The 288,358-nt window shown below is 40.6% G+C and overlaps 16 protein-coding genes, 2 long non-coding RNA genes, 1 other non-coding gene and 3 pseudogenes across 31 annotated transcripts; 14 read left to right on the forward strand and 8 right to left on the reverse strand.

The window, feature by feature from the left end:
• The first annotated feature begins 252 nt into the window (after positions 1 to 252).
• Positions 253 to 4,434, forward strand: LOC149751239 (syntaxin-121 pseudogene; annotated as a pseudogene).
• Positions 4,435 to 10,935: 6,501 nt separating this feature from the next.
• Positions 10,936 to 20,017, forward strand: LOC103718570 (calcium-transporting ATPase 10, plasma membrane-type). Its single transcript, XM_008807457.6, has 7 exons — positions 10,936 to 11,712; positions 15,449 to 15,503; positions 15,611 to 17,562; positions 17,656 to 17,814; positions 18,280 to 18,451; positions 18,564 to 18,862; positions 19,377 to 20,017. The coding sequence occupies exons 1-7, from the start codon at positions 11,536 to 11,538 to the stop codon at positions 19,623 to 19,625; spliced, it is 3,063 nt and encodes a 1,020-aa protein (XP_008805679.4). The 5' UTR covers positions 10,936 to 11,535; the 3' UTR covers positions 19,626 to 20,017.
• Positions 20,018 to 21,880: 1,863 nt separating this feature from the next.
• Positions 21,881 to 22,305, forward strand: LOC149751240 (uncharacterized). The gene is made up of 2 exons (XR_016398423.1): positions 21,881 to 22,019; positions 22,137 to 22,305. It is a non-coding gene; the product is annotated as an uncharacterized LOC149751240 (long non-coding RNA).
• Positions 22,306 to 23,268: 963 nt separating this feature from the next.
• LOC149751241 (uncharacterized) lies at positions 23,269 to 26,866 on the forward strand. Its single transcript, XM_089927415.1, has 2 exons — positions 23,269 to 24,517; positions 26,766 to 26,866. Exons 1-2 carry the CDS (start codon positions 23,326 to 23,328, stop codon positions 26,864 to 26,866), a joined length of 1,293 nt encoding a protein of 430 aa, XP_089783541.1. The 5' UTR covers positions 23,269 to 23,325.
• On the reverse strand, positions 26,566 to 29,585 carry LOC103718572 (cyclin-D5-1-like). The gene is made up of 5 exons (XM_008807458.5): positions 28,404 to 29,585; positions 28,234 to 28,323; positions 27,868 to 28,147; positions 27,641 to 27,774; positions 26,566 to 27,531 (listed from the first exon to the last, which is right to left on the reverse strand). The coding sequence occupies exons 1-5, from the start codon at positions 28,683 to 28,685 to the stop codon at positions 27,388 to 27,390; spliced, it is 930 nt and encodes a 309-aa protein (XP_008805680.3). The 5' UTR covers positions 28,686 to 29,585; the 3' UTR covers positions 26,566 to 27,387.
• Positions 29,586 to 50,484: 20,899 nt separating this feature from the next.
• Positions 50,485 to 57,757, forward strand: LOC103718573 (uncharacterized). The gene is made up of 13 exons (XM_008807460.6): positions 50,485 to 50,816; positions 51,063 to 51,228; positions 52,979 to 53,059; positions 53,936 to 54,018; positions 54,104 to 54,216; positions 54,325 to 54,435; positions 54,616 to 54,728; positions 54,817 to 55,120; positions 55,204 to 55,287; positions 55,398 to 55,448; positions 55,610 to 55,681; positions 56,934 to 57,002; positions 57,361 to 57,757. Exons 1-13 carry the CDS (start codon positions 50,807 to 50,809, stop codon positions 57,397 to 57,399), a joined length of 1,296 nt encoding a protein of 431 aa, XP_008805682.3. The 5' UTR covers positions 50,485 to 50,806; the 3' UTR covers positions 57,400 to 57,757.
• A 1,969-nt stretch (positions 57,758 to 59,726) lies between these two features.
• On the forward strand, positions 59,727 to 62,711 carry BT4 (BTB and TAZ domain protein 4). Of its 2 annotated transcripts, XM_026809073.4 has the most exons (7): positions 59,769 to 59,905; positions 60,003 to 60,115; positions 60,661 to 60,913; positions 61,031 to 61,167; positions 61,276 to 61,582; positions 62,022 to 62,335; positions 62,436 to 62,711. In XM_026809073.4, exons 3-7 carry the CDS (start codon positions 60,680 to 60,682, stop codon positions 62,569 to 62,571), a joined length of 1,128 nt encoding a protein of 375 aa, XP_026664874.3. In that variant the 5' UTR covers positions 59,769 to 59,905; positions 60,003 to 60,115; positions 60,661 to 60,679; the 3' UTR covers positions 62,572 to 62,711. The 2 variants fall into 2 exon arrangements, with proteins under 2 accessions (XP_008805685.3, XP_026664874.3); XM_008807463.6 differs by having other exon boundaries at positions 59,727 to 60,115.
• Positions 62,712 to 64,551: 1,840 nt separating this feature from the next.
• LOC103718575 (uncharacterized) lies at positions 64,552 to 65,217 on the forward strand. The gene has a single exon (XM_008807464.6). It carries the CDS (start codon positions 64,647 to 64,649, stop codon positions 65,070 to 65,072), a length of 426 nt encoding a protein of 141 aa, XP_008805686.1. The 5' UTR covers positions 64,552 to 64,646; the 3' UTR covers positions 65,073 to 65,217.
• A 4,302-nt stretch (positions 65,218 to 69,519) lies between these two features.
• LOC103718576 (uncharacterized) lies at positions 69,520 to 70,237 on the forward strand. Its single transcript, XM_008807465.5, has one exon. The coding sequence runs from the start codon at positions 69,606 to 69,608 to the stop codon at positions 70,029 to 70,031; it is 426 nt and encodes a 141-aa protein (XP_008805687.1). The 5' UTR covers positions 69,520 to 69,605; the 3' UTR covers positions 70,032 to 70,237.
• Positions 70,238 to 73,746: 3,509 nt separating this feature from the next.
• LOC103718577 (uncharacterized) lies at positions 73,747 to 74,452 on the forward strand. Its single transcript, XM_008807466.6, has one exon. The coding sequence runs from the start codon at positions 73,833 to 73,835 to the stop codon at positions 74,256 to 74,258; it is 426 nt and encodes a 141-aa protein (XP_008805688.4). The 5' UTR covers positions 73,747 to 73,832; the 3' UTR covers positions 74,259 to 74,452.
• A 7,444-nt stretch (positions 74,453 to 81,896) lies between these two features.
• On the forward strand, positions 81,897 to 104,344 carry LOC103718578 (formin-like protein 8). The gene is made up of 4 exons (XM_008807467.6): positions 81,897 to 83,445; positions 83,565 to 83,764; positions 102,448 to 102,689; positions 103,128 to 104,344. The coding sequence occupies exons 1-4, from the start codon at positions 82,127 to 82,129 to the stop codon at positions 103,902 to 103,904; spliced, it is 2,538 nt and encodes an 845-aa protein (XP_008805689.5). The 5' UTR covers positions 81,897 to 82,126; the 3' UTR covers positions 103,905 to 104,344.
• An 876-nt stretch (positions 104,345 to 105,220) lies between these two features.
• On the reverse strand, positions 105,221 to 118,328 carry LOC103718579 (syntaxin-61-like). Of its 6 annotated transcripts, none has more exons than XM_088711277.2 (8): positions 118,016 to 118,324; positions 116,981 to 117,055; positions 113,790 to 113,906; positions 113,389 to 113,502; positions 112,943 to 113,142; positions 112,202 to 112,292; positions 108,274 to 108,339; positions 105,221 to 105,737 (listed from the first exon to the last, which is right to left on the reverse strand). In XM_088711277.2, exons 2-8 carry the CDS (start codon positions 117,032 to 117,034, stop codon positions 105,690 to 105,692), a joined length of 690 nt encoding a protein of 229 aa, XP_088567403.1. In that variant the 5' UTR covers positions 117,035 to 117,055; positions 118,016 to 118,324; the 3' UTR covers positions 105,221 to 105,689. The 6 variants fall into 6 exon arrangements, with proteins under 6 accessions (XP_088567403.1, XP_008805690.3, XP_008805691.3 ...); XM_008807468.6 differs by lacking the exon at positions 105,221 to 105,737 and adding an exon at positions 107,546 to 107,777 and having other exon boundaries at positions 118,016 to 118,317; XM_008807469.6 differs by lacking the exon at positions 105,221 to 105,737 and adding an exon at positions 107,546 to 107,777 and having other exon boundaries at positions 113,790 to 113,903; positions 118,016 to 118,313.
• Positions 118,329 to 122,176: 3,848 nt separating this feature from the next.
• Positions 122,177 to 133,397, reverse strand: LOC103718581 (Ubiquitin system component Cue protein). Its single transcript, XM_008807470.6, has 9 exons — positions 132,914 to 133,397; positions 132,563 to 132,722; positions 132,309 to 132,370; positions 132,099 to 132,193; positions 128,427 to 128,540; positions 125,494 to 125,559; positions 125,300 to 125,397; positions 124,746 to 125,182; positions 122,177 to 123,549 (listed from the first exon to the last, which is right to left on the reverse strand). Exons 1-9 carry the CDS (start codon positions 133,287 to 133,289, stop codon positions 122,471 to 122,473), a joined length of 2,487 nt encoding a protein of 828 aa, XP_008805692.4. The 5' UTR covers positions 133,290 to 133,397; the 3' UTR covers positions 122,177 to 122,470.
• A 1,872-nt stretch (positions 133,398 to 135,269) lies between these two features.
• On the forward strand, positions 135,270 to 140,261 carry LOC103718592 (pentatricopeptide repeat-containing protein At1g25360 pseudogene; annotated as a pseudogene). Of its 2 annotated transcripts, none has more exons than XR_015973656.2 (3): positions 135,270 to 138,078; positions 138,351 to 138,461; positions 139,700 to 140,261. The product of XR_015973656.2 is annotated as a pentatricopeptide repeat-containing protein At1g25360 pseudogene, transcript variant X2 (transcript). The 2 variants fall into 2 exon arrangements; XR_015973655.2 differs by having other exon boundaries at positions 135,291 to 138,078; positions 139,601 to 140,261.
• A 1,532-nt stretch (positions 140,262 to 141,793) lies between these two features.
• LOC103718582 (vacuolar-sorting receptor 3-like) lies at positions 141,794 to 155,523 on the forward strand. Of its 2 annotated transcripts, none has more exons than XM_008807471.6 (12): positions 141,794 to 142,475; positions 150,156 to 150,848; positions 151,131 to 151,219; positions 151,375 to 151,444; positions 151,512 to 151,595; positions 151,702 to 151,778; positions 151,853 to 151,934; positions 153,522 to 153,604; positions 153,740 to 153,806; positions 154,044 to 154,172; positions 154,258 to 154,367; positions 155,037 to 155,523. In XM_008807471.6, exons 1-12 carry the CDS (start codon positions 142,160 to 142,162, stop codon positions 155,136 to 155,138), a joined length of 1,902 nt encoding a protein of 633 aa, XP_008805693.2. In that variant the 5' UTR covers positions 141,794 to 142,159; the 3' UTR covers positions 155,139 to 155,523. The 2 variants fall into 2 exon arrangements, 1 of the variants encoding a protein (XP_008805693.2); XR_015973657.2 differs by having other exon boundaries at positions 141,830 to 142,475; positions 153,522 to 153,614.
• A 1,240-nt stretch (positions 155,524 to 156,763) lies between these two features.
• Positions 156,764 to 165,445, reverse strand: LOC103718593 (uncharacterized). Of its 2 annotated transcripts, XM_089927585.1 has the most exons (7): positions 165,359 to 165,436; positions 163,036 to 163,115; positions 158,103 to 158,402; positions 157,748 to 158,002; positions 157,567 to 157,632; positions 157,403 to 157,468; positions 156,764 to 157,267 (listed from the first exon to the last, which is right to left on the reverse strand). In XM_089927585.1, the coding sequence occupies exons 1-7, from the start codon at positions 165,366 to 165,368 to the stop codon at positions 157,172 to 157,174; spliced, it is 873 nt and encodes a 290-aa protein (XP_089783711.1). In that variant the 5' UTR covers positions 165,369 to 165,436; the 3' UTR covers positions 156,764 to 157,171. The 2 variants fall into 2 exon arrangements, with proteins under 2 accessions (XP_089783711.1, XP_008805706.4); XM_008807484.5 differs by lacking the exon at positions 163,036 to 163,115 and having other exon boundaries at positions 165,359 to 165,445.
• On the forward strand, positions 159,483 to 159,586 carry LOC113463492 (U6 spliceosomal RNA). Its single transcript, XR_003387804.2, has one exon. It is a non-coding gene; the product is annotated as a U6 spliceosomal RNA (small nuclear RNA).
• On the reverse strand, positions 162,351 to 182,251 carry LOC103718583 (uncharacterized). 2 transcript variants are annotated; one of them, XM_008807474.6, is made up of 10 exons: positions 182,044 to 182,251; positions 181,355 to 181,435; positions 176,999 to 177,116; positions 176,789 to 176,883; positions 172,403 to 172,474; positions 170,667 to 170,981; positions 170,431 to 170,539; positions 166,113 to 166,296; positions 165,355 to 165,442; positions 162,351 to 163,115 (listed from the first exon to the last, which is right to left on the reverse strand). In XM_008807474.6, the coding sequence occupies exons 1-9, from the start codon at positions 182,065 to 182,067 to the stop codon at positions 165,355 to 165,357; spliced, it is 1,086 nt and encodes a 361-aa protein (XP_008805696.1). In that variant the 5' UTR covers positions 182,068 to 182,251; the 3' UTR covers positions 162,351 to 163,115. The 2 variants fall into 2 exon arrangements, with proteins under 2 accessions (XP_008805696.1, XP_088567851.1); XM_088711725.2 differs by lacking the exon at positions 162,351 to 163,115 and having other exon boundaries at positions 165,360 to 165,488.
• Positions 182,252 to 211,802: 29,551 nt separating this feature from the next.
• Positions 211,803 to 214,103, forward strand: LOC103697117 (zinc finger protein ZAT6 pseudogene; annotated as a pseudogene). The gene is made up of 2 exons (XR_015973665.2): positions 211,803 to 212,678; positions 213,308 to 214,103. The product of XR_015973665.2 is annotated as a zinc finger protein ZAT6 pseudogene (transcript).
• A 23,387-nt stretch (positions 214,104 to 237,490) lies between these two features.
• Positions 237,491 to 243,006, reverse strand: LOC148699882 (uncharacterized). The gene is made up of 3 exons (XR_015973711.2): positions 241,080 to 243,006; positions 239,963 to 240,892; positions 237,491 to 239,869 (listed from the first exon to the last, which is right to left on the reverse strand). It is a non-coding gene; the product is annotated as an uncharacterized LOC148699882 (long non-coding RNA).
• Positions 243,007 to 268,013: 25,007 nt separating this feature from the next.
• Positions 268,014 to 268,658, reverse strand: LOC149751242 (uncharacterized). Its single transcript, XM_089927416.1, has one exon. It carries the CDS (start codon positions 268,656 to 268,658, stop codon positions 268,014 to 268,016), a length of 645 nt encoding a protein of 214 aa, XP_089783542.1.
• Positions 268,659 to 270,329: 1,671 nt separating this feature from the next.
• LOC148703473 (uncharacterized) lies at positions 270,330 to 271,883 on the reverse strand. The gene has a single exon (XM_088722987.2). The coding sequence runs from the start codon at positions 271,881 to 271,883 to the stop codon at positions 270,330 to 270,332; it is 1,554 nt and encodes a 517-aa protein (XP_088579113.2).
• Between the last annotated feature and the right edge of the window lie 16,475 nt (positions 271,884 to 288,358).

Here is a 288,358-nt window from a genome sequence, read left to right on the forward strand (position 1 = left end):
CTAGGGCGGCGAAGGAACCCAGGTTGTGTCATCGGCGCCTACGAATCCACAGTGAGATCATATTATTTGCATGCATAAATCTTAAAGCAACCGGTAGATGATCCCAAGGTAGGCCTGTTAACGAGCCGAGCTGCTTGGACTCGGCTCGAGCTCGGCTCGTTAGTCAAACGAGCCCGAGCCCAACCCTAAAATAAGGTCCGTTTAAATCCGAGCTCGAGCCCGAGCAGCTCACGAGCCTTTTTGACTTAACACTGTCTGGGCCCATCAAAACTTCAATCCGGTCAACAAATCATGTAAATTGGGTAGGGATATCAAAAGATCCTCTTATTGTCCCCCAACTCGGCGACGTCCAGATGAGCCACAACCCGTCCTCGTCCGCATCCAGCAGCGCCAATCTGGACAGGTTCTTCAAGGATGTGGAGGTGATCAAGGACGAGCTCAAGGAGGTGGAGCGCATCCATCGCCGACTTGACGAGTCGAACGAGGCCTCCAAGACCCTCCACGCCGTCCGCAACCTCCGTGCCCGCATGGACGGCGATGTCGCCACCGCCCTAAAGAAGGCCAAGCTCATCAAGCTCCGCCTCGAGTCCCTCGACCGCGCCAACTAGAGATGGGCACTGGGCCGGGCCGCCCACGGCCCGGCACGGCACGGCACGAAGCGGGCCATGCCTGGCACGGCCCGCCAGCTACAGTGCCGGGCCGTGCCGGGCACGGCCCCTTTGAGAGGGCCGTGCTGGGCTAGAGGGCCCTGGCCAGCGGGCCGTGCCTGGCACGGCCCGCTTCGGGCCTGGGCCGGCACGGCCCGGTCTAGGCCCGCGGGCCAAGCACGGCACGGCCCGCGGGCCAGCACGGCACGGCCCATAAGGGCCTGGGCCGGGCTGGCACGCGGGCCTGGCACGGTCCGGGCCTGGGCCCGGCTCGGCCCGATAAAAATTAATGCTTCATAAATTTTTTTAATAAATTAATAAATATTGAACACTAAGAATTTATGATTTATGAATATAAAGCCACCTTAATGGTGGGGGGTTTGGCATAGACCCCTACCAGTTTATTAATTTAAATCAAAATGGTACATGAAGGGAGGTTTGGACCTTGGTCTGACCTCTAGAATACAATAAGAAACTAAGAAAGGGCCGAGGTTTGGACCTTGGTCTGACCTCCAGAATACAATAAAAATGTACAATTATAAAAAATTAAGAAATCTTACTAATCATCAGTGATTCAGTGAATCAGTATTCACTCTTCAGTCTTCAGTCTTCAGTCTTCAGTAGTGTTTGTATCATCATCATCAGAGGATGTTGTATTATATCCACCTTTATCTTGAAGTCTTGCCTCAGCATCCAGCCAATCCTTGAAGCAGAGAAGCATCTCCACCGTTTCGCCCGTCATCCTACTTCTCTTTTCGTCAAGAACACGCCGACCTGCACTAAAAGCGGATTCCGATGCTACCGTGGACATCGGCACAGCTAAAATATCGCGTGCAATTGCAGACATAACAGGATATTGATTTCTAACACTCTTCCACCAAGATAATACATCTAGATTCTCTATTTGATTTTCATCATATGCAGAATGAAGATCATTTCGTAAATAAAATTCTAGTTCACTACTTAAAGATGAAGAAGATGAAGAGGAACTTGAAGCATGTGTGTGTCTTCTCTGTGCAATGAATGAAAAAATAGATGACGAACGAGAACTACTAGAAGGAGAAATAGAGGTTTGTATTTGTGTTCTAGATCCACGAATTTTTTCATCATATATAGCATAAATATCATAAAGAAGTTTTTTTACCTCATCTTTAGCAGATTCAGCATCTTGATTCATATTTTCAGAGTATGTATCAAGTAAAATTAGCACGCCATTTAATTTAACTCTAGGATCAAATACAGCAGCTAAGTTATGCATAGGACATATCCTGTCCCAATACTCATTCCATTTAGATTCCATTAGGTCAATAATAGGCATTAAAACATCATCATATCTATGTTCTGCAAATTTTTGACTAATTATATATGCTTGTTGTAAAAATGAACATGAAGTAGGGTAATAAATACCAGAAAGAACATTGGTAGCATTATAAAAACTAAGCAAAAAATCTTCCAAAATTTTTTCTTTATTCCAATCAGTTTCAGTCAATGTAAATCCTAATCCACGATCATTAATATATGCACTTAATAAATTTTTATATGGGTATGCATCATGTATCATGCTATATGTGGAGTTCCAACGAGTAATTACATCAAGTTTAAATTTTTTAAAACGTTTACCATGATTTATGCATAATTTCTTAAATTCTTGAAGTCTTGATCTAGAAGCATGAATAAAAGAAACTGCATTTCTAATTTTTGAAATCACATCTTGAATCATGCCCATGCCAGCTTGAACAGAAAGATTTAAGATATGACATGCACATCTAATATGCAGTAAATTTCCATCTAATATGGGATGCAATGAGTCTTTTAATAATACAACAGCAGAATTATTATTAGATGCATTATCAAAAGTAATAGACATAATTTTATCATTAATATTATATGAACATGCAGTTTGATAAATTATATTTGAAATTTGTTGCCCAGAATGTGGAAAATCAAAAGCACGAAAAGCAAGAATACATTTATTTAATTGCCAATCATTATCAATATAATGAGCAGTAATGGCAATAAAACAATTACTACCTACAGATGCTGACCAAATATCAGAAGTTAATGAAATTTTTACATTTAAAGTAGAAAGTGTTTCAATTAAATTTTGTTTCATTGCTAAAAAATTGGTCATAGCTACTCTTCTAAATGTACGCCTACTAGTTCTTTTGTAAGCAGGTTGTAGGTTTAATTGAACATATTCTTCAAAATTAAAAGATTCACATAAACTAAAAGATAATTCATCCTTAACTATCCATTTTACAAGTGCTTTTCTTTGATTTTCATGATTATATGCAAAATTACCTACAAGTAATCCCCCTTGTATATTAAGGGTACTTTGAGTTTGAGCATGAGAATCATGCATCCTATGACTCTCTTGATGTCTTTTTAAATGCCCTGTTCCCCCACTACTACTACAACTATAAAGTTTGGCACATTTTTTACATTTAGCTTTCCAGACTCTCTCAACCATAACTCTATCAAATTCATTCCATACAGTACTAGTCCTCTTACGAGAAGAGGTTTGACCTTCACTCGGTTCACCAGTTCTAGAGGAACTAGGAACAGGGGGTTGGGGATTAGTTTCTTCTCCCTCAGAAACAGAAATGCCAAACTGACTTTCCTCAAAAGATGACATATCTATGATTAATTCAAAAAATAAAAACTAACCGCAAGGAGGAATTGAGTAGAGGGTCGGAGGGCAAAGGCAGAGCCGAGATTCCGAGCTTCCTCTTGTGCTCTCAACAGAAGCGACCTTCTCTTCTCAACAGGAACCTCCTCTTGTGTAGCACTTGAACAAACTAAAAATTAAATTGCTAGAAGAGCACTTTAGAAGAGAGAAATAATAGCAGTAGAGAAGGAGAGAATGAGAGGTTTGGTGTGGTGAGAATGAGGAAGGAATGGGCTATTTATAGAAGCCCAAAATTTTTTTTCCCAAAATACCCCTCAATTCAGCCGTTATTGGACTGTTGGGAGGGGTAAAAGGGTCATTTTCACGAAAATAGCCGTTGGAAATGGCTATTTTCCGCTCCAGACGGGCCGTGCCAGGCACGGCCCGTTTGGAGACGTTGCGGGCCGTGCCTGGCACGGCCCGTTTGCGCCCGTTACAGGCCGTGCCTGGCACGGCCCGTGGCGTGCCGTGCCCGGCCCGGCCCACCAATAGAGGGGCCTGGGGCCGGGCCGGGCTGGCCTTCCGTGCTGGACGGGCCGTGCCTGGCACGGCCCGTTTAGTTTTTGGGCCCGGGGGGCCTGGGCCGGGCCGGCCCGGCACGGCCCGTTGCCCACCTCTAGCGCCAACGCCGTCAACTGCTCCCTTCCATGCTGCGGCCCCGGCACCTCCACGAACCGCACCCACACCTCCGTCGTTGCCGGCCTCCGCAAGAAGCTGAAGGACTCGATGGAGGGCTTCGGTGAGCTGTGGAAGACGGTCACCGTTGATTACTGGGAGTCCGTCGAGCGGTGCTACTACACGGCGACCGAGAAGAAGCCCGATGAACAGACAGTGGAGGCCGTGGTGGCGACGGGAGAAGGCAAGAGGTTCTTGCAGAGGGCGATAGAGGAGCAGGGGAGGGTGAGGGTCCTGGACGTGATAACTGAGATCCAGGAGAGGCACACGGCAGCGGCGGATCTCGAGAGGAGCCTGCTGGAGCTGCACCAGGTGTTTATGGACATGTCTGTGCTGGTGGCGACGCAGGGGGAGCAACTGGACGACATCGAGAGCCAGGTCGGGCAGGCCCAATTCTTGCTATCGAGCTCGAGTTTGAGCTCGGGCTCGGGCTGGAACTCGTAATTGAAACGCGCTTTAAGAGCTCAAGCTTGAGCTTTTGCTTTGCCAAGCAAGCCCGAGCTTGAGCCTCGAGCTTCTGTTAAACGAGCTCGAGCTCGAGCTGGAGCTCGTAATTGAAACGCGTTTTACGAGCTCAAGCCTGAGCTTTTGCTTTGCCAAGCAAACCCAAGCTCGAGCCCAATACAGAGCTCGGAGCCCAAGCTTCTGTTAAACGAGCCGAGCCCGAGGTGGATTTGCATGAAAGAAGGTGAATCCTTCTTTCGCATGAATGATACACCCCTGACCCGGTGGATTAATATATAACTGTCGTTGATCTACATTACGCGCTTATGGGTTCGGTCTAGGTTGAACTCAAATCGTGCTTGGGTGCGGGGGGGATATGCTTGACCGAGCTTGACCAACTTTGATTGATCCAGGCTAAACTAGTCCAACGGACTTTGGGATTTTCTACGTCCGTCAGCGGCTCCACTTCGGTCTAGGGTGAAGTGCAAGGGTTTGCGTGTGTAGGCTATCACTTGGACTCGTACATCTAAGCCAGATCTGTAGTTGATCCAAGTCCATCGACTTTGGAGTTGAGCATGGGCTTAAAGATGGATTCACAAAGAATTTGAGTCTTAATCTTCTGTGGCAGAAATTATTGGAACCCAACATTAGACTCAAGAATTTACTTAGTATATACACGAAATATCCGGGCACTTTAGAGGCCTGATACTAAACTGGACCTGGTCCATCAGACTGGCCCAGACAGTTGATTGTCGGAAATCAGCCCAAAGCCCATCTTGGCCCAAACCAGGGGAGGAAAAAACTGTGGCGCACGTGTGCGGCACGTGAGGAGGAGAAGAGGCAGATGTAGAAGTCCGGCATCGGGAGCTCGACGGACTCCTCTAAGCTCGATTTCTTTCCTGTTCAACTCCATCCGTGGCTTCCCTTCGACCTCCATCGCCCACAATGGCCGTCGGTGTCTCTCTCTCTCTCTTCTCTCCTTACCATGCCGGCCTTGAAAACTCGCCGGAGATGAGGCATAAAGCTTCAATCCCTCTCTCTCTCTTCCCTGGTCTCCTCACTTCTCCAGTGAACCACTGCCAGCTTTAATCCATTGGTAACCGCCAGAAATTTGAGTTAAAACCTCCCCCTTCCTTACTTTGGAAACCCGGCCTCATTTTTCTCCTTTTCTTTCCTTTCGACCATTGGTGTCATCGCCAGGATCGCCGCTGACCATGCCTTGCTCAGTTGCTCGACTACTGTTGGGTCGTTGGCTGCGTCACCGCGCCTCGTTGGGCACGGCCACCACCGGGCCCCATGAAGGTCCCTCCTCTTTTCCCTGTTCTGAAGGCGAAAGAGGAAAAGTAAAGGAAAGAAAAGAAAAATTAGTTTTGTCTTTCTCTCTCCATAATCTATATCTTTGAGTTGGGTAAGTGCTTTTTGACAAAATGGAAAAACGAGTCTTGGCCCTCGGCCACCGGGGGCATATATTAGTCTCCACTTTTGATCTTAATTAGATAAAGTTGCATTGATCGGACTGACTTAGGCCACCAGACACTACTGCATGATCAATCCTATTCCACCCCCAATTTTTTTCTTTTCTTGTCTATCTTTCTCTCTCTACCTGATCTATGAATCCAATGGAGGGTCTCGGGCCTCTTTGCTTTAGATCTAAGTTGACCTCGATAGAAGGGCCTTGAACTGCTCGTTGTTTGGGATCCAAACTTGTTAGACTTTTTATTCTCAATTTTTATTGATCTATCTATACCCTATGCTGATCTTGATCTATAATTTGATCAGTTAAATTATCTTAATTGGATCAATCCGGGCTATTGGGCACCACCGCCTAGCCAGCCCTGCCTTTTCTGTATCTTTTCCTCATGCTTTCCATTATTATCCTGAATTTCTATTGATATTCTCTAGTTATTGGAGTTCAATTCATGTAGGGGTAGAATTGTTTAGATAGGAAGATGTCGAATAATGGGATACTGTGATATGGTCTATAAATTGAGAATTTTGAAAAAAAAAAATTGAAATTATTTGTATTTGTTAAAATACTTGTGAGATAAGTAATGCTTCACTTTTTATAGATTTATCAGTAAACTATAAATTATTATATTAATAAATTTTGAATCGTATTATTGATGATGCATGAATTTGATAAATGATACATTATTATTGGATATACTTTATTTTGGAATATTTTGATGATGCATGATCGAATGTATTGATCTTGTTATAGACTATGCTTGATTGATTTCGATACCCATGATTTTTTAGATTTTTATCGAATTGAGATATCAAAATTACATGATTGTTTTGAACTCTTAACCTAACTATATTAAAGATCTTGTTAATGAGTACTAATATGTTAGCACGTGATTAGTTCCGAAGGGTTTATGCTGCAAGAAGATGCATGGTATACCACAAGCAGATATATGGTTCTGAAAGACTTTGCTGCAAGGAGATATGTGGTTCTGAATGATTTTGCCGCACGATGGTGCACGACATACCGCAAGAAGATGTATGGTATCATGACTCTAGCACAGAAAAATATAGCTATAACTCATAGTTGATGATATAAACTTGATATTTTGAAAAAAAATTAGATTAATGATTGGAATATTTGAATTTTTGAGAAAGAATGAATTTGGCCTGCATAATGTTGCATATTTGAATTTGGTTTTGAATTAAAGAATTCCATATGCCTATTTTTAATAAATAAGTATTTAATTTATTTTCTGATTAATCTAGTTAAAGTGTTTATTACTTATTGGGTTGTCTAGCTCATTATTCTATATTTTACTATTTTTACATATCTTGAGAACTAAGCTAGCATGGAGATATATTTCGGGAGAGTGATTAAAAGTAGTACTTTAGTCTCTTTATTTTACGCTAGAATTTTACTAAAGTTTGATGCAAGATATTTTAAATATCATTAGATTTTATGATATATTAAAGTTCGGATTTTAGTTATTTAAATCTTGTATTTGATTATTTATTAGGCTGCTTGTTTTATGATGTCATGATGAGATGCCTTTCATATTTGTAGGAAGAGTTTTTTTGAGTACGTGGTAGTTGCTGTAACCCTGGCTCGAAATCTCGAGTAGGGGGCATGACAATAAAAATAAGGTTATTGGACTATTTCTCCAAGACATGGTTACTCCAGTGGTTTCACATGTTTTGTATTTTGAGTTTATACAAATGATCACACATGCAAACGCTAGGTGTTTGTCGAGGGGGAACATCATTGACAGCAATATGGCTAATTTTGGATGTAAACATCCCTCTAGTTAGCAAGCAGGGATTCTGCGTTCAATTTTCCAATGATGCATCCAAAAAATTTGGACCTCGAATGGGTATCCCTCCCTTTTTCTCTTTAGAACAAAAAATCCATTGAAAAAGCTTCATATCAAAGAAAAGGATTGGTATAGTCCCACCATGACAAGGCTTCTGGGTTTGGCTTGACATAGCTGGACTATGGACTTTTCATGTAAGAGATCATATATGTATTTAATTTGATTATTATTAACTAGCCAAGCTAGGATAGGGATAATTTGATAGTGATTTGATGCCAAGTTCATAGCCAATAAATTATCCTAGTTAATAATTTTTTTTCGTAAAATAATTCTTGTTTGGAGTTGTCTTGATGAGAGTGCCCTCGGTCTTGTCCTTCTCGAGAGAGAATCTTTGTATTTGGTATTGTTTTGAAGGCTAAAATCTTTCCTTTTAGGAACATATTCGCAAATTAGTATTTGTGAAGTGTCATACTAGTTGCTGCTTTGATAGGAAATACATTTCTCTGGAATATAGTTCATCACATTTTTATAAAATCAATTATCGAAGGAGCACTTTTTGATTTGCATGGTCAATTATAAAAGGTCCATTGGTATTAAAATCTAATGCTGCAATTAGGGCTGCAGATGAATCAGTCAAGTCATGACCTGATATGATCAGACTCGTTCTGAACTGGTTTATTTTTGAAGACCCGTGGAAATGGATTGGTCCGGGGTGAAAATTTGGCTCTAATTTGAAAATGGCCTTTCGTCTAGATTTCTCCTTCTTCTTAAGTATAGACCTACTCATGGGCCATATGATCTTCATGAACTGCTAAAGCCCAAAGCATTTCAGACGAGTTTGGATCTAGATTGTAAGATCAGCAGGTCGTATTAAGCTTAAAATATGAGTTTGCCTATTAGACGACCCAAACTTAGATTTTGGTCGGCCTGGCCCAAGCTTGGCCCGAGCCCGGTCATCTGTCCTCTATCCTCCTCCTCCTCTCTCCCTCTTTCCCCCCTCCTCCCTCCTACATTCCATATTTTTTTAAATAAAAATATTAAGAGAGCCCAAGATCTAGCTTGAAACTCGAAGTCTAAGTAAGCATTGGTTTTGGGCCTAGAAAATTGACCTGAAGGCTGAGCCGGGCTTGGCTCAACCTGACTAATTTTAGTTCTACGTTGAACTGAACCTGATCCAGCTCACCCAATGGGCAAGTCTATTTAAATATCTTTCCCTGCTCGTCAAATAAATTCACACCTAAATTAATCCCTTTCTAATTATCCCAACAATCCTATCTACTCTCATGAAATTATTAGATTTGTTGGATTTTTAATTATAGTTTTCTTAAGTATGATGGTATTTAGTTTATACTTCAAAAATGAAGATTTTCTTGGATCACATTAAAAACTTTTTGAAAAATAATCATTTAGTTATTAAAAAAAATTTAGTGATTTTATTTGATGATCAAATATTATATTGTTGGTTATAAAAGGATAGTTAGGTGTTCAAATTATAGAACTAATCCAACCTAATCTCAACTTGAACCCAAATATTTTGGGTTGGATTTTGGCCATGCTTGACCTTGGCTAACTCATCGGGTCTAAATTTTTTTTTCATGAGTCTGACCCGATCCAATTAGCCAATAGTTGGGTTCAAGTCCAAAATCAAGATCAGAAAATGAAACCAAATTGGGCCAACTATGTCCTAGTCCAACCTGACCCATTTATAGCCCTAGTTATAATACATAAATTGTAATGCGTAAATGAAGAAATGATTAAAATATACATGGTGTTATGCGGATGTTTTCAATTGAGCAATGCCAAAGCATCAAAGATTTTTTTTTTTAAAAAAAAAGTTTCTATTTTGCTTTTTATGAGAAGAACTTTCTGAAAAGGATAAACAAGATCAAACATGCAGCTGCAGGGTAGAAGTCTGCTCATCTTCTTCCCTTTTCTCACCTCCCTTCCTCCTCTACCCACTGTCTCCTTCCACCCTCTGTCACGGCAAATGAATTTCCCTTATAAATTTCTTAGCTTTGCCTTTACAAATGCAATGCCAAGAAAACATTGTGAAGGCTCAGACTTTTTCTTGGAGTAGGTATCTAGAAGCCAGAAGGTCGCAGGGAGACTGACCTTACGTAATGACGTTAGACTATTTTGCTTACCAATTCTTACCGTTTATCCCACGTTGCACCCGTGAGAATCATAATTCTGTCTGGTTGAACGCACGTTGGACTGCTTTTCCACACATGAAATAGACTTAATTAGTCCCCATTCCTTTTTAATTTTGGTGACTATCAATGAGATGGTGACTCTCTTGATGACTATACATTATTTATTATAAACATATAGTGTTAGGGATCAATTCATGCCTTATTTAGATTAGGTGGGTCAGGAGTATTGCCTTGTTTAGCTTATTATAATCTCAAAAAACTGGATTTGCTAGGAAAGGATGCCTGAAAAAGTACTTTTGGCATGTTTGCTTGACCATTAAAAAATTGACAGATTTTCAGAGTGCTTATGTTTGGTTGACCATCCAATTTTCTAAAAAAATTATGCGTAATTTTTATTATATTTTTAATGAAAATTAGGTCTTTAATGCTTGGAATCAAATAAGAATAGCTGAAGAGTCTTTTTGGAAAAAAAAATGTTTCGATTCTCGGTAACTTTTCTATATTTCTCATGGAAAAGATTTTTCCATAAAACGTGGGAATCATATTCCCATGAAAATACAACTTTTTTGTCTTTTTTCTTTGAAAACTCCAACCAAACAAGAGGCATCTTTTTTACTTTCCTATTGACCACACTTTTCTCTCTTCTTTTTCCACAAACCAAACGAGCTCATAGTGTTAGGGATCAATTCATGCCTTGTTTAGATTAGCTTATTATAATATCAAAAAACTGGATTTGCCGGTAAAGTATTGGCATGTGATGGACTTTTTTCCAGTAAAGTATAAATTTAATTCGATGGAGAGATAGCCCGTGACTTTTTTCATTGTGCAAGTAAATTTGGTTGGATTAGGTCATTTTTTTCTAAAATTATATATTCACTTATACAGCCTTTTTTTGATTATTTTAATATCAATTTTTTTTATTCATTTATATTTTTTAAATGTACTACGGCCGCCCATAAGAATTTCTAATTGCTAAGCAGAAGGTCTCAATTGGTTGGCGAGGAAGACATTGTGGAGTAATGTTTGACTAAACTAATGTAAAATATCATGTTCATATGAATCCAAGGCACAAAGGTGTAATTGCATGGCTCTTTCCACTCACCAATCAAGTAGAAAGGGAACAAGAAGGTACATAAAACTGGTGAAGCAAAAATACGAAGAAGCAACCCTTGCGCCCCCAGAGCTACAAAAGAAACAATAGTTGATGAAGTTTTGGTGAAGGTTAGAAGCAAAGATCACAAAACTCCTTATCATTAAGGCCTCACCCATGCCTGTCCACATTAGTTTTTTATAGCGTCAGTTCCGGTTTGTTTCCAAAGTCCAAATGGAACTTTGCCATCAGCCAGTCCTCCCAATTTATTTCGGATCCCATCTCCTTCTCCCCCTTTTCCATCTCTGATTCTCTCCCCTGTTCTCAAGCTCTCTCCTTTTTTTCCCGTCTTCATCCGAGGCTTCTCCGCAACTTCAAGGAATATATAGAAGCCGCGGGGGCATCGCTTGGGCAGCATCGACATGGAAGCTTCTGCCAAGAAGCCATCTTGCATCCATTCCACGCGCGTTGGTCGTCTTTCTTGGAAGCCCTTTTAAAAACAGAGGCAGCGCGCTTCTGTGGGAACTCGAGGAGGGGGAGGGGTGGAAGAAAGATCGGATTTTGGGAAGGGAGAGTAGAAATGGAGACCTATTTGAACGAGAACTTTGGTGGGGTTAAGTCTAAGAATTCGTCGGCCGAGGCGCTCGAGCAATGGCGGAAGCTCTGCGGTGTCATCAAGAATCCCAAGCGCCGGTTCCGCTTCACCGCCAACCTGTCGAAGCGCTACGAGGCGGCCGCCATGAAGAGAACCAACAAGGTTTGGACCCTGCCTTTCCCCTATGTTGCTATGATCTATCTGGTTCTGGATTGGTTCTGGATTGGTTTTAGGTTGGTAATTTTGCCATGAGATCTTTAGATATTGTTGGGTCTTAAATATTCGTTTGGGATTCGAAGTCATTTATACGTCACTTGTTACATGAACGCCTCAACAAGATAAAGAAAACAAGTTGGGCAGATTGGAATTATTTCTTATTTTGGCAGGTTGTGAGTGGTATAAGATGGTGGTTATCATCTTGTCTTGGATTAGGCACCGATCTGTAGTCTGATCTAAATTAGCTCTTGGGGTCCGGATCTTTGATTTAAAGCTTTGTTTCTGGGATTTATATGAAAGCTGTTTGTACCAATTTGTTAGTGATTGGAAATCGAGCTTTGCTATCGATGCTTTTCGGGTTCAACTTGCAAAGCAATTGGTAATACTAAGAATGAAACAGGAGAAGGAAATTATGGCAAGTGATGGAAACCAATAAACGCGCAGATGAAATTAAAGCAACAAGTGCATTAAGACCTACCCTGGAAAACATGTTGATGCTTGAGATAAAACCATGGGTACATGTAAAATCATGTAACACCAATTTACCACCTTCTCTCCAGCTTATTAGAAATGGCTTGAGGATAATCACCCTTTCTTGTACAATATGATACCTGAACTTGCCTATTCGATGATTGTTCTAGAGGATGTTGAGAGATGACACCAAGAGGGTATTGGGGAGAGGATCCCAATCTGCTTTTGGTTACAAAATCTGATACAAGGGATATTTGAAAGATTAAATACCGTTCTTTACTTTCCTTTTCACTCCTCACTCATTTTTCATTGCATTCTTTCCTTCCCTAGTTCTCGATCTCTCTCATCCTAGTATAATTGTATACTCCCAAGGCCTTGTGTTCCCATTTATGCCTCTCTCTCTCTCTCTCTCTCTCTCTCTCTCTCTCTGTGCGCGCGCGCGCGCGCGCGTGTGTGTGTCTCTGTCTCACCTCGGGGGGCTGTCTGTCTGTCTGTTTGTTGTACTTTCTACATTGAAGTGCTATAATAATTAGATGAAAAACCTGAACTTGTGCACAAGTGAATGCTTTGATTATCATGATGAAATATTATTCTTGTTCCTTCAAACTAAGTTAAAGATCATGCCTCCACAACATCTTTCTGTAAGCTTATACAGCACAATTTTATAGTTTGCAATTTGTACTGCCAAGACAGATCTTTCCTGCAAAAGTAGATGAAATGCTGAAGTAAATGTTTCATACTTGACATCTTCAGCCATACCTGTATGTGTATTACCTATTCGATACAGAAGGACAGGCAAAAAGCTCTCTTAGATATTGTAGCCTATTTGTTGTTGAATGTTCCTTATCGACTTTATATTAAATGTTCTAATATAACCAAAACACATGCTACTCCAATCTTGTGACCACCATTGCTTACAAGCTCAGGCCACCTTTTGTTTTATTGGAATTAGTTTATTTGAAACTGACTTGGCATGTTTCCAGTGGTCCAAAGGCTTGCATCCTCAGCTTATTCATTTGTTACAGGTTGATGAAATGTATGGTATTTTTCTTCGAGTAGTGTTATGGGCTTTCTTCCCCCCTCTCTTCTTTTTTCATTAAAAAAAAAAAAAGAGAAGAAAGAAAAAAAAAATACTTTCAATGATAAACAAGATGATATCTGATGGATTTGGCATTGTTCATATTGCAAAATTCAAGGCTTAAGTGCCTCATAAATGTGTCTTTCTTGTGACAATCTTTTGCCCCTGGTCGCACAAGAGTTTATCTTGTTTAAGATTTATTATGTTGGTCATAAATCCTTCAGGACAATGGATTTACTTAACATATGTTGCCTTTCTTTTGTTAGTCTCTTTTCTTACAAGCAATATATCTGCAATATAAGATTAGTGATCAGTGAAATCCATCCAGAAATTTTGTTAATCTATATAATGACTGACAAAATTCCCTTTATCAATGACCTGAAGTCGAAATTATTTGACCATTTTTTAGTAGGTGTAGGTTTGTACAGACTCTTCCTTAGCATGCATATTATATGCTCTTGCCCTTTGATGTTCAAATAATTTGGATGCCTTCGATTTGAAATATTTTGGATGATTCACCATCTATTTTCATCCAAACTTCACAGAATTGCTTAATTTTCCTCATTTATGCTTTCGTCAAGTTTTATGGTACTCAACTGGTTGACGCTTTCATTATAGGTCAAGTTAAATTCCTGCATTATTTCTTGGTAGCATGCTCTTTTTTTCATTCAACAATTTAAATTGTCTATTTTCTTACCATTCAACCATTTAAGTAGCTCATATTTGTGATTCCCATGTTAGTATCCATCTCCCTCTTGCGATATTTTTTTGGTAAGATTTCTCATGTTCTGGCCTACTTGGGACTTTCTAGTTCTGCTGTATCTGTGAGTTGATTATTTAATAGGAAAGTATGTACGAGAAGCTTATATTGTCTCTAAGATCTCTTTGACTGATCTAAAACTGAGACTTCATCAAATAGCTCCTCAAGCTGCAAAATTATTCAATGTTGGGTTCACCATCATCATGTGCTGCATTTCTTCTTCCTGCACTCCTTGCAAATCCTTTTATGTGCCCCTGGTGAAGGTCCTAAAGGGGCACTTGATAGTTCATCATGAGGTTTTCTTTGGACTTCTTTGAGTCTTCTACATTTTGCTCCTCAAGACAGAACAATTCGTCTCTTAACAATCTCTCATACATAGATTTCTCATCAACATAACTTAGATAAATGCATGATGATACTTTCTCATGCATCATATGTGCTGTAATTCACATAAAAGCAACAATTACCATCTTTTTATCATGGGAGTCTGATCAGGAAGTGCAGTATAATTGGAAGGTTAATTTGTCATATTACTATCAAGAGTTTGAAGGCTAATTAGCTTCCTAATGTGAAAGCTGAACTGGAAAGGGCTTCAATATTCCTTTTATGAATTCATTTGATACTGTGAATGAAGAAAAGGCCAACATACCTACCCTGCTAATAAAGGAAGTTATATCATTGGAATAAAGTTGTAAGAAGAAACCCGAGCATCGTTATTTTATTAATGTTGGTTACTAAAGTACTTCTATTATGGTTGATTTTAGGATCGGTTTTAGAGTTTTTATATAAAAATATGTAAAATTAAAAATTATTCACAAGTACTTTAATTTTACTTTTCATGATTTGGCTTCATAGCTGAAAGTGGACTCCATCAAATCCTAAGTGATGATTCTTTGGTTGTAATGACTCCATCTTCATCATCCATAGATGCTTACAATTTTTTGGTTATATCTCCGTATGGTATCTTTTCTTTTTCTTTTTTTTATGCAAGTATTTATTAAACTCTCTATCCCTTTAAAGCATCCACTTGGTTAAACATTTGACCACGTTTTTCACCATTTGAAGTCCTTATATTAATATATACAATTTGTTTTTCCCAGCAGTCAAGAAACCTGATTTCAACTTTAGACATCTATAAAACTCTAACCCTAATTCCCATCTTCTGTCTTTATTTAAAATTCTAGCTTAATAAGCCCTATCAGCAGGGGATACGCGTGACTCCTGCATTATTCACTGACAATATCAAGGAATCTGTCTTGACTACTATTATGATGTTGTTTTTCCAGTACAACACTAGCACGCTTGTTATTATATGAATTAGAGGTCTTTCTTCCATTTGGCAGAGACTGACATATAAATATGGTGTTTTTCAGGAGAAGTTGCGGGTTGCTATTTTGGTGTCAAAAGCTGCACTTCAGTTTATACATGGTAAAATTGTTATTTCTGTCATTCTAGTCTTCAAGTTGAGGAATGTGGCATATTTATTTAGTTCCATATAAAACTCTCTGTAAGTTTTGACATTGGCATGTGTTTAGGCATCCCATTACGTAGTGATTACACTGTACCTGAAGGAGTCAAGGCGGCAGGCTTTCAAATTTGTGCTGATGAATTAGGTTCCATTGTTGAAGGCCATGATGTGAAGAAGTTGAAAATGCATGGCGGGATAGATGGCATTGCAAACAAGCTTTGTACATCAACAACTAACGGACTTGTTGGTACTGCAGATAGGTTGATATGCAGGCAAGAGATTTATGGAATAAACAAGTTTGCTGAAAGCCCAGTTCGGAGATTTTGGGTATTTGTATGGGAAGCACTTCAGGACATGACTCTTATTATTCTTGCTGTCTGTGCCTTGGTATCTCTGATTGTTGGCATTGCCATGGAAGGATGGCCAAAAGGTGCACACGATGGCCTTGGCATTGTTGCAAGCATTCTTCTAGTCGTCTTTGTCACTGCGATGAGTGACTACCGGCAATCTTTACAGTTCAAGGATTTGGATAAGGAGAAGAAGAAGATATCTATACAAGTTACGCGGGATGGATTCAGACAGAAGATGTCAATATATGATCTTCTTCCAGGTGACATTGTGCATTTAGCAATTGGAGATCAAGTCCCTGCTGATGGGTTGTTCATTTCTGGATTCTCTGTATTGATTGATGAATCCAGTTTAACAGGAGAGAGTGAACCTGTCATGGTAAATAAAGAAAATCCTTTTCTTTTGTCTGGAACTAAGGTCCAAGATGGATCCTGTATAATGTTGGTCACAACTGTTGGTATGAGAACCCAATGGGGTAAGCTGTTGGCCACACTTAGTGAAGGAGGAGATGATGAAACTCCATTGCAGGTCAAATTGAATGGAGTGGCAACTATCATTGGGAAAATTGGTCTGTTTTTTGCAGTTGTGACATTCGCAGTGCTTTCAGAAAGCCTAATTAGACGTAAAATTCTAGATGGTTCATACTTGAGCTGGTCAGGGGATGATGCATTGAAGTTGTTGGAGGTTTTTGCGATTGCTGTGACCATAGTTGTTGTTGCAGTTCCTGAAGGGCTGCCCTTAGCTGTGACCTTGAGCCTTGCTTTTGCCATGAAGAAGATGATGAATGATAAAGCGCTAGTGCGCCATCTTGCTGCTTGTGAGACTATGGGCTCAGCAACATCCATCTGCAGTGATAAGACAGGTACACTAACGACCAATCACATGACTGTTGTGAAGGCTTGTATATGTGGAGAGATTAATGAAGTAAGTAACCCTGAGAAGGTGAGTAGTATGGGCTCCCAACTTCCAGATGTTGTAGTGAAAATTCTTCTGCAGTCTATTTTCAATAATACCAGTGGAGAAATTGTGATCAACCAAGATGGAAAGCTTGAAATTCTCGGAACACCAACTGAGACTGCTTTGTTGGAGTTTGCCTTGTCACTTGGTGGAGATTTTCAGGCCGTGCGTCAAGCAACTAAACTTGTAAAAGTGGAACCTTTTAATTCCACGAAGAAGAGAATGGGGGTGGTTCTCCAACTTCCAGAAGGAGGACTCCGTGTCCATTCCAAAGGTGCTTCGGAAATTATATTGGCTGCTTGTAATAAGGTTTTAGATCCTGCAGGTAATGCTGTTCCCCTTGATGAAGCGGCAGTTCGTCATCTCAATGATACAATTGAAAGCTTTGCTAATGAAGCTCTTCGTACATTGTGCCTTGCCTATATGGAAATTGAAAATAGTTTCTCAGTTGAGGAACAAATTCCTACTGAAGGATATACATGTATTGGAATTGTGGGTATTAAAGATCCTGTTCGTCCAGGCGTGAAGGATTCAGTTGCAATTTGTAGGTCTGCTGGAATAACTGTGAGAATGGTCACTGGAGATAACATAAACACAGCAAAGGCTATTGCCCGGGAATGTGGTATTCTTACTGATGATGGGGTAGCTATTGAAGGGCCAGAGTTCAGAAAGAAGAGTCCGGAGGAAATGAATGCTTTAATTCCAAAACTTCAGGTTCTGTTTCTTTTATTTTCATAATGATGTATACACTATATACTTGATTCGTTAATTAGTCCTCATCTACTTGCTAATGCTTTAATTTACCAGGTGATGGCTCGATCTTCGCCATTAGACAAACATACCTTGGTTGAACACCTGCGCATGGTGTTCCGTGAAGTAGTTGCTGTGACTGGTGATGGCACAAATGATGCTCCAGCACTTCACGAGGCAGATATTGGACTTGCTATGGGGATTGCAGGAACTGAGGTACTTTTTTCCCTGTTTGTTGTTGTGCTGTATATCTTGCATGGAAGCTTCCTTATCTGTCACAGCCAGGAGAGTGAAGACATGCCAGTTATTCAGCTATTATTTACATAATTATCTGCTTTGCAGCGATTATGCCTTGTAAATTATCTGTTAAAGGATCACTTATACATCCTTACACTTCTTTCAATTAGTTTGACACTAGTCTTTCTCAAACCATGGCTTGAACTAGGGGGCATGTTACTGTTGATGTTGTGAATATGTTTGTCATGGATATCCAGTATTGTGTTTGTTTCATGTATAAGTTTCGCTTTCCAATGGTTCAACTTTTTCAGTAATTAGGTTTGCTAATAACAAAGCACAGTTTTCATTTTTGCAGTGAATTCCATCATCTTTTAGCATGCTTATTTAGGAGGATTCTACTGGACCTTGTCATCAATATGTTTTCAATTGCATTCTTATATGCAGGTCGCAAAAGAGAGTGCTGATGTAATTATTCTTGATGACAACTTTTCAACTATTGTGACTGTGGCAAAATGGGGGCGTTCTGTGTACATAAATATTCAAAAGTTTGTGCAGTTCCAGTTGACTGTTAATATGGTTGCTCTCATAGTTAATTTCTCTTCAGCCTGCTTAACAGGTATATAATACTTAACATTTATTGAATATTCACATGCTTTGAGTCACTCCTCATAGTTTTTATCCTCTTGCACTCCTCATAGTTCTTTTCCTCTTGCTATATCTCATTATAGGAACTGCTCCTTTAACTGCTGTTCAGCTGCTTTGGGTCAACATGATCATGGATACACTTGGAGCTCTTGCTTTAGCCACTGAGCCACCTAATGAAGGCTTGATGAAAAGAGCTCCTGTTGGAAGGAAAGGGAACTTTATCAGCAACATAATGTGGAGGAATATCCTGGGACAAGCCTTCTATCAGTTTATCGTAATATGGTATCTCCAGGCAGAAGGGAAAGGGCTATTTCAACTTGAGGGCCCTGATTCTGATCTTACACTTAATACGCTTATTTTCAATTCGTTTGTCTTTTGTCAGGTAAATCATGACATCTGTGCTCTCTCTTAGGAACTTTGTCGTTATTTTCTTTTAGGCCTATTGGTTTGGCAAATTATTTTGAATATTTGCAAAAGATATGGTCCATATGCTTCGAACCTTATTTATGAAATTCAACATAGAATTTGTTTTCTTTTATCAAAGTTCCATTTAACAACGTTTAAACCAAATAAAGACAATTTGATAAATTTGTCACCTTAGACTAGATAATGAATCTTAAAGGCTGTTTGATAAACTATTATATTGGCTTTTGCCCTAAATAGATACCTCCCTATAATTACATCACTTGAAAACTGTTTAGATGGGCATGAGAATTGCTGAGCTGTTGACCTGATTAGAAGATACTGTATGTGCATCATCTTATATGTTCACCCTTAATGAACTTGTCTTCATATTCTTTAGTGCATGCAGTTATTTAGTGAAGGCTGGCAAGTGGTTCTTGATGGATTAAACCAAGACACTTAAATCACACTAATTTCTAGAGCTTCTTGTGCAGGTTTTCAATGAGATTAGCTCTAGAGAGATGGAGAAAATAAATGTGTTTCAGGGCATCTTGGAGAACTATGTGTTTATGGCTGTCATTACCATCACCGTCATCTTCCAATTTTTTATTGTTCAACTCCTTGGAGATTTTGCCAGCACAGCCCCGCTTACATTCAATCAGTGGTTTTTGAGCATGTTCATCGGTTTTCTTGGCATGCCTGTTGCTGCTGCCATCAAAATGATTCCTGTGGAATCCAGGTGAAAGATCAACAATGGCAAAAACTGGTGCCTGCGGTTTTCCAGGCCTTTTCAGATGGCTAGCTCCATGGGCTTTTGCATCACTGGGTAAGTAGAAACAATTATCAAGCACGTCATGCAGAAAGGCCATGAAGACGAAGAAAATAATCTGCTCATATTTTTGAGCTTGTCTTAATGATCTGTACGAAATGTCATGCCATCTAAACTCATTCTGTACTGGACCTAGGCCTAGAAATCTAACATTCTTTTCTATTGTTAAAGTGATGAATTTTGAACTTGTAGAAAGGCTTGGTGATAGGTATCCTGCTTCCCTCCATGTGTTTTCTTGATTTGCTCTCTAATGTGTATCTGCTTGGAAAGGAATGAAAGATAGACTCCTGTTAATTGACCTATGAATCATTATTATCTTTTTCTACTTCCATTTCTCTGTTTTTCTTGCTATAATAATTCACTTGTCCTCACACCACTTAAATTTTTATGCTTGTATATGTCCTCACACCTCAGGGTTATATAGCTCAGAGATGAATCAAATTACAACCCAATAAGATCCAATTCTGATTTGCATGATGCACCATGCACCATGTCTTATTTAATGGCGCTACATGTTCGGCACGCATGGACTTAGTTTGTGTTTTTTGTCAAGACAGATTTGTTGTACAAATGAAGAGGTCAAGGTGAGGAATGAGTATATGAGAGCAGGCATAGAACTTGTGCAGAAAGTCAACTAATTTGTTAAATCATAAGCAAATCACAAATTGCAAATTGAAGCGGATCAATCTGGTTCATATTACAATTCATCATAATATGAAAACTGAGTTTATTGTAGAGGTTTATATGATGAGTCCTGAACATGCTAAATCTTTCCCTATTTCTCCTAGCTCTCCCAAAGCGTTCTCCAAAGTGCATGCCTTTCACATCATGGCAAGCCTACTTTGTCATAATCTCTATTTTTCATTATATCTACGGTCTTAATAAGAGAATATTTTGTTACCGGAGTATCAAGTATGTTACTGGAATCCACCTAAAAAATTCAGAAGTCTTTCTGCGCACCTAAAAAAAACAATTCATGCAAATAAATAAGGATGAATGTTCTTATCCTACCTTAAGCAGATCCAATTTCTGTGCAAAGAATTACCTAATTCCTTAGAAAAGAGCAGACTGGGAACTATGATCCTGAGGCTGAAACCAACAAGCTAACTATGTTTGCTCTATTCAGAACAGAATACTAATGAATCAATTCAAATGGTTTAGATGACTCTGTATGAATCAATTCAAATATTCAATACATCCAAGAGCTCTTTTATCTCACCAATTTAAAGACAGACATCTTTGACACTACTGCACCATCCAAGCTAAATGCTAGTTCATGAAAGAACCCAATGTATGGTTGGGAGAGGTGGGCAGCCAACCAGTGCCGGCTCGAGCCTTAGGCGACCGCCTAAGGCTCCCACGGGCCCAGGGAAGGCCCCCACGGGCCACCACCCACTTGTTTTTTTTTTTTTAATTTCAGCTCAAGGCTATCGCGGAGGGGACTGGCTATGCCTATGGCTATGGGCTATCAGCTATGGAGGGAGTGGCCGAGTGGCGGAGTGGGCAGCGGGTTTGGGCGGCGGCGACGCGACGTAAAACGGTGAAAGGCTGAGGCCGATTGCGGCGACTGGCGACGGGCGACGGGCGATGGCGTGGTCGGTGGTCGAGCGGTCGAGTCGTCGACACTCGACAAGCAACGGGCAAGTGGGCAACGGCTTTTTCCTCCCCGGCTCCCCCCTTCTCTCCGACAGTCCGACTCTCCCCTTCTCCGCCTTTTTAATGCCGGAACCTTCTCCGGTTCTCGGCACTCGGTCTCGTTACTCGGCAGGGCAGATCGGCTATTCGGCTTGCAAAACCCTCTCTAGCTCTCTGCTCTCCTCGCCGACGTCCGGTCCACTGTGCGTCCGTGCAGAGTCCCGTGACTTCCGTCCTCTCCTCGGCGTCCAGCGTCCTCGCCGACTCCGAGTCGCCGTCCTCGGCTCCTCCGACGTCCGACTCCGCGGCGACCGAGGGCCGAGGCGGTGAGGCCTCAGTCCCATCCTCTTCTCGCCGACGTCGCCGACTCGCCGTCCTCGGCCTCCCGTGAGGCTGTGACCGGTGCCGGCGGTGGCCCCGTCCTCTCCTCAGACCTCAGCTCCTCCGCCGCTCCGGCCGGCGGCCTCCTCGTCCTCGGGGTTCCCGGTTCCCAAATCCCAAGTCCCGACAGCCGACGGACCCGACACCCGACCTCCTCCCACTCCCAGGCTCCCAGTCCCACGGTCCCACCGGGCCACCTCCCGAGGTTCGGCTGTTCCCAAATCCCAGTTCCCACTGTGGCACTGTGCCACTGTCTACAGTCCACTGATCCCGATTCCCCAATCCCACTGAGGTGAGTAAGTAACTGTAGTATGTAGTTACTTAGTTTATTAATTATTTTTTGGTTTAATTAAATTATATTTAGTTAAGTAATTAATTTAAAATTTGTTATTTTTTGGTTCAATTGTAGATTGGTTGTGACTTCACTACTTCAGCGGTTCGGCACTATTCGGCCTCTTCTCGCTGTCGAGTTCGGAACTATTCCACCTCTTCTCGACACAATTAAGTTCGGCACTACTTGTCGGGACCCGAGTTTGTTTTTCTTGACACAATTAAGTTTTATCATTTTTAACTTTTTATATTTTGATTTGTTTGTGGTGGTTTTTTAATTGCTTAGTTTGATAATATTATTTATAGATTAAAATGTCTAATAGAAAATATGACTGTGGGTATGAAAAACTCAAAAAAAAAAAAAGAAAAATCGATAAACTCATTCAATCTCAAAAAGGAGCTCTAGATAGATTTGTTGTTACAAACAAACATAACACTACATCAAATTCAACTCAAGAATTAGCAATAGAACAGGCATCCGAAATAGAGTTAAAAAATGAGATTGCCAGTGAAACAATATCTAGTGAAGAACACAATGGAGAGTCAGATGGAGATAGGATAAACAAGGAAAAAGATTGTGAAACTAGTTCTATTCCTACAAATTTATATGATCCTAGTCAATGGAAAATAATTGATACAAAATTTAGAGATCTAATAGTGGAAAGAGGTCCAATTAGGGATTATGATTTTCATTTTCCTAAGGATGAAAACAATAGACACTTTTCTACGATATATTATATTTGTAAGTTACCTAATGGTGAAAAACAAATAAAAAATGGTTAGTGTATTCGAAAGATTTGGATAGAGTATATTGTTTTTGCTGTAAATTATTTGATTCAAAGTCTAGCACGAGTCAATTAGTCAATGAAGGAAGTAGGGATTGGAAAAATCTAGGTATCAAGCTTAAAAGTCATGAAACAACTAATGAACATATCATTAGCATGAATAGGTGGATTGAGTTAGAAGTGAGATTGCTAAAAAATAATACAATTGATAAAAATCTCCAAGAACAAATAAACCAAGAGAAGGATCATTGGAAAAAAGTTCTATTTAGAATTATTGCTGTCGTAAAAAATCTTGCAAAAAATAATTTAGCATTTCGAGGAAAGAATGAAAAGATCTATCAAAGCAATAATGGAAATTTTCTAAGTTTTATTGAAACGATTGCAGAATTTGATCCAATAATGCAAGAACATATTCGACGTATTCAACATGGTGAAATTTACAATCATTATTTAGGTCATAATATTCAAAATGAATTGATTCAAATGTTAGCATCTGAAATTAAAGCTATAATACTTAAAAAGATTAAAGAAGCAAAATATTTTTCTGTAATACTTGATTGCACTCCTGATGCAAGCCATCAGGAACAAATGACCCTAGTTTTAAGATGTGTAGATACTTCAACAAGTTCAGTAAAAGTAGAAGAATATTTTTTAGAATTTTTAGAAATAGATGATACCTCTGGAAAGGGCCTTTTTAATGAACTTATAAATATAATAGAAAAACATAAACTTGAGGTTAATGATATAAGAGGACAAGGGTATGATAATGGATCTAATATGAAAGGAAAACATCAAGGTGTACAAAGAAGATTATTAGATATAAATCCTAGAGCATTTTACATACCATGTGGATGTCATAACTTGAATTTAGTATTATGTGATACTGCTAACTCGTGTCCTAAAGCTATATCTTTTTTTGGAGTGATACAACGAATTTATACCTTATTTTCTTCTTCTACAAAACGATGGAAAATTTTACAAGATAATATATCCACATTAACTCTTAAACTCTTGTCACAAATACGTTGGGAAAGTCGTATTGAAAGTGTCAAAGCAATTAAAAACCAAGCTCCTAAAATAAGAGATGCTTTAGTTCAATTAGCGGAAACTAGTGAAGATCCTAAAATAAAGAGTGAAGCCACATGTTTAGCTACATATGAGATTGAAAATTTTGAATTTTTATTAGGCATGAATATTTGGTATGATATATTGTTTGCTGTTAACTCAGTTAGTAAGATTTTACAATCTGAAGACATGCATATTGATGTTGCTATAGATCAATTAAAAGGTCTTCTTTCTTATTTGAAAAGTTATAGAGAAAATGGATTCATGAATGCTTTGAATTCATCTAAAGAAATTGCAAATAAAATGGAAATAGAACCTATATTTCGTGAAAAACGTGTGATCCGTAGAAAAAAATATTTTGATGAAAATAATGATGATGAGATAACAAGATCAGCTGAAGAATCTTTTAGAATTGATTACTTTTTATATATAGTAGATCAAGCTATTTTTTCAATTCAAAATAGGTTTGAACAATTTACCATATATGAAAATGTTTTTGGTTTTTTGTTTAATTTTAGAAAGTTAAAATCTTTGAATGAAGATGATTTGAAAAAGTGTTGTCTTAATCTTGAAAACTTTTTAAAGCATGGTGAATATTCTGATATTGATGGTATTGATCTGTTTTCAGAGTTAAAAATTTTAAAAGAATTTTTACAAACAGAAACTAGTACTCCTATTGATTTTTTAAGTTTTATAAAAAAAACAGATTCTTTTCCAAATGCATGCATTGCATATAGGATATTATTAACAATACCTGTAACAGTTGCTTCTGCTGAAAGAAGTTTTTCAAAATTAAAGTTGATAAAATCTTATTTGCGATCAACTATGTCACAAGAAAGATTAAATGGATTAGCTATATTATCGATTGAAAATAGTATTTTAATGGATCTTGAGTATAAAAGTTTAATTAGTAATTTTGCTTCTCAAAAAGCTAGGCGAATTATTTTTAAATAAAAATTTAAAAATATTTTTATACTTATTAAAAAAATTATTATTTAAATAATAATAAAAAAAGTCCCTTCTAATGAATTCGCCTAAGGCCCCCAAATGTATTGGGCCGCCCCTGCAGCCAACATTGCACTTGATTTGGCTACATAAACCATTTTGAGAGATACCCTTTAATGTTACACAGTGGAAGGGAAAACCCAATCTATGCCTTGTCACTACAATTGTCATAAAAATAATTAAGATCGACTGACATCCTTCCATCTATATCCAATCCAAAGGCTTGCATGGGCAAAATACACCAAAGACTCTGTACTTTGTACTTCACACACCACTGCATTGCAGGTCTTTGCCCCCCTGTTTGCTGAAATATTATATAATGACAGTCCCATCATTCACTGGAGCCCATAGAAATATTTTGTTGACCAACTCAAAATGAGGCACTCTGTTCTCTTCTCCTTGATCCTCGGTTAGCTTTGTTTCTTTATTCACTTTTCTTGTGGGGGTAGAGATCCTTAGTCTGCAGTGATGGGCAGGCTTCATGTGTAAATTCCTAAGGCCACAGATCAAGCAACTCTTGGATGTTTTTTTTTTAAAAACCTTTTCCCTTGCTGCTGTGCCAGAGCCAGTGGTACTCCATTGAACCAACCCACATCTCAGTCTTTCTTCTTTTTCTTTTTTTTTTTCTGACTGCATGGAGAAGAGGGATCTCACAGGGATTAAAGAAGTTTATCTCATTTCCAACCATCCGCTCAGAGATCAGACAGTAGTGAGTGATAAGGCCTCACACCAGCTTTGAGGCATGGAAGACTCGCAAAATGTCCCCTTCCCCATTGGAAAACAGCACCGCCCACGTGCTGGACTGGCATGAAAGAAATTGGCAGCACTAGGCCTTCTTTTATCACTCAACATCCAATACTTTTGTATGTTACAAGCTAAGGTGAGGCCTTCAATGGTTATGTGGACCAAGCCCTGGACTATTCAGAACATCGGACATAAACTAGTAACTAATGATTACGTTATTATCAAATACATCAATTTCTGAAATTTTTCCGGGAGAAAAGCTTTTATTCTACTTTCTTATGACATGGCATATACTTTTAGGAGTAGGATCCATGCGAGCGTTTGTTTAGTCCTACATCGATTAATTACCAAGAAGATTTCGGATATTTATACAGGATCAAAGAACCAAATAATACCTTATGACTAGATTTTTTGAGCAAGATCCTGAATTGTTACATACTGATTGGACAGTAAACATATATGGCTAATCATATTGGCATATACTTTATTTTCTGATACATACATGTATTTACTGTAGATTGCTGTAAATAAAAATCTGGTTTTACTGCAAAAAGAAAACAGTAACTCGTACTACATATAGATTTATCATCCCTTGTTTAAGGTGAAGCTCCATGGAATAATGTGTGATCATCATATGGATGATATGTCCAATGTTCTTAGGGGCAGTACTTGTGGACTCTTTTTTGCAGCCATGGAGAGAGAGATCTCTCTTTCATATAAAGTTGAGCGTCTTTTAGTCTGGCCTTTTCCCTGTAGGAGTTTGAAAAAAAAAAACAACAGAACTTTTGATCTCCATACGAAATATCTTTCGGTGAAACATCCTGAGGGTTGCCGTGCAGCATGAGAGAGACAATTACTCCATATTCATGAACAGTCATTTAGATTCTCCACAAGCAAAAAGCTCGGTTCTGGCTTCATGACACAGCACAAAGCAAAACAATAAAGGCAGCACCATCTCATTCCCAAGACCAAGCAAAATCCAATCACAGTTTACACCCACTTTACAAGCTTTCAGCTGGCCAGCTTGCAACCCAAGTGCATCTGATCATACCAGCACTCTCTCACTGCTTTTTTTTTTTTTCATTTTTTCCTTTTCTTTGGTAAATCAGCGTCTCACTTACACATAGATGTGAGTGCGCTACGAGGAATTAGAATACAAAACACGATCGAGGCCCTGTGGGACAGGGCCAATGCCATCTCGCTGCTTTGAAGTTCTCTCCAAGACTCATCAAAGCGTCCCAAATACCTCCACCTCAAATAGCAATGGACTTTCAATACTACTGTTCACAAGGATCCCTCCACAGGTCCCATGGGTCTCACCACATCACACTTCAGGACAAACAAAAACAGTAAAGGAATTACAACGAATATGGGCAAGCATTCATGAATGAATGACAAGGGCTATAAACCAAAAGGAATCCATCCATTCCTATTCACAAAAATCACTATGTGCCATGGCCTATTGGGGTTTATCTCCTCGTAGTCAGCCTTTTTGTAACTTTGAGCTGTAGCTTTTGCCTTTATTTTTTTTTCCTCCCTTCTTTTTACGCCAACTAGTGTGAGAAAGTTGACCTCAAAAACTAAAAACCAAACCTTTTCAAGCTAAGTCATCCATCAATTAGAAAATCTGACTTAAGTAGAGAATCAAATCATGCCCCATGGACCCTGAAACAAAAAAAATAACCATTGCCTGGGTCTCTGAACTCCATCTCAACTCCATTTGATTGATTTCTACTCGGCATGCGGCGATTCTGACCTTCTCCTCTTACTGCTTCTTGCTGTGAAAGAGGTGGTGGCAATTAAATTCTTTGATGGTTTCAGCTTCTCCTTGTGTGACTCCTGAATCATCAGGCAATAGCAGGAGAACACATGCTCCTGGCACAGGATAATAACAGTTCACCTACTCATCACTTCCATTCTCTCCTAACTTTCCTTATGGAGATACTAAATCTATATAAATTCCAATCAAAAAGTTAAAACTTACAGTCTCCAGTGATCCACGTAGCGAGATTGTTCTCTTCTTAAACTCAGCTAAATTTTGAGTTAATCTTTCATCAAACGCGGCCAGAGTTGCTGCAGCCGCTATGACCGATGGGCGATGATCCACTAAATTCATCACTGAAAAAAGAAGAAGAGAGAGTATTATTAGTCCTTAGCTTATGAACTCCAATCCAACAGCCTAAAGAATTTCATAAATTGATGGCGACCAACCTCCAGTGGCTGCAAAAATAAATCCAATGGCTCTTGCCATCAAATTACTCCATTTGTGTTCTTGTAACCTGGACGCAAAATAACTTAGATATGCAAATGGAGTTACTGAATTCAACCTCCATTCCAATGTATTCAGAACAAGAAACTCCATCCTTTGTATCAGATTGCTCTTAAAATCATATCGGAACTCCGACAGCGCCGGGACCTTGCATTCCTCCATCTTTGCCGCCAGAGACAAACAAGCCACTGACAGTAACTGAACAGCCCAAATCTTTCCCTTCTGATCGATTACACTAGAATCATTCAGTAGACAGAACTAAAGAATCAGATAGCAAGACAGAGTCAGAAAATGAAGCAAATCATTACATCATCAATTCTTCGATGCATGAGAAAGCGATCGAGATAAGTCACAGCCATGTATGCCGTCTTCGAGCAGAAGCCGAAGCAAGCCTTGGTCTGTTAAAAAGAAATTGGCTGCGATTAGAAGATAAGAATTGGAGAATGAAATGAATGGATTTAAATGGATCGATACCGACTTTCAGAATCCATCGGACGGCATCAGAGCGAGCACATTTCAGCCAATCTTCGGAGGAGTCATCATATACTCTGCTTCCTCTGCTGTCGGAACGGACGCTCTCTTTGGAGAACAGCATGTCGATGTAGTCATCCTCCTCTGTTTCCGAGAAAATGCAGCCATCGTTATAAACCGTTACCATATCACTCTTTTCCTCTTCATCACCATCGCCATGGAGAAGAGTTGATCCATCTTCTTGGCAGATGAGGTTGGAGAGCGAAACAGAGCAATCGGAATCCTCCATTTCGATGGCTTGGCTCTCTGCTCTTGAAGGTTTCAGGAGTCCATTTCCCGCGGCCGGTCAAAAATCCCCATTAGGGAGGAAACGAGAGTCCATTTCCCGCAGTCGGTCAAAATCCCCAGGGGATTTAACCGCCGGCGGAGGAGAACGGTGAGGATGGAAGATCCGGGCGCCGGTCCCCGAAAATATAGAGAATGGTGGTGGAAGCGGATTCTGGCGGAGTTTTCTAGCTCCGGCCGTGAGAGGGAGAAAAAGAAAGAGATGTGACAATCTGAGCTGGTATTTGTTTAGTTATACGTCGTTGTTATATTAGATCCAAAAAAAATCCAAATAAATATTGGAAGTAAATTTTCTGAAATATTTTGACAGGATTTGATGGAATTTAGATTCTAGCGCTAATCCAACTTCAATTATATACTTGGACATTTATACCGACCAAAATTTTCAAATAATAATTTTTTTGGGTCTACCTGAGCCTACTTTGAAAAGGCTACTATAGGGATATGCTGATGAACCACTCCTTGGGAGAGAAATATAGGTAAATCAAATACACCAAAATAATATTTTGTTGGGTCTTCTTTAGAAGGACTGATATAGGAAAATGTGGATGAGTTGTTCCTTATGAGAGAAACTTGGTTGAGCTAGATGCCATGGCTTATACTTAGTCTTACATCGGTTTTATGCTGCGTTTATTTTGGAAGGACTACTATAGGAAAATGTGGATGAGCTATTCCTTAGAAGAGAAACATGGGAGAGTTGGATGCTAGGGTTTATGTTTAATCCTGTATGGTTATGTGCTAGAAAGATACTGAATATTTATATAGGTTAAGGAAGCTAAATAATATATTTTTGGCTCCTACGGATACATGTAGGTAAGCTGCTCGTTAGGAGAAAAATGTGTGCGAAGCATTCCTTTGGAAGGATTTCATTTATAGGGAAATGTGGGTGAGTCGTTCCTTTGGAGAGATCAATGTGAGATTTAGATAAGAAGGGTTTTGAGACCATTTTATTTTATTAAAATATGCCTAGGCTCCGTATTGAGGGAAAAAAAAAAAAGATGCCTAGACTTACTGGAATTTCGGATCTTGTTTGATTTGATCTGGATGGTTGTTGATGGAATCAAGAAGATGTTGTATCGTAGCTCGTGTATGAACTTCATTAGGTCAAGTTAGTCAATGTGAAAAAAAAAAATTTAGTTAGCAATGCCTTGAAAGTTTAATTAAAAATGTTTTCTGGAAGACTGCAATTAAGGAGTTACCAATGGATTAGCGTGATGTTGTTATGCTGTCGAATTATGCGAATTGACTATGCACCATATTCAATGGTAAGGATGTGTACCTGAAGTCAAAGAAGTCATATGTTAATCACTCTTTTGAATTGCAGTAATACGTCATAGTGATTCATGCTAATGCATGGACATGAAAAATGTGATGTGTCCCTCAGAGATACATTAAAGGGTTGAATACTCCAATTTTTACAGAAACTTCTCATGACTACAAATTAACTGTCCAACATTCACCATGAATCATGTCGAAGTGGATTTACACCATCTATGGGGATGTTTTGTAGAGAGGTAATAAGGTGTTAATATATGGTTGCATATAACATGTTTCTTCTCAGTTTATGAGGATGTTAGGTGATCGATTAACGAAGACAATAGTGTCGTGTTAATATTTGGTTGCATATAACCTGCATCCTTTTAGGGCATGTGTACAACACTGGGTTTGGTTGTGATACGTGGAAGAATTACAATATTCAGTTGATATGTGGCATGAAGTTACCTGGATGATGAATTTACTTAACTAAACAATATTTTTTTTTGAAAGGAAAGAACATATATTGTGTAGTGAACTATGGAATTGGCTATTTTGATGAACTACCAAGGTATAAGTTGGGACAAGATTATGACATCATAGTTTTATGTGCCATTAAAGTCCATTGATTTAGATTAGGGTTTAGTAGCCAAAACTGGAGGTAGGAGATAATTGTGGGTGTAGGTAAGTAGATTCTTCAATAGACACTTGAAGCATGGAGGTGCTTAACAAGTTGATCCGGGTTCGAGATTCTAAGAAGTTTCCAAAATATGTGCATTAACTTAGATCGATGAAAAGTTTCATCTCTTAAAATTTAGGATATAGAGTTATGACATTAGCTAAATAAATATGGATATATCTATCTATGCACATTTTTCAATCTCCTTGCTAAGAGCTCTTATTTTAAGGGATAAAAATTGGGGTTGTAAGTTTTTACCATTTCTCATTTTATCCTTTTTTTCACTTGCTCATAGTTATACTAAAGTTGGTGGCTATATTTTTTTAGCTAGTCTTGAAAGCACTATTATGATGTGGCATGTTCAATTAGGTGAGCAGTCAAAGGCTCTCTCGTTTTGTATTAGTTAAGGACATAGCCCATATGCATATAGTAATTAAGTGGTAAGAGGACGATGACGTATAAATTGACGAAGTCATCGGCAATTGAACAGTGACTTGAGTTTGAGTCCTGCCCTCATCAAATTTCAATAGAGTATTATTGTTCTAAACTAGCACATAACCTAGACGGTGCACCAGTCAATTTTTTTTCCTTCTATCAAATATTCTTGCAATGCAATATAGCAATATAACAAATTGGAATAAATAAAAGACTTCAATAGCTCAATTTCTATTGCATGTTAAACGATAAATTTTAATTATGGTCGTGTAAAAACTCCATATAATATTGTCGTTCATATAGCAAATGGAAAACTCAATATAAGCTGAACTTTCGTATAGAAACTCCTGTCATTAATATTAGCCCATGTGATGCACTACAATTTGTTTCTCCCTTTTTCAACTATTTTTAAAATACAATATAATAATATCATAAATTATAATAAATAGAAGATTGCAATAGTCAGATTTCTAATAGTTTTTTGTTACCTTCCATAGTTTGTTCATTTGAGAAATGCTACATATGAAAAGTTCCTCGTACCATATGATATGGGAGAATTGGTATCTCTTGCGAGACTTAATGCCTAGCCAATACATGAATGATATGGTTGAATGTTGAGTTGCTAGGCCAGCATCAATCTGGAACTTTTTGTGTGCACAAAATAGGAGCCCCGAAGCATTTTCCTTGCAATTTTTCGCTCCTATGGAACCTTTACAAAACTATAGAATCCTTCATGAAAGATAGGCCTGTTTTTTTGTAAGTAAGATAGTTTGTCCTACTCCAATAGGAGCCCTAGAGGTCATCTCTTACTGATTCAGTCCCATGACCAATTTTAATATGTGACTTGCAAAGTTGCAATTCAATAATCTGAGCCAAATGTACCAGCCAGCGGTTGTTCAGGTTAGCAGGTAAACTTCTTCAGTTTATAATAACCTCTCATTAATCTCGTGAATCCCAAGTTGGCCAGGATTTAAAGGAAGGGCATGAACCTTAATTATACTATATGCATTATAGCCCCCAACATATATTTTGAAATGCCATGACATCCCATCCAACTGCATAGGACAGTGAAGGAGATAATGAAGGAACAATAGAGCTTGTTTATAGGCTTTGATTGCTTGTCTCCATGTTGATGTCCTTAACCTACAAAGACAGGATTAATAAGAATCTGAGAAAGCATTGATGGAGAGGCATCAGAGATGCATTGTTAATTGAAAAATCCAAAGACCTACACAGGATCCAAAACCAACCCGAGTTGTCATCACTTTGATTTTTGGTGGCCTTGTGTTGTTGAATTTTTGGCTGCATTAATTCAAGACCTAGGCCCCAATACCTTACATCTTTGGAGATTTCCGACCTTGATGGCATCACTACTTTAATCTTTTTTTTTTTAAAGTTCAGAGTCCTGACTTGATAGGATTGTTTTTACTACCTGCTTCTGCTGCAGGTTCTAATTAATTGGAGCCTAGGGCACAAATGAACTATAATACCGATCTTTGATCAAGTCTTCCTCTGAATTTTCTGATGCTGGTGTTTAAATGGCTTTGAAGATTAGATAGTTAAGTTCACTTTTCATAGGTTAGTTAATACAAAGGAAAAAATGGTCCCCCTTCCTTGCTTGTCAACGTTTGCAAAGTGAAATCTGACCAGTTCTGCTGTCGGGCTGATCAAATTTTCCTTCCATTCCAGTTTGAAATTTTGATGGTGGAAATGATTTTAATTTATGCCTAAGTTAGAAGTATTATAGGTTACAGGTGTTTATAACATTAAAGAATTGGAAAGAAAGTTGAAAGAAAAAATTCTAGATCTCTGACTTCAGCCCAACAATTATTTCTCTCACCCTTCACATCTATGGATCAATCATATCAAAGTTGTTGGTGGACGAGGGCTACTTAAATGGAATTTTAGACATGGTTGTGTCACATTAATTCTTAAAACTGATCTCTTCGAAAGGCAATGACTTAAAATGATACATTTAATCATTAAAAAGTATTTGCAAACATGCACAATCTTGCAACTGATGATGGTTCATTGTAATTGAGTTGCTTTAGGTGCTTGTTCACATAGGTATTTGAAGCTACAAAAAATAACTCCAAAAAAGAACAACTTAATTGTAGTCAAACTGTTGCAAGTGAGAGTATTTGAAAAACAGATTGCTAAACCAACTAGCTAGGGTTGGATACAACATAGTGCTTGACCCAAGGGCTGAGATTACCAATCACATAAATACAGTAATAATAAGTTGAGTTATTATAGCTAAGCATGGTTAGGAGCATACATTGGAGCTTAGCTTGAATTTGAATATAATTGGAGACTTCCAAATGCAAAAAAGAATAAATGTCTTTTTATCCCTGCATTTTTGAAGAAAAGGGAGGAAGAATACATTTTCCAAACCAAATTATGACTTTGCTGGTTATTAAGCGAAAAGGAGACTGTGATTCCATCACCAAACTAATGGTTGTGACTCCTAAGAAAGGAATATTTATTGAATGAATATAATTCATCAATTGAGAGAACTATCCTTGATTACCTTTTCTCTTCAACAAATTATGCATGTTTGCATCTCATCTTATGTCTCATCAATTGATAGGATCATGCCCATCTATCAAAGACTTCTTCCTCTTTTAACTAGTTACATGCTATTACATTAATCTAACTTTAAGAATCTCTATTGATGAATATAAACTTTTAATACATTAACTTAAATGAAAATTTGAAGCACGTATATCACAAACACAAAAGAGAATCTTTGAAGTACAAGAGACATAAAAGGACCAAACATTTTGGTAGTTCTCTCTCGGACGTTGGAGTGGTCCTGCGAAATTTGGATGTCGCTTCTATTTGGCCTAAACTACTGCACTGACTCCATGGAAACTTTGGAAAATTGAATCCCAAGTACCTCACACAGAATGGTAGGTCTTAATATTGGATTCCGCTTTCTAATAATGTCATGATTTAGGAGAGGCTTGCTGGGCTGCTCGTAGAAAAGAAAAAAAAAATTCTTACTAAAATATATATATTTTTTTGAAAAACTGTTATCTGGATATATAGTATCTGAAAAAATATTTTTTACATATTTTATTGATCATGAAAAATGGCACATTCTAAATTAGTTTATATTTGATTAAGCATTTACTTTTCTATAAAAGTTATGTAAAATATTTGTTATACTCAGAGAAAAATCTTACAATATTCTATCTAAGAGCTTTAGGACATTTTTTGAAAAAAAAAAAAATCATAATTTTCAACCAGTAAAAATTAGATTTTTTTTTGTTCCACGTGAATTTTTCTTCCTCGTAAAAAGTAAAAAATCTTGTTTTCCATCTCTCTTTTTAAAAAACTCTAATCAAATATAAAATATTTTATTTATTTATTTATTTATTTTCTTTCTTTCTTTTCTTTCCATAAATTAAACAAGTCTTTAGACTTTTTGGTACAAATAATTAGCCATAGGTCACCTAATCCACAAGCTAATGGTCCAGGCCCTATCCATTAACCCCGTTGATCATCCAGCTGTGTGTTAATGGTGGGCTTGCAACCACTAGTCATTCTCAGCTCTGGAATCAGCCCCCTCTAAAGAGAGAAGGGGACCAACCAAGCATCCAAATACCAATATTAAATATAGTTGGTAAGAAAGGGAGAGGCATGTACAAACCCTGTGGAAAAATGTCAGAACGAAGCCACTCTTCTTCGTTGTTTCCTTTGGCTCCCTAAGCATCCGTCACCCTACTTGAATGTTAGTAATTAAAGAAGGAACAGTGATGTGCAAGGGCCACACCACTCCATGGAAGCCTTCCAAATGCCAAAGTCTAAGAGTAGTCATGTCATGGGGGTCCCTTCCACACCTTGGGAAAGGGCACGCGACGTGCAAGGCTCTTCAAGTATCAGAGCTGTTTCATTCAATAAAGTGGTGAGAATACTGGGGCCCAAAAAATTTGCCATTATCTACTGTTTAAAATAAATTAAGATGGACTAATTTATATGCATTGCCATGAGCCGAGCTAACAGCGACATGGAAAAATTTTTCCCATACTAGGTACGTTCTAAGTATGATTGTATCCATATTGAAGAAGATTCGGCTACTATAATCGAGAAGATTCAAGAATGGCGCACTGCAATAGATGGACAGTTTCTGCTCCAAAATATTCGAAGGATCGCAAAGACTGTGGTTCCTTCAGAGCTATTCATGTTTATTGGGAGGTAAACACTGTAGCTGATTGGATGGTCTTCTTCGGAGCGCATCATTCGAAAAAAATTTTCTAGGTAAATCAGATAGATATTTTTTACTTTTTTTCATCAACTTTTTTTTTTTGGCTTTAATAACTGTACTTATATATGTATGCTGTGAGCCGGTGCACCAAAAAATCAAAAAAAAAAGAAAGAAGAACATATCCTCGAGCCCACGACATGTTGCAGCTGGAGCCGTCTTTTAACGACCATCTCTCAAAAGGATCTGCTAATTTTAATTCTATTAGCTTACATTACTCTCAAAAAAAAACCTAACTAAAAAATATTATTTAAATTTTTTCGTTCTATATAAATATTTAAAATTTATTCAGTATATAGCTAATAAAAAAATAAATATATATCTGTATGGACCCCCACAATCAATAGTGACTCTCTTTCCCTTCTTAACCATTACTTGTCCAATACAAGTGCACAGCTATCTTACAAGCTCCATAATTCCACGAATATCTTCATTCCATACATCATATACTCATCGTAATAGTACTCTCCTGTTCTCATAACCTGAGAACCTTGGATGACGTTGACTCTTCTTTAAGTGAATACGTCATCTTGACTCCATCTCTCTCTCGAGGTTATATATATTTGGAGGGAGAAGCAAGAAAAGCAGGTATGTTAAGAAACATGTATTCATCACTACTTGGAATCATAGTTGGATGCAATGCCGCATGCTAACCATGATTCACAACTTCGTAGCCAAAACACTGAGTAAGGGCCACCAAGATGGTAGTACGGTTGGAACGGAGCTAAAATTTCATTAGAGTGGCTCAGGTTCGAAATGCACGGATATCGATTAAATGTGGAAATCGGATGCCTTCCGCCCAGTCTGTCCGATAGCGGACACTGAGTAAGGACATATCATTTTTTTTTTTTCTTTTTCTTTCCCTTCTTCTATTCATATGGCTAAGAATTTCTTTGAGCAAAACGGTGGCGAAGACCCATCCCACATGGCTAACCATTTCGTTGCCCTATAATATCATGGCCATCCATGAAATACTTCTTTCTCGTGCACCAGTCATACACATACAAAATACTGGTATACTTGGATTACAGATAAAATCATCCAGTACTATTTAGATGACTGATAGCATCCTCTCTAATATTGCAGCAAATTAAAGTTGCGACTTTCCGAGCCACAGATTTTTCTTCTGCCCACCGAATTGGGAAAGGGGCAGGAGAGGAGAATCCAAGTGGGAAGGTGGGTCCTATGGTGAACTGCGGGGACTACGAACGCCTTCGCGGCCAACTTTTTTTTCTTCTATCAAAAGCTTCGGAAGCAGAAGTGCAAGCACATGGAGCAATGTGGCAGTACGGGACGATACCGTACTCTAGGGTCTCCGTATTGCACAGGATGGGAAAGAAACACTGCAACAAAAACTATTATTAGGGATGCTAAATAAAAGTGTCAGCAAATTTTTTTATCATAAATAAAAAATACAATGCTCCTTAAAAGCGTCGAAAAAAAATAAGTTATGCCGATGCTTTACTTAGCGTCGCCAAAGCGCTACCCGTTACCGACGCTTACAAGCTTTGGAAGGATTAAGCATCGACGCTTATAAGTGTCGGTGGAAGCCAAAATCCTACGACGCTTATAAGTGTCGTCGGACTCCATTCCTCTTCCAAACAAAACTCGACTCCCTCCCTCCATCAGCCCCAAATTCATAACCCACATCGACCGACCCCCTCCCTCCTTAGCCCTTTTCATCGATCTCAACCCTTCTCCGCCGACCGATCCCAAATCGCTCTCCTCCACCGCATCTCCTTTTCCTTTTATCCCTCTCCATTGGCCTCCTCTCCTTGGCCAACTTCCTCCTCCTATTCTCCTCCTAAACTTTTTACTCTGCACTCAGATGGCGTTTGAATTTTGGAACCAGCAAGGACAAGGACAAGGCTAGATTTGGGATCTTGAGAGGGTGTTGAGAGAGGCTGAGATATCAGGGCTTGCCAGAAACGCATACATCTACAAAGGCAGCAGACAGGTGATGAAGTTTGCCTTAGAGAGAACGTTGATGAAGGTTGCTGCGATCACTTTCCATCCTATGTCGGAGAGACTGAGATAGCTCAGAATATTTGAGACTTACTTTTTCCTCATGTAGAAAGCTTGTTGGTTTCTTTCATCTCCAAGCTTCCTCGAGGTCAACTTCAATAGTAGCATGATAGGGCACGGCAGCAGCAAAGGTAGAGTGGGTTTGTGATCCAAGGCCCGAATTATAAGCTAGTTGCAGCTGGCAGGATGCTGATCTTCGATGTTTCAGTTTTGGAAGTGAAGCTGAGGGTAGCCTGGATAGGTATTACCTATGCGATGTGGATTTTGAGGGTTGATCTCATTACCATCAAGGGTAACTCAGCGACAGTGAATGGATGGATCTAGAGTCAGGTGGGTTTTGGAGCTGCTCACCCGCTCCTGTGCACGATATCAAAAGATGTTTGAGGGAGTGTCTCGTTGGCGGTAGGGCATATCTACTTTAAGGAGAATAATACTGCGGAATGGAATGCTTCATTCACGAGGGAGTACTCTCGAGAGATGCTTTGGATTGACCTATCAGTTATTCCGATCGCGTTCTACAATATTTTGTTTTCTCACTTTATTGGATATATCTATACTATATATATATATATATATATATATATATATATATATATATATATATGTGTGTGTGTGTGTGTGTGTGTGTGTGTGTGTGTGTGTATGTATATGTATATATATGTGTGTGTATGTATATGATATATATATATATATATATATTGCATATGTATATGTATATATGTATGTATATGTCTATATGTATATGTATATATGTATGTATATGTCTATATATATATGTATATATATGTATGTATATGTCTATATATATATATATATATATGTATCTATGTATGTATATGTCTATATATATATATATATATGTATATATATGTATATATATGTATATATATGTATATATATGTATATATATCTGTATATATATGTATATATATCTGTATATATATGTATATATATATGTATATATATGTATATATATATATGTATATATATGTATATATATATATCTATATATATGTATATGTCTATATGTATATATGTGTATATGTCTATATGTACATATGTGTGCGAGAGAGAAAGAAAGCGAGGGTCCATTTTACCAAATAAAAAAATAAAAAAAAAAGGAGAGAGAGAGAGAGAGAGAGAGAGAGAGAGAGAGAGAGAGAGAGAGAGAGAGAGAGAGAGAGAGAGAGAGAGACGCGGGGTGGGGGGTCCTTGCTCTACGATCGTCGTACAATGACATGTAACCCCCACCCTCAGCTATCTAGAACTGAGAACTGAAGCACTCAAGCACAGACTGATGTGCTGCAAGTGAATTAAGGCCTCAAGTTAGAAGTTGAAAAGAAATGGGATTTTGAACTTTAGCTGATGAATCGGAAAGGAATTTTAATTTCTTTCAATCAAAGACGCATTCATTCACAATTATATATAATTAATATTAAAAGATTGCATGATTGCTTTACATTTAGTGCTAATTTGAAAGAATTAACTCTTGGAACGATCACTAACCATTGCTTAAATCATATGTTAACGTTCGGCGTTGCATAATATGCAGATCATGCTGGAAAAAGACGAGCTAGCAGATTACTAGCCAGGACCAAGCTCAATTCTAGATCAGCCTTAAATTTCATGACCCAAACTCGGCCCAACCCATAAATTTATCGACCAACATGGTTGCATGGCCCGGCCCAACATGGATCGATCCCTAATTCTGGTGTGATCATGGTTAATAACAGTTTAAACACTGATTTCATGCAGCTATAACAGCATTATCTCTTGAACTGCACCACAAATATTTCATGGTTATGCGACCGAATGGCATCGAAATCAGCATTTTCTCAAGTACCTGCTGGCTCAATGGGGCCTATGTTGGAGATCGAGATATATAATAGACATGTTAGATGGTGTTCTAAGATCATTTAAGTATTGGATTGAGTGAGTCACTTGTAGAAGAATTGCTTTTGTTGTGACAATGGGCTAAGACCTTATATGATGACAAACTTTGCCGCCAAGAGATGTGGTAAAAATTATTTACATCAGCCTTCATGGATCGAAAGCTGGCACTGGTATAACTGGTCCAATCAGGTTACAAATAGGCTTCACCTCGTCAAGCATGAGCAGATATCAACTTGAGTTAGTTCAGAAGTTTTAGAATTTTTACCTCAAATTAGCTAAGGCCACATTTTGCCAAAGCCTACTGAAAGACTTGAACCACTAGGATTGAGCTTGCATAAGGCTTGCATTTGTTATGCAATGATTTAAACCTTGCAGGCATGATCTATAAGGCCGGTCTTGGGCCTCTTGGCTCAAGACTGTATTCCATTATCTGCAAAAAAAAAAAAGGGGTTCCATTATCATAGGTAAATTGTGGCTGAAATGATTTTGGGCTTGTTAAGCCCAAAATACAAGCCTAATTAAGTTTCTATCAAGTTCTAAAATTTTTAATTTCTTTTTTTTTCCCGATAATACCATCCCATTGTCCTTTTTTTTTCTTTTTCTTCAGAAAAAGAATTCTACCCCACAGTCAAGTTGGATCTGAAGTGGACGTGCATGGTGTGGGATCATGCATGACGGATCATAAGTTGGATTTGTCAACAAATTTCTCAATTCGGTCCAGTTAGTTTGTTGTTAGGAAAACTTGGCTCTGCCGATCCTACTTCTAAGCTACTCAAATAAATGGTTAAAATTAAAGGGGAAAAAAATGCACGCGACTGTCTGTTTCCGCGCACAGATGAGTCTTGTTGGGTCGACTTGGCTATACATTGAGTCCCAAATTCCACCTGATCATAATATGATGATTTGGAGGCATGGGGCATGCAAATCAATCTGCCCGGTCTATGGTAGTGAAAGACGAAGCGCCAATCTGACATTGAGAGTTATGGATCCAGACATAAAGAGAAAGAAAGACCCGCTGGAGTGACTCCGACCATGTCTCCTTTTTTTTTGCTGAAACGGGTATTTCATACATCACGGGTACGAATACATCCTATAGAATTAGAAAACAAAAGGTCCCAAAGTGCTCCGGGTATCTCACCCTCCCCAGTCTATAGGGTGTCTCCTGAGTGGCTTGCTACATATGCCGCCATCTAATTGGCCGTCCCATTAGCTTCACGATATACATGCATAGCCTGAAATGTAACACCCTCTCTCACTATTGTCCAAATATCGTGGAGCAGGGGATGAACTCCTCTGTCACTGCTCGGGCCCCGTCCAACCCAGCTGATCACCATGGCTGAATCACTCTCCAGTAGGACTGAGGTCGCTTGAAGCACCCGCCGTGCGTAACACATGCCCATCCAGGCCGCTCGCAGCTCTGCGCTAGGAACTGAGGTATCAAAAATCCGTCAGCCTCCCACTGCCACAGCTCTGGAGCTCGGGCCTCTAATGACAAAGCCAACCCCTCTCCTCCTACCTCCATCCAAGACTGAGCCATTAAAATTGACCTTAAGGAAACTCGGGGGTGGGGGTTTCCAAGTAAAATTGACCAGGTCTCCTTCAATGCTTAAGTCAGACATGGATTATGAATAACTACGAGAAATAGCAAGAGAATAAAAAGCATCGGAGTAGAGTGATCTTTCTAGATCGTTAGGCCTTAAAAGTCTAACTTGGAGTGCTCAACCTAGAATGCTTGGCTTAGAAGTTCGGCTTTAGCCTTTGGAAGCTCGACCTTAGGGAGTTTAGCCATCGAAGGCTCAACCATCTGGAGCTTGGCCATAGAAGGCTTGATCTAGGAGTGCTCGGTCTAGAAGCTTGGCATGGAATGCTCGATATGAGAGCTCGGCGTAAAGTGCTCAGTATGAGAGCTCGGCTTGGAATGCTCGACATAGGAGCTCGGCTTGTGGTGCTTGATAAGAGAGCTCTGCTTGATTCTAGACAGCCTTTTGGTCGGCGATCATGTATTCTGTGTGCACGGCGCTTGTATCTTGGGTGACAAGGAAGGGCGACCTCTAGAAACTTGCATTCTGGTCTCCAAGGATGTGGGTCCTATGCAAAGATAGCTCGGTCTCGAGCTCGGTAGCTCAAACTAGTTTTGCTCGGCTTTCTGGTCGGCGGTTGCGTATCTTATGTGCATTACATTCGTGTCTCAAATGCCATGAAGGGATGGACTCTAGGGACTCACATCTTAGTCTCTAAGGATGTGGGTCCCGTCTGAAGAAGAGAGCATATGGGAATGACTATGGAAGAGAAGTCGGGTGCAGAGGTAGCCATTACAGCTTAAGAACCTCTTTGTGGGAGCTCCTCACCATGAGAGCTTGTCGCCATGGGAGCTTGAAAGCCTCTCTTTGACGGCTTCTCGTCATATGTACTTGAGAGCCTTTGACAATTCCTTATCCCCTTCTTTTCTCTTTTTGGAATTTCTTGGCCTTATGTATATAGAGGAGGAAACGTGGATCCGTTATGATTTAGAGACAAAAATTAAAGAATTATCATAACCTCCTTCTTTATCTAGATTCACATCTACTGTAATCTTCTTTCTTGTTTGGACCCTGCCTAAAATTAAAATTTTTTTTAATTCAAATCTTTTCAAAATACTTGCTATGTGTCGATCTATGATCAATACTTCAGATTTTGCCCACGTCAATAACCTCCGCATATAATTCCATGCTTGGATGCACCTAAGTTCTGCCGGTTTCCACTTTGGGCTCGTTTGCCATGCACGGCAAACTTTGACATTTTTCTTGCCAAGCAGTGTATTTGAATAGAGTAATGCTACCGTGTGCCCTTGTTATACGCAAACGAATAATTTCTGTGCCATATGGTAAGAGAGGATTGGTGCAATTTATTAATATATTTTTTCTAAATGTAAGAGTTGGTTGACCATAGGGTTGTCATATCAGTTATTATGCATCTAATATATTTTTCTTGTGCATATAACGGGCACTTCGAAGCTTTTTTTTTAATATAAATATAAGAACTTCTTTCATATCTCTGAGTTCGTTGTTCATAGGAAGTGGACCAAAAGTGAAAGGATACGGAGGACCTAAGGCACACTCTTTCATGCACATAATTCTAGTTTGCTTACTAATTTGACATGTAAGGTGAAACTTAGAAATAAGTAGGCCAAGCTACAAGAAAAGATTGCCATACATTCAAAGAACTAGTAACATGTACGTTATGTCAAGAGAATGCTTTAGAATTTAGTTTTACCTTTTTTTAATCTTTCCCGTTTGATATCTTGCTAGCAAAGTGATATACCAATTTAATAGAGAAACCTAGCTAGATAATCTCTCTGCTCTATGCTAATGATGTTATCAGATTTTAAGATCATTCTATGCTAATGAGCTACATATGTTTAATAAAAAAATTCAATATCATGGACATGGTTGCTTCTCTTTGGTCAAGATTTTTGGATGGCCAATGGTTTGGACCAATCTCTCCTCTCTTAACTCATAAATTTATATGTCATCATGTGGTTGAACAATGCACCAACATCTGCTATGTTAATATAGGTTCAAAATCATGAATGATCATTCACATCTTAATCAAGTGATAAGTGAAATAATATACTCATTTCACATTTTATCTGATTTTTACAAGTTTCTTTTGCATAAAATTTGTCCGAGGCCGTGTAATAAAATATTTACGAGATTTATTATATGAGATAGATTGTGTAACTAATGGATAACATATTGCAGCTTATACCTAGACAAATTATTCCACACAACCACATCAATCTCTAAGTTGCTAATTATTCTTGAAAAGTCCAACTTTTTGCCAAGTATACTTTAATTTAGACGAATACATAGCATTCTAGGGAAGCCATCTTGTGAAGTATTGCTGTATCCCCAAGGGTCGGCACCATTTTTATGGGTCAATGGAATCTTCATGCTTAAAATCCTAATTCAAAGAGTCATTTGTTTGGAAGTCGGAACTATCATGCTAACCCTTCCTAGGGGATTCCATCCATGAACACAAAGTTGGACCTATCATCTGTGCCTCTAGTCTTGAAAGACATGATTTACAAAATTTATGATATGACAACAAATATTGTAGCCCATGAATGCCATTGTTACAGATTGTACCTTGACAAAACACCCTTACCACACCAGCCTCTAAGTAGCTACTTATTCTTGGTAGGTCCGACTTTTGCCACGGATGCCTTAATTAGGACCAATTCCAGCCACTAAACCGGGCATATCACATTCCACGAAGGCGATATTGCTATCCACTTATTGTACTCATAAAAAATGAAGGACATGTGACATGCATATGTGGCATAGATCTAAAGTTTTTCTCAAATTTTTTGAACCATGGTACTGCCTTTTGGTCGAACTGTTAAATTAATAAGAAATTATTAGTTAGACCAGATCCATCAGCTTAGCAGCGAACTCGTTCAATCAGAAAGCAACCGGACGGAAAAGAAAGAGAGAGAAAAAGGAGCCAGAGGTCTTTCGAACCTCCATATTGCTTTCTAATTGGACTGATCTACTATTGAGCTGGTGGACATGATCCAACCAATAATTTCTCTAAATTAACAACCATGGGAGCTCGACTGGTGGCCTCTTGCATACTTTGTAGGAAGCTATGGAGATTATGACGAGGATTTCTTGAGTAATATTCCGACTTACAATTCTCCACCACTGGTGTATAAGCATTGTGATTCTCATGGCGGGTGGCCGTATATGAGGATATGATATCCATGTTGTTCCTTTCACGGGACCTCCAAAAACCTTGATTCTTACTATTTCTTAATTGGAAGGGATCAACGTGTGAGTACTCTTCATGCTTGGCTTTCTTCTTCTTTTTTTTTAAATGTATCACCATTGCTGCTCCTCTTTTCCTCTTATGATGGAGTGGAAAGAAGGGCAGATCTAGGTCGATATGCAGGCATGCTCGATTGATGTCTGAACTAAAATGAATAGATGATAATAAATTTTATTATCTTGACCTTTAAAGATTTTTACCACCAAATGCAACCTTCTCCGGAAAAGAGCAGTAACTATAGTGCTATGCTATAATTCATAACTTTTATATTAATTATTGGTTAAGTCATGACCCATAAACCCAATCTGCAAATGATCCATTTTAGGTAGGTTCGATTTTGGCATAAATGGACTAATTTAATAATTAAACGGATCAACCTGCCTAAATCCATTTATTAAACGGGCCATGCTTAGGCTTACACCTTTGACATGTTTAACCCATTTTGACTAATTTAATAATTAGATTGGATCATGATTTGACGCATTTAACCTATTTAAGAGTTGTTTAACCTGTCTAAAATATAATTAAACAATTTCTATCATGTTTAACCTAGCCTGCTTAACTTGTTTATTAGGTTTAAATCTATTTAATCTCTCAAAAATCTACTTAACATATTTAAATCATTTAATGTGATTCAACTTGTTTAGTAAGCAAGTTATATGAACAGAGTTGGATTACATCTTTAATAAATAGGTCAGATTCAAATCCGAATTTTAACCTGTTTAATAAATAGGCCGGATTTAGATTGATGAACTTTTGAATCGACCTGCATTCAACCTGATCTATATCTAACTCGACTTGCCCGGATTGCCATGCCTAACTATAAATTAAGAGATAAATAAATATAATTGAAGATAACTAAAACATAAAATAAAAAATTTTGATCTTTGATTGGTGTAGGGTCTATTCTCAGAATTACAATTTAGTATTTATATATGCTATTTTTTAGCCATTAGACAACAGTCTATCTTTAGTATTGAAACCTATTATCTTCGGTTACTATCATCTTACCTACTTTCTCCTGATGGTTGCCGTGGTCAGTTCTAACCATTTGTCTCTACTTTCCATGTCATAGTTCTTTAATAACCATCTCAAGTTCTGCTCCTGAGTCTTCATCCTATATTAGGCCAATTGCTTAGTTGTGGGAATAACATGGAACTTGATAGGTCTTTAAATCAACATAGCTTTACAAATAGGCCATGCTCACAATCAGCCTGTACTTTACAACTTATCTTTGCAGCTTGGCCGGTGTCTCAAGTAGTCACCTAGCCTAGTTTGATCGACTTCCTTTAAATGTCACTCAGCCTCTCTTACGTGGTGCCATGTGGAAATTTGATTAGCCTACATAGTCTTTTCAAGGTTTGTTCTTTAACTATCTTTTGGGATTCCTTGAGCCTAACCATATCGCATCATTTTAACCCATCTTTATATACTTGATGAGAATATGATGTGTTGCGGGGACGACCTTTGGCCGGAGCCTCACACAACAGCATAGCCCATATTAAGCTAGCAGAGAAAGAGGATTGCGTTACTTCCGAGATATTGTCCGCTTTGGGCGCTCCGGCCCGCGCATTCAGCGCAGATGGGAAAGACTGGTGCCCTCACGGTTGTCCCACAAAAGGCCCCTCGAGAGGAAAGGATTTCCACCTCCCCCATTTAAGGCACAAAATCTTTCCGCTACCAGCTGATGTGGGACTAAATTCAAGGCCCCCTCCCCCCCCACAATATAGTCCCCCAGCGGGAAGGTCCTGTATCGGATTTTACCCGCGACAGCCCCCCAGGCAACCTGAGGGGTAGTCAATGGAGAGAGGAGGCGCCCCTATCTGGCGCGCCATCTGTTGCGGGGACGGCCTTTGGCTGGAGCCTCACACAACAGCATAGCTCACATTAAGCTAGCAGAGAAAGAGGACTGCGTTCCTCCCAAGGTATTGTCCGCTTTGGGCGCTCCGGCCCGCGCGTCCAGCGCAGACGGGGGGAGACTGATGCCCTCACGGTTTTGTCCCACAAAAGGGCCCTCGAGAGGAAAGGATTTCCACCCCCCATTTAAGGCACAGAATCTTTCCGCTACTAGCCGATGTGGGACTAAATTCAAGGCCCCTCCCCCGCCCCCCCAACATGATGTAAGCAGTCCTATCCAACACAATTCTGATTAGTGGCCTCTGTGCTCATCTTGTTAAATCAAACCTTACTGCTTAGCCTACTTTTTATTACCGAGTGTGAGGACTCGTGCGGGCGTGTGTTTAGTCCCACATCGGTTATTCGCTGGGTAGATCTTGGGTACTTATACAGGATCAAAAAACCCAAATAATACCTTACGGCTAGCCATTTTGGTTGAGGTTCTGAGTTGTTACAAATGGTATCAGAGCGGACCCGGCCCATAACCTATGTGGACTAGGAGACACTGCAGCATGAATCCATTGGGGTTGACCACGGACCGATCGTTGTGTTTGTGATTAGATTTAAATGGATTTGAACCCTTAGCCTGACGAGGACGTCAGGACTTGAACGGAGGGAGTATGTGAGGACCCGTGTGGGCGTGTGTTTAGTCCCACATCGGTTGTTCGCTGAATAGATCTTGGATACTTATACAGAATTAAGGAACTCAAATAATACCTTCCGGCTAGCCATTTTGGGTGAGGTTCTGAGTTGTTACACTGAGGAATGAGCCTTCCGTTATTTTTCAATTTTTGGCACCACCATATAGCTGCTACCTAATTGGCCTTTGGGCTTCTACTAAGATGGCGTTTGGTATGGGGTGATGACCCAAATGAACAATGATGTAGGTGGAGATGATGTGATAATCATATTTGCTTGCATCCTAGTGACCCTACTTGGCAATGACATCCATTCCAAAAATTACGTCCAACCCAGTGATGTTAGACCTATTTTTGAGGACAGATTTTCAAGATCACCCCAAGATAGTGATGGTGGGCTAAAAGTTGGGAATAAAAATGCCCTCATTTTAGCAGGGAAGGGTTTGATAATTTTATAAAACAATTTTTTTGGTTGGAAAGTGTTGATGTTCCCTTGGAGTTACTTTGAAAGGTTCTGATTTTTTTAGTCTTGTTGAATTGGTTTGGAAAACAGATTTTGATAATTTGATTTATGTTTATGTCTATTTTTCTATGATTTATTTAAAAATTTTGTTTAATAATTGATATATATATATATATATATATATATATCTATCATGATATTTTTGGTATTACATAGTTAGCGATTTTGGATTTCCATAACATACCAAATAGATTAATCGTGGATACTAGGGATCTTTAACCATTGAAATATAGCATACTAATCATTGGATGATGATCATTGGTGATTTAAGATCACCGTGGCGATCCCATTTGGGTCACCAAATGCCACTTACAGGTTAGCGTGTCATCCAAGTGTTGGCTACAATTTGTCTGCATTTTTTCTCATTTTTCATAGTGCTACTGTTAGATATAATTGTATTAAATTATCTAGAGTAAGATTATGAATTATGTTGGATTGTGCTAGAATGTGCTCCATTGTTTGCTTTAGGGCCTTTACATGTTTTTTACTTAGTTGGCATGCCCCTTTATATTTAGGGCAACATGGTGCACAATTAATTTATAGGTGATCATATATTGTTCCACCAAGCAATTAACAACCGAATAACAATAGCTATGAGCGATCATCATCATCATCATCATCATTAGTCATGAGTTCATTTAAGTATGAGCATGTTGATGAGAATGAGATTATATTGGCGTTGCGGTCATCACTTAGATGATGGTGTTCGCTTTGTCTTTCAGTTGCCAAAGGTCACACCCAACTTTGGACTTGAATAATGAAATATACTAACTGTTTCTTAAGCCAAGCCGACCCAATCTGTTTGTCCCTACTCTTTTGCTGAACTTTGTTCGACCTCACTTGATCTTACATCTTTGCATCTTCCTCGTCTCATGTATGAGAAATCCTAGAATATTACTTTGGAATTCCCACTGAAGTATCATTTAGTTGCAGCTAAAATGTAGTCGTTCAAGTCTCCTACCTTAAAAGTTAAAACAAGAGAAAATATTGTTAAGGAGAATTACATTAGAGAAGAAAATCTCATGATAAAAGATCTGATATCACTATAATTTCATTATCAATGAGTTTTAAACTATCTATTTAGATATTTCATTCTGCTGAAGCAGTCAAAGCCGTGGGCGTTGGATGTTAGATATCCAAGTAGATTGGCTCATTTAATGCGCATAAGTGGATGTCACATCGAAATAACAAGTTTCTTATAGGTCTATATAATAAAGTATAACGTTGCAAAGAATATGGTGGCGTATGCTTCAGATTAAAGATGTCCAAAACAGTACACAAACAAATTTTTTTTTTTAAATAGCAAATGCTATTATTATAAATTATGTTAATGCAAGCCTTAACTGTGATGCTGCAAGGATAAGAAATAGTTCACATAACTTCTTATTTCTAAGAATCTTTATAAATATTTACAACGGTCCTGATTACAAAATAACATATTATTTCTTGTAAGCTTTAAACTTTGCTCATCCGAATAAAGAGAATATTGATTTTTTTTAAGTGCACTAATATATGCTAATTTGTTAAAATAAAAAGAATGCATTTTAGTGCGCGAGACTTCCTATAAGTTACTATTTCTAAGCATTTTTATAACTATTTGCGATATTGCTGATTAAAAAATAAAATAATATATTATTATTTTTTCGTTTTTTAATGCATTGGCATTTGCTATTTCTTACGAATGGACGTGAATCTTGTTACTTGAATATAATAATGTAGCAATTTCATCGTTAAGTCAAGACTCGTTTTTCACATGCTTCTTTATTTTATTTATATTAATGAAACATTTCAATGCATCCGATTAGATGCTTTTATCTTTGTTCATGAGTTACGTGAGCCATGATGCACTAACGTAACCCATTCTTACAGAAATGGAAATTTGAATTTACTCCCTTCTTGTTTATAAAATTCTTGAAGTATTCTACGTATATATGCATCGATTGGAATATTCCGAACAGGTTCTTTGATGAGCCGTGCCGGGATGGTCGAGAGAAGTACCGTCTTGAGAAAGTTAATTCTTTCCAAATAAGCCCTTAGATTATCTCTAATTAGATAAAAAGTCTTTGACTAAACCTTTTACTCGTGATTCTCGTTGGCTATCTCTAGGGACATCTCGCACGTACATGGACAACGACACAATATTAATTGGATGATCTTGGACAGATTTATTTGCTTTCTCCGTCTTCTTTTTGTTTCCATTTATACCAAGTTGACATATGGTTATATTTTTGTTTTACACCTAAATTAGGAGCCAAAGATAAGTGGCTATTGAAATCAAGGCCTTTAATATTGTGAAAAAAATAGAAAATATATAAATAAATTTACCTCATCTTATCAACTTAAGTTTTTGGGATAAATGGTGATTTTAAGATGGCATCAGAGCAGAAGTGAAGGTCAATTTAAGAGACAAGCCTTCTTCTTTTAATTTTAATGATCCATACGCCGTGTTCTCCTATTATTTGCATACCTTAACCATTTTTCTTAACTTTAGCACCATAGCTACAAACCAAGCATTAAATCTTAATTTACATTAACAGTCCCCTTCTATCTATTCTAAACTAATTAAAACTCGAGCTCTTTCCTTCCGAAGCTTGATAAAATCAGGATATTAGTCAACTTAAGCATGATTTGAGTTTAACCAACTTAATTATGGTGAATGTGGTTTCAAAGAGAGTTTAATTTCTTTGGTGGTCGCAGGAGAAGAAGATAAAGGAAATTAAGTTGAAGCCCCTTTTTTTTTGGATACACAAGTTGAAATTTAGATTTAAAGAAAGAGAAAAGAGATGATATAGTTTATTTTAATGCACTAAAGCTACTAATATATTAAATCAAGTATAAGTAAAAAGATAATTGAACAACCTATTTCTAATAGATTTGCGTACAAAAATATTGGACTTACAGCCTACCACATATATTTTTAGATTCCCAAAAAAATAGTAATGAATCGTAGAAACATCGAGAAACAACAAATAAAACAAAGTTGTGCTTGTCAAGTATAAAACTACCAATGCAATCTCTAGAAGATAATAATACATCACAAGAAAGATACGTTAGATATCAAGAATTACGTGTTAATAAATCATGTACTAGTGTCTCCTATGTGGCATGCATACAATGGACGCCCTTCATGCCTCCATGCATCAACCGCACAAGTTTCTTCCGTGTGGCATATAGACATTGGACACCTTTTTACTTTTTTTTTTTTTTTTTGTCATCTACGATATGCTGACGCCATTCCTCAAGCTATTGATTCGGTCCCTGTTTTTTACTTTTGAAGTCCAACCAACCAAGTAATAGGGTGGTTTTTGCAAATTGGACCTCTCTAGGGTTTACTTTCTTTTCCTGACCGCGCCGCTTCAAATGCGAAGCCCGTCCCAACCACCGCTCTCATTTTCCCCCACCTCGGCTCCTGCACCTTCCAGTTCCTCCACAATTCCCTTATCTTCCGACACCTTCTCGTCATCACATGGCTCTGCGCTTCTCCGATCGATTCGATGCCCTCTGCCCTTCTCTGATCTCCAATCTCTCCTCCCAGCTCTTCTCCATCGCTTCCGGTTCCCTCCTCTGTAGCCCTAGATTGTCCCCCGCCTTCTCATTTCGGATCCATCGCGCCAAACCCTGGTACTGATGTCCCTTAGCTCTCTCCATGGGAAAGAGTGAGTGGATCGCTTTAAATTTTCGTCCTATCGATTGAATTCTGCTGTTTGATGGCTTCCATTTAGAAAAGATCGGGTTTTTTTGGCTAAAAGTTAGATTTTTTTGGTTTCACATTAGGATTAGGTCGTAGATTTGTTGAATTGGATTGTGAGATGGTTTACCCCTTTCATGTGGTGTGTTTGTTTGGGGGATATTTTGATTGGCTAGAAAAAAGATGGTTTTTGATGGAGATGTTTATTTTTCAGGCAACCGACGCAAGGCTGGTGCTGATCAGTTTGACAGCAGTGATGCTGATAGCGTGAGTTCTACTTCGACGGCTTTGTCTGAGCTAACGCTGGCGAACGAGACCGAGCATGTGAACTCTTTGGAGTTCGTTCTAGACAAGTACATCGATGCTCTCTATGAAAAGAGGTACTTTTTTTTTTACGTTCTTTGTTCATTTCTAGTTGTCAATTTTTTTAACCCAACGGATAATCTACTTTTGATTTGGCTTTCAAATTGCAGTAGAATAATTATTCTGAGGGGGATGACCTAGTTCCTCTATTCTAGTAATTTGTGTCTCCACTATTGCCATGACTTGGTTCAAGCAACCTTTAATAATTGATTGGTATTCTATTGAAAGTCAAGGGTTCCTAGCCGGACTTGTCAAACGAGTTGAGAAGCTATATGGAAGTGGATATTGAGAAATTAATTACATGAATAATATTAGTACTCCCACAATAAATTTGTCATAGTTTATTGACTATGTAAAGCATATTTTGATTGTTTCTTTATAGTTTGATTTTACGCAACACAACCAATTCTTTACGATTGTAAATTTTCTTAGAAGTATCATGAATTTATTGATATCCTGCATCGAAGCATATATTGATACTCTTTGGAATTTATTTGACTTATGTTTGTGTTGGTGATATGTTTTTTTTCTAATAATATAGCAGAAGGAAATGCTGCTAGTTTTTCCAGTTTATTTTGTATTTTGAAGTAAAATTTCATGCGAACTATTAGGCAGAGATGACATGTAACTCAAGCTAAAGTTATTAACCATCTTGTAGTAATGGAATATATTAGTTTTGCATAGTTTATGCATACATTTTTTAATACATGTGATGCTTTATTTCTTTTTGAAATTTCTATTTTTCAAAGATAATGTAATTTCACACATTAGATAAACTCCTAGTATTATGCATTTATGGACAAGATCCATTTATTTTGGTCCACCATCTGTGCTACTTGTGCATCTTTGCGCATCTCACTAGCAAATGTGTAAATTCACCCCTTCCTTGTATACGACTTAACTCAGCTAGGCCTTATCCCCAAATTAATTGGGTTTGGCTCCTCCATTCTGCTATGTTTAGGGTCCCATTTTTCTAAAAGATGTAGTGATATCAAGTGCTTTCTTCCTACTTCATTCTATGTGATTTTTGGTCCATCTCTTTTCCTCTTTCCTTCTACGTTATATAACCACTCCTTTGCACGGGCCTGTCTCTTGGACTATGTTGTACATGTCCAAACCATCTAAAATTTGTCATTCTTTCAAAATTGTCCTTAGTTGATGCTATCTCTATCCTTTTATGAAAGGTTTTATATTTTATTTTATCTTTTCTTATATTATCACACACCATCTCAACATTCTCATTTCAGCCATATTCATTGTATGCACATACCGTCCAACATTCTGTATCATAAAGCATAGCTAGTCGTATGGCTGTTTTATAAAATCCTAGTTGCACTTCTCCATCTTATCCACCCTGCTCCATCTTATCCTAGTTGCACTTCTCCATCTAATCTTGTAGATAGCATCCTCTTCAATCTCCCCTTACTTATGGATTCACTAATTCTTTGTATGTGAATGTGATATGAGCATCTTATGAGGTCAGTTCTTCTCCTTCATGGTAGCTTCCTTCCAGCAAGCACATTAGATTATCAGTTTGAGCTTATTAAGACCACCCTTAATAAAAAATCAAGCTTAAATAAGCTCTACCCGTATTCTATTCATTATTGAATTTACTACATGGTGTACTTGTTATCTTTTTTATTTTCTTATCATGTGATTTTGAATGATGTATCATTTCCTTTATATCGTTATTTAAATTTATGTAATGGTTACTTCCTTTTATAAGTTGGAGCTGATAAAATGAAATTTGCTTGTTGTATGATAAAGAGGATCTACGAGAGAGACAGCTTTGTTGGGGCTTCTCGATGCCTTTGAAGGTCATGTGCTTCTTACATATGTGGAAAACAAGTGAGTTCTTATTCAATTAAGCTTTCATATAGTTTCTCTAGTAATAATACAGATGACTTGTTGGATAATTGTTCTCCACAGAAGCTAACTAGCAAGAATTAGGGGTACAAATGATCTGAGCTGCTTATGAGTGGCTTGGGCTCGGTTCGGTTCAGGCTTGGCTCAAGCCCAGCTCGGCTAGAAAATGAACTGAGTTCAAATTAGTTTTTGGAGCTTGGCTCATAAATCAGCCAAGCTTGGACATGATCTGGTTAAAAAAAGAATAATAAAGAAGCTCGGCTTGGCTCAATAGAAGCTCTGTTTAGAGCTTATACAAGCCGAGCTTGAACAGCTGAAATCAAGCTTGGCTTGAGCTTGAGCCGAGTTTGAGCGGCTCATATATATACTGAGCTGAGGTCGTGGAACCTGCAACTTGGTTTGTTTGCATCCTTAGCAAGAATATAAGTTGGAAAAGTAGACAATCAGACATATGGAATATGGTCCTTTAAATTTTAGTATTTTAATATTCTGAATTTGCTGGTTTTGTCTGGTGTTTGAGACTGGTTTAACCAGAAAGATGTCCATTTTGTAACCACTTTTACTGAGGAGATACGTCTTATGTAACCATCTTGTGTATTGGATACCAACCAGTTGTACAGTATAGAAGCTTCTGCTTGCACAATCTTGCATAGCAACCTGAAGTTAGCACAAGGTTTTACAATAGTGCATTCTTGCAATGCATTTTAACTGGTGTATTATTTTAGGAACATCTCTTTTTTCTCTCATATGGAATGTAATTTATTTTACTAACGAATATGAGATAAATTTTTTGTTATCCTGGGTCTATAATCCAGATACCTATCGTATTCTTATTTGCATCCTTGTACTTTGCTGCAGATGTATTACTCTATTGCAACAATACATCAATTCAATCAAAAAGGGTTCTACTAAGGAGATTTGCTTAGCTTCTCGGGCCATTGGTAATCCTATAATCCTTTTGAAGTAGTACTTTTTACTTTAACCGGCTGCTCACTTTTCCTTACTGTGTGGTGCTTTTGTTTGAAGGATTGCTGGCCATTACTGCTGGTGCTGGAAGCAATGCACATGAAATAATGGAAGAGTCAGTGCCGCAACTCTCTCGAGCCCTTAAACGTGGATCTGATGCATGCAAGATATCCGTATGCCCTGTTTTAAACTGCAGACCTGCTTTTCTATAGCTCTTTGTGGACTGTTCATGTATATGCTGCTTATTTTATCTGAAATTTTAAATTGATTTACTGTTGTAGGTCCTGGATTGCTTAGCTGTCATCTCCTTTGTTGGTGCAAATGATTTAGCTGAAACTGAAACATCTTTGAAAATCATGTGGGAAGTGATTCGTCCAAAATCAGTCTCCAATGTATGTAACCATGTTATTGGTTTCCAATTCAGTGAGGGTGCAAATTTGTGCAATGCGAAGCTGTGTTTAGGTTTTCATATAATACATTATGAATTTTAATACTTGTGATTCCATTTATAACATCTTGCTGTCTGTGCTATGCATATTTAGACTAACATTGACTTCTTCTTTTACTTTCAGGTTGGGCCTTCGAAAAGACCTAGTTCTGCTGTATTAGCAGCAGCCATATCTACATGGTCGTTTCTTCTGACAACCATCAGTAGCTGGAGAATTAATCCTGATACTTGGAAGGAGTAAGTTGAAATCAAGTCCAACTCTATTACTTATTTTGGAACAATTGATTAATTTTAATTTTTTAATGGTTATAACAATCTGTTTTAGGTCAATTTCATTCCTTTCTACTCTATTGGAAGTGGATGATCGTTCTGTTCGTATTGCTGCTGGTGAAGCAATAGCCCTTTTTTTCGAGTTAGGGATACTGGACATGTCCTATAGTGAGGAGAGTGATGTTGTGAATTTTAATAATGAGGTCAAGCGCCGTACAGTTACATATATGCAATCAATGAAGGCAAAAATATCAGGTCAAATTTATAACCTTTCTATGGAGGCAGGGGGTAAAGGCGCTGACAAGAAAAATCTTAACGATCAGCGAGACTTGTTTCAGAAAATTTGGGATTTTGTTCAGGTACTTCTTTTGTCTCTTATGCAACGTATCTAGTAATGGCTGTCATGAGTGGTATTCTTATTTAAACTGGTATTTGAATTCAGGTGGGTGAGCGTCCAGAAGTATCATTGAGGATTTCAAGTAAGCGTAACATTCTGAGAACTTCAACATGGAGCCAATTAATACAGGTATTGGATTTTTCTCTCTTCTGACTGGCATGGAATGCACTCCTTAGAGCATCTGTTGATTTGTTTATTCAACATGTCATGAAGCATCTGCTAACTTGGTTGCTTAACAGTTGAACTTCTTGAAGCGTTACCTTGGAAGAGGTTTTCTCAAGCATGCACAGGTTATTTTCTATTCTATGATTTGCTCTTATTGATTGTCATAATAAGCTCTTGCTCTTATTGATTGTCATAAGAAGCTCTTGCTCTTATTGATTGTCATAAGAAGCTCACTAATTATGTTACTGACACCTGATGTCTCTTCCGATGTGTCTTGAATATACAGGAAAACGAACTGCTTCATGATGTTTTTGAATATACGGTAGATAAAACAGAAAGTCTATCAGCGAAGGAGAAGGTGGGCTTTTGACTTAAACCAGGATATCGAAATTTATTTTCAGATGAATCTTTTCTTCCTTCTTTATTAATTATATGATCCGCAGGTTTTTCTTTTAATTTATATGACTAAGTTTTTATTTTGTTTATGACAAATAAATGTTTGCTGTCTCCTCCCTCTCCCCCGTCCTATGTTTGTTTCCAATATACTTGCACATTAACGGCAATGCTTTAAACATTCAAATTTTGATCTTCTTTTCGACTGCTCTAGAATGTGTTTGTGACCTGTATAAAACATTACCGTCTTGGTTCCTGAGGATGACAATGTAGTTTGATTAAAATGATCCTGCACTATGAATAAGTTTTGTCAGCTCACTTGGAAGCATATTGATTGTTGCATTACAATGGGAACTGACATGTACGTTGCAAAAATTATGCCAGTGCACCTTCTGAGTGGGATGACAAGTTTGGTTCCTAAGTGCAAGATCTATTTTTGTTGCTTTTGTTCCAGGTTATTTGAGGGCTGGCTGTTCTAAAATTCATTTGACCTTTGTGAGACAGCATTTCAATATTTTTCTTTGGCTTCTGACCTGTACCTCAAAAATGAATGAATGGAATTTCGTGCATCAAATCATTTATTTTGCAGTACTAGTCTAGATTCTTTCCAAATGTAGAGTAACTTTGATGCAATGGTTCACAGTGTTATTAGCTTAAACTCTTATCTCCATAGATGCTTGACATTGATACAAAGACAATTCCCTAGCAAGCCCCCGAAAACTAGCAAGTTCACCAAAAACACCACCTCGTCAATGCACAAATAATGAAGGGGAGGGGAAGAAAAGAAAAGAAAAGGGAAATTCCATTACCACAAATTAGGCATCAATTTTTGGAGGTTTATGCCAGGTTTTAGGCAGTTGAAATATCAAGCATATCTTGTTTTTGAAGACTCTCCTGTATAATATGAATTTTCAGTGTAATCACTAATCCTTTATGATGGAGGAAATTATATTCTCTCAGAACATTTTTGTAGAGTTCGGTAAAATGATTGAGGATTAGTATGGTTTCTTACAGTCTTGCATGGGGAAAAGCTGCATTAGTAGGAATTGCATTGTCGTCTTTATTTTTAAAACAATTAGCTCTATTTCTTAACGTGTGTATGATTGTCTTTGCTGCTTGATCTTTCTTTTGGTTTTTTATGATTGTGTACTTTATTGGCTCAAAGATCCAAAGATGAATGATCCTATGTACGATTTCTGCTAATGTGTCCCATGCAGAAAATTTCAAGGTCAGGGGATGAAAAAGGACGGACTCAGAAGTTGAACAAGGACCGCAGGATGGCTCAGGTAGTATTTGCTGCACAGATCCGAAGCCATTAAACATGTCTACTTTTACGCCTTCCTCTTCCCTGCCTGATTATCATCTCTCTTGCACATCAATGACATGATGGATGAACCATATCCCCGAAGTAGCCCCATTCTCATTAGCAGTCATGCATTTGGGGATTTGTTCCTCTATATAGCTACTAAGATCTTGTAAGATGTTGACTATAGTAGTATGTCAGATGCAGGGAAACTTCTATAACTTAAAATCTAGACACTAGCGAACTTTAGATATGCTCAGTGTAGCCAGAGTCTATGAGAGAGATATTGCTTAGTTGTATTTTTCTCACTTATACATGTTAAATTCCTATCATATATGCAGGCAAGGAAGCAGGGTCACCTAATTGCTCAAGATGCGTAAAGATTGCATGATTGTTTCAAGACTAGAAGATGGGTTTATTCTGAAGGTGGCCTTGCTCCACCAACCCTTTTCCCAATCGTCGGAACCCAGTCTGCAGTCACTGCACGATTGTTGGTTAACTGATTTATCTCCTTATAGAATCTGGACATGTTTATTTGAAAGAATTATATACTCTCCATGTATCTCCTTGCTTATCAAGCCCTTCTATGGCAAAGGCTTGTAGATGCTACAGAACTAAAGCTGGTTGGCTCAACCGGCTAGGATTATATGAGCAACCTGTTGGCTAGTGGAGTACTCTTCCCATTTGTAAAAGGAGCCAACTCACATCCTAATAAATCTTGCATAATTTTTCTGTTTACTGTGCCTGAGTCAGTAAGCTGTGCATCAAAGTCATTCCTTTGTTACAGGTTGAGTCATGAGTAGCTCTGGTATGTTTTTGAAGGTATGAACCCCTGATTTGAGGTCGTAGAAATTTAGTGTGAATGTTAAGCTGTTTAGTATTCTCAATACCCAAAGTCCTGGAAAACATTAGCAAGAAAAAAAGTTGGTGTAATATGATGAACTTGGGAGGGGGATTCATGAATTACTGTTTATGATAGAGGCCTGGATCTGAGTTAGTTTCAAAAAGGATTCGTGCTGCAGTGTTTATTAGCTCTGTTTGCTGTTTGGACTGTAGGTTGGATTGGCTTTAATATCATTTGTAATGATTTAGGAACTCATCTAAGAAGAACTAGCCATTAAGTTGCTGATTAGAATCCTTGTTCCTGCTTATTTATCTAACGTAGGTCTTTTCAATGCATACTAATATCGGATGCCGGTATATACTAATCTGGGATTAAAAACATGGCCTTATGGGTCTTATAATCGGGGTGGCAGCACTATTGCCCTTAGACTTGATTAAACTGATCTCAGAAAACCTACAAAGCTTCTTTGTCTCTCTGTCGATATCAACTATATTAACCCTTGAAATGGGCACACCATCCAGATTTCATGAAATACTTGAGCCCCATTGGACTCTGGAATTTATGGATGACATATATGAAAAAAAGGATATGGATGAAGTTACATCAAAACAAAGAAAGGAAGATTGTCCCCATAAAAAAGAGAAGCAAGGAAGATTGCACCAACCAAAAAAAAAAAGAGGAAGCACAAGGAAAATCAACTACAACCATTAAATTCAGAAAAAAAGAAGAAGAGAGGTTTGGTGATTGTCTTGAACTTGTCCAAGTGGGTTTCAGAAGAAATGGGTGTTTGAATGGCATTAGAAGTCATGGTTTTCTGCAATTCTGTTAACTTCTGTAAAATATAATGTTGTTTGTTTGTTTGTGCAGCGAGATTCTGTAAAGACTCAGAATCATGAAATCATAATCTGTATGTTGATTAAAATAATTAAATGCAAAATTATCTATTATCATTCAATATTTTTTTCTTTTTTAAGCCTGCTTTTTAAACAACTGAACGTCTTCTGAATATTTAAAGCACCCAAAATTCAATTCTAGGAAGAAGATAACACATGATTTTGATTTTTAAAACCTCCAAAGTTGGTACAAGAAATTATAGAGTATCGGTTACCAATATCATGGGAAAAAGCAGTTGAGTGAGTTTTTCCTGCTATTCTTTTGGCCAATTAAAAGGTGCGCCAGCCTATTATCTCTTCATTTTCCTATTTATTCTTACCACTTCAAAAGAGGTGAGGCTCGGGTCTTACTAGGATAGCAGCATGAGAATCCTACCTCCAATGAATTGTACCAAGCCTCTGTATACCAGGATGCCAACTGCTAAACTTTCTCCTTAATTACACCTGATTACTTCAAAAAAATCCTAAACATAGAGACATATGGGTGCAATTCATGGAGATTGGGAAAAAGAGATGCACCAGAATTTCTTTGAATAAAAACAAGAGCAGATTATGGGAGGAACCATAGATATTAGGATGATTTGACCTGTTTGATAAATGAGTTAAGTAGGACGGGTTGGGTTACCTATTTAATAAACAGGTCGGATTTAGATATGAAATTTTGACTCGTTTAACAAGCAGGTCTAGTTCGAGTTGGTGAATTTTTAGCCTGACTCGTATTTGACTTGACTTGGATTCGACCTGATCTGACTCGACCCAATTGCCACCCGCAATGACATATTCATCAATCTCGGAAATGGACGCCAATCTCTCCACCACTAAACTCTGTCCTAAGTTATAGGAGATTTTTGTGGACAAACAACACCAAGGAAAGGACAAGGGTTGACAAACAGCTACTCCTAAAATTTGTTGAAATGGATATTTAACTAGAAGGAACAGTTGGAAGAAGGCCAGCCCACAGTTAGATGTTATCCCGTTTGAGCTCAGGAACGGTCGGCCTAGCGACGGAATCGCTAGCTTGGAGGGCGCTGGACCAGAAGATATCAACTCTTGGGACGACCTTGTTCTGTTATGAGAAAACATGATAAAGCCTTCTGAATTATCTTTAGAGATCCCACCATCCACCTTGAATCCATCGTCTTGTTTCTGGTTCCTGTCTTCCATTGGTTATAGATCTTGTAAAGCAATTGGCTTCCCCTCCCTCACTCCTCTCCAAATCTGTTCACTTGGTTTATTTGGGTGGCAGGTAAAGAACGGGGTCTCCAATCTTTCCCTGTTCTTTCACTGGAGTGGGAGGTGGGGAAGCGGTCTTGTATCTGCCGCTCCTAGAGGTTGATAGATTGTTCATTCTTCGCCTAGGTAATTTTCATTAAATTTCTCTTTCTTTATGGTTGGAAGAGGACTATAAATGCTCTAGATCTTATGGCCAAATTTTAATAACCTTGTCACCTTGATGAGGTTTGAAAGGAAGGTACAATGAGCTTGCAAACAGACATCCTTCTTTTTTTCTTTTAACAAGCAATTAGCAAACAAATATTTTTTACATCAAGTATTTGAAGCTTGCATCCCAAAGCTCATAGTGAAGATCCTCTCCAAACTAATTATTGAAAGTATTCAAAGCTTTTCATCTCCAAATAGTTCTTTTTTTTTATAAACAATACAATTGTCAATAGATGCCATTAACTATCTGAGGATTTTGTGATTTATCCGAGAATTATTCACAACTTGTTCAAGAAACACCGATGAATTGCAGCTCAATGCCTCAAATGATGCTCTCTCTCGTTGCTGCTGCTATATTTTTTTCCCTATGCTTGCTAATCTCTTCATCTTGACGACTTCCTCCCTTGATAAAGTATTAACTTTTTAAGCCAACGACAATTTTAACGTAATTAATATATATGCAGGGAAAAGGAGAAGGAAAGAATGGCAGAGAAGAGGATGGGAAACATTAATAGCCGAGGTTGCTCCCCGGAGGCACCCCCGGTTCCAGGCCTGATGACTAATTGCAAGCCTTGCAAGCGGTCTGCAGCACGCGGCTGCTGCGTGGTTACAGACGCCACCAGAGACTTGTGGGATAAGCTCTTTGCTGAAGGCTACCAAGCGGATGTTTTTGTCTGCACGAACGAAGGCGTCATCCCGGCCCATGCAAGCATTCTCGTTAGTTCGCCTTCTCTTCTTGATTCCTGCAGTTAAAGATTGTTGCAAAGCATGAAGTTTTATGTGATATGATCCAATCTCATGTTCCAAGTTGGTCTTGTTTCTTCAAATGGATAGGGCACGGCTTCGCCGGTGATGAAGAACATGTTGAGGCAGTCGAGAAGGAGCCGAGGAGGCCGTCGAAAGGCCATCTCTATCCGCGGGGTTCCTCACCATGCTGTCAGGGTCTTCCTTCGCTTCCTCTACTCATCATGGTAGCAACTCCCTATCCTCTAACTGAAAAAGATCAAAAGCCATATTCTGGATGCATGCGTTACTTACCATGAGAGCCATCTCTTGTTTTTGTTTTCCATCGGCATCAGCTATGAGCAGGAAGAGATGAACCAATTTGTGCTGCACCTGCTGGTACTATCGCATGTGTTTGTGATCCCCACGCTGAAGAATCTCTGCGTCCAGCAGCTAGAGAGAGGCCTGTTGACTACTGAGAATGTGGTTGATGTCTTCCAGCTAGCAAGGCTTTTCGATGCTCCGCGGCTCTGCCTCCTCTGCCACCGGATGATAGTGAGGAACTTCGAGGCGGTGTCTGCCTCCGAGGGGTGGAAGGTGATGAAGCAAAGCAACCCAAGGCTGGAGAAAGAACTTCTGGAGTCGGTGATCGATGCTGATACGGTGAGTTCTAACGCAGCATCTTTGAGTTTTCATGTCTTCAATAAGAGCTATTCCCTAAGTTTTCATGCGAGCTTCATTACTACTATAAATGGCACTTACTTCTCTTTGTGTCTCGGTTGGAATCAATTCAATTTCTCATGGAACATTATGTCAATAGTTTTATGATATTGCAAAAAGTTGGCTTGTCAGAATTTGAGCTTGTAAACATTCTAATTCTTAATTTTGCGAAAGCAAGTTGGTTTCCAAGAGAAACTACTACATGATCGATTTGGAGCAATGATTGCTCCGCGAGAAATGATTCATGGGGAAAAAAATGACACACAGCAGAAGGGTAACAATGCGAGAGATGAAAAAAGTTGGAACCAACAATGCTCAGGCTCTAATTTTGGGTCCTATCCAAAAGTGGAACTGAACTAATTCCTCTTTTAAATTCTTTCAGAGAAAGAATGAAAGGTTGAAGAAACTAGAGGAGAGAAAGATCTATCTCCAGCTACATGAGGCCATGGAGGCCCTTGTTCACATCTGCAGAGATGGATGCCGGACGATTGGGCCTCATGACAAGGTTCTAAGGCGAAGTGCAGACCCTTGCAACTTCCCGGCTTGCAGAGGACTAGAAGCACTCGTTCGACACTTCGCTGGCTGCAAGAACCGAGTCCTCGGTGGCTGCACTCACTGCAAGAGGATGTGGCAACTGCTTGAACTCCACTCTCGGCTATGCTCGCAAGTTGATGGATGCAAAGTTCCCCTCTGCAGGTATTCATCAAAGCCAGAAGTCATACTTGTTGGAAAATCATCAGCTGAAGTTTGGATGGTACCAGTATACACAGCTGACCGATGCCACCTTCTATTGCAGGCATTTCAAGGAGAAGTTGAGGCATCAGAATAAGAAAGACGAGGTGAAGTGGAAGCTGTTGGTGAGCAAAGTGCTCGAGGCAAAGAGCTTCTCTGGAGCACCCTTCTTACAATCTATGGTTGCTGTGTGCGCCTAACGTAGTGTCACCTCCATTGGAGATACCTTACAAATATGCTATGAAGGTTGTGGTATAATGTGCATGAATGAATGAATGAATGAACACTCCATCAATATCAACAGTTGGCCAGTTGCACTCACTTCATTTGTGTTGATATTGCAAATGGAAATGTACTCTGAGACTCTAAAATTTGCTGCTTGTGGCATGCACAAAGCTTCAGGAGTTTAATTAATAGACATGTTGGATTACAAGGGTCATCTTAGCTATAGCAGGAATTCATGTGCTATTTCATTCCATTGCTGATCTTTGTGAATTCTAATTAACAGAGGAAAGGCTCTTTAGAATCAGTTGTTAACCACAATTTTCTCTATTACATGTTATGATAATGCAAATAAGCCTCCATCTGTAGTTTGTGATAATGCAAAAGAGCCCTCCATGAGTATGGTATAGTTGGATTCTGCATTTTTCAGATCATCGTTATGGACCAACAGGTCGGCTTGGTTCCATAATTTTTTTTTTTTTGATGCGCCGAATCATTCTGGTTGAGTTGGGTTAGGTGCAACAAGAACTCGATGTAATGCATTCAAGAACAAGCTGAGTAGGATCCAAGTTTGGGTCCAATGTAACAGCAGCAACAACAACAAAAAAACATTACTGTTTATATGTTTAGAAGGAAAAATTAATAATGACAAGTATAAATAATTAAAGAAAAATGTTGATGTGGATCTCTATTGCTAATGTTGTCAACAGGAATACGATTACATGATTCAACTTTTAGTGAAACTTCTCTCTACAAATAAATAACCATAATGCGCAATCTACAAAACTGTGTAGACAAGGATATATTTCTCTTTCCTCTTCTTTTACAAGCCATATTTTTACCCAAAACCGATCCTAACTGAGACTAAACAAGGCAAAATCAAATAGAGTTGTGGGTTGACCTAATCCATTTTCAGATCTACCGAAGTCCTACTTCCTTGCAACAAATATTCTGTGGTGAGAAATCCATCCATGAATGAGTGGGATCAAACTCCACCTCCTCAAAGAAAACATGGCTTACGTGGACTTGGCCCTACTCCTCAAAATGCCTTTATTGCTGACATAATTTTATTTGAAGGCTTGCTTTAAAATTTGTTTAACATAATTGATCAGATCCAATAGATTACATTTCAAATTTTACCAATCATCATAACAGTTCAAGCCTAAGAGCCCTGAGCACAAACAAAGCCATCCTCCCAGATATCAAAACGAACCACTTAGAAATCAATGAACGTACTTCTAGCAATGAACAAAGAAGATGGAACTCAGCTGCATTGTTCCTTCTTTTCTTATTTTTATTTTTATTTTTCTTCTTTTTTTCTCATCAAAAACTAAGTCTTGCTCTTCTTTTTATATATAGGCAGATCTCACAGTAGCAGTAGCAGTAGTAATAGTAGTGGAAGAGATAGCCAAACAATTTGCATTGTGTCATAAGTTATAATAATAGACATCAAATTATAAACTAATGCTATTTAGTCTGCAATCTAATACTTAATTATATATCTCTTCTGACAAAGGAAGTAAGCTAATGTATACAGTCCTTTGATCTATTCTTTCATCTACTTATATCTAACAAGTCTACGAGAGGTAGAAACAAGAATGGATTCCACAATATATGCATCCCTTTCATTTCTTTAACTTCTCCTTCTTGTATCTTATTTTTCCTTTGACACCAGGGCTGGCCAAATGACCCGGTATATCGTATAGTAATGAATAGTTCGTGTATCTAATGGTTTTTGAACGATCAGGACAGGGATATAGGTTGGTTCCTTGGCCTCGTTGTCCAAGACAACGTATTCCTTCGAGCATGCTCCGTTTTTCTTGACTTGTCCTCTTTTGACCCCTTCTTTTTTCGCCCCCTTTGTTGACTCGTCTATTCCGCCCAAACCCCTCCATCGTCAACGCCTCTCTTTCTACCCGTTCAAACTCTCCTCCACGTCTTCACCACCTTCGCATCTATAAATACTCCGGCCTGCACTTATCTCTCCATCACCACCACCCTTAGCGCCCTAACACTTCCATAAACTTCCCTTCCAATCCCTTCTAGTAATAAGATGGCATCCCAGACCGTCGAGAGCTACCGTGAAGGCGCCGAGGTCTACCGCGGCGACGACATCTGCAAGAAGAAGTCCGTCCAAGTGCTCGAAGAGCTCGGCCTCCCCAAGGGTCTGTTGCCCCTCGTCGACATCGAGGAGTTTGGCTACAACCGTGCGGCCGGGTTCATGTGGCACGTCCAGAAGAAGAAGAAGGAGCACACTTTCAAGAAGATCAAGCAGACGGTGTCGTATGCCGCCGAGATGACGGCTTTCGTGGAGCAGCGCAAGATGAAGAAGATAACGGGGGTGAAGACGAAGGAGCTGTTGCTATGGCTTTCTGTTGTGGAGGTGTACATCGATGATCCCTCGTCGGAGAAGATCACTTTCAAGACCGGCACCGGGCTGTCTGATAGCTTCCCGGTGTCTGCCTTCGAGCTCGAGTAGCTTGAGAGAGGAAAGAGGGTGGAGGGATTCAGGAGTTCTCTTGATCTATTGAGAACATTACCAAGATTTTAGTTTCTGACTTATATTTCACTTAATATTTGCCGTTGTATCAAATTAAAGTTCAATTAATGGTCTCGTTATGATATATATGGTTCATTCAAATGCTATTTGAGTACTTCGGATCTGCATATTTGGTTACCTGTGCCGAACTTCAGTGTTGTTTGCATTGTAACGGATAATTTATTTACCTAATTAGCAACCAACGTTTGCAACATGAGCTCTTAATTAGCAAGTTTGTATTACCTGGATAGATGGCAGATTTCAATGGGCGAAAAAAATAAGATATTATTGGTTGGACCAAATTCATAGACCACTAATAATTTAATCTATTTTTCTTCCTTTGCCTTCATTTTACATGTTAATCCCTCCTCCCTCCTTCCAACTAATAAACTGTTGGCGGTCTACGGTGAACCTGATCTAACTAATAATTTCTCTAAAAATATATGGTGAAATTAGTCCTTGAACGTCCATCATGCATAATAAGCTGGAATAAGAAGCTCATGCTTCTCTAGTGAAGGAAATTTCTAACTACGGCTATACATAATTTTAGTCATGCTAATATGCATATAAAATGATGCTTGCACGCGGGGCTGTCCTAAAACTGACATATCTATACTTGATCTGGATTGGACTTGTTGGTAGTGTTGGGTAGGCCTGTTAATGAGCCGAGCCGAGCCCGAGCTTGGGGAGGCTCGGGCTCGGCTCGTTTCACAGAACTCGGGCTCGGGCTCGGGCTCGGGCTCTATATTGAGCTCGAGCTCGGGCTTGTTTGATAAAAGAAAAGCTCGGGCTTGGGCTCGTAAAGCTCGTTTCGAACTCGGGCTCGAGCCCCATAACAAAAATCTACATTAAATACCACAAATGAGGCTCTTACATCATTAAAATGAGGCCCATTTTCTTGGTCTCACTGTTGTGGCTCGAGCTCGTTTGGGCTCGTGAGCTGCTCGGGCTCGAGCTCGAATTTAAACGAGCCTCATTTTAGGCTCGGGCTCGAACTCGTTTGACTAACGAGCCGAGCTCGAGCCGAGCTTTTAACGGGCCGAGCCCGAGCCGAGCCCGAGCAGCTTGGCTCGTTAACAGGCCTAGTGTTGGGTCAAAATTACACCCATGTAACAAGCCTTGTGCAGATTTGATATTTACTAAAGTTTTATAATCGACCTGAATCCTAGCTAGATATCCAACTTGATCATGTGCAATTTTAGGGTGTGATTTTGATTCTTACAAAATCGACTAGACCAACCCAATTTGATCTGGATACTTTATTTATTTATTTTTTAATGGAAAGACTAGGTAGTTTACTTGGTACACAAGGTAGAGTATTTTATTGTTATATCCCTCATTATTTTCATATAAACCCTCTTTGTTGATTTATTCCATATAGATAGAGACTCTTCTTTTATATTTACGTAGATGAAGATCTGTCTTTTCGAGAACTTCCCAAATAGGAAGCAAGTCAAAATTTAAATCTTAATTCCATCCTGAATTTGGAGATAATGGTGTTGATGAGTGATATAGTTTACTAGCTGTAACCTTCAGTCAAGGGAAATGAGGAATGAGAAAAACATGATAGGTATTTTATTACGAATAATGAAAACTTTCTTGGATAAAGAGGTACTGATTTACAAATATGCAAAATAGGGATCTCTTTATACAATTAGTCTATAATGGAACATACTATTTAGAAGAAAAAAAAAACTAACATTAGATATGTACATTAAAACTACGTTGTTAGTGAACTGAAAAGAGAACATACGTCCTGATGGGGAGCAAAATGGATCGTCCTGATCACAATATGGGACCACCCCATTACGGCCAAGTAGATCTCGACGCCGACCAGGCGGGATCTCGATCCCGCTAAGAGCCAGCCCGATCTTGGACCGCGCCGAAGGCCAAGCTGACCTCAGTTAGATCTCCCCGCTGCTACGACCTGCAACAATTTTCTCTGGAGTCTACAACGATGACTTGCCCCAACCAAGTTCGGGGTGCCCCATACAATGACACGCCTCGGCTTGAGCTCGGGGCACCCCATACGACGACACGCCCCGGCCCGAGCTCGGGGCGCTCTGCTGAGCATATCTTAAAGTCAAGGAGGCTAGGCTGATCTCAGGGCTCGCCAAACCGACCTCATCAAACATATTGTGGCCTCCAAGTCGGCCCGACTTCAATGCCTACTAAGCCGATCTCAATGCTTACTGAGCCGACCTCACCGAATATTTGTTAACAAGCGGGCAAGGCCGATCTCGGTCCCCGCTAAGGTTCGAGCTAATCTCGCCCAGTACGCGTTGCGGCCACGCCCTGCGACAACCTCACCGCATCATGCTTCGCTTGATGGCCATGCCAAGATACGTCAATAAAGGACTACGCCTTACTGCCCCAACCATACCTGCTAACAAGGGCTATACCACGCGCACGTGCCAGCACCATACCACGCGCAGGGATAGCTCAAAGCGTGTGCCTCAAGCAAGCCGTGGCCGCGTGCCACCTGGCCAGCGCCATCTCCTTCCATGATGAGGATGGGGCATATCTCCGCCACCTGGGTACTTCCGTAGGGACTATAAATAGCCCCATCAGATAACGCCTAAAAAACTTTTTGGCCAACAAATACTTCACGCTAATTTAAGCATCGGAGGATCCTCACCGGAAACACCAGTGAGGCTTTATGTAGATACGCCGACGCATGGAAGGTGGCGTCCTTTCTCCGTCTCGACCGGTAGCTCCCTCGACTCCTCCAGCGTGGTCACCCTCGGGCCAAATTTGAACCACAACAAGTCATAATGATCACTAGCTTTTTGAAGGTTTGGAATTTATGAAAGGAATATAAATCAAATTAAGGTATGTTAGAAGGAGCTAACTTAAAGTGTTTACTTCTTGCAATTGGCATATCAAAATAGACTAATGCATGTAGAGGGATGGTGGTATGTAAAGCTATGGTCATAGATAGGGTTTCTATTATAATAATAGCAATTATATTCTAAATGAATGCTACTGCATTAGTTCAAAATCAAGGCCATGTTCAGGCACCCTATGTGAAAATGTAATTATGTACATTTTGTCTGTGTGTGTATGTATGGTTTATTTTGCTTGAATGTTACTTTCAAATATGACTTTTTTTGTGCATAAGGGCATTAACTACCAGTAGTAACCATTGACCTAATCAAGGGTTACATTTTTTTAGCTATGGTTTAAACTTACTTATTTACAAAATGACATGTATGCCCTTTAAAAATTCATCTAGCCATCCAACCAAGGGGTACTGCTGTCATTTCAGTAGAAATTAAGGAGCTAATTATAATATTATTCAAACAATTAGTTAAATGCACAAGCATTTATTCTATATATATATATATAATAGCAATCATGCAAATCACATATTTACAAGGGTATGCCCGTTGAAGTTTTGAGAGGCATATATGCCAAGAAGCCAATTTAATATCAAGAAGTTCTAGCACAGGGAAAATGCAAATGAATAATCCTTTTTTTTTTTTTGAGGGGTAAGGAGAAACTATGGCTTTTCCTGAATTTATTAACAGAAATGAGAAGTAGAAGTTACAGAACGAAGAGTACATCGAAAGCAAAAATAACAAGGTGTTTATATGAGCAACGTTATACAAAAGAATAGAGAATAAACTAGACATGATGAGCATGACCTTCAATTTGCTTTTCTGGAGAAAGTCTCACTAGTGCTTGAATGCTAGGAAAGTTTTACATAGCACTGTTTTACTAGAAGCTTGTTTCTCTAGATCACATTCCTTCCAAATCTGTCAGCAGAACGCTATATTTGGAACCAACGTAATCGCAGTGTGCATAATGATCCTTTCATCTATTTTTCTTTTTTTTTTTTATGTATACTGTTAACTATATAATACAAGAGGGAAGAAACGAGGGAGCTTATTCCACGAAATGTGCATGCCTTCTATTTATTCTTCTTGTTATTACTATATTCACAACGTCAATGATTGACCACAAGATTTGTCATGTATCGTACACAGAAATAGACCGTGTATCAGATGGTTTTGTGAAAGATTCAGTCAGAGGGACGGCAGCTGATTCCTTAATTTGCTCCGTTATTCAAAGCCCAACTTATAGCCAAAGGCATAAGTTGCTTCGAGCAAGAGTAGACTTCTACGCCTGGTGAAGACTCCGAGGCCAGCTACAACAAGACCTGGTGAAGCTTCCCTCCTGCCCTTGTGGACTCGTCTTCCGCTGACCCCTTCTTTTCCGCCCCCCTTAACGGAGCCATTAAATTGTCTCGTATCCCGCAGGCCCACCAACCGTGCTTAGGCCGCTCCTATCCTGCCGAAACCCCTCCCGTGTCAAAGCCTCTCTTTCCACCCGTTAAAACACTCCTCCACTTCTTCACCACCTTCGCATCTATAAATACTCCCTCATTCAATCATCTCCCCATCACCTCAACTCTTGGCCTCCTAACACTTCCATAAACTTCCCTTCCAATCCCTTCTTAAAATAATTAAGATGGCATCCCAGACCATCGAGAGCTACCGTGAAGGCGCCGAGGTCTACCGCGGCGACGACATCTGCAAGAAGAAGTCCATCGAATTGCTCGAAGAGCTCGGCCTCCCCAAGGGTCTGTTGCCCCTCGTCGACATCGAGGAGTTTGGCTACAACCGTGCGGCCGGGTTCATGTGGCTCATCCAGAAGAAGAAGAAGGAGCACACTTTCAAGAAGATCAAGCAGACGGTGTCGTATGCCACCGAGGTGACGGCTTTCATGGAGCAGCGCAAGATGAAGAAGATAACTGGGGTGAAGACGAAGGAGCTGTTGCTGTGGCTCTCTGTTGTGGAGGTGTACATCGATGCCCCCTCGTCGGAGAAGGTCACTTTCAAGACCGGCACCGGGCTGTCTGATAGCTTCCCGGCGTCTGCCTTCGAGCTCGAGTAGTTTGAGAGAGGAAAGAGGGTGGAGGGACTAGGATTTTAATTCCTAGCTCTTTGAGCTGGAGAATGGGATTCAGGAGTTCTCTCGATCTATTGAGAACATTGCCAAGATTTTAGTTTCTGACTTATTTTTCACTTAATATATATTTGCTGTTGTATCAAATTAAAGTTCAATTAATGGTCTCGTTATGATATTATGGTTCATTCTAATGCTATTTGAGTACTTCGGATCTGCATATTTGGTTACTTGTGCGGAACTTCAGTGTTTTTTGCATTGTAACGGATAATTTATTTACCTAATAAGCAACCATGCAACCGTTTGCAACATGAGTTCTTAATTAGCAAGTTTGTATTACTTGGATGGATGGTAGATTTTAATGGGCCAAAAAAATGACTTGTAGGGTAACAAATAGAGGTGTTACCTCAGGTGCCATCTCCACAATCATTTGAAATGGTTTATAAAAAGTCGCTTCAGCATTTTTAAAGTTGCATTTATATAAATTTTCTATTTTTCTTATCGCAAGTAAATAAGATCTACTGCATCAATATGACATGCAATGTATTATGTAGGTTTTACTTCATCAATTCATAATTGACAATTACAAGTTCAAATCAGTAAACAACCAATACCATCATTCGAGCCTGAATTAATATCCAGGATGCGAGTGGATTTTTGAAGATTAGAAGTTGTTTCCCACCCAAAAAAAAGTAGAGAAGACGTGCCTGCATAGCGAGTTCGATATTTTTTTTAAAAAAAAATATTTAAGCATTAAAATTGTTTCTTCTCAACATTTGATAGTTGGCAATATAGACAAATACAGAATTATCACATGTTATCTTCTTAATCAAAATATCCAAATCTTATGATTCACACAAGCGAGAGAATTGTAGCCAATGAGATAAATCGAAATCCAATTTCCTTCCTTCGGCATAGTGAAATGGGGCATCTAACTTAGGCCATTATTCCAGATAATTTTATAAGGTTTGTGGAATTTAAGTTGTCACAGAATCTAGTTGCATACTCTAGGCCAACTACTAAGGGTGATGTCAGGTAGCATCCGTGAAGGTTCTTTAGAAGCGAAGAAAAGAACAAAGTTTCTGAACAAGTCGTCCCACGCAAAGAACGCCTTGGATGCTTTGCATTTTATGGAGACCGGCGTGCTTGGTAAACAGGTACGACCTGAAATCATACTCTGCAGTTTACTTCAAGAACACCATCAAACATGAGCAGTGCTTCTGATTTGAGTTCCTTTTCATAATTATCCTAGCATCAACATATATTCTGACATTTGAGACAACTGGGAGTCAGTCCTATATGACCTTTACCTCCTTAGGAGAATCTAGAAGTTGTTTGTTTTTGACTTTGTGACAGGTGTTTGATGATCATTTTTTCCACATTGCTCGTTAGATATTGTTTCTCCCCTTCAGGGAGTTAGAATGCATGGAAAAGACTTTGTTCATCTTGCTTTGGAAATTTGATAAGGTTAATGTAATGTTCCATGACCATTATGGTCAACCTATCCTTTAGCAGGGGGGCTATGACTGGATACTATTTGTCATAATTAAAAAAATAGAAATAGAAACAAAGTCATAATAAACACAAATTTTGCCAATGCTTAGGCCATGTCCGACAATGATAATGAATTATTTGTTGTCGCATAGATTATGTGCTCTAAAATTATAGGTAACTCATATGTTCTTAAAATCTTGAACTTTTGTTCAAGAAGATGCATAGAAGAGTTTGGGTGGCAGTTGACTTAATTATTGCTACTAGTTGGATCAATAAAGGAAAATCCGAATGATGCAATGCTTAGTTGCACGATATTCATATTATGCTGTCCGCTATGGGAAGTTTGAAGGTATCTAATATCCATGGAAAGGTCAATCGCATAGCTAACTGTGGGCACTAGCCTTGGATGTATAAGTGAGGCTTTTCTAGCAACCTAAAAAACAAAGACTGCAAAAGCATAATTACAAATCTCTCTTAACTATTGATTTTTGTTAATTATTCATAATTTTTCTCTTGGTTTAGAAATGATTTTCCAAATTATTTTCGAAAATGAATTGATCTATAACTATTAATTTTGTTGAGTTAATTTAAGAATTTTTTATGTGTAAGAAATTAGCGGTACTAGATATCATTGCTAAAGGTGATTTGTTTTTTTTTTTTTTTTTGCTATCATTTGTTATTTTTGTCTCTCCAATACTTGTTTTTAGATAATATTTCAAAAAATCTATATTATTTAATCATATTATTTTTTCAGTTCTTCAATATCAATATTAAAACCCTTTTCAAATTTTTGATAAATATTCTTTATTTTATTTGATTTTTGGTATATTACATGCAGCCAAATTGTTCAATTTCACCAAAGTTGTAACTATGTTAAGAAGTGTAATGTTGTGAGGCCCAACCCTTTATATCAAAACGTCTTGCTGAAGCAAGGGCATACAATGTGGTACAAGACAATTGAACGGCTTCGTAAGGCTTTGTAGTATAAGGCATCAATCACTCTCCTGCCACATGGCATACCAGTAATGAATGAAATTTTTTTGATAATAGAATGAGACCTCATATCCTTTTTCTATTATTAAAAAAAAATGGTAATGCTAATGTACAATTCTCCATCTGCCTCCCCTGCAATTGCCACCATAGAGGATGTTAGTCTAATTAAATTCTTTTGAGAATACTCCATTGTTAATACTAAGACATTTCCCAAGTTGCAAGGAATAGATCAGAAAGAATCCTCCGCATCTTACCCTTCCATCCAAATTGTTGGCTTCCACGAGGTGTCCCTCACACTCGGCTCTTTAACCCCGATCCTACCATGGATGCCTTCATCTCAGTTATCCCCTCGTATTTTATTAAAATAAGATATATTTGGTTGAAAAAAAGTTGAACTCTGAAATAAAAATTAAAATAAGTGATTCTCATTTCAGCCGTCTGGTTTAAAGAAAATCTCATTTCTATTTCGATTCTAAAGAGAATGAAAATATTCCGATCTCTCAAAATCCAATCTCTATTCTTCCGTAATATTTCAAATTTCATTCCAATTTTGATTATAATTTCGGTTACGAACCAAACACATCGAGAGAGATGACTATTCTGATTTTCATTCCAAACTATTTTAATTTTAATTTTCATTCCGGTCACGAACTAAACCCATCCTAAATGAAAAAAAGGTTTTGCATGTGTTGTAAGACCTTTTTTTTCCTTTGAGTTCACTTTTGTCTCGATACGATTTCATCTTCTAGATGTCTGCCTTCATACTTTTCACCTGTTTCCATCCATATTCAGTTTCATTGCATATTCTCATGTGTTCTAGTAATTTGACCTCCAAAGCTTATGGATAAATAAATAAAAATGTACTTAGGAATATCATCATGACCGTGCATGATTGCCTAAAATCTAGCAAGTGCATAGTTATTATATGAAACTAAACACATCCTATTCGATTCTATTTGAGCCACTTTCATCCTTGTTGGGCTACGACTGGAAGCTGCAATACCGACTTTGTTGACTTGTCTCCCTGTGTTGACCCCTTCTTTTTCGCCGCTTAACCGATCCATTAAATAGTCTCACATCCTGTGGGCCCACACGCGATTGGCAGCAATCCACGCTTTGGGCGGCCCCGCCCAAACCACCCTCCAGTGTCAAAGCCTCCCTTCCCACCCGTCCAAACTCCGCCACCTCTTCACCGCCTTCACATCTATAAATACTCCCTCCTTCACTCTTCTCCCCGTCACCACCACCCTTGGCCTCCTAACACTTCCATAAACTTCCCTTCCAATCCCTTCTAGTAATAAGATGGCATCCCCGACCGTCGAGAGCCACCGTGAAGGCGCCGAGGTCTACCGCGGCGACGACATCTGCAAGAAGAAGTCCATCGAATTGCTCGAAGAGCTCGGCCTCCCCAAGGGTCTGTTACCCCTCGTCGACATCGAGGAGTTTGGCTACAACCGTGCGGCCGGGTTCATGTGGCTCGTCCAGAAGAAGAAGAAAGAGCACACTTTCAAGAAGATCAAGCAGACGGTGTCGTATGCCACCGAGGTGACGGCTTTCGTGGAGCAGCGCAAGATGAAGAAGATAACTGGGGTGAAGACGAAGGAGCTGTTGCTGTGGCTCTCTGTTGTGGAGGTGTACATCGATGGCCCCTCGTCGGAGAAGATCACTTTCAAGACCGGCACCGGACTGTCTGATAGCTTCCCGGTGTCTGCCTTCGAGCTCGAGTAGTTTGAGAAAGGGAAGTTAGCTGAGGGCTTAGAGCTTTGATTCCCTGCAGTGATCTTTGAGCTGGAAATAAAAAATAAGGAGTTCTCTCTATCTCTTTAAATGTTGCTAATTTTCTGTTCTTTTCTATTTTATTTTTGTCTCAAACAGTGTTATATTTGTCTTAAATAAAGGTTGCAATTATTGGTCTGGTATAATATGTGTTCTCAATAAATCATTTGAATTATTTTTTTTTCTAGGTGAAGATCATTTGGATCAGTTATATCCATCATTATGTTTGGAGTACAATAATTAGCACTTTAGATGTACATTCTTGTTGATCTATGTTGCACTTCAATTTTTACCACGAAATGCCATAAGCAGTATGAATGGTAACAGATATTTCCTTTGGCTGAAAGGCAAATAAATCCTTTACAATCCAATTTCCAGGAGTATTCTATATCTTTGGTACATGGCAGAGCTTAAATAGATCAAGCACGCTTGGCCAAAATTCTCTTTCTAAAACCGACGACTCCTAGCTAGTAATTGGATGAGACTATAGACCGTTTAAAATGATTTAGTCAACAGTTGTGTTTGGCCACAATCCAATGCTCTGACTTTTAGGGAAAGTAACACTGGGAGCACCATTGACTTCAATACCTTTAAAATGATTTAGCCTTCATTCTGTTAAGACCACGGGGTTAACCATTGTATCTGGTCACAGGACAATAATTTATTGTGTCTTCTAAAATAATGTTGGGAGCACCATTTGTATAATTACTTGTGCAAAAAATCTGAGGAGAAAATTTTGTTAAGTAAGGTATGGCAAGTGGACTCGATTGAACAAGACGTGTTGGTTCGAAGCATAGGCTTGAACATGATTTCTAGAATAATGAACTCCCGTAAGAATGCAATGAAAGGCGGCTCTTGGAGAGCGGGTGACTCTTGAACTAGAGCTATAACATATTTTGAACTTGAACAATAATTTAAATCTTGCATGGAGCTTATAAGAAGTAGTTGTGGCTCTCTTTTTTTTTTTGATAAGGCAAATAGAATACACATTTTTAGTATGAATATATCCAAAAAAATCAGAAAATAAAATATCATGGAGTGTAGCCAAGATAGCTGACATTGTGGTCCACAAAAACTCTTCAAAGAGCTCTACTATATAAGAGGCGATCCAAACAGCCACTTCATTTGTCTCTCCATAGATATGCCTAGCTAAGAAATATGTACACTCTCTCGTGCACCTCTAAATATAATGGTAGTTGTGGCTCTTTAAGAATGGGCTATTGGGCTTGAGTGGTGATACATGATGCACTAATAGTAGTAATTGGGCACGGGAGAGTTGTAGATCAAACTTGAGAGGTCGTTAAGCCAGCATAAATCTGAGGAAAGAGATTGTTAAGGATTATACATGAGGTTTAGTACCATATAAAAAATTAGTGGGAGAAAGAAAGATAGATATAGATGAAATTCTAACGACTTTAAAATTTTAGGTCGAATAAGGTTTCAACATATATATCAAATTCTTCTAGTATTAGGACTCTCTATCTCTCCAAAACTCTCTTGCCCTAACTTATTTGCTCAATCTCAGATGAACCTAGAATTTTTCTGTTTTTATTGCTAATTTATTTTTTTCTGTATACTTTATTTGTGTTTTCGTATAGGCTAACACTTCTAAAATTGGAAGATATTGTTGTACGCTAGCTTCCTTTGATTCTTATTGTGGCCAAGTCTGCTCTCAAGTGGCTGTAGAACTATATTATAACCAGCCCATCCATGCTGACCATTTTCTCCCGTTGCTCTTCCCATTAAAAAACCCATATAACTCTCTCCTCTTTAAAGCGTGAAAGGCCCTTCCAACCGTGTTGACTTCATCTCCGCATGACCAGGTCGAGCTCCAAATCATTGTGGAACCTCAGCAACCTCCAAGTCATCTGCCCTTGGCTTTTCATCATTCCAATCTACTCTCCTCTCCTGGGCTCATATGGTTTGCAGGTGTGTTGAAATCACTCCTCATCCCAATCTCCTGGGTTCATTTGATAGGATGAGGTAGATTTATTTATATATTTTATATTTTTTTAGAAGGAGCATATGTTTAAAAAGATCAAGTAGACGAAGTCCTATGCTCTTGAGTTAACAACCTTTATGGAGCAGCGCAAGATGAAGAGAAAACACGGTGATACAAAGGAGCTGCTGCTGTGGCTCTGCCGTCGAGATGTATACATCCATGACCCCTCGTCGGAGAAAATCACTTTCAAGGCCGGCACGGGGCTGTCTAATAGCTTCCTCTCCCTTGAGCTCCAGTAGGAGAGAAGCGGGTGGAGGGAGTAGAGCTGGTTCTCTTTCCCCTTGGGGGTGAAGAATGGGAATTAGTTCTCATTTCCGGTTCTTGCTAATAATTAAGGTTTTAATTTTTGTTATTCTGATTAATGGTCTTAAGGTAATGTCATCCCCCTCTCACTTGCACAAGCAAGCATGCTCTGCACAAAGTTTGACCCGTATATAGCATATGCAAGGTTAAAAAAAAGATTCAGATAGTATCAATCTGAGGAAATTAAGGTATTCAAAAAAATTTAAGATGATAAATATTTACAATACAAGATCCAATATATTTTTAGGCTCGATAAATGATGGCTATATAGTATTTTATTTAAAACAGAAGGTCTCTTGCTCATAGTCTCACGGTCCCTCCAAGCTATTACTCGGTATTTGAAAAGTGTAAAAGAAATAATGAGCTAAAAGCACAGTAAATACTTCTACATCTCTAGTTGAATTATATATATATAATGTCAGTATCAAAATAAATTACTATGGAAAGTAATCCAGTAAAATATACAACCTGTTAAAAGATCTGAACAGTTCAGTAATTACTTTTCAATGGTATAGAATAAAACTAGTTTACAAGTAACTCAGCATGGAGAAAACTCTTTTACGAAGTTTTAAGTAAAAATAATAAGAAGTTTTTGTCCTCTCTTAGTCCTCGTGACGATATCCACGACCATATCATGGCAAGGTTCGAAAGAGACTAGCCCTAAACACCATGGCAAGCTATTAATATGCACTTGCCGACATTTCGCTCCGACTGACTGACATGAAAAAATATACCATAAAAGATAACTAGTTCTTAAATCACATGAAAAAATATACCATAAATAACATGTGCTAGCAATCACTCTAACTAGCTACATCTGAAAGGAAAGCTTCTAACTACATCATGCTATCAATTAAAAGTACTAGTGACCGCTCCACTAGAAGCTTGGAAACTAAATCCTAACTAGAGAGCAATCATCATATTTGTTCTAAACCAAATGCTCTCAATATATTTCAAATAAGGTTTTGACGTCTCTTTCAAACAATTTTAATGGGTAATTTAAATAATTACGCCCATCGGGCGATCACAAATATAATAGGCCGATCAATCAATTTTTGGAAAGAAATATTTTCATCATAATTTCAAATCATATTATGCCCCACCAACATACATACACACACACACACACACACACACACACACACACACACATATATATATATATATATATATATATATATATATATATATATGTCTTCTATGCAAGACTAATATTTTGAAATTTATATTATATTCATGCATAATTAAACTCGTATATATTTTTATATAAATTTATGAAGAAATAAATTTCAAAACACAAATGTCGAATTACAAAGGTATTGATCAAATGTATACATACACATGCTAATCTAAGTATCTGATATCAAAATAATTTTTCATTAATAAAATTTGCATTCATCCTTAAAATCCTAGAGTGTGGAGATATTTATAATCGAGTCATAAGGCACAGAAATTCCGCCAAAATGCTATGCACAAAATAGACAAGTACACATTGATGATTAGACTCCCTGGCAGTCTAAAGCAACTAAAACTTTTACTTTAAAATGGGAGCATACGAAGGATCCCCAAGTTTGTGAGGCCCATCTGAAGTTCTACAATTCAGAAATCTTGCAAATTAGGGATCATAACTCTAGATTTTCGACCAGTGGCCAAAATCTAGGTGCAACCCCTTAGCCCAAACTAGGCCTGATGCACCATTTATCCCTGAATCCAAGAAAGGGTTCGCAATTCCCTTGGGTACTCTGGGGCTAGTTTGGGCACCAAGAGGGGGAAAGAGGGCGAACCCCTTTCCTTGGCTTCAGGGGTATTAGGATATACCCTTCCAAGAAAGGGTAATCCTCCACTGCTCTCCTCTGGGGTGGTTCTATATACACCCCCCCTATTGCTAAGGACACCCCCCAAAAACCAAAAAAAAAATACCCAAACTAACCTTTAGTGTAATTACCATATTGCCCTTGAAATTTTCTCAGTACACCCCCCCTTCCTCCTCACTGCCGCCGCCTCCTCCTCCTCCTCCGCCTCACTGCCGCCTCCTCCCCTCCCCCTCCTCCTCACTGCCGCCTCCTCCTCCTCCTCCTCCGCCTCCCCCATCACCCCTCCCCCTCCTCCTCCTCCTCCCCCCCATCCCCCACCTCCCCGTCCTCCTCCTCCGCCTCCTCCTCCTCCTCCTCCGCCTCCCCCATCACCCCTCCGCCTCGTCTTCCTCCCCCCCTCCCCCCTGCGCCCGCTTCCTCCTCCTCCCCATCCCCCACCTCCCCGTCCTCCTTCCTCCTCCTCCCCATCCCCCACCTCCCCCCCCTCCTCCCCTCCACCTCTCCGTCCTCCCCTCCACCTCCCCGTCCTCCCCCTCCACCTCCCCCTCCACCTCCCCGTCCTCCTCCTCCGCCTCCCCCCTCCTCCTCCGCCGCCACCTCTCACTCCTCTTCCCCCACCTCCCCGTCCTCCTTCCTCCTCCTCCCCATCCCCCACCTCCCCCTCCGCCTCCCCCCGCCTCCCTGTCCTCCTCCTCCGCCTCCCCCCTCCTCCTCCGCCGGCGAGGTGCTCGTTGCTCGGGAGATGGCCGGGGAGGTGCTTGAGGCGAGGTTTTTTGGGCGGAAGGGAGAAGCCGGCGGGTGTTTTGGAGGGGAAGAGCGGGGTGGGGGGGGTTTGGGGGGTGTAGAGAGCAATTTAGGTGAGGGGGTGGGAAGGGTGGGGGGTAATTTAGGAATTTTTAATTTTTTAGGGGTGTCCTTAGCAAATGGGGGGGTGTAGAGAGTATTTAATTTTTTTTTAATTTTTGGGGGGTGTCCTGAGCAATAGGGGGGGTGTATATAGAACCACCCTCTCCTCTGCGTTGCCATGAATGGATATATTCCTGGAATAGTTTATCAGGACTTCCAAACAGGCCCTTTAAAGAATTCTACCAATGTCATCCATTTGATCAATATATTCATTTAATGATGAGGTTTTGACAATCTGTGAACTCAGCTTTGTCTGGCTTTTAGTTTCCGGATAATCTTGTCAGCTGACTAAAGCAAAGCAACCTTTAGAGAGAAGTGGGACTGCAGGGACCTTAAAAATGAAATCCTAGCAATGTAAAAATAAATGTGTAGAAATTGATGCCTTGTAGCATCATCCATTGAGTCCATAGGTTCTTGGAGTAATGATGGTTACTATCAAATTATCATAGCTGAAGAGCCAATAGCCATAACAAGGGATCATCAAAGCCCCTTACCTTGGAGGTGCTTTTAAGGGTGCAATTATGTTGATATTGGTGGGGGATGAAGTATAGCCAAAAATGCTGCAAAAATGGTTACGTGGTCAGGTGGCATTTACTTTACACATTGGATTTATTGCACCTTACCTGTAGGTGGGAGCCTCTGGGCCTAAACAGTAAAGAGTTCGGATTCTCTACTGTGCAACTTTTATACTAAGTCTTATACTATCGTAGATAGCCATCACCTCATTCATCTTGAAAATAGACAGCTCTCCTTTATCACCACATATACCGTGTATCACACTCATGGTGCCCCGTCATATTTAAAGCTCCACTTTCTAGATGGATGATGTGGTGGCTATCTGCAATAGTACAAAAATTCTACCATGCAAAAGTCACACCGCAGAAAATCCAAGGCCAATACTAAACTAGTAACTAACTCTTAACTAATAGATGACTATCATCCAGCTTTGAGTGAGTAATCAAGTGCTCCCTCATTATGAGAAGCACCATTTTCCTAAAGTAACAAAGAAGACTTATTTAAACTTAAGCAGTGCTAAATTAACAAACAACACTCACAAATATCCATAAAAAACAGGGTCTAGACCATCAAAGAAGAATATTTGAACTTGAGCAGGGCTAAATATATTCCTTACATATTTTTTTTTTCTTTTATTCTCTTTTTTTCTCGGAATATTTAACAGGGTCACATATTACATCCAAACTAAACCTGCCCAACATTTGTATCAATCATGCCTTCATTAAAAGGTAATTATGCAGATGGGTGAGAGATCTACTGGCCCATATCTACCATGGAAGTCAAGTACAAGCAGTCTTCACTAACCAATCTGGGAGTAATGCTTTCTTTAGTTAGAAGACCACCCTTTGGGTGAAACGCTTGTTCCATTCTGGGTGCATTAATCATGATTTAAATACAAGAGTATGGCAAGATAGAAAGCATCAATTTGCCATAGTGATAAAGTAATGCTTAATTATAATGATGATGTAACAAATAGGAAGGAACTTTTTTTAAAGCATCTTACATGTTCACTGTTTGTCCAAATAAACCAAAGACAAGAGTCTCATCTCATAGATATCATATCAAATAGAATCCTGACTTGGGGTCTGAAAGAATTAACAAGTGTATAGCCCATCCAATGAGGACAACGACCAAATTGTACCTTCTAGCACGACAAACGCCATGCCTGCGCGTTATCTAGACAAGAAGGGTCCGCGCAACCGAGACCTCCGCTCGTTTTCCCCGCACTTTGGAGGCTAGTATTCTTTAGTAACATCACACGACATGACTTAGTGCCAATATTATTATATAACAATATCATGTGAATCTGTTTCCCTTTAAAAGAGGGCAGTGGCCCTAAGTGGCTACGTCGCAAGAAATCTTCGGTCCATGGAAAAGAGGGAGCCGTTGTCATTATAATCGGCAAACTTTGGCTAAGAGAACCCATGTTAAAAATAATAAATTTTTCACTCTCAAACAAATAAAAGTGGGGTTCCCAACTAGCTTGTACAGGGCTATTTTTATCTCCTAGGAGCCCCTTTTTTAATATAAAGTTTGATAGCAGTATTTTAGAGTCAGAGAACGAGTGCACTTTATGATTAGTTGGCATATCTTCGACGAGTCTATTATCGATACAGAGCTGAGAGCTGCATAAAAAAGTATCTACATTGAAGGTGACTGTTGACCGACACTTGCTGCTTCAGAATATCTAGGAGAATTTGTTTTTTTTGGGCCACTCATATCTATCAAAAGGTGAAACTGCTGATTGAGTTACCTTTTATGCTATGCACCATAAAAAAATCAAATAAAAGTGACGACATTGTCATTACGATGATTCCATCTTGCTACTAGGTAATGACCAAACATCGTTCCTTGCTCTTTAACCCAATTGTCCTGAAAGGTTAAGAACCTTTACTTATCTCCGGGGAGATCAAGATCTAAATTTTAAAATACCCCTGCCCTGGGGTGGCCCAGTTCATGTTCTGTCTTCTGGGTTATACATCTGATCATCTCCCAATAATGAGTATGTAGACAACAGAGGATGCGATAAAAGTTTAACCAAAAATCTAAAAATAGACAAAATAGATTTTCATGCCACGTGTCCATTCGTAGGACAAAGCACTCCAACCAACGATAGCGAACTTACGAACCATATGGCGGCACCCTCTATCTGACGTCACTCCCTTACGCCGGGCAAACCCCAGCTCTTGCCGTCCAAAGGGGCTTCCTCCCTCCCTTCTCTCTTCCGACATTCTCTCTCTTCTCTCTCCCTCTCCAAAACTAAGCCAAATCCCGAAGCCATGAAGCTCAATCCACTGATCCCATTCTTGGCCTCACTCTCCCTCCTCTTCTCTACCGTCCGTTCCTCGTCCGACGGCCATGGAAGCCGCAGAGTCCTCCACCAGCCCCTCTTCCCCATCCAATGGACCCCTCCTCCTCCCCCTCTCGATTTCTCCGACCCTCCCCCTGCCCCCGCCGGCCAAACCCCGACTGCTACCGATGTTTCCGCCCCATCCTCCCCCTCCAATTCCCGTTCCACCACCACTAAAAACATCGCCATCGGCGTCTCCGTCTCCGTCGCCGCATTGACCATTCTCTTCCTCTCCGGCTTCCTCCTGTACCGCCACCGAATCAGAAGGCCACCGGATTCCGCCAAACTAGTCGCCGAAGGAGGGCGGTTGCGAACACCTGGCCGCCCCGCGGCCACCGCCGCGTTGGAGGTTTTATACCTCGGGACGATGGAGCCGGCGAGCCGGCGGGTGAGCGGCGAGCGGAATGGATCGCCGTATCGGAAGTTCATTTCGGAGCGGGTAGTGGAGGTGCACCACCCGAGCCCCGAGCTGCGGCCGCTGGCCGGGGCGCCGTTGCCGCCGCCGGAGCTGCAGCGTGGGCTCGTTCCTCCGCCAGTGGCGTCGTTCGATGATGCGACGTTCTACAAACCGCAGCGGTCGTTGGCGTCGATGACTACTGGGAGCCCGAGCACTCCGGTGTCGCGCCAGAGCGTCCCACGCGTAGTAAGCGCCGGGAAGGACGTGCTGCTGGTGCTTACGGAGGACAGCTCTCCTCCCCGGTCCCGGAGAAGTTCTCCAAGAAGGCAGCTTTCTAATGGTTCGGTATCCGATGCCAAACAAATGATACCACCGATTAGCCAGCAGCCTCCGCCGCCGCCGCCTCAACGTCCGCCCCCGCCGCCGCCGCCTCAACGTCCGCCACCGTCACCGCCGCCTCAACGTCCTCCACCACCACCGCCATCTCCTCCGAAAAATGAAAATATGGTCGGAATGCGGCCATCTCAGCCTCCGCCGCCGCCAGCTCTAGATGTTGCAGGGAGAAACAAACCGCCTTCAGACGCTCCTGCGGCGCCAATGCCAGCTGAACTATCTCAAAGGCGTCGTTTATTGAAGCCTTTTCCACCCAAACGTACTCCAATTAACATCCCAATTCCTATCTCCAAATTTAGCAAGGGAGATGTCTGCTCTTCGTCACAGCCAGTTGATCAAACAGGAGACGATTTGGAGGGTGATGCGAAACCGAAGTTGAAGCCCCTGCACTGGGACCGAGTGACGGCGAGTTCGGATCAGCCATTGATCTGGGACCAATTGAAATCGAGCTCATTCCGGTAAAGACTATATAGGCTGTGGCTTGTCCTAAAAATCTCATTTTTTTGTTCTTTTTCCTTTTTTTTTTATGTAAGCAAGCTCATTGCTCTTTGTTCTGCTTGTGTTTTCTCTTTGGCAGATTGAATGAAGATATGATTGAGGCTCTGTTTGTCAACAATGCCACAAATCTAGTTCCTAAAGACAGCAACAGAAGATTGGTTCTTCCGCCATTCAAGCAGGAGAACAGAGTGTTAAACCCAAAGAAGTCACAGAACATAGCAATACTCCTGAGGGCATTGAATGTGATGCAAGAGGAGGTATCGGAGGCGCTTTTAGATGGTGAGGGTTCTTATCCTCTGTCCTATTCATCGAGTGCTATTCTTTGCTCGTGTCATGCTGTTCATAAAAATAAAATAGGTAGCATCATTTTATATCTAATCTTGTGTCGGTTAGCAATTATTTTCTCTTATCTATTGATGGATGGTGATAGGTTGTCCGATGTCTTCATGCCAAAGCTGGGGGAATTCTTCCCATGTCACTGTATTTTTGAAGGAAGTTATTTTCAAAGTGACTGGAAATGTGTTTGTTTGTGATATAGTTCACTTGGCATAACATGCTTTTTTAGTACATACAAGCTGGAGCTAGCACTTTGCCACTGAAGATGACTTCTAACAAAAAAAGTTGGGCAGAAACCAGTAACAATTACAGCCATGAAGGACGGACAGTATTCGAGTTAAAAGAACTTAGACTATGACAATATTGGAGTAAAAAAAACAAAAAAAAAATCCTTTGTCTCTTTTAACAAGCCCCGGCAATTGGTCCAAGCAAGAAGTTTCTATTAATTCAATCGTTCCTTTGGAGGAGAATGCAAAAAAACAAAAAATCCCTGAGTCTACGGTTGATGCATTGAAAGTTGAAGGCCAGTTTTAATTTCAATCTAAATTTCTTGATACTCGAGTTTTTCAAGTTCAAACCACTTAGACATTTTCATATCACATGATTTCCATTTGTGTGATATCATCAGTTCCTAGTTCCCTCAACCCACCTTTCTATGTCAACTTTACTACATCCTTTATTGATATCCAGGAGCCTTCATAAATGATTTGTTCAATTCCATGAACGATATCAACATTTATACAACCTAGTGAAGGGCCTTGTAGTTCAGCATATGCAGTTTAACAGTCTCTAGGCAGCTAAACAAGTCAGCAACTTTTATAGAGGTTTAAGTCTATGATTGATATCTTTGCATATTCCAAAAACTGTTACCTTAGTCAATTGCCACATCTCCCCTAAGGCTTGCCCTTGGAAGAGGTCCGGGGTTTAAATCCTGAGTATTGCTCAAAAAGATTGAGCATTACATATTGTGAGGGCCCGTGCAGGCATATGTTTAGTCCCACATCGGTTATTCACTAGGTAGATCGAGTACTTATACAAAATCAAAGAACCCAAATAATCCTTTCCGGCTAGCCATTTTGGGTGAGGTCTCGGGTTTTTCTTTTTTTTGGCTTAAAATGGGTGCTTCATACAAGACGTGTATGAATACACCCAATAAAGTCAAAATACAACAACTCGCGGAGTGCCAATGGCAACTCCCCCTCTCCGGACCAAAGGATAAACCCTGAGTGGTGGGCCACGTAGGCAGCCACCCAGTCAGCCGCCCCGTTGGCTTCTTTGAATACATGCTTGGCCTGAAAGCCCCCCCATCTCTCATCATCATCCCTATATCTCGGTTCAGGGGGTGGTCTGTGCTCTCACCCCTCGACTCCCTCCGAATCCATCCGATGACTGTGGCCGAGTCGCCCTCCAAAATGATCGATCGGGCCTGCAGCACCACCCGCGCGTGTCGAAGGCCCGCCCAGGCTGCTCGCAACTCTGTCCCTGGAATCGATGTGTCAAACAGCTGGCAGCCGCCTGCCGCCACCACCTTGGAATACGGGTCCCGTATCACAAAACCTGCACCGCCCCGCATGCCGCCATCCTGCACTGACCCATCGAAGTTGACCTTGAGGAAGCTCGGGGGTGGGGGCTCCTAGGTGAAAAATACCGTCTGAGGAGCTGCCGAAGCAGAGAGGGAACCCCGGGTGTCCCAAGCTAACAAAGGTCTATCTGAAGGACGGGTGGGCCTGATCTCCATGGCCTGTGCCCGAGCAAACTCCGCAATGAACCTTGGTGACACCCTGCGCTCACCGAATATGCGAGCGTTCCTTGCCAGCCAGATCTGATGTGCCGTGCAAGTCGCTCTAATAGCCTTCTGACAAGTCCGCGAACTGGCCAGCCACTGTCTCATCACCTGTAGAAACTGTGTCCTCGCACTCCAAGTCTCCTGCGAGATCCCTGACCACTGCCATATCGACCTCGCCCATGTGCACTGAAAAAGCACATGGTCCACCGACTCCTCAGCTCCACATGTCCCACACTCTATGGGGAGCCCTAAGCCACGCCTGTTCAGCACTTCTCTCGTCGGAAGGCGATCCCAAATCACCTTCCATAAGAAGAGGGCTACCCTCGAGTGGAGCCCGGACCTCCAGATCCAAGTACAGTCCAGCCCCGGCTCATACTCCCGCTGGATAGTACGGAAGAGATCACCCAATCTCACACTGGCCTGACACGAAGTACCCCACACCCTGACATCTGGCCCCGCACATCCTGGTACCGGAATAGAATAGATCCTCTCAACTAGGTGTGCCCCAAACAATTGTCGAAGTCTGGTCCCGTCCCACTCTGCCCCTCCTGGTGCTAGGAGGTCGCACACCCGCAGCCCCTCCGCTGCCTCTGTAGCAACCATGGTCGGCCAGCACCTCAGAGGAAGGGTGTCCACCCACGGATCACTGGTCACATCAACGCTCTGCCCATCGCCTATCAACCACCTGGTGTTCGCCGATGCTGTCGGCAGATACCTTCCGATCTCGCGCCACATGAAGGAGACTCGACGACTCCTCTGTATCACCTCTGAACCCCTCGACCGTATCTGGCTGCCATCACCTGACTTCAGAATCCGTGTGGCTCTAACATGAACCGAACCACATGCCAGGCAATGAACGCCTCACGCCTCTCCAAGAGGGACTGCACCCCTAGACCGCCCTCACTAGTGGGCAGACAGACCTGCTCCCAGGCCACCAAGTGCACCCCATGGCCTCCACGGTGTGATCCCCACAAGAAGCTCCGAAGAAGACGCTCAATCCTCAACAGAACCGTCTTTGGTACCACAGTATTGGCCATGAGATACACTGGCATGGACCCCAACACCGATCTGACCAGCGTCAATCTCCTCATCATGGATAGGGAGGATGCCCTCCATCCCTCCAGCCTACTCTGGATCGCTGCACCAGGCCCGAGCACTCTGCCACCCGTAGCCTCCGACCAGTGATAGAAACTTCTAGGTAAGTCAATGTCCCCTCCTGCTCCTGTATCTGCAATATCCCTCGGATCTCCTGTCTGACTCTGATCTCCGTGCTGGGGCTGAAAGATATAGCTGACGTCAAGAAGTTCACTCTCTGGCCTGATGCTGCGCAGTAGCCCGCCAACACCCTGCGAAGGACCCGTGCCTCAGTAGCCCGCGCCCTGGTCAGAAGAAGACAATCATCAGCAAAGAGTAAGTGGAAAATAGGCCTAGCCTCCGGTGCCGGAACATAGGCCTCCAGCTTCCGGCTGGCGCACACTCTCTGCAAGGTATGAGACAGAGTGTCAACACAAATAATAAACAAGTAAGGGGATAAGGGACATCCCTGATGCAAGCCCATGGTGGACTCAAAAAAAGATGATGGAGAGCTGTTGACCAAGATAGAAAACCTTGGCCCTCGGACATACCTCATGACCCATCCAATCCACCGCCTGTGGAAGCCATACACCTCCAGTGCTTGCTGAAGATAACTCCACCTGATCCTGTCATAAGTCCTCTCCATATCCAGCTTGACTGTCATCAAACTTTTCCGCTTCGACGCTCGCTGAAGATCCCACATCATCTCCTGAGCCAGCATGACATTGTGGGAAATGTTCCTGCCGGCTACAAAAGCCTCCTGCTCACGGCTGATAATGCCAGGCAAAAGGGGCTTCATCCTGCCCACCATTATTTTTGTCACAACCTTGTATAAGGTTGTACACAAGCTAATGGGCCTGAAGTGACAAGGCTCAGCCGCATCCTGAAGCTTCGGGATGAGCATGATGAAGGTGGCCTTCCAGTCCTCAGGCATCGCTGCCTGGGTGAAGAAGCACTGAATAGCCTCCACCACAGCTCCCCGAATGATACCCCAATACTGCCGAAAGAAGAAAGGGGGGAAACCATCAGGTCTCGGTGCCTTGTCCGGTGCCAAAGCCCAGACTGCCTCCTGCACCTCCTGTGCCGACACCGGTCGGATCAAGGATGCATTCTCATCAACATCGATACTCGCATCCGCCCTCAAGGGGTGGTCTCCCTCACCAGCATCCTCCTCCATCCATCTAGCACGAAAAAAATCCAGTAAGACCTGTCGGACGGCAGGCTCACTTTCCACCCGATGGCCAGACCCATCTCACAGAGAGTGGATCATGCTCTGCTGTTTCTGAATAATCGTCGTTCGGTGAAAGAACCGGGAGGCGCAACGCGTCACGGACAATATCCCAAGACTGGGGTACGATAGCCAGACCTTCTCAAAGCGGAAGTGGACAGCAGCAGAGGATAGTGGTCCGATGCAATCCGAGGTAAATGACTGACACGACAGGTAGGGAATCGAAGGATCCAATCTGGGGACGCAAAGGCCCTGTCTAATTTGCTCCCAAACCCTAACACTTCCATATTGGTTATTACACCAGGTAAACTGTGGTCCGGAGAAACCTAAGTCTACCAGGCCATTCCGCAATACAAAATCACGAAACTCCCTCCTGTCCACTCTATCCGTGTAGGCAGCACCTCTCCGCTTCTCACTCGCGCTCTGGAAACAATTAAAGTCACCCACCACCACCGTCGGGATACCCTGGGAGGCCAGGTTGGTGATCTCCTACCAGAGGACTCTCCTGACCCTATGATCCGTGCTCGCATACACACCACACAGCACCCACGGAGCAGTGTCGGGTTCCGATACGATCATGACCACCTGTTGGGGGCAGTTGTGGAAAACATCAACTGTCGCCACACCCCGCCTCCACAGGACCAAGATGCCTCCCGACAGCCCCTGAGAGTCCACTGCATAGGTCTCCCAGTCCCTCTCCAGGCGACGCCTCAGTCGTCTAAGCCCCTCGCCAGATAATTGAGTCTCACGGAGGAAACAGATCTCCGGACAATGGACTTGTACCAACCGCTTAAAGGAAGACATGAAGGACAGCTTGGCCGCCCCCTACAGTTCCAAGCCACAATCATCATGGATCACAATCCACATAATCGGCCTCAGACTCCTCCTTTCCCAAAGTCGTAGTGGCAGCCTCAGGCTCGCAGCCCAGGTCACCCTGCTGCTCATCCCCGTCGCATGCAGTAGATACGACACTCATGACTGCCGCCCTAACGCGTTGCGTGACAGTTGGGTGGTCCATACCTAAGAGCTGCGGCTCGGCCGTGCTCCTCTCCAAGAGCGAGACAGGGTGGTCCCCGGCCTCACACCCACCTGAGGCAGCCTCCTCCAGCATACCGAAAGTCGGTGGCGGAGGGCCAAACTCCCAAGGCCCTCATGAGTGTCCCACGGCCGCGGCTCGCTGGACATGCCCATGGAAACGGCCTGGCCAGCGGCCATAGGGGTCCCCAACCCTGACTCCAGCTCCTGATAGGGTGGGCTGTATTGGAAAGGCCCTACTGATGCCTTAGGGGGCCTAACCAAGGTCTGCTCTACCTGGTCCAGCAAGTCCGGCTCCGTCTGAACCCCCAGGCCCAAGGCTGACTGGGCCAGTGGGCCCCCCTCACCCTAGGCCTGTGGGCCCCCAAAATTAGGGCATGTGGGCCCTCCAATGCCTAGCCCAGAACCACCTGCGGGCCAGCCCTGGGCGTGGCCTGGACCATTGCGTCCACGGCCCGCGACCCTGTGGCACTGCCGGCCCGCGGGCCCTGCTCCCCTCGCGGACGCGCGCCCCAGTCGCATGGCGCGGCCACGGCGCGGGGTGCGCCCTCGGCGTGGGGCGCGCCCTGGGCCTCGGTAGCCGGCCCACGAGTCCGGCGCCCAGCTCGCTGGGCCCGGGCGCACTGGGCAGGCATCTGAGCGGGCCCGACCGCCTGCTAGGCCATCGGCCCTGGGCCCCCGAGCGGGCCAAGGCCCGCTTGGGGCCTGGGCCTTTTTTAATTTTGGGCCCGGACCGCAACAGCCCCACTGGGCCCCGGGTCGGCCCGCCGAGGGACTGGGTCAACCCGTTTGCTTGGCCTCGGGTCCCCAAACTCGGCCGAGTCGACTCCTGGCTCACCGGCCAGGTCGACTCAAAAGTGGCCGAATGGGGGTTCCGGGTACGGCTCGTCTCCCCCACCGGCCAGCGGCGACCGACGGCGCGCTACCTTCGTTGGCTTTTGCCAACCGTCGGTGTCCACCGGGGACGCCGGCGAGTTCGGGTGAGCCGCTTGAGGTGGCTGCCGGGTCGAGGCCGGCCCCGATCTCGGGTCGGGCTCGGTCGTCTCCCCCGGCCGCGGCGGGCGGTTCTCCCGTGGGAGTCTCCGCTGCGTCGCCAGCATCCAAGGGCCGTAGACTGGCCCTTGGTTCTCCCCAGCAACCGGAGGCGGCTGATCCGAACCGCCCCCCGGATCCACCACTCCCGAGTGCGGCCCCCCTTGGCTCGGGCAGTCGCCGGAAAGCGGCAGGCCGCCTCCGCATGCCCCATTCGTCCACACCGGGGCAGAGCATCAGGACGTTTTCGAAGACGAAGGGTTGCCATCGCACCTTCGTCTTCCCTTGGATCAAAACCTCCGGTAACAAGGGTTCGGTGGCATCGACCGCCACCTTTACTCGGGCAAAACCCATCGCCGCCTGCTGTTCGGTGACCTCGTCCACCGCAATCGGCCGGCCCGCCCGAGCCGTGATATGGAGAATAGTCGATGTCGACCAGTATTCCGGCGGTAGGCGGGGCAAGCGAAGCCACACCAAAGTCGTTTTCACGGTGTCGTCCTTGGGTTCGAAGTCTGGAACCCAGGGGCTCATGGCGAGAAGCTGCCCCGCCACCACCGACGGGCCCTCGCCGAGGGCCCGGTCCCGGTCCTCCGTCGACCGGAATCTCAAGGCGAGGTAGTCGTCCGCGAGTGGGACGGCCACCACCTCCTTGAGTTTAGCTCGGGCGGCCACGTCCTTGGCCGCCCATTCCGCCGGGATGCAGCGGCCGAAGCTGCGAACCACCGCCGCCCGTCCTTCCCACGCGAGCCGAGCCGCCGCGATCGGTTCTTCCGGGAGAACCAGAACGTCCAGGAAGTGGTGGCTTAGCCTCTCCACCTCAGCGGTCGTAGGCCACTGAGTCACCCACGGCCCTGGCTTCAACCAGGTGCCGGAGTTCGCCCCACGCCCGCTCCCGTTGGTCATACCTTTTCCTCTCGCCGGTCCCTCCACTATCGTTGCCGCTGGCTACTTCCCCTTCCGATCCATGGAGATGGAATGCCCCCTGCAAAAAAACCTTTTGTTAGGAGCCGGAGGTGCTTCACTGAGACGCCGAGCTGCCCGCGAAGACCGTGTCGGTCACCCTCCCCCGGGTACGCAGGAGTCCCGACAAGCCGGCCCAACGCGTTCCCCTTCGCCTCAGCCCCCGACGACCCTGTCGACGAAGACCACCCGTCGATGAAGCAGGTCACGCAGAGTCGCAGCCCAGCGCACTTCCCACCACCACGGCAGCCATGAAGTTCCTGCACGGCCGCCAGAGACTAGCCGTTAGGCTGCAGATCAACCAGAGAACTAGCGTTGGCTTCTCTCTCTGGAACCAGAGTTTCTCTTTCTAAACAAAGTTTTTCTGTTTTTTCGATACTCCCAAAGCTCCGACTAGGTCTCGGGTTATTACTAATGTATCAGAGCAGACCTAGTCCATAACCTATGTAGACTAGGGAACACTGCAACACGAATTCATTGGGACTGACCACGAGCCGATCCTAATGCTTATGATTAGATTTGAATGAATTTGAACCCTTATCCCGACGAAGACATCGGGGCATAAATGAGAGAAGCATGTGAGGATCCGTGCGGGCGTATGTTTAGTCCCACATTGGTTATTCGCTGGGTAGATCTTGGGTACTTATACATAATCAATAAACTCAAATAATACTTTCCGGCTAGCCATTTTGGATGAGATCCTGGATTGTTACATATATATCTTCATCTCTAAAATTGACTTTACAATGAGTAGTTTGGTGCCAATGTTAATTAGTTCGAAAATTAGGTGCCAACAATTGATTATTTTGCAAGATATTTTTTTTTATCAGTCATCCTCGAAGATTCTCCAGATTCATCCATTAGTTATTCTGATCTTCGAAAGATATCGAAATGCAGATGGAGAACCAGTCAGACTTTTTCCGAATTTTACCAATATAGATTATCTATTTATTTAAGCTATTTTTAAAAAAGTGCTTATCAGTATAAGTGGCAGAGTGAATTTTTAGAACATCACTGAGACCTTGTAAATTTCAGAAGTCCCATTGAAGAAACTTTTAATCATCAGCCAGAAACACCATCTATGCTCTCATATAACATCAAGTCCCCTTTTAGCAAGTCTGGGGTACAACATCCTGTAGTTTTGTAATAGACTCACAGCATAGTCTAGGTCAATAGTGTGAGGACCAGCCCACACACAGTGGACTAATGGGCCAAGCCCAACATGGCTGGCCCATCTGAAAATCCAAGTAGCCTTTCGGGAAGAAGATGGAGGCGGTAATCGCTAACTGTCCGGCGGTTACAACCGCCTGACAGCCACGATCACCACCACTCTTTTCCCTCCCCACCGAGTGCTATAAGAACTAGGGGCTCTTCTCACGGATGTTTGATTCCTCACCTCTCACTGCCCCTCACTCCCTTTTTCTCCTGCTACAAGGAAATCGATCGAGAGCGGCGGCGCTGGAGGAGGAGGTATCTCCAGCTCGACACCGTCGCTGAATCACCGGAAGAAACATCACAGCGCCGTTCTGGAGCTAGGTTAGTCTTGATCCCTTCTGCCTTGTATCATTCATACTTCATTCAAGTAGGATCCAATCTAGCCATGAGATAAAAAAACAGAGGTAGAAGGAAATGAAACAAAAGAGAAATGGAAGAAAAGAAGGGAGGGGGAAGACTTAACCTGTGGTGTGCTGAGCCGGCGTTGGCATGATCGGCCTCAGTCGTGACCACGGCTGATGACAGCCGAAGACCGTCCTCCTCCCGATCATCTCCTTCACATTTTTAGTCCGACCCTAACCTAGCACTCCATGGATCCGGCCTTAATACATGCTTAAACCTTCCTCTCACCCTTCCTCTCATTAGGCGACCTCAAGCTCCATTTCTCCCACCGAGGAAGAAGGGGAAGAGGAGCGGTCAAGAATGGAGAGAAGAGAGTCCGGTGATGGTGGTCCTAGATTTGGTAGTCGGAGACTTCGGAGAGGGAGGATCGGGGCGACCTGAGGCCTTTGTTCCTCTCGGAGGTGCCTGAGCCTCCATCTTCCCCACCGGAGATGGAGGAGAGGAGTGGCCAGCCAGGTCGTGGCTGCTGCCGGCCGGACCACGGCCGCCACAAGGGTCGCTGGTTGGCCGCAGCGCCGCCGGCTTCGGGCCGGCCTCCTCCCGAGCGTCCCACAAGCCTCCTCGCTTCATGTGAGAAGAGGAGAAAAGGGGAAGGAGATCGGGATGGGAAGAAGAAAGAAGGGGAAGAAGGTTTGGGAAGGGAGGAGAAGAGAAGAAAAAGAAAGAAAAAGAGAGAGAAAAGAAAATGAAGAAAAGAAAAGAAAAGAAAAGAAGAGAAAAAGAAAAAAAAAGAAGGAAAAGAAAAGAAGAAAGAAAAATAAAATAAAAATTGTTGTGGGCTGAATTAGGCCTGATTCCGGCGGTGGGCTTCATATGAACCGGGCTTCAAAGGTTTGAGGCCGGGCTGGGCCCTGGTCCGATCCCAATATTCTTAAACCTAGAATTAACTGAACCAGTATGCAATTGACCCAGGCCTGAACCAGTAATTGGGTCAGATCTGAACCAGTATGCAATTGATCTAGGCCTGAACCAGTAATTTGGTCAGATCTGAACCAGTATGCAATTGACCCAGACCTGAACCAGTAATTTGGTCAGACCTGAACCAGTATGCAATTGACCTAAACCTGAACCAGAAACTGAGTCAGATCTGAACCAGTATGCAATGGACCCAGACCTAAACCAGAAATGGAATCAAATCCGAACCAGGAAGTAGATTAAACCAAAACCAGAAATTGAATTGGGCCATGGGCCTGAACCAGAAATTGAATTAGGCTATGGATCCGAAAATGAAATTGAGTCCTATGGATGAGCTGTAAATGACTTTAGGATTATAAATAAATAGAAATTAAATGTGCAAGTGACATGTAATTTAATGGTCTTGCTAGGTATTGGAGAATTCACATTTGGTGAGCAAATTAATGTAAGTAACCTGTTTTAATCTTATTATGGATCATGTATCACGTTTTATATGATGAAAAAGTATTATTTATGGAATTAGAATTGTGTATATGTATTGTGGAAAATATAAGTAACCCTGATATAATCTTATGTTTTATCAAATACTTGTGACTATTTGATTATGAAATTGTATATGATTATTTATATTTTCACAAAATTAGGATCCAACATGTGTTAGCAAATGATTGCATGATTTTGGATAAATACCATCCATCATGATTATTATATTATTTACACATGATTATGATGGTGTAGAAAGATGCATGGAAAGAAAAATAAAGTTTTCAGCATGATCATGAATTTTATTCAGCATGATGCCATTATTCACTTTCCAATGTATCTATGAGAAAAGATTTATGAAAAGCGTGATATGTTTTAAAGGACTCTCAGATTGCTATGAACGACCCCCGCCAGTGGGTAACAGTAACTAGGCATACGACCCCAGCCAATGGGTAAAAATAACTTGGCTTTACGACCCCCGCCAGTGGGTAATAGTAACTGGAAGATGACCCTGCAGTGGTAAAGGCCTTGCCGTGGGAATAAGAGCGGCCATAGCTACACTACTATTTGAGAGTATGAATTTCAAAGTATGGAGTAATGGCAAAAGTTTTATGATGCATAATCATATTTATGAAGTTGCATGAATGGACTTGTATAGTTTTATGACTGGTTGGATTATATGAAATATTTACTTCATTACAAACACAGATTTCAAAGCATGAATAATAACAGCACAGATTTCAAAGCATGATTAATGATGAGTACGGATTTCAAAGCAAGAATAATGATGAGTACGTTTTCAAAGCATGGAATAAAGACAAAAGGTTTATGTCTGGTTTGATTATAGAAAATGCTTTCTTTATTACAACTGTTTGTTCTTCAAATAGTGCATTGGCATACAAAAATATTATGCTTGATCCGATAAGATTATGCTTGTTTACTTACTGAGCTTTATAGCTCACACCAATTTATTTATATTCTTACAGATGAATAGGAGATACTAGAAACAAGGAGCGCGACGTGCTTCAGGGTTATGGGAAAAGAAAATGAAATATTAAATGTTGCTATTTTTAGATGCTTTGTAATCAATCTTTTACTGATGAAACACTTGATGACATTCAAGAATATAGTTGTTCATAATTAATTTGAAGATTTAAAGTGGCTGCGTGTTATTGTATGTTTAATATTGCAATAGCACGGCCGTGTCATGATCCGAATTCGGGGCGTGACAAATAGGAATGGAAATAACCTTGAATAATTTAGTCATTTAATAAAGGAGCTGAATAAATCCAATAATTAAGAAAACCTTATCAAAAAGGGAATAAGTTCATTTGTTTCATTCTTTGATCTTCTTAGTATGCTTAGTTGATTATAACTTGCTGTAATTTGCTAGGGTAGAAAACAGAATGTCAAAATGGAACAGAAACATAAACAGTGAGCATGTTGTGTTGACAGTGCATATGGAAATGTAAAATGGATGAAAACGAAAAAGAAATAGAAATATCATAAGCTTAGTGGTTCTTAATGCTCAGAAGTTCATATATATTGAACATACCGGTAACTATAAGTTGTTGTTATGTCATGTTTTTCAAAATTTTGTTTTTAAAGCATTTTGCATGATGTTTGTTCTTTTTGTTAGCAATTGCTTGACTAACCTGGTAGTAAAAGAATGTCCTTGCCTTCAGTTTAATTCCACAACCATCTCCAATTAACTTATGAAGACATTATGAGCTTCTATTAAATCGAAACACACTACCTGAAATTTGCATTAAGTTCTGAGGGCTGTCTTGTGGCTTCGAAGTCTCAGTTTCTCTGCTATATTACTATTTTGAGGGAGAAATTTCCAGAAAGAGAGCAAATCATCTCTTTTTTTCCTTCAAGAATGCCTGGGAGTAAGTTGGGTGGAGCGGTGTTTGTTAACAGGTCATCCAACATGTAAGGGATATTCTTCAAGGGTCAATTAGATGCCTTTAAAGCAGGGCTAAGGATCTAGATTTAGTCATTAAAGCCTGATCCCAGTGTAATGAAGAAAAAAATGAGAAGAGTATGGCCTCTAGTTCAAAGTATTTGCGAATAGTTTAAACAATGCTTTTTTTCAAGAAAAGAGATCAAAATGGTCCGAAACATGGTTTTGGTCCTTGAGATTCCTGAATGCATGAACTAAGTGTGATACACATGAATCAGTCAAACTTTAATGCATAAAGGTACTTTTTGACCAAGTTTCGTACTCACACTGATTGAGCTAGCATGGCATTTGCCGTACAATGTGATTCTGTGCCAGTCATCTTCCTGATCATATAGTAGGGCTCCATATCAACCCAACTAGGTGCATGCTAAATTGGCACAGACTGGTATAGAATGTTGTGCATAATACAAAGGTACATACCTCTGTCTTGTGCCCATAACTCTGGCAATGTTTGCAGTTATATTATATGGACTATAAACCAATACAATAACTTCCATTCACTGGCACAGACTGATACAGACTAGCATGCAAGGTACATACATTCTTCTACGGTGCTTGTTCCTGACAACAACATACCATACAATCTGGTCCAGTAAATTACAACACCTGAATCGATGGTCTGAACTCTGAACTAACCAACATATTTGGTATGTATGCCTAAGATGTGAATGGTGACATTGCCCCAATGCATATTGTACATTAAAGCCTGGTTATTTCTATTTCAAACATGATCATTTTTGTTCTTGCCTAATGCATTTTTTTGCCCCAAGGTTCTTACCTTTTAGGAGTCATAAAAATTCTTTTTTCTTTTAATCCACTTTGACATTTTGATCCTTATGTCTAGACTATATATCACTGAGATGATTTTATCATGAAGAGCAACACGATGGTATATTTCTATATTGTATTGGCATTCACAGAATCTTCGATCTGCCATAAGGTGAAAGAGGATTGGGGGTCATAGGGATATTGTTGTATCCATTGTTTAGCCATGGATGTTTTAATGATATACACCTTCAATAGAATGTGATCTATCAAATAAAACCTAATTCTCAAGGTTTGAAGATCTGACTACAATCTAGATGAAACTTGAAAGTTCCATGATTCGCAGTACCAATGCATACCATCCTATATTAGGCATACCATACCATATGGTACCAAACTAAAAGTTGATACAGAGAGCATATCGAGTCTCGGTAGACTAAACTAACCCACGTACTGAGCGTATTGACACCATATCATCATGATTCTAGTACAAGATTCGGCACCGAGATGACGAACCTTGCTTAAAACTAAACTATGAGACTTAGTTTTGGTAAGTTTAGGTTGAAACTAACTAATTTAAATCAAGTTTTAGAAGTTTTAACCAGTTCTGTGAACTAGCCAAATTGTTCTATGGAGCTATTTTTTTTTCATTATATTGTTACATACTAACATTATAATCTCTTCATTTTTGTTAGCATACTTGGATAACAAATTTATCCTCTGAGAAGTATTTCCTTAGAAGTCAACATTTCTATCTCAAATGATATCTCAGCCAAATTATTGGCTTGTATAGGTATTGAGTAATTACTAATATAAATCTATAGCATAGTTCGTCATTTCGGTACCAGATCCCGTATCGGTGCGACACTAGCACTGTATTGGTACGGTACAGAGTCTTTTCGGTATACCAAGGGTCAGTACGCCTCCCATACTAGGTACTAGTACCGAACCAATATGATATGATACGTCCCATACCGCCCGATTTATGCCAGTACGGCGAACAATGATCTATAGTATATTTAAGTATATTATCTCGGCCACTATAGGCTGATAGATCCCGAAACATTGGCTAATACAATATCATCAGCCAGTATTCTCTAATCACCATTAAATTTTTTTAGAGTTTCTTTCTTTCTCCATTTTTCTTTTCATCGAAGAGGCATGGATCTAGTAAGAAGCGTAGAGTCAACAATCTTTGACACTTACCATGCCTTATTGTGAACATAATGGGCTATGTGGATCTCATTGGACTTGATGGTGGCACAGTTAGCATAAGGCAAAGAGGTTCCCTCCAAGAGGCCCAAAACATAGGACTTTGCTACCTCATTAAGGGTGGCAAAGGTGGAGTTCTGGAAGCAAAATTTGCTTTTGAAGTTTTGTGCCATCTTTCGGATCAGCTTCTAGAAGGGCACTTTTTGAACGAGGAACATATCTCCTCCATTGCTTCCATCCATGATGGTCCTTCTCCATGGTGCCCCTTATCAGAGTTAATTCTACCCCACTTTCATTTCTATATGTTCCAGATGGGTTCTTTAGTCTTGTCTAAAATTTGAAAAACCTATTTATCACAATACGTACTGTGGTATGTGCTATGTTGTACTATTCTATCTCAAGAAACCTTGAATAGATACATGGGTGTATTGTATTATGTTTTATACTGATACATGACCATTACACACTCATACAGTATTTTAATCCTTGATCTCATCAAACTCCATCCAAGATGAAAACAATGGTTTCTTACATAGATAGATAGATAGAGGCAAAGTTAGGAAGAAATCTTTGAGGAAAGAAAAGTAGACATAATAAAGGCATTGTTATTTGTAAAGCAATCCTTAATTATGTTTTTATCAAATCATGTGATATACCGATTACTCTAAAATGCGGCATATGTGGCTATGTATGCAGATACGCTCCCATAACCACACCACATTGCCTATATACAGTTACTATATACGATCATATCGCATATGAGCTGAAAAAGGCGGTTTACATAGTATTATGCATATGTAGTTTGCTTAGCACTTTTGGGGCCACATGTAACACACCTTCATATGGGCCCATGCGGATGAAGTAGGTTCAAGTTGATATTTAGGTCTGGTGTGGATCTCAAATGGGCCTAATTTGGATACTAATTATATTATATATTAATTATTCTATAACTATCCTTATTAGATGTCAAGTACTACATGGCAATTATTAATTGTTAGCTGTTATTGTCATCATTTATCCAAAAAATTATTGTCTTTATTATTTCTTTTATTGTACTTAACATATTTTATTTATTTTTTAAATATTAAAAATAGTAATAACATATTCACCCCCATATACCACTAACTACTTGCTTGATGGCATTACCTCTTACCTCTTGGGCAAGGGGGCGGGTTTCAATTCTAATTGGAGTTCGAGGGTTGGGTAGGTATGGTGTACACAAAGGTGGGGATTAGCCCCTCCTAATTTATAAAAAAAAGGACAAATATACCCACATAGGTGGCTTGCATATTGCATATATACTATGCAATCCCGTGACCATCCACATACAATAGGTGTATTTTGAAACATTAGATATTACTAATGTCTCAGGTTCAAGTTTTGGCTGAGATCCTAGGTTTATCACACTTGTTTTTATTTTTTTGCCGAAACTAATCGCCACCCATATTAAATGTTATATCATTTCATCTCAGTACCAATCACGACTGAGATAACTATAACAACCAAGATTAAAACCAAGGTCCGCCATACCGGGTCTGGTAGTCGTATCGGTTGCCTACCGGACCGGTATGGTTCCGGTTCGTACCGTGCTCCGGGCGGTACGAACCGGGAAGCTCTTCTCCGCCGGAGCCGGAGAAGAAGAAGAGAACCAGAGAGAGCCCAGGGAAGAGAGGGAGGGAGCCCACCTTCGGCCGCCATCGGAGAGCCGCGGAGGGGCGTCGGAGGCCGGCGGGGGGCGGAGGAACCCGCGAGGGCGCGGTGGAGGCCGAGGCCGTGGCCGCATCCACTGTTTCGAAAGAAACAGGGGACGCGGCCGCAGTTTTAAATTTGGAAATTTTAAGTGAAGTCGGCAAATCGGTTGCGGCCGACTTCATTTAAAATTCCTAAATTAAAAACCGCGGCCGCGTCCCTTGTTTCTTTCGAAACAGTGGATGCGACCGCGGCCTCGGCCTCCGCAGCACCCCCACGGGTTCTCCTGTCCCCCGCCAGGCTCCGCCGCCCCCCTCCGCGGCTCTCTAATGGCGGCCGAAGATGGTCTCCCTCCCTCTCTTCCCTGCGCTCTCTCTTTTTCTCTCGTCTTCTTCGTCTCCGGCATGGAACCGGCCTGTACCGGTTTCGACGGCTCCGGCGTACCGGTAGCTGGCCGGACCGGTATGTACCGGCCGGTTCGGCATACATTGATTAAAACCTTTGTTAAAACTAGGCATAATGGCTGAAATTATGTAGAAAATTGGAAATAATTGGGAGTTTGGTTCTCATATATTCAAGAGAAAGGTAGCTTTTCTTAGATATGAGACTTGTTTGGGTCTTTGAGAGATCTTTTAAGCATAAAAGGGGTTTATGCAGTAGATGAAACTCCTCAAGTAGTGGATTCACAAGATTCATGCTTTTGCTCGATCTTTGCTTAAAACTTATAGGCATGTAGATGAGATTTGTCTACTTGTAATATATTTTATACTTAATTATAAGTTATATGTAAGTGTTTGATATAATGGTAATGAATTATCAAATTCACATTCATATATAGTTTTTAGTTACTCAAAAAAGCCATTGTGGGATTCATTGTACCGTCTTAGTGAAGGATGCCTTGGAGATTCCATATCCAATGGATGGCTGAACCCATAAATTCCTTTGAAAAATTAATCATGGTAGCTGTGTTAGTTTTGAAAGAATCTTCCAGCTACCAACCAGATGGACTACAAAGCAATTCTTTATCAAGGCTGGATTGGCATTCATCCATCCATAAAGTGATGTTGCAGCAATTAAATAGAGCAGTAGATTTCTTTCAAGGATTTGTAGATTCCAATGATGTTTCTTTTTAACTTCATTAAGGTCCCATCATGGCTATCCCGTGCTGTAATACTATGAAATTTTGAGGAACAAGTTTTGGAGGAAAAGCAAGCAAAATATTTACCATTATAAAAATTTACACCTGGTGAGCATGATTGCATGCATATATAGATAACAGAAAATTTCTCTATTTTGCAGACAAAACATTTTTTTTTCTTCTTTTGATATCTTTTTCATATAGATAACATTTTTTTCTCTATAACAGAATATTTCTATACCATTTTTTCTCTATAACAGAAAATTTCTATACAATTATCTTAACTTATGAAAAGGCTTACAAGGAGGAATCAAACATGCAGATAGGATATAAAAATGTGAGTCTTATGTGCATTTAAATGTGCTCCTGCAAAACTGTCTCATATAATTGTCAGAGCAAACTCAATGATGAAAGGCATATGAAACTATTTACATGAATTTCATTACAACTAATTTAAAAATCTCAGCTTTGATAAGAGGCCACCAAAGAAGAGCCACACGGCACCAAAGTATTTCACATAGAGAACTTGGATAGGATAATTGCATAGATAGTCAAAAATGTAACATATATTAAGATGGATCAAAGATATGAAGGAAAATTTTGGACAGCCTTTGGATCTTGCAAAATCAGCACATACCTATTTTGTCCAATCTAGATAGCTTTCTGGACTTATAGATTTCTGTATTTCCAAATAAGATCTTCACTAGCCAAGAACTGTTCAACTCCTAGGCTTAAAAACTTTCCTACTGTACTAATGACCTCTAGAGCAGTGATAGAAAGTGTGGAAGAATCCAAAGTAATTTAGAGCTGAGAACATGCACAAGATTATTTTAGAGGATCTGGGAGGATGTCTGCAAACCAAATTACTAAGGACAAGGGAAGAAACAAAAGAAAGCAAAAGTAAAAATAAAAACCAGCCCAAAAATATTCTACCCCAGGACAAAACCTAAGACTGGACCATATCCATTCAACCCACCTAGAACCACCGCAAATTTTAAATTCAAAAATTTGAAATTTGAAACTCAAAAATCATGGCAGAAGCTGTGTGCTGGACACCAATTAGTGTGGTCATGCTAGAGTCAATAATTGCAAATCCAGACATCATATTTTGGAGCTACTTACTTGGGTTTCATGGTCTGATTATGTTCTTTTAGGCCTTAATTTTGAATTAATTTGATCCTCTGCTTGTTTATGATGCTTTTGAAAAAAAGAAGTGCATACAACTCCAAGAAACTGAGATATCAGGAGTGCTTCACTCCAAAATATGCAATCCTTAATTCTTCTCAGGATGCAACTGGTACTTACCAGGAATACTGGCTTCTGACTTCAAGCAGAAGAATCATAGAAATGTTTGCCTAGTAGTACTCTGGACACATAGGCTCTTGTTTAGGACAAGAAGAGTGCTTTGTTCCCTGTACTTTATTGTATCTTGTTGTGCCATTTTATTCACCTGCTTTTTTAGGACCTTATTCTAGTCATCAGATGACTGATTTGTTCATGAAGATGATTTTGATTATCTAATGATTATCATCTTCTTGTGACAATTATCTATTAATATCATTTTTTAAATTTTTACAAGCAATAGGCTACTACCTTATAAACAAAATCTGTGACATCTCTGTTTTGCGAACTGCTTGTCTAAGTGGTGTTCTGCAACTTTCATTTATAAATCACACAAGAATCTACGTGTTAGTGGTAGAGCGGTTCTAATTGACACCTCTTACAGGTAATCCTGAATGTTTAGGTGCTGAGCTTTTGGAGACTTTGGTCAAGATGACTCCAACAAAGGAGGAAGAATTAAAACTCCGACACTACAACGGTGATATATCAAAGCTTGGGTCAGCAGAGCGCTTTCTAAAAGCAGTGCTGGATATACCTTTTGCCTTCCAAAGAGTTGATGCAATGCTATACAGGGCCAATTTTGAGATAGAAATCAATTACCTAAGGAAATATTTTGAAACTCTAGAGGTAAAAATGCTATTTCTTTAATGCTGCATCATTCTTCCTCATGGGAGCTTGTTTATAAGTAAGCATATGAATCTAAAAAACAGAAGGAATATAACATAAAACCTCTTTCAATTAAATTGTCCGCATGTATATTCTTGTTATCGACACTTATCACCTCTTATTAAAACTACAGCAAAACAGTGCACCATATACATAGAAATTTTTTTAGTATGAGATAACTATATGATCTACATCATATAGGACAGCATGAGCCATGGTTTTTTCAAAATTAGAAAAATAAAAATCTAATATAAGCACTGTTCTGAAATACGAAAGCTTTTCTGATTACAAATTTGTGCATTTATGATTGTGATCCTTTTAGCTTTCTGAACTAAAGAAAAAGAAGAAATTTTATTCTTCCATGCATCAGTCAGCTAATATTTTCTCAATATGCTTTAGGCAGCTTGTGAAGATCTAAGAAGCAGTAGACTATTCTTAAAACTCCTGGAAGCTGTCCTGAGGACCGGAAACTGGATGAATGTGGGCACCAATCGAGGTGAGGCAAAAGCTTTCAAGCTTGATACTCTTCTAAAGCTCGCAGATGTGAAAGGGACAGATGGGAAGAAAACACTGCTCCATTTTGTTGTCCAAGAGATCATCCGATCAGAAGGATCAGGTTCTGAACCAACAGCAGAAGATCTTCCTAAAAATGCCAGGGAAGAGCAATTCAAGAAACAAGGCTTAAAAGTGGTTGCTGGGCTGAGCAATGAGCTTGGAAACGTTAAGAAAGCTGCTGGGATGGACTCAGACGTCCTGAGTAGTTACGTCTCAAAGCTAGAAATGGGGCTTGCGAAGATAAGGTCAGTCTTACAGCTTGAGAGGTGGTGCACCCAAGGTAAGTTCTTTGAGGCAATGAAAGTGTTTCTTAAGGAGGCAGAAGGAGAGATTGAGCGGGTTAAGGCTGAGGAGAAGCAGGCATTGGGCCTAGTAAAAGAGATTACAGACTACTTCCATGGGGATGCAGCAAAGGAGGAAGCCCACCCTCTTAGGATCTTCACGGTTGTGAGGGACTTCCTCTCAATACTAGATAATGTCTGCAAGGACGTGGGTAGAACGCAAGAGAGGACAATTATGGGGTCTGCTAGATCATTCCGCATCTCTGCAAGTGCTTCTCTGCTGGTTCTCCATAGGCATGAAGCACAGCAAGACGGAAATGCGGACGATGCTAGTCCGTGATAATATAGCAATGAGGAACATAATTGAACTGCCACAAAATTTATGCTAGGTGGATCTAATCAGCTGCAAAGTGGTGGCATGCCTTTTGAGAACATGTCTTAACTAGATGAGAGGAAAAACAAATCAAGTTATTGACATTAGCAGGTTCATATCTGTATAAAGGAAAAAATAAGCAATTCCACAGTTGTGGAAGGCGATATGTACATTTGTTCATCTCAGATAGAGGTATAGCACAAAGGAAGAGCATCGAGGAAATATAAATTTCACCTGACGGAGAATAGGAGGCATGAGCCATCTGCCATGCAATAAAGTTATTTACTGATAGTTGCAAATATGTTGTTCATTTCGTGTAATTATTCTCTACTTTATTGTGTACTGAAAGGAAACTGAGAATGAATTGCCTGAGCTTTCTCAATTTGAGAGCTGACAGGTGTAGTGCAGATAGTTTTCTATATTCCTTTGCTTTAATTCTTTAATCTTGATGTTGAGGAAGAATATATAGTATCATATGATTCTTGTGGTGCTTATATACTCTTGGGCCCTTCCACCTAAAAGCCTAGATTTTTAGACCGGATGTTAACATGGTATCAGTGCCTGGGTTGAGGAAGAATAGGTGCTTATAATATACTGTTGGTGCTTAAACCTTCATGTTCTCACTTGCTAGGGAACTTACCAAGAGTTAAAATTAAAGAACAAAGACCAGACCACAGATAGGAGTGGATCATGTGGCTTCGGTTAACCTACTTCTTGTGAGGTTTGGAGTGGGATTGGCAAGCCCCATCCCAAATTTTATTAAAGAATAACAGAAGGAGAAGAGCGGAGTTGCAAGGTCAAGGGAATTAGGAAAGATGAAGTCATAGCTTCTACCAAACCGGATCCAAAAAAGTTTACGCATTCAGAGTTGCAGAGAATTGTTAGAAAAACATAAAGCAGTAAGTAGGACTTATAGCTTATGGGTGACAACATTTATTTGATGAAGATCCTTGGAAGAATCCAGTTGGATTTTAAGCTTGGAGCTGTCTTCGGTGCAATTTTTCAAGCCACATTTTAACTCATATGAACAGGTAGCTTTTCTAGATCGCTCTCATGTGCCAATACTTTTTTTTTTTTGCTAAAATATGCCAATACTTGAACAAGAAAAAGAAAAAACATTATAGGTTTATATATTGATTACTTTTATTTGCCAAGAATTTTATATGAGGTTCTACAAACTTATTTTTTCATGATGCTGCAAATCCATCATGAAAAACAAATCCATATACTAATAGAAGCTTTCATTCATCATCCTTGCCTATTCTATTCTAACAGAGGGTGTAGTAGAGAGAAAAGAGCTGCTGCAGTTCTCGTGAAGAACTTTAATAAAGAACAATGTTATTCCATTTTTATTTCAGGATCATTTCAGAGAAAAACCTTAGAAAACATTACACGCAGAATTGGAGTTCCATGCCAAAGTCAGATGGCAGCACTCCTAGATGCACAAACTACCACTTGTTTCCTCCATTAGTCTCTTGACCTTCCATGCATGCTTCTTCTCTTACACTTCTAGCTCCAAAGATGAGACTGGGACGCTGTCAGACAGCCCGGTACCGGCCTTGAAAGCGAGCTTCTCCGGCATGGAGTCATCGATGTGCATCTCAACAACAGAGAGAGCTACAGCAACAGCCCGTCATCTTCTTCATCTTACGCTCTCCACAATGGCTGTCCTCCATGCCTCCAAGGGGGAACAGACCCTTGGGGAGGCCGAGCTCTTCGAGCAGTTGGATGGACTTCTTTCTGCAGAGGTTATTACCACCTCGGCGCCCTCCCGTTAGTTCTCAGGGATGCCATGTTATCCTGTGGAAGACAGAGCCAAGCAAGGGCTTGAAAGAGGACGACGGTAGCTGTAGACAGTAAGAAACCAAAGGGCTAATGACTGAGGGGTTGGGGAGACATGAGAGAATTTATAGATGGAAGAGTAGAGTTTGATATGGGCGTTTAATAATGCGAAGGGCAGGAGTTCTTTTAACTGAATTAGTTAGTACTCGGTAGTAAGCAGCAGTGAGAAACCGATTTCATATGATGACAAAAGAAGCCACTTTTGATGGACATTCTTTTTATAAAAAAAATAGTGGATATTTTGTCGAATAATGACTTTTATGGCATAATTTTTTCATGGAGTCAAATCCACATGGTGATGGATTAGATTTTAGATTTAGCTCATTAAAAATCATATTGGTTGACTACAAGTCTAAAAAGAAGGCTGGGTCAATGTTTCTTACCATCACAATAAGGGCTTCAACCTAAATCACTTTGGATCAAACACTTATATGAGCCTTAGATGGAGAGCCTCAATTGGATTAATAACTCAGTTGCTTTTTAAATCTGCCATCACTCACAGGTTGCATCTTAACTATTAGAACTCTTTTCTAGTGACCAGCCATGGTTCGAGGTCAAGAGATTGTTTGCATGCTGGTGATAATTTTTTTTTAAAAAAAATTACGACCTAATTACCTAACTTTCAACAATTTAATAACTTCAGTGTGAAATACAGGCATAGGCCAACTCCGGAAGTCTTCACATTGAAGTTTCATGAATAACCATTCTAGTTTTACCAGACATTGTAGAATGTACTAATATACTCATTATAGTCATGAATCTTTAAAACAAATGGGTGCAACTCTCCGATTTTACCATTATATACACGCACATATGTATACATATAATCGATCAATAGTATTACGTTATTGTTATTGTAAACGGCAACCAAATTATTAGTAAGTAGCTTGTTTGACCCTAATTTCAAAATTCGGCTTGATTGATTATTCCACAAGCCAAGCAAGAGCTAGGCTTGGCTGAGTCGAGTTCAGCTTGATTAAATTAGAAATAAGAGTTATATCACAAAGTGTTCTAGTCATTACTTGTAAATAAAAAAAGAAAAAAAAAACTTCAACTATCATGTTGAATGTGTGAGTATATCTCTAAAGGTCTTCAACCACCGAACTCTTAAAACAACCTACTCTAAGCGGCTTGAGTTTAACTCAAAAAATTAAATAAACTAACTTGAGCTCAACTTGGTACAAGATTAACCGAGTTTAACTGAGACCCAGCGCACTCGAGCTCAGTTCATACCCCTGCTTGTATATATCCTAACACCATATAAAAGTAGCCATTTTTTCCAACTTTTCAGCTTCTGTAATATCGTTGATAAGATTTCTCCCTTGGAAGCTTAAAGGAAATGATTCTAACTGTGGACCCAAAGGAGTTTGAGAGGAAAATTCTCTCCCCAAGTTGGAATTTGTAACAATATATGCTCGATAAATGTTTGACATCTTTCAGAAGCCAAATTTATAATGATTTCTTGTTATAACAAACTTTAATCTGTCTAGATTGAGATGCAACGGATATTCAAAGCATGAATACACATTAAAAAATATACATGAAATGTTCATATATATATATATAATAGGCTCCAAAAACTACACATAATTTTTTCACCAACCGATCCAAGACTCAAATCTTGTTCAGTAACCCATGCCAAATGGATGTTTGCCAATGCTGAGGATGCTGGTAGTGTCATTTTCCTTGTCGGTAACCCTATCTAGCTGCTCAAAAACCGAATTTACCTGTTCTTACATAAAAAGAAAAAGAGACATGGATGATCCTTCAGAACTCGGTTATTTATCCCAGACATATATTTATGGAGGTATAGTTTGTTCAGGAGCTTGACAAAGTTTGCCCAGAGTTATTTACAAAGTATATAATCACACAACTATCGCTTGCTTCCTAGGTAAAGAAAACCAGAACAAAAAGAACAATAAAAAGAACTATCAAGAACAGTATCATCATAATTTGTCCCTTTGCACCAGCCTTCTTCATAACCATGGCCACTTTTTTCTGCACAAGGATGCCATTATCTCCATCATTATACAAACTTCCACATAAGAAGATGAAGGAAAGATAATCGGTACTGCAAGAAAACTAAAAGATAGTAAAAAGTTTCTGATTTTAATTGTCCAGTAAAACTACAAGGAATAAGGATATCCAGGTTTAGTATTAAAAATAATTTTAATCACCATAGCATCAAAGAAAAGCGAATAAAAGAGATATACAAGATTTAACACAGCCAAATTGAAGTAATTGACGGGATGACAAACAGAATATTGGTAGATATTAGTACAAATGCATAAATTAAGAAGAACAAGAAAAGAAGAGATGGTTGTCGTCACTTCCTGGTTCCAAAAAAAAAAGTCAAAAAGATTAATAATGAAGGCAGCACCTCCAACTGCATGCAATTCATACCACTAAATGCTTTTCTCTAGCAGAATCTAAGACACACACAAAAAAAAGAATATACAAGTATCTAATAGATAAACAAAATTGATGCGCCAACCTGAACAAAGCCAAGCCGATTTGAAGTAGTTTCCATGTCCACACTCATATCATCCAAAATCCTCTCCTGCATTACCAAACAAGCATCAAACTTTTCAATAAAAATATAATAAAGCAATACAAAGGAGACAGGCACAGATGCAATTTGCCTCTGATATCATGAGTTCAATAATAACCAGGGGTATCATATTTGGTAATCTATCTATTCTTTATTGTTCCTTTGAAGAAGCTTAGAAGAACTGAATAAAAATCTTTTTTTGAAGGGAAATTCAGTCCAGATAATTAGAAACAAGATACAGATAATTAGAAAAATAACATAATCTTTTTTTTGGAAGGGAAATTCAGTCCAGATAATCAAATTTCGTCCAGAAACCACAAAGGTTAAAGAAGTTGAGAAATTTATACCGGGAGGGTAGAAAGAAACAGAGATTAGAATTAGAGGAAGAATAAGGGGAACAAGACAGGAAGAATGTTTGGAAAGGAGAAGGTGCAGGATTAAGGTAATATGGAAATAGTCCCCAAAGTTTTAACTCAATACCGAAAAAATTATAGTTCCACCCCGATTAAATAAATATAGGAGATAGGTTGTTACACATAAAATTCAGTTTATCTACAAAATAAAATCCTTAAACAATATTTACTATAAGCTTTTCTCTTTAGCCTCTTTAATCAATTTTCTTCAAATCTGTCCCATCACAATGAAGGAGAAGCCCAAGAGAAGGGACATAACAGTAATGTTTTATTTAAATAAAATCTTCATCAATGATATCCCCAAATGAAAAGCAGCAACCTCATGCACCAACAAATACTTGTATTTATTGACCTAAAAGATACAAAGGGTACCAACCAATAAAACTTGGGTAAATCTGTCCTAGCCGCCCCGCCAGATTTTGTCTTGAGTAGGCTAAGGATTTCAGGCCCAACCATGATTCAAATCAAGCCATGGTTTGCTAAGTTTTGGTTAGCCATGCTTGACCAACTCGATGGATGTCTTATATATCAAACATACATCTAATTATATAATAAAATATAAAATCTATAACATTATAAATCAATTTGGATGGAACACATTATAAATACAACATTTATATCATTAGTTTTTAGAAACCAAAACATATTTAAACTTAAAATCTAAAACCTAAAATAAAAGTAAAAACAAGTGAGTAAAAGATGATGTTAGCACTAAACTTTCTGAGCCCTTTTCATTCTCCTTCTCTAGCCAATAACCCACCTTTTCCTCCATTCTCCCTGGCACTGACACTAGACCATCATCAACTCTGCCAATATATTGACTAGAATACAAGTTACATCTCTCCCTTGAGCACACCAAGGCCAGATTGATGTTGGTGGCCGTTAGTACCCAGCTTTCTCTCTCCCTCCACCTTCAACCACCCTCACCACCACCATCTCCATCCATGCCCAACCCCCCTCACAACTACCATCTTCATCTATCCCATGCCCCTTCTCACCACCACCATTGCCTGACTTTACCACCACCACCAGTTTAACATTTCCTCTTTCCTCTTTTTCCTTCCTCCCTCCTCCATTCCCCCTCCCTCCCTCTCCCCTCTTTTCATGACTAAAAATAGTGGTGCATGTTGGATTAACCACAGTCCTGACTTACAAGCTAAAGCATGGATCATTATTGGATCAAGCTAAGTTAGCAGTCTAGCACAGGCCCAATATTTTGAAGCGGAGTCAGGCTTGAGCCAACTCATTGTTCCTTGGTATTGAACCATGACCCAACCTAAACCCATCTTAGTCCAATCTATACTCATGTATACAATTGTATAAGCCTTAACGTCTAGAACTGCTTGCACATCAAGCAATATTTGGAGACAATCCCTAAGCTTAGCCTACTTAAATTTGCATAACAAAAAGCCTAATCCAAGACCTATTAATAGTGACAGCAAACACCATCGACTTACCTATTACCTATAGCAAGAATGTTAAACATGATCAATAAATAACAGGCGGCTAACTTTTCAATTAGTAATAAACTACTAGTTCGACAATATCCATCTAAATACTTATGCAGCCATATGATTCATGTGACTCTTTAGAAAATAGATAATCATGTAATATGATTTTGAATTCTTAGGTGTGCAATATTTAATATGTAAAAGTAGTGAAATTATAGGTCACAATCTAATAAACAAGTTATATAATTGTCTGCTTCTTTTGAGGGTATTGTGTAATATAAAATGTATTGCCTAATAAGGGTTGAATGGAGACCTGCACCTGCTTATTTGGAGGCCTAGAGCTAGACCACAGGCTACAAATCAAGCTATAGGCCCTTGCAACTCGGCCTTAAAAGCCGCATCTCAATTTGTAACCAAAATGGCTATGAATAAAGCTGCAGGCTCAAGGCGAGCTCTCCCCAAGCCCTAACCATTGGTATCTCCTCTCCTGTGACCCCCCAGTTCTCCTCTTCTTGTAACCCCCTGGTTCCCCCATCCACCTACTGAGCCATGCCCTCCTCCCTCTCAATCTACCCACTCACCCCTTCCTCACCTCCCTCGCCCCACCGACCTCTGGTCCTCCACCCATCTCTCTCACCTTCCCCCCTACCCTGCCTCTGCCTCATCTCCCTCAGCCCATCAAACCTCCACCCATCTCCATCACAAATCTCAGCTTCCCTCTCCCTAACCAGCCTTTGCCCGGTCTCCCTTCCCCCGTTGGTGCCCACCCCATCTCCCTCACCCATCTCACCTTCCCTACGCCACCTAACATCCACCCATTGCCCTCCAAACGGAGGGGATTGAGTCATATGAAACTCAAATAAATGCACTTATCCAACTGAGCTGGAGTGTTTATTGAGTTGCAGCAAAACACCAGCCACAGGGCTTGAAAGAATCCCTAAATAGGCATATTTGATACAGCACCCAATCATTTTGGGTAAGTAACCGATTTCGATAGCTCCATCCATTGAGAAAGGTTTTTCTCCCTTAACAGCATGATTGGGAACCTTTTCCTCCCTCTCTTTTCTTATCTTCTTTTCTTTCATCATCTTCAACACTATCTAGTACTATCATTACATACCCCTATCTTGCTATTTATATACATATTCAAGCCTATTCTCCCTCCTCCTAGGGTGGATAATAAAGTCTATCCATGAGAACTTAACCTATCGTTGCTTAAGTCAGCATGCTTTTTATTGTTTATGAATATTATCGTATGTTAAAAAAGGCTTGTTTTTGAAAGAATGTCGTTCCAAATACGAACCTAGTAACTCATTCTATGTGGTCATCTTTGTCTTCCTTGGTTGCTTTCCCAGTTGTCTTTCTTCAATTCATAATTTTTACGTATACTTACCTTGGGGTTCTAGTGTTATGAACATTTCCTAGGTTGGCATGATGATTTATCAAAAAAATAGACCATGGATGATCTCACGTTTAGCCACTAAATAGGCAAGGCCCTCAATTATAGACTTGTAAAGGATGTTCCACAATTATTCACAAGATGGATGAAGATTTACGAAGTGATAGATTTGTTCTGAAAGTAAGAATTCACAAGATGGAACTAGTCATTGGCTCAAAATGGATTCCAAAAACCTGCTAGTGGATGAATTAATGGTAGTACCAAATCTGCTTTAGGTGTGGATGAAAAAAGGAACTCGAATGCTAGCAATTGAGATATGTATAAAACCACATATGCCAATTTTATCTTATTTTATTTAGAAAATGGGGGAAAATCTCATGTTTGTTAGATAGTTTATAAGGAATATATCATTCCATTGCACCAAATGATCAGGACAGTTTTAAATAAGTTTTGCAGTTTACATGAATTTACTCCTCATCTCAAATTACTATTGTAACAGCTAATCAATCATAACCTCTAAGCAAAGAAGGTAAATAAGGCTACATTATCATAATCAGTAGGTTATCCAGAAATTGTTACAAAATCTAGCACGTTTTGTGAAACATCACCTGTCCAATAAGCTCTTCATTTATAGTAAGTCCTACATCTCCAATTCTCTGAACACTTACACTTAGATCATCTAGCTCCTCATCTTGTTGCCTGCAGCATCACTTGGCTGGCATGAGAAATTTAGTACAAATACATTTACAGATTAAAAGCACCTAATTTGAAGAACCAGGTGCCTTAATCATTCAAAAAATACTCTTTATTCCTCTCCATAATTTCACCATGATCATGGGTCCATGGTTTGCAGCTAATTTCCTTGTCACAAAGGAAACAAAATCTACAAGCAAATGAACTACAAGATTTTAAAAACATTTTCAATTCTTTGTGGGGAATATCTGTATGTCTACCCCTCCACAGCGTTTTAGCATTGAACTAGCCTAAGATGGGAAGAACCATATCTCATCTGGTTGAAGGAACCTTGATAGCTTATTTGTTACTTCCATATTTCCCAGAAGTATCTTGATGGTCGTTCATCAATTTGAAGAGTACATTGGCTATTATTATTCAAATCTATATACCAAAGGTTACTACTTTATCAGCATCCAACCCACATATACTGTGGTGGTAGAGGAACACTAAGGACAACTACTAGCCTCAGAAAAGGAACCCTTCTCACAGATTAATGGGAGAATTTGGATGGAGGGGTGACACAACGTACTTTTGATGTGAAGCTACATACAAGTGGGTGAATCGAGCTTTTTTCTCATGGAAAAATGAATAGAAGAGTTGGAAAACAATAATACTTAATAAGGAGCATCTGTCGATCTGATTCTGCAGATATAAAATCATCATTGTCTTCAGCAGCATAGTTGTTTGATCTTCCCGCTTGAGAAAAACCAACATTTGGAAGCCTCAAAAGCTCCCTATGCATCCCACCGGGACCCAAGTTGATTGAGTTGCTTTTCTTCCTTCCATCTTCTAGAGCTTTTCTCACAGTACCCACCTAATAATTACTACATTCGTCAAAATATCCAAGAAACCTCTAAACAATAAATCACAAAAGATTAATCAGCATTCCAAAATCACAGTCCAAAATGAATTCTCCTCGCTCAACTTACGAGCTTTAAATTAGATTTATGCAAATGCAAAGAAATCACCGAGGTAAAAGATATAAGAAACAAAAAGGCAGTATTGCAGAAATATATTTGAAGGTTTATTAAACTAGAACTCAGTATGAAAAATATAGCACCTGAATATGAGCAATATTTGTCCATCTCCTCCTTTTCTCAAGCTCAACTTCATCGAGGCCATACCAAGCTGGATCACTTGCAGCAACTGCAATTGCCTTATCCAGTTCATCTACCTTTCTACAGGAAAAGTACTAGTTTAGTAACTGAAGCAAGCAGTAAGATGGAACTGATATGAAGGCTTTGTCTTAACTAATAAGGGATTAATGCAGATAGACGTATGCTTAAATTGGAATAAATGATGTCTCCTGCAATTTGTGGCTACACTTGCTTCTTTATTTCTTCATAATCAATGTTTCTATGGTAAATTGATGAATAGTCTAAATTTAAATGATTTAGTAAAGACCATCTGAAACCTTTGACAAGCATTACGGAGTAACTTTGGTAGTGTTGGTCATGATACCTGCCATTTAATGCTTTCGCAGTTGGCAAGTAGCTGTTTAGTTAGATGAAGATGCTCTCCAGTGTTATAAGGGGTCTCTTCCCATTGGCGGAAACTATCGTGTAGCTTATCAATCTGCTAAAAAAAGTGAACATTAACTTAGGTCTTCACATCTCATATCATGGACAATAATGCTGTAAGCAGGGCTGCTAAATATCCTTACGGGAAGAAATTCAATATGTCATTGATAGCTAAAATAAAGCATTTTCTTGCACACCACCCATGAGAAGTTTAAGATTAGAAAATGAAGTCACAAATAAAAATAAATGTCTAAAAAGTAAACAAGTGTAATTACACAAAAGACATTTATGGTAAAATCAGGTTGTCCCGCAGAGGAACAAATTTAAGTATTGAGAAATAAAAGATAATTATAAACAACTATCCTTGTTACATCTGTTTGGTTTCAGTTTTGCACATCCTACTCCACGGATGAGAAGAGCAAAATGTAGCTGATCTTTAAACTAAAACAAATTTCTCCTTTAAAACCTCCAAGCTTCACCACCTAATCACTCTGCTTAAATATCATTTCACATATCCTTATTTCTATCTCCAGCCACTTGCATTAATGCAACGAAGATAGTAAAAAATTTGAAATCCTACCCCTATTAATTCCAGCTGCATCTTTTCAAAATAATTTTAGACTGTATTTTCTACTGTTTCACCACAAGTTGAATCTAACAGTATCAGCAATCAATGCTGCACAAAGGGCCATACTAAAAAATTTACCAATTAAAGCACTCATAAAATGTTTAAAAAATTAAAGAGAGTGGGGATGTATAGCTGATCTCTGATGCAGATTTTTTTGCTGATAACCCCTTTCTACGCTATCAGTTGAATGAACCGTCAGCAGCTCCATTTGGCTCAGCAGAGTCTGTTCAATTAGTAAAAGGCAGGCTAACACAAGGGATCTAAACTCTAAATGGCTTTTAAGCCCAAGATAAAGCCAAACAGTGGCTTGCTTCAACTTGGCTAAATTAAGCACGATATATCATATTGATTACATGCATATAAGAATACATACATAAATATAGACATACATACATACATGAATGAGGCTAGGTACATATGTATGCACCAATTATAGCAGTGCCGATACTGTGATCTATGCCAATCAAGTATGGGTTTCGTATGGTGCCATATTGAAACACGGTACGCGATGTTGGGTCAGTCAAGTATAGGCCGACCACCGACTTTACCTCCTTCACAAAGGCCTCCCACATATCCTGTTTGGCAGCCTTGCCTATGGCAGAGAAAGGGGAGGTTCCCCAAAGAATGCAATGTCAAGGGTGTGATAAGAACCTGAAAGCCATCGAAGGCAACGTCTATTAAGTTGGTGCAGACAGGGCCAGCCCAACCCTTAGGTGACTGAGGCGGTCGCCTAAGGCCCCGGCCCAAAGAAGACCCACCGCAGGGAAGGCCTCAAAGACAAAACAGAAAGAAAAAAGGCCCCCTTAGTGAGTTTGCCTTAGGCCGGCCCACTGCAGGAAAGACCTCAAAGACAAAATGGAAAGAAAAAATGCCCCTCTTAGTGAGTTCCCCTTAGGCCTCCAAATGCATTGAGCCGCTCCTAGGTGCAAATGTAGGCGACGATGTTGGAGGCATTAGGCAAGCTCGATGGAGTTGGTTGAAGAAGCAACAGGGATGGAAGGAGAGGGGAAGGGGAGAGAGATCGGCAAGGGTGGGATGCTTGCAAGAGAGAGGCAAGGAGAAATTAGGATAGAGAGGTGAGGAAAGATTGAGCTGTTAGGGTTGGGATTGGGCCATCAGGAAGAGGTTAAATAGGAAAAGAACTACTTTAGCCTGATTCAACCTTGGAACCACCCGAAACCACTCAATACCGAAGCAGCTTATGCCACAACCCGATTCATCACATTTCGGCCTTGGGATCAAATCGTGATCATGATCCATCCCAGTTCTACACCGGTTATGTTCAATACGCACCGAACTGCTCATTTGAGCAAACCTTGGACAGCACAAATAACTATTACAAATCAACGATTATTTTTTTTTATATTAGAATTTTTCATATAACAAAGATATCTAATTTCAAATTGAGACAATGTCAATCTTATGTGCTCTTTAAGAACTTGTTGAATAGAATTTATCTTATCTATTAAACCAAATGTCTATGTTTCATAGTTTAAGATGCATTTCATGCACTAGCTTGAGATCTAATAGCTAGGGTTACTCCTCCATGAGAAAATGTAGCAGACCATCTTGGCACCTAAGTGTCTGTATTTTTTGGTAGAACAGCTGAGATGTTGTTATGAAGAGAGATGTGGGATAAAGGAGCATGAAGAGTGATGGAGCCCTTAACAAGCTGCTTGTGAATAAAGGAGGTTCAGAATATTAATAAAATCAAGATGGATGCAGAGATTCGGTCTTGAAACTATGATTGAGCAAAGCTTGCAATGCCCAAGACCACCAGTCAAATTTAAAGCCAAACATGCAGTGCAAGTGTGGCTTATAGGAAATGTCCAGCCTATCGCTTCTTGAGCCCATAGCCAAAGCTGTTATCACAGGCATTATAAACTATTCAAGATAAGTCATTCCTGTTAGGATTTGCAAAAGGATCAAAAGGTAAACAAGGAAATAGAAAACTTCTCAGTGTTAAGGATAGTCAAGTAGAATACAATTACATGGTGGAAGTGGATAAGATAATATATAGAGCAACCCATATCCAAATAGTTGTCTTTAGCTCCTACATCACCATTAGTTCTTGTCCAGGTTCAAGTAATATGAAACTGAAAGTGGCTTTAGACTTCTCATCCGCATCATTACTTTCTTCCTCTCTACCGACCTTTCAGCCTATATATAAGTGACCTCCTCACTAGGGCCACCTTTGGCGTATGCTTTACATGGTTAACAAGCTTAGACATTTTCTTCAACTTTATTCTGTTTTGATGTCACTCCCATGCTTCCATTAACATATATCTAAGTCCATTCTTCACAGTTTAAACAGAATTCCACCTCAATAACCTTGCTTTACATGCATTTTATGCTTTCATGCCTTTCACTCACTGTTTTTCCTTTTTGGCTTTTATGATATTTCTCCTTACTCCCCTTGGTTAACTCTATTCATACATGCAACTAATGCTAACAAACCAATCTTACTTCAAACACACTAAAGTAGATAGAAAAACATGACTTACAGATTCCTGAATTTCATCTTTAACAATATAAAATGGATCTTGAGCAGAAGTCATCCTGCTTTCACTGATGTTCTCCTACATGGATCAAGAAATATCAGTACCAGTTGAAATACAGAAACTAACTAAGACATGAGAAAACACATTTCAGTTGTTAGCAAATGAAACATGGCATCCCACCCACAAAAATAACAGGCCCTACAAACAGGGATGATAGACAACTCTCAGGAAGCAGATAACCCAAAGAGGGAAGAAAGAAAGAAAAGGTTCATGAAACATGCACTATATGAGAAAGTATAAACCAACACATGACAACTGCACCAGAATGCTTCCAACTAATATTTGGGGTCACCAAAGCACCCAAAAGTCATACATAGTCATTTGCATAAATCATAACTCTAGTAACGCTTACTTACTATATGCGTCAATGTTTTTTAGTAATTAAGTCAGGGTTCATTAAGAGAAGCAAAGAATATAATACTGGGTTCAGTTATGCATGTGAACAGATTATGACATGCTTCTGAAATCCAATAAAAGCCTTCAATACCAACAGAAACAGCAAATATCTCTAGTCTCTTTGGTGATTTCATGCATAATGCTTGACGGAGATGTATATGGTATCGATTATTTTAATCTCTTGCATCAAGTTGGAAGTTCAGGTGCAGTTACAATTTAAGGCTCTCTCTCTCTGTCTCTCTCAGACGCATCTACATGATGGCTCTTCGAAAAAATGATGCATGAAGATGTTAAAACTATCAAACCTAATGATTTGTGCTCCCATATGAAACTTTGTTAACTCTTAGGAGTCACCACAAATCTCTAATTTCTTTTCCTGCCACTTCTCTTTTGGAAGCATGCCCATTCATAGTGACACAAATTTTCTAAAGCAAGCATCAAGATGAACTTCCCTGATATTGATCGCTTCCTATCCATCAAGAATTCAACAAAGTGCATCGAGAATTTTGATTCAGACCACAAGAACAAAACAAAAAGAAACGAAAGAAATGAAGGGAGGAGAGAGAGAGAAGGGGTCGGCACCTGAGAGCAGCGCGCAAGGCAAAAGGAAGCGGACGCGGGAGGACGGCTACATCCTTTTCTTAACTCTTAATCTCTTATTATCACGATCGGCTCGCTTCCTTGCCGACTTCTCCCTCAATCGTCCAGCTTGATGAACCCCTCTCTTAATTCTCTCTTTCTTAACCCTCTCTTTCTCCCCTCCCACCCCCATCGTTATTACCACCCGGAGAAGTACGAAAAATGTGACGTCTTCCCGACAAACTCTTGCGTTGCCTTTTCGGCTTCATTCCTTTGGCCAGGATGCCACCGCTGGAGCTGGCTGTCCTGTCGGCTTCGGTCAACCGACTTGCGTTTCCATCCTTCAATCCAATGAAATAACTTCTTGTTCCAAACAGGATGTAAGATTTGGATACTCATGCAGTAAGATTTGTATTGGCCTCCTCATTTACCTCACCATTTTGTAGGTCGCCAAAAACAGTAAAAGTGTGCTTCATGCGTAATGTATGGACATGAAATTTAGCTAAAGATATTCAAACACAAGGATCCCCATGAAAAACATCGTTAGCTGTTGTGGCAGAGATAGCTGCTTTTATGAGTCAATTTTTCTTTGGAATAAAATAATTTTGTTTGCCACTGAGATGGTAGCTAAGTGGAACTGGTTCATTGCTTCCACCCGCTTGGTCCGAGTTCGAAACGCACGGGCGTCGATTAAATTGTGAAAACCGGATGCTTTCTGCTCGGATACGTGAGATGGGAGGGCTTATTAGTCCGCTAATAGCATTGGTGGTGCTAGATATGACGTACTCACATAGAGGATTCGTGTTGATGCCCAGAGGAATAACCGAGCCGGACATATGGGTGGAAAGGGTATGAGTAAAAACGGCCGGCGTGCCCAATACACGGTCAGGTCTGTCTGCATCGAACATTTTTCTGGCGGGGTGGGAACCCAATGGGGGCTACTATGCGGGAGTGAGCTTGTCCCTTCCTTTTCCCTTCCCTTTTTGCTTAAGCAAAAAATAAAAATAAAATTAAAATTAAAAATTAAAAATAAAACAATTTTGTTTTAATGACCATTATTAGTTGAAAATATGGTAAACAATGACGGAACAACGTTGGTTTTTTTTATTCTATTCACTGTTCAGATAATTAAAAGAACATTGAAAATGTCAAAAATAATGACTCATTATATAACAAACATTATGACCATTTAATAGTCACCTCAAGGGTCATCTACTTAAACATTACTACACCAAATACAAGTAGCGCCCTTCGTTGCTTCATTTGGAGCACTCCCTGGCGACATTCTCGTCGTGAAAACAACGGTTTCCAAGCAAAATGTTGTATGGAACTTGCATGTTTGCACTCAAAATGAGCCAAAAGCAAGCTGAGGTCATGTATAATCAATACTTTGCTAAACAATTATGACCATCTTATTTCTCTATATTACAATGGAAACCCTTACATCAGGAACTCATTCCACCTTAATCCATCCATCACTTGCATGAAAGAATCAACATTAATTAGACACCATTTCGTCTATAACTATGATCTTTTAACAGGATAGGATCACTGTCATCCATACTTTTTTACATCCATTAAACCTCGTATGCATAGAGGAAACATTAGAGCAATGGCATTGGTGGATAGCCAGAGCATATGCTTCATATGCTTGCCTGCTGAATTCCTTAAATTTTGGGATCCAATGGAGAACTGAAGCACGTAATCCAGACTCTCCTGAAAAGCTTGATCCTAGCCAAGGAAAGCTACATAACACAGAGGCAAGTATAGCAGGCACATCGTATACCGAATCGCATTGACATGAAGAGCTATAATTGACACTGGAGAAAGCATGGTCCTAGCCAGTATGAGCAATACCAAGCTTCCAATATTAATTACCAAAGCATTCATGCCTGCTATCCGCATCTCAGCAAACCATAAAAATCTGCTGCTTCTTTGGGGGCAGAGAAAGCCAGTAAGCATCACATTGTAGCATCAAATATTTTGCAATAGTCTTCCAGTGGAAGGGCTTGGAGAACAGTTCATAATGAGACAAATGTCAAGTATGTGTTGCCCACCCAATAAGTGGCCTGTTGAGTTCCAGTGGCTGTTGGAACCTCAATGATCCAGTTAATTTGCAAAAGTCAAATCCTTACAAAAATTGTGCATCAAAAACTTCAGAGAGGAATTAGTACTGCCCCAGAAGTTAGCTAAGAAACCAGCTGCATAAAACAACAGCTAAGAAACCAGCTACATAAAACAACAGCATTCAAGGTAAAGTAAAAAGTTGTTCCATAACCGATTTCCTGTTGTCTGCCACACTCAAAAGCACAGGACTTTCAATTGCACCTCCCCTTCCTCACATAGGCCCTGTCAAGTACTTCTAGTGGTCCATTGCATTCCATGACCTTGAGAGGATATTGGAATGGTGTCAACACAAGCAAGAGATAATTTCAAACAGAAATAAATCTATTCTATATTAAGTCAGCTCCCTCTAGAGCAGGACTCTACCATGCTGAGATTGAGAAGCTTTACTTTAGACGCGGATGCATTGCCAGATCAGCTCCATCCATGACATGTATGAATTATAAGGATTAAGAACTAATCACTGAAAAAAAAAAGCATGACGCCACTACTACTTTTTTAACTAGCATGTTTGATAATTAAGTTATTTTTTACTTAATAAGAGCCCTTCATTGTAGTCTGTTATAGGTTCTTCATTGTAGTCTGTTATAGGTTGAGAAACTTAGACAAGGAGATATTCTATCCAAGTTTAAATACTCACATCCAATATTTTAGCCTAGCCATGAGGTGTAGGAGAAAAAAAGAGAAATGAAACACAACAAAATGCTAAATAGGAATTCCCAAAATAGGAACCTTTCGAAAGAATAGAACTAAAATTTTAAAGAGGGCTACTGAAACCAACGTTACCAAATGTTAAAAAAAAGAAAAAGGAAAAGAAATGTAATGATTACCAGAAGTATCTCACCTTGACACTTGAAAAAAGAATGGGCACCTCACCCGGTTGATTCAAGGGCAATAAGGCAGAAAAGCATTTCACCGTTCAGTTAATGTTTTGTCGCAACAGAAAATGGAAACTCGCCAATGGTCCGGAGTATGAGGAAACAATTTTGTGATTCTTCTTTTAACTCATTCAGGCATGGTCTTAGCCGTTCATAGATAGATGTAAAACAAAATAAGAGCTCAATCTTTGAGCGAAAAAAATGAAATAATCAAAGCAACCAAACCAACCCCTTTGGGGTACCACAAGAAAGTCTCTAATACTAAAACCAAGCCTTTACAGCAAATAGAATACATGCATCTTTTCAACTAACAATGTAGTAAGCATCCAAAAACAAGATTTGCCTGAAATGCTTGCAAATATGGAAGCAAAATAAACATTTTTTCCTCATCTACACTTCATTTAAGAAACTCAAGATTTTGTAATGTTTTTTCACAGGTTGGCACATATTTTAGTTCTTCATGGATATGCCTAAGATTTATCTTTAGACAATGCCTCCTGATGCAACATTTTCTATAAAAGCCTAAGATTTATCTCTCGAAAATGCCTCCTGATGCAATCATCTAACACTTTCTGTAAGAGCCTGTCCAGCCTTCTTCATTCTCCAACTTGAGAATCAGTAGAACATGGACTTTAGAATTTATGAGAAAGTAGTATTGAATCCCGCTGCATTTAGGCAGAAGGAAGCAAAATGTCATGCTGCAATACATCCATCAATTACGGGGGATGGTAAAATAACACTATCAGATCAAGGAGAATAGAACCATCCTCACCAAATATACACAATCAACAGGGCAGTGCTTGATCTAATTGAATAGCTAAGACAATAGTAAATTGTTAAGAGTTTTTTGTTTTTATATCAACTTGTAGGTAAGAGTCATCAAGCAAAATGATGCTCTAAAAAAAAATAAAAGACCATTGAAAAGATCTTAAATAGAATTTATAAAATTAATGATGTCACAGTTGATAATTTCTAATAATTCTGAAGTAAACATCAGTGACTATATGTATAAATTTTCATAGCATTGGACTCTATGGGATCAAAAGACCTCATGCCATCCAAAAACATTCCACAAAAACATTCCACAAAAAACTAGTATTGGTTATTATATAAGATCACATAACATACTTCACATCATAAGCTGCCTGAAGATGATGATGCATGGGTGAAAAACCAATTCCTTTTTCTAATCTGCAAGATATTAACCATAAAAGTTGTATACAGCCAATACACAGTCAAACTAACCTGATACTTGGGTAACCTAAAATGACCCAGAGCTCATCTCTTACATTTTATTTCCAAACATGTGAGACTGATGATGGACCAAATTTGATTCATGTACACACAAAATGAAGCAACTTTTTAGCAATCCAACAGTACCAACAGTCCACGCAACTCGTGCATATGCATTTACAGCTTCTGTGTCCAGCGAATTATTTATCAAATCTGGAAGCATCTAAGAGCCCACCAATCCTGTAAAGTGCTTCTTCATTGCTCTATCTTTTCTATGATGATTTCCGCCACCTCTCCTTCCTCCTCTACCCCGAGGATTCGGGTTCCCTCTGCCTAAACTTTCTGCAGCATCAGAGATTGGGTGATCCTGCTCTTCAGCATCCATCAACTTCTTGACAGCCCCAACAGGTAAATTTCCACCACGACCAAGACCATGAATTATTTCCTTCTGGGCATAGTTTAAAACAGCTGCTTCCTGAGCATTAGACACGCCAACTGAACCAGAAACTTTGTAGCTGTAGTTTTTCCCATCCTTAACATAAAATTGTGGCTTCTTCTGTGGACTCCATTTTGAAGTAGAATTGCGCGATGAAGTCTCAACTTCCGATCCTGAAGACCTTTCTGATAATGAGCTGTTCCTATTACTCAAGTTATCTGCCTCTTCATATCCTGCTTCCACAACACTCAAAACTAGATCATCAAACGAATCATCATACTCATCTTCATATTCGTACTCTGCCGCAAGGACAGAAGACCTCACTGCATCTTTATCTGTTCTTGAGTCTAAAACTGCAGTGTCAGGCAAGTCATTATTAGACTTCCTTGTGTATCGCCCATATGATGAAACAGAAGAGGAAGGGCCATCTTCATCTTTCCGTGGCATTTTGCTATCCACTTTAGCAGGTGACACAGAAGTACGAGATGCAGATTCTAGTAGCACCTCTTTCCCTTTATCACTCTTCTTCTGGGTTGCTGACTTCATTGGTAGAATTTTCTCTAATGAAGTATCCAGAGATGAAAGATCTTCATGAAGAGTTCCTTCTAATATCCTTTGAATAACTTCTTCAGGGTCGTGGTTATAAACTTCAAGGCAAGCTGAAAGAAAACCTTTCCCATAATCAGGGAATAGGTCCTTAATTTGACTAATTTTAGAGTCATGGATTACAGCCTCTTCATCCGTCTGTGCAGTATCATTCAGCAAAGAGATGGGGATCTTAGGTTCTTTATTCCAGGACACCGTGGTAGCTGGTGCTGCAATTTGAGATAGGTATTGAAACTGCTCGTCATCCATAAAAATCCATCCTGTAAACAGAGAGGAGCAAAGAAAATAAAGGTAGACTTTTAACATACCATAGGCAGACTGTCAGACCCAATGTAAATATAAGCATTTCAGAGATAATAGCAGACAAGGAAAAAAAAAAGAAATAATCCATCAATTGTATCAGATTTACTAGAAATCTGTGTTCGTAGAAATATAAGTTGTCAGATTAAAATATTTTGCCCAACTTCTAAGCATAGTATGATGTCTGCTCAACATGCATTATGAATTACATTGCAGGATGAATCGCACATGTTTTATTTATCCCAAGATAGAATAGAAGGATGTAATTCCGCAACGACAAACTCAGGCTTGTAGAAAAAGCTTTCAACATACAGAAATACTACGACGATTCATTGAATTATAAATAGGTCCATGAATGGGATTTCCTGCTGGCCTAAAATACACTTGAATTTGTTTCTTCCTACTTCATAGGTTCATTTCCCTCATTGTTTTAAAAACTGCAGAACATGAGAAGAAGGAAAAAACAAAGTGGGGCTATTAAGGTGGCACCCCAACCATAAGCTAAACTTTCTATTCCAATCGCGTCAGCTAACCTCTAAGTTATGCCCTTTTTATTCACCCACCTACTAGATCAAAGTAATGATCATCCAAAAACAAGATCTTACATAAATTTCACAAGTTCCTCCGAAAAATAAGTCCCTAAAACTCTTGTTTCCACTACATCAGAAGTCACAATCCTAGCTTCACGTATACATTAAGCACTACAAAACATATGGACTCCAAAATTGCATATATTTCACAATGGGAATCCTCTGCATTTCAATATTGCTAAAGTATATGATAGTTGAAATTATACGTGCTGAACCACACTTAAAATCAGGTGATGGTTGCAAGGCTTTTCTTTAACATCCCAAATAGTCACCATGAGCATCTCCAACCGTACATTCAAATGACTGTGTTCACATATATGTACTAAGACTAATGCCAGTAAAGTGATTGTATCTTTAGATAAGCGTCCATTTTCTGAGAAAAGTAGAGAACCTCAGATGTCATCTTCAGAATCAAAAATATAGAGCTTAACAAGCAATTAGCCTTTTCCCCTTCTTGTAAGAATACTGAGAACCAATACATCCCAAGATCAACCTATGCTAATGGTTCTAAAATTACTAAACTCTAAAGAACAAAATATATATACTAGTGTGTATACAGAATTTACCAGTGTTGCGAAGGCCTTGAATTTGCCCCAGTATCTTGAAGTCCTTTTCAAGATTCCGTAGAAATGTTCCACTATGATATTTCTCATATGGAATTGAAACTTCCCCATTGATCTCTTTAAAGGTTTGAACTAAAATGTCTCCTCTTATGACAGGATCCTCGACTTTGGCTGGAAACATCTTCATAGCAGTTTGAAGGAGACTATCATCAGTGAGTTGATCATTTAAATAGCAGAAGTCCAGCAATTTCCAACCAAACTTGACTACTCTCACTGACAACATTTTCAAACCGAGAACAATATCTTGAAGCAAGCCAGCAGATAGGTTTTGTTTCCTATCAGGCACATAACTAGAAACAAGTTTAAATCCTTGTTGTAAAGAGGGCAGCAAGGAATCATGTAATCTTGCCAGGGTACTCAGTAGCTCCTCATTTCCATAACTGCATGCCAAATGAATTTCAAAATCCTATAGAGTATCAGAATCAATTGGAAATTGCCATTAAAAACTATAAAACTACATGCCTAAATCACTGCACAATATAGGGAAGTCAATTTACCTCATTTCAAATGGAATAGAGAAGTACAAAGATGCAGGTTTGTATGCATGAGCAAAAGCATCTAGTGTCACAATGGCATCATTTATGAAGTCCATGACCTGAACACAAAATTAAATTCTTGTTCAATTATTTGGAACTGCAAGAGAAGGAAATGATTTAAACCTGCTCAATTATTCTCAGCAAGAACAACTTGCCTCTAAAAAATCTTCATAGAGTTGACCATATCCACAAACTTCACGTCCTCTCGAAGCAATTAGTACCTTTATGACATGCATAACTAAATTAAATATGTTTGTTAAACATAACCATTATTAAAAAAAAAAAAAAAATTCTATGTTTAAAGATAGAGGCATGAAATACAAAGGCTGTTTCCCAGCCTCAATACTATGAATTTTCAGGTTTAGTGGGGAAAGCTTCATTTCAATAACAATCAGTCCACTGTGGGTCCAGTTATAATTATCTGACAAACAAAGGTGTCACAGAGATAGCATGCTGAAGTATACATTATTTAGTAATTAGTATCTTTTCCATTCATGCTTTCATATCGTTTAACCACATAAATGGAAGAAACTTCATATCAACAGCCCAAAAAGATAATTTCCCTGCCTTTAAATGAAAAAGGAAAAGAGACTGAAATATGCTTAAGAAAATATTCATGAACATCAAAATCAAAAAGAAAAATAACCAAGGAATCATAAGAAGGAAGATTTTCAAAATATTGTAAATCAATAGGTGCTGCACAGAATTTCAAAGTAAGAACCTACCACGCAATTACTATATACATTTAAAGTCACTCAAACATGAACCAAAATAAAGGCACCCGTAACACAAATGATCGACCTACTAATGGTAGAAAATGCATATTAAAACATCGTGTGTGTGTGTGTGTGTGTGTAAACCACAGGCAGATATGAAAAATATTTCTTTTTATATGCTTGCACCTAAACTTGAACACATTTATGGCAAGCACTCGATATCAGTCCTCTAAAACTTATCGTCGAATTTCTGAGCAATGTAACTTGGGCAAAAGAGATGCCTACAATGAAATCGAAAAGGTTAGTTTAACCAAGTACAGGGACTTAACTACCCTTCAAGGTTCCCCTAGCCTTAAAAGTATCCTAGAAAATGAAAAGAAAGGAATGGATCAATATAGGCAATTATGACCAAGAGCAAAAATGAAACATATCCTGCATGGTTTCTACTTATATTCATTTATAGACAATTAAAAAAAAAATTAATATTTAGGACAAAGCAAACCAAGAAGTTATCAGTACAGCATGTATAGGCAAACCTCTTAAATTCATTGAAGCTTATTGGATCTTACTTGCTTTAAGTAGTTGATGCCAATCATAAGACGCTTCAAATTATTGACAATAGTTTCAACCACATGCAAAGCTCATGATAGGAAGTACGAATGACTCAGATCCGTTATATAACTAGAAAATTTTGGGTGCATGGATGGCTACAACAGCCTTAGGTATGTGTGGAGCACAAGTAAGAAATATGGCAGTTGTGATCCCTTAAAATTAATAATCCTTTTAGTTATTTATATAACTTAATAATTACACGAGTCGATAACTATGACAGCCTTAGGCATGTGCTTCATGTCAGGGCATCGCATGGATAGCCGAGATATTTCACAATCAAAGTTTCTCATTGGCTCCTTAGCCTAAAGATCCTGCCAATTGCCATAGATTCAAAAACATGGTAAAGAATTCAGTAAATGCATGCCCATAGTGCTGATGGGCTGAGAACTGAGAGCATTTGAAAACAATGATCAAAAAATCGGACCAAATCTCACAAGCTGGGCAACAAGAGTTTCTAGGATGAACTAATGGTTCCACTATCTTCACGACATAGAAGTGAGCCACCAATCCACCGATCCACTAACTTCATGACAAAAAAGTGAGCTACCGATCTATCAAAGTCATCCTGCACAGACTTAGCAGAAGATGGAGGACCTAAAGATCCAATAAAGTAGTATCAGATGCTTCAAGCGAGGCAAGTGTTGTATATAAGCCAACAAGGTGGACACAAGCGACATTCCTCATCCGAACTTAGATATGACAGACACAAGAGCTAATTGCTCACAGCAAATTAAATGTCCAAGATAAAATGAGTCAATGTCCACCAATATAAAGATGAGTCACCGCGTAGTCAAGGCATACAAGAAAAGGAACACAAGAATGAGATCAGCAAAAGATCAGTAAACAGTCACCAGCGTAAAAAGACTGCAAATTATAATTAAGCCAGAAAATAGAGAAGAAGAAGGGAAAGAAGAAGAAGGAGGCGGCGGCCTGATTCGTTCGGTAGATCCAGTCAAGTGGTTTTCCAGCGCATAGGTGGTTTAAGCTCCTATGACCGAGTTTTTAAAAGAGATTTAAATGCTACATAAAGATACGATGGAAGACAGGAATGAATACAAACCTGAGCCAAGATATTCAAAGTTCAATAAATGAACTGATGACACCTAAAACTAGCAAAGACATGCTAAAAAAATAAAATAAGAATAAAATCCACCAGTGCTGATAAACAAATTGAAAAACTTAAAATGGATCTTTTTAGCGGATCAGAGGAACAATCAGGTGTATTCAGGGATTTTTTTGCTTTCAGCTGACCAGTAAAAACTTCGCTCAATTTCAGCAAAACATAAGTTTCTAGTTAGTGCAAGGTGATAAAGAGGATATAAAGGAACACAGTAAGGGGAAACAGAAATCTAAACTCTAGCCTATGAGACAAATCAAAGAAGTCATAGGAAAACCATGTTCAGTAATGATTCAAACCATTAGAGAGAAAAGAGAACAAATTGTGTGGCCCTTGCACCTCATTTTTCTGGCACAAGTGATGCTTAGATCACTAAATCTAGAGATGGTCCAGCAAACAGCAATAACCATAAAACAACCAGACAGCAAGGATGTCCGATTCAGTATCAGAGATAGGCAATGATTGGAATGTTGCACCCAATATACACAATCATGATGGGCCATAATCCCTCATATATAATGCTCCAAAAGAACACATCATGACATGGAGTATACAAGGAAATTAGATATACAGAAATCATGCATAATGCAGCATTATCTTAAACAATGGCTAAATCAAAATTTTCCAAGATTAAGAAGAGAACCTCTAATGATGAGCTGCATCTTTGATGCATCGTGTGAACTATGTTTAGAAAATGTGTTACCACTGAGCTGACGTTGTCAAGGAGCTTTGGCTGGGCTTTGAAAGCATTTGTAACCTGGAAAGAAAAAGGACTGATAAGAAAAGAGAGTTTTCATTTACAAATATATAAAATCAATTCCCAGCAGCAAGAAACACCATAGTGAGCAAGTAGAGGAAGAAGGTAGCTCATGGATTCAATTGACACATAACATCAATCATCAGGTAAAGCTGATCATTTGAGTATAAGACTGTTAGCAACTTGAGTATTTGTGATTAACAAGATTATTAGTTGAGACCAGAAACAGCCCTTTGTTTATTTATTATGTAAGAAACATTTTTATTGCTATCTTTTAGAAGGTCTCGTGGAGTCAAATTGGTTTCTTATAGTTTAAAATTGAAAAGCTCATAGGTTTCTAAAAAGCCGAAATCACTGTTTACAGCAAATGGCTTAAGCACAACATTGCCAAAACTTGCAAGTTTGTGATATGCCTAAATTTGATTGACTGGACTATGTTACCTAAACACTTCATTTTAAGGTTTCTACACATGTTAGCACTTTTCGACACTTGGACATGGCAAGACACAACACAACGAGAAACAAATGGACACTCCACTTTGATATTTCTTGCTAATGTCGCCAAAAAGTTTGTCACTTGGCACTTTATTTTAGAGTAGCACATGCAGGACTTATAGTTTCAAGCATCAAACACTTTAAAGGAAGTATCATTATGTTTTTGATATAAAATTACCATGGTTATGCAGTCATAGCAAAGCGTCATTATGTTTTTAATATAAATTTTCATGACTAATATCAATTTAAGCACTAGACACCCACAAGTAACCTTAAATAACCTAATGAATAACCTATACAACTTGCTACATTATGGCTGCTCTACTATTTTGTTTGTTAAATAACACATAAATATCTCTATTTTGTGCCTGTATTTTTGGAGGCTTTTGTGTCCAACACTTCAAAACACTTAGCACAGGGTAGCCATGTTAGATGTCTAAGTAAACTACCAACTAAAGCTCTTTACTTTAGAAGTTTAAATAATTTATGTATTATAAATAACTAAAATGGAAGCTCAGATTGTGTTGAGCTCTCATTTGCCACATGGACATCCATATTAATGATATCATTAATATGGTTCTTTGTTTTAGAAAATAATTGGGTTCTTATATCTATTATATTCTACTTCTGTTATTTATTCTATTATATCTATTCTACATTGCATTTTAAGAATAGTTAGAAAAAGGAGAAAAAACTGCAGCCAATGCATCACATAGGTTATATGCTAGTTTAACTATAAAAGGCTACCATTAGATAGCTGCATACATGACATTTAAACAAAAGGTTGGCTTTGAATGGAGCAATTAAAAAGATGTGCCTCTATGATGTCATTAAGTAGTCAAAATCTGGACACTTAGGAGAAAACTTAAGAAGCTATATGAGCAACTTGTAGGCGTAGTTGTCAAATAACCTATGTGACCCTAGTGATGCATCCTCCCAGAGCCTAGGTGATCGGCTAGGCAATTAGGCAACTACCAGATGACAAACTTTACAAAAAAATCTTAAAATAATTTGTGCCTTCATATATTCTCATTACTGACCAAAGCTTGCATGGTTTTCAATAAGTTGTCCATAAAAAATGGCTCTAGGATATATCGCTAAAATTAATTCATGAATACTACTTCAAAATTAATAACATTTCCAAGGTTATCGCAATTTGGTTATGGGTACAGAACTTTGCTCTTTCTAAAGCAAAATATAGAAATGATATCAAATATTAGCATCATTGTATTACTATAATTGAAGATATATGAAAATAAAAAAAAATTACCCTTCTAAAGAATAATAAGATAAGAGGATTGGAAAAGCAAAAGAGAGGCATTTAATAATCTTCCCTCTTTTATTACTATGTAGAATGGAACCCAAAAAAATAGGTTTACTCTTTGAGAAAACTTTCTTTCCCTCTAATTCCAACAAATTGTATTATTTTATGTTTATAAGCACATATTAAAGTATTTATTTAGAATCAAGATATAGTTCATCCCTTGGATATTATATTTAATGGTCATAATTTTTATTAATGATAATTGTTGTAGCTGTTAGATCACAGATCTAATGGCTTTGATCATTAGGTCAATGCCATGTATGAGAAGTCAAAAGTGAAGCTTAACCCCTCTCTAACTCTCCCCTACTCTACAACACCACCCCAACCCTCTCTTTTTTGCTATGTTCTCCCTCCCTTTTTTTCGTCTCCCTCTCCCTCTCCCTCCACCCCTACCTTGCTCTCTAAGTCTAGTCTCTCGAGGGCCTTGATACTTCTTCATCGAGGATAGATCTGGAGTGTTGAGCAACTACGGCTCCTCCTTCTTCGCTCTCTCTCTCTCTCAAGCTCCCATTTATCTATTCCTATTCCTTCCTTTCCCTTTTTCTCTCATATGTTAAACCCTACATCGATGACCAAGGCACGCCAACCCCATTGCCCAATCAAACCCTGGCCTATTATCAAGTCGAGCTTGAGCTAGCTCGATGTGAAATGAGCTGAATATGAGTTGCATTTTCCCAACTTAACTCGATCAAATTGACCATTTATAATATTGGACGAGCTCGAGTTGGGAAGAGCTCGCTCATGTTTGGCTTGTTTACACCTTAGTTCATACATAGGCAATTTAGCCTAGAGAAGTAAAATGAGAATTAGGTATCAAATGCATTTAGCATAATAACCAATAGGTATTGTTGATGAGATTGAAAAGCAAACTTCATACTTAAGGATCTAACTTTCAATAAGAAGGTAAAGCAGGGTCCACAAAGGTGACTGCATCAGATGAGGAAGAGTTTGTCATGTTTAAGTAATGGCTCTCCTATTGAAGTTGGATTAATACATACATATCACGATACTCCACTTTAATGGATAGATTGAATATTGCTCACATTTCTTAACATGAAAACCTCTGTTCCTTCATTTATGCATGCAAGCAAAGAATCTCATTTCAGAAACCACACTAATAACATTAAGTATACATAACTACATGGACCGAAAAAGCATTATTATGTAAAAAAAACAGCAAATCCATGATTGCATTAAAATATTCTAGAAAAGAATGATTTTTTTGGCTTAAAACAGCATTTTCATTCATGAATGCTTGATTGGATTGAAATCAAAGTTCCATTGCCAGATTTAATTCCATTAAAAAATAGAGAGCCAAAAAACTGGAAAACCAGCACAGGATGAAGTAACTATGCTAGAATTTTAGACTCTCCTTGTTCGTCTCCATCTTTTACAGTCTTCATGATGGAAGCTTCTATTTAATAATCAGAAAATGTCTAAAAGTAGTTTTGCATAAAAGATATTTTATATCATTATGATATCGACAAATGCATCAAAGAAAATTTGCCACTAGCAGCCATCTTTTCAAAGAATGAAGTGCCTTTATTGTATAATATCATAATGTATAAGCAATGCTAGCAAACTTTATGTGAAAAAAAAAAATCATGGCAAAGTATATCTCTAGTTAATATGTTTCCCCTAATCAGCAAAAGTTTTCCCTTACTATACTAAAATAGTTTGATCGTATAAGCAAAAAGCAAGATAGTTAAAAAAAAACAAACATAAGATAGGAGCCTTACCAATAACCTAGTCAGTTCTTCGTTGTCATGCCCATAGATAGCACATATATCCAGTAATTTTGGCAAATCCAGCAGTTTCTTTTCCTGCAGGAGGGCTATACAGAGAAGAAGTAAAAAAGCCTGATCTCGGATTATTTTCATCTAATAATCAATGCCCATATCCAATTGTTCATAAAAGCACAAGCTGAAGCAAGAAAACATAAATGACACCTGTGTGCTCTTTCATGCTAAGGCATTCATTTGCACGTGCTCCAGGGTCTTTATTAGAAGATCTGAAAGCAATTGGAGTTGCAGACTATTAGATCCACTATATTAGAAACACATGATGCCTTCTTTTGCTTCTCTAAGTAGTGAAATTCGGAAATTGGATGTTGATAGGTATATTTATACAGAATACACGAGTTATTCTAATTCTTGAAGCAGATGATTCCAAAGAGGCTAAGAAATAATGAGCCGTAGCTTACATTCGATAAAGGACCATAAAGACACGACGGCATAGCTCAAGCTCTCCCACAATAACACCTGCCACAATTCCCCTCGCCCCCCGGTGTGGGAAATCATACCATCTGTGCCTGAACTGCAAATAACTATCCAAGAACTCATGCAGCGAATCATTCGTTGCCACTGGAAAAGAGACAAGGGGGGAAACAAATCCATCAAAGCATGAAAACCAAGAATTAACAACGAAAAGATTCCTCTTCAACTCATCAACAACCTAACTTAGATTTTTATAAAACCAGCTAAATTCTGAGTAAATTCGCAATTTAATAAAAAAACGAACTAAAGATATTAGGACTTAAAGATCGGGGTCTCACCTTCTCTCCAGAAATCCCTAGGGCTCATCTTAAGCAGCTTGGAGAGCTCGTCATTGAGGAGATCAACGATGCCCTGCGACTCGACCGCGTCCAAGCCCCCAGCGTCGGCCCCGAGACCGCAAGCGACCGCCTCATCCTGCGGCAAGTATCTGACGAAATTCCCGCCTCCGCCGCGCCTCCCCTTCCCTCCCGGCCGCGCCGGGGCGGCGGAGGACCCCCGCAGCGCAGTGGTTAGCGGCGGCGGAGGCTTGGCGTTGCCGGGGATCGGGTGATCTCTCGAGGAGGAGGAGGAGTTCTCTCCCTTGGGGACGAAGCGCTTTTGGTTGCGGTATGAGCCCTTGGGGCCGTGAGATCGCTGAGAGGGAGCGGACGCCATGACCTCTTCCACCGTCGCGAGCTTGGGAGGAAGGGAAGAAGAACGGGAACCCAAGTATATAAACGTCTTCTTACCATCCGAATAGATCGGAGGGTTCCAATAAACAGAACGTTGATCAAACGTCTGATAATTAACGGGCTAGTGAAGCGAAGGTTGGTTAGATGCTGGATAATCTCACCACCGGGTAGATAGGGGTCATCTTGACTCGAATCCTTCTCCCCAACCAAACTCAAACCCAACTTGCCAAATCTGACACTCTGGCTCATGGATCCAATAGAGGTCAGCTGACCCCCAACCTGGCAGCTTGTTAGGTTGGGTTCGAGTCAGAATTTCGCGCAGTAGGGATGTAACAGAAAAATTAAAATTTTAAAAATATTTGATATAAAAGAAGAATAATGTATTGTTAATAATGATTAAATGGTTTCTAAAAATTAGATATTAGCTACAATAATCATAATAAATTTTTAAAGTCGTGTTGGCGTAGTGCTTTCTTTGCTCTTTCTCTTGACATAGATTTCTGGCATTTTTTTAAAACTTGTTGCCCTTCTTATCTTCTTTAGGCCAATTTTTCTCTTCAATCCCCATGGCTTTCACGCTGGCTTTGCTGATGCCTTCAACTTGGAAGAGTTTCGGCTCCTTTCGGATGTTATCGTGGAGACCTCCGATGTACTTCATGAAGACTGCATGATTGCTGATGGAGATTTCGAAGAAGATTGCTTGCTTATGACATTCGCTGGAATAGTCCTAGATAGACTGATCATATTTCTGCCATAAGTACTGCCACTCAATTGGGTAGAATTGATTTTTGATTAGGCTCTTGAATTTATTCCATGTTGGATTCAAAACATCGTTGTTTCTTGTGTACAAATTTTACCATATAAAAGTATAGCCAGAAAGCTTGAGACAAGCAAAAACAACCTTCTAGACACTAGAGTATCTCTGGATAGTAAATATATCTCTAACTGGTCTAGCCAGTTATCTAGCTTTTCCAATTCAACAACTCTATCATATACAAGAATCTCGATTCGAGCCTCAACTTTAAATGGTTGAAAAGAGAGATTTCTCATACCTATAGATCGCTCATCCTCATCCTTCTCGCTAGATAGTAAATCTTCATCTCGAGTCATAGGAGACAGCTTCGTAACAGAAATTGCCGGTGTCTGTGTTGAAGGTATCGCGAATCTCGAGACGATCTCGGTGAGTTGGGCAATTTTCTCTTCTAATTATATGATATGTTTTTTCGTCTCATCATCACCTATTGAGAAAGATCTAGTAGCCATACTTGCATTTGTCCTTTGATATATTTGAAGCACGGATAGTCTTTCTCCTAATTGCTTGTATTGCTCACATGTCTGGACCATGAACAGAGGCTCTTACAGATATAGAAGACCGGAGCTCTGATGCCAACTTGATCTAATCAGATCAAGTTGGAATTCCATCAGGTAAGAGTATAGCTCTGATACCAACTTGATTCTTCTGAATACTTGTAGCGATCAAAGTGATCCACATCGAGCTCGGTGATCCTCCTAGATCAAATGGATATGTTCAGGTATTGAAATGAGACATGCTAAAGTTGAAGCCCATGGTAGACCTATATCCATCGTGCTCGGTTGCAGGAAGTAAAAAATAAAAAAAATGAGCTATAAAACATCTATCAATTAAAAAAATAAAATTAAAAACGTGATATGAACTTCATCGATGCCAAAGTGGGAGAGACAATGTTGATTCTTAATAAGAGAAAGTTATAGTATCATGCAAATTTTAATAGCTTTGATGATGGAGCTGCAGTAAGTACGTACACTCGAGGGTATCACAACCATCAATACTTTCAATCAGATGTATTGCAAGTGCCAACCATCCATTCCTTCAATTAGTGACTTTAAATTAATCTTTCTAACAAATTCTAGAGAAAGGAACCCGGCAACTATTCCCGACTTTATAGCCTAACATTAGCAACTGTCAATTATATAATTTATATTCGCCCTTCAATCCATTGAGCCCATTCGCGCGCGCGGGGGGGAGGGAATGCCCCCTTCGTCTCTCTCCACTCTCCTCTCCCTCCAACCCCTCGACGTCCACAAACTCGCCAACCGGTTCGCCGCCCACCTCCAACTCCTCGCCGCGGCTCTCCCCAAAGCCTCCGCCGCCGCCTCCCTCCCCTCCCCCATCCTCCTCCGCCTCCGCGCCCTCCACGCTCACATCCTCGCCTCCGGTTTCAAGCCCCGCGCCCACATCCTCAACCGCCTCGTCGACCTATACGCCAAGGCCGGCGACCTCCCCTCCGCCCGCCTTCTCTTCGACGCCGCCGCCCCTGCCGATGCCGCTGCGGCCACCTCCCTTGTCAACGCCTACGCCGCCACCGGCCGCCTCCCCCTCGCTCGCCGCCTCTTCGACTGCATCCCTCTCCCTTCCCGGGATACTGTCTTCTACAACTCCATGATCTCCGGCTATGCCCGCGCCGGCGACGGCCCGCTGGCCCTCGCCATTTTCCGCGACATGCTCCGGGATGACTTCCGGCCGGACTACTACACCTTCACCGGAGTTCTCAGCGCTGCAGCCACCATCATTGTTCTCGAACTCGACCATTGCGGGCAGCTCCATTGCGCCGTGGTGAAGTCCGGCACGGAGCAGGTCATCTCTGTTTCAAATGCCTTAATTGCTTTGTACTTCAGGTGTGATTCCCCTGAGACAGCAGTAATTGCTCGGGAGGTGTTTGATAGAATGGTCGAGAGAGATGAGCTCACTTGGACCACAATGGTTGTCGGGTATGTCAGGAAAGGAGATATAAATGAAGCTCGTCAAGTTTTTGACAAGATGGAGGGAAGGTTTGATGTCGTTTGGAATGCAATGATTTCGGGATATGTGCATTGTGGGCTTTTTTCAGAAGCATTGGAGATGTTTAGAAGGATGAATTCAATTGGTATCTCGCTTGATGAGTTCACTTACACAAGTGTGCTCAGTGCTTGTGCGAATGCCGGGCTTTTCATTCATGGAAAAGCTGTTCATGCCCACATCATTCGTTCAGGGCCTGACTTCAATCCTGAATCGGCATTGCCCATCGAGAATGTGTTGGTCACCTTATACTCGAAGTGCGGAAAGACCAATGTTGCAAAAAGAATTTTTGATGATATTAAAAGAAAAGATCCCGTTTCATGGAATGCCATCTTGACAGGATATGTGAATTGTGGTCGCATTGATGATGCACTTGCAATTTTTCAGATTATGCCTCATAAGAATGAGTTGGCATGGATGGTGATGATCTCGGGGTTTGTACACAATGGGCTTGCCGAGGAAGGCTTGAAGTTGTTCAGTCGAATGAGGGCTGAGGGTACCAAGCCTTGTGACTATACGTATGCAAGCACAATTGCTGCATGTGGTGAGCTTGGAACATTGGAGCATGGGCGGCAGCTCCATGCACAGCTCATCCAGTTTGGCTATGAATCAAGCAACTCGGCGGGAAATGCTCTTTTGACGATGTATGCCAAGTGTGGAGCATTGGAGGAAGCGCGCCTCATGTTCCTTGTGATGCCCAATGTGGACTCTGTATCTTGGAATGCAATGATTGCAGCCCTTGGGCATCATGGACATGGTAGAGAGGCAATTGAGCTTTTCGACTGCATGATTGGGGAGGGTATATTTCCAGACCGCATCTCTTTCCTAACAGTCCTGTCAGCCTGCAATCATGCAGGCTTGGTAGATGAAGGCTTTCGGTACTTTGAATCCATGAAACATGATTATGGTATTATCCCAGGGGAAGATCATTATGCCCGGTTGATTGATTTACTAGGCAGGGCTGGGCGTATTGGAGAAGGTAGGGATGTAATTAAATCAATGCCCTTTGAGCCAGGCCCATCTATTTGGGAGGCTGTTCTATCAGGCTGCAGAATGCATGGGGACATGGATCTTGGAATTTATGCAGCGGAGCAACTCTTTAAGATGATACCGCAGCATGATGGAACGTATGTCCTTTTATCCAACATCTATGCTGCCGTTGGGTGGTGGGAAGATGTTGCAAGGGTTAGGAAATTGATGAAAGATCGTGGGGTGAAGAAGGAGCCTGGATGCAGCTGGATTGAAGTTGCAAATAAGGCTCATGTGTTCCTTGTCAATGATGCAAGACACCCTGAGGTGCAGGAAGTATACAAATTCCTCGAGATACTTGGAGTCAAGATGAGGAAGCTGGGATATGTCCCTGATACCAAGTTTGTTCTGCATGATGTTGATCCTGGGAAAAAGGAATATGCATTATCTACTCACAGCGAGAAGTTAGCTGTTGGATATGGGCTTATGAAATTGCCTTCTGGGGCCACAGTTAGAGTTCTTAAGAACTTGAGAATTTGTGGGGATTGCCATGCTGCGATCATGTTCATGTCAAAGGCAGCTGATAGAGAGATAATTGTCAGAGATGTTAAGCGGTTTCACCATTTTAATAATGGAGAGTGTTCTTGTGGGAATTATTGGTGAAAACTGGTTTAATACCAAGTTTGTTCTGCATGATGTCGATCCTGAGAAAAAGGAATATGCATTATCTACTCGCAGCGAGAAGTTAGCTGTTGGATATGGGCTTACAAAATTACCTGCTGGGGCCACAGTTAGAGTTCTTAAGAGCTTGAGAATTTGTGGAGATTGCCATGCTGCATTCATGTTCATGTTAAAGGCAGCTGATAGTGAGATAATTGTCAGAGATGTTAAGCTGTTTCACCATTTTAAGAATGGAGAGCATTCTTTCCTTGTGGGAATTATTGGTGAAAACCAGTTTAATTTATCTGAGTCGCATGTGCTCTGGATGGTAAGTTTAATTTCTAACACTCAAAATTGGTGCCAGTTCCCAAGCTGTTGGATAATTTTTGAGTGCATTCCAACTGTGAAGAAGGTCACAGATAAGGCTTAGCTTAGATTTTTAGCTTACAGTTTTGCCTTCTACAGATCTGACAATCTTTATGTTGTTGCATCAGTATGAAAGATTTTTAGGATATGACAATTGATAAATAATAATTTTATCAGACACATGAAACTTTCCGACCTGCCTATTGTTTTGTTGACACTGGAAGTTTAATGCAGGTTCATCAACATTGCTGAGACCTAGACCACCACAGAATAGCTTACTTTTACCAAACTTCACCAAATGTTTGGAGGCAGTTTAGAGATAGTACAAAGACAGTGATATCTCCTGTGAGTCATGTCAACTTATTTATATTCAGTGTTCACTCTAGCTTTATTGATTCATATGTTTATCATTCTTTGTTAATATTAATAAAATTGGCATTGCCATTAGCCACTAGTTCTGTGTAAGTTGCTTAATACAGTCTATTGGTTTAATTTTCGCTTTACTGATTTCAGTTTGAAGCCTAAAGTTTGAAAAGAGTTATATAAATAATATAGTTTGAAAAGAGTTTGAAGCTTGGTAGTATGTCAAGAAATATGTTAAGATCTCAGTGCATGTATACATATACCTTTTATACTTCGCCCTCCTATGTTATTTTGTTGTTTAAAATAATAAATATGGTGTAGTTTTTGTTTTGACAATTTTGGCTGAATATATAATGCATATCCGAAGAGTGTACAACTTGCTAAACATGTATATCAATGATTAAAGGCTAGTCATCATCATAAAACTACTCAAAATAGTTTAGATCGGAATAAAGGTTTGCTGTGTTAGTGAACACTCATGGTACTCTTTTATGCGTGTACCCTTATGTGCTGATTGGACTGTACAGATAGTTGGTATGATACATTATATCATAACAGGATATTAACTCATAGGAAGATATACATAACTAAGAAAAAATATTGATAGTCTCACTCGTTTCGGTGGAGGCATTTATCCTGTGAGATCTTGTTCTATAAACACTTGATGTTGGAATTAGGAGCTTCACGTGAACAAACTCTATTATAAAGATGAAATAGAATATGGCTCATTGACTCTTGTATCAAAGACAAACTATGTATCTTATTCTCTGAACACTTGATGTTGGAGTTAGGAGCTTCACGTGAACAAACTCTCTTATAAAGATGAAATAGAATATGGCTTTCATGGACTCTTGTATCAAAGACATAAACGGTGTATCTTATTCTCTGTATTTGATTTCATTTTTCCTTTGATGCTTATTTTAATGTGCCATTTTTGCTTAAAAAAGAGATGCTATGTTATGAATTATAGTCTCAACCACCCATCATGCACGCATGTCATCTGGATGATTTCAGGAATATTATATTTCTAGATTTGAATCTATCAGTTTCCCATAGCTGTGCTCTTATAAGACCTTTATTTCATTTTATAGTTACTATTTTTTTCCTGATAAAATGTCAAGGTAAATGACTAATTTATATGGAGCAAAAGTTAAGGTGGGCCGAATCGATTGACATGTGACGATCATTTTAAATAATTGTGAGAATTGTTCTTTTCAAAGGCCATAGCTGTTCCAAGGGAAACTGGGTTGCGGAAGCTGGATGATCGTTCTTTAAGACTTGACTGGAAGCAATGACTGTCAGTGGATTCACTGGCAAATACAACTACATATACACATGAAAGCTGTGATACCGTGACAGTGAGAGCGGTGATATATGCTCCAGAATGAACTGCACTCAGATTTCTCATGTGCAATCACTCCTTGCAGGAGAATTCCTGACAGCAGCCAGAAAGTTGATAACTGCCTTCTTTTCTATATAATCTGCCTTGCTCTGCATTCAGATGGGTCTGCTACTTATGGGACAGGGCTGGTTAATTACAATTATTGGCATGCAGTCCGTGCGAACATACCAACTTGCTGGTGCTAGGTTTTATTCTTTGGAACCGGAAATGGTTCCAGTGGGTTTGAACTGCTTTCCTATGTTATTGCTTGTGAAAATGGAATTCTTGGGGATATGACCAAAAATGCTAAAGACTAAAACTATTGGAAGATGGTTGCTGACCTATGGTTCACAACCTTATCTAATTGCATATGAAACATTCAAATTGATGTTTGGATTTTATTGCTTGTGAAAATTTGGACCTACTTTGGCAACAATTCAATTTGTCTTGGTAGCTATAAACTTTGAACATTTGGGTTGTAACCATCTGGCTGGCTTGGGTTAAAGTCAAAGCCAACCAAACATGTTTCCATTAAAATATAGTTGTGTGGTCCCTAGGGCAGCACTTTTCTCTAGTTTGCAAACCATTACATAAAGGTGTTTCCATGATTATTAGAAATCAAAGTATTTATCTATAAGATTAAGGTTCTTACAGGGTGTTGCATGCACAATGTATTAATAAGATTATTTTGCATGATATTGTGAGCGGAAAAATACTGAACCTTGTTAAATTGCATACAGAACTATAAATTTTTAATAATTAAGAGTATATATCTTTGACACATGATGAGCTTTAATATGTGGGTGGCCGGAATCAACAATTCGCAACTTGTTGATTGCAAATGGTTTCACACTCGTTTTATCAGCAAATAAAAATTTTGATTTATTTGAGGTAAATGAAAACCCTTACTTTATTCTATTTAAAAATAGAAAAATTAAGAAGAATCCAAATTCCAATTTTGTCTTTTCATCGGGGAGATACAATTGATTGGAACCTTTGAAGCCTTAACTTTACCCTTTCAAGAAGTAGGTACCGTAAAGCAAACTATTGTGCTAATTTTTTTACTTTCATGACACGAAGGGGCCACGGCAAACTGAAGATTAGAAATGGCCACCCGGCATCCGTTGATACGGAACATTCGCAGATTGGTACGAAAGTTGACCTCCTGCTAAATAGCTCATGTGTATTGGAAGGCGAACAGTGCAGCAGACTAGATTACCTCTTATGTTGTCCAGCACTTCGAGAAGGTTATTTGGACAAACTTAGAGTTAGAGTTATATGAAATGAAATAAAATGCTGCTTTGACCAAAAAAAAAAAAAATAGAAATATTAACTTATATGCTTGAGATACAAACGATGAGCTTAAAAAAAGTTAGGCAGCTATTACCATTGCCATCTTTTTTGGGGCAAAGTAGTTAATTATACTATACCCAAAACTAGTACTGAAAATATGTAATGCATTTGAGAGGAATATAAACAATTGTGGTTTGTATACATTGGAAATTTTTTGTATTGTATACACACACACACACACACATATATATATATATATATATATATATATATGTATGTATGTATGTATGTATATATGTATTTTTTATCAAAATATAAAAAACTGAAGTACCATAATAAAAACTAAAATATACAAAAGCTGGTGGAAAATAGATACTTTTACGTGGGGGGTTAGTTAAAATAGATCATTCACTTAAAAAATTGCATCATAATATTTATTTCAAAAATAAAATCATGAAGCTGATGGAGATGGGAGACAGTGACTTCAAAATCATTCACTCCAATTTTTAAGGAGCTTGAAGTCGTACTTTATAACTAAAAAAATATTTATTTAAATAGCAAGATGCTAGGGGTTTACATGCAAAATAATTTAAAGAACAAATATTAAAAGATGTCCCTAATAAAAAAAAAATTTCAGACCTTTAACCATTAACATGCCCAAAACTTGAGCCATTAAAGATGGAGGCGGTAACCTTTTCCCTTGCAAGCATCAATAACGACCCCACTTTTCTTCCATGCGGATCCAATCACTACTCTCTGCGGCACCCTTTCTTAACTCTCCCACCACCCCGCCACTCATCTTCCCCTGAAGCTTCCAACGCTGCTTCAAAACCCCCGTGCCCCACTGTCGCCACTCTTGACTACCAACCAGGTTCTCCCTCTGTCTCTCTCTCTCTCGCTCGTTAGCTACACTCCCCAAACCCTCTCTATTCGATCCGCGCCACCTCTTCTCGTCTCTTCTTTCCATCTCGTTCCTTTTCTTTGGCGTCGGCTCGTGTTGGGGGAGATGGGGCGATCGGATGGGCTTCTCCTAGGGTTCCTCCTTGCGGTTTGGGGGATCGGATTGGGGTTTTTGGCCTCGCCGGCGGCGGGGAGGTTCGTGGTGGAGAAGAACAGCCTGATGGTGACCTCGCCGTCCGAGCTCCGGGGGAAGCACGACAGCGCCATCGGCAACTTCGGGATCCCGCAGTACGGCGGGAGCATGGCGGGCATGGTGGTGTACCCCAAGACCAACAGATACGCCTGCGAGAAATTCTCGGCTTCGGATTTGTTCAGGCCCAAGCCGGGGGCGCTCCCCAACTTTCTTCTTATCGATCGTGGGGGTAAGTATTCTCCAGAAAGAATAATTGAAGTTTGTGTTTTGTTCATATTTCTATTGGTATTTAATTTATTGGTTTTGAGAGCACAAACTTTTTTGAGCGAATTAAAGGCATAAAGTTTGGATCGGAAAGATGTCCATGAACTGTAACGTGATGGGTGACGTTTAGTAAGATGTTGGATGATAAGTACAGTTAATTTTGTTATGCTAGTTTTGCTCCCCCACTTTTTAATTAAAGTCAAAAACTCGGCGCTGAAAATGTTAAAATGTTCGATTATACTGGAATTTCCTTTCAGTTTGTTCATTTGGAAGTTTGTATCCCAATCACCTTTTAGCTGGCAGAGCGATCTGCAACGCATGAAAGTTGCATGGAGTGGCATTTTGTGTTGCATTGATTGGTTATGGACTACAGTCCTTGTCAACCAACATAGGATTCTTATGCTTTTATTTTATTTTACTTTTTTTAATGCAAGAGGTTGGGGGCTGGCACCTGAACATAGGAGTCTTTTGTTGCTTATCATTGTGAACAAATAATACATAAAGGTAACAATACTGGAGAGATGTCACGCTTGTCTTCTTCCATTTAACAAGAAAAAGTTCTGTAGTAGTTGGCGGTAGTGGCATTAAATCACATGTCATGCCAGCATTCCTGAGTTGAGAAACTACCTATCATACTGTTCTCAATAGTTATATTTGAACTGAAAGGCACAACCATGCAAGTAACTATGCTAACTAGATGATTGAGAAATTGTCCATTGTGAGAAATTAAAAATAGACATATTTATGTATCTTAGCCTCAGACTTTATTCATCAAAATAAGTTAACTAATCTTATCTTGCAAGGTCATGGCTCAGCACAAATCACTAAAACTTTCATGGAGATTTAGTTTTCAAAAGTGAAGCTAAGGAAACTATCATATCTTCATAATATTTCAGAAAAAGAAGTTCGATTCCCTCCTTTTTCTATAAGTTATTAAGCTGAATGAGGGATTGCACTTTTTCATGCAATTGCATCTATGGAGGGGATTTGCCTTATGTCAGGTCAACTTCAATCAATGGGATATCTAGAGACACTGTAAAGTGCATTTACTAGCATCATGCTTAGCTATTGGTTTGCAAGACAGATCATGCGTGATTGTGGATAGGTACCCACATTTAAAAAATGAAAAAGAAACTTTTCTGGTATCTTGATAGTTTCAGGAATATTGCTAAAAGTAAATATCAAGAAGAAAAGGATGAGAAAGTGAGAGCATGTAATTTCGAAGATTATTGAAGGGGTGAACATTTCATTTAATCAGTATGAGATTCTAGAGAGGGGAGGGGGCTAAACTTGGAGGGTTAGTTCATATTAATTTCTTGGAATACTGGGTTTTAGGAGGATCTATTAGGAAGTGGGATGGCCAGAAGATTGTTTAAGAAGGAGAATTCATAAATGTTGCAGATTGGACAATAAATGGAAAATTTTAAGGCACATATGTGGTTGCTTTCTGGTGGTTTGAATTACTAAAGAAGCTTTAATTACATATAATCACCTCACTTTGCTTTCATATGGTGGTACAATTTTTTTTTTTTTTTTGTTGAAATCCTAATAAATTTGAGTCTTCATTTTTTACTAAAACCATTGACTCTTTATATCTGTAGTCTTTAATAAGTAAATTTGTCTTAATTAAAGTGCCTAAATGCCTAATAGTTGGAATTTGCTTTTGGTGGAGAAAGATTATCGCTAGCAAAATTGTGGGGACAAGGTGATGGGATTGTAATTTTTGCTAGTATTTTTATAAGCAGAAGGTTTAGGGCTTAATTAATTTCTTTGAGACTTTCAACTGGAATGCTGAAGTGGATTTTTCCATGATTCCTAGTAAGTATTTATGGATCAGTAATATAAAACCTGTTTGAGTAAGTTTACTAGGTTTTCTTGTCAATTTATTTGGTGATTTTTTTTCGTTTTTGACCCGCTAAAGTGGTTTTCCTTGACGGCTATCTTAACCAACACTTGACTCCGCTGGGAAGTGTTGGAGCCTAAGCCTTCATTCTTTCCAAAAAAAAGGAAGAAAATTAAGGTGGTTTGAGAATCCATTATCAATTGTTCGATATGATGGTAAGTGGGCGTGCATCAAGAAATTGGAAACTCAATCTGTATTTTGCTTAGAAAGCTGAGATATGCAAAGAGCAAGTTGGAGTTGGATGCATTTTAAGATGTCAAAGGAATTTGATGTATAATTTTTCAGAACATTCACAAATTTGACTTTAAGTGGACATGCAGAACATATTAGATTTGGAGAGACCTAAAAGGGTGGAACTATTGATTTGAAAGGAGAATAAAAGTGGCCTAAACAGGAAGAAGTTTTTTTGAGGCATATATCAAAGCTAATTTAGTGTATAATGAGAGAGAGTTCGAATTTGTATGGCAAAGTGGTGAATAGAAGATCATGAAATTCTACCTAAATCTTTGCTTAAATATAGAGGAAGGGGCGTTAAGCTACAAATCTTGAGTTGAAGGGGCAACAATGAGAGAGAGGATTTTAAGTCAGAATAGATGAAAGATACATGTTTCATATTTTAGGAGAAAAAAGTCCCCAAATGGCTATACCCTTGTCTAATCCAAAACTCTGCATAATATGAAAGATAAAAGTGAGGAGTCTTCTTAACCTTTTAACAATAGAATCTCCCTTGAGGGAACCTTTGTGCCACTTAATAATCTCTCTTGAAAGGAAGAAGATGTGGGTTGGAAGCAAGGTTCGCGGTACCGAGCATACCGACGTACCGGTCGGCTCCGGTAATGGTACAGTACCGGTGCCGAACCAAGCGGAACCGATACCGTACCGATGGGGCACATTCGGCTTGGTTTCGACCCCATTGTCGTTTTTTTTTTTGGAGTTCTCTCACTTTTGGATGTTTTTTTGATGTTTCTATGTTTAGGTTTAAGGTTAAAACTAGATGATACAACTTATTACTTCCAAATGATTCAAATAATGAGGTGAAGAACATAAAATATCTTCAAATTAAGATACAATCAATTACATACATTTAAAGCACTCTCGGATATCTAAAATCGGATCGAGTGGCGATGCTTCTCGTCGATATCTGGATCATCAGCATAATATGAAGGTAGATCAACCCATCCCTCTAACCAAGCGGCGTTGTAGTCTTGTATGCTCAATCCTCGAGGAATGCACGTCGGGTCATAAGAACTCTCGGATTTCTTGCTGAAGCTCTGGCTCAGAGAGGTGTCTTGATAATATAGCTGTGAAGGGGCCCATCCGAATATGCCGGTACCAAAATCCGACCCGTAAGACCTTCCGGGCTGCGCAGGGTAGTAGCCACCAGAATATGACTCCGATGCACTATATCCATAGGTTGGCTGAGGCCGCGGATAATAGGAAGACTCGGAACTTGATACATCAATGGATTCGACTCCACATGGGAGGTCATTTGCAGCTGCATCCTGGCTTGCTGAACAACCTCGAGGAGCCCTTCTTCGATATGCAATGGTATCCGACCGGCCTATATTAGACGGCCTACCGTGGTCCGTATCTTGTGTAGCATGCGTAAACTGAGACTCACTGGTGTATCGAAAATCTTTCTCCGGCTGTGTCTCATAAGTAGTACCATATTGTTCTCCACTCCCTCCATGGCTAGTAGATCCATCATCACCAGAACCTTCATCGCTGCTAGTCCAAGTCTCCACCTCGACACTCTCCATTGGGACCCTTTCCTTTTCTTTTTTCGTTTGCTGGGATTGACGCCCTCCTGATCGAGTCGACTGGGTACTAGAGCGTTCTCGTCCTCGCATGAGAGGATCATCTCTCTGAACGGGAGCGTCGTACCAGTCATGCGGTGACTGGCTTCCCTTTAGCCACGTCCTATCAGCTGTGGGAGTGCGTGGAATGTTGCGCTTAGCCCATTGCTGTGGATCGACCATAACCTCAGTGGCTGTGATGCTGGCTGGTCGTCGAGGCGATCCTGGCTTATCAAGCTCGGGCTCCTGCTACTGGGCCGCAAGCCAGTCGAACATAGAATTATCATCATCATCTGTAAAAGTTCTATAGATGGAATCTGCATACTTGAGCTACACTTCCTCCTGAATGCATATTAGCCTCAACTGCAGATTGTAGTGCACATAAACTAGGTCCTTGAGGCGCTTTTGTGTCAAACGGTTTCTCTGTTTGCTGTGGATGAGGGCGAAGGTGGACCAGTTGCGCTCACAGCCACTCGAGGAGACCGTTTGGGAGAGGATCTGGATAGCTATCCGCTTAAGATTTTTTGCGGATCCGCCAAAATGAATCCACCATTCAGCTGCAAAAATATTGAAGATAATTACATTTTACATATATGATGGCCTCAAAGGTGAAGATAATTCAATTGCAAAAATGTTTTGCAGATTTGTATTGTACCTGAATTCATAGTTGTCTTGCTCACGACAGCTAGTCGCTGTCCAAAGCTGCGGCTTTCCTCTCTAAATAATTTGGTCTGAAAAAATAAGCTTGTTGTAGTATGTTAATCTGGTTACCACTCAACCCTTGAAACACTTGTGGCAATAATTGCACTGAAACTGGTGCTGTTCACTGAGCATCTTCCCATGCTCCCAGCCAATATTATGCTCTTGGGGTTGCCCTCTCCTTGATGGCTCCATTCCTACGACCACATTAATTTTTTTTCAATTTCTAATTTTTTGTAATTAAAAAATAATTTTTAAAATTTTTAATTAAATTATAAATTATATAAATTCTGTAAAAACAAAAGTTAATGTTACCATTAACATCGTCCATATATCAACAACATATTAAAAAATTCAAGACGAAATTGAATCATTGAATCATTTCCTATTTTATGGCAATTTTTGACTTAATTTTTTTAAGCAATTTGAATGAAATATTAAAAAAAAATGTAGGGGAAAGAAATTTTATCTTATTTAGTTTCTGGATTTTTTTTTGGAGAAAAACGACGCTCTTTGACCCTTCTAAATTTTTTTGACGCCTTTGTCTTTGCCTTTCTCTTCTTTTCCTCCTCCTTTCTCTCTGCTTTTCCTTCACCTTATTTCTGGATTTGGCTTTAGCATTTGTTCGGCTTTTATAGCCGAACAACGGCTTCGGTAACGATGCTACGGGTGAAGGTGCCACCTGCTGAGGCATTGTGGCACTTTTGAGAGTGCCACAGCGCGTGGCACTTTCAAGAGTGCCACATTTTGGCCAGACCGCCAGAGGCACTTTGAAAGTGCCACAAAGTGCCACAGTGTGTCACTTTCAAAGTGCCTCTGGCGTTGGCACTTCACTTGTGGCACTTTCAAAGTGCCACACTATGGCACTTTCAAAGTACCTCTGGCTAGCGCTGTGGCACAGCACTGGCACTTATCACCATAGATTCGTACCGGTGCGCACCGATACGAAGCACGTACCGATTGGGTCGGAACCGATTTCTACCTCTGTACCGAACCGGTGCCAGTTGGTACCGGTCCGGAGCGGTTCGTACCGGTATGAAGCACGTACCGATTGGGTCGGAACCGATTTCTACCTCGTACCGAACCGGTGCCAGTTGGTACCGGTCCGGTACGGGCTGAACCAACCGGTGCGGGTCGGTTCAGCAGACACTGGTTGGAAGGATGATGACCGGTATGTTAATTCAGTAAAGTGTTGAGAAGGAGTTTAGGTCTGGAAACAAAATGCCTTTTGTTGAAGTTAGATGCATGCTTAACAAATTTCTATCACTTAGGATTGCATTAGTGTAAAGTCATGAAAGGCAAGGTTGGCTTCTGTAGCGGAATTGACCTTCACAGATTCAATGATTCAGGCATAAAAAATGAGTTTCAAGGGAGAAAACCAAGGTGGACGAAGAACAATTGTTGTGACATCCTCGTTCCATGAGGTTGTTGTGGGCCCATCTGCAGGTTTCTCGAACAAAAGGGTTCTCATTTCCTCCTCATTTTCTTTAGAGTGGTCGCTAAAATGTTAATCTCACAGTGCGTAATGAGGAAAGTATTAAAGAAAGGCTCTCAATGAGAGCCTTATGATTGCAGATATATGCAAATATCTTAGCTGTAAATGCAAATGGTGCCCTCATCTTCATGAGGTTTATCTTTCATAACTTTGGATATTGGGTAGGAATGGATAAATGCCATATATTATGCAAATGGTAGCTGAGATATGATATCGGGAAGAAAGGCTTGCATGATATTAGTATATGGGAAATTACTAATGGATTGGCCTTAAGTGGTTTTATAAAATATGCTGTGAGAAAAAAGTGATCTTTTAGGTGGAATTAATGACCACAAGATGTGGGGCGTGGCAGCGTAAGTTTGGCTTGACTAATGATGTTTATTGTTCTCCTTAATGTCATTTGCCCCTAAGCTTTTATCTGCTATGCCGGCTGTTGGACTGTGGTGGTGCGACCGTTGGTCAATGTGGATTATAGTGTAGTGTGTAGATATTCTCAAGAGATGCCTTTATCAGGTAAATGATGTGGGAAAACAATTTCCATGTTTTCTTTGATCAAGGCTGGTGAGGGAAGAACAATTCTTGTATTTGGAGACAGGATATTGAAACCAAGTGTACTGGTTTTAGGTACCGTAGGGTTGCTTGGTTTTATGAGCATTTTTTTTTGACCATCAAGGAAGGTTCCCTAGTTGTTGACTGGCCTTTTAAGTTTCATGGAAAGGTCGAACTTTGTGACTGCAAGTTGTAAACATCTGCTTTACATGGATCATTCTTAACAAGGACGCATGTTTCATAATTAACCTCATGGTTGATGACAAAGGCTTGGTGGATCATGTAATGATGTCTACCATCCATATTTGTAGAGAATTGCATGTCTATTATCTCTTTGTTCTACATATTTCGGCACAACTAATCTGCTTATAAAGTTAAACTCCTTTTGTTAGCTTATTGGTTTAGAGTTCCTAATGTTCTTTTGCCTTTGCTGTTATTTTTCATCATACCATGAAGGAGGTGAAACCCTTAGTTTGATATCTAGTAATACCTATTTAATTCTTTAAATTAAAAAGGTTGGGTCAGTCCATAACATGTGCGAGCACATAACTGCACGTTGCAAATTATTCAGGCCCCAATTTTTTGTTAAAGGGAATCTTTTAGGGAATTTATAAAATGCATCGTACTCACAATTCAGTTTAAGAAAGATGAATTTAAGTTGACAAACTTGGAAAATCATTCATAAAATAGTATGTGTGTGTATGTAATCATGAGTATATTTGAAAAAGAATTCATCAGTTTGTTTGAAAATTTATATACTTTTTTTTATAAAAGAACTCATTTTTTTATTTAAATTTCTATAATTTTCTAATGCAATGCTAATGTATAAGCATATTTAAAAGAAATATTTTTTAAAATAAACCTTGGATTCTAGATTCAGTATAAATTTCCAATTGATTCAGTCATTGTGAAAAAAAAGAGGTTTATCTAAAAAGGGAATAAGACAAATTAGCTTTTTCTTGCATAAGCAATTAAGCACTGACTGTACTAAACTATGCATTCTATATTATTAGATATTCACACCGATATTTTGCAATATAATTAAGCTATGGCTCTTATAATGTTGATATTTGGTAACCCCAAATATTAGGCATCATCCTGTGCTGCATATCACCTTTACATATTTTAAGTCAGATTTTTTTTTTTTTTTGGAATGTGTTTCGTACGTATTATACTTGTGTTGACTACTGTGTATTTTGACAGAATGCCTGTTTGCTAAGAAGGTTTGGAATGCACAGAATGCTGGTGCCTCTGCAGTGCTTGTTGTTGATGACAAGGATGAACCACTGATTACCATGGATCTGCCCCGAGAGGACGATGAAGCTGCAAAGTATATTCAAAACATAATGATTCCCTCCGCACTCATTGATAAAAATTTTGGCAAAAAGTTAAAGAAGGTCGTTCTTAGTGGTGAAATGGTCAATGTGAACCTTGACTGGAGAGAAGCTGTTCCACACCCAGATGATCGTGTGGAGTATGAGTTATGGACTAATAGCAATGATGAGTGTGGGCCTAAATGCAACATGCTAATGGATTTTCTAAAGGAATTTAAGGGTGCAGCTCAACTGCTTGAGAAAGGTGGGTACAGTCAGTTTACACCCCATTATATAACATGGTACTGTCCTCAAGCATTCATTGTTAGCAAACAATGCAAATCCCAATGCATCAATCACGGGAGGTATTGTGCACCTGACCCTGAGCAGGATTTCAGCACTGGTTATGAAGGAAAAGATGTGGTTGTTGAGAATCTGAGGCAACTCTGTGTGTTTAAAGTTGCAAATGAGAGTAAAAGGTCCTGGATCTGGTGGGATTATGTGACCGATTTTCACATCAGGTGCCCTATGAAAAAGAAGAAATATAACAAAGAGTGCGCTGACACCGTTATCAAGTCATTAGGTAAGGTTTATTTTCAAAGTTGACAAATATACTTTAATTGGTTGCTGAGTTAACATGATTGGGAGCTGCTATTGTTCTAGTTTTATTATTATGCATAATAAATCTTTATTCATACTTCACGTGTGAAGATATATAAAAGATGGTTCAAATGTTAATGTACTAGGTTTGTACAAATGATGATAATACACTGTATCTAAGTTGGCCAGCAATTTTCATTGCTATATGTAAAAGCATCAGTTTATCATTTAGTAGGACAGTTATAATATTCTTACATTTAAGCAGGGCTAGATGTCAAGAAGATAGAAAGGTGCATGGGAGATACAGATGCAGATTCTGACAATCCAATTTTGAAAATGGAGCAAGATGCCCAGGTCGGTATCTCATTATATGTTTGGTAGATTGATCTGTCAAATCTGTTATGATGAATTTCATACTCTGAAATGATGCCTTTATACATTCCTTCTGAGTTTGTATTTCTAACTTAGTTCCACACCTAAATGCTAGATGATGAAAATTCTTTGTACAGGTTGGAAAGGGTTCAAGGGGAGATGTTACCATATTGCCTACTCTTATTGTTAATAATCGACAATATCGAGGTTAGTCTTGGATATGTTATATTTCTAATTTTAAGGCCATTACTGGTGCTAACATGTAAAATTGCAGGAAAATTAGAGAAAAAAGCTGTCTTGAAAGCTATATGTGCTGGCTTTGAGGAAACTACTGAGCCAGCTGCTTGTTTAAGTGATGGTAGGATTCAGTGGCTGCGAAGTTATTCTGAAAATTTTTTCCATTCTCATAATAGAATTTTATACTTGAAGCATAGGTTTCTGATTCATGCATGCTTTCAATACAGATATTGAAACAAATGAATGCCTGGACAATAATGGGGGGTGCTGGCAAGATAAAGCCTCCAACATCACTGCCTGCAAGGTTTGAAGTGAAAAAGTATATAATTCACATGCTTCTGGTTGTTTCTCTGTCCTAATGGGTGGATTGTCTTTCAGGACACATTTCGTGGCAGAATTTGCGAGTGTCCGGTGGTTGATGGTGTGCATTTCAAGGGTGATGGTTATAGCCATTGCAAAGGTGATCTTTTTTTTGTCCCCATCTCAATTGAAATCTGGCAGTTTAAATCTTAGTAGTTTGCTTTAGAGCAATACTATATCATTTGGACATCACCATCATCATCACCACCATCATCATCATTTTATTTTCACAAATGAATGCTTATCAAAGCAAAGCCAAGTGTATATGTAAAAAATTCAAGTTATACTTGTATTAAATCCTATGGATTTAACTGATGGGCAATTTTTGATTTGACAAAGCTATTAAATTATTGTTTTTGTTGCATCTTTTGATCACTTCAGTTCTTTGTCTGTACCTGTGAATGTATCCCTCAGCTGCTGTGCGTGCTAAGTAACGCTGATTATCTCACAAATAAGGTTGTTTTCATGTTGCAAGAGCTGATTGGTGGTACTTTGTTGAATTCATGTATTTCTTTTATTGCTTGTAAACTGGTCAGATAAGCCATACATGATTTGCCTATGAACTCATAAAAAGTAAAATTCCTGTTTGACATTGCTTTTGTTTTATGTTTTAGTCTTCAAAAATGCAAGAAGAAAATCAAAACTACACTTATCTCATGAACAAAGAGTTACTGCTTTCAACAAAGAGTGAAAATAAAAGCAAGGAGTAACAAAGAGTCAAACAAAGAACCTATATTACACATAATACTCTAAAATGTTCCGTGATAACTTTTCTTGGCTTCTTTCATTTTTCTTTTTTAAACTTCTTTCAAATTTTCTCTTGAATTTTTTGACCTAAGCTCTGGAACTTGGAGCACTTCTGAAATTGTCGAAATGGCTTAAACTGAAACTGCACAAATCTGGCCGAAACCAACTCCAAAACTAAGTTTCCAAACCTTGACTAGATGAGTTAGTGGATCTATTTTAACTATGTTAAGATAAGGTGTTGGCATTTTTTGCTTCATTTTCTCATAAGTTTAGTTTAAGGGATAGGATTAATTTACTTGAAATAATGGTTAATACTTGACTTTTTAGGTTTTAAGTCATTCTGGCCTATAGTAGAGGTAAGGATATTCCCAAGATTTAGAATCTTGGGGAAATAAAAATTATGGTTTTGGATTTCTCTTTGTCCATGTCTTTTGTTCTCCGACCTCGCAGCATCACTTGAGGATCACGTCAAAAACAAGGATACCTTTGACCCGGGAAACGGATTCTTTCCCATGCAAAATTTCTCCAGCAAATCCAATAATATTTCAGATTTAACATGACAAATTGGATCCAGACCTAATTTCTGATTTATTCACTCCAGATTTTTCTGCCTCATAATGGCTATTATGACCACTACATAACATTGTAATATTGGTTGTGGCGTGTATCTTACGGTCATTTATTCTTTGTTGTTGTATATATTAGAACACAACTGTTGTACCCAGAAACTGTTTGAATGGCAATTAAAATATCATGATGACACTAGTGATAGAGGCTAGAAACCTTGAAGTTGGATGATTAAGAGGAAACCGCCTACAGTATACAGCCGTATCATAGAGAATAACAGCTATCCAGGTTTTCTTTTTTTTGATGCATGCTTTCTCCATAAAAACATTCTACACTATGACACCTTTCAATTAACTCTTCATGTTCTCTGCAGCAATTGGTCCTGGAAGGTGCAAGATAAGTAATGGAGGTTGTTGGCAAGTAACTCGTGATGGCAAGACCTTTTCTGCCTGTCAGGTTGGTTCAGGTAGCTCTAGGTTGCAAAATACTGTTAATCAAATACATGGTTTAGGGTGTTGACTGCTCAATCTTCGTGATGTGCTTTTTTGTTTTGAAGTGATTTTAGCAAATTCTTGTCTTTGGTGTGTACAGGATACTGGAGACAGCAAGTGCACGTGCCCCCCTGGATTCAAAGGTGATGGTATCAAAACTTGCGAAGGTAAGATGCTCAGTTAACTAATATTCATTACAATAATGTTGTGTCTGATAATACATATATTGGATCTTGTTAAAATTGATGCTCAAATCATGTAAATTTATTTGCTTTACACCTCAAGAAATCATCTCAGCATTTCATATTGCAAAAAGAAAAAAAAAAAATCTTCCTATATATGTCAGATGATCAAACTCTGGCAAATTTGTCATTCTAGGTAATCATATCCTTTTTCATCCACAGATATTGATGAATGCAAGGAGAAGACAGCATGCCAGTGCCCTGAATGCAGCTGCAAAAATACTTGGGGAAGTTACGAGTGCACATGTAGTGGAGATCTTCTGTACATCAGAGAACATGACACTTGCATAAGTGAGATTTGTAATTTAGCATGAGTAATAGTCAACATCTTCGTAAAACTCTGTTGCTTGATATTGTTTTGATGTTTTATTTGCAGGTAAGAGCGCTGGTGAAGCCAAGGCAACACAGGCTGCTGTGTGGGTGATCTTAGGAGTCTTGGCTTTTGCTGCTTTTGGAGCATATATTTTGTACAAATATAGGTTGAGGGTAAGTTGATAATTTCTGGCCGACTATATTTAAATTCATTAGTTTTGTGGTCCCTGTGATGGGGATTTTGTTCACAGTCTCTTTGGCTTCCAGTTTCTGGGCCTTAAAATTAAATGCAGTTCCCTATATCAAATGCTTCCTTCTTTATACTTTATGGGAACTATTTCATCCCATAAACCTCAATTTGGTAATTACTTGCTTGCATTAGCTTAAACCAAAAAGGCGGTAAGAAAAGTTTTCCTACCTGCCAACTAGCTTGGAGTAAATACAAGAGCCATGTTTGTGCAAAGTTGCTTTAGGATTTTGTGTGAAACCTTGGAAGTTCTGCCAATATCACATTTTTGATGGTAGATAAAATCAAAAATACCATTGGTTTCTGAAGTTAGGCACTGTAGAATCAAGTAACTGCAACTTTGCATGTCTATGTTTTATTGTTTTGATGAATTATTAGCATGATCTTGATTCCAATTATGAAACATTTTCCTGCCTCCATTTTCTTGATACCTACTGAAAAAAAATTGACTAGTCCCTGAAGATTGTTATATCTAGCATCCCTCCCCCCCTCCCCTGCCATGCGGCATTTAGTTTTTGCTAGTCTGAAAATTGTTGTATTTAGGCCATCTATTTTGATAATTCTTGAATCTGCATACCTTTTTCTTTTTGTTGCAGTCATACATGGACTCAGAGATCAGAGCTATTATGGCACAGTACATGCCACTGGACAGTCAAGGAGAGGTCCCAAATCATGCCCATGAACAAAATCATGCCTGAAATGGAGGTTGGTTTTCACGAAGGATTCTCTGCTTGATCACTCTACCCCAATGAGAAAGACATACAGGGCTTGGTGGACAAATAAAAGATGGATGGGGGGAATGCCCACAGAAGGAACATTTAACATTAAAATAGATTTTTAGAGGCCGAGGAAAATTGTTTGTGTGCCAAGATGGAGTGAGGATTGTAAAGATCTTACTTGTGGTTTGATGACATAGCCCAAGGCATGAACAGTTAACAGAGATGGTGCTCAGTATGATGGCCTTTTTAGTTCACATGGACTACCATATTGACAATTTGTTTAATATTTTGTTAAACATTTGGCTGACTTTCTGCAAGTGCAGGGGAGTAATGAAGGATTTCTCATTGGTTGCATGAGCTCAAATTACATCTAATAAGATAGATTATCAGTCTTTTTGGTACAATGCATTTATAGATTTGCGGTTTGACAGCATCTCCAAGGTATGAAAACTGTAGAGATGGCACTCAATATGTTGGTTTCTTATGTCATCCACGCTGCCCTATTCACACTCAAACTTTGTTTTGCATTGTGCTCTAATATCTGTGCAGCTAGGAAAGTATTGGAGTCTCTCTCCTTGGATTCACAAGTTTAAATTGTAATGAATGAAGAAGATTTTCCTGCATGCCAGCTAGTCGTGTAGTTTTTTGTTTGTTGATCGGCTGCTTTACAAAGTTCTTGAGCGAATATATCCATCCACACCACTCACCAGAATATCCTGGAATTCGGCATCAAGTTCATGGGATTTATATCTGGTCGGTAGTCGATCATAAGTTTTGTTCTATAGCTGACCCCTGTTCAATGGAAAAGGCTTGGATGATGATAAGGGTTGCTCTCTCTCTCTCTCTCTCTCTCACTCTCTCTCTCTCTCTCTCACATCCAGTGCTTTTTTGTTATATACTAAATATGAGAATCTTATTTCATGAAATCTCTCCTCGCAGCTGCCAGCTCTCGCTTGTTAATACCTCCATCATGCTGGCCATCCCATATCTGCTTCATATTTGGTTTCCTTATCCATTTATCAAACTCAAGCTGAATGTGGTTTGGCTGAACCTTTTTACATGGATTAGGCTAAGCCCTATGGCTAAATTAAATAAGACCATAGAGTTGTAAGAACACAGGCTTGGCCTCAGTTGTATAACAAAATGGATTCAGATTGAATTGGGGATTTCTCGACCTATTTGAATTACTTACATACTATAACAACTTAACATCTCATCCAGAATGGCTAGACAGAAGGTATTTTTTGGATTTTTTAGTTCTGTATAAGTATCCAAGATTTTATAGGCATGTCCACACGGTTCTTCACATACTCTTTCCGTTCAAGCTCTGACGTCCTCGTCAAGCTAGTAGTTCAAATTTATTCAAATCTAATTACAAGCACCATGATCAGTTTGTGTTCAGCCTTCATGAACTCGTGTTGCATTGTACCCTAGTCCACATAGGCTATGGGTCGAGTTCGCTCTGATACTATTTGTAATAACTTAAGATCTCGCCCAAAATGACTAGATGAAATGTATTTTTTTGTTCCTGTATAAGTATCCAAGATCTTCTCGGTGAATAATTGATGTGGGACTAAATACACACCCATACGAGTCCTCGCACATTCAATCAAATGCTATCTATGAGTATTTAAGAGAGGGATAACCCCCATTGTATAGCCTATTTCTTACAGGCGGCTTTGTACTGGATAAGAAATGATGATCAAACCCAAATCGGCCCAATCCCACTGACAAACCAAGTTACAACTGAACAAAGAATCTAACAATCTCGTCATCTGCTTCACAGTGAACATACACAAGAAGAGTTGAGAAGAACATGAGATCTGATCAAGGTGATCATTAAGTTTGAGTCCTCGAATGGCAGAATAGCTTATTTAGATAAACCGTTTCCATGCAATGAATTTATGAAAAAACAAAGATATAAATAAAGACTTGTGAACATCACAGATCCAGCATCATTCTGTTTGGGTGTTAGTGTTGGTGCAGTCTCCATGTCCGAGTCCATTTAGATCTTACTGTTGAGATGGAGAAATCTTTAGGTCAAGTCCAATGTTAATCCCATTGTAAGCGATTGGAGCGTACATCCACAGCTCATCCGAGCTCAGAAGCTGCACAGAGAAATCGCCAACATAATTACATTCAGATATCTTATTATATCAACCTATATTGTCTTAGTAGTTTGGACTTTTTTTTTTGACTATTATATTGTGTTTTTCCAATAACACGACTCAGAGAATCCTCACCTTAATTTGGAGCTGTAGAAACTTTACATATTGAACTGTTTCTTCAAGCATTGTGCTAATGTCTACCTACAAGATTATGCCAATTTAGACTCATTAGATATCGAACATTTTCACTCTGAAAGTTTTTGGAGCAAAGCAGGATTGATGCAGTAACCAAAACTTACTTTGGTCCCATTGGGAACCAAGTTCTGCAGAATCCTTAATCTCTCATTGATTCTCTCTCTCCTCCTCTGTGAAATTATTGAAATGGCAATAAGATCAGAACCCCGAAAAGGTGGCAGCAGCAACACTGCACTCTTAGGATTCAAAATGAAGGCCTTTGGCCAATTCAGATCAAGTACTTACCCTTGCATAGAGGCTTTGGGGATCGGTTGTCGACCCCCGACTGGTTTTTCTTTTCCCACCTGGACTCAGAGTTCCTCCTTTGGAGTTAGAGCTTGCGCCGCCTCCTCCATTTAGCTCCTGGGAGGCATTTGAATCCTCCTCTGAGCTGCAGCAGCTGGAGTTCTGCACATCTAAGTCAGCACTATTCTCTTCCTCATTGCCACTACTAACAATCTTGGCCTTCTTAGACTGAGCCTTCTTCACCTTCTTAGGTACCTAATACATGTTCAATCTCTTGATCATGATGTCTAGAACTTGCACCAATAGAAACTAGGCAATATGTTGGCACGTAGCTAAAGAGGAGTTGCATACTCACCGGTGCCCAGGCCCGGGCCTTCTTCTTAGGACTTTCAATAGAGGTGCCACCTTTCTCATTCGTCATGGGCTGCTCAGCATCACCTGCATGAAACTTTTTCTTCATGGCTTGTGAGGTCTGATGGAGAGGAACAGCAGGCACTGATGATTTCTCCCTTGTGCTTCTGAATTCATCACTGCTTGTCTCCTCGGTCGCACAAACTGGCTCACTGAATTGATGATATGAAACAGCTGGAAGGGATCGCCCAATAATTTTCTCTTCCCCGATGCTAAAATCCATCGAGGTGGAGCTATTGCTGATCTGTGGAACAGCATTAGAATCACTGATGAAGCAGCAGCCTCCATTGTTATCAAGGGGAAGAGAGAAACTACTAGTACTAGTAGTACTACTACTTGTCCCTTGAGACAAATAGTATGGATTGTTATTAGTTTCGAAGTCTGAACAATTATATAGATCAGCACCATGGTCAGGCCAAAATATCGGTGGCATTGCGATGCTCATGTCTTGATCAAGCTCATAAGGAGATTGCTGAACACCTAGCAGGTGGGCAATTATCTCAGACTCTTCAGCCGATATTGCTGCATCAAATGAGTTCCAACTTGCTTCGAAGGCCACTACTTCAGGCTCCATTGTGGAGTTACAAACTTGGGTGGTGATAGAAAGGAAGGACTTTGGTTGTATGATCACTGTGAGAATGGATTGGTGAGGCTTAGCAAGTTGAAACTGTATTTATATGCTGGTTTCATTGTCTCGCCAGCACCAGCTAAATTGTTTGATCATCGATCATAAGCATATTTTAATTGTCACCAAGGGGGCAATACAGCTCAGAGAAGGCTAAGTTCAGGCAGGCAGTGGAAGGATTTAAAAACTGGGAGTCTTCTCAGGAGAATAACACAATGGCTTATCTAAGATTCTGTGAAGTATGCATTCAATGGGATTCTATAATGGGTCCAAGGGTCTAAAGCTAATGATTGAAAGGCCATAAGCTTATGATTAAGAGAGGCTTAAGTATAGGAAGGAGGGGGAGGCGAGAGGGAGTGTGAGAAGTGTGTGATCTGGCAATTGGGAGAACGTGGGGAGCGTTGCCAAGGAATTGAATGAAACCAGGGAAGAAATTTTGTGGGAATAAAGAAAGGAGGAGAAGAGGAGAGAGAAGAGGCATGCAGGAACGTGGGGTGGGGTTCTGGAAATTGTTTTAATACCTAACCACTATTTCTTTCTCGGGCTCACAAAGTTATTGGGATGTCATGGTTTGGGCCAGTTGCAAACAATTTGTCAGCACTTAGTGAATTACATGTGAGTCCTTTTTGTTAGCTTGGAAGAAGATTTAGTAACTTGGGAGATCACTCTATGGAAGTTTTGTGTTTAACTCTATCCCGTGTCTCTTCAAAGACATTTGATAAAATTGGAACAATACAGAGAAGATTGGCATGGCCCCTGCGCAAGGATGACATGTACAGATCGAAGAATTGTTCCGAGTTTTGAGTTAATTCATTATTTTGCAGGGTCAATCTTCTGCTAAAATGAATGTAGGAAAGTGCCATGAGTGCTACTTTGGACTTGTACAATGTAAAACACTAGTCCAATGTGAAAGGCTATATACTATGTTTTGTTTGTGCCAAGTCTAGTTGTTAGGGAAGAGGTTGTTTTTCTAATAGTAAAACAAGAATTTCTCACCATCTTCAGCTCGAAGTAGTAGTCTTCATACCCCTTGCTTCTATTTGTAGAGATAGTAGCAATTTGTCTCAAGAAAAAAAAAAGGCTACCAATGTTTTTCACCGAGCAAGCAAAATTGAATTGGAAGGACATTTTTGTCACTTCATTTAATAGATAGGGCCCGTAGAAAGTCTCTGATGAAGGAGAATTCGTTCCTATACTATGTCTATGATACAACTACCATGAGACAAGGCTAGTTGGTGGATTCAAAGGTCAAAGAAGGGTAACATAACATTGTTTGGGATGACAGATCTATTTCTAACTTAATCAAAGGGATGTTCATCAGTAATAATGGAGCCCCATCTATAACCCAGTGGATACAAGCACTGATTTAAGTCATTTTGTTATGGCCTATGGCTGATATTATTATTTTTAAAAAATGAAAAGTGTGGGGGCAGCTTGCATCAATGAAGAACTTAATTATGGCTATAAGCTCTATGGACATCATGACCAGGTTTGCAACTTGATTACTTTCACCTGCAAATCCGTTAACTCATCATGGTTGTCACTTAATCTTATTAGGGCGTTCCGTTAACTAAATTTTTTTTTTTTTTGTTACGGAGTCATCTTTCATTGCACATATCACCTCTCAAAGCGAGTTGCGAGACATGCAACTAGTTATTAATATCTAATTAAGTCACTCGAGATACAAAAAAGATTACAAACTAGATTTTGATGATCCTGAGATAACACCAAGATTCATGCTAAGTTTACAACTGGGTTTTCGATTCTGATAATTATTTTACCACCATTTTCGTCCTCTAACAAATCCTTCTACCCATGATGTAACAACCTAGAACTTTACACAAAAAAAAAGACACCCAAGAAGATGTTATTTGGATGCAATATATTTTTTACAATATATATATATATTTTAAAAAACAAATTTTGATCCTATAAGTGTTAGAAGGCCTTATTTGGATAGCATAATAATACATTAAGATAAGAGATGCCAGTGAAGATTGTTTACATTTTGTTAGTACTCTAATTCATGCATCTCAGATGCTTCATATATTTAATGAAGATTAAGTGCTGGGATTAGATATGAAGATCTTGTCTTTAATAAACAAAAACCAAAATCCTTGAGTTTAAGAGCTAAATGAGTTTGATAGCATAGGATTAGAAACACCAACATTTGACAATCTGATATATTAGATTGGAGATGCTTCAAGGCACACCAAAAAGTTTCTTGGACATAATCAATATTGGCTTGGCAATTTTATATTCAATCAGCCCCTTGCATCACACCAATTTCTATGAGCTTACCAATCCACCTGTTTGGAAGAGAGGTTTTTGCTCCACAATATTAGGCACCAACTAGTATTGTTCAAATAGATTAGATATATGGATTAGAGGTTGTCCCTCGTTTATAATTTTACGTTAGAGAGGGTCTACTCTGACGATTCTGGCCGGCTAGCACGACTCTTGGTGGAGGTTTGGAGTAAGATTTGAGAGCTGTCACCTGGTGGGACGCCACTTCTTAATATTGGGGCTTTCTACCAACTTTGGACCAAGAAACTATAAGATCATAGATCACTTAGTGCTACATATACTCGATTGATTCATTGGGTCTCTAAGACCAAATGATGATTTGCCAGGAAGCATCTTCCTAAATGAGTGGCAAAAACACCACAATCAAGAATAAGTCAAAAAATTTTTATAAATAGTTAACACCGCGTGGTAATTTGATAGACTCATCAATGATTGAAAAAGATTTTTTTTTTTTAATAAATTCAACAAGATTATTGCATTGCTCACAATTTGGTTGAAATCGAAACCTGTAATGGATCCAAGGTAGGTACAAGAACCTGACCTGATTACATATAAGCCATTGGCCAATCAACCCTTCCTAGTTTGCATCATATATGAATGATTCAATTCCTTAGTCTGCTGCTCATTCACTCCCTTCTCAAACCCTAATTGTATGCATACCAACTCGGTATCGTTCTCGCAATCTCTCACACCCATTGCCAAGCTCTGATCTAGCCTTTGTGTGCTCTCATGTTTATTTAGGAGAAAGACACTATTGTCTTTAAGAGTGTTGCCACTGTCACCGCCCTTGATGCTGAAACTAATAGGCCTCTCCCTCTGGTATCGATTGCTTCAATTCTTTTCTTTCTTCAATTTAATCTGCTGATCCTGATGTTAAGTGACGTATATTGATTTTTGAGTTTCGGAAGTGTTGGATCTGCGATCTTGATTTTTGATTTGTAAGCATCACAACCCGTTGAATTTTTAGGGCCATGCGAATGTTTCATTCTTTTATATTTTTGCTATAAAACAAGGTTGATCTTGAGCGGAGAAGAAAGTATTATGATCATTTCTGAGAAAGATTAATCAAGTGAAATGCTACACATACATGCTTAGATGTTCATTTTTCATTTGTTTATTTTTTTCATTTAAGAAATATTTGATTTTCTAAAAAACAATAATTTTATTTGTCATTCTTATTATTATTAAAAATTTAGTTTATTGCATTCCATATTTTAAACTTTTAATTTGTTTAATGTCATGCAAGATGGTGACATTTAATTTTTCATTTTTTTTATTTACTTAATTTGTATGCTAAAAAAAATTAATTCTTGCAGATTTGTCTGTCTCGACCTGTTCTAATCCAGTATGTCTTAATTCCATCCATCCAATCTTGCCTCCCAAGAGACTTTGACACGTCTCAACAGATGGCTATTAGCTGTTTGGTACAAGCGAAGCCTCCCCCAACAAAGTCTCATGGGCCAAAATGTCACCTAGGTCTTCCCCCCCTGCACGTCTTGTTAGGGCAGCAAGAGTATTCCCATGTAACCTAGAGATCACACGAGTCAATAAAAAATATCAGAGCTGCCTCCTGTCTTTTTCTAAGGCCAAAATGATTCGCTTATTTTATTAATTTCATGCATGCGAGAAAGCTTTTCAAACAGATGGGCAATCACTTGATGCCTGCTCATGGGACATATTATTAGATTATTATATATAGTAAAAGATAATTTAAAAAATATGCATCTTATGGTGGGATGATATGGTCAGAAAGTACATAGATCTTCATGTCCGTATCTACATGGGGTTATATGGGGTTTCCTCTGAATTTGGGACGAGGGACGAGGGACAATATTTTAAGCTTTTAGATGGAAGGATTGTCTTAAAACTGTTTAAACTTGGGCTTTTTTTAGGCTTTGGACATCACTTAAGTAGCCAAACCTGATGGAAGAAAAAACTTTGATACCTCTATTCCACCACACGTTGGGACCTCGACCTTGTGGGATAAGCTGCACACGTGTGAGATGGTGTGGCGACGGATGTTAACTGAAAAAATTATTAGATGGATCAGATCTACCGTAGACCTAAATAAAATAATTTCATCAAAATAATTTCATCTTAAATCCACAGTGAACCTGATCCACCTAATAATTTTTCGTATTTACTTGGCATGCAGACTAAAGTAATACTACACTCTATTTGTCTAACCTTTTAGACATCCTCAATAAATTCATCCACATCTAATACCATGCTAGAAAAAAAAAAAGGCACTCTGATGCATCAACAGCAAATATGGAATGCGTGCCTCAAAGTCAAAGGATCTCAAATTTACGTAAAAGCTACAGTAAATAGGTCAAAATCTACACTCATAGATTTCCCACCTGTAGCCTGGGGTCCCTATATACTCCAAATATCTGTCTGATCTATGTAAGCAACATGTGCTAGATATTAGTAATGTGCTGAAGGTGATCTATCTTTCCGACTGTAGATATGAAAGAGCCCCAAGGAGCCCTGAAGGAAACTAGAATGGTGTATCATCTGTACTAAATGATCTCAAATGAAAAGGACTCATGTCATCAAACATTAAATATTAGAAATAATCAAGCTTAACTATTACAAACAATTTAGTGAACCATGTACACTCAAAAAACTATGATCCTTATATATACCACTGTCACCTCATTAGGATTCAGAAATGCCTGCACAAGATGTAGAAGAATCTCTTACAAATAAGTGTAGATCCTGATGCCCATTTAAGAGTGTCTGCATTACCTGATTCAGATGCTAGTTTGTGTCCTGCAAACAAGGACGAAAGCTGTGTAGGGTTTACCGGAAGCAACCAACAGAAAATGGGGGGACACAAGCTTAATCTGACATGAAATACTATCTGAGATGCTGGCCACTATTGCAACCTGGGTCTATGGCTCTCCCTTAATTCATATTATAAACAAATGGATGTTTGAACTTGACCAATAAATTCCACATCGAAGAACAGTTAAACAAATAGAGGTACCATGCCATGGAAGAAAAAGTGCAAGTCAAACAAAACATAATATCACTAGTTGACTATGAGGCTTTATTTTCTAATACCCAACAAGTCAACTACATCACAAACACATAACTTGGCAATGCTTCAATAGTTGAATAATAGGAGCACTCAGCAGTTGAATTTATGCCTTAACACTAAGATTCAAATGAATAAGAAGGTGCTTAATCGAACCAATAATCCCCACATTACATAGAAGTTAAATTGATGGAGAAACCATGGACAGGGAAGAATATGTGCAAGTCAAACCACAAAAAAAAAAAAGAAAAAAAAAGCTGACTATTTGGATTCTTTTCCCCACACCTACCGAAGTCAGCTGCCTTGATGAAGAATAGAAACATTTGTCAGTTGGATTCATGGTTTCTCCCTTAACTCACAAACACAATCCCCAATTGAAGAATATTTAAATAGATGGAAAAACCATTTCAACAGAGGGCTAAGTTAAATACAAAAAATATTACTAGTTGACTACTTATTTCCCCATACCCACTAAGTCAACTGCACTCCAAACATCATCAGCTTCAACACTCAATGTGGAAGAGAGCACTTTTAGGAACATCAATATGCACAAGTATGAAAGACATTCTTTTTTAACTTTACATAGATAATCAGCAACCACAAACATTGAGTACCGCCTGTTAATGGCAAATCCATAACCATCTCCACATTACTCAAGTCACCATGGTCACTTTGTTTCAAACAAAGAACCTGGCTCTGAACCCCACTTGAGAATAAAGTGCAAATATCCAAGAGAGAATGGACTAATCCAACGAGAACTTACATCACATCTGCTATAGACCTTCTCAAAAACCTTAAGGAAAAAAACAGATTTTGGCAAAAATATGTTTTAGATTGAGTTGATGGCATCTCAAACAGCAAGGAAAGCATAGCTAGCATTGTCTGCATATTTGTGATGGGAATCGCAACAAAGGAAGACATAACACAAACCATCCTAGGAGCACAAGAGATTGGGCTATCAACAAAAAGATAACAACATGTATCCAAAAGTTGTACATGGTTTCCAAGGGAGGGAGATGGTTAAAATGAAGAGAGAATAATTTAGAAAGCAAAGGTTCTTTGAACATCACTGGTAATCAACATTTAACCACTCTCTAAGGAGCAGTTTGGCGGCTTTATGTTTGCTATGCCTCAAGAAATTCACAGAAGGGAAATGGGCTGGAACAAAGGCCCAGAAACCAGAAACTTTATGAACTAGCATGGGAAAAGGCTAAACAGTACCTACTGAGGTTCATCTTCTGGCACTTCTTCACCAAGACTGCGCTGTGCCAATCGATAGTACAGGATGCCCATTGTTGCCAAACATGCCCTGCAGATCCGCACAGATTTCATATTAAGCTTCTTTGCATTGGTTTCTGCCTACAATAATCACCGTCAGGGAGGAAGAAACTTGTGCTGGATGAAAAATTGATACTCCAGCATGAAACTAAAGAACCTTAACTATAACCGTCAAGCCATGTTTGGGCTACTTGTTAGCACAAGATGCCACTATGCATTTATGCGAACAAGCACCAATATGCATTTAAGCAAACAAGTCATAAAATAATAAATGATTGCATCGACAAGAAAGCAGCCTGGACCATGTTATGCACTTTGATAAATCTGCATGAACCAGCAAGCATATGAATGTGGTTATATATGAAGAGAGAGCTCCTACTGGAACATGAAAACAGACCAAACCAGAAATACTGGAAAATAGACATATTAAACTACGAAGCAAACGATATCCTGCAAGTTGTGATTGCAATATATGAATTCAAGAATGGAATGCTGGTTTTATGTTGACTAACATAACATGTGAAAATGAATAGAGAGCAGCAATATAATCTGGACAAGCTCAAATGTTCATCTAGTATGAAGGCTATTGCATGATCATAGCAGCAAAATTTTCAACTACAATGCCAGATCAAGGTTTTGTGCTCAATAACAGCCAATAAATGAAGAATAGATTTGAATATTAAAAGAATCTAGAACATTACATGATCGCCATCACAAGTAAGATTTTCCTTGGGTCCATCCTTGATGATCTTTGTCGCACACGTCCTTCTAGAACATCATTTGTATTAGTTAGATCTTTGCGTGGTGGTGCAGTCACTGGTAGAGTTGGTAATGCATTAGACCAGAAAGGTAGCAACATCCTCAAAAACTTATGACGGAAAGGACCTGCAATTCAAAATACCAGCACTTTTCATCGGGTTCCACATATTCCAGATGTAACATGATATAGCTTACAGTAAATTAACCATATATTCTACTTGCATGCTAATATATGCTGATTCAGTAAATTATTCCATCTATGCAAGATCATCAAGATTCTGTTTCAGATCACCCAAAAAAGGAAAAATTACACCTTGACCCCCCCCCGGCATCCCCCAAGTTGCACACCAATGCCCTAAAGTTTAAAAATTTTTAGTTAGGTCCTTTAAGTTAGCTGATTAATCAAATATGATCTTGCGGCCGGTCCACCACACAATGCCATTAGTGCATCGTCCCAGATGATGAAAATACTCCCTCCGTTGATCCTGAATGATCATCCAGCCAATCGTCTAGCCCCCATCTTCGAGTTGTGAAGAGCGCATCTCATCTTTCAACTCTGGACACAATCTACGCCATCCTCAATAGGACAGCAATCAAAAAAAGAAAAAAAAAGTAAACAAGATCCCAATGAGTCTTATCATCACCCAAGCTTACCCCTCGTCTCCTCTGCCCCCATGGGCTCCACCTCCATCAAGAATGGCGATGGCACTGCCCGCTCCTGCCATGCCTTGCCCTATTCCTTTGCCTCCATCTCCTCATGCTTGTCTCCATTACTCTAACCGCTTCACCCTCCATGCCTTAGCCTCCTTCCTCTTTACCACCAGCAACCACAAGAACCTCTTCGTGATCTCTCAGCATGTCTTCCTCATCCTCCACAAGATTAAGGCCTCTGAGCTCGCCAGCAACAACACCATCAAACCTTGCCAAGCCCAACCTCTGCCAGAGCTCAAGCTCTTCCTTACCCGCCACCCCTTCCCTTTGGCAGGACTCCCACTCCAACATCAACACCATGGTCTCATCCATCGCCAACTCTTGCGCCCGCCTCACCCACCCCCACCACACCACACCCCACTCCCAACCCCCCACCGCGCCCGCTCGCCCCGCGCGACCTCCTTTTCTTGATGCTAGTGTTCGTTTTCTTAGAGACGGCAACAAGCCTCTCCTTCATATTGGTGCACTTTTTTGGATTCATCTTGAGGTTGTCACCGATGATCCCCAACATGATCTGGAACTCAGCATCATTGGGGATGCCAAATTGTGCATCTTGTTGGTCTTCTCGTGCTCCTCGGCTTTGACCCTCTCATGTGAATGAGGAGCATGGTGTCACTACCATATTGGTCATCTCACTAGATCTCACCAGCATGCTTTTCATGGATCTCAAGTGTCCAGGTGTAACCACTACAACAGAGAATTATTTTGTAAAAAAAAAGTGGAAGGGGCTTGGACAGAGTTCACTGTGACACATCCAATTGCATGTAAAACCTTGTTTATGTAATAGTCAAGTATTTATATAGCAATTTGCAAAGTTTTCTTTTTCGATATGTACATGGTTAATAAATCCACTCCTCTCTCTCACACAAATGCGTGTGCACACAAACACAAACAAAGGCAGTATAACTTACAAGATAAAAGTGTTTTTAACATATTATAGACATAATCAACCACATTTGCACCACATTAAGTTTTCTACTTCATGGATATAAAGTTTCCAATTATCTACCAATTAAGCATCAAATCTTTGTTGATGACAAGTTTCACAAACATCACAACAGTCTTTGCTTTTCATGAATGCAGTAACTAATAAGTGCATCAACTAAAGATGGAAGTAGTGTACATGCAGTGGATTAATCAACGGATTGCCGAATCATATGTACTACCAATGTAAAACAACAATAACATCCCACACATGAGTATGAAATCATACAACTGCATACTTAGTGAAAATATATCTCCGTATTGGGACCATGGTATGCCATACCGTACCAAACCGAACAGTACCGGACGTACCATACCATACCAGTCTGGAATTGGTACAGGTACCGGTGACGTATCGATCCTCGGTACGCCAAAAAAATTCGTACCGTACCGTACCGATACTATGCTAGTGTGGTACCGTACGGGGTCCGGTACTGGTACGGCAAACCTTGATTAAGACTAACAAATAATTAAGTTGTTTAGAGGGACCATTGCTGGGGCTCCAATAATTCTCTAGCTCCAGGATCATGCCATGGATCTTGAGTCTTGCAAGTATTTTCTTGTCTCTTCTATCTCTCGCTAGCACTGATAGCTAAAGGGAGCATTTGACAGCAGTGGCAGGGAGGAAACTCTCCCTCTCTCATTAAGTCATTATACAATATATATAAATTTCTGAAGGATTTTATATTCATGGAAGCCCTTTGTGCGCATATAGTTGTAATTTAATCCTTCCATACTCCTTAGATCCAATAAGGCTCTAGGGAAAAAAAATTACATTTATTAAGCCATAGCTAGTATGCACAAGAACCATCAGGGTCCTACATGATCAAACACATAAAATCACACATACATCTATTTACAAATGAGAGATACAAGTAAATAGTCTCTAAATTAATGTGAAATAATGATAAAACACTTAGAACTAGAATTTTTCATTTCATCGTACCAAGCCTTAGTAACATATAAAAGGATCCCATGTTGGACAACCTTAAATCTTGTTATATCATATGCATAATGAGTTCACATCAGCTCAAAATAATAGTGGATGAAGAACTCCTTGGCAGTTTCCTACCACCCTAGAAGGGCTTCCAGCACTTGGCCACCCTGAGGGTTCAAAAATACTGGAATCATATGGACCTGGCAAGCGCAGGACTTGAGAGTCTCCACCCATTGTCGGACAAAGGTCTGCACATAGCTGGACTGGGGTCCTGCCAAGAACAGGAAAGACCTCCTTGGCAGCTCTATACCACCCCAAGCAGAGAATCTAGCCCTTGGCCACACAAAGGATGGTACTGTGGGAGCATCCCTTGTGTAGCTTAGGCAGGACTCAAGTCCTAACTGCACTGGTCATGGGTCCACAAAGAGGCAGATCAGGTCTTGCCTAGGCCAGGAAGGCCTCCTCAAATTCAAGGCCATAGCATATGGCATGACAAAGGTTCAAGACCAATTTATGACCAAATGTATACATACAAACAAGTTGGGTATGAATGGACCAAACCCTATATGCAGAGATTCATAATATTGCATTTCTGCACATGGACATGATAAGAGACTTCAATATCAATTGCACAAAAACAGCCTTGGCACAAGACACCACCGTAGGATTTAAAGAAAAAGAATGCAAACCATCAATATTGACCAGTGACATGGTTCGCCGAATTGGAACTGAATGGTGTACTAGCCAGGGACCAGCTCAGCACAATACAGGTCCGTAACATGTCATTCCAAGGTGTACGGAAAATAGGAAGAGAGAGGAGCAGAGGGAAAAAAGGAGAGAGGAATACAGAGAGTGGGGGGAGGCAGAGGGAGGAAGGGGTGGGGTTAAACCCTAACCCTGACCCTAGCAAAGCGATAGAGAGAGAGGGAGAGAGAGAAGAACAGGGGGATGGAGGGAGGGAGGGAGGGAGGGAGGGAGGAAAGGGGAGGGCTGAGGAAAATCCTAAAGAGTAATAGAGAAGAACACTTGCTCATGATGCCTTGGGTAGGGGGAGCAGGGGCTTCTCTTGAACAGATAGAGGGGGGGGGGGGGGGGGGGGGGAGTAAGACTTTTTACTGAGATGGAGGGTGCCTTTATTAACCAAATTGGGCCTTAATTGAATAGTTGGACTCATGAGAGGATTTAATCCAACCGTTCCAAGCCAACAGGGCGAACCGTCTCGGTTCCTCATTGGTTCAGTTCGGGATGGGATGGCTAACAATAACTTGTAATGTTGGTACAATACCATTGGTATACACTAGTATAAACTGACTAGTATGACATACCGATATGGATGGTTTCCGCATCCTAGCACCTTTAGATACCAATTTTTTGGCATTGGAACACTATAGTACCAACTATACCGTACTGACCCACTGATCTTTAAATCCTTGTATTTTAGTTATTATTAGGAAATAATGAGGAAATAAAATTAATAGCTCCAATCCAATATAGACGAAATAAGGCTTAATGTCCATGTTAATAACATTAAGACAACTGAACCTTATTGAGTCAAGTCAAGGGCACATCAAATACTTTACTAGAGAGAAAATATGATTAGGGAAACAGCTTTTTGACATATAACTTACCCCTTCTTGTGTACTTTTTATGTGTTCCATCTTCATCATCAGCATAATATGATATTTCTGAATTTTGTCTCTCAACATGGTAAGTCCCCTTTCTTGTGGTAGCACCAGGCTGCATGATGTTAAAAGACAAGATCATATCAAGCACCATTAACGGTTGCGTGAATGCACGGTCTATGAATTAAATTTCACACTAATAGTACTAAAGCGGGCTGATTATTGGCTCAGATATCACTTACACCCTTGGGGCTTGCACTTTTCATGAAGTTAGGCTCTTGGTCTGGCTTATATTGGTTTCCTAAAGAACTAGGACCATCTATTTCAATAATCTCCGGTTCTGAAAGTTTGGTAGAACCCTTTCCATCAGCAGATGAGTATACTTCATCTGAGTGTTTTCCTTCTTTGGTAAATGAATCTGCACTACGTTTATCTCTATCTTCAACACCAGATACATGCATAAGCGGATCTGAAGCAAAAGCAGGAGGAGGAACACGACTCTCCGCTGCAGGCAATGAAACAAGGTGACTTCCAAATATATTTTTCTCCAAGCCACTCTGCAATACATTCAAGAGTCCAAACAACTGTTACTGAGTTGACTGCAAAATGTCTTGACCCTAGTACAGCTTAGAGTCACAGCAACTAAAATACGCTAAGCATTGGCTTGAAGTCCAAGATTATTAGCATAACTAAAACTCCACGAGGAAACAAACACATGCTCAATCAATATTCAATGGAAAGGACAATAAGATTTAGATAAATGTAGCTCAAGTACTGCTTTGATCATTTTTCTAATATATTATCTTAAACAGCAAGAAAAAATAGTGCCTGATATATAATCATATTAAAGCTTTGTCTAGCTTCATTTTCTTTCAGAATATTGAACCTAAAATTTCCCTACCTCGTAAAATACAAAAAACAGTAGGTTGATCTTCGGTTGCTGTAGCAGTTACTAGTATAAATTCCATGCACTATACATGGGATAGAAATGGTGCAGTTGAAAAATTTGCATTTAGTTCAGAAAGCTGATTAACAATTCCATTAATCTAATTTATAATAAATAAAATTCCAAAACAATCTTTCATGTGTAAGCTGGTGAATTACTACTTAACATCAATGCTCTAGAAAACAAAAAAGAAAAGGGATCACGAAGTAGACAATCACTGCTTCTTAATGAAAAGGGCAGGAAACAGATCTCATGTCCTTGAGAACTTCTGCATGCTAAAAGGAATACCCAAAGAAGCTATATCACATAGGGAACTAGATCCGAAGTCTTGAAGCCCAAAATTGAAATCTAAAAGGACTAGTTCTGGTACATGGAGTCGGACAGCCAGACTTATGCTATATGTAGCTTCTGGAAGCTTGATATGATATCCAAACGGCTAGATACCTGGAAGGCTTGGAATAAGATTGAACTTGCAAGGGAGATAAATAGGGCACCAAAATGTTTACTGGAAATAAAACCTCAAATCTAGAATTCTTGAATATGATATTCAAAATTTACTTCAAGGAACAAACTTTAAGAATATCCAACAAATCAAATATTCAGCATGATCCCACATGTTAATGTTTATAAAGAGCAAATTGGCACTAGTTTATGTGGTTAGGCATGTCTGGAAATAAACAATATAATTTCACTGCCACTACTAGCCAGCCGTCAACTGGCGAGAATTATTAAAAGAAAAGAAAAACTAGGACAATTATATGCCATTATGCATAGATAGCCACTAGTAAGCTGAATGTATCATGTCATTAAAGAGTATACTCATTTACTGATGTCAACTAGCATATATTATTTAATCAATGATCGCCTATGTTGATGAGTGGAATCAACAGATTATGAAGCCAACACATATAGATGGGGAAAAGTTTGTAAAGTTAGAAATACAGTCATGAGATTTTGTAAGATAAAGTAATGGTAGAGAAAGAAAACAGTAATATACTGATAACTAAAGAAAGACGATTATAATGGTCTTACCTGGATTATTGCTTCCTTGAGTTTTGAGTAGAGGCGAGATCCTGTATCTTTAATGCTTGTAGGAGGCCATATCTGCAACAACAAAGTGCTACTTGATATCAGACAAATTCATGCATTGATTTTCAGGACAGACTTATATAAAAGTAGAATAATTTCATAGTTGACAGTTGAAAGGGATCAATATTATACTCTGCTGTAAAAAGCATTCTTCCCTCCAAATGGTCAAAGGAGTTGGCAAAGGTTTCCATCCTCAACTCAAGATGTATATACTAAGGAAAAAATATCATAAGACACCTAGTGCTTTTGAGTACATCATTTTCCAGTCATATGATAATAATTCTAAGTTTCTAAAACAAAATCTTCTAATGTTTATTTCAAATGTGACAATTTTAAGTATAGTGCAGACAAGGAATTACTAGAAGGGTTCAAAATTACATGATATACAAAACTTAGTGGAAAAAGACAAGGGTTTAAACTTTGAAGGGTATACTCAAGAGTAGAGGCATGATAATGATAAACGTATGGTATCAATACTATAAATGTTCCCATTAACATACAGAATAAAAGGACGTACATCAAGCATTCTCATTAATCAACTTCATCTTCAGCTAATCCATAAACCATGTCCTTAATTTTTTTTTTTATTTTTATAGATAAGAATATAATCTAATGAAGCTAGTCATGATATGCATATGTAAAACTAGTATTTTGGCTCATGTGCATCTCTTTCAAATAATACCTGTTCATATTTGCTCTCTCAAATACAAGCAACGTACGCCCCATCTTGGTACCCAGCCTCATATAGGTGCCACCCGGTTACTGTGTCGATACGCTCAGTACGGGGGCCGGTTTAGCGTATCAAATGTTGGTACTCCCCCCGTACCACATAGGATACCAAACTGGTATGATACGTTCTGTACCGCTCGATTCGGTACGATATGGCATAACTTGAATACAAGAATACATAAGTTTTGCTTTCTACTGATTACATAAGTCTTTTCTATTTTTCCAAAAAATAACTTGTACGTCATATGGTCCATCATCACGATAAGGTATGACATGGAAGGCAAATTGCACATGTATTAAGGACAATCCAACCTATGACCGTTAGTACAAATAATTGTGACAAGGATGTATGCTGGCCACTAGCCTAAAAATCACTTAGATGAAAGCAACAGATAACTGAATTCAAGTCCCAGTATTCATCCTAAAATCAGATAAAAGATCAAGTATCATGTTCGCAGATAAAAGCAGATGAAGCGGAATGAAAAATGGGATGCCATAAATGAAAAGTTGATGGATAACAAGCAAAAACTGTTCTGTGATAGGAACAGCAGCTTCAACAAAATGATAGCAACAATGAGGATGAGTTCAATTTAATAATGTTTTAAAAGGTGGTTGTAGTATCTGGGCAGCCATGGAACCTGCATAGTGCCTAGAGAAAACGTGGCTCATAAGTGGATGCCTAGGAGGATCATATTAAAAGGGAATATAACTACAAACTTTAGGAACTATCAAAATAAATTTGACCAAAACTAGGTAAAAGGGAAACATTTTTTACATTTATTTAAGGATCTAGTTAAGTGTATTGTGACATGTTGACCTCTAAGTATTCAAAAATTCCAATAGCATTAATTGATAAGAGAAATGAACAATAATCCTAGTTACCAAGAACAACAAGCAACTCTACCAAAAGTGAAATGATAAATGCTTAATGAAAAAATAGAAACATAGAATCAAATTTTAGTGAAACTTGTAAGCTGTAACTAAGGCATTTGAGCACCAAAAGAAAAAAGGGGTCAGAATCCATCGGCCTAACACACCAAATACCCCAACCCAGTCCAGAATAGAAATCTAAACAGGTCCCTCCCTGTGCTGCCTAAGCCTAGGCTGACACTAGTTAGAATAATAGTATCTAGTATTGTGATGCCTATGCTTGTCAATAATGAAACTTGGAGGAGAAGGATTCCTGGAGAAACTCAAGGCCGAGCAGCCTACCCTGTAACTATCATAGTGTAGAGACCCTAACATCAGGACCAGAACAAATAAGGGTAGTATTTTTAGCTGGCTATCTGTGTTTAAATTTTTTAAAATCAATGCATCACATTGTCCACATGACATTAGTTGTGAACCTGTTGTAAACTGCTGTGTATTATCAAGAAGCCCATTGGCCCAATTTTCATCTTGGGAAACATATCCCTGTAGATGACCGGACTAGCAATGAAGAAGCACCTACTTTTAAATGGACAAGATAATGAATACTCGAACAATATCGATTATTAACAAATAAGACACTTGGTGTAGGTCTAGTGAAGCTAAGAACATGAAGATGAGTGTTGAAGTATCAGGTCAAGGAATAGTCAACTTGGATTACATAAGTAAAATGTCAAAGAATCACAACGTAAGGAAAATATTGATAATGGTGTGATAGCAATGCTGTGCTAATGGTAGAATAGTGGCACTTGATCCCAATATTGGAGATGGACTGCAAGTAGGCAGAGTCTTGGTAACAACCATAGACCAAGGTTTGAAAACTCAGTTTCATTTTCGATTTCAATTAGGCTTGTGGAGTTTTAGTTTCGGCAATTTTGGTGGTGTCGGAAGTTTCACTCCAAGTTTTAGAGATTTAGCCCCCCCCCCCCCCCCCCCCCCCCCCTCCCCCAAAAAAAAACACAAAAATGAAAAGGAGAAGAAAATAAAGATGACAGGAAAAGCTATTGGATAACATTTTAGAATATGTTTTGCTCCATATATTCTTTAAATGTGTACTTTTAACAATTTGAGGCTTAAGTTAATATTGCATATAAGTGAAATTCGTTTAGGTACTAGTATTTTCTACTATGTATATAGAATGTATATAATTCCCTTCTTGAACATGAATTGGTCAAAAATTCATTCTATTGGCATTGTTAAGCATTTTAGTGCCTACTACTTTTCGTTTTTCAGTATAACTAACATATATATTAAATTTAGGCAGCCTTACTCATTATTTCATGGTTAAGTGGCTATAAAATAAAAAGGCTACGGTTATAAAATTTTTTATTTATTTTTGTATAAAAAAGGATGTTACTCCTATGAGGTGAATTGTATTAGTTGTTTACATTAGTCTTTAAAGTGATGATAATAAGGGCTTTTCTTTTACAAAGATCTCAGCGCAAAACTGTCATGTTTATTATCTATACCTTAATTTTATTCAAGAAAAAGACATTGAAAGTTCTAAATAAAAAACATTTATATTCAAGTAACAAGTAAATGGCTCCAATATGATATGAACGCCAAAAGAAAACTTAAAGAAAAGCATATACTTTTGGGACCAAAAATGGTCAGTTTGGCCAAAACTAACCAAAACCTGGAACTGGGGGTCAATTTTGGTTCGGTCTCAGATCAGTTTCAGCTGAACGGATAGATTTCACCTGAAACATAAAACCTCGCCATAAACAAATTTAGAAACAAGGAGAAGACAATAATGACGACGACGATGATGCTCTTGGTCATCATGATAATGGCTCTATTAGATGGTGTATATAATTTCTCAATTAATAGTGGGGATACAGCAAGCAAATCTGATGACTTCAAGCCCTAAGGGAAGCAAATATGGTGATGCAAAAGCCTTTGGCAGTAGCTAATCTTATACTCACATTTCAACAAATGTTGGCAAACAAAAATGAAACGTGTCAACAAATTATACCACACTGATACCTGTGCATAATACTATTATTAAAAGATAATATATATATGATGAATACTGTATTCATTACCTGTGGCATGTTTACAGTTTTGCTACCAAGTTTTCTACCTCATAATAAATTTGGATTAAAAAATTGTCCTCCTTATTTAATTTTTGAATCAACTAAAACAAATAAGAATTTTAGTAGTACATTGAACCTTATGAGGAAATGCTTGTAAACCTATAAAGTTTCTATAGCTCTTTTTCTAATTTTTAATATTTTATGACAGAGCATTTTCTGTCCTTTTTCTTATATTTTACCTAGTGTATATCTTAGGTTTTGATCTGTATAGGTAAGACATAGCTGACCTTAAAAATAGACATCTCAACAATGGTTTAAGGTTTTCAGGCATTTGGATACCAATTCAGAAAAGATATTCCCAAATGATGTAATGATATAGCATTATACCAGCTGACCCGAATTTTCCACATAAGCCAACTTATTACCTGCTCCCACACTCCCCCCCCCCCCTGCCTCCAAAACAACCAAAAAAAGCTCAAATTGTGTGGATTGTGGAACAAAATGCATTTTCTTTCTTTTTTTACTTTGTCCATTCAAGTTGTAAAAAAATACTATTGAACTACTAATAGCCAAGAGAAAAGTAAAATGTAGTACAAACAAGACAAAGTTATGCAAAGATTCTCCCAGTGCATCTTACAGATGAAGAACATGCAGGACAGACATATCCTGCTGGCATAGTTTGTGGTGGATAGCTTTGGATATGAGACACCAAACATTTTGTGTGCATAAGATCTGAGATGAGCAAAAGAGAAAGCTTTTTAGGTTTACAATATTTTGTCAATATTTTGTAGTAACACAACTTTCCAGAAAACTAAAAATATAAATGTACAGGTAAAGTATGACATACGCAAACAACCCAATCGAGTCGTCTGATCACTTCCAGCTTCAAGCGCAGCATTACAGAAAGAGCATGTAGGAGGCCAATCATACTCTCCATCAATTACCCAATCAGAGTATTTTTTTACCTAAAATGATCGAGAAAACTAAGTGTGATCCTGTCCAGTCATAGAACACTAATAAGAAATTGTTTTATGCTATTGCACTGCAACAAAACTATCACATCGGTTTTATGTATATGTAACTGTAGATATGTTTATACACATATCCAAGTTGCATCTATACATGTTACACGTGCATAATGATGTGCCAATACAAATAATAAAGAGAATGAACAGCATCCTGGGAAAAGATGCAAGCAAAAAATTAATCATTACAAAAGCAAGGGAAAGGGGAATTTAAAGTTGACTAATTATAAGGAGAATGAACAAAATCCTGTGAAAAGATGCAAGGTGAAAAATTTAAAGTTACAAAAAAGGGAAAGGGGAATATCAAGTTGTCATGCTTGGATGCTGGTATCAAGATATTCACATAATCATGATAATCAATAGAAGGTGCTTATGAGATAATTTACCTCCAAAGGATAAAGCTGATTGGTGCATTTTAGGCACTTGTAAGTTCGAGCAAGAAATGATTTTCAATGGCAATGGTAGTTAAGAACAAGGAACTTAGGATCAACATTTTTGTAGCACGACTAATGTTCCCACTTGAATATGGGACTGGTATAAAATGTTAATGGGAACTACTACAATTTTTTTTTGAAATGGCCATATCGGTCAGTGTGGCATGGATATCGACATGAGAATATAATTCGGATGCATATCCAAGTGTTTAAACTGGCAAGAGGGGAAAAAAAGGAGATACCGGGATCATAGGATAATATGTAATTTAACTAAATTATACATAAACAAAATATAAACAGTTATATGTTTAGACATTGTTTGTTTAGATATTCAAAAAATTGTTATTCATAAAAGAAAATGTATATTAAGGTAAGGTGCTTTCACATACAAGTTTCTCACCCAAATTTCTCAATTAACTTAAGGATATAAGGAAAAAACATTTAGCAAAGCTATTTCAATATCTACACCCCTCTAAAAGAACAAATACTCACTTCTAACAATGAAAACAGAGGGTCAAAATCATTGTTGGAAGAGTCTAACTCTCCACCAATCTTTAGAAGCTGCAACCAAAGAACTTAATAAGAACCCAAGTGTCTCACATGTATCTAATTTTGATACACATCTGACTCTAAACTTTTTTAGTTGGATGCCAAATATCTTATATTCACAAGCTCTTCTAGAATTCCCCCAAGCCCAAAATGCTTCAACATATATCAACTATGGTTTGGCAAATCCTTTTGTGCTCTCCCAGTTTTTTCTTTCCTCCACCTCATGAGGTTAGATGATAAAACTGCTCTTTATAATTATGGGATTCATCATTACCTGTAGGTTAGTTGCTTTTTACTAGATCAAAGAAAAATAAAAAAAAGAGTAAATAATCATCATCCATACCTAGAGGCATGATTATGATCAATTGAGCCAAGATTCGCAGTACTGGAACCGGCACCTGTGCCAAAAGGCTGGTAATATAGTATGGTATGATACCGTGTCGGGCCATTCCCGCATGAATCGACTGGAAACCGGCAAGGGAGGGGGAGAGGGAGAAGGAGAGAGAGGAAAAGAGAGAGAGAGGGAAGGAGGGAGAGTGGAAGGGAGGGAGGGAGGCAGCGGGAGAGGGCAACAAAGAGAGAGAGGCAGCGGGAGAGGGAGAGGGAGAAGGAAAGAGAGGAAAAGAGAGAGGAAGGGAGGGAGGGAGAGGGAGAGAGAGGAAGTGGCTGCCGACTTTTCTTTAAAAAATTCATAAAAATATAAAAGGGGTCGAAGTCCCTGTTTCGAACTGTGTTCCGGCAACACGGAGGAGAGAGGGCTTTGAAAGCCGTTCCTCCCCACTCCCTCCGCCTCTTTTGCACTCCGTCGGCCTCTCCCCCCTTCCTCCTTCCTCCCTCTCTCTCTTTTCTTCTCTTTCCTTCTCCCACACCCCCTCCCTTGCTGGTTTCTTAATCTGAAGGCTAGAACCGTCCAGACCGGCCTCCAGTATGGCTTGGTACACCTCAATCTAGACAGTTCGAAAAAGTACCACCGACTTTGAATTGAACACTTCTATTGGGGTTTAGTGAGAAACATTGAACTTGTACACTTATTTTCCTATTATCTAACTCCATGGATCCCAACTTCTTGAGTACGAAACTATATTCTCAAGAAGGTTTTTGTTGCCAACCTTAGATCCTATGAAAATCCAAGTGGAAGAGAAGAAAAGGAGAAAGAGGAGATTAAGGAAGAAGAGGAGGAGGAGAAATAATACTAAATAGTTTCTCCAACAACTTGGGTAAGGCTTTTTCCTTTTTCTTGTTTCATTTTATTTATCATCTATCCTTTTTCTTTCTTTTAGCACTACTCCAATGTGAAAATTTCAAAACAAGAATATAAGTTTTTTCATCTATCAAAATCATAAAGAATATGCCCATCTAGAAAATAGTTAAAAAGCACAAGGGAGATGAAACCGGGCTGTTGTAGTGAGTCTTCTGTTCACTATTGATGCAACAAACTATTGGATTAAAACACGAATTTCCTTTTGATATTATAGCTTCTCTTGTGAACCCTCCATTAAAGCATATGTAGGGTAGGTTTATGAGAAAATGATTTCACTTATGCAAAAATGATTCCATATCTGGGAGAAATCTATCAAAGAGAGAACAGAAAACATGGGTCAAGAGATAACTCACAATTTGAAGAAAAGTATTCCGTTCGTTACTAGAACAGAGAAGTTTCGAGCATGACAAAGTGTGGGCAGTTGGCTAGTTGCCTATGCATGTTATGTGCTGTACAGAGCTTAATGATTTTGAAGGACTTTGAAGTATTGCTATGCCCACTTCCAAACCCCATAATGGGTTAGAAATATGCTCCTTAATGCTTTCGTGCCTTTCAGGCTTCTAAGATGCCTTTATTTTATCCAAAAAACCGAATTTTTTTTTCTTCTAATACCACGACGGGCTGCTACATGCATTAGTCTGAAGCTGTTTAAAACCCATAATCATGAATTTTGAAGAGGATACACTTCAATACATAATCATAATATTTGTAAAATGTGCATTTTGTACAATTTTTCTATAAATGTAAACAAAAAAAACAAGCATTATGTCAATCAACTCCATGTCATACTGTATGGACACTTTTCTAACAGGGTTCTTCTAGTTGGTTTGAGATAACTAATTCAAATAGAAACTTTGTTTCTCGATTATCAGTAGTAATTGCCCCCCCTACCACCAAAAGAAAAGAAAATGAGAAAAAAAATACTTGCTCCAGCACTAGCTGTGAATAACTATTTGAACAAGACCAGAATAAAGTCTCTGCTTCAAGTGTGCGTTGATCAAGAATAAAGAATGCAACCTCAATAACCTCAGGTGGCAGTAGTGGGAGGTAAGTATGACTAAAAGGACGCTTCATAATGGCTCCATGATACCTTGTAGATGTGAAGACTAATGACTAGATCTTATTCTGAATTTGAAGCAACCATCCAGAATATTTATGTTAGTGCAGACTAGAGTATGGCACATGCAATGCATGCTACCACAGAAACATGGAAACACAAAGGAACAGAGCATCATAAATTCACTTCCCATCAAAGTTTTGGTTATACAGTAGAATGGATAAAATCAACAAAAAAAAAATGTTGAAACATTACCTAGCAGTAGTGGTGTTTAACAATTAGAAACTGCAATGCATAGGAATCTCTTATAGTTATATCTGTTATGTTATCATCTTTTCATTTTCTTTGTATATTGTACTTGCTTTCCCTTCTCAAACATTCTTAAAGCCATCATAAATGTATTGACATAACAGTATTAGAAGAGAAGAAACAAATATCAAATGCACTAGTCTGATTCTGATTTATAAAAAATAAAACAATGACATCAGCTATACTTGAACCAAGAACTCATACGATACATGCATTGTGAAAATTCGTATTGACCAATATAGAGAATAACAGGGACATGCAAAATACATTTGCATGCTTCAACATTCAGACATCAAACATCCTGTTCATGATGTTTCATCCATAAAATCATGGTAAATCAAGTGAGTTGAGTAAACTGACCAATTTACATGCTTGATTACTTTCATAAATATAATTATCTTATATGGAATGGCAACTTTTCATTTGTAGCTGAATATTATCCAGGGTGTGATGATTTTGTTCATGAACCATAAGTCCAGATGTACCATTTTTCCCTTGCAATCATCATATACTAGAATAAAAAAAAATGTGTCTATGAGCATATTATGACAGAAGTCCAGATGGTTACCACACAGATTTGGTGTTCTGGAAAACAGATGCATTCCCCGCAAACAGGCACCTTATGAACAAAGCAATACAGCCTGGTCGCCTGAAACCAAAAACTCCACTTGTAGTGATCCAAAAAACAATAAGAAAAAAAAAGGATCAGATATCAAATGAAACTATGAAAAACGTTAAGCACAACTAATCATCCCATGCTTCAAATTAAGGACCATGTATGTAATACCAGACGTTACTACACAGATCCATGGGTTTCTCTTTTATCAGAGAAAAAATAAATAACCAGCCAATCTAAATCCCCTAAAAACCCAAACTTCTCCACTAATCCTTTTCTCAAACACGACTACCACATTGTAGATTACCTGAATGGACACCCTAACTAAATCAATTCTTACAAAACTGGCTGATTTCAACCATTGGAAAACAGAATTGGAACCAAATCCAGTAAAACAGCTTCCAATCAACAACGAACCAATTGATCACGATTACAACAAAACAAAACCATCGATTTCAATACAGAACAGCCATAATTCATCCAACCCCTGCATAGTAATAGATTTCTTTGAATGAACGAAATCTCTTTCCCAATTCTCCGCAACCCATTAATAATTTCAGAATGAGAAAATGCTTAATTAAAATCGAATCTAATACTAGAGGTAGGGAAGAAGATAGCTAAAGGAATTGGATCGGGAATACCTTGCGGCATTTGCAAACAACCATCGCTTCTACCAAAGATCTCGAGACGAGCAATCCAAAATTGGGGCTGAGGGAATCGACCAGGGACCGGAGATATATATTAACTCGAGAAGGAAGGGTTGGGAGAGAGAGAGAGGAAGAGAGATCTGAGGAGGAGAGTAGAGGTTAGGGACTCAGAGAGGAGAGTGGCATTTCGCGATAAAAACAGAGCATTAAAAATAAGTTTATTTATTAACGAAGGCAATCGGTGCGTCGATTTTCAAGCAACGAAAGGGTGAAACCGGAGCCGTTGATTGGAGATCGTGAGGGTAAGACCTGTGGTCCCCATGTTTGGTGTCAGCCGAAATGGTTTTGTTGGGGGTCGAGGGCTTGGAACTACGGTCGTTCGTTTTTCATTGGACGGCCGTGGTTTCTCGAGCGATGTGAGTGCTTTTTTTTTTTTTTTTTGCTAAAACCGATGATTCATACTATTCGGGTACGAATGCACCTAGAAGAGTCAGCATACAAAATCTCCCGGATAGGACCAGGTAAATCACCCTCACCGACCCATAGTGAGCCGCCTGAGTGGCACGCAGCAAACGCCGCCACCCAGTCTGCCGCACCATTGGCCTCCCGATATACATGCCCAACTCGAAAGAGTACTCCCTCCCTCACCATCAACCATATATCCCGGAGCAGTGGGTGAACTGCCCTATCGCTATACGGGCCCTTCCGGACCCAACTGATCACAGTGGCCGAGTCTCCCTCCAGGATGATGGAGCTCGCCCGCAAAACGGATCGCGCATATCGCAACCCCATCCAAGCTGCCCGCAGCTCTGCCCCTGGAACTGAGATGTCGAAGATTTGACAGCCTCCTGCTGCCACCAAGCAGGAATCCGGGCCCCTGATGACAAACCCAGCACCTCCCCTCCTGCCACCATCCTGGACTGAGGCATCAAAATTGACCTTGAGGAAGCTCGGGGGTGGGGGCTCCCAGGTGAAAAACACCACATGAGGAGCTGCCGAAGCAGAGTGGGGGCCCCAGATGTCCCGAGCTATCATAGGTCCAAAGTCTGAGTCTACATGGAGGAACTCCGCTGCCTGCGCCCGAGCCCGCTCCATCACAAACCACGGGGACAGACTGATATCACCAAAAATACGACCATTTCTGGCCAACCAAACCTGGTAAGCTGTACATGCCGCTCTAACGGCCAAACATCAGCGATGTGAGTGCTTAGTTGCCGGTTTGAGTACCAAAACCGAATGGTGCGTTGCGGACCGTTGGATTTACATCCCAACCTAAGCCCCCGCGCATATTGGGGTGCAAATAGGTTGGATCGGATCGGATCGGATCGTGAGTAACTCCGATCCAATTCGGTTTCTTATTTGGATCCTAATGTTGGACCCAGAGCCAATCTAATAGAAAATCGGATCGAGTCAAATCAAATTCATTCTAAAATTTCTGACTCAACGGGTCATTCATGTTTAGTCGGATGCATATATAATTCGATCCTAACCCAAAAAATTTAGATCCGGATTGGGTTCAGTTCGGGTCTTCCTTTCTTCATTCTTTGTTTCACCTCTCTTTTTTCTCAAGCTACTTTTCCTCTCAAAAGGTGCCTTCAGCCTCTTCCTAGGACTAGAAGGTACTAATGGTTAGAATATCATGTCCCAAAACTTCAATGCTGGGATTTATGTTAACATACCAAGCTCCTATTCACCTCCTTTATAGTGTTGCAAAATACTGAAAAAGTGACGGTAGGAATATAACAAAATATTTTGACTCATATTAATTTCTGGGAGAGACAACAACAACTACTATATAGAAATCCAAGTATATATGAAATTTCATGCTTGTTAGCATTAGAAAGCTCTTTTTCTATCTTGGAGATATTAAGAGAAGCTTTCAAGAAACTTTTATACATCGGTTGCTGATTGACTGATGATGTTCAAAGCTAGCAGGTTAATTAATAAAACTTATGCTAGTTAGCATCTTTTATAGGCGAATAAAGATAGGTGAGTTGTGATGTGTTTTTAAATTTTGAAACAACAAATTATGATTTCACAAATTTATATGTTTGGTTTTGCGGTCAGATCCAAAAGTTTTCTAATATAATAGAGTTATAGATTCCTATTCTTGTTGACCTTTCTTGTGTCTTATTCTCTGTTAATTTTCATTCTAAATCTTTATTTATCTGACAAATAGATGCCTCATGTCAAAGGTTTCGAGTGATGGTACAGTACCAGTGATACCAATACTGGTAGTGTGTTGGTACTACCAAGACATTTCGAGTACCAGTTTCCTGCTGCTAAAGTAGACCTGAAAGCTCACCACAAAAAAATAAATATAGCATCCAGTGGTCTTAACCAATCCATTTAACTAATTCACACTTTAACTTGGTTAGTTCGAATTTGAATGTATACGGCCAATCAACTTAGTGCTAACTCCAGGGTTGGAAATTCAAAATTGCCTATAATTCAAATGGATCGAGTTGGATTAGGTCGGGTCTGAATTTAGTAAACTCAAACCAGACCTGAAAAATGAAATGAGTTTAATTTTAGAATTCGACCCGGCCCCATGGGTCCTCCAAAGCAGGTCGGGTCGGGTCTAAGCGGGTTAGGTAGAATCGAGTCACGGGTCAACCTGACCCATTTGCAGCCTTAGTAGCGCATGCAGAGAGACAACATGGAGAAACCTAAGTCCTAGATCCAAGCAGCACAAGGCTCTCATGAGACGAGTTGGGAAACTACGAAGGTTCCAAAGGAAAAGATGGCTCACCCAATGGAAGGCCCTATTTGGGGGAGCTTTTGGAGGGCCAAAAAGCACTTTCTGGCCCTCCAAAAGTACTTTTACATAAAAAATGGTGTTTGGTAAAATTTTCGGAAAGCTGTTTCAGCTTTTGCGGGAAGCTGAAAACAGCTTTTGGAGAGAAGCTCCAATTTGGAGCTTTCCGAAAATACTGTTTTCAGCTTTGTCGGAAAGCTGTTTTTTGGACCAAAATATCTCCATCTAAATCACACTTTTTTCCCCAAAATTCTTATCCTGTCTCTTCCTTTCTCCCTTTCCCTCCAATATTCTTCTTCCTTTCTTTCTATTTGTTAGAGAGATAAATGGTCATTAGAATGATGAAAAATTAATTTACACTAATAATTATAATATTTTATATATTTATTATTGTATTATACTATAAATATAAAATTATATTACATTATATCATAATACATTGATATGTTATGTTAAATAATTTAATATTATATTAAATTATTATTCTATAATACATAATGTTATAGTACTATATTATAATAATATTATATTACATTACATAATATTATACTATATCATATATTTATGTATTCATACATATTATATTTTATTATGATCTATTATATAATACTGGTAATGTCCTTTATGGTCATTTTGTCACATAAAAATACTTTCTCATTTTGTTTACCAAACATATGTTAAAGTGCCACAGCACTTTAGAAATGTAGTTACCAAACAGCAAACAACTCTTTATAAATGTTTTGCTTCAAACAGCTCTACTTCCAAAAGCTCTACTACTAACAGCTCCCCCAAATAGGGCCGAAGCCTTCTTTGAGCCGTCATGGGGTGAATGTTTTTTTTTTGACCCAAACAATTGTGCAACACTCCTCGTCATACCACACACAAAAGTTAGCCCTTCTAAATCCTTCCCTCGAACATACAAATAAATACATAGTAGGCCAGCCACATAACCAAGTAAGCACCTCTATGCCCCTGTTCAACATCTCTATCAAAATGAACACATGATACTCTCAAGTGCCCACACCAATTTTACTAGTTATGAGGAGCCACCTATAAATATTATATTGTAATGTTCAGAATAGCAAACCCTTCATCATCGATATCAATGAATGTTATTTTATCTTAGTGTTTATTTTATTATTTATTTTATAATACCTTAGGAGTAGTGTTAACTTAGAATTTTCCTGCTATAGCTTAAACTTCAATCCATCCCAATCTATCTTCCTCAAATGGTGGCATGATAATGGTGAAAGTGTTTGAAGGGCAAAGCACATAGACTCATGTTGCCCTCGTATGCTTCCTTTGATCACCCTCTTTCCGATTATATTAATGCCGATGGCATGCCCACATACCTATCTATCCATTTTGCTATTAACTTGTCAAAACAAGTTTTCTGGCATGCCCATCCTCTGGTGGCGAGAAAAGCCTTATGCCAAACAGAGTGGAAGAGGAGAACAAGAGCAATTAAGCCAATTCGTGCAATCCACTCTGTCTATATGTTTTCGTCCAATGGAGGAGATTGAACTCTCCTGGTAATTGACAAAGAGCAAAGAGATCAAGTTACAGCTACAAAGAATTATCTTCAAGGCAGCAATGTGATCCTTCTTTGCTCGGCCAAACACAAAGTGTATCATCTGCATATTGCAAGATTCTGGTTTCATCAAAGATCCATGGTTTTCCATGGTAATTGGCCGCTGCAGCTTTCTTAAGTATTTTACAAAGGAGATCAACTGCAACGATAAACAAAAGAAGGAGAGAGTCGATCACCTTGCCTAAGATCTCATCTAAATAATATCCAATTAAAAAATCTTAACATTAACATTTATTATAATTTTGCATGAGAGAAGGTTGTTTTCTGGCCAACTAATCCATCTTGAGGTAAAATTCCTGAATAGAAGCAATTTAAGCAAATACTTGGAAATAATTTTGGCAAAAGCTTTCGAGAAATCAAACCTACAGATAATTCTATCTGCCCTTCGTGAGTGATACAAAATTTTATTAGCATAAACCTAAAGAATATGATCCATTATTGGCCTTCTTTTAATATAAACTATCCAAGCATGATCAATAAAATTGATGGGAGGCAAAATGGATCGTTCAGCATGGAGCCACCCAATTCCGGCAGAGCAGATCAGACCTCGGTCCTGCCAAGAGCCAGGCCGATCTCGGACCCCTCGAAGGCCGAGTCGACCTTATTCAGAGGCTAGGCCGATCTCAGTCTGCTGAAGGCCGAGCCGACCTCGCCAAGCACATGCCGCGGCCTCCGAGCCTACCCGATCTCGCCCGCAGCCGCAACTGCGCGTGCGCCCACGTCCGCACATGTGGCCGGACATCCCAGCCTGGCCAGCTCCTTTCTACGAACCATTGCTTGTTGGTCACGCGATGATATACGAACCAAGGACTATACCTTGCTGCCCCAGCCATGCTTGCTGTCAAGGGCCATACCCTACCATACCTGCCAAGGGCCATACCTTGCCACACCTGTCAAAGGCCATACCCTGCCACACCTGCCAACACACGCCATCTTCAGCTATTGGCCAGCTGATCACAGCTCAGCCTGAGATTTCAGGTAATGGTCGTCATCCTCACCCTATAAAAAGAGGGTAGGAAAATGCCCTCGGTAAGCTTTTGCAAGCATTCTTAAGCTATTACAAACTATTACAAGCTATTTTAAGCTACAAGAGACCATCAAAGGCTCTCGAAAACCTCTAAAAGAAGGCCCAACTAACTTAGCCATCGGAGGGTCTTCGCCGGAATTTCCGGTCAAGGCTTTGTGCAGGTACCCCAGAGTGCAAGAGGTGGCCCTCTTTCTCCGTCCCGGCCGGCGTCTTCTCGGAGATACCCCAGAGCACCAAAGGTGGCCCTCTTTCTCCATCCCCGGCCGGTGTCTTTTCGACTTCCTCTGGCGTGGTCACCCTCAGGCCAAATACCACAACAAAAATCATTCATAAAAAGTTGTGACTGATTAGCCAAAATGTTGAAGATTACCTTGACACAGCTGTGAATGAGACTGATAGGCCAAAAATCTAATATTCTAGTAGATTCTTTCTGAAGGATTGAGGAAAGAATTGCATAGTTAATTCTAGCAAGATCAATATTGCTATCATAAAACTGTTGGAAGAGGAAGAGGAGGTTACCATGAACCAAATTCCAGAAGGGCAGAAAGAAGCATATTAGGGAACCATCTGACCCGAGGCTTTGAACTAGTTCAGAAAGCATGATAGAAGAGATTGTGCGGGCAGTCTTTTGAACTTCATATGAGATTTGACATTCACATCTCTAAAACCGGCAGCCATGGCAAATACTTTTCAACTAGTTACTTTCTTATATGGCATTTCAAGCATCACCTGCTGTCATCCTATTACATTCTACATATTGTAAATAATGCATTCATCTGATTGCTCTACTTAATGTTTTGTAACCAGGATTGCTCTTTGATTCAGGCTTTGCTTTTATCTCTGTTGATGGTCAGGTAGCTATGGAGTTCTTTGATTTATCTGAGGCTGGTCAATCTAAGAAGTACATTCTTTTTCTTAAATTTTATTGCATGAATACTACAAACAGGAACTTATCTGCATCAGAAGATATGAGCTGCCTTTACATCAACAAATTTTAGATCATATTCCCAACATATTTCAATTCTAAAGAAGGTGCTATTTTTTGGTCGAAACTGATTTGTTCATGTGATTGTCTGGCTTCACTTAAAGCTGCACACCAAGAACCCTCTCTATCTGGACCAAATGCTCACACGTGTGAAAACATATGATACGGATATAAAGCATCCAATGTAAACTGTATTCACTCTCAATTGTAATTCTTCAGGCTGGAGTTATGAGATCAGCTGTCTGAGAGAAAAAGCTCGCATTTGGTTAGAGAGCACTTCTTGTGTGTTGAGAATTCCTAGTTTCCTCTCTCTCCATTTTTTTTTTTTGTGATGAATCCTGTTTGTTTAGTCCTTTGTTATCAGTAAAGATTAGGTTGTAGGTTGTAATTTGTAATGACTTCCTCTTCATTAGTCAACATGCAGAAGTAGTCCATGGCTTCAATAGGCCATCGACAGAATGGAACTAACTTCTTGAATTCCCACAAGCAATGCTAAGTTGCCAAATTCATTGCTTGCGGCATTGGACATGCCTTTGCTTGCTTGCTGTAAGAATTTCAGCGCTTCGATGCAGTTCATGTTGTTTCTGTCACGCCCCGACCCAGCACCCGGATCCAGTACGCGACCGGCCGCATGAGCCCTAGAGCAGTGCCCTAAAGATCATGCAAGGCCTATGATTAACAAAAATTCTAATAAATCCATAATTAATTTAATAATTCAAATAGACAAATCCGACATGCCTAAATAAACAAATTAGTTCAATTATAAGATCTTTAAATGTTCATCGACATCAAAGAAGGATAAACAAACAAACTAACTAATGACTCTGGTACTCGCACTCTGCACCCATCCCATCCAAATCTATGCATCCTGTAACTCTGATAAAGAAAAAGAAGAAAAGGAGGTGAGCTTTACAGCCCAGTAAGAATTCCTACACATCTATACCAACACAATAATAATATGAATTTGAAAACCACGACAAATCGATGCACATTTCATAAAATCATAAACAGATTCCAAAAGACTCAAATAATTAATATAATTATGTACATCAAACATCAATGAAAGTCCATAATTATACATCAAACATCAATGAAAGTCCAGCCACACAAGAATGATATAGTATATAATATCTTATAAATCATTATGACTGTTTTCAATGCTTTTTCTTTCCATCCTATGTTAACTTAATCCGGATCAATTATCTTTCCGAATTTGGGCTACATCCCGATCACGTTTCCGGCCCGTGACGGGGCAATCGATAGTATCACATTTTCGGCCTGTGATGGAGCAATCGATGGTATCACATTTTCAGCCTGTAACAGGGCAATCGATAATATCACATTTCCAGCCTGTGATGGGGCAATCAATACTAACGAGATAAGCCCAAAATCTCTACTCATTTAACCAATTCACATATACACATCAATTTTTTTTCCATCTTATATCCGGCCTAGACTAACCATGGTCATATTTTTGGCCCGTGATAGGGCAATCAATATAACATGGTTAGTCCATACCACCACATTCATGAATTTAATTATGCAGGTATAAGTTATACACATACATGCATCCATCATACTACCAATCACAAGCCAACACGATCAAAATATAATTAAATATAAGACTATTTTGCTTTGTCTCGATCATAGCATATCAAACATATATAATGCAAAAATATTTTTATCATGTAGGATTGGCGTGCAAGGATTCTTACACTTTATTAAAAACTCAGACAACTAATCACCCGCCCTCACGACGATCTATGAACCGGAATGCGCAGGCCTTTGCTCAGCGTCCTCTCGTCCAATAGATTGTTCCCCTACAGAATCAAATCATCATTAAAATTTACTCAAGATATATGATAATTCAAGAACCCTTTTAATCCTCTAAAGGGTCCTCTAAAATCAAGCATTCCAAGACTATGTAGAGTCCTCAAAGCAATGAACTCCCCGGAACCCAACTAGAGAGAGAAAAATATAATAAGAGAAAGGGAATGGGAGGCCCCTTTCTCTTTCTCTCTTTGTGGAGTGATTGATAATACCCCAATTTGATTTTGATGAGACCAAACCATTTGAGTATATTTTATGTTATACTAATGAATTCAATCCAGTATCTCAGGCAAAAGTTGTAAGAATCCTCTTTTGAGTGCATGTGGAAATCAGCTTAAGTCAAAGGCTGAAACTCGAGTCGACTCCGGAGGATTTCGAGTCGACTCCAAGTGTTTTAGATGTTCTGGCACAGGCTCGAGTCGACTCCGGCACACTGAGAGTCGACTCCGACTGAGAACAGACAGCAGGACAGAAAGATGAATCTCAGACCCTGTCACCGAGTCGACTCCTGAAGAATTCGAGTCGACTCCGATGCTTACCGAGTCGACTTCCGATAGTTCCGAGTCGACTCCAAGGAGTAACAGACAGAAAGACAGAGAAGTGGTTTCTGGACCCTGTTACCGAGTCGACTCCAGAAGATTTCGAGTCGACTCCAACGGTTGGGGAGTCGATTCCTAAACAAGCAAGAGTCGAATCTCAGAGGAAAGCAAGACTAAAAGACAGAGAACCAACTTCGGGCTCTGAGAGCCGAGTCGACTCCATGACGATCCGAGTTGACTCCGAGGCAGTTCAACTCCAAAGACAGAAGATCAGCTTTTGGGCTCTGAGAGCCGAGTCGACTCCAAGACGATCCGGGTCGACTCCGAGGCAGTTCAACTTTAAAGACAGAAGATCAGTTTTTCGGTCTCTAGGAGCCGAGTCGACTCCAAGAGAATCCGAGTCGACTCGAGAGAGTAAACCTGAAAGAAAGATCTCTGGAATCCTGAGAACGAGTCGTCTCCAGAGGGCCGAGTCATCTCCGGATACTGGCGAGTCGACTCCAAGTTTGGCCGAGTCGACTCCAGAACGGGACAACACTTTTATTCAAATCCTGAACAGTGGGCGAGTCGTCTCTAGTAAAGCATGAGTTGACTCCAGCAACAGCCGAGTCGACTCCAGATCGAGCGAGTCGACTCCGATCCCAACGGACACATTGTCAGGAGTTGCAGATTGTGCAGAACGGCTCTAAAGTTGTGTCTAACGGCTAGTTTTCAAAGGGGATTGCTTAAATAGCCAGAGTGAACAGTAATAGGCAAGAAGTGAGAGATTCCATTCAAAGCAAAAGTGATTTCCTTCTACCAAAGCCTCTCAAGAGTAAATACAAGAGAAAGAAGGAAGAAGAGCATTGAACTCCATCCTAAAAACGCCTTCCTCGCATTCAAGGCTCCCCTTCGAGAAGCCCCTTCTTCCCCTTCCAAAATCTGTTTGAGGGCTTCTAACTCTACTTTATTCATATTGTTCATATTTGCTTTTTAAGAAGCTATCCCTGTACTCTTTCCATATTGTTTTTCTTACTTGATTCAATCAGGGGATTGAATCAAGGGTGTTAAGGTTGGTTGGTGAGCCGAGGGTAAAACCAACGGTGTAAGGGTTCGATTGTGATCCCGGAAAAACAATCGGGTGGTTCTAGTCGGTGAGCCTGTGAAAACCGACCGAGTTCGTTGTGATCTCGTAAAACAACAAGTTGAGTTGTGAGCTTGTAAAACAACCGGCTGTAATCCGAGGAATTATAGTGAACTCCCAAGTGAAGCTTGGGGAGTGGACGTAGGAGCAAGGGTTAGCTCCGAACCACTATAAAATCTCTTGTATTTGTGTTTGGTTCATTGTCTCCTCCATCCCCTTCATTCACTACATATAGCAAACTAATTAATCCGCTTGCAATAAGGTTTAATTAGTTACTCATTATCTTTTTATTTGTAATAATCACTTAAAACCCAATTCATCCCCCCCTCTTGGGTTGTCTTCTTGGGCAACAAGTGGTATCAGAGCAGGAACTCTTATATCAAAAGAGTAAGAGATCAAAATGACAACCCCATTTGGATCTTCTCTTATTGAGGGGCAATCCACCCATAGACCTCCATTCTTCAATGGAACCGACTACACCTATTGGAAGGCTAGGATGAGGATATTTATCCAAGCTCAAGATTATGAGATTTGGAGCACCATAGTTAATGGACCATTCATTCCTTCAATTTTTGTAGATGGTATTACTATGCCCAAACTTGAAAAAGATTGGGATGACAATGATATAAGGAAGGCACAACTAAATGCCAAAGCAATGAATGTGCTTTATTGTGCCTTAGACCGCAATGAATTCAATAGAGTCTCTACTTGAAATTCTGCAAAAGAGATATGGGACAGACTTGAGGTGACCCACGAGGGCACGAATCAAGTCAAGGAATCTAAAATAAACATGCTAGTTCATAAGTATGAATTATTTAAAATGGATTCTAATGAAACTATCACTTGCATGTTTACTAGATTTACTGATATTGTCAATGGTTTAAAAAGTCTTGGCAAAAGCTATGCTAACAGTGACCTTGTTAGAAAAATTCTTCGATCTTTACCAAGGTCATGGAAAGCCAAGGTAATGACAATCCAAGAAGCCAAGGACTTGAACAAGCTGCCACTTGAGGAGCTTCTTGGATCCCTTATGACGCATGAGCTCACGATGAAACAACACAGTGAAGAAGAATCCTCTCATAAGAAAAAGGTAATAGCCCTCAAATCTACTTCTTCTAACAAAGATCCATCTTGCAGTAGCAGCAGCGAAGAAGAAGATAATGAGGAAGACGATGATGAGGCTCTTCTCGTGCGAAAATTCAGAAAATTCATCAACCGGAAGAAGTCCTTTCATCAGAGGAGAGGTCCCTCAAGTTCGTACAACAAGGATAAAGGTAAGGAAAGGAAAAATTAAGGAATCAGATGCTATGAATGCAAGAAGCCGGGACATTTCAGAGTTGACTGTCCCTTACTGAAGAAGGGCAGCAAATATAAGAAAAAGAAAGTCCTCGTCTCCACTTTGACGGACTCCGATTCATCATCATCATCATCATCAGATGAGGAACAAGAGGAAAAGGCCAACTCAATTATCTGTTTAAGCCAACCCTATGCATCATAACTAACTCAATTGACAATAGCTTAGTATTCAAAGGAATAAGACGTGGAAATATATACGTAGTAGATCTTGAAGATCTTGCCAAAAATAACCCTTGCTTAGTAGCTAGTGATACTAAGGTTAATGATGCAAGTTGGATATGGCATCGTAGGTTAGGTCATGCAAGTATGGATACAATATCAAAACTAGTTAAAAGAGATTCTGTAATAGGTTTGCCAAAACTAAAATTTGAGAAAAATAAAATTTGTGAAGTATGTTAATATGGCAAACAATCTAGGAGCTCTTTTAAATCCATAAATTGTGTCACTACTACTAGACCCCTTGAACTACTACATATGGATCTATTTGGACCAACTAGAACCACAAGTCTTGGTGGAAACAAGTATGGCCTTGTCATTGTAGATGATTTTTCTAGATACACATGGGTCATGTTCTTAGCTCATAAAGATGAAGCATTTTCAGTATTTAAGAAATTTTATAAGAAAGTTACTAATTCAAGAAATGCTTCAGTTATAGCTATTAGGAGTGATCATGGAACGGAATTTGAAAATCATCTATTTGATGAATTTTGTAGTAAAAAGGGAATAACTCATAATTTCTCTGCACCTAGGACACCACAACAAAATGGAGTTGTAAAAAGAAAGAATAGAACCCTAGAGAAAATGGCTAGAACCATGTTGTGTGAAAGTAACCTCCCTAAGTATTTTTGGGGAGAAGCCATTAATACATCATGTCATATATTAAATAGAGTCCTATTGAGACCAATTATAAAGAAAACACCTTATGAACTTTGGAGAGATAGAAAGCCCAAAGTAAACTATTTTCATGTTTTTGGATGTAGGTGTTTCATTCATAATAATGACAAAGATAACTTAGGTAAATTTGATTCTAAATCAGATAAAGGTATCTTTTTGGGATATTCCACATTAAGTAAAGCTTATAGAGTCTTTAACAAAAGAACCCTTATTATTGAAGAGTCTATACATGTTGTTTTTGATGATACTAATGATATCTCTTCTAGCAAGAAAGTAGCTCTTGATGAGGATGCAGAAATACTTGAGAAAAAGTTGGATGAGATGACATTACAAGAGGATGAACCGAAGCAAATTGGAGAAACTTCAGCAAGCCAAGAGGTAATTGTTGATCATGGACTTACTAAGGCTTGGAGGTATGCTCATGGTCATCCTAAGGAATTAATTTTAGATGATCCATTTCAACCTGTTAGAACTAGAGCATCGCTTAGGAACTTAAATAATCACCTAGCATTTGTCTCACACTTTGAACCTAAAAATATAGAAGAAGCTGAAAATGATGTAAATTGGATAAATGCGATGCAAGAAGAGCTTAACCAATTTACTAGAAACAAAGTATGGAACTTAGTTGATCGACCCACTGAATACTCAATAATTGGAACTAAATGGATATATAAAAATAAACTTGATGAAAATGGAATCGTGATTAGGAACAAGGCTAGACTAGTAGCAAAGGGCTATAATCAAGAAGAAGGTATAAACTTTGATGAGACTTTTGCTCCTGTAGCTAGACTTGAAGCAATTAGATTGTTAATAGCATTTGCATGCTCTAAAGACTTCAAACTATTTCAAATGGATGTAAAAAGTGCCTTTTTGAATGGGTATATTAATGAGGAGGTGTATGTAGAACAATCTCCTGGTTTTGAAAATCATCAATACCCCAATCATGTTTATAAACTAAACAAAGCACTTTATGGTCTGAAACAAGCTCCTATAGCATGGTATGAAAGACTTAGCAAATTTCTATTAGACCATGAATTCTCTAGAGGGAATGTTGATACAACACTATTTTTAAAGAAGAAAAATAAAGATATGTTAGTAGTTTAGATTTATATGGATGATATTATTTTCGGTGCTACTAACAATCGCCTCTGCGAAGAATTTGCTGACTTAATGCAGAGTGAATTTGAAATGAGCATGATGGAAGAGCTGAACTATTTTCTCGGGCTCCAAATCAAACAATCTAAAGAAGGCATCTTCATCTGTCAAGCAAAATACATCAAGGAGATGCTTAAGAAGTTTGATATGGAAGGAAACAAGTCAATCAGCACACCCATGAGTTCATCATGCAAACTAGACAAAGATGAATCAGGTAAATCAGTAGATCAAAAGATGTATAGAGGTATGATAGAATCTTTATTATATCTTACTGCAAGTAGACCTGATATCATGTTTAGTGTATGCATGTGTGCTAGATATCAATCTAATCCTAAGGAATCACATTTAATTGCTGTTAAGAGAATCTTTAAATACCTAATAGGAACAAAAAACATAGGGTGATGGTACTCTAAAGAATCAAGCATAAGCTTAATAGGGTACACTGATTTAGACTTCGCTGGTTGTAAACTTGATAGAAAAAGCACTAGCGGATCATGTCAATTCTTAGGAGAAAACTTAATCTCTTGGTTTAGCAAGAAACAAAACTCGGTGGCACTATCTACGGCTGAAGCCGAATATGTAGCTGCCGGAAGTTGTTGTGCTCAAATCTTGTGGATTAAACAACAACTTGAAGATTATGGCATTAAACAAGATAAAATTCCCATTAACTGTGATAATACAAGTGCCATTAATCTAACTAAAAATCCAATTCAACATTCAAGAACTAAACACATTGAGATAAGACATCACTTCATAAGAGATCATGTTCTGAATGGTGATGTGACACTTCAATTTGTTTGTACTGATGATCAACTTGCTGATATCTTCACAAAACCTTTGAGTGAAGATCGATTTTGTGTGCTTAGAAGAGGGTTAGGAGTGATTGATCCATTTTAGTGATACTCTCCTCTAACTCGTTGATTTTGATGATTAGTTTATGTTTGACATAGGACTCTTATCTATGATCATCAAACCAGTTCTTAAATTTGAGATAGTTTCATAACTCTCTCTTTTGGCACGGAAATAAAAACATTTTTGGTTATGTGCCAGAGTTCGAGTCGACTCGAATAGATTTTAGAGTCGGCTCGTGGGGGAGTCGACTCGCGCATATTTGGGAGTCGACTCGAGGTCGAGTCGACTCGCGACTTACCGGAGTTGACTCGAGGTCAGAAATCCGACTCTTAACCCTAAGCGAAATATTTTTCTCTTCACTTCTATTTTCAGCCGTCACTGTTCAAAAGCCCTAGAGCCGTCTCCGACCTCATCTCCGACCCATTTTAGGTCATCTCCGTCGAGTTTTCTTCCATCTTTCTTGTCCTTCCCCTGTGTTTAGGTCAAAAATGCCTAAGAAAGCCGTTGTCCCAAGCCGGAAGAGACCTCTCTCCGCGAGCGGCGCCGAGCGACGGTCAAAGGCTCGGAACGAACCCGCGAGGCCACCACCTCCGGTTCCTTCCCCGCCTAGGCCGGTTCCCTTGCGTCCCTGCACCGGGAGGGCAGTCTCCACCGGGAGGAAAGTCGACTTTGACTTCCTCTCCCGGGAAGGGTTCACCCTAGGGCATCGTCTCAGGGCTCAAGGGTTAGAGTTATTCTGTTCCTTAGACCTCCCTACTTACCCGGGGTTAGTTAGGGAATTCTATGGGACTGTAGCCCGAGGTAGTGGTGGTATCCAGGGAACCGTAGCGGGTGTCCCTGTATTCATCTCGGAGGACTTCATTGCTCAAGTCCTCCATCTCTCCCGAGAAGGGATCTTTCCCAGTCACCCCCTTGATAGGACTGAGGCCCTTACGACAGTATTAGAGAGACCCCCTCAGTCCCCTATAGAGGAAGTGTTTGCAAATCAGCTTTCAGCTGAAATGCGGCTCCTCCTCAGTATCATTTCTAGGACTCTCTTTCCAAAAACTGGCCGATTCGACTTTATCTCTGAGAGGGACCTAGCCTTGATGTTCCACATTCTCCAGGACACTCCTATCAACTTTCCTAAACTCATCTACAAATATATTTGTGAACCCCTAGATAAGCCTAGGTTGAGTCTCCCTTACGGTATGCTATTCACTCTCATTTTTAGGGAGTTAGAGGTCCCTATTCCTGAGGGGGAACCCTCTCGCTCACTACGTCACACAGATCGCATTGGTGAGGGGACTCTCCATCGTATGGGCTTTCATAGAGTTGAGGGAGTCTGGGTACGGAGACCATCCACTTCCACACCATCTGACCCTACCACTCATCACTCCCCTAGCCCTGACCATGACCAGGAGCACTATACAGATCTTCCCACCTATCCTTCTACCTCTGGTCCTATCCATACTGAGCCCTCCACCTCCACTGCCCCACCTTCTCAGCAGCAGCCCCTGGAGGTTAGGATATCTTCTGAGCACTCCGAGAGTTGCGGCAGGAGATAGTGAGGGAGCTGAGGGATGACCTGCTGAGGGAGCTCCGAGGTCCTCAGACTGCTCCCTCCACCGAGCTAGTTCCCTCCTTGGCAGCCGTGACAGAGATGACTGCACACCTAAAGGAGGAAATATCAAATGTGCGAAGCCTAGTTCAAGCTCAATATTGGAACATGAGTGACGTCAAGGACGACACGAAGAAGATACGAGACGGCATCCGACATGAGCTAGGCAGTCAGAGTCAGGGTGCAGAGCGATTAGCCAGTGCATTGATCTCCAAGCTGGACACCCTCCAGGAGAGTGTGATCGAGTTTACCATAGTCCAGACTAGGGCCACCTCGGAGATCATAGCTCAGCTAGGGAATATTCAAGAGGCGCTCAGTTTGGTCTTGAAACACACAAGACTAGGTTCAGGAGCCTCATCCTCCAAGAAACCCTAGTGTAGCTTTGTTTTCTACTTTATGATGTATTTATTTTTACACTTTATAATGTATTTACAATTGTACTCAAATTAGCATCAAACAATGAGTAGACATTTCCTTACAAAACTGTGCAATACTTTTCTGTGTTCTGCGCCTTTTTGCTATGATGACAAAAAGGGGAAGAAAATATGATGAATTGAAATGTAAAGGGAATCACAAAAAAAAATTCTTAAAGCAAAATGTAATTTATTCTAAGTGGATTCGATACCTCGAGGCTCATTATCTCTCTGATTGGAGCTCCTCAAGGAGTGATCTCCAGAATCTATTCAAAGGATATTCGGAGATTAGTTGAATCATACTCAAGAACAAATTGTCAGATTTTTCCTCTGAAAGTAAGAATTTAAGCTAGAAAGATTCAAGTCATTAAAAGAAAATTCAGAAAATCTAAACAAAATTGAATGCATATGTTGAGGGGGAGAATCTGAAATCTTAAGAATGCAAATTCATTTAACACATATAAGCCAAATAATTGATTGCATGATATGAGGGCTTATATAATTCCAAATGAAAGGGGGAGCTTTAATTTCAGGATTTACTGATTCATACCTTTCAATTCTGGATAGATTAAAATAACTAGACATCTGAATTCATTTCAAAATTTTATTCTGAATCATCTTTTTAGATGGGTATTTCTCTCATCAAATACTCAATGTTTTGTCATCATCAAAAAGGGGGAGATTGTGGAGTGATTGATAATACCCCAATTTGATTTTGATGAGACCAAAGCATTTGAGTATATTTTATGTTATACTAATGAATTCAATCCAGTATCTCAGGCAAAAGTTGTAAGAATCCTCTTTTGAGTGCATGTGGAAATCAGCTTAAGTCAAAGGCTGAAACTCGAGTCGACTCCGGAGGATTTCGAGTCGACTCCAAGTGTTTTAGATGTTCTGGCACAGGCTCGAGTCGACTCCGGCACACTGAGAGTCGACTCCGACTGAGAACATACAGCAGGACAGAAAGATGAATCTCAGACCCTGTCACCGAGTCGACTCCTGAAGAATTCGAGTTGACTCCGATGCTTACCGAGTCGACTTCCGATAGTTCCGAGTTGACTCCAAGGAGTAACAGACAGAAAGACAGAGAAGTGGTTTCTGGATCCTGTTACCGAGTCGACTCCAGAAGATTTCGAGTCGACTCCAACGGTTGGGGAGTCGACTCCTAAACAAGCAAGAGTCGAATCTCAGAGGAAAGCAAGACTAAAAGACAGAGAACCAACTTCAGGCTCTGAGAGCCGAGTCGACTCCACGACGATCCGAGTTGACTCCGAGGCAGTTCAACTCCAAAGACAGAAGATCAGTTTTTGGGCTCTAAGAGCCGAGTCGACTCCAAGACGATCCGGGTCGACTCCGAGGCAGTTCAACTTTAAAGACAGAAGATCAGTTTTTCGGTCTCTAGGAGCCGAGTCGACTCCAAGAGAATCCGAGTCGACTCGAGGGAGTAAACCTGAAAGAAAGATCTCTGAAATCCTGAGAACGAGTCGTCTCCAGAGGGCCGAGTCATCTCCGGATACTGGCGAGTCGACTCCAAGTTTGGCCGAGTCGACTCCAGAACGGGACAGCACTTTTATTCAAATCCTGAACAGTGGGAGAGTCGTCTCCAGTAAAGCATGAGTCGACTCCAGCAACAGCCGAGTCGACTCCAGATCGAGCGAGTCGACTCCGATCCCAACGGACACATTGTCAGGAGTTGCAGATTGTGCAGAACGGCTCTAAAGTTGTGTCTAACGGCTAGTTTTCAAAGGAGATTGCTTAAATAGCCAGAGTGAACAGTAATAGGCAAGAAGTGAGAGATTCCATTCAAAGCAAAAGTGATTTCCACCTACCAAAGCCTCTCAAGAGTAAATACAAGAGAAAGAAGGAAGAAGAGCATTGAACTCCATCCTAAAAACGCCTTCCTCGCATTCAAGGCTCCCCTTCTGACAGCAAATCTTCAGCACACTCAAAGAGGAGTCTCAGAGTTCGAGAAGCCTCTTCTTCCCCTTCCATAATCTGTTTAAGGGCTTCTAACTCTACTTTATCATATTGTTTTTATTTGCTTTTTAAGAAGCTATCCCTGTACTCTTTCCATATTGTTTCTCTTACTTGATTCAATCAGGGGATTGAATCAAGGGTGTTAAGGTTGGTTGGTGAGCCGAGGGTAAAACCAACGGTGTAAGGGTTCGATTGTGATCCCGGGAAAACAATCGGATGGTTCTAGTCGGTGAGCCTGTGGAAACCGACCGAGTTCGTTGTGATCTCGTAAAACAACAAGTTGGGTTGTGAGCTTGTAAAACAACCGGCTGTAATCCGAGGGATTATAGTGAACTCCCAAGTGAAGCTTGGGGAGTGGACGTAGGAGCAAGGGTTAGCTCCGAACCACTATAAAATCTCTTGTGTTTGTGATTGGTTCATTGTCTCCTCCATCCCCTTCATTCACTACATATAGCAAACTAATTAATCTGCTTGCAATAAGGTTTAATTAGTTACTCATTATCTTTTTATTTGTAATAATCACTTAAAACCCAATTCACCCCCCCTCTTGGGTTGTCTTCTTGGGCAACACTCTTCTTCCTTCTTCCCGACGGAAAGGGAAGAACGGGGTTCGGTAGCAGGTGGCCCACGGCCGGCGATGCCCCCTGGTCGTCGGCCTATGGCGGTGCCGGTGGTGCCACGCCCGGCGACGGCCGGCCGGAACGGAAGAAGGAACCAAGCCGCCGAGGGTAGGTTCGGTTCTTCTCAATCCGGCGACTTTCCGGTCATATCCCAAGGAAGTAACGGCCATAGACGAAGGAGAAGGAGGAGAGGATGCTCACCTTGCCTCCGGCAAGATCCTCCCGACCAGATCGATGGCGAACACTCCGATCCCTCCCGCGGCAAGGTAGAACTCCAATCTCCCTTATTTTTTTTTTCCTTTTTTTTGTGTGTGGAAGGGCTCTCGGTTGATGCCCTAGGGAGAGGAGGAGATCTCGGCCCGATTTGCTAGGGTTTTTATCACCCTCAAGCCCTCTTTTTTGGTGGATTCGGGAGGAGGGGAGGCATTTTCGAAACAGGGGAGGGAGGGCGTGTCAACCGGAAGGCTCCCTCCCCCTTTTCACGTGCTGGGCCGCCCTTGTTCAGAGGCCGGCCCAACTCAAACTTGGGCCTCTACATTCTCCCCCCTAAAAGAAAATTTTGTCCTCGAAATTGACATACCTGAGGTTTTAAAAAGCTGCGGATACTTGACTTTCATCTCTTCTTCGAGCTCCCAAGTAGCCTCCCTTTCTGTATGATTATTCCATTGTACCTTTACAAAAGGAATGGTTCGGTGTCGTAGTACCTGATCTTTTCTGTCCACAATTCGTATTGAAAACTCCTCATAGGTCAAATCCTCCTGAAGATGTAATGGCTCATATGCTACCACATGACTCGGATCTAGGACATATTTCTTCAACATTGACATATGAAAAATATTGTGCACACCGGATAAAATCGATGGTAAAGCCAGTCGATACGCCACCTCCCCAACCTTGTCCAAAATCTCAAACGGACCAACATACCTAGGGCTTAATTTGCCACGAACCCCAAATCTCATCACATCTTTTGTAGGTGATACTCTCAAGAAAACATGATCTCCAATTTGAAATTCAAGTTCTCTCCTTCTATTATCAGCATAACTCTTCTGGCGACCCTAAGCTGTACAAAGTCGTTCTCTGATCACTTGCACCTTATCAACAGTCTGTTGTACTAACTCTGGGCCTAACAATTTTTTCTCGCCCACGTCATCCCAACAAATAGGAGATCGGCACTTTCGGCCATACAACGCCTCAAAAGAAGCCATTTGTATACTTGCTTGATAGCTATTATTGCAGGCAAACTCTATTAGTGATAAGTGGCCATCCCACGCTCCTCCTAGATCCATGACACAGGCTCTCAACATGTCTTCCAAAATCTGGATGGTTCTTTCTGACTGTCCATCGGTTTGGGGGTGGAAAGCTATGCTAAAGCACAATTTGGTTCCAAGAGCCTTATGAAGACTCTTCCAAAACTGTGATACAAATCTACTGTCTCTATCTAACACAATGGTAATTGGGACCCCATGCAACTTCACAATATGCTCTATATATAAACCTGCCAATCTCTCTAAGGAGAAACCAACTCTGAAAGGCAAAAAGTGTGCTGATTTGGTTAGCCGGGCAATAATTACCCACACGGCGTTATTACCTCGTTGGATTTTTGGCAAGCTAGTCACAAAGTCCATGGTGATATGCTCCCACTTTCATTGAGAAATAAATAGAGACTGTAATGGTCCCGCAGGTCTCTGATATTCTGCTTTTACCTGCTGATATACTAGACACTGAGCTACAAATTGAGCAATATCCTTTTTCATACCACTCCACCAAAAATGTTTCTTTAAATTCTGATACATCTTTGTGCCTCCTGGATGCATTGTATAAACCGAGCTATGAGCCTTCTCTAAAATTTCATTTCTTAATTCTGGAACTTTAGGAACGCACAATCTGCTACCAAATCTTAAGGAACCATCCTCATGCGCATGAAATTCGCTTTGGACACCGGATTCTACTGTTCCCCTTATCCTCTGTAATTCTGAATCCTCTTTTTGAGATGACTTAATCCTCTCAATCAGGATAGGCTGCACCATAAGATTAGCAAGTCGTGCTTGAGGATCATGCAGTCGTACTTCGATTTCATATCTCTCCAAGTCCAACAAAATGTTTCTTTGCATGGTGATCAGAGCCGCTAATTTACTTGAAGATTTCCTGCTTAGAGCATTGGCCACAACATTTGCTTTTTCCGGATGGTAATTAATAAATAAAAAATAATAAATAAATTATAATAAATAAAAAATACAAGAATAGATAATAGTTAGGTCATAATCCTTTAATAGCTCTAACCATCTCCATTGCCTCAAATTCAGCTCCTTTTTGGTATAGATATACCTCACCCATAATGGCTAGCCGGAAGGTATTGTTTGGGTTCCTTGATCCTGTATAAGTACCCAAGATCTACCCAACGAATAACCAATGTGGGACTAAACACACGCCCACACGAATCCTCACATACTCCCCCCGTTCAAGCCCTGATGTCCTCGTCAGGCTAAGGGTTCAAATCCATTCAAATCTAATCACAAACACCATGATCGATTTGTGGTCAACCCTAATGGATCCGTGCAGCAATGTCTCCTAGTTCATATAAGTTATGGGCTGGGTCCGCTCTGATACCATTTGTAACAACCCAGGACCTTATCCAAAATAGCTAACTGGAAGTTATTATTTGAGTTTCTTGATTCTGTATAAGTATCCAAGATCTACCCAGTAAATAACCGATGTGGGACTAAACACACGCCTGCACGGGTTCTCACATACTCCCCCCGTTCAAGCCCAGACGTCCTCTTCAGGCTAAGGATTCAAATCTATTCAAATCTAATCACAAACACCACGATTGGCCCGTGGTCAGCCCCAATGGATCTGTGCTGCAGTGTCCCCTAGTCCACATAGGTTATGGGTCGGGTCCGCTCTGATACCATTTGTAACAACCCAGGACCTCACTAGACTTGGGCATCGGGCCGTGCCGGGCCGGCCCGGCCCAGGCCCACCGGGCCAGAGGTCTAAACGGGCCGTGCCTGGCCCGGCCCGCTTCGTTAGCGGGCGGCACGGCCCGCTCAGCAGAGAACCGAAGCCCGGCCCGACCCCAGGCCCGTCTATTGGCGGGCCGGGCCCGGCACGAGGCACGGCCCGTCTCGGGCGCAAACGGGCCGTGCCAGGCACGGCCCGTCTGGAGAGGGGGGGAGAAAAATAGCCGTTTCCAACGGCTATTTTGGGATTTTTTCCAAAAATGCCCCTCCCAACAGTCCAAAAATGGCTAAATTGAGGGGTATTTTGGGAAAATTTTTTTTGGGGCTTCTATAAATACCCCTTTCCTCCCTCATTCTCACCACACCAAACCAACTATTCTCTCCTTCTCTACTACTATTATTTCTCTCTTCTAAAGTGCTCTTCTAGCAATTTAATTTTTAGTTTGCATTTAGCAAGTGTTCAAGTGCTACACAAGAGGAGGTTCCTGTTGAGAATAGAAGGTCACTCCTGTTGAGAGCACAAGAGGAAGCTCAGAATCTCAGCTCTGCCTCTGCCCTCCGACCCTCTACTCAATTCCTCCTTGTGGTTAGTTTTTATTTTTTGAATTCATCAATTTAGATATGTCATCTTTTGAGGAAAGTCATTTTGGCATTCCTCCTGTTTCTGAGGGAGAAGAAACTAATTTCCAACCCCATGTTCCTAGTTCCACTAGAACTAGTGAACCGAGTGAAGATCAAACCTCTTCTCGTAAGAGGACTAGTGCTGTATGGAATGAATTTGATAGAGTTATGGTTGATGGAGTCTGGAAAGCTAAATGTAAAAAATGTGCCAAACTTTATAGTTGTAGTAGTAATGGGAGAACAGGGCATTTAAAAAGACATCAAGAGAGTCATAGGATGCATGATTCTCATGCTCAAACTCAAAGTACCCTTAATATACAATGAGGATTACTTGTAGGTAATTTTGCATATAATCAAGAAAATCAAAGAAAAGCACTTGTAAAATGGATAGTTAAGGATGAATTACCTTTTAGTTTATGTGAATATTTTAATTTTGAAGAATATGTTCAATTAAACCTAAAACCTGCTTACAAAAGAACTAGTAGGCGTACATTTAGAAGAGTAGCTATGACTAACTTTTTAGCAATGAGACAAAGTTTAATTGAAACACTTTCTACTTTAAATGTAAAAATTTTATTAACTTCTGATATTTGGTCAGCATCTGTAGGTAGTAATTGTTTTATTGCCATTACTGCTCATTATATTGATAATGATTGGCAATTAAATAAACATATTCTTGCTTTTCGTGCTTTTGATTTTCCACATTCTGGGCAACAAATTTCAAATATCATTTATCAAACTGCATGTTCATATAATATTAATGATAAAATTATGTCTATTATTTTTGATAATGCATCTAATAATAATTCTGCTGTTACATTATTAAAAGACTCATTGCATCCCATGTTAGATGGAAATTTATTGCATATTAGATGTGCATGTCATATCTTAAATCTTTCTGTTCAAGCTGGCATGGGCATGATTCAAGATGTGATTTCAAAAATTAGAAATACAGTTTCTTTTATTCATGCTTCAAGATCAAGACTTCAAGAATTTAAGGAACTATGTATAAATCATAGTAAACGTTTTAAAAAATTTAAACTTGATGTAATTACTCGTTGGAACTCAACATATAGCATGATACATGATGCATACCCATATAAAAACTTATTAAGTGCATATATTAATGATCGTGGATTAGGCTTTACATTGACTGAAACTGATTGGAATAAAGAAAAAATTTTGGAAGATTTTTTGCTTAGTTTTTATAATGCTACCAATGTTCTTTCTGGTATTTATTATCCAACTTCATGTTCATTTTTACAACAAGCATATATAATTAGTCAAAAATTTGCAGAACATAGATATGATGATGTTTTAATGCCTATTATTGACCAAATAGAATCTAAATAGAATGAGTATTGGGACAAGATATGTCCTATGCATAACTTAGCTGCTGTATTTGATCCAAGAGTTAAATTGAATGGCGTGCTAATTTTACTTGATGCATACTGTGAAAATATGATTCAAGATCCTGAACCTGCTAAAAATGAGGTAAAACAACTTCTTTATGATATTTATGCTATATATGATGAAAAAATTCGTGGATCTAGATTCTCCGTACAAAGCTCTATTTCTTCTTCTAGTAGTTCTCTTTCGTCATCTATTTTTTCATTCATTGCACAGAGAAAACACACATATGCTTCAAGTTTATCTTCATCTTCTTCATCTTTAAGTAGTGAACTAGAATTTTATTTACGAAATGATCTTCAGTCTGCATATGATGAAAATCAAATAGAGAGTCTAGATGTATTATCTTGGTGGAAGAGTGTTAAAAATCAATATCCTGTTATGTCTGCAATTGCACGCGATATTTTAGCTGTGCCGATGTCCATGGTAGCATCGGAATCCGCTTTTAGTGCAGGTCGGCGTGCTCTTGACGAAAAGAGAAGTAGGATGACGGGCGAAACGGTTGAGATGCTTCTCTGCTTCAAAGATTGGTTGAATGCTGAGGCAAGACTTCAAGATAAAGGTGGACATAATACAACATCCTCTGATGATGATGATACAAACACTACTGAAGAGTGAATACTGATTCACTGAATCACTGATGATTAGTAAGATTTTTTAATTTTTTATAATTGTACATTTTTATTTTTTTTAATATTAAAGTGAGTCATCTCTATTTTTTCTCCTTTCTTATTGTATTCTGGAGGTCAGACCAAGGTCCAAACCTCCCTTCATGTACCATTTTGATTTAAATTAATAAACTGGTAGGGGTCTATGCCAAACTCTCCACCATTAAGGTGGCTTTATATTAATAAATCCTTAGTTTTCAATATTTATTAATTTATTAAAAAAAATTTATGAAGCATTTATTTTAATGGAGACGGGCCGTGCCTGGCCCGGCCCAGGCCCGGACCGGGCCTGGCCCGCGGGCCAGCCCGGCCCAGGCCCTTATGGGCCGTGCCGGGCTGGCCCGCGGGCCGTGCCGTGCTTGGCCCGCGGGCCAAGAGCGGGCCGTGCCGGCCCAGGCCCGAAGCGGGCCGTGCCGGGCTCGGCCCGCGGGCCAGAAACCCGTGACCCAGCACGGCCCCCTTGAATGGGCCGTGCCAGGCACGGCCCGGTACTGTAGCTAGCGGGCCGTGCCAGGCACGGCCCGCTTCGTGCCGGGCCGTGGGCGGCCCGGCCTAGTGCCCAAGTCTAGACCTCACCCAAAATGGCTAGTCAGAAGGTATTGTTTGGGTTCCTTGATCCTGTATAAGTACCCAAGATCTACCCAACGAATAACCGATGTATGACTAAATACACGCCCGCACGGATCCTCACAGTTTTCATTACCTTTAACTGCATAATGTGTCATGTAGATATGCATTCAAGTGCCACCAAATATCAAAAGCTGGGAAGGACACTGTTTAGTGTTTATCCACCCAATGCGATGGTGGACTCATTTGGTTCACAGGAAGAGAAGAGGAGAAAGTATGATAAGGAGAAAGATGGCAAAGTAGCTTTTTTAATGAGAATAAGATTTTCATATTTCATAAAAAAAAATCCATGTAGAATATAGGAAAATCAAATTCCCATTGGCTGGAAATTAGGGTAATTTTTTTTTTTTAAAAGTGTTTTTAAGCTTTTAGATTGAATGGAGTAAGGTATTTCTCTTGAATAAGGGTATAATGGATATTTTACATAACTTTCTCAGCAGAGTAGATGCTCAACCAAATATAAGAAACTTTGGAATATGTCACTTTTCCGTAATCAACCAAATATGTAAAAACTATTTTTCAAGCATCATATAGCTGAAGTATCAACTTCTTAGGAAAAATATTCAGGTGAGAAAAACTCTTTCCACAAACCAAACGAGTCATGCATTCCATCTCATGTAAAATCTCTCTCTCTCTCTCTCTCTCATGCATTCCCTTCTTTGTGGGTATGCAAAACCTTAGTTCCTTTCTTTCGAGTTTTGACCTTCATATATATTTGGTTTTTGTGAACATTTCCCACTGGAGGCTGCGATGGATATGTGGATGTATGGGATGGTAACAATAAGAAAACGCTACAAAAAAATAGTCTATTCCGATGCCTTTTAGAGTCTGCATTAACACTCATAAGCGTCGGTAATTTTGGCGCCGACGCTTTCAAGAGCATCGCAAATGCGTTGCATAGGTGGAGGTAGAAAGTTTTTTTGCCAACGCTTTTTGAAAGTGTCGGGCAAAAATTGAAGCTATGCTGACGCTTTTAAGTGTCGGCCTAGTTTAGAGTCCGACACAGTCATAATTATTTTTTTTCAAAAAAATATAATTTAAAAACTCTAACCCTAGAGGCCTCGTGGATGGCTTTCTAGGGCGGTCCCTGATCGTCCGAAGGCGAGGAAGAAGAAGAGGAAGAGACGGGGGAGGGGGCCATCGTAGATTTTGATGAGGAGTAGCCGATAAAGAGGAAGAGAAGTTCACTAGATTTTGATGATGCCTAGCTTACTGTGCTTCCTCCGATTGATCTTGGCATGCATCGTCGCCGCCATCGTAGAAATTTTCACTCAAACATAAGATATCTTCGAAAAGGGGCAAAATGAAATAAGATCGGGAGGAGAGTTTAAGGCTCACGAGATCTAGTCGAGAAGAGCTTTCCTCGCAAGAAATTAATGGGAGAACATCTCCTCGCAAGAAGTTGACGTGCTATTCCAGTCTCCGACGGCTGCCCTCAAAGAAACCCTAGCAAGGAGATCTCAAGATTCTTCTTCGTGAAGGAAGGGGATCACGCTGAGGACCCCTTCTCCTCCTTGGTCCATGGCACGGCCTCGAGGAATCGGACACAGGGCCAGACACAGTCATTGAAGAGGAGCTCCAGCGCCCCCATAAGCATCTCCAGGGCATCGGCTACTGAGCGGATCGCACCGGTGAAGCCGAAGGTGTGAAGGAGGGGGAGAATGGCGATGTAGATGTCGAATGGGGGGAAGTGGGGGCAGTGCCGGCTCGAGCCTTAGGCGACTGAGGCGGTCGCCTAAGGCCCCCGGCCCAGGGAAGGCCCCCACCGGAAGATGCTGCAGCTATACAAACACTCATTCCTTCCATTCTCGTCTTCCCCCCTTCGTCTTCCACTCTTATCTTTCATCCCTTCTCTTTTTTCGTTTTGGTCTTGGTTTTCCTTCCCTCATATTACTCCTGATCCAGCTGGGCCATCGGGAAGAAAGATAGGGGGATCGGAGATGGACTTCTTGGAGGGTGGAGATTCTTTTAATTTTCTCCTCTCGGTTTCTTCTCCCCTCTTGGGTGGTAGAGAGAGAAAAGGAGCTAGAGGGAGTTGAATGGCTGCTGTGCTGTGATGTTGCAGTTGCTGCTTGGGTACTCACTTGAAGGGGAGATGGTGGGATGGGACTTTTATTTATTGGATGGAGTGAATTTTCCATAATGCCCCTACTTTCTCTTATAGAGAGGTTCAATTCTTTTATTATCTTGACAATGAAGTGCCATGAGATAACCATTTCCTATTCGGCTTTTGCTTGACATGGTAAACACTATTGTCAAGCATTATTTTAGTTAATTAATCAGTTTCATGGCCCTTCTTTTCGAGCAATTACTTTTATTTACTTTCATTTAAAAATTATATTAAATTAAAAAAGTTATTTACCTATTTTTATTAAATTTATATATCTATGTTGAAATAGTATACTTGATAGCTATCTATTTCTATATCATTTTTTTAAATATTTTATATTTATTAAAAAATTTTATTATTAAAAAAAAGAGGCCTCATTCATTGGATTTGCCTTAGGCCCCCAAATGTATTGGGCTGCCCCTGAGTGGGGGTCGTCGGAGGGGGGGATCTTGAGGAAAAGCTGTCGGATCCTGTCTCCACTGGGGTCGGGGTGGTGCCATCGGTCGGAGAGGAGGGCGGAGAAGTAGCGGGAGCGGCGGAGCACTGTGGAGTGGGGGTGGAGGTCGAGCAACTGGACGGAATCGGGGTCGTTTGGCTGGAGGAGGAGGAGGATGTCGGCGGTGGCCGAGGAGTCGAAGCCACAAAGGCGGGGGTGGAGGGGGGACGACAGCTGGGAGGGGGAGGAGGGTTCCGTCGGAGGAGAAGAGGCGGCTGCTGCTGCCAATGCGCTTCGAAGGGATTTGGGATCGGAGCGGCTGGAGGGGTTAGTGATCGGGAGAGAGGGGCTGGGATTTATTTGGTTGGGGGGGGTGCAAAATGGCCTCCGACGACGCTTTAGAGAAAGCGTCGTAGGGGCTGGGATTTATTTGGACTTTGACGACGCTTTGGAGAAAGCATCGTTGTGGGCGGAGGTCAGTTGGACTTTGATGACTCTTTTATGCATTGTCTAATCATCCCATTTGGCCCACGACGCTATCCAACCTCCTCATTGTATCATCACCGCCGACACTATTTTAAAGTGTCGGCAAATTTTAGTGCTGGAGCTAAAATTACCGATGCTTCTACCTAGCGTCGGCATGTAAATGTTGGGATATCCAACTTTTTCTGTGGTGAGAGATTACAGCAGGTAACATGCTTCATCTTTGCATCACTATGAGAATCTGTTGAAGTCGACGATATCTTTCTTGTTCTGTTCTTCACGGTATACAAAATACCCAACTAGTATTGCAGCGTTATCTTTCACCAGAGATGCACGTCTGCTGGCTGTGCCATCCAGCTACACGTTTGAAGAGGGAGACATACTGTGAGCGAACCAAATTATTTTGTTAACCTCATAAAATTTCTTGCTACTAAAATGATGCCCCGGCCGTGATGCAATTAATCAATGCTCATTAACAAATCTAATCTCGCACTCATGAGCCTGAAGCCATTTTTTTGAATGTAAACGTAGTCAAACTCAAGCCAAAGCCTAAACCCATTGCCTGCACCTCCTCCATAAGTTGATTTGTACAACGAGAAATAGCATAGTTAAAATTTGTAGAATTCTTATTACAGAATAATTATAAAATTTTCTTCTCGAGTGTTTCTTGTTTCCCACCTTTACGTTCTTTGCTTTGAAACAGAAACAAAGGAGCTGCTCTTTAGGTCTTAGTAATGGCTTAAAATGCCGCTCTTTTGTATCCCTATAGTGGTTATACTTTATGCCATACGGGCATGTTATATGCCCTCTTCTTTTCTTTCTTTCTTTTTTTTTTTTTGGTAAAAATGGTAATTTAAATTACTCTAACATGAGTACAACCAGCCAAATCAGTAGAAAGCAAAACATTCAAAGAAGAACAGCATCAACACTGCAGACCGAACAGTTTGACCTGCACCCTTCGCGCCTTTAAATCATCAAAATATAGTTGGATAGGATTTAGACATCAGCACTAATGAACCTAGTCGGCAGCAATCCATGGCATTACGTGGCTTAAACGCTCCTTATAGAAACTATTTGAAGTCCAAATGCAAGATGCAAGTAATCTTCCAGCTATAAATTATAGACGACAAACCCTCCATCATTCACAGGTATTTCAGAACTCTGGCGAACTTACAATATTGATCCAAACATGCATTGAACTAAGACGGAGGAAGAGAATTAGCAGCCCCCCAACAACTCGAACAGCACAATTACAGCACGTGGTCACACGCTGCACGGTAGAGCCCCATGGCCCATGCTTAAAAAAATCTCGGCGGCTTGAGGAATATTGGCGTGTAAAAAGAAAACGATAAATACGTGGCATCCACTCGAAGTGATTCCCACGAAACAGCGAAGACTAAGGTGTAGTACGTGTTCCCATTGTACAATATTACGTCCACCTTCCATCCAGTGAGATGCCTCCTCTCTTTAAATTAACTCCGGATCCCTGTTGTCCATTTTGATGCGTCATTGTTTAAGAAAAACGATTCACAAAGACTATTTAACGGCACGAGAAGATCCATCCATCGTGAGAGCCGGTTTCGTGTTGTTTTGACCAAAGAACGAGTCCACTCTCACCACATTTCGTGTTGACCCACGAGGCCACCAGTAGTCCTACCACTTAACGCGTTCCTGCGCCGCTTAACCTGCTCCAGCCCCCTAGTTTGATGCCACTCCCCACCCATATATTTGGACCACCCCGACACCATCTCCTTGCTCTCCACTCTTTAGCTCTCTCTGATTCCAATCCCTTCTCTTCTTTTGCTCTTATTCTCGCTGTTATCTGTAGCTCGATGGCTCTGGAAGCACTGGCCGTAACGCCGGCGCCGGCGCCGGCTTTGGTGTCGAAGTCAAGTGTGAGTGAGGCGACGTCGGAGGAGGTGGCACCGCCGCCTCAGCTCGAAACGTGCGCGAAGCGGAAGCGGTCGAAGCGTCACCGCTTGTTCGATCACCGCCCGACCGAAGAGGAGTACCTGGCCCTCTGCCTCATGATGCTGGCCCGCGGTGAAGGTGGGCCCGGTCACCGCCTCCCGTCCCCTTCTCCTCCGCCGCCGCCGTCGGCGGCGGAGGCGAGGCAGGATTTCAAGTGCTCGGTCTGCGGCAAGGCCTTCAGGTCCTACCAGGCTCTCGGAGGCCACAAGGCCAGCCACCGGAAGCCCGCTACCCCCTCCTCTGCCGGCGGCAGCAGCGGAGGAGGAGAGGAGGTGGTCTCCAGCGGCTCAGTCTCGTCGTCAGGAGGCGTGGGGAGGGTGCACGAGTGCTCGGTGTGCCACAAGACGTTCCCGACGGGGCAGGCTCTGGGGGGCCACAAGAGATGCCACTACGACGGCGGCGCCGCCGCCGCCGGAGCTGCCGGAGGAATCGGGGTGACGACGTCGGAGGCGGCGACATCGGGGCCGAGGGGGTTCGATCTGAACCTGGTGCCGCTGCCGGAGTTTGGGCGCCAAGCTACTGCAAGTCGGTGTTTGGCGGCGGCGGCGACGGAGGAGGAGGTGCAGAGCCCTCTGGCGCTGAAGAAGCCGCGGTTCTTAATTCCGGCTTAGAGAAACGCGACGGTATCTGAAGAGAGCCTAAGACCGCCTTTGTTTAGTTTATTATACTTGGCCTTGTAATCTTGTTAATGTTGAAATTATATTTGTTGGTGTACAGAGAATTGCTACTTAATTCGTTGTTGAATTTTGCAAATATTTCATTGTTGGTTCGAGATAAATTTTGTCTGAGAATTAAGATTAATTATTTTTGTCAGTATGGATACTGACTTGGTCCTCTCCTGAGTAAATTTAATTAAGATGTTGTGGGTTTTGGTGAGGGGATAAGAGGAGAAAAGGTAGGAGAAGAGGGAGCAGTTCTTTTGCGTGCATGCTCACTATTCTGTAAGAACGGAAAATAAAGCAAAAGCATTTTATAAAAAAATATTTTCTAGATTTTGTAAAAAGAAAAATAGAGATGCTGTTGTTTGCCCCTTCAAGAGGCCTCCATTTTGATTGTTCCCACTCTGCTTTATTGGATTTTAGGGCATGTTTTCTTGCAAGAAAATCCAGAGAATAAAAAAAAGTAATTCCATGAAATGAGTTTCCAGAGCAGTGCTTTCAGACAAGTTAAATATTCCATGTTATAAATTAGATTTATATTTTTTTATTTTTTATTTTTTAGAAAATAATTTTTGGGACTGTTTTCATTGCAGCGAAACAGGCGCACCAAATTGGCGGCAGGGACAGATTGGAGTTGAAACTTCAGAAGCTATAGAGGTTGGAGGTGGCATCTGGCAAGTATCTGAGGCCACTTTTGGTGCACTAAAATTAAAGAGGTTTGATCAATTATCTGATATAAGCCGAGAGTGATGATATGGTAGCTGTTTCGTGCTCGGAAGTTGGTCTTCCAAGTATTTTTTCCAACTCGCTAGATATGATGAAAAATGATATGTTTTTGAAGAAAATTATTAATCTCTAATAGTAGAAAATCAAAACATGTCCAATCACATTTGCTACGATGCTCTACGGTGCATGGATTGCACCACAGAATACTGTAACATGCTCGATGATCCATATGAGAAGATGGATAGCTATAGCAACCATATATCATATATGGCATCAAAAGCCATCTTGTATGATAACCGCCCATCTTTTGTTAATGGCAATCGAGCATGATACAACACTCTGTAATGCTATCCGCACACCGTACTGGATGTGTGACTTCTAGTTTAGTCTTTATATGATGCTGCATTTCTTCCACAAATGTGGTGGAGGGGGTAGGGCGAAAGAGATCTACCGCACAGTTCAGTCATCTAGGTGACTCCATGTAGGACCCATAGAAGCTTCCTTTTTTAGCCCTTAGATGGCACCCGATTTCTCCAATTGGAAGTAGCAGGGATCTTAGGTTGGATTGGGTAGCAATTAGTCGGCAACTAACATAATTTATTCCTGGTGGCTGGTAGATCGGCTATGATCAATTGCTTTATGTTGGAGTTACATTTATGTGGTGTGGTGGGGGAAGTGGGTTTGTTAAGAACTACTTTTAGTTGCAAGTCAATTGTCACAAAGTCATGTTGCTATGGGTTAGGGGTCCCATGACAATTAAGTCAAGCATGGTAGGTTAGTTGTTGTTTGAGACAAAAAAAATCAAGCCACATATTATTTCTCACAAAAAATTTAAAAAAAATAAATTCGAGCCACATGTTGCTCATGGGCCAATCCCTCATGAATGATATGCAAATCAGTTATACTAGCAGAAGTTAGTTGTAAGGATTTAACTTTCATGCCTTTGTCCTATCAAGATCCACTAATCCAAACATGTCTCGTAGGTTCCAACTTTTGTGGAATTAATATAGGAATTATCATGACAAAAGAAAAAAAAAAAGAAAAGAAAATACATTGGACTAAGGGTGGGCAATTTGGGTAGGAAGGTTGGCTTTGGTTGGGTAAAATTTGGTCAGATTAAAAAAATAAAGAAAAAAACTCGATCCAATCTGTTCTAGATTTTATCAAGAAATGAAAACCTAGCTTAAGTTCAGGAATTTTTTTAAAGTATAAAACTAAAATAATTTATATTAAAAAGAGAACTCAATCAGGAGGTATCAAATAGCAAGTTGGCATATCTTATATATTCTTCCTGTAAGTGGGTGATTAACTTGGTTGAGCAACTTGAGCTGGGCAGTTGGAAAAACCTGAACCAAGTGAAAGGTGATCAAATTTTGCCTAGATCTCTTTCTCAGTTTGTCTTCACATGGACTTGTCATTGCAAAATGGCAGCTCCAGATGCCCGACCCAAACTTGACCCATATTTAACAACATCAAATATAAATTCACGCTAATTTTATCGAGGCATCAAAGACTGAGTCGGTTTCAAATTTATCGAAACGGCTTCGAGCAAGTTGGCAGGTTCTGATCCAGTTAAGTGCCCCAATGTCTCAAGAAAATTGGATGTATCAGATGTCCAAAGTGCCATGGATAGTTAATATTCAATTTACTAGTGGCACATCTAGCCCATTGAGCACATATAATATATAAATGGGAAATACCATTCTCACTGATGAAGACATCAACAGAAGGTAGACCCACATAGCTTGATTAGTAATGAATACTCCACTGGTTAGTTAATACAAAGTCCTTCTGATCTCTTCTTTTAACTTTGGCCCATGAGGTTGCTGAAAAAGATAAGTGGAGACGGTCCTTTCCAAAAGGTGTTGCCTCATTATGTTGAACGAGTCTTGTAAACTGTTCTAAGAAGTTAAAGGAGTCAACTAGCACTTCTGAGTGAAGCTTTTCATGGCTTAGAGAAAATTCAATAGTCTTGAGTCTTCTCTGTCCCCACTTGGATGACTTCTTCCAAAGTGCCACCAGTTACCGGGAAGATTGTGGCATGGAAAAGAACAGGCAGCTTTCGTAACCTTAAATTCAAATAGACTTTTTTTTTTTTGAAGATAATATGGAGGAAGTGAATTACTTCGCCAACTTCATTAGAAGGTAAGTAGGGTCAAAATATAGATTCCCTTAATGAATGGATACTGGCGCTCCGCGAAGCAAGTTAAGACCTCGTGTTTCTCACCACGCTCGCCGCCTTAAGATGTCAAAGTCACCCACCTATCATCCCTCGCCGATGGTTACAACCTTTTTTAACAAATCTCGAAGCGCTCTAGGCAGCTCCTTCTCACCAATCTAGGAAAATCCTTGAGAGTGATTTGCCACAAATGAGGTCATTTAATCCGCATCTTAATTGTTTTTTCTATAAATATACTTGACCCAAAAGGAGACATCTCCACCTATCAAAATATAGATTCCCTTAATGGATACTGGCGCTCCGCGAAGCAAGTTAAGACCTCGTGTTTCTCACCTCGCTCGCCGCGCTAAGGTGTCAAAATCACCCATCTATCATCCCTTGCCGATGGTTACAACTTTTTTAACAAATCTTAGAGCGCTCTAGGCAGCTTCTTCTCACCAATCTAGAGAACTCCTCAAGAGTGATTTGCCACAAACGAGGTCATCCAATCCACAACTTCGTTAATTTTTCTATAAATATGCTTGACCCAAAAGGAGGCATCTCCACCTATCATGCCTCAAATGTGGATGGCATGGTTACAGCCTTTCAGTTGACAATCAAATATGAACAATCCCAAAGTGGGTCCTTGGGGGCCGACCTTCTTGGTGCCTCATGTAATGTTTTTCTTTTCCAGATGTGTAGGCGTTGCACGGCCCCATCCCATCAAAATCTCGGCCTCTCATCCCAAAGAGAGTTTCTACTTCCTATGGGAAGTCAGCGTAGAGATATCCCTTCTGTTTAAACCCATCTCCACTAGAACCAGAGGTCTAGCTTCGGAAAAGAAAGATAGCTTGCTATGCTGTTTCCCTCGCTGAGTTAGCTTCGAACTTGAAAAACCTGTTGTTTCTTTTCTTCTATGGGTTCCAGCAACTGATTGCAATTATAGTCTCAATTGCAGGAGTCAGCTTCTTGCCCAAAATTTTCCAACTCCATTCATTCCATAAATCTTGATACTGTAATTTGGTTGCGGCAAATGTTGAGATTCTGAAGAAGGCGGCCCCAAAAGCTTTGAGCATGAATGCACCCAAGCATTAGATGGTCAATCATTTTGCCGTGATTACTGCATCATGGGTAGAGGTTGGTCAGCAGTAGGGATTTTATTATGATAGCAAAGCCGGCTAAAAATTTTGATCTTCTCGAGGATCGAAAGCTTTCAAATTATTCTGTAGAAATGGGGCTTTATTTCCAGAATCTACTGTCTACAGCTGTAACAACCCAGAACCTCGCCCAAAAAGACTTGCCAGAAGGTATTATCGTCAGGTTCAAATCCATTTAAATCTAATCACAAGCACCATGATTGATTCATGGTCAGCTCCAATGGATCCGTGCTGTAGTGTCCTCTAGTTCACATAAGTTATAGGCTAGAGTCACTCTGATACTATTTGTAACAACCCAAGACCTCATCCAAAATGGCTAGTCTAATGGTATTATTTGAGTTCCTTCATTCTATATAAGTACCCAATATCTACCCAGCAAATAATCGATATGGGACTAAACATATACTACAAGAAAATTGGACATTAGCGACGCTTTTTTTGGCCTTTAGCGACGCTTTTAAGCGTCGGTAAAAACCTATTTTCCGACGCTTTCAAAAGCGTCGGAAATTAGCGACGCTTTTTAGCGACGCTTTAAAGCGTCGTTAAATGTGATTTTAACGACGCTTTAAAGCGTCGTTATAATATTATTTTTTTAAAATAAAATTTCGTGATTTTAACGACGCTTTAAAGCGTCGTTAGAATATTATTTTTTTTAAAAAAAATTTCGTGATTTTAACGACGCTTTAAAGCGTCGTTAGAATATTATTTTTTTTAAAAAAAAATTTAATTCATCCAATCACATAAAATATATATGACTCCAGAATCACATGGTAACTGCATAATATAATTCATCCAATCGCTAAAATATATACTAGTGGTTGCAGCATAACAATTTCAGCTCTAATTATGAAGCAACCACATATCTTTTGACTACAATTGGGCACAATACAATAGCCATGGATGGTGTCTCCAACATAACTGACATGGAACAAGGAGACAGACTGAAAAAGGGATAGGCAGTGGATAAGATGACACCAAATAGTACATGTTCTCAGGAATTTACACTACTGAAATGACAGGAAGTTGGATAATAATAATATGGAGATGATTCTGAAAATTGATTAGCATGTCATGAACAATAAAAATGGATAAAAGAATATAATGAGGATATGAACCGAAACACAGCTTCTTTAAGAAATGAACACTTGGCTTCTGTACAGGAAAGAGTCTCTCTTCAATTGATGATTAATTTTATAGATCTCAAACTACTTTTCTTCTTCTGGTGGCAATGTTGGACTCTTTGAGCACAAGCTGATACTGTGAAGCTCTTTCATCCTCTCCATGGGGTTGCACAAACCTGAGAAATTTAACTAATTTGGTCATTCAGTTGAAAGAAATTTTCTGTAGTTGGGCATGTACAAACCGGATGTGAATACTAGAAGGTTGTCCGCTGATGGCACCACGCTGACAGTGTTCAATGAACTAATTTATTATGACAAATGATCTAACTGTTGGATCTCTCAGATATTTTTCACATTGAATCAAATAACAAGCAAGAAATTAATGACAAACATGCTAAATCTAAGAACTGAGTTAAAATGTGTAGTATTGTCGGTACATGAATGCATCGAGCTTTTGTTATATAGGGCATACATGCAAAAATTTCAATGCAATCAAATGACAAGTGCTTTCTTTTCCTTTTTTGATTTCTTATACAAGGGATATTTATAGTTCTTTCCTTGTGTGCCAAAAATAATCCATAATGAATGCCTTTTGAAATAACATTGATTAAGATGATTAATAGGATAACGGTGAGATCTAGAAAGAGTTAATTTATGTCTGTTTATGTTGAGTTGAATATACAAGTTATAAATATAATGAGCAGCAATATCCAAAATTTTGGGAAATAGACTGAGCTCTAATTATGGAGCATTTGATAAGAGTGTGTTCCTCCACAACACACTCTTATCCCACTAAATTCCAAGAAAGAATGCAGCATTACAGTTCAGATCACCAAATCCCGCAAAAAGACCACCAAATAAGGCAAAAGATAGAACCATTATCACATAGAGATCTAAGGAAACTATCTCAGCAAGAATCCACAGTTCAGATGAGCAAATCGGCCAAAATAACCACCAAACGAATGGAGAAAAGAGAGAGAATCACAAGAAAGAAAGCCAACAAAAGTATCTACTCCGTACCTGCCCTGACCCCGGACGCGCCGGCCTTCTTCAAACCCTTCTTCTTGACGATGAAGCTGGCGCCGATGAATAAGCTCGAGGACAGCGCGAGGATGAGGCCCTTGATGTTGTCGGCGGACATCCCGGTGTAGGACTCCACCCAGCTCCTCCCCGACGCCGCCCCCGGCGCCATCGCGGAGAAACCCTATCGATCCGGACGCTACCTCGAGATCCCCACCGCCCGTCCCACGGCGTCGCCCATGGCGGCGGCAGCGGCAGCGGCTTGTTAGCGGGAAGGGAAAGCACCCGCGCCGCTAGATTTCGGGACGTAGGGGATGGCGCACGCAGCGGAGAGTCGGCGGCGGGGTGGATCCGTGGTTGCGGTGGGTCGTCGCCGTCGGTCGCCTCGGTCTTGTCGGAGATCTAGCGGCAGTGGGCGAAGAACTCGCGGAGAGAAGCGAGAAGACGCACAATGAGGAGGTAAGCGGAGAAAGAAAGTAGAAGGTTTGCCGGGGGGTGAATGGAAATATGATAGGGGAAGGAGAGGGGAAGAAGATCCCAAACCTGGCCAACGGAGAGGGGGAGAAGGGGAAGGAGATGCGGCGGAGGAACACGATTTGGGATCGTTCGTCGGAGGAGATTGGCTGAGATCGGTGAAAAGGGCTGAGGACGGAGAGGGTCGGTCGCCGTGAGTTAGGGATTTAGGGCTGTGGGCTATGGAGGGAGGGGGTCGATGGGGTTTTGTGGAGGGGAGGAGTGAAGTCCGACGACGCTTATAAGCGTCGTCGTATTTTTTTCCTACGCCGACGCGTACAAGCGTCGGCGGAACCTTTTTTACCAACACTTTAAACAAGCGTCGGCGGTTACCGTTGCAAGAAAAAAATTTGCCGACGCTTATTTGTAGCGTCGGCAATATAGAGTCGCCAAAACCCTTTACTGTTGTAGTGATACGTCTGCACGGGTTCTCACAGCATAATTAGATAGATTTACTGTACTAATCTTTGAAGATATTGCATGTAACTCCGCACCAGCTGCATGAGTCATCGAATACCTAAAGTTCTCTACCCAGCTGTTTTGCGACATGAACTCCAAAGTCTACTGTCTATTTCCATCTAAGAGGTAAGAGCCTAGTTAAAATAATCCATAAACCTCAAGAAGTCCTTTCTCAAATCATGGTTTTTAAGAATAGTATGCCATGCAAAACTTGTTATAATTCAATACCTCATCCAAAAAAACTAGGCGAAAAGTATTATTTAGATTCTTTGATCCTATATAAATACCCAAAATTTATCCAACGAACAACCGTTGTGGACCTAAACATACGCCTACACGAGTTTGCACAAAACTAACATCTGCCTTGGTTTCTACTGCTCCGAGTAGTACTTTCCCGACCATTTAAGTAGTGCTTGATTTAAAGAGCTAAGATTAGAGACTCCATACCCCTAGCTTCTTGGGGCGGCAGACTTGGGCCCAGTAAGCAAAATAATTAGATTTTGCGCCATGGAGCTTGATAAAGAAAATCTCTGCAGTTTCTATTAATCTTTTGAATAACCACTGCTGAAAGTTGAAGGGCAGACATCCACTAAATCGGAACAGCTCCCAACGTTGCTTTCACCAACGTGAGCCATCCAACCATCATTAATGTCTTCTTTTTTCATCCACCTAACTTTTGTACTAGTTTTTCCAACAAAAAATTCCACTCACCTTGCTTGATGACCAAATGATGAAGGGGTATACCAAGGCAATGGATTGGCAGACTAGCAACCTTGCACCCTCTGGAAAACCATGTGTATGTTCTTCACTTATGTTTAGACCTATGAACTGCGACTTGTGAAAGTTTATTTTGAAGCATGCAAGCAACTCATATGCATATAAAATAAACTTGAGCATGCTAAGATGACTATTATTAGCATTGCAGAAAATCAACATGTCATTAGCAAACAGTAAGCACTGGAATTGACCAGTGACTTCAAAAGGTCCATTGATGACTTGAGCATGCTAAGCTAGAGATAAAGTGTGAGGACTCATGATGGAGGAAATAGACATGGACCCGTACGGACGTATGTTTAGCACTATGAGATTGTTTAGCTTATATAGTTGCGCATTAAAGATACAGAGATGCTTCAAATCACTTATGAGATTGTTCAGCTTATTGGATAGTTTAACAAGTCTACTTACATACCACTATCTTTGTAAAAGTTTTTTTATTGCTCTTTTGTGTTTTTCTTTATTGCAAATCCTTTATAACTAGTTTCTGTAAACTCCCTTTTCTAATAAAGACCGGGTTGCTTTGCCTCTCTCTTAATCAAAAAAAAAAGAAGAAGAAAAGACAAGCAGTTCGATTCGACACCAAAGACCCGATAATCTGCTTAGACGAATAGACAAAGCTTTAGAGATAATCTTAATCACTCCTTTAGTAGCAGGGATTCCAGTTGATCTTTGAGACCATTTCTCTCCTCCCACTCCTCAGTGGAGAGACCTTTCTGTTCTTCTAATGTTTTGTGGAGCAGACCTCTCTTTTTAACTCTAGAATGTTACCAATGTTCTTCCTGCTCCACACTCTCAGTTTAGATCCGAGATAGCAGTGCTTCAGAACCATGCTGGTAGCTCCATCAGATGAAGCTGGTGCTTCCTTCCATCATTGTTGAATCAATTCATCGAACCCCGGGATACAATACTAAAGGTTTTCAAATATGAAGGTCTTCCTGATTGCTCTATCTTTTTTTTTTTTTGCTTAAAGAAAGAAGAAGGGAGAATAAAGGGACAAGCCCACCCCCACATAGCAGCCCCCCACTGGGCTCCCACCCCGCCAGGAGAATGTTCGATGCGGGTAGAAATGACCGTGTTGGGCACCCCGGCTGGTTTTACTCATACCTTCCCCACCTGTGGGCCTGGCTTGGCTACCCCTTTGGGCTCCGGCACGAACCCTCCGTGTAAGTACGTCACACTCGGTACCACCAAAGCTACTAGCCGACCAATGGCGCTTCCAGACCTCGTGTCCAGGCGTTGGGCATCCGGTCCTCGAATTTAATCTTCGGTGGTGTCTTAAAGAGACTAGCAAATGGATGTGGTCGGACATAGTTCTTATCAAAGGAGATAGAGAAGAATGAGGGAAGTGACTGTTGTTGCAAAAATAATAGATGGAAAGAAGGAAGAACTTATCAATTGAGGCGTGATTTCACTGTCCTTAAAAATAGATCACGCCTCTCGGAGAATGAATCTCGGTGTAGCAGGTAATGGCGGCCTATCCTCCAGGATACAACAACTAGATCACTCCAAGCGTACACTTGTAGATGCAGTGACTCTATCGAACAACCCAGAACTGCTCAGAAAGATGGAACAAAGAAGAGTATATCCTCTCGGAAACACAGAAAATAGAGAGAGACTCTTGGAAATACAGAAAAACAGAGAGGGAATGAAGATAAGATTTTCTTATCTTAATCCTCGGACAAAACAAGAGACAAAACAAAACAGTTATAAAATTTAAATTCAAAAAACTAAACGGCAAAAAGAAGCCAGACACAAACCTATCTCCCGCACCCACGTAGGGGGGACCCCCCCTTGCACGCAATGATCGAGCGTGATGCGCCCGGTGAAATGTTTTCGGATCGGATTTGCCAATTTTGCCTTGGACCTCCATTGGGTTCATGCGCGCGTAGGCTACTTACTTTCTTTGCTTCACCAAGTTTAAAAGGTTGAATACTACATAAAAACTTTTTGAGTTTTATCTCTTTTCAATGCGGGACTAAAGAAAGTGCACTAAATAAAGGACAAAAGATAAAGAAGGGCAGACTTGAAATTTTAAAATATTCCAACAATCCCCCACATATTTTAAAATTCAATAAGATAATAAGATAAAGAGCGGGAGAGTTCAATGCATCAAAATGGTGTCTTTGAAACTATGAACTATTTTTAGGACTAGTAAGTATGGCTTAAAGAACTTTGGTGACATATGAAATTTCTATGAACCAAAAGTTCTTCACGTAAATCAGTGACTCATAGACCACATTGACCTCTCAAGTTCTGGGCTTGTTCTAAACGGGTTGGTGCAAATAGGCCATGCACCTTACCTGGATATTCATGAGTGCTTTAGAGAACTGCCTAATTCTCATAGGAAGCGGCCCCACTCCCACACCCATATAGGTGGATCCATCAAGTGTGTACTGCAAGTAGACATACCATCCTAAAGGACTATGGTATCCATTAAAAGCTTTACCTCATCCTCATATACTGCAGTTGGCACTATCTACACCATAGGGAGGGATTCTCAAAATTAAATATGATAGTGTACTCACAGTCAACAAGCGACTCGTTATTACCCATATGAACATGCTTCATGAAATTTCCAATCACACATGTTGGGTTCCTGTCGTTATTGACTTCGATATAGGCATTAGTTCCATCCCCCTCGATGTTTCACTCACTAGTTTTTTACCTAGTGATTTTGTCAGAGGATCGGCCAAATTCAACTCTGACTTTACAAAATCTAGGGATATAATCCCATCATCAAACAGCTGCCTTACAATATTATGTCTCAACTTTATGTGTCTACTCTTCTCATTATAAACTTTATTCTTAGCTCGATATATAGCAGCTTGGTTATCATAAAGAATAGACATAGAAGGTATTGGTTTATTCCATAATGAAATATTCCCCACAAGATTTCTAAGCCATTCAGCTTCAAAACCTGCCTTTTCTAAGGCAATAAACTCGGACTCCATCGTAGATCCAGTGATGCACGTTTGCTTGGATGATTTCCAAGATACTGCACCCCCATCAAGAGTAAAGATATATCCACTCATGGATTTCATCTCATCTGAATCAGAGATCCAATTTGCATTACTATACCCTTCTAGTACAACTGGAAATCACGATATAACAAACCATAATTAATGGTTCCTTTCAAATACCTTAGTACTCTATGAACAGCACTCCAATGATTCTTACTAGGATTATGAGTATACCTACTCAATCTTTCTACTGCATAAGCAATATCAGGACGAGTGCAGTTAACTAAAAACATTAAACTACCAATAATGCGAGCATATTCTATTTGTAAGATACCATTTTTTTTATTTTTCTTTAAATGTATACTAGCATCATATGGAGTAGATACGGGTTTACTATCATAATGCTCAAATTTTCTTAAGATTTGCTCAATATAGTGTTTTTGTGATAACATAAGTCCATTAAAACTTCTTGTTATCTTAATTCCAAGAATTACATCAGCTTCACCCATATCTTTCATATCAAAATTAGAAGCCAAAAATTTCTTAGTATCTACAACTATATTCAAATCAGTTTCCATTATAAGCATATCATCAACATACAAACATATGATCATAACAATATTATTGTAACCTTACTATAAACACACTTATCAGTCTCATTAATTAGAAAATCATTAGATACCAATACTTTATCAAATTTTTCATGCCATTGTTTAGGTGCTTATTTTAATCCATATAAGGATTTTACTAATTTACAAACTTTGTGCTCATTACCAGGAACAGTACAACCTTCTGGTTGTTCCATGTAAATTTCTTCATCTAATTCTCCATTCAAAAATGCAGTTTTTACATCCATTTGGTGAATTACTAAATTATGAATGGATGCTAATGCAATGAGTACTCTAATAGATGAAATTCTAGAAACTGGTGCAAAGGTGTCAAAATAATCAATATCTTTTCTTTGTGAGTATCCTTTCGCCACTAATCTTGCTTTAAACTTATCAATTGAATTATCAGATTTTAATTTTCTTTTAAAAATTCACTTACAACCAATTGATTTAGCACCTGTAGGTAAATCAACTAAGGTCCATGTATGATTAGACAAAATAGACTCAATTTCATTATTAATAGCCTCATTCCAAAAAGGTGCATCAACATAAGTTACTGCTTCTTTATAAGTTTGAGGTTCATTATCAACAAGAAAAGTATAGAAGTCATTTTCGAAATTTTTCTCTTTTCTAGTTCTTTTACTTCTTCTTAAATCAACTTCATAATTTTTCTGTGCCTCCTTTTCTTGTTTATTATGAGGCAGAGAGTCAATTTTTTCTTTTCCTAGTTTCATAGGAAAGATATGTTCAAAGAAATCAGCATTTTTAGATTCTACTATAGTGTTGGGTTCCATAATATTAGATTCACATTTTAATACCAAGAATCTATAAGCAACACTATTTAATACATAACCAATAAATAAGCAATCAAAGCTTTTAGGTCCCAACTTTCTTTTCTTTGGTTCAAGTAATAGAACTTTGGCCAAACACCCCCACACTTTAAGATATGTAAGGTTAGGTACACGGCCTTTCCATAACTCATAGGGTGTCTTACCAGATTTCTTATAAGGTATTCTATTTTGAATGTGATAAGCAGAAAGAATAGCTTTCCCCCACAAATAAAGAGGTACTCCTGAGCTTATTAACATAGCATTCATGATTTCTTTTAGAGTTCTATTTTTACGTTCAGCAACTCCATTAGATTCAGGAGAATATGGTAGGATAATCTCATGAATTATGCCTTTATCTTCACAAAATTTATTGAAGAGATTATACTCATATTCTCCTCCTCTATCAGTCCTTATTCTTTTAATTTTCTTATCAAATTTATTTTCTACTTCAGTAACATATTGCTGAAATTTTTCAAAAGTTTCATCTTTAGTCCTAAGTAGATATACCTTAGTGAATTTAGAATAATCATCAATAAAGGTTATGTAAAATCTTTTTCCTCCTCTAGTTGGAGTGTTTTTCAAATATCCTAAATCAGAATGAATTAATCCAAGCAATTCAATTTCTCTTTCTATTGACTTATGAGTCTTTTTGGTAGATTTAGACTCCACACATACTTCACATTTATCATTCACATTTCCAAAAGTAATGTTATTTAACAAGCCTAGGTCTTTCATTTTCTTGATGTAAGAAAAATCAACATATCCTAATCTTCCATGCCATACATCAATAGAATCAATCAAATAAGCAGAAGATCATGCATTTTCATTCATAGTTTCGGTTATATTCAAGACAAATAAGCCCTGGTTACAATAACCCTTTCCAATGAAAACATTGTTCTTAGTCATTACAATTTTATCAGACTCAAAAATACACCTTAACTCCAGCATTTTCTAATAAAGAAACAGATACTAAGTTCTGACGGATATTAGGAACATGCAGCACATCATTCAAGGAAAGAACTTTTTCTGATGTTAGCTTGAGGAGTACTTTTCCTTTGCCAACCACTGGCGAGGGTCTCGAATCACCCATGAACACTTGTTCTTCACCTTCATTCAATGGAGTGTAGGAAGTAAATGCACTCCTATTGCCACAAATATGTCTGGTAGCCCCAGAGTCTACCACCCAGTCCTTTGCTCCCATAACCATGTAGGTTTCGGACACAACTGCTGCAATAATATCTGTCTCCACCAAGTTAGCATTTGGTTTAGCAGATATGTCATTTCTTTTCCTAAACCTGCATTGATTAGCATAATGTCCAGGTTTTCCACAAACAAAACAAGTTCCTTTTCTTTTAAAACCAGGACCTTGGAACTTAGGTTTTTTAACATTTTTGAGATAAGGCTTCTTGGACTTTGAACGAGACCCACCAGGTTTGCTAACTATTACATTTGCTTTGGAAGTTATTTCCTTGGCTAATTGTTCTTGTCTCTGACTCGATTTTATTCTTCAATTCTAATATGAACAATAACATCTTCAAGACTCATGTGTTTCCTTTTGTGCTTCATGCTGTTTTTATATTTTTTTCCAAGACTCAGGTAACTTTTCAATCAGACAACCGGCTAGGAAAACTTCCTGAAGTATTATGTCTTCATTTTTAAGATCAGTGACCAGCCTATGAAAATCATGAATTTGGGTTGACACATGTTAGGAATTGTATCCTAAGAGTCAATCGCCAGTGCGCTGATGGTTAAATTTTGTAAATAAATTGACAAATTAATAAAATATTATTTGGCATTATTCATCATTTCATTGTACATCTTCAAATGAACTCTTATATGATGAAGTCCATAGGACTTGTTTTATGATAAAGGAGGATTTATCTTCAAGTCCTTAAAACTGTTCGCGATCAAATGATATGCGGTTACTAGGACGGCAGCATTATCGAGATTAGGTCGTTGTGTGACATATACGTTGGTTGTCCTCTTAACCAAGAAGTGTGGAGACACTGATATGTTACACAGGTGAAATGTAGGAGTACATTTCACTGAACGTGACCAATTTCGGAATGCTCTACTATCAAGAGATGTTCCGAGTGGATATGGGTATAAATTTGGCCCTCTGACCTGAGACCGCAACCTATGACTAGCAAGCAACTCACTGTACTTTGGTACCGGACTACCTGAATTTCTAATTCAGTGACGGAAGGTCACTGGGTATAGTCAAGTACTTGCGTAGTTAGTTGTGAGTCAAGATGGAATTGACCCCTCCTAGAAATAAGAGATAATACCTTGTGTTCAATTTAGCAAAACTTTGGCCAAGGTAATCCTTGTGAGAAGTCACAATATTTCTAAAGTTGAATCACATCATGGATGCACTTATTACAGAGTTGACAGAACTCTGAAGTCATCCTAGCATTTAGGAGTCATAGGGATAAATTATATGGTAACCATAGTCCAAGGATTTTTGAATGTTGCTTTGCGATCATTCGGCCTATCCGGACGTCGGGTACCATTGCTAGATGGTCATTTCGATTAGTACAAGAAGTTGTTCTTGTGCTACCGGCTTAGGTTCGAACCTATGGGGTCACACGCATAGAAGTTTCTAGGTTGATCAAATGGCTAATTAATGATTAAGAATCATTCAGGGATAATTTGGTCAATTCGATTGACAAATTATCCTAAGCAAAAGTTGCATTAAAATAATTATTGAATTATTGGAGGGTTAATTAGTAATTGGATTACTAATAAATTCAATTTGATTGAATTATTGGACTTTAATTAAGCCAAATTGAATTAGATTCAATTTGGACTAAATTAGGGTTTGACTTAATTCGATCGGATTCGATCCGAGCCGATTGGGCATAACCTAATTGATCGGACTTGACCCAATTGGATTGGGATTGACTCTAGTCAATTAAGAGTCATTATTATGAAGAATTAGGTGAAATTAATTGCAATTGGATTGCAATTGGGCTGATTTAATGAGCCAAATCAAATTGGGTTCGACCCAAATTAATTTGGGTTCATGATTGGGTCAATTTGATTAAACCAAGGTTTGTGCGGATTTTAAAGATCACATGTCGTCGTAGGATGAATATGACTTAAGTCATGTTCACACTATGCGGACTTTAAAGTCCACATGGCATCGTAGGATGCATGCTCCCAAATCAATTAATTCTTCTAATGAGATTAGGAATCCTAATGTGATTAGGAAATTAATCAATTGATTAAGTGGACACATGTCAGGCATCTATGAGCACAAGGATTGGACACTTGGCATTAATCCAAGGGTGGGTTATAGTCCCATACTCCTAATAAGATTAGGAGAAGCCCTAAACCTAATCTATAAAAGGGTAGCAAGAGAGACATTATGAATTAATTCTCTCCTCTTCCTCTCCACGCCAAGGGTTTAGTGATTATGATTTTTTTAAGAACTTAGAGTTCTGAAAAATTCAAAAAAGGGTCACTTTATTACTTCTCCTCTTCTTCTCTTCTCCTTCTTCATCTTCATCCTTCATCTCATAAGATCAATCAAAGGTTGATTGATTTTAGGAATAACAAAACTAGCCACAGTAGGGTTCTGCGCAAGCTAGCACTTCCACGGGATCAGATCAACCCGGAGCTTCGCGTGGATCATCCGTAAAGGCCAGACACGTGTGTGGCTACGAGGCTTGACTTTCAGATCTTCAAATCCAACCTCTTCATCATAAGGTATGAGATTTATTTTATCTTAGTTAGATTTAGAACTTAACAAGGATTGCTGATTTTCTAATTCTATGATTAATCATACTTATAGTTATTTTTACATAAATAGTTTAAATGTTCCTATAATTTATTTTTGAGATATGATCTCCCTTGCATGCTTGAAATTAAAGAGTTTAATTTTATCTTTCCGCTGCATTTTTCTAAAATTTTTTAAAATTACATGCATGCAAAAATCGGCTTTTTTCTTTCAATTGGTATCAAAGCCAGGTTGAATGTTTAAACAATTTATGCTTAAAATAATTGTAATTAAATCTGAGATTTATAAATATGTTTAGATCAGATCTAAAGAAGATTTATGAATGATTTAATTACTATTTTTGCATGATTAACTAGATCTGAAATTTGGATGCATGTGATGCATGTTTTATGATTAATATATGTGATATATTGAACATGTAAAATTTAAAATCATAAACTTATTTAGATTAGATCTAAATGCAATTTATGATCCTTTTAATCTCTAATTTTGTAAGACATATAAGATCGGAAAATAAATGCTTATGATGCATGTTATTTAAGTTAATTCATGTTAGTTTATATATGTGATATATGAACATAAATCGTTAATGATTTAAACATGAATTAAATATGAAATCAAAATGTTTAATTCATAAATTTAGATCTGATTTTAAGAACTAAAAATTTGTAATTAACATCTGATTTAAGACTTATACAATGATCTAATTTTTTTTCATAAAACTACACTTAATTGAGAATTTAGTGACCTAGAATTGTGAATTGAATTTCTATGACAAATTGCATAAGTCTTGGGGGTTTGGGTTAGCTCAAGTCAAGTTCTCTAATTGGGTTAGACCTTAGGTTAGAATCAAATTGTGGAATAATTGAGTTAATTGATTAAATCTAACTAAGTAGTAATTAGATCAAATCAAGATAACTCAATTCAATTTACAATAGTTATAGATTGATCAGTTCCATGTTTTGATCAGACCAAGATGGAACTTGATTTAAGCTCCGTGGTTGAGCCCGAGTCATTAGGATGGTCAAAATCAAAATTGATTAACCAGTCGATGTCTAAGGTAAGTTTGGCAGACTCGACCGGTGGTTTTTAATTGGGAGCTACTCACACTGATGCGTCTTTGTCGAGTTAATGGCATATCCCTTCCACCGATCTCACTTACCTGGCCGATTTGGTCAATCATTTTTTGATTGGATCATTAATAATTCGAGTTAACCCATGCCTGTAAGGAAAATCAGTTTGACTGATTTAGGTGCCTCCTTAACCGGTTTGAATCTAATTCTTTATAATCTGACTTGGTGAAGTCAGTGGGAGAATTTAGGTAAACCGGATCTTCTTATCTATCCTAATTTAATCCTCTAAAATTATTAGGTTCTTAAAATGAAATAGTTATGGGGATAACTAGGTCATAGCCTCCCATTAAGTTAGATGATAATGAGTCCAATGTTTCGATAATCATTGGAGGTGCCACACGCCTGGTGCTTATCGGGCATTGGAATTATCATTTGATGTATGATGAGTCGAGTGTACCTTCAATAGGTGGTCAGGTGGGCCGAGCTATACTCGGGTCATCTATTAGTTGATTACATAGAACCCTATCATTTAATGGTTGGACCTAACCAGAATCTTCGGTGGAGGCGCCACACGCTTGCCAAAGAGACTGGGGCAAAATTATCACTAGAAATTGTTTGGTGAAACAATTGGTTCAGAACCTACCAATAGGTACATATGGGTTGGCCGAGCCATACTCGGGCCCATATGCGATCAATTGGGTTCTAGTGCTCACTAAAGATTTAAGTGTAATTCTTCGAATTTGAGGTAGAGGCTACAAATTTGTATAAAATGGTGGAAGGACCTTTAGACTAAAGTCCAAGTCTTTAGGGTATTGTCAATTCATATACTGATAGCCGATTTTCTTTTTATGCAGAAATGGCCACTAATTTGTCACTTCGTTCATTGTTGGATAATGCATGAACGGATCCTTTATGTGATAACGGATCCAGCACCTGAGCAGCCTGCTGCTAATGCATGGGGTGCGGTCAGAGAAACTTATCAGAAGTGGCTCAGTGACCGTATCACTATCCGATGCATTATGCTTGCTGCATTGAGCGACGAGTTCAGTCGCCGGTTTGAGAACGCCCAACCCGAAGAAAATGTTCAAGTATTGAACGAATCTTTTGGCACTTCCGACGATGTTGAAAGACACAAGACTAGTTGTGCTATTTTCAGCGCACGGATGAAGGATGGGGCATCGGTGACTGATCATGTGTTGTACATGATTGAGTTGATCGAGCGCCTGTGCACTCTCGGTTTTCCCCTTCATGATCAATTGGGGAAAGATGCTATACTGAACTCTCTTCCTGGTTCGTACCGCCTATTTCTCACCAACTTTTGTATGACGAAATCGGTAGTAAATTATCACCAATTGTTGGGTTTACTACAAACTTTTGAGAAGGATCACCAACTCCTAAAAGGGTCGGTAAATTTAGTGAGAGGTTCATCCAAGGGTCGTGGTCCTTTTAAGAAAGGAAAGAAGAAAAACAAAAATCAAAAGAAAAAGGTGCATCGTGCAGAGCAAAGTCAGACTAAGAATAAGAAGTCTGATCAGAGTAAGGCAGAGTGCTTCTACTGTAAGAAGCAAGGGCATTAGAAGAGGAACTGTCCTCAGTATATTGCCTCTCTTGACCCGAACAGGCCAAAGAAAAAGATGCAATCAGTTGCAGATCAAGGTACTTATATGATAACACCTTGTAATTTTTCAATATGTGATAATTCGACCTGGGTATTGGATACCGGAAGTCCTTTTAATATTTGTAATTCGTTGCAGGGACTACAGGTCAGTGAGAGATTTGAAGAAAGCGAAAGGTTCCTAAATGTTGAAGATGGAAGATCAGTTCCAGTTCTAGCTTTAGGGATTCTGAAACTCGTATTCAATTCTCAAATAATAGTCTTAAGTGACTGTCACTTTTATCCTTTTTTCTTATTGAATGTAATTTCTGTAGGCCTTTTGGCCATGAACGGTTATGAGATTTCAATAAAAAAAATTACTGTGATATCGTTATGAATGGTGTTACTGTAATACATGGACAATTGAGTAATAGGATTTACATATTATCACAGCCTGTTCATGTAATGTACAAGTCCAATAAACGCCCTAGAATAGATATTGTCACGGATGTCTATCTTTGGCATCATAGGCTAGGTCATATTAACAAGAACAGGATGAACATGTTAAATAAAGAGAAAATCCTCAATATTAATGATTGTGAATCATTAACAACCTGTGAATCATGTCTTCTTGGTAAGATGACCAAGTCACCTTTTACTGGAAAAGGTGAACGAGCCAATGACTTATTGACCCTAGTACATTCTGATGTATGTGGGCCAATGAGCACAAATGCTAGAGGCGGATATGCATATTTCATTACTTTCACAGACGACTTTTCGAGGTATGGTTATGTCTATTTAATGAGACATAAATCTGAAGCATTTGAAATGTTCAAATTGTATCGTAATGAAGTAGAAAAACAAACTAGAAAGAGTATTAAAATTCTTCGATCAGATTGAGGGGGTGAATACCTTTCCAATGAGTTTTTGACATATCTAGAAGAGAATGGGATTCTTTTTCAATGGACTCCTCCTGGTACACCACAGTATAACGGCATGTCAGAAAGGAGAAATCGAACTCTATTAGATATGGTTCGATCTATGATGGGGTTTGCTGATCTGCTCATATCCTTTTGGGGATATGCACTTGAGTCAGCCTGTTATATACTTAATAAGGTTCCAAGTAAATCTGTGAATAAAACACCACATGAGATGTGGACGGAACGGAAACCGGTACTCTCTCACTTTAGGGTTTGGGGGTGTCCGGCGTACGTCAAATGTTTGAAGACAGACAAACTTGAACCCAAGTCTGACAAATGTTTCTTTGTCGGTTATCCTAAAGAAACTAAAGAATATTATTTCTACCTTACTGAAAAACAAAAGTTGTTCGTAAGCAATAGAGCTGTTTTCTTAGAGAAAGAATTTCTTAGTGAAGGAACTAATAACTCTAATGTTGAACTTAGGGAAGTTCAACATGTAGAAGATATGACACCATTCACTGAATCAATTGAGTTGGATTTGATTAGATCAGATCTAGAACCCATTTTAGATGCACCATTAAGGCAATCAGGTAGAGTACCACGTCAGCCGGACAGATACTATGGTTTCTTGGTCCGGGATGGGGATCCTGTCGAACTTGATGAAAACGATGAGGATCCGATCACCTACATGGATGCAATGCAGAGGTATGACTCTGATGCATGGCTTGGAGCCATGCAATCCGAAATGGAATCCATGAAGGTCAATGATGTATAGACATTAGTTGACCCATCCGAAGGGATTAAACCCATAGGGTATAAATGAATTTTCAAAAGGAAACGGGACACAGACGGAAAGGTAGAAACCTATAAAGCCCGTCTGGTTGCCAAAGAATATCGTCAACGTTATGGTATTGACTATGACGAGACGTTTTCTCCTGTGGCAATGCTCAAATCCATTCGGATTATACTTGAGATAGCATCACACTTATATTATGAAATCTGGCAAATGGATGTAAAACCGCTTTTCTAAATGGAGATTTAGAAGAGGAGGTGTATATGATGCAACCTGAAGGTTTTATATCTACGGATGAGTTTAAGGTGTGCAAGCTTCAAAAATCTATTTATGGATTAAAGCAAGCTTCACGGAGTTGGAACATACGATTTGATAAGGTGATCAAATCGTATGGCTTCATTAAGAATGAAGAGAAACCTTGAATTTATAAATGGGCAAATGGTTCAGTTATTATATTTCTTATTTTGTACGTGGATGACATTCTTCGAATCGGAAATGACATTCCTGCATTACAAGGAATAAAGGTTTGGCTATCATCTCAATTTGCCATGAAGGATTTGGGAGAAGCATCTTACATCCTAGGGATGAAGATTTATAGAAATAGATCTAGAAGATTGATTGGATTATCTAAATTCACATACATTGATACTATACTGAAGAGGTTCAGTATGATTAATTCCAAGAAAGGCTATCTTCCGATGGGCCATGAAATTCGCCTCTCTAAGAGGGATTGTTCGATAACCTCTAAAGAAAGAGAGAGTATGGATAGAATTCCATATGCTTCGGCAATGGGATCTATAATGTATGCTATGACATGTACTAGACCAGACGTGGCGTACTCACTAGGAGTAGTGAGCAGATACCAGTCTAATCCAGGTAGCAACCACTAGAAGGTTGTAAAAACCATTCTTAAGTATTTAAGAAATACTAAAGGCCAGTGGCTTGTCTATGATGATTCTGACTTAAAACTTAAAGGATATACCGATTCAAGTTTTCAGTCAGATCAAGATGATAGCAAGAGCGTGTCGGAATATATCTTTACTCTTAAGGGTGGGGCCATCAGCTGGAAGAATTCCAAGCAACATACAGTGGCAGATTCTACATGTGAAGCAGAATACATTGCAGCATCTGATGCCGCCAAGGAAGCTGTATGGTTGCGGAAGCTCATCACTGAGCTTGGAGTGACACCCTCCATTGATGATCCAGTGCCTGTATTTTGTGATAACACAGGAGCCATAGCTTAAGCAAGAGAACCTAAAGCACATCAGCGGACCAAGCGTATTCTACGTCGCTACCACCTGGTTCGAGAGATCGTCGAACGAGTTGATATTGATCTTCAGAAGATTGACACAAAAGAAAATCTGGCTGACCCATTTACCAAAGTCCTCGGCATTAAAGAGTTCAACGAACACAAGTCGAAGATGGGTATTAGATACTATGCCTATTGGCTTTAGGCTAAGTGGGAGTTGTTAGGAATTGTATCCTAAGAGTCAAACATCAGTGCGTTGATGATTAAATTTTGTAAATGAATTGACAAATTAATAAAATATTATTTGGCATTGTTCATCATTTTATTGTACATCTTCAAATGAACTCTTATATGATGAAGTCCATAGGACTTGTTTTATGATAAAGGAGGATTTATCTTCAAGTTCTTAAAATTATTCGCGATCAAATGATATGCTGTTACTAGGAGGACAACATTATCGAGATTAGGTCGTTGTGTGACATATACGTTGGTTATCCTCTTAACCAAGGAGTGTGGAGATACTGATATGTCACACAGGTGAAGTGTAGGAGTACATTTCACTGAACGTGACCAATTTCGGAACGCTCTACTGTCAAGAGATGTTTCGAGTGGATATAGGTATAGTTTGGCCCTCTGACCTGAGACCGCAACCTGTGACTAACAAGCAACTCACTGTACTTTGGTACTGGACTATCTGAATTTAAAATTCAGTGATGGAAGGTCACTGGGTATAGTCAAGTACTTGCGTAGTTAGTTGTGAGTCAAGATAGAATTGACCCCTCCTGGAAACAGGAGATAATGCCTTGTGTTCAATTTAGCAAAACCTTGGTCAGGGTAATCCTTGTGAGAAGTCACAGGATTTCTAAAGTTGAATCACATTATGGATGTACTTATTACAGAGTTGACAGAACTCTGAAATCATACTGGCATTTAGGAGTCATAGGGATAAATTATACGGTAACCATAGTCCAAGGGTTTTTGAATGTTGCTTTGCGATCATTCGGCCTATTCGGACGTCGGATATCATTGTTAGATGGTCATTTCGATTAGTACAAGAAGTTGTTCTTGTGCTACCGGCTTAAGTTCGAACCTATGGGGTCACACGCATAGAAGTTTCTAGGTTGATCAAATGACTGATTAATGATTAAGAATCATTCAGGGGTAATTTGGTCAATTCGATTGACAAATTATCCTAAGCAAAAGTTGCATTAAAATAATTATTAAATTATTAGAGGGTTAATTAGTAATTGGATTACTAATAAATTCAATTTGATTGAATTATTGGACTTTAATTAAGCCAAATTGAATTAGATTCAATTTGGACTAAATTAGGGTTTGACTTAATTTGATCGGGTTCGATCCGAGCCGATTGGGCATAACCTAATTGATCGGACTTGACCCAATTGGATTGGGATTGACTCTAGTCAATTAAGAGTCATTATTATAAAAAATTAAGTTGAATTAATTGCAATTGGATTGCAATTGGGCTGATTTAATGAGCCAAATCAAATTGGGTTCGACCCAAATTAATTTGGGTTCATGATTGGGTCAATTTGATTAAACCAAGGTTTGTGCGGATTTTAAAGACGACATGTCGTCGTAGGATGAATATGACTTAAGTCATGTTCACACTATGCGGACTTTAAAGTCCACATGGCGTCGTAGGATGCATGCCCCCAAATCAATTAATTCTCCTAATGAGATTAGGAATCCTAATGTGATTAGAAAATTAATCAATTGATTAAGTGGACACATGTCATGCATCTATGAGCACAAGGATTGGACACTTGGCATTAATCCAAAGGTGGGTTATAGTCCCATACTCCTAATAAGATTAGGAGAAGCCTTAAACCCAATCTATAAAAGGGTAGCAAGAGAGACATTATGAATTAATTCTCTCCTCTTCCTCTCCACGCCAAGGATTTAGTGATTATGATTTTTTTAAGAACTTAGAGTTCTGAAAAATTTAGAAAAGGGTCACTTCATTACTTCTCCTCTTCTCCTTCTTCATCTTCTTCCTTCATCTCATAAGATCAATCAAAGGTTGATTGATTTTAGGAAGAACAAAATCAGCCACAGCAGGGTTCCGCGCAAGCTAGCACTTCCGCAGGATCAGATCAACCCGGAGCTTCGCGTGGATCATCCGTAGAGGCCAGACACGTGTGTGGCTATGAGGCTTGACTTTCAGATCTTCAAATCCAACCTCTCATCATAAGGTATGAGATTTATTTTATCTTAGTTAGGTTTAGAACTTAACAAGAATTGCTGATTTTCTAATTCTATGATTAATCATACTTATAGTTATTTTTACATAAATAGTTTAAATGTTCCTGTAATTTATTTTTGAGATATGATCTCCCTTGCATGCTTGGAATTAAAGAGTTTAATTCTATCTTTCCGCTGCATTTTTCTGAAAATTTTTAAAATTACGTGCATGCAAAAACTGGCTTTTTCCTTTCAATCACTTCCCTATCTTCAGACATTTGAAAGTGCAGAAAATTTTTTATAGCATATTTTTGTATTCCAGCATCTTCTAACACATATTTTTTATTCAGATTCTTCCAAATTTCTATAGCTTCTTTGTATGAATAGTAGACATCAAAAAGTTCATTGGACAGTGTACTCAGAATTGTGTGCCTACAAATTTTATTTCCATGTTCCCACTCTTTGAATTTAGTGTCAAAATCTTCAGACCCTTCTATCAGTTTTGACTGATTTAAATACCGAGCAAAATTAAGCATATCCAATGCAGAATAAACACGTTCTTGCCATCTCTTAAAATACATACCATTGAAACTCTCAATTTTAGAAGTATCAGGAATTGATCTAGCAGTAATCATAGCAGAATCCATGTCGATCTATTCTTAAGATTGTTGCAAAAATAATAGATGGAAAGAAGGAAGAACTTATCAGTTGAGGCGTGATTTCACTGTTCTTAAGAATAGATCGCGCCCTTCAGAGAATGAATCTCGGTGTAGCAGGTAATGGCAGCCTATCCTCCAGGATACAACAACTGGATCAGTCCAAGCATACACTCGCAGATGCAGTGACTCTATTGAATAGCCCAGAACCGCTCAGGAAGACGGAACAATGAAGAGAGTATCCTCTCAGGAACACAAAATACAGAGAGAGACTGTCGGAAATACGGAAAAACAGAGAGAGAATGAAGATAATATTTTTTTATCTTAATCCTTGGACAAAACAAGAGACAAAATAAAACAGTTATAAAATTTAAATTCAAAAAACTAAACGGCAAAAAGAAGTCAAACTCAAACCCACCTCTCGCACCCGCGTAGGGGGGACCCTCCCTTGCATGCGATGATCGAGCGCGACGCATCTGGTGAAACGTTTTCGGATCGAATTCACAAATTTTGCCTTTGGCCTCCATTGGGCTAGTGCGCGCGTGGGCTACTTACTTTCTTTGCTTCACCAAGTTTAAAAGGTCGAATACTACATAAAGGCCTTTTGAGTTTTATCTCTTTCCAATGTGGGATTAAAGAAAGTGGACTAGACAAAGGACAAAAGACAAAGAAGGGCAGACTTGAAATTTTAAAATATTCCAACAACTGTGCCATTCCAATGAAACAAAAACACCTGTCCAATTGGCAAGACTTGCTTGTTCTTTGAAGTTTGACCAAGTGATCCTTCCGTTGGCCATATCCTGTTCTATCAATGCTAGAGAGTTAATAAATCTATTAAATTCCCTCGTTGTTGTAGCGCTGCTCTTTGCACCCATACGTTCACTAGAGAATCTAATAACATTAAAGTAGCCAATTGTAGCCCAGGGTCCGGGGATGAAGATCTTAGAGTTTTGAGCTCTTCAAAGAATAAAAGCCGATTCTTGTGTGTTATAAATAAAAGGGGTATATTCAATTCCCTGCAGCAGAATAGATCGACAAAAGTGAAACCACAAGCAATAGTATGTAATCAACTACTATGCAAAATATCAGATATAAATTCTAGCAAGCACACACCACAGAAATGAATAAGACACCAAGTTTTATGTGGTTCGGAGATCAAGAATGATCCTCCTACATCCACGGAAAGAGCATCGAAGAAGATTTCACTATCAGAAATTGAAGTACAAAGAGAAGAGACCTTACACCCCAATCAGAAGCTTCACCTTCTTCACCAATATGCTTCTAAACCAAACCAAGCATCACACCCAGAAGAAGAACCAAAGAAACTTCCCACAACAGAAGAAGAAATAGTAAAACATCCCCAAAACTCACCTAACTCTCTGTAACACCACACCCATTTCCAAAACACCTCATGATAATATCCAACGGCAGAGAGATTTTTCAGCCGTAACCAACTCTTCCACGCATCAGTTAGTTACACGGTTATGGTGGGAGAGTGGTTGAGTTGATAAAGTCAACTCCAATTCCCATGGAATACGTAACATTCTCCATCTTTGACGACGATCAACTCAGCACTTTCACCAGAGAGTGTTTTCTTTGACTGACATAGAATTCTTCACAAATATTACACCCCCTCTCCCTGGGGCCTTCACTTCTCAAGCAACACGGACATTGGCCAAGTCAAGACAATGCTTGAACTTGACCCCGGACAAAAGCTTCGTCATCATGTCAGCTATATTATCTTGAGTAGGAATTTTGACAAGCTGAATACAACCATTTGCAATAAACTCTCTGAGCTTGTGATATCGTACATCAATATGCTTTGTTTTTGCACGGTAAACATGATCCTTTGCGAGACAAATAGCACTCTGACTATCACAATGCAATCTAACACTCTTCTAAGCAATGTTGAGTTCTTTCACCAAGCCTTTTAGCCACATTGCCTCTTTAGCAGCCTCCACTGCAGCAATGTATTCAACCTCGGTTTTTGACAATGCCACGATGTCTTGCAACATGGCCTTCCAACTGATTGGACCACCACCTAAGTAAAAATATATCATGAAGTAGATCTTCTTTTATCCAGGTCACCTGCATAATCAGAGTCAACAAAACCAACTAAAACATTCATGTCAGTGTTCTTCTGAAATAGTAAACCAACATCTGATGTGCCTTTCAAGTAACGCAAAATCCATTTGACAGCATCCCAATGTTTCTTTTCTGGATTTGCCATATATTTGCTAACCACACTAATAGCCTGAGATAAATCTAGCCTAGTACAAACCATGGCATACATCAGACAACCTACCACACTTGCATATGGTATCTTGAGCATCTCTTGATGTTCTTTCTCTAAACTTGAACATTGCTGCAATGATAATTTAAAATGCTGTGTTAGGGGAGTACTCACTGCTTTGGCCTCCTTCATATTGAATTTGACCAACACTTTGTCAATGTATCCTTTCTGAGTCAACCAGAGCTTGCCATTATGCCGATCACGTTGGATCTCTATGCCAAGAATTTTCTTGGCACTTCCTAAATCCTTCATCTCAAACTCTGAGCTAAGTTCCTGTATGAGCGTAGAAATTTCCTGCAAACTTTTACAAGCAATCAACATATCATCAACATAGAGCATCAATATAATAATGGAACCATCAGACAGAAATCTGAAGTAAACACAACTGTCATACCTGCTCCTTGTATAGCCATGTGCCAACATGAAGGTATCAAACTTTTTGTACCACTATCTTGGTGCCTGCTTCAAGCCATACAGAGATCTTTTCAACTTACGCACAAGTTTCTCACTGCCAGTCTTAACAAATCCTTCTGACTGCAGCATGTACATTTCCTTATTTAGACTACTATGTAAAAATGCAGTTTTTACATCTAGCTGCTCAAGTTCCAAGTCCCACATAGCTACCATAGCAAGCATAACTCTATAGAACAATATTTCACAACTGGAGAAAAAAATCTCATCAAAGTCAACTCTCCTTTTCTGTGCAAATCCCTTAGCTACTAATGTAGCTTTGTATTTTGTTGGTTCCACAATTGACGAAGCTTCTTTCTTTCTGTAAACCTACTTGCAGCCAATTGGTTTCTTACCCTTGGGAAGCTGAACTAACTCCCAACTTTGATTTTTCTGAAAAGAAAACATCTCTTCTTGCATAGCTTTCAACCATCTATTATTTTCCTTACTCTCCATAGCTTCCTGAAATGAACATGGGTCAGAAGAAACAATAGGTAAAGCATAAGCAACAGTATCCTGAAATCTCAATGGCTTTTGAATCTGTCTTCTTTTCCTCTGCCTTGCAATACAGTAAGGTTCTTCCTGTGGGTGTACAACTGGTTCCTCCTAATGTGAAGAATCTTCCTGATCAGTGTCACCACCAATCTCATTATCTGTGCTTGACTCTACCTAAACTAAAGTACTAGACTTCTTCTCATCTTGAACATGTTTCTGAACCTTTTTTTAACATAGATACTTCCTCAAAAATAACATCTTTACTTAGCTCTACCTTTTGAGTGACAGGGTTCCACAACTTGTAACCCTTCACCTTGACTTAGTGACCCAAATAGATACACCACATTGATTTAGCATCCAGCTTAGTCCTCTCACCATCCTGCAACAACATATAAGCAGGGCAGTCAAATATATGTAAATCAGAATAATTTGTAGGCAACGTTCAAGCAATGTTCCATGCATTCTTTCAACTACCCCATTTTGCTGTGCTTTCTTTGGGATAGTATAATGCCGAACAATGCCTTCCTTTGCACAAAATTCTTTAAACTCATCTAAGATGTACTCACCACCATTGTCAGTGCGAAGACACTTGTTTTCTAGTGGTCTTTTCAACTGCAGCTTTCCACTTCTTGAATGTTTCAAAAAAAACTTCTAATTTATGCTTCAAGAAGTAAACCCAAACTTTTCTAGAGAAGTCGTCTATAAAGGTGACAAAATAACGAGCTCCTCCTAGAGAAGTCACGGGAGATGCTCTCCAGGCATCAGAGTGCACATACTCTAAAATATCCATGCTCCTCTTTGTAGAAGTGACAAACTTCACCCCGCACTGTTTGCCAAACACACATAATTCATAGAAAATAAGTTTACAAAATTTTATACCTTCGAGCAATTTTCTGTTGTGCAGCTCCAACAAACCTCGCTCACTCATGTGATCGAGCCTAGCATGCCACAACAGAGTGGCATCGTTATCTGAAGAAGATGTAACTGTTGCATCACCTATAACAGTTTTTCCAATCAACTTGCATGGTGAACCTATCTTTTCTCCCTTTATCACAACCAATGCACCTTTCTTCACTTTTATTACTCTATTCGAGCCACTGTAAGAGTAACCATTCTCATCTAAAGTGCCTAAAGAAATAAAACTTTTTCTCAGAGTAGGAACATGTCTTACATCTATCAATATTCTCACAACTCCATCAAACATCTTGATTCTCACAGTTCCTATCCCAATAATTTTGCATGCAATATGGTTATCCATAAGAACACTGCCACCATTAAGTGAAGCATATGTTGCAAACTAGTCCCTGTGTAGACACATATGATAGGAACAACCCGAATCAAGAATCCATTCACTGAAGGAGTCCATACCTGAGAAGATTGTGAGCACATCTTCCACCTCAAAATCTGAGGCAACACCAGCCTCTTCAGCTTGTTTGTTCTTCTGCTTGAACTTCTCCTTTAACTTGGGACAATCTTTCTTCTAATGACCTTCTTGCTTGCAATAATTACAGTGGTTGTCCCATCCTTTTGATTTGGAACGAGACCGACCACGAGTCTTCTTATCACCTTTGTTATTCTGACGTCCTCTGTCTTGACCAAAACTCTTTGCTATTAGACCTTCACTTTCAGCAGGTTTGTCTCTTTTTTCATTTGACAGCAGAGTCACCTTGACCTCCTCCATCTTCAGCATATCCTTGTCGTAGAGGATTATGGTCACCAAATGATCATAGGACTTAGGCAAAGAAGACAATAGAAGAAGAGCCTGATCCTCTTCCTCCACCTTAACCTCAACACTGCGAAGTTGTGCGATTAGCTTGTTGAAAGTATTCATATGGACCAAGATATTTGTGCCTTCAGACATACGCAAACTGTAAGGTTGTTTTTTCAGATGGAGCTTGTTTGTGAGAGTCTTTGACATGTACAAAGTTTCTAACTTTTGCCATTATTCAGTAACAGTTTGAATGTCAGCAACATTGTACATCACTTCATCTGCTAAACACAACTGGATTGTACTCATTGCCTTCAAATCAATCTCTTCCCACTCATCATCTTTCTTTCCAGACTTCTCCATGCTGAGAAGGGCCTTATGAAGATTCTGTTGGACCAACAGTGCCTTAACTCTTTTCTGCCACAGACCAAAATCAATCTTGCCATCAAATTTATCTATTTCAAATTTTGTAGCCATATTTGTAGCACCAAAAGATTGTCAGAATCACAGAAGAAAACAGGCTCTGATACCAGATGTTATAAATAAAAGGGGTATATTCAATACCCTGCAGCAAAATAGATCGACAAAAGCGAAACCACAAGCAATAGTATGTAATCTGCTACTATGCAAAATATCAGATATAAATTCTAGCAAGCATACACCACAGAAATGAATAAGACACCAAGTTTTACATGGTTCGAAGATCAAGAATGATCCTCCTACATCCACGGGAAGAGCATCGAAGAAGACTTCACTATCAGAAATTGAAGTACAAAGAGAAGAGACCTTACACCCTAATCAAAAGCTTCACCTTCTTCACCAATATGCTTCTAAACCAAACTAAGCATCACACCCAAAAGAAGAACCAAAGAAACTTTCCAAAAGAGAAGAAGAAATAGTAAAACATCCCAAAAACTCACCTAACTCTCTGTAACACCACACACCCATTTCCAAAACACCACACGATAATATCCAATGGCAGAGAGATTTTCCAGCCGTAACCAACTCTTCCACGCATCAGTTAGTTACACGGTTATGGTGGGAGAGTGGTTGAGTTGATCAAGTCAACTCCAATTCCCATGGAATACGTAACACTTGTGATCATGAGACCATATACATTGGTCACAATCCATTTAATTCATCGTTTTTGAAGAAGAATTCCATGTTGATAGAGAAGTTGCCCTTATTATAAGACTTTCCCTTTGTGAGGACCCGTGCGGAAGTACATTTAGTTCCACATTGGTTATTAGTTGGATAAATCTTCTATACTTATACATAATTAAAAAATCCAAATAATATATTTCAGCTAGCCATTTTGGTTGAGGTTTGGGTTGTAACAAATGGTATTAGAGCAGATTCAGCCAATAATCTATGTGGATTAGGGGACACTGCAGCACGGATCCATTGGGGCTGACCACGGGCCGATAATAGTACTTGTGATTAGGTTTGAATATATTTGAAATCTTAGCCTGACGGTTTGGTTCCAAATTGTTAACAACTCTCCAGATGAGCTAGCCACAAGCCAATCGAAGAAGCTCAGGATTTAGGTGACTAATTTTTGCTTCTTGGAGACATGCAATCCAATGCATAGAGTCCTTCAATGTCCTAATTAGGCATCACTTCGATGCTAACCCCATACCCCTCACAGTCCTGGCTAGAACTAACATTGAGTAAGTAAATAAAACTGAGTTAAAGTGATCTGAAGAAAGCTTGAGAGGAAGTAACTATCTAGCCAAGGAGTGTTGAAAAGAGAGAGAGGAGGAAAAAACCATTTCCCTTCGTTGAGAACCAAACACAACAGCACCCACGCCCACTTTGACAACTGCCAACACACAACATCCCAAAACAGTGCCTGACAAAGCTGGAAGATTCATACTACTGCATGAGCAATGGAGACATTGAGTTTGCAGTGCTCGAGCTCTAGATTCTTTATTATGCTAACTGAAGCCGCATCATCCTTGGATTGGATCAATCCATAGCATTTCCCCAACTTAACAAGGTCACTAGTAGTAAGCGAGTTGATAAACATAATATCTTCTTCCTTCATACTGTGTTCTTCCAGCCCAAGGGCTTTAATCTTCTTGTTGCATAGGCAGGCACTTCTCTTAGCACTGGCAGGTTCCGAAGAAGTAGCAGCAGCATGATCAGAGATGACTAGCTAGAGATTTTTTGAGGGAACATAACTCATCGGCCACCGGAGTAGTCATCTAGACTCTGGAGCTAGAAGAGGTAGGGACGTGCTTAGAAGGTAGACCCAGAGCCCTTTGAGGAGGTCAAGTCAAGAAGGCATATGCAAGCACTAGGAGCCTGGAGCAAGGATGGGAAGATAAGTACTATAGGACCCGAACTCCAGAATGTTGGCAGTTGGTGGCCATCAGCTTTTCGATATTTTGGTCTCTGGTGTTGAACTGCGGGCTGTTTGGGCGGGCCTTCATCATGCGTTGCGAGTATTACAGGCCAGCTTGATCATACTGGAGGATGACTCGATCACAATGATCAGTTGGATCCAAGGAGTCCGAGAGGTGGTGGTGTGGATCACCCCTGCTTCGAGATATTTAGGTAATAGTGAGAGATGGGATGGCCTTCCAGGCTAAGCATGTATTTAGAGAGGTTAACGAGATTGCGGATTGGGTGGCTACCAGCGTAGCCAGTCACTCCGAGAGCACCATATGGGCCGGGGGGAGAGTTGCTCCGGGCACTTCACGACCTTTTGTTTTCTGACTTTATTGGGTGTATTCGTACTTGTAATGTATAAAATATTTGTTTTAGGAAAAAAAAAAGAAAAAAAAAGGGGTAAGTATTGCCCTTGGGTCCAGCCATGTTGTTTGATTTTGAATTGGAGAAGGTTGAGCCTAGGAGCTGATAGAGAATGGTAGGCTTCAGAAGGCCTCCTGGGATGAAAGGATTTGGCAACCCTAACAAATAAAGCCAATCCTGACAGTAGGACGGCCCAATCAATACATAGGGTTGGTTCTAGGAAGGAGAGGCCTAAGGAACCTCCGAAGAAAGATGAGAGATGACTCAGCGAGTGGTGATGTTGAAAGCTACCGCCAGAACGAGGAAGGTGGTGCCGCTATGTTCTTGAGGAGGGATTTGGTCCCACATCGGTTATTCGCTGGGATAAATCTTGGATACTTATATAGGATTAAGGAGCCAGATAGTACCTTTCTGACTAGTCAATTGGGTTGAGGTCATGGGTTATTACAAATGGTATCAGAGTGGACGACACAGGGCTTAAATGGGAGGAGTGTGTGAGGACTCGTGCGGGCATGTGTTTAGTCCCACATCAATTATTCGCTGGATAAATCTTGGGTATTTATATAAGATTAAGAAACTTAAATCTTGGGTATTTATATAAGATCAAGAAACCCAAATAATACCTTTCCAGCTAGTCATTTTGGATGAGGTCGGTATCAGAGCGGATCCGACTCATAACCTATGTGGACTAGAAGACAATGCAACACAGATCCATTAGGGCTGACCACGAGTTGATCGTAGTGCTTGTGATTAGATTTGAACTCTTCAGCTTAACAAGGACGTTAGAGCTTAAACAAGAGGAGTATATGAGGACTCGTGCGGACGTGTGTTTAGTCCTACATTTGTTATTCGTTGGATAGATCTTGAGTACTTATACAAGATCAAGAAAGCCAAATAATACGTTCTAGCTAGCCATTTTGGGTGAGGTCTTAGGTTGTGACAAATGGTATCAGAGCGAACTCGGCCCATAGCCTATGTGGACCAGAGGATATAGCAGCACGAGTTCATGAAGGCTGACCATAGGCCGATTGTGATGCTTATGATTAGATTTGAACTTTTAACCTGCCAAGAACATCAGGATTTGAACGGAGGAAATATGTAAGTACCCCTGCAGGCGTGTGTTTAGTCCTACATCAGTTATTCGCTAGGTAAATCTTGGATACTTATACAGAATTAAGAAATCCAAATAATACATTATAGCTAGCTATTTTGAGTGTGGTCGAGGGTTGTGACAAAAGATTTAAATGGATTTGAACCCTTAGCCTGACGAGGACGTCAGAGTTTAAACAAGAGAAGTATGTGAGAACCCACACTGAATATTGGGCTTGTGGGTTGGCCTGAAGAGGCCGTCCAACCCTGATGAATTGAGAAAGAAAGACTCCGACTAGGAGTCTCCCTCCTCTCTATTTCCGACCACGACCAGTGGAGCAACCCACGCCTTCTGAAATCAAGAGAATTAAACGTAAAAAAGCTCTTCATTTTATAGAAGATTAAAAGTGTACAATGGCTATGTGTCATGCTATAGAGATCTAAAAGAATCAGCCAAAAATCAAGTTTAATTTAGGAAGCACATTTTTTACCACCCCGCTTCTCTGTAGTATATTCATTCCATTCAAAAATCAAAGGAGAAAAATAGTAATCTTAACTTCACAATGACTTCATATGCAATTATATAATGGCTTGCAACTTACATTTGAACATTCCAACCAAAATAACATGCATTACTATGATTCAGCGGATCATGAGAGGGAAGAGAAAATGTCCATGGAAGAGGTGGAGGGGTCTCCACAATGTGCCAACTTAGGGATGTGGCAAGATTCTGTGAGAGAGAGAGAGAGAGTAGGAGGATTGGACGGACAGGTAGGACATGAGGCACTAAGGTCTCGTTATCAAAACAAGCAACAACTTTGCTAGTTGCTACTTTAGATTGATGCACCTGAAAATGATTCATGGGTGCAAGGATGAGCTATAAATGATTCTAGCTAGTTTCTATAGAATGCTGTCACTCGGCAGTTCATGAGTCTTTCATGAGCTTTGCCTCCGTCGCATAACTCGTGTTTCAGCTCACGATGGAATTTATGTGCGAGTTTGATGAGTCAAGAAGCCTCGTAGAGCTGAATGGAGGGAGAGGAATAGATAGATATTTAGAATCACTCTAATGAATGAAGTGATCAAGGCTGCATGAATGGTATTCAGTTGCACCTCCTCAACTTTCTAGTACCCTAAGGGCCTAAATCCTGTTACAAAAGCTTGCATATAATTTTTTTTTTTGATTATAGAACAGTGTAACCGCCACATTTACATGCTTACATAATACATGCCAGAGGCATTGAAAGAAAGTATGTCCCTAGGTATGGTATCACCCAAAAATCTGAAATTCAATTATTCCTTGGAGTGCACCCATAATTAGCAACCAATCTGCAATGCTATTGGTGTATGAGCGGTCTTTGTTAGTGTGTAGGTCAGAAGGGATCGGCGAGGATCACATCCATTTAGGGCATGTTTGGATTTTCCTATAGAAATAGTCTAAAAATTCTATAGAATTTGTGGATTGGGCCAGTATAATTGGAAAGATCACAGGCTACATGTTTCTAGATATTTTATGAATACAAGCTTAGCCTAGATGTTGGTTATGATCTTGCTAGTTGTGCTAGTCAAATCTATGAATTCTTCAGGTTTTTTTAGCCTAATTCTGTAAGAAAATCCAAACATGCCTCTAGGGTCCTTGGGTATGGGTTGATCATAAACCTTGGGTGGAAGCATGACCGAACTATACTCCATACCTTCCATGCTGACTATGTTTGATCATCAAAACTATGTCTGTTTCACATCTTCTAAAACCTACTTAGAATCCGTATGGCCATCCCAAAACAATGAATCTAGCCTACAGAATTGAAGATGGAGTTGGCTAGCTTTTTATCATGAATGTAAGAGCGTGTTGCCATAGATCGATTCTATTATGTAGGTTTTATAATATGAGCATCATGTTAGGTCCCGATCTGTTGGTATGAGCTGGGCACAGAATCAAAAAACACCAATCTAATAGTATTTGGCCCATAACAAAGCTTGCCAAAATTTCTTAATTTTAAAAATAGATCTTTCATGCAATAATTAATAGAAATTGCCGATTTAGAACATCTCTATGTTCTATCATAATAATTTAACTAATAAATTTTTAATAATTAAAAAAAAACATTCAGATCAACTGCCCAAGAATTCTCATTAATTCAATCTTAAAATCACCATCGGACCAACAAAGATTTTGTTCAATTTATAACCAAAATTTGTAAATAAAGTAACAATAGGTAAACCTGGAACTTTCTAGCACACAGTCCATGACCCTATACATGCTACTCCTCGACATGTAAAAAAAGATACGGAAAATAATTGTGAACCAATAGGCCACTCAATAACTTCCATTCCTCTAGATAGATCAAGTATACAGTATATTAAAAATGCTTACGAAAATATACATATCATTACTGTGAGGACTCGTGCGGGCATGCATTTAGTCTCACATCGGCTATTCGCTAGATAGATATTATTTTAAATACTTATATAGGATCAGAAAACCTAAATAATACCTTATGGTTAACATTTTTGGATGAGATCCTAGGTTGTTACACATGGTATCTGTCACGACCCCGCCTCTGCGAGGCACGTGAGGCACCTAGTGCCCACGTGGGGGCCACATGAGGGGGGAACACGGGGCTCCCCTGCCAGATATTGTCCGGTTCTTGGGCTTCACGCAAGCGTCCTTCACCCCTCCCCGGTTTTGTTTTCCACCCAAAACGCGTCTGCAGGATTAGGAGACACCCGCCTCATATGCCCAGGCTCTAGAACGAGTCTTTCCGATGTGGGACTATTGGGCCTCACACCCTTCCCACCATCGGACAAGAGCCGTCCTCGGCTCTGATACCAAATGTCACGCCCCCGCCTCTGCGAGGCACGTGAGGCACCTAGTGCCCACGTGGGGGCCACATGAGGGGGGAACCCGGGGCTCCCCTGCTAGATATTGTCCGGTTCTGGAACGAGTCTTTCCGATGTGGGACTATTGGGCCTCACACCGGTGTGAGGCCCAATAGTCCCACATCGGAAAGACTCGTTCCAGAGCCTGGGCATATGAGGCGGGTGTCTCCAAATCCTACAGACGCGCTTTGGGTGGAAAACAAAACCGGGGAGGGGTGAAGGACACTTGCGTGAAGCCCCAGAACCGGACAATATCTGGCAGGGAAGCCCCGTGTTCCCCCCTCATGTGGCCCCCACGTGGGCACTAGGTGCCTCACGTGCCTCGCAGAGGCGGGGGCGTGACATTTGGTATCAGAGCTGTTGCCCAGATAGACAACCCAAGAGGGGGGGTGAATTGGGTTTTAAAATAATTTAGATAATTTAAAACGTTATGGATGATTAATTAAAAACTATTTCAAGTTATTTAATTAATTACTATGTGCTGTGAGTAATATGAAATGAGAAGAAGGAGAGACAATCAATCACAAACACAAGTTTTATAGTGGTTCGGAGCTAACCCTTGCTCCTACGTCCACTCCCCAAGTCTCACTTGGGAATTCACTATAATCCCCTTGGATTACAGCCAGTTGTTTTCCAAGCTCACAACCAAACTTGTTGTTTTACGAGCTCACAACGAACTCGGTCGGTTTTTCCAGGCTCACCGACTAGAACCACCCCCGATTGTTTTCCCGGGATCACAATCGAACCCTTACACACGTTGGTTTTAACTCGGCTCACCAACCAACCTCAATCCCCTTGATTCAATCCCCGATTGAACCAAGTAAATACAAATTGTAGAAAGAAAACAGAAAATGAGCTTCTCAAAAAGCAGATGAAAACAATATGAACAATAAATGAAGTTAAGAAGCCTCAAACGCTTTTAGATTGGAGATGAGGAATGGCTTCTTAAACTTCTGGTCTCCTCTTGAAAGAGTAGTCGACTTGAATGCAGGAGAAGGAGGCTTTAATTGCTGGAAAGATGTAGTTGGAAGCAGTAAATGCAGATCTTCCTCTTTTTCGTTGAAGAGCACGTTGCAGAGCTTGAATGCTTGATTAGTTGGAGTGAAATAGTTGTTTTTTCTCTTGCTACAGTCCTCTGTGGCTATTTAAGCCAACCCCCACGGAAACTAGCCGTTAGAGTGCTTTTTCTGCCCGTTCTGAACACTCTGCGCAGCCTGACAATATGACCGTTGGTGGGTTAGAGTCGACTCGCGCGATCAGGAGTCGACTCGGCTGTAGCGGGAGTCGACTCAAGCTTTTCCGGAGTCGACTCGGCAACTGTTCCAAATTTGAATTAAAGTTGCCTTCACGACTGGGAGTCGACTCGTCTTGACCTGGAGTCGACTCGTCAACTTCTGTAGCTGACTTGGCAATTTTGGAGTCGGCTCATCCACTGAAGTCCGTGGATCCAATTTTGAATTTTGTCCACTCGAGTCGACTCGACTGTCCTGGGAGTCGACTCGAATCTCAGAGCCCGAACTCCCGACCCTCTGTCTTTTGGCTCGTCCAGTCTTGGAGTCGACTCGAACTTCCTTGGAGTCGACTCGGCTCTCAGTTTCCGAAAGATGGTCTTCTGCCTTTTGACGTGAAGCTGTCTTGGAGTCGACTCGAGCTGTCTGGGAGTCGACTCGAATCTCAGAGGCAGTAACTTGGTTTTCTGTCTGTCTTGGGGTCGCGGTGTCTTGGAGTCGACTCGCGTATTGCGGGAGTCGACTCGAATCTCAGAGTCCATAAAATGGTCTCTGACTTTCTTTGTGTACCGCTGAGAGTCGACTCTTGCTTTCTTTGGAGTCGACCTGTCAATCATCGGAGTCGACTCGCGTTCCACTGGAGTCGACTCGAATCTCAGACCCGAAAACTGCTCTCTGACTTTTCTGCCTGTGACTGCTTGGAGTCGACTCTTACTTCCCTGGAGTCGACTTGGTGAACATTGGAGTCGACTCGCGCACTTCAGGAGTCGACTCGTTGACAGGTTCTGAGTTGATCCTTTCTGTTCTTCTGTCTGTTCTCAGTCGGAGTCGACTCGTACTCATCTGGGGTCGACTCGAGCTCGTGCCAGTGAACTTGATATGCTTGGAGTCGACTCGTGATACTCGGAAGTCGACTCGAGTCTCAGACATTGGTTCAAACAGACTCCTTAACTTATCCAACAATTATGAACCAAGTCTTGGGACACTTAGACAGGATTTTCACTGAAACACTCAATTGAATTCATTAGTAATTAAAAGATATACTCAAATGCTTTGAGCTCATCAAAATCAAATGGGGTTTTAATCAATCGCTCCACAATCTTCTCCTTTTTGATGATGACAAAACATTGAGTATATGTAAAATGAATTGCTCAATAAATAATGAAATAAAATCCATAAATAAATTCAAATGTCTGGTAATTCAATTTATCCAAGCTTGAAAGGAGTGAAACATTAAATTTCGGAGTTAAAGCTCCCCCTTTCATTTGGAATTATATAAGCCTTCATATTATGCAATCAATTGTTTGGCTTATATGTCATTAATGATTTAGTTTGATTAAAATTCAGATTCTCCCCCTCAACATATGCATTCAACTATGTTTTGATTCTCTGAATTTTCTTTTAATGCTTTGAAGTTTTTGAACTGTATTTTTTGGTTTTTAGAGGGAAAATCTGTCAATTTGTTCATGAGTAGGATTCAGCTAATCTCCGAATATCCCTTGAATAGATTCTGGAGATTACTCCATTAGGAGCCCCAAAAGAGAGATAATGAGCCTCGAGGTACCGAATCCACTTAGAACAAATTTGTGTGTGTTTTTAAGAGTTTATCTTTTTATTGATTTCTTTTACATATTTTATCCATGTTTCTCCCCTTTTACATATTTTATACATATTTCTCCCCCTTTTTGTCATCATATCAAAAAGGAGGTAATCACACACAATCAATGGCACAAATGGCACAACCAATCATCAAATGGCACAGAAATGAAGATAAGATGTCTACTCATTGTATTGATATGAATGTGAATACATTTGAGCATACAATAAGTAAAGCAAAACAATACAAAACAAAACAAAAAGAACATCTATGGTCTCCTCGAGGATGAAGATCCCCCCCTCGAGGATGTATCTCCCCCTCTCGATGAGGTGGCTCCTCCTCTCGAGGATGTGGCTCCTCCTCTCGAGGATGGTGCTCCTCCTCTCAATCGGCTCTGCTCCATGAGGAGGGTGACTGCATCTGTAACATGTCCGAGCTGCGTGATAATAGACGTAGTGGCTCTGCTATGTGTAGTGGAGAGCTCAGTCACCGACGTCTGAAGCCCAGTCACTGACGTCTGAAGTGCGTCCAGCTTGTCGATGAGTACATTCGACAAGCGCTCGGCCCCCTCGGTGGTGGTGTGCATGTCACGACCTGTGTCCTCTCGCATCTGTCGAGTGGTGCTCGTGACCTCACTCATGCTCTGGAACTGGGCCTGGACCAAACTCCGGACATTGTAGATCTCTTCCCGTACAATAGCCGTCATGTCAGTCACGGCTGTCAAGGAAGGGACCAACTAAGAAGATACAGGTGCAGGAGTGGGAGCAGGCACCGCACCTCGGAGCTCCCGAAGCAGCTCATCCCTCACCTCTCTGACTATCTCCTGTCGCAGCTCCCGGAGCTGCTCAGGATCAATCCGGACCGCCATAGAGGGTGGTGCCGAGGAGGAAGGTCCGGCAGAGGTGGTAGGAGCAGGAGGAGTGGATGGAAGGTCTGGATGGTCTGGAAGGTCTGGGTAGTCTGAATCGGGCTCAGGACTGGGTGAAAGTCTGGTGGTCTGAGCGGTGAGGGTAGACTTCCTAACCCATACCCCCTCTCTCTTCCGAAACCCCATCCTGTGTAGGGTCCCCGCACGCGTGCGATCAGTCCATCGCAAAGCGCGAAAGGGCTCCCCCTCAGGAATGGAAACCTCGTACTCCCTAAACAGAAGGGTGAATATCATGCCATATGGGAGGGTGAGCCTAGGTCTATCTAGGGGCTCACACATGTATCGATATATGAGTTTAGGAAAGTTGATTGGGGTGTCATGAAGCATATAGAACATAAGAGCTAGGTCCCTCTCATTTACAAAATCAAATCTCCCTGTCTTAGGAAAGATGGACCTAGACAGTATACTCAAGAGGATCCGCATCTCAATCGGTAGTGAGCTGGCGGATACCTCGTCTACGGGTGACTGGGGTGGATGCCCGAGAACGGCCGTAAGGGCCTCAACTCTGTCCTCGGGATGTGTGGGAGCCACCCCTACTAGTGGAAGGTGGAGGATGTGGCCAATAAGATCCTCCGTGACAAACACAGGGACACCGGCTACTGTGCCCTCGATACCCCCATCTCCCCGATGGACGGTACCGTAAAACTCTCTAACGAGCCCTGGATATGTGGGGAGGTCCAATGTAAGGAAGAACTCTAAGCCCTGGACCCTAAGTCTTTCACCTATGGTGAACCCTTCCCGGGAGAGGAAGTCGAAATCGACATACCTCCCGGTGGAGACGACCTTCCCGGCCAATGGCCTCGCGGGAACCGCCCTAGACGGGGAACGAGCCGGAGGTGGTTGCCTCGCGGGATCGTGCCGCGCCTTGGAGCGCCGCTCGGGACCGGCCTCGGGACGGGACCTCTTCCTAACCACGGTCTTACGTGGCATTTTGACCTAAAATGGAATGAAGAACCTAAAGGACGGAGAAGGGTCGACGGAGGAAGCTTGGGACGGACCGGAGACGACCTAGGAACGGACGAAAACCCTAAGAACCGGTGAAAAATCGACGGAAAAAGGGTTGGAGACGATCGGGGACGACCTAGGAGTCGGCTCTAGGGCTTTTTGAACAGTGGCGGCTTGAGAGAAAAGTGTTTTCGAAACGACAAATCTAGGGTTAAAAAGTCGGATCCCGACTGCGAGTCGACTCCACTGAGTCGCGAGTCGACTCGACCTCGAGTCGACTCCAGAATATGCGCGAGTCGACTCTCCTTATGCGCCTGTAGGCCTCGAGTCGACTCCCGACAATATGCGAGTCGACTCCCCCTCTGCTGCCATCTTTGCGAGTCGACTCCCGCCAATGCGCGAGTCGACTCCCCCTTAGGAGCCGGCTCTGTAACTTACTCGAGTCGTCTCTAACCTTGGCACGCACCTAAAAATCATGCTATAATCGTGCCCAATGAGGGAAAATCACCTAATTAAGATCTGATTTGATGATCATTGAAAAGGAACTCTATTTTAACCACATTGTAATCATCAAAATCAATGAATCTAGTGGAAACTACCACTAGGATGGATCAATCACTCCTAATCCCCTCCTAAGCACACTAAACCTCTCTTCACTTAGGGGTTTTGTAAAAATATCTGCTAATTGATTATCAGTACAAACAAATTGGAGTGTCACATCACCATTCAATACATGATCTCTTATGAAGTGATGTCTTATCTCAATGTGTTTAGTTCTTGAATGTTGAATTGGATTTTTAGTTAGATTTATGGCACTTGTATTATCACAATTAATGGGAATTTTATCTTGTTTAATGCCATAATCTTCTAACTGTTGTTTAATCCATAAGATTTGAGCACAACAACTCCCGGCTGCAACATATTCAGCTTCTGCAGTGGATAATGCAACCGAGTTTTGTTTCTTGCTAAACCATGAGATAAGGTTTTCTCCTAGAAATTGACACGACCCGCTGGTACTTTTTCTATCAAGCTTACATCCAGCGAAGTCTGAATCTGTGTATCCTATTAAGGTTAGGCTAGATTCTTTAGAGTACCATAGCCCTATGTTCTTAGTTCCTATTAAGTATTTAAAAATTCTCTTAACTGCAGCTAGGTGTGTTTCTTTAGGATTAGCCTGATATCTAGCACACATGCACACACTAAACATAATATCAGGTCTACTTGCAGTAAGATACAGTAAAGATCCTATCATACCTCTATAAAGTTTTTGATCTACAGATTTACCTGATTCATCTTGGTCTAATTTGCATGATGAGCTCATGGGGGTGCTGATTGATTTGTTTCCCTCCATATCAAACTTCTTGAGCATCTCCTTGATATATTTAGCTTGATTGATGAAGATGCCTCCTTCAGACTGTTTGATTTGAAGCCCGAGGAAGTAGTTCAGCTCTCCCATCATGCTCATCTCAAACTCACTCTGCATCAAATCAGCAAACTCTTCGCAGAGGCGATTGTTAGTAGCACCGAAAATGATATCATCAACATAAATCTGTACTAATAACATATCCTTATTTTGCTTTTTCAGAAATAATGTTGTATCTACATTTCTCCTAGAGAATTCATGTTCTAATAGGAATTTGCTAAGCCTCTCATACCATGCTCTAGGTGCTTGTTTTAAACCATAAAGTGCTTTGTTTAGTTTATATACATGATTGGGATATTGATGATTTTCAAAACCAGGAGGTTGTTCTACATATACCTCCTCATTAATATACCCATTTAAAAAAGCACTTTTTACATCCATTTGATATAGTTTGAAGTCCTTAGAGCATGCATATGCTAATAATAATCTAATAGCCTCAAGTCTAGCTACGGGAGCAAAGGTTTCATCAAAATCTATGCCTTCTTCTTGATTATAACCCTTTGCTACTAGTCTAGCCTTATTCCTTATAACAATTCCATTTTCATCTAGCTTATTTTTATATATCCATTTAGTATCTATAATTGGATATTCAGAAGGTCTCTCTACTAGATTCCACACTTTGTTTCTAGTAAATTGGTTTAGTTCTTCTTGCATTGCATTTATCCAATTTACATCATTTTCGGCTTCTTCTATATGTTTGGGCTCAAAGTGTGAAACAAAAGCTAGATGGTTATTCAAATTCCTAAGGAATGCTCTAGTCCTAACGGGTTGAGATGGATCATCTAGAATTAGTTCCTTAGGATGCCCATGAGCATACCTCCAAGCTTTAGTTAGCCCATGATCCACAATACCCTCTTGGCTTGATGATTCTCCTTCAATCAACTTTTGATTATTATCTTGAAATCCCATCTCATCTATCTTTTCTTCAAGTATTTCAACATCATCATCAAAATTAATCTTCTTACTAGACGAGATGTCACTAGAGTCATCAAAAACAACATGTATAGATTCTTCTATAACTAAGGTTCTTTTATTAAAGACTCTATAGGCTTTACTAGTTGTAGAATAACCTAAGAATATTCCTTCATCCGATTTAGAGTCAAATTTACCTAGATTATCTTTTCCATTATTATGAACAAAACACCTACATCCAAAAACATGAAAGTAATTAACTTTTGGTTTTCTGTTTTTCCAAAGTTCATAAGGTGTTTTCTTTATAATGGGTCTTAACAAAACTCTATTTAATATATGGCAAGAAGTATTAATGGCTTCTCCCCAAAAGTACTTAGGGAGGTTACTTTCACATAACATAGTTCTAGCCATTTCTTCTAGTGTTCTATTTTTCCTTTCCACAACTCCATTTTGTTGTGGTGTCCTAGGTGCTGAAAAATTATGGATTATCCCCTTTTTACTACAAAACTCCTCAAATGACTGATTTTTGAATTCGGTACCATGGTCACTTCTAATAGCTATTACTGAGTTATCTCTAGCATTGGTTACTTCTTTATGGAATTTCTTAAAGACAGAAAATGCTTGATCCTTATGTGCTAGGAACATGACCCATGTGTACCTAGAATAATCATCTACAATGACTAGACCATATTTATTTCCACCTAGGCTTGTTGTTCTAGTTGGACCGAATAGATCCATGTGTAATAATTCTAGAGGTCTAGAAGTAGAGACACATTTTATGGATTTAAATGAGTTCCTAGATTGTTTGCCAAATTGACATGCTTCACATATTTTGTTCTTTTCAAATTTTAATTTTGGCAAACCTATCACGGAGTCTCTTTTAACTAGTTTAGTTATTGTGTCCATGCTTGCATGACCTAACTTACGGTGCCATAACCAACTAGCATCATTTTCTTTAGTTTCATTAACAACTAAACATTGGTTATGTTTTGCAAGATCTTCTAGGTCTACAACATATACATTTCCACGCCTAATCCCTTTAAAAACTAAACTATTATCATTAGGATTTGTTATAATGCATAGTGATGGTTTAAACATAACATCATATCCTTTATCACATAATTGACTAATGCTTAACAAGTTATGCTTAAGACCATCAACATATCTAACATTATCTATAAAAGTAGAAGGGGTGATTTGAGCTTTACCAATACCAATGATGTGACCTTGGTTGTTGTCTCCAAAAGTCACAGCACCTCCCTTCTTAGCTTCGAGGGTGAAGAATTGATCTTTATCACCCGTCATGTGCCTTGAGCAGCCACTATCCAAATACCAGCAGTTTTTGTTGACCTTGGCTGCAAGACACTCCTACACAAGCAAATCATGTCATCTTAGGTACCCAAGTTTTCTTGGGTCCTTCATGGTTAGTCAAGTTGGTTCCTTTTGGAACCCATACCCTTTTTATTTTCCTTTTTGTTTTACTTTTCCTATAGTCACATACATTTACCTTATGTCCGATAGTTCCACAACAAAAGCAGGTTATTTTCTTAGTTTTAGTTTCCCCAGCTTTAACAAAGAAGTTACTAAGAAGTTTTTGTTTATTTCTTGGTTTATATCCTAACCCCGCTTTATTAAATACGGCTCGTTGACTATTAAGTATCATGTTTAACTTTTCAGAACTATAGGTAAATTTTTCAACTAAGGGTTTGTATTTGTTAAGTTCTTTAGTTAGTGTTTGATTTTCTGCTTTTAGATCATTAAGTTCTTTTGTGAGATCCTTGTTTAGGATTTGTTTATGGTTTTTGGGTTCTAATGTTTCTTTATTTAGCCTTTCATTTTCTTTAGTTAAGGTATTAGTCTTTTGAGTTAAAAGTTTATTGCTTGTCTTAAGTTCCATATTTTCTTTGGTGATTAAGTCCTTATCCTTAACTAATTTATCGTACTTAAGTATGTATGATTGATTAGCTATTTTTAGTTCTTTATTCTTCAGATTTATTGCCTTATATTCTATCATTAATTCATTAAAGCATCATAAAGCTCATCAAAAGTAAAATCTAAAGGTGATTCGGATATTACCTCACTTTCATTGGCCATGAAGCAGAGATTGGCCTTTTCCTCTTGTTCCTCATCCGATGAAGAGGATGATGAGTCAGAGTCGGATAGAGTCGTGACAAGAGCCTTCTTCTTTTTGTACTTGCTCCCTTTTTCAGTAAAGGGCATTCAGCTCTTATGTGACCCGGCTTCTTGCACTCGTAACACCCAATCCCCTCGTTTTTCCTTTCCTTACCTTTGTCCTTGCGGTAGAAATTTGAGGGGCCTCTCCTTTGATGATAGGACTTCTTGTGGTTGATGAATCTCTTGAACTTGCGCACAAAAAGAGCCTCACCATCATCTTCCTCATCCTCTTCTTCGTCACTGCTGCTACTGCAAGATAAGTCCTTGTTAGATGAAGTAGATTTTAGAGCTATTACCTTTTTCTTATGGGAGGACTCTTCCTCGTTGTGTTGCTTCATGGTTAGCTCGTGCGTCATTAGGGATCCAAGAAGCTCCTCTAGTGGTAACTTGTTCAAGTCCTTGGCTTCTTGGATTGCCGTCCCTTTAGCTTCCCACGACCTAGGTAGACACCGAAGGATTTTTCTGACAAGATCACTGTTAGTATAGCTCTTGCCAAGGCTTTTTAGGCCATTGACAATGTCTGTAAACCTAGTGAACATGCTAGTGATTGTCTCATTAGAATCCATTCTAAATAGTTCATACTTATGAACCAGTATATTTATTTTGGATTCTTTAACTTGATTTGTGCCCTCATGGGTCACTTCAAGTCTATCCCAAATCTCTTTTACAGAGTTGCAAGTAGAGACCCTATTGAATTCATTTCTATCTAAGGCACAATAAAACACATTCATAGCTTTAGAGTTTAGTTGTGCCTTCCTCATGTCATGTTCATCCCAATCCGTTTCTAGTTTGGGTACCTTGACACCATCTACATATATGGATGGGATGTATGGCCCATTTACTACAATAGTCCACATCTCATAGTCTTGGGCTTGGATGAATATTCTCATCCTAGCCTTCCAATATGAGTAGTCAGACCCATTAAAGAATGGGGGTGTTTGGGTGGACTGACCCTCAATGTGGAAAGATCCAAATGGGGTTGTCATTTCGATCTTTTACTCTTGGGTGGAAGAGTTTAGGCTCTGATACCACTTGTTGCCCAGATAGACAACCCAAGAGGGGGGGTGAATTGGGTTTTAAAATAATTTAGATAATTTAAAACGTTATGGATGATTAATTAAAAACTATTGCAAGTTATTTAATTAATTACTATGTGCTGTGAGTAATATGAAATGAGAAGAAGGAGAGACAATCAATCACAAACACAAGTTTTATAGTGGTTCGGAGCTAACCCTTGCTCCTACGTCCACTCCCCAAGTCTCACTTGGGAATTCACTATAATCTCCTTGGATTACAGCCAGTTGTTTTCCAAGCTCACAACCAAACTTGTTGTTTTACGAGCTCACAACGAACTCGGTCGGTTTTCCCAGGCTCACCGACTAGAACCACCCCCGATTGTTTTCCCGGGATCACAATCGAACCCTTACACACGTTGGTTTTAACTCGGCTCACCAACCAACCTCAATCCCCTTGATTCAATCCCCGATTGAACCAAGTAAATACAAGTTGTAGAAAGAAAACAGAAAATGAGCTTCTCAAAAAGCAGATGAAAACAATATGAACAATAAATGAAGTTAAGAAGCCTCAAACGCTTTTAGATTGGAGATGAGGAATGGCTTCTTAAACTTCTGGTCTCCTCTTGAAAGAGTAGTCGACTTGAATGCAGGAGAAGGAGGCTTTAATTGCTGGAAAGATGTAGTTGGAAGCAGTAAATGCAGATCTTCCTCTTTTTCGTTGAAGAGCACGTTGCAGAGCTTGCATGCTTGATTAGTTGGAGTGAAATAGTTGTTTTTTCTCTTGCTACAGTCCTCTGTGGCTATTTAAGCCAACCCCCACGGAAACTAGCCGTTAGAGTGCTTTTTCTGCCCGTTCTGAACACTCTGCGCAGCCTGACAATATGACCGTTGGTGGGTTGGAGTCGACTCGCGCGATCAGGAGTCGACTCGGCTGTAGCGGGAGTCGACTCAAGCTTTTCCGGAGTCGACTCGGCAACTGTTCCAAATTTGAATTAAAGTTGCCTTCACGACTGGGAGTCGACTCGTCTTGACCTGGAGTCGACTCGTCAACTTCTGGAGCTGACTTGGCAATTTTGGAGTCGGCTCATCCACTGAAGTCCGTGGATCCAATTTTGAATTTTGTCCACTCGAGTCGACTCGACTGTCCTGGGAGTCGACTCGAATCTCAGAGCCCGAACTCCCGATCCTCTGTCTTTTGGCTCGTCCAGTCTTGGAGTCGACTCGAACTTCCTTGGAGTCGACTCGGCTCTCAGTTTCCGAAAGATGGTCTTCTGCCTTTTGACGTGAAGCTGTCTTGGAGTCGACTCGAGCTGTCTGGGAGTCGACTCGAATCTCAGAGGCAGTAACTTGGTTTTCTGTCTGTCTTGGGGTCGCGGTGTCTTGGAGTCGACTCGCGTATTGCGGGAGTCGACTCGAATCTCAGAGTCCATAAAATGGTCTCTGACTTTCTTTGTGTACCGCTGAGAGTCGACTCTTGCTTTCTTTGGAGTCGACCTGTCAACCATCGGAGTCGACTCGCGTTCCACTGGAGTCGACTCGAATCTCAGACCCGAAAACTGCTCTCTGACTTTTCTGCCTGTGACTGCTTGGAGTCGACTCTTACTTCTCTGGAGTCGACTTGGTGAACATTGGAGTCGACTCGCGCACTTCAGGAGTCGACTCGTTGACAGGTTCTGAGTTGATCCTTTCTGTTCTTCTGTCTGTTCTCAGTCGGAGTCGACTCGTACTCATCTGGGGTCGACTCGAGCTCGTGCCAGTGAACTTGATACGCTTGGAGTCGACTCGTGATACTCGGGAGTCGACTCGAGTCTCAGACATTGGTTCAAACAGACTCCTTAACTTATCCAACAATTATGAACCAAGTCTTGGGACACTTAGACAGGATTTTCACTGAAACACTCAATTGAATTCATTAGTAATTAAAAGATATACTCAAATGCTTTGAGCTCATCAAAATCAAATGGGGTTTTAATCAATCACTCCACAAGAGCCAAGGACGGCTCTTGTCCGATGGTGGGAAGGGTGTGAAGCCCAATAGTCCCACATCGGAAAGACTCGTTCCAGAGCCTGGGCATATGAGGCGGGTGTCTCCAAATCCTGCAGACGCGTTTTGGGTGGAAAATAAAATCGGAGAGGGGTGAAGGACGCTTGCGTGAAGCTCCAGAACCGGACAATATCTGGTAGGGGAGCCCCGTGTTCCCCCCTCATGTGGCCCCCACGTGGGCACTAGGTGCCTCACGTGCCTCGCAGAGGCGGGGGCGTGACATTTGGTATCAGAGCCGAGGACGGCTCTTGTCCGATGGTGGGAAGGGTATGAGGCCTAATAGTCCCACATCGGAAAGACTCGTTCCAGAACCGGACAATATCTGACAGGGGAGCCCCGTGTTCCTCCCTCATGTGGCCCCCACGTGGGCACTAGGTGCCTCACGTGCCTCGCAGAGGCGGGGGTGTGACATTTGGTATCAGAGCCGAGGACGGCTCTTGTCCGATGGTGGGAAGGGTGTGAGGCCCAATAGTCCCACATCGGAAAGACTCGTTCCAGAGCCTGGGCATATGAGGCGGGTGTCTCCAAATCCTGCAGACGCGCTTTGGGTGGAAAACAAAACCGGGGAGGGGTGAAGGACGCTTGCGTGAAGCCCCAAAACCGGACAATATCTGGCAGGGGAGCCCCGTGTTCCCCCCTCATGTGGCCCCCACGTGGGCACTAGGTGCCTCACGTGCCTCGCAGAGGCGGGGGCGTGACATTTGGTATCAGAGCCAAGGACGGCTCTTGTCCGATGGTGGGAAGGGTGTGAAGCCCAATAGTCCCACATCGGAAAGACTCGTTCCAGAGCCTGGGCATATGAGGCGGGTGTCTCCAAATCCTGCAGACGCGTTTTGGGTGGAAAATAAAATCGGGGAGGGGTGAAGGACGCTTGCGTGAAGCCCCGGAACCGGACAATATCTGGCAGGGGAGCCCTGCGGTCCCCCCTCATGTGGCCCCCATGTGGGCACTGGGTGCCTCACGTGCTCCGCAGAAGCGGGGGCGTGACATTTGGTATCAGAGCCGAGGACGGCTCTTATCCAATGGTGGGAAGGGTGTGAGGCCCAATAGTCCTACATCGGAAAGACTCGCTCCAGAGCCTGGGCATATGAGGCGGGTGACTCCAAATCCTGCAGACGCATTTTGGGTGGAAAACAAAACCGGGGAGGGGTGAAGGACGCTTGCGTGAAGCTCCAGAACCGGACAATATCTAGCAGGGGAGCCCCGCGGTCCCTCCTCATGTGGCCCCCACGTGGGCACTGGGTGCCTCACGTGCCTCGCAGAGGCGGGGGCGTGACATTTGGTATCAGAGCCAAGGACGGCTCTTGTCCGATGGTGGGAAGGGTGTGAAGCCCAATAGTCCCACATCGGAAAGACTCGTTCCAGAGCCTGGGCATATGAGGCGGGTGTCTCCAAATCCTGCAGACGCGTTTTGGGTGGAAAATAAAATCGGGGAGGGGTGAAGGACGCTTGCGTGAAGCCCCAGAACCGGACAATATCTGGCAGGGGAGCCCCGTGTTCCCCCCTCATGTGGCCCCCACGTGGGCACTAGGTGCCTCACGTGCCTCGCAGAGGCGGGGGCGTGACATTTGGTATCAAAGCCGAGGACGGCTCTTGTCCGATGGTGGGAAGGGTGTGAGGCCCAATAGTCCCACATCGGAAAGACTCGTTCCAGAGCCTGGGCATATGAGGCGGGTGTCTCCAAATCCTGCAGACGCGTTTTGGGTGGAAAACAAAACCGGGGAGGGGTGAAGGACGCTTGCGTGAAGCCCCAGAACCGGACAATATCTGGCAGGGGAGCCCCGTGTTCCCCCCTCATGTGGCCCCCACGTGGGCACTAGGTGCCTCACGTGCCTCGCAGAGACGGGGGCGTGACATTTGGTATCAGAGCCGAGGACGGCTCTTGTCCGATGGTGGGAAGGGTGTGAGGCCCAATAGTCCCACATCGGAAATACTCGTTCCAGAGCCTGGGCATATGAGGCGGGTGTCTCCTAATCCTGCAGACGCGCTTTGGGTGGAAAACAAAATCGGGGAGGGGTGAAGGACGCTTGCGTGAAGCCCCAGAACCGGACAATATCCGGCAGGGGAGCCCCGTGTTCCCCCTCATGTGGCCCCCACGTGGGCACTAGGTGCCTCACGTGCCTCGCAGAGGCGGGGGCGTGACATTTGGTATCAGAGCCAAGGACGGCTCTTGTCCGATGGTGGGAAGGGTGTGAAGCCCAATAGTCCCACATCGGAAAGACTCGTTCCAGAGCCTGGGCATATGAGGCGGGTGTCTCCAAATCCTGCAGACGCATTTTGGGTGGAAAATAAAATCGGGGAGGGGTGAAGGACGCTTACGTGAAGCCCCAGAACCAGACAATATCTGGCAGGGGAGCTCCGTGTTTCCCCCTCATGTGGCCCCCACGTGGGCACTAGGTGCCTCACGTGCCTCGCAGAGGCGGGGGCGTGACATTTGGTATCAGAGCCGAGGACGGCTCTTGTCCGATGGTGGGAAGGGTGTGAGGCTCAATAGTCCCACATCGGAAAGACTCGTTCCAGAGCCTGGGCATATGAGGCGGGTGTCTCCAAATCCTGCAGACGCGCTTTGGGTGGAAAACAAAACCGGGGAGGGGTGAAGGACGCTTGCGTGAAGCCCCAGAACCGGACAATATCTGGCAGGGGAGCCCCGTGTTCCCCCCTCATGTGGCCCCCACGTGGGCACTAGGTGCCTCACGTGCCTCGCAGAGGCGGGGGCGTGACATTTGGTATCAGAGCCGAGGACGGCTCTTGTCCGATGGTGGGAAGGGTGTGAAGCCCAATAGTCCCACATCGGAAAGACTCGTTCCAGAGCCTGGGCATATGAGGCGGGTGTCTCCAAATCCTGCAGACGCGTTTTGGGTGGAAAACAAAACCGGAGAGGGGTGAAGGATGCTTGCGTGAAGCCCCAGAACCGGACAATATCTGGCAGGGGAGCCCCGTGTTCCCCCCTCATGTGGCCCCCACGTGTGTACTAGGTGCCTCACGTGCCTCGCAGAGGCGGGGGCGTGACATTTGGTATCAGAGCCGAGGGCGGCTCTTGTCCGATGGTGGGAAGGGTGTGAGGCCCAATAGTCCCACATCGGAAAGACTCGTTCCAGAACCGGACAATATCTGGCAGGGGAGCCCCGTGTTCCCCCCTCATGTGGCCCCCATGTGGGCACTAGGTGCCTCACGTGCCTCGCAGAGGCGGGGGCGTGACAGTATCAAAGGGGACCAGCCTATAACCTATGTGGATTAGGGGACGCTGCAGCACGGATCCATTGGGGCTAACCACAGATCGATCGTGGTGTTTGTAATTATATTTGAATAGATTTGAATTTAGCCTAATGAGGACATTAGGGCTTGAATGGAGGGAGTATATGTGGACCCTTGCAGGTGTACGTTTAGTCCCACATCGGTTATTCGCTGGGTAGATCTTTCGTACTTATACGGGATCAAAGAATCCAAATAATACCTTCTAGCTAGATTTTTTGGGTGAGGTTCTGGATTGTTACAATTACAAAGTTAGTAAAAGAATTAAACTTGTAATTTTTAGGAGAGTTTCACAAATGGCATGTAGGTGTCCAACAAAGTAAGTGTTTCAACTTTCAAAATAATAGAAGTTAGATTTGATACAACTTATTGAGAAAAACCTTTTTTTATGATTTTTTAAAAAAATACTTACAATTATGCCCTCTCTTAATCCTTGCGACTACGATCATAATTAGCCCTATGACAAGGCTTGAAAGAGACTACTTCCTGTAAATATAAGTTTGCCAGCAATTACTCCGACTAGGTAGACCTGAATAACAGTCTGAAGAGTAACCCAATTCCATTCCAAACAAATTTTTCAGCTATGCACAATGATTAAGTTCTAAATACTCATGAGCTTTCAAACATATCTCTAAAATAATTGACAGTTTATTTCATACATTTTTAACATGCTAAATCAAATCAACAAGTTCCTTTTATACCTAAAAAGTTAACATCATGTCTCAACAAAATTATTCATGCTTGATCCATATTTCCAAATTTTTCTCATGTAGGGTATTTCAAGACATAAAATTGACTTTTAATCATAAATTCTTTTGTAACAATGCTGTAATTTGATTTTCCAAGAGAAATATAATTTCTATTTGCAAGATATAATCAAAATTACACATATAATACAATGGTTTCACTAAATCAAGATATAAGTCTGAAATAATTTTCCGTCATAATACAAGAAATACATGGTAAGTCGTGGTAGAGATAGTTACAAATCTAGATCAGCAAGGTACCAACATTCCTTCCAATACGGCTACATACGATCTAAAATAAATATTACCGAATCATTAGGGTTTCCTTTAAAACCATAGAGTGCGGCTCCTATAATCTAACATTTCCTTCATTTTTAGATATACAGAAAGTTCCACAGAATTGCTAGATCCTATCAGGGCTCACCAATCTAGGATCATTCTGAATCAGGAGTGATGATTCTAGATCTGCAAATCAGTGGATGCGTATATCCGAGTTAATAAGGACATGCTCGAAAAATTGAGTACAGATTGACTGCTTCCCTGTATCAAGTCTGAGGACATGCTTCCCCATGATTGCCGGCTTAGCTCCTCGTGGGTTCCTAATTGAAAGGCTCACACGATTTGGGTCTCATAATGGTGTCCCTGTCCACCATATGCATGCCCTGTTTCAGCTTATTCATCAAGAGCACCATCAGCCATGCACCCAAGAAGCAGGTAACCAAAAGAGAAGAATTGAATTTAAAACAGAATTCATTGGGGTGATTCCACCAGCCATAGATAAGTGGTTGATTTTTTAAGTAGATAACCTACTGCACACTATCCAAACACTCTTCAAAATTTTATCTCTCATCATCATCCAAATGTCATGAAGCAGGGGATGAACTCCTTCGTCACTGCTCGGGCCTCTACGGACCCAGCTGACCACCGTGGCCGAATCATCCTCCAATAGGACTGAACTAACTTGAAGCACCCGTTACGCATAACACATGCCCATCTAGGCCGCCCGTAGCTCTGCCCCAGGAACCGAAGTATCGAAAATCTGGCAAATCTTCACTGCCACCGCACTAGAGCTCGGGCCTTTGATGACAAATTCGGCCTCTTCCCTCCGACCTCCATCCAAGACTGAGCCATCAAAATTGACCTTGAGAAAGCTTGGGGGTGGGGGCTCCCAGGTAAAGAATACCCTATGTAGAGCTGCCGAAGCAGTGTGGGGGCCTCAAATGTCCTGAACTGTCAAGGGTCTATGATCTAATCCTGCATGGATAATCTTTGCTGCCTGTGCTCGAGCCCGCTCTATCACGAACTGCGGGGACGGACTAAGCTCGCCAAATATCCGAACGTTTCTTGCCAGTCATGTCTGATAAGCTGTACAAGTCGCCCTAATAGCCACGCGATGCATCTGGGGGATACCAGACCATCGCCGAACCTCTTCCAAAAAACAGTCCCTCCGACTCCAAGCATCCCCAGCGATCCCAGACAAACTCCAAGCTTCTCAAATGATTAGCACCGGAAAATGACTAACTTTATGCAATACTAGAGGCAGGAATTAAAGTTGCAGTTGCCCCCTAAATGCTAACAAAGATGATGCTAACAGAGGTTGGATGCTGCTGCATAGTGCCGATTGGGCCTCAGTTCTGATCGAGGAGTAGTTCTTGGTTGGGCGCCGGTGATGTAGTTTGCACCTGTTTTTTTGTGTTCAGGCCTTGGAGTGGGTTATATGAGCTAACTGTGGACCGTTCAGACGAGGGTTGACGTGCAATTTTTGATTTCTCAGCTCATCTACTTGTTAGATGTAGTTTGGAAGGCCAGGCCTCTAGTCTTCCATGGGCTTTTCGTTGCCATTTCATTGATCAATAAGATGAGAGGTAGGTCTCCCACCATTTTGCTTTAAAAAAAAAATGTTAAAGGTTCTAGGGATTAATAGTGATTCGATGGAGGAAAGGAAAGATTTCTCAATCTGTTCAACTTGAATATCTTACAAAAATTTAGAAAAAGATAAAAGAAATACAAAAGTAGGGCTTACATCATTTTTCCTTTCATTAATACTCTACACCTTATAAACTAAGATACATAGTTCCTATTTATAATAATAAGGTCCACCCTTTCACAATTTAGGTCGCATTCATCTTTCTAATCCTAATAGGAGTCTCCTTCCTAAAATAGGTATGACAAGTAGATATAAACTCGAAAAGAACTAAAATTTTTTAGGAGGTAGATCTAGATTTCTCCATTAACTTTTGTCTGCTATTGCTCCACTTGATTCTTCTCGGATACATTTGGTCAAATTCTTATCCGACAAGAAAACTTTGGAATTGACTGGTTTGTTTTAGGTCCTAAAAATAATAAAATTTGGACCTAATTACTAGAAGCGTCGCACCCTTTAGGGGCGATGTCATAGTGTAGATCTTGAAAAGTTGCTTGATTCAAAAAAGAAAAATCATCTCAATTGGGCATCATATGACCACGTTATGTCCTCTTTTTTTTTTTTTTTTTGGGTGCAACGGCGGCTCACACCCTGCGGGTGTGGATACGGCCTACAAAATCTGAAACAAATAAATCTAAAAGAGACTCCGGCACAGTGTCGGGCTCCCGCAAAATAAAATCTCCAGAATGGTGAGCCGCATAGGAAGCGACCCAATCGGCTGCACAATTCGCTTCCCTATAGACGTGTGTAGCCTGATAGGTTTCACACGCCTGCAGAAGTCTGCGAATGTCCAGAAGCAGCAGTCTACCCTTACCTGCACGACCTCGGCCCCTAACCCAATCAATCACAGTGGCCGAATCGCCCTCAAGAATGATCTAGTCAGCACCCAGTATCTGTCTCGCATAAGATATGCCCTCCCAGGCGGCTCGGAGCTCAGCACATACCACCGACGCATCGAAGATCCGCTGACCCCCCAGCGCCACTATTCTAGCATCATGATCTCGAATGACGAAGCCTACACCTCCACCTCTCCCGTCAGCTGCCATACTACCATCGAAATTCACCTTCAGGAAGCCAGGGGGTGGGGGTACCCGGGATACGAAAACATACCTGGGCGCTACAAGAGCAGAAGGGGTACCCCAGATGTCCCTGGCCAACCCGGAAGGTGACCTCACAGCAGTACTAAGGAACTCCTCTGCATGCAAAAAGGCCCCGGCCACCACCGCCCCCGGGGCCGAGCTATGACCCTCAAAGACTCGTGCATTCCTGTCTAACCAGAAATGGTAAGCCAGGTATGCAACACGAGTCCCTCTCTTCTTCACCCCGGGCCCTACCCCCGAGATCTCCAGGAAGCGGATGAACTCGGCAATGGACGACCATCTCTGCCCCGGGTCATAGGAAATCCCTGCACACCTCCAGATCTGAACAGCCCGCGGGCACTCAACTAGCACATGATATATGGACTCCTCCACCTCCGGACAGACTACACAGCCTGCTGCTATCCGTACTCCCCGTCGCATCAGAACACTCCTAGTGGGTAGGCAGCCCCATGCTACCTTCCACAGGAATAGTGCGACGCGTGGATGAACACGTAGTCTCCAGATCCAGGCACCATCAAAATGTCGGGTCTCCACTCCTCCTCTCCACTACGCTATGTCGCGGGAACTCACTGTCGTCCGCCCGGACAAGCTCCATATCCTCCTATCCACTGTCATCCCCATCGGGATCGGTAAGGCCAGCACTCGCTCTACAAGCTGCTCATCAAAAACCCGCCTAACAAGATCTGCATCCAATCTCTGCTCCCCCTGGACAAACAGAGCACTTAGTATGCGCCCCTCCAGCCAACCATGGTCCATCAATGTGGGCCAGTCCTGCAGTCTGCCCTCCGATAGCCACCTATCCTCTAGAATGCTGATAGTCCGACCGTCCCCAATCTCCCATCGGATCATAGGCATCACCCCCGGGGCACGAGTACATATCTCTCTCCAAATAAAGGAAGATCCACGTCCAGCTCTGAAAGTGGCCGAAGTGATGGGGTCGCCATACTTCGCCCTCAGCAGAGAAGCCCAAAGACTCCCCGACTCTAGAAGAAATCTGACTGCAAGCCTAGTGGCCAGTATCTCCCTGCGCTCAAGTAGAGAGTGGACTCCTAGCCCACCCCGACTGGTTGGCTGACAAATAACCTCCCAAGCCAGTAGGTGGATGCCCCCTCTGTCCCCACGGTGCCCCCAAATGAAGCTCCTGAACATCCTCTCCAAGTTACGGAGCACAGACACCGGTACCAGTGTATTAGACAGTAGGTAAACAGGAATAGAACTCAAAACTGACCTCAGTAGGGTGACTCTGCCCATCATCGAAAGGGTGCTCACCTGCCAGCTCTCCAGTCTCCGTCTGATATATGCCTCCATAGACGAACACTCCCCCTGCCGTAAGCGTCGGCTAGTAATCGGGACCCCGAGGTATCTAAGGGTCCCCTCCTGCTCGGCAATCCCCAATCTGCTCATGATGGAGGCCTTAACCCTAGGATCAGTCCTCAGGCTGAAGCTGATGGCTGACTTAGATAAGTTGACCATCTGACCTGAAACTCCACAGTATCCCTCCAGGATCCCACTAATAGTCAGAGCTGACCTCCGTGTCGCACGAGTCAGTAGTAAGCAATCATCCGCAAACAGCAAATGTGAGATACATGTCGCACCCCTCGCCGGCCTATATGCCTCAATCTCCTGTGACACTGCTGCATGGCGAAGTGCTCGTGACAAAAAATCCGAGCAGATGATGAACAAAAGTGGTGACAGTGGGCAACCCTGCCTTAGGCCCACTGATGACTCAAAGTACCGCGATGGGGAGCCATTTATCAATAATACAAAAGATGGTGACAGAATGCACCCCTGAATCCATCTAATCCACTGTGGGTGGAAGCCAAACATCTCCAGTGACTGCCTAACAAAATCCCACCTCATCCTGTCATACGCCCGCTCCATATCCAATTTGACCCCCATCAAACTCCTACAACGGGAAGCACTCTGCAGATCAGTCATGAACTCATGAGCACAGAGGACGTTATCAGAAATCGAACGTCCCCCTACAAAAGCTCCCTGCTCATGGCAAATAATCCTGGGCAAAACACCTCTCAACCTCTGTACCAATACCTTAGCCACTACTTTGTGCATAGTCGTGCACAAACTAATAGGTCAAAAGTGGCCCGGCTCTACTGGGTCATGTCTCTTCGGGATCAAAGTGATAAAGGTCCGCCTCCACTCCATAGGCATCGATGCCGATACAAAAAACTGCTGAACAGCCTCTAGAGTCTCCTGTCTAATAATCTGCCAATACCTCCTGAAGAAAAGTGGGGGGAAGCCATCCGGGCCTGGGGCCTTATCCTCACCTAAGGACCATAAGGCCTTCTGAATCTCCATATCTGACACTGGTCTGCTCAGCGCTGCATTCTCTCCCTCGGTGATCTGCACCTCTGGAGTCAACCCCCAATCATAGCCATCATCATCCAGCCTCCCTGTGTCAGTCCACCTGGCATAAAAAAACTGCAGTAGAGTCCTCCTGACAACCTCCATATCCTCTGACTCCTGCCCACTGCTGTCCCTGATCCTGCGAATCCTGTTCTGCTGTCTCCGCATGATAGTCGACTGATGAAAAAACCTCGCGTTGTGGTCTCCCTCGTGGATCCACTGAATCCTCGATTTCTGTCTCCAGAATACCTCCTGCTGCCTGAGTAGAGAGTGATGCGTGGCCAAAAGCCCCCTAAGCTCCCCCTGGTCCTCCTCAGACAATCCTCCACCACTATCCTCTTGGGTCTGCGCCCTAGTAATAGATGCTTCAACTTCCTCCACCCTTCTAAACAAATTCCCCACTTCCTCCTTATTCCACCGAATCAACCGGCGTCTAGTCAGCTCAAGCTTCCGAGTCACCCTATACATCGCACTTCCACGAACAGGCGTTCTCCAGGCCTCCCTCACCACATCCCACGACCTCGGGTAGGATAGCCATACCTTCTCAAATCGAAATGGAGAATGAGACTGAACAAAGTGTGAAGTACTTACCAATATGGGGCTATGATCAGAGGCAATCCTAGGCAAGTGGCGCACCCAATAATCTGAGAATCTCTGGATCCATCCGGTCGAGGCAAATACTCGATCAAGCTGCTCCCAAACTCTGGCCTGACCCTGCTGGTTGTTGCACCATGTAAATCTTGGGCCTGTGAAGCCAAGGTCAGCTAGCCTATTAAACATCAAAAAGTCTTGAAATTTCCGAACCTTAATTTTGTTGGTGAATGCCTTCCCGCCCCTCTTCTCCACCGGACCATCAATGCAATTAAAGTCCCCTGCTACCAACACCGGGTGCCCCAACTGTATGAGGCTTGTGGCCTCCTCCCACAGCACTCTTCTCTCCCTATAGTCAGTACTTGCATATACTGCCAGTAAAACCCATGGGGGAGCATTACCCTCTGATATCACTAAATTCACCTGTTGCCTATACTGGTGGAAAACGTCAATGTTACACGACCCCACCCTCCACAACACAATAATCCCTCCGGATAACCCCTGTGCCTCCACTGCATAAGTCCCCCAAGACCTCGAGATAACATGCCTGACCTGCTCCAAGCTACCTCCCGACAATCTTGTCTCAAACAGAATGCAAATCTCAGGATCATGAAGGCTTACCAATCTCTGGAAAGCCGGTTTGAAGGACGGCTTCCCCGCCCCCCTATAGTTCCACAATAAAACCTTCATTACAAAGGCTGAACAGTGCTTGGTTGAGTCTCAGAAACCTGTGACCCATCCACCACCCGTGATCCATTTGCCTCTATGGAAGACCCTGCCTCCTTCTGTCCATGAGCTCGCAGCACCTCCTTCATCTGCTTGGCAATCTCGGCATGACCCGGGCCGCCAGTGGTACCTCCTCCCCCAACATCCCGATTGGCCGATTCCTCCTGCTCTCCATCAGCCGGCAAGCACCTAGGGTCTCCCATGTCCATGTTCTCCCCTTCTCCTGGACATGACAAGCTGCCCATTGGAGCCCCCGTCGGGACCCCGCCGCCGGCCGCCGATGTAGAGGCCGAAATCGAGTTCCCCGGCCGATCCAACAATAACGCCTTTGTTGGGAACCCGCCCATGCCGCTGATATTTCAAAAATTAAATCAGGTGGCAGCGGAAGAGGCATGTGCGGGATCGACGTTCATCGCATGAACGTTGTTTCGAGACCTTTCGTAATTAGGTAAGAATTAAAACTTTTAAAACTATTAGGAAGATCAAATCTTCACCTTGCGCGGGTAGATGATCACCGCAAATCTGAATTCGTGGTTTTGGAAGAGGGTTCGCTTGAAGCCGTTCAAACGTCCGGCCTCTACGGGTATCCACACGAAGCAGGATCCGATCCAAGCTCTCTATCTCACCGGGGTGCTAGCTCCCTTGCAGAGATAGCTTTGATGGCTGATGTCCTCTCTTTCAATCAACTCTTGATTGCACTAGAGAGGAGGAAGAAGAAGGATCTTTGAAGAAGAACCAAAGCCTGTCTGCATCCCTTTTATTTTCCTTGCGCTGGAGGAAGAAAGCAAGGATGGAGGAGGGCCGCCAATCACCTTCTTTTGATTCCTTGCTTGCGGCTGAAGATGGAGAAGGAGGAGAAGGAGGCCACGGCTGCAAGGAGAGGGAGAGCTCTTCATCCTAGGGTGCCGGCCTCATGCCTCCTTATAAAGCCATCTAGGGCTCCTACAATCTAGGAGCCCTAGACATATAGCCTAAGAGGGAAGGGGGGCGCCGGCCCCTCTCTTCATGCCGCACACAAGGAGAGGAGGAGGGGCGTGATCCCTCCTTCTTGTGATGCCCTAATCCTCTTCCAAAGAGGATTGGGTGCCTCTCTTATGGTTAAGTCCTAATCTAATTAGGATTGACTATATTGGGTTCAATCTACGCTAGTCCTAATCCAATTAGGACTTGAATGAACCATGACTCAATTGAACTCTTCAATCCTAATCCAATTAGGAGTCATGTTGATTCATTAGATTATTAATTAATTTAGACTTAAGGAATCCTAATCCAATTAGGATTTGTTTAATTTTAGTCCTAATCTAGTCAGGACTCTATTTGAATCCGTAGTCCTAATCCAATTAGGATTTCTAGGAATCCTACTCCAAGTAGGAATCCAATTTTGATTCAAAACTCCTAATCTCATTAGGATTGAGGAATCCTATTCCAAGTAGGAATCCCAGTCCTACTCCAACTAGGATTCCCAGTCCTAATCCAATTAGAACTCTAGGTATCCTACCCGAAGTAGGATTCTTGTTTCAAGTCCAATTAATTAATTCCCTTTCCTTCTTCAACTTCTTATCAATCAAATTGATTTCTTGTGATTCCTAATCACGATTTCAACCATCGGATCGGTCAATACTTCTAGTGTGTGTGACCCCATAGGTTCTATTCTGACTGGTAGTGAGATATATTGTGATCTCTATCTCAATATCATTGAAAACTCCTTTCAATGGGTTGGAACGATTCCAACTCAATTCATTAGGGTTTATCGATCATCAAGATAATCCCTATGAGTCCCACCATCCACCAGTGACACCTAGCAGCATGTAGTGGCTACCCAGCAGAATGGAATGATGAACCTCTAGGTGCAGTTAACATGTGATACAGTCCTACTATCGTGGATCCCTACAGGACGGAGGTCATGGACAACTCGTCAAACCCCATCGTCTGTCATATGTCAAGATTTATTCGACTTGAGTTCAATAGTGGAAAACTCTTTTTCCACTTTATATTACTGCCCTGGCCAAGGTCTTAGAACTCAGTCTAACAAATCACATAGGATCACTCCTCTTCTATCAAGGTCGATAGATTCCTTATAGGTGCATACCCTACTCCTACAGTGAACCTACTGCAGCCAATCTACACTGCATGGACCCATATGGCTAGAGACCATGTATGTGTGCAGTCAAACTACAATAACCTCACTGTGAGTAGCCGAAGCACCGCAGGTCAAAGGACCAGTCACACTACTGCAACATCAAGCAAGTCACTGACGAGTGGATAGACATCCAAGTGACTTCTTGTCTTGGTCACGCTCAGTACCCTTGTTCTCTAACAAGCACCTGCACTATCACTTCAGTGTCCCTACACTGTGGACTCAAGTCTCGTCCATCCAGAAGAAAAGTGATCTGTGCACTGATCGGATCGATCACCGTCCTCGTGATGATCCATTGATCAGGAGCATTTAGAAATTAATCACCAATGATACATGGCTCAAATTCTCAACTCTTGAGAATATGTATCATCATCTTATTAATTTCTTGGACGATTCATAGACACATAAACAATATGAATGAAAAGATGCCTTTTATTTATTCAATAATAAATAGTCAAGTACAAAATTATGTCCCTAGAATCAACAATGTGTCAGCCAAATTGGCTTCTAGGGCATACATCTAACAATCTCCCACTTGCACTAAAGCCAATCAGTCATATATCTAAGCCCCATCTTCTCAAGGTGGGCTTCAGTCTTAGCTGCTTAGTGAACGGGTCTGCCACGTTATCCGCGGAGTCTACTCTCTGCACCTCTACATCATAGTCGCGTATGAAATGGAAGCGCCGCTCTATGTGCTTGGACTTCTGATGAGACCATGGCTTCATAGCTAGTGCTATGGTGCCAATGTTATCACAGTAAAGTGTTATGACATCTAATGACATTACACCTAACTCTGCAATTAACTTTTAATCAGAAGGTTTCCACTGCACCCTTAGATACGGCTTAACATTCAGCTTCAAAGGTAGAATCTATAATGATCGGTTGTTTGGAACTCTTCCAATTTACTGAACCATAATTGCACATATTCTGATGTAGACTTTCTATCATCAATATGTGTGCATCCTTCTACCTTCAACTCTGATCTTCTCCCAAAGACCAAGAACATGTCCTTAGTTCTTCTCAAGTACTTAAGACTGTTCTTCACAGCTATCCAGTGTTCTTCACCTGGATTCAACTGATATCTGCTTGTGACACTCACAGCAAGAGCTATATCAGGTCGTGTACATAGCATGGCATACATGAGGCTTCCTATTGCCGATGCATAAGGAATCTTGCTCATGCGTTGAATCTCTTCAGATGTGTTGGGGCACATCTTCTTAGAGAGATGAATTCCATGCCTTAGGGGTAAGAGACCCCTCTTGGAGTTTTCCATGCTGAACCTCTTTAGCACCTCCTCTATGTACATCTTCTGTGAAAGGCCAAGCATCCTTTTAGATCTATCTCTATAGACCTTTATTCCCAAAATATAGGATGCTTCCCCAAGGTCTTTCATGGAGAATTCTTTTGACAACCAGACCTTGACCGAGGTTAGCATGGGAATATCATTCCCAATCAGGAGAATGTCATCTACGTACAGTACGAGAAAAACGACAGCACTCCCACTAACCTTTTTGTAAACACACGGTTCCTCTTCGTTTTTGATGAAATCAAACGTTTTGATTGCGTCATCGAAACGAGTGTTCCAACTCCGAGATGCTTGCTTTAGTCCATAGATGGACCTTTGCAACTTGCAGACCTTGTGATCTCCATCACTGGAAGTGAAACCCAAAGGTTGTTCCATATAGATATCTTCATCAAGATATCCATTCAGGAAAGCAGTTTTCACATCCATCTGCCAGATTTTATAATCATGAAATGCTGCAATGGCAAGCAATGTTCGGATGGATTTTAGCATGGCTACAGGTGAAAAGGTCTCCTGATAGTCAATGCCTTCGCGTTGACTATACCCTTTCGCCACAAGCCTTGCCTTATAGGTCTCTACCTCTCCATCCGAACCTATCTTCCTTTTGTAGATCCATTTGCATCCAATAGGTACAATACCTTCTGGTGGATCTACTAAGGTCCAGACTTGGTTGGAACGCATGGAGTCTAACTCTGACTTCATAGCTTCCAGCCATTTCTCGGAATCGACATCAGATATCGCCTCGTTGTAGGTTTTGGGATCCTGTATGTGATCCCTATCTCCCACTAGGAACATTTCTTCGGTATCCTCTTCTAGTATACCTAAGTATCTATCGGGAGGATGGGAGACCCTACTAGATCTACGAGGTGGTCGAGGGACATTGTGTACTGGCTCTGTATGAATGGGTTCAATAGGATCCATGACTCGTTGCTTTTCAGAGACTTTCTCTTCAAGCTCAATTTTCCTCCCACTGCCTCTATCAAGGATAAACTGATTTTCCAAAAAGATGGCATGACGGCTCACAAACACATTGTGATCTTCTGAGACGTAAAAATTGTATCCTAATGACTCTTTAGGATATCCTATAAAACGAGCACTTATGGTCCTAGCCTCTAACTTGTCTGCCTGTAGTCGCTTGACGTGGGCCGGACATCCCCAAATCTTGAGATGACCAAGACTTGGTTTCTTACCATGCCATATCTCATACGGTGTGGTAGGAACGGATTTAGAGGGAACTCTATTCAATAAATAAATCGCTGTGAGTAAGGCATCTCCCCAAAGGAACATAGGTAAATCAGTGAAGCTCATCATGGACCTGACCATATCCAATAGGGTCCGATTCCTCCTCTCTGACACCCCGTTGAGTTGAGGTGTACCCGGAGGTGTCCATTGTGAGACTATGCCGTTTTCTTTGAGATAGTCCCGGAATTTCCCACTAAGGTATTCTCCTCCTCGATCTGATCGAAGAGCCTTAAGAGGTTTTCCAGTTTGTTTTTCTACTTCATTCTTGAACTCTTTGAACTTTTCAAAGGATTCAGACTTGTGTCTCATAAGATACACATACCCATACCATGAATAATCATCGGTAAAGGTAATGAAGTAAGAATAACGTCCCCTGGCTAGCACATCGAATGGGCCACATACATCTGTATGTATTAGGGTAAGTATTTCAGTGGTCCTCTCCCCATGTCCTACAAAGGGCAGTCTAGCCATTTTTCCTTGAAGACAGGACTCGCAAACTGGATATGACTCGGAAGTCAATGAGCCGAGAAGCCCATCTTTATCCATTTTGTTCATTCTGTCCTCTCCAATATGGCCAAGCCTGAGGTGCCACAAATATCTTTGGTTTATCTCATCTCTGGATCTTTTGGATCCTTTGGCACTCACTTCTTGCTCGGTAACATTCACAGATACATCCATATGTAAATGATAGAGACTGTCAATCATAAAACCACGTGCGACTATTTTATTTCTCAAATAAATAGAACAGCAGTCTTTGTCAAATGTAAAAACATGACCTTCCTGTGCTAGACAAGAGACAGAAATCAAATTTCTGCTAGCAGCAGGTACATAATAGCAGTCTCTAAGTATTAAACTAAATCCAGACGGTAGTCGCAGATGGTAGGTGCCCACAGCCACAGCAGCAACTTTTGCCCCGTTGCCAACCCGAAGGGTTACCGCACCTTCCGCCAGCCTTCTACTTTCCTTTAGACCCTGCATGGTAGTGCACAGATGAGCACTAGAACCAGAATCTATAACCCAACTAGAAGTAGAAGAAACCGTTAGATTAGTTTCAATTATGAGCAAGTCTATACCTTCTGAAGGTGTGTCACCTTTTTTGTTCTTCAGGCTCTCGAGATATGAAGGACAGTTTCTCTTCCAGTGGCCTTCGACATTGTAGTGGAAACATTTTCCTTTGTCGTTAGCCTTTTTCTTTTGAACTTCCTTCTTTGGCTTCTTGTCTTTCTTCTGCTTCTTTGCAGGCTTCTTTTTCTTCCAAGTAGACTTTCTCTTGGAACCAGAAGTCAACTCAGCAGCAAGGACATTGCCCCTTGAACCTTTCAAGGCTCCCTCAGCAGTTACCAACATGTTGATTAGTTCAGTCTTAGTGCATTCAATCTTATTCATGTGGTAGTTTACTATAAACTGACCAAATGAATCAGGAAGTGACTGTAGGATCAAATCCACTTGTAATTCCTTGTGCATGTCCATACCGAGCTTCTCAAGCTCCTCTAGGTCCTTGATCATGGTCAGACCGTGATCATGGACAGACTGACCCTCGCGCATCTTCGCTTTGAAGAGCCTCTTGGACACTTCAAAATGAGCTGTGCGACTCTGCTCACCATACAACTCTTGCAGGTGTGCCAGTATGTCCCTAGCAGTCTTTATATTTTCATGCTGGCATTGGAGTTCATTAGACATGGATGCCATCATATAGCATTTTACTCTAATGTCATCATCCAACCACTTTTTATGCATTTCACGCTGAACATCAGTAGGACGTGCTGGTAGTGTGGGGATATCTGAATCGAGTATGTAGCCTATCTTCTCACAGTCCAAAACTATTTTGAGATTTCTAAGCCAGTCTTTGTAATTGGTTCCGGTCAGTCGGTTGGTCTCAAGAATACGGGTCAAAGGGTTTGAAGCCGACATTGTATCTGCAGAGAGTAAAGATTCTAGTTAGACTTTTGTACTTGATCCTAATCTGTTCTAAGGTCTTTTAGAATAAATGTAACTCCCACTATTTTCTCGAATTCCTCACACTCTCCTGGTAGGAAAACGGAAATCCCACACGACTAGGGTTTCTAGTGGGTACTGCGGTCCCACCGATTTACATGCCACCTCACCTAACAGTTATTGGTGACACATAGATGGATGAGTGTACAACTCTTGTACAATGCTTCTCAAGCATGTCGCAGTGCAACTTGGTCTCTAAGCCATGAAGACCTCACCTAACAGTTATTGGTCCCATTTCTTAGTTAAGTCAGACCCACCGTATAACCGTAGGAATAAAGTCGTCATTGGGTCCTCACCTAACAGTTATTGGTGCCCAACCCCACCTTTACCCTACAACATCTCATGTCTATAGAGAGGTCCAGCCCCCCGATGCAACTTGACCACTGTGTCCAGCCGAGACAAATCAACATCAGAAAGGCCTTAGCAGCTCTACTACAGTGGAAGACCTATTGACTTAATATTGGTTAATCAGGTCTTAGTGTTTGCAACTTGAGCCCTTCATAAGAGGTAATCGAACAATTGGCCAGGTAAGCAGGTGGGAGGCTCCCCTTACTCAGATAGTAAGGTCCTAATTAAGTAACCACCTTTCATGCTTTTCTAGACACCAATTAGATCAATTAATCTAATATGACTTGCTCATGTCGGTTCACTCTCGACTTGATTGAGGAGGTTTTGATTTAGGTCTCAATTGGGTTTGCTACATCACATGTAAGCCTATCTACCCGACTCGCATTTACATCACATGCAAACGGCACATCACAGGCAGTTATAATCGCAGCATCAAATAAAGTTAAACTTTAACTAGGTGATGATCATGGATTCTAATTAGGTCGTATTACAAGCACATGCACATCAATCGATCAAGTGGTCTTCAACTCTTGAATTGGTTCCAAGCCTCCTTGATTCGATCCTTGATCAACTCTTGATCCCATCGCCATCAACCGCTTAGATCACCTTTCATCTCATGCCTTTGCTTCAACTTGATCGTTGATGTACATCACATCACAGAAATACAACCAGATGTAAAATAAAAATAAAAATAATTTACATCTCCTTTTAGGAGGCACACAGGCCTCTCAAAACATCAAATAAGATGCATGCAAGCATCTGAAAAATCACATGACATCGCAGATCACATCGCAGGTCATTACATTTGATACCAAAAGGGGTTGAATCCTATGATCATCACCGTATGCAACAATTATAATTTTCAGATCTGAAAACTAACTGATTGTATCATGACATAGGTCGCTGATCATGCTAATCATGATTCTAAACTTTGTAATCCCATTAACAATGCATTTAGAATCATCTTTTTATCACATAAAAATCAGCATGCAAAAAATCAGCACCCCTGAAAAATCTGCATGCAGAATTTTTCAGCATGCATGATCATTCAATTTTCAGATCTAATAAGCCTTTAGATATTTAATTCCTACCTTAATCTACGAAGCCTAGGCTCAGATACCACTGTTGGGAACCCGCCCATGCCGCTGATATTTCAAAAATTAAATCAGGTGGCAGCGGAAGAGGCATGTGCGGGATCGACGTTCATCGCATGAACGTTGTTTCGAGACCTTTCGTAATTAGGTAAGAATTAAAACTTTTAAAACTATTAGGAAGATCAAATCTTCACCTTGCGCGGGTAGATGATCACCGCAAATCTGAATTCGTGGTTTTGGAAGAGGGTTCGCTTGAAGCCGTTCAAACGTCCGGCCTCTACGGGTATCCACACGAAGCAGGATCCGATCCAAGCTCTCTATCTCACCGGGGTGCTAGCTCCCTTGCAGAGATAGCTTTGATGGCTGATGTCCTCTCTTTCAATCAACTCTTGATTGCACTAGAGAGGAGGAAGAAGAAGGATCTTTGAAGAAGAACCAAAGCCTGACTGCAGCCCTTTTATTTTCCTTGCGCTGGAGGAAGAAAGCAAGGATGGAGGAGGGCCGCCAATCACCTTCTTTTGATTCCTTGCTTGCGGCTGAAGATGGAGAAGGAGGAGAAGGAGGCCACGGCTGCAAGGAGAGGGAGAGCTCTTCATCCTAGGGCGCCGGCCTCATGCCTCCTTATAAAGCCATCTAGGGCTCCTACAATCTAGGAGCCCTAGACATATTGCCTAAGAGGGAAGGGGGGCGCCGGCCCCTCTCTTCATGCCGCACACAAGGAGAGGAGGAGGGGCGTGATCCCTCCTTCTTGTGATGCCCTAATCCTCTTCCAAAGAGGATTGGGTGCCTCTCTTATGGTTAAGTCCTAATCTAATTAGGATTGACCATATTGGGTTCAATCTACGCTAGTCCTAATCCAATTAGGACTTGAATGAACCATGACTCAATTGAACTCTTCAATCCTAATTCAATTAGGAGTCATGTTGATTCATTAGATTATTAATTAATTTAGACTTAAGGAATCCTAATCCAATTAGGATTTGTTTAATTTTAGTCCTAATCCAATTAGGACTCTATTTGAATCCGTAGTCCTAATCCAATTAGGATTTCTAGGAATCCTACTCCAAGTAGGAATCCAATTTTGATTCAAAACTCCTAATCTCATTAGGATTGAGGAATCCTATTCCAAGTAGGAATCCCAGTCCTACTCCAACTAGGATTCCCTGTCCTAATCCAATTAGAACTCTAGGTATCCTACCCGAAGTAGGATTCTTGTTTCAAGTCCAATTAATTAATTCCCTTTCCTTCTTCAACTTCTTATCAATCAAATTGATTTCTTGTGATTCCTAATCACGATTTCAACCATCGGATCGGTCAATACTTCTAGTGTGTGTGACCCCATAGGTTCTATTCTGACTGGTAGTGAGATATATTGTGATCTCTATCTCAATATCATTGAAAACTCCTTTCAATAGGTTGGAACGATTCCAACTCAATTCATTAGGGTTTATCGATCATCAAGATAATCCCTATGAGTCCCACCATCCACCAGTGACACCTAGCAGCATGTAGTGGCTACCCAGCAGAATGGAATGATGAACCTCTAGGTGCAGTTAACATGTGATACAGTCCTACTATCGTGGATCCCTACAGGACGGAGGTCATGGACAACTCGTCAAACCCCATCGTCTGTCATATGTCAAGATTTATTCGACTTGAGTTCGATAGTGGAAAACTCTTTTTCCACTTTATATTACTGCCCTGGCCAAGGTCTTAGAACTCAGTCTAACAAATCACATAGGATCACTCCTCTTCTATCAAGGTCGATAGATTCCTTATAGGTGCATACCCTACTCCTACAGTGAACCTACTGCAGCCAATCTACACTGCATGGACCCATATGGCTAGAGACCATGTATGTGTGCAGTCAAACTACAATAACCTCACTGTGAGTAGCCGAAGCACCGCAGGTCAAAGGACCAGTCACACTACTGCAACATCAAGCAAGTCACTGACGAGTGGATAGACATCCAAGTGACTTCTTGTCTTGGTCACGCTCAGTACCCTTGTTCTCTAACAAGCACCTGCACTATCACTTCAGTGTCCCTACACTGTGGACTCAAGTCTCGTCCATCCAGAAGAAAAGTGATCTGTGCACTGATCGGATCGATCACCGTCCTCGTGATGATCCATTGATCAGGAGCATTTAGAAATTAATCACCAATGATACATGGCTCAAATTCTCAACTCTTGAGAATATGTATCATCATCTTATTAATTTCTTGGACGATTCATAGACACATAAACAATATGAATGAAAAGATGCCTTTTATTTATTCAATAATAAATAGTCAAGTACAAAATTATGTCCCTAGAATCAATAATGTGTCAGCCAAATTGGCTTCTAGGGCATACATCTAACAACCTTGTCGCCGTGGCCCCCCTTCACCGCACCACCGGGACTCAAGGCAACGATGGGCTCCCCACCAGCTGGCCGGACTCCTCCCACGACCGCCGGCGACAAACTCCGGCTACGGAACCTCCGCCGGTCTGCTCCTTGGCCTACCGGCACCGCCCTCGGCATGCTTGGCACGGAAGGGAACCGTGCCAGCCGGGCCGTGCCAGCCGGTCTCTTGGATGGGCTACGAGCCCGTTTCAGCAAAACGGGCCCCGCCTCGGCCCGATGATGGGCTTTGGCCCGATCCAGGTCCAGCGGGCCCACGTATTTGTTCGGCCCACGATTCTAGCTTGGGCCTGGGTCTTGGGGTCCGGTTGGCGATATCAGCACTCGGCCTGTTACGGGGCCTGGCCCAGTGCCCGAGTCGTGGGTCTGTGATGGGGACATCAGCTAGGCCACCAGTTTATTTGCATATTTATTTTATTCCTGGGTTATTGCATTTTAGGGTTCATTTGTGTATTTTGGGTTTATTGGGAATTATTTTGTGTAAGGGGGTTTTATTTTAATTGTTCTTATTTGGGCCCTATTTATAGGGGACTTTATGTTGATTAGGGTTAATGCAGAATTAAAAGACTTCTTTCCCCACGTTTCCTCTTCTTCTCTTCTCCTCCCTTCTCCTTCTTCTCTCCTTCTTCCTCCTTCTCTTCTCCTCTTCTCCTGCTCTCATTTTAAAATTAGTCCGGCATCAACTTGGTATCAGAGCCACGTCGGCTTTGCCCCTGCTGCCAAAGCCACGGTCCAGTGTTTCCTCTCTTCCTTTCTCTCTCGGTTTTCACCAGCTCCCCCCCTCCCCTCTATCGGTTTTCACCAGAGACAAAAAAAAAAAAAAGAGAAGAGAACAGCCCCTTCCTGGTTGGCCGTCCCTGTCTCTGTGCCCACACCCACCGCCGTCTCCCTTCACGATGCCGCCGTGCCGCTGGTTCGCCGCCGGAGGTCATCGCGCCCCACGGACACCCACCGTGCCACGACTTCCACGGTTCTGCCACCGTCGGTCCTGTGACCGATCGTCGGAAGAAGCTGCCGCCTGTCACCGCCGACCACGGATCGGCGACCGCGAACGCCATAGCCCCTCTGTTCGGGCGTTCCGCCGCAGCCGCCGAAGCGACCGATTCGCCCTCCCGAATCGATCGGGAGGTTGAAGAAGAAATCAGGTAACGGGTAAGTCCTAAACCCGTTACCCACAACTCGGTAACCCGGGTCCAACAAGCAAAAAAAAAAAAAAAAAAAAATCCCGTAGGATCACGTGACCTGCACGTGTTCCCAAAAAAAAAAAAAAAAAAAAACTTACCTCTGTTTCTGTCGAACGGAACCCTAGGGTTTCCGCCGCCGACACCATTGCCGCCGCCCCGCCGTGCCGTCTCTGCTGCCGACGCCTTCCCCTCCGTCAACCGAACCGTGCCGCCCCTGTGACCGTGCCGTTCGGCCTCGCTCTGCCTTCGCCGTCTCCGCCGGCCTCGCTCCGTCTTCGCCGTCTCCGCCCGTGCCGCCTCTTGCCGCCGCCGAGATCCGCCATCGCCCGAGTCCCGTGTTCTCCTCCATCAACCGAGCCGCGCCGCCTCGCCGTCGCCGTCCCCGCCGCTCCCGCGACCGCCTGATTGCCACCACCACCCCCTCGGTCGCCTCCCTCTCACGGTCAGCCACAGCGACCATCACCGAGTCACCGCCGCCGTTGCCGAGCCGTGCCACCTCCGCCGGGCTCCGCCTCCACCAACCTTCATCCATCGACACCGGAGTTGCCGCCATCCTCGCCACTGCGGCTCCGCTGCCGCACGCCATCACTGCACGCCTCCCCCTCCGCTTTCCCTCTCTCCTAGCCGAGTCGGTGCCATCAGACCCCACTCGAGCTCGGCCAGCCTGACCCCCATTTCGTGTTCAGCAGGCCGCAAGCCCAGTTCCATCACCCGGCCCGCGCGCCAAGCTCCCTTGAGTGTGGCCCAGGTCCAGGCGGTCTCAAAACAAGCTTGGCCTGTAGTGCGGCCCAAGGCCACTTGGCCGTAGGCCCTGTTTCAGGCCCGATCCAGAGTCTTCTTCAGTCCATTTCAGAAGCCCAGGAGCCCTTGTGCTGTAGATCTAGGTCCACAGCTCTAGCTAGCTCTGCCCGGCGCCAACTTCGTGTTCGAGACTCCACGAGCAGACGATTCTGGTCAACTGCATTCACCACAGGTAATAGGTTCTTTCTCCTTTGGGCTTGCTTATCTAAATATGTTCTAGTTCTCTTGCATGACAGCCCTATTTTGAAACTTATTTTCTTGTCAAACTGCAAAACCTAGACATTTTCCACCACACCCATCCTACCTACCAATTAAATCTAAATATTAAATTAGTACACCTTAGTGTCAGGACATCATCAACATCCATAGATCAGATTACTTTCAGACTTTGAATGACTGTAAAACGTGTTTGCAACCTAACTTCTTATAGTGACTAATTTTCTACTTTAATTCTGAAATAACCAAAGTACAAATTAGTAACATTTAATTTTAAGTTATTTTTGTGAAAAGTTGCTGATTTCCGAATTCATAGTAGGTTGCATTAGTGGGTTGCATCAGTAGGTTGTCCTGCATTACCTTTGGACAATTAGGGTTCATTAGTAGTATTGCATATCATATCACCAATTAGAGTAGCTCCTGTATGCCCACCCGTAGTGGTAGAGAGTACCTCCTCACTGACTCTCAGACCCCTTCATCCACCATGGACCCCAGAGTCATACAAGATATTCTGGAACAATTAGCCGCAATACGAGCTGATAACGACGAATTCAAACGTGAGATCCGTGCTCAAATACAACATCTTAGGACTCCGGAACCATCATCCCCAATCGCAGCTTACCCCGAGTTTGGTTTGACCACACCGCCGGCAGCTTTTCCCCATCCCCCTAGGAACCAACATCATCCTGATCACCAGCGCGATCTTGACGAGCGACTACTTCGTACCGTGCGAGTAGAAGCCCCCACATTTGCTGGTCAATTAGAGCCGAGCGTGTACCTTGATTGGAGAGCAGCCATGGATAATTATTTTGAGTGGTACGACATGACTGATGATAGAAAAGTACGGTTTGCTAAAATGAAGCTTATTGGGCAAGCTCACTGGTACTGGCATAACGTTGAACATATGCGTGAGACCCAAAGGCTTCCTCGTATCACCACCTGGGAGGATATGAAAGAAAAACTGAATGAAAAGTATCTGCCATTCTCTTACCGACAACGCCTTATGGATAGGCGGCAGAAACTAACTCAAGGGACTTTAACCGTCGCCGATTACATTGCACGATTTGAAGAGTTTCACATGAGGTGCGGTGTAATCGAAGAGGAGACTGTTACTCTTTCTAGGTTCCGGGCAGGACTCCGCGAGGAGATTCAGAAAGAATTAATCCTCCGAGAGATTACCATCCTTGGCCAAGCATACCAGTTGGCTCAAGATGTAGATAGTTTCTTACAAGCCTCTGTAGTGAGGCGTACCGACCCTCGACCCATGGCCCCAGGAGCCCGACCTAATCAAAACTACATCCCACAACCCAGGCAGCTTCCCAATCCTTCTAACCAGCCCGGCCCTAGCCAAGCACCGATTCGGACATCCCCGATACCTGTCCAGAACTCTTCAAATGATAAAGAAAAGGGCATACTAGGTCCCAATCCTCGTTCTAGAAGCCAAACCCAATGTTTCAGGTGCCAAAAGTTTGGCCATATCGCGTCCCAATGTAATGCCAAGACCTATCTAATGACTGAACTTGAAGTAGGAACCCAGGAGACCGAATGTGTCGAAGAAGTCTATGAACCAAACATCGAGGATTTTGTAGAAGACTTTGGAGACGAACAGACCGGGTTAGAGTTTATCCAGTCTGAACCCCAAAATGAGCCCACTGATCGGAATGACCAAAATCCTAGGCTTCATGTGGTTCGGTATACTCTAGCTCAAACCAAGACCGAACAAGATTGGCGTAGAACCTCCATATTTTACACGTTTCTTAAGATCAATGATAAAACATGCAAAATCCTATTTGATAGCGGGAGTTGCATCAACGCCATTGCGTCTGGAGTTGTTTCCCGCCTCGGCCTGAAATCTACCCCTCATCCCAACCCATATAAGGTAGCCTGGGTAGATAAGACATCCATCTCGGTGTCGGAAAGATGCCTTGTACCGATTCAATTCCTATCTTATAAAGACGAGATCTGGTGCGACTGCCTTCCGATGGATGTAGGTCAAGTCATTTTAGGGAGACCTTGGTTATACGATAGGGACGTCACACTTCATGGACGTTCGAATTCGTGTAGCTTTATGTTCCAGGGTCGGAAAATTGTACTGAACTCATTGCCTCCCCGAGAGCCCGCCTCTACAAAAAAGAGTGCTACCCTACGGAAAGATAAATCACTTCACATCATTACTTCGAACGAGGTAATGAAAGATATCGACAGCCAATCACCTGTGTTTAACCTTGTGGCTAGAGTTATCAATGTGGAGTCGAATCCTGAGCACCCACCCGCAGTAGTTTCCCTGTTGGAGGAGTTTCACTTTGTTTTCTCTCAGGATCTTCCAGATATACTTCCTCCGATGCGTGACCTCCAGCACGTCATTGACCTCATTCCTGGAGCATCCGTACCAACTCTTCTCCATCATAGGCTCAACCCAAACGACCACACCGAACTGAAATGTAAAGTTGACAAACTCCTCACTCGAGGGTATATTCATGAGAGTTTGAGCCCCTGTGCTATACCCACACTCCGCACCCCCAATAAAATTACGGTTAAGTATCGTTTTCCCATCCCTAGGCTGAACGACCTCTTAGATTTTATGTCTAGTGCCACGATCTCATGGCAAGATGTCAATATGGACTTCGTGTTGGGACTTCCTCGTACCTATATCAAGCACGATTCCATATTTATGGTTGTGGACCATTTTTCGGATATGGCGCCTTTTCTCCTATGTCCTAGGACTTCTAACAATTCTAGAGTTGCCAAACTTTATTTCAATGAAGTCGTTAGACCTCCTGACCTTCCAACACCTATTATGTCTGATAGAGATGTTAGATTCGTGAGTTCCTTTAGGAAAATTCTTGGACACATGATTGGCACTAAATTAAAATTTTCATCGGCCTATACTAGGACCTGGGATTTAGTGTTACCGACCGCCGAGTTTGCATATAATAGTTCGGTCAATAGGTCCTTAGGCGTGAGTCCTTTTGAAGTGGTGAATGAATATAAACCTAGGCAGCCCATAGACTTGATTCCCATGTCTCATCAACATAGAGTCTCTGAGTCTGCACAATCATTTGCTTCACACTTGCATTCATTGCATCAGGAGATCAGCAAACATATTCACTCTAATAATTTAAAATATAAATCTCTTGCTGATTTGCACAGACGTTATAAAGAATTGAATGTAGGCGATCATGTCATGGTAAGAATTAGACCTGAACGACAACCTTCGGAAATGTTCAAAAAGTTGCAATCTCGTAGTGCGGGACCGTTCAAAGTTTTAAAGAAAATCAGTTCGAATGCTTATGTTGTAGATCTTCCTGAAGACTATGGGATTAGTGCGACATTTAATATTAAAGATTTAGTCCCATACAAGAAGTCCACATTCATTCCTTCTGATCCTTTTGTTGATACACCCATTGTTGTTGATCACCCTGACCCAGCACCTGCTATTGAGCCTCCACCTCCAAAGTTTCATGCACGCAGAGAACACATAGAACATATATTAGATGAGCAGGTTATTTCTACCAGGAGAGGAAGCTACCAACGTTACCTTGTTCGGTGGACAGGTCGAGCCGAATCAGATGTGACGTGGATTTCGCGAGCCGAGTTGCAGCGCCTTGACCCTGATTTTCTGGAGCAGTACGATAGCCGACCAGATCTGCACTCGACGGGGTCGAGTTTTTCCCACCCGGAAGGAGTTGATGGGGACATCAGCTAGGCCACCAGT

This window comes from Phoenix dactylifera, chromosome 15 (genome assembly GCF_051530095.1).
Source record: "Phoenix dactylifera cultivar Ajwa chromosome 15, Ajwa_hap1_PhDact_Kaust_v1.1, whole genome shotgun sequence".
Classification (NCBI taxonomy): domain Eukaryota; kingdom Viridiplantae; phylum Streptophyta; class Magnoliopsida; order Arecales; family Arecaceae; genus Phoenix; species Phoenix dactylifera.

Bases quoted from the DNA above. Each gene is read 5' to 3' on its own strand.
- LOC103718576 (XM_008807465.5), top strand. From the start codon at position 69,606: ATGGCATCCCAGACCATCGAGAGCTACCGTGAAGGCGCCGAGGTCTAC.
- LOC103718575 (XM_008807464.6), top strand. From the start codon at position 64,647: ATGGCATCCCAGACCGTCGAGAGCTACCGTGAAGGCGCCGAGGTCTAC.
- LOC103718573 (XM_008807460.6), top strand. The intron at 54,217-54,324 runs GTATGCCCTGTT...TTACTGTTGTAG, and splicing joins CTGATGCATGCAAGATATCC to GTCCTGGATTGCTTAGCTGT. The intron at 54,436-54,615 runs GTATGTAACCAT...TTTTACTTTCAG, and splicing joins GTCCAAAATCAGTCTCCAAT to GTTGGGCCTTCGAAAAGACC.
- LOC103718583 (XM_008807474.6), bottom strand. From the start codon at position 182,067: ATGGTTGTTTGCAAATGCCGCAAG. The intron at 177,117-181,354 runs GTAACCATCTGG...CGATCATTTTAG, and splicing joins CAGAACACCAAATCTGTGTG to GTAAAAAAATACTCTGATTG. The intron at 166,297-170,430 runs GTAAGTTATATG...TTTGAATTGCAG, and splicing joins TAAAAAGTACACAAGAAGGG to GTCCTTTCCGTCATAAGTTT.
- LOC103718572 (XM_008807458.5), bottom strand. From the start codon at position 28,685: ATGGAGGATTCCGATTGCTCTGTTTCGCTCTCCAACCTCATCTGCCAA. The intron at 28,324-28,403 runs GTCGGTATCGAT...TCTTTTTAACAG, and splicing joins CCGTCCGATGGATTCTGAAA to ACCAAGGCTTGCTTCGGCTT. The intron at 27,775-27,867 runs GTTGGTCGCCAT...TTCTTTTTTCAG, and splicing joins TATTTTTGCAGCCACTGGAG to TGATGAATTTAGTGGATCAT.
- LOC103718582 (XM_008807471.6), top strand. From the start codon at position 142,160: ATGGGGCGATCGGATGGGCTTCTCCTAGGGTTCCTCCTTGCGGTTTGG. The intron at 151,596-151,701 runs GTAGGATTCAGT...CTTTCAATACAG, and splicing joins AGCTGCTTGTTTAAGTGATG to ATATTGAAACAAATGAATGC. The intron at 153,605-153,739 runs GTTGGTTCAGGT...TGGTGTGTACAG, and splicing joins AGACCTTTTCTGCCTGTCAG to GATACTGGAGACAGCAAGTG.
- LOC103718579 (XM_088711275.2), bottom strand. From the start codon at position 117,034: ATGACTTCTGCTCAAGATCCATTTTATATTGTTAAAGATGAAATTCAG. The intron at 113,907-116,980 runs GTAAGTCATGTT...CACTTTTTTTAG, and splicing joins AAGATGAAATTCAGGAATCT to CAGATTGATAAGCTACACGA. The intron at 108,113-108,273 runs GTTGGCGCATCA...TTTTGGAACCAG, and splicing joins ATCGGCTTGGCTTTGTTCAG to GAAGTGACGACAACCATCTC.
- LOC103718578 (XM_008807467.6), top strand. From the start codon at position 82,127: ATGAAGCTCAATCCACTGATCCCATTCTTGGCCTCACTCTCCCTCCTC. The intron at 83,446-83,564 runs GTAAAGACTATA...TCTCTTTGGCAG, and splicing joins TTGAAATCGAGCTCATTCCG to ATTGAATGAAGATATGATTG. The intron at 102,690-103,127 runs GTAAAAATGCTA...AATATGCTTTAG, and splicing joins AATATTTTGAAACTCTAGAG to GCAGCTTGTGAAGATCTAAG.
- LOC149751241 (XM_089927415.1), top strand. From the start codon at position 23,326: ATGTTAGCATCTGAAATTAAAGCTATAATACTTAAAAAGATTAAAGAA. The intron at 24,518-26,765 runs GTATTGATCTGT...TTGGTAAATCAG, and splicing joins TGAATATTCTGATATTGATG to CGTCTCACTTACACATAGAT.
- BT4 (XM_008807463.6), top strand. From the start codon at position 60,680: ATGGCAGAGAAGAGGATGGGAAACATTAATAGCCGAGGTTGCTCCCCG. The intron at 60,914-61,030 runs GTTAGTTCGCCT...TCAAATGGATAG, and splicing joins CGGCCCATGCAAGCATTCTC to GGCACGGCTTCGCCGGTGAT. The intron at 62,336-62,435 runs GTATTCATCAAA...CTTCTATTGCAG, and splicing joins TGCAAAGTTCCCCTCTGCAG to GCATTTCAAGGAGAAGTTGA.
- LOC149751242 (XM_089927416.1), bottom strand. From the start codon at position 268,658: ATGCGACGGGGAGTACGGATAGCAGCAGGCTGTGTAGTCTGTCCGGAG.
- LOC103718581 (XM_008807470.6), bottom strand. From the start codon at position 133,289: ATGGCGTCCGCTCCCTCTCAGCGATCTCACGGCCCCAAGGGCTCATAC. The intron at 132,194-132,308 runs GTGTCATTTATG...TTCTCTGTATAG, and splicing joins TAGCATGAAAGAGCACACAG to CCCTCCTGCAGGAAAAGAAA. The intron at 128,541-132,098 runs GTAAGGCTCCTA...TTTTCTTTCCAG, and splicing joins AAGAACTGACTAGGTTATTG to GTTACAAATGCTTTCAAAGC.
- LOC103718577 (XM_008807466.6), top strand. From the start codon at position 73,833: ATGGCATCCCCGACCGTCGAGAGCCACCGTGAAGGCGCCGAGGTCTAC.
- LOC103718570 (XM_008807457.6), top strand. From the start codon at position 11,536: ATGGAGACCTATTTGAACGAGAACTTTGGTGGGGTTAAGTCTAAGAAT. The intron at 17,563-17,655 runs GTTCTGTTTCTT...TTAATTTACCAG, and splicing joins CTTTAATTCCAAAACTTCAG to GTGATGGCTCGATCTTCGCC. The intron at 18,452-18,563 runs GTATATAATACT...ATCTCATTATAG, and splicing joins CTCTTCAGCCTGCTTAACAG to GAACTGCTCCTTTAACTGCT.
- LOC148703473 (XM_088722987.2), bottom strand. From the start codon at position 271,883: ATGAAGGTTTTATTGTGGAACTATAGGGGGGCGGGGAAGCCGTCCTTC.
- LOC103718593 (XM_089927585.1), bottom strand. The intron at 158,403-163,035 runs GTATCAAAGTTT...GCTGTTCCACAG, and splicing joins CAACGTGTGGTGGAATAGAG to ATCAGCAATAGCTCCACCTC. The intron at 158,003-158,102 runs GTGAGTATGCAA...AACATGTATTAG, and splicing joins AGGCCCGGGCCTGGGCACCG to GTACCTAAGAAGGTGAAGAA.